The sequence below is a fragment of the Meriones unguiculatus genome, chromosome 7, assembly GCF_030254825.1.
Source record: "Meriones unguiculatus strain TT.TT164.6M chromosome 7, Bangor_MerUng_6.1, whole genome shotgun sequence".
NCBI lineage: Eukaryota > Metazoa > Chordata > Mammalia > Rodentia > Muridae > Meriones > Meriones unguiculatus.
The window spans coordinates 104,441,718-104,684,283 of record NC_083355.1 but is presented as its reverse complement, the minus strand read 5'-3'; the positions used below and the strand labels follow the sequence as shown (position 1 = coordinate 104,684,283).

At 41.1% G+C, this 242,566-nt stretch overlaps 3 protein-coding genes across 15 annotated transcripts; 2 read left to right on the top strand and 1 right to left on the bottom strand.

The window, feature by feature from the left end:
• The first annotated feature begins 21,051 nt into the window (after nt 1-21,051).
• Nucleotides 21,052-130,904, top strand: Eml5 (EMAP like 5). Of its 8 annotated transcripts, none has more exons than XM_060388012.1 (43): nt 21,052-21,658; nt 40,026-40,185; nt 44,023-44,121; nt 46,443-46,511; nt 49,442-49,627; nt 51,281-51,416; nt 52,631-52,832; nt 55,049-55,186; nt 59,487-59,743; nt 61,798-61,941; nt 63,759-63,926; nt 64,421-64,527; nt 64,931-65,049; nt 66,354-66,540; nt 70,627-70,732; nt 73,349-73,442; nt 74,531-74,631; nt 78,853-79,055; nt 80,057-80,168; nt 81,161-81,288; nt 85,132-85,273; nt 91,892-92,044; nt 93,133-93,264; nt 95,281-95,369; nt 96,394-96,570; nt 98,350-98,551; nt 99,422-99,548; nt 102,482-102,496; nt 106,221-106,299; nt 108,119-108,248; nt 110,631-110,729; nt 112,960-112,980; nt 115,359-115,532; nt 116,659-116,867; nt 118,498-118,655; nt 120,914-121,028; nt 123,491-123,679; nt 123,834-124,006; nt 125,507-125,669; nt 126,127-126,230; nt 126,790-126,943; nt 127,499-127,599; nt 127,851-130,904. In XM_060388012.1, exons 1-43 carry the CDS (start codon nt 21,462-21,464, stop codon nt 127,885-127,887), a joined length of 5,856 nt encoding a protein of 1,951 aa, XP_060243995.1. In that variant the 5' UTR covers nt 21,052-21,461; the 3' UTR covers nt 127,888-130,904. The 8 variants fall into 8 exon arrangements, with proteins under 8 accessions (XP_060243995.1, XP_060243993.1, XP_060243996.1 ...); XM_060388010.1 differs by having other exon boundaries at nt 61,729-61,941; XM_060388013.1 differs by lacking the exon at nt 63,759-63,926 and having other exon boundaries at nt 61,729-61,941.
• Nucleotides 130,905-131,270: 366 nt separating this feature from the next.
• Nucleotides 131,271-177,620, bottom strand: Zc3h14 (zinc finger CCCH-type containing 14). 4 transcript variants are annotated; one of them, XM_021663969.2, is made up of 17 exons: nt 177,439-177,620; nt 177,096-177,138; nt 171,613-171,727; nt 168,492-168,532; nt 167,477-167,672; nt 165,830-166,259; nt 165,018-165,178; nt 164,489-164,589; nt 161,387-161,542; nt 144,769-144,843; nt 139,757-139,916; nt 138,721-138,953; nt 135,397-135,517; nt 133,247-133,383; nt 132,871-132,959; nt 132,489-132,595; nt 131,271-131,544 (listed from the first exon to the last, which is right to left on the bottom strand). In XM_021663969.2, exons 1-17 carry the CDS (start codon nt 177,472-177,474, stop codon nt 131,538-131,540), a joined length of 2,208 nt encoding a protein of 735 aa, XP_021519644.1. In that variant the 5' UTR covers nt 177,475-177,620; the 3' UTR covers nt 131,271-131,537. The 4 variants fall into 4 exon arrangements, with proteins under 4 accessions (XP_021519644.1, XP_060244001.1, XP_021519645.1 ...); XM_060388018.1 differs by lacking the exon at nt 171,613-171,727 and having other exon boundaries at nt 177,439-177,584; XM_021663970.2 differs by lacking the exons at nt 138,721-138,953; nt 139,757-139,916.
• Nucleotides 177,621-181,763: 4,143 nt separating this feature from the next.
• Ptpn21 (protein tyrosine phosphatase non-receptor type 21) lies at nt 181,764-240,749 on the top strand. Of its 3 annotated transcripts, none has more exons than XM_021663981.2 (19): nt 181,764-181,854; nt 190,580-190,940; nt 206,592-206,761; nt 211,035-211,132; nt 212,437-212,504; nt 213,218-213,288; nt 215,589-215,676; nt 216,320-216,408; nt 219,934-220,021; nt 220,683-220,762; nt 224,016-224,076; nt 224,680-224,764; nt 227,861-229,299; nt 233,761-233,898; nt 234,737-234,958; nt 236,949-237,077; nt 237,237-237,471; nt 237,981-238,141; nt 238,784-240,749. In XM_021663981.2, exons 2-19 carry the CDS (start codon nt 190,761-190,763, stop codon nt 238,910-238,912), a joined length of 3,531 nt encoding a protein of 1,176 aa, XP_021519656.1. In that variant the 5' UTR covers nt 181,764-181,854; nt 190,580-190,760; the 3' UTR covers nt 238,913-240,749. The 3 variants fall into 3 exon arrangements, with proteins under 3 accessions (XP_021519656.1, XP_021519655.1, XP_021519657.1); XM_021663980.2 differs by lacking the exon at nt 181,764-181,854 and adding an exon at nt 186,612-186,733; XM_021663982.2 differs by lacking the exon at nt 181,764-181,854 and adding an exon at nt 189,776-189,945.
• The last annotated feature ends 1,817 nt before the right edge of the window (nt 240,750-242,566 follow it).

Genomic DNA, 242,566 nt, shown 5'->3' with positions numbered 1-242,566 from the left:
CTCTGACTCTAGAAACGTAAACGCGAAACAGCTCCTGTGCCGTAAATCCAAAAACCCTCCAGTATTTTTCCATCTCACCCCATCTCAGTGTTCAAATTGCAGAAGATTTGAAAGATTGCTCGGCCCAATTCATTCATGAGAAACTGAGATAGGCTCCAAACAGAGAAATGACTTGCATGTGGTTGCCTGGAGTTAGGGAGCTGGGACTGTAAATTGGTAGCTGTAGGCTGTTGATTTTTAATTCTAAACTTACAGATTGATGGCATTTCCTCCAAAGTAGATAATGTGTGGGAAAGGGGGATTTGTTGTTGTATTGGGGTTTTTCTTCCCTTTGGCTTTGGTTGTTTTCTTTTACTATCGGGGTCCTTGCTGTGTATCCGAGGCTAGACCCCAGTGCGGAGGACTACAGGCATTTGAAACCAGATACAACAAAAGAACTTTTGAAACACTGTTTATGAGCAGATGTCATCTGTCAAATGTTTTTGTGTGGACAAAATTGAGTACAGGTTTTTGGCACGTACTAGGTAAAGATTCTATCATTGAAATGACTGAGTTAAATCCCTAGGCCAGAATGGTTTCTTCAAGGCTGCCTCGCTTTCCTCTACAGATTTACAGAGAGGGCAAATATCTAATGACAAGAGCCAGTAAAACAGAAATGTGGCCAGGGTGAATCTGGGAGTGGCTTCATAGATCGTTCCCTTGCCTCCTTTGTACCAAGATGGAAGACAGAAAAAAAAATATCCCAATAGTAAAGAGTTTTCTGATCGTGTTTAAATTTTCTTTCACAGATGGCAATCGACAAAGACAGACCTTTTGCAGTGTTCTCAAACCACTAGAGAATTACAATGCACACATTATATTTAATCCGGGTAGCATTTGCAGATATCAAGCTGAAGAAAAATTTCAAAACTTAAGGAATGGATTGTGAATTTTTTTTCCTCCCTTTCTAAGCAATTTTTCTACAATGTTTGCATTTTGGAAGTGAGTAACGCTAAAGATTATGAGTTTTACAGTGATGTCTAATTTGGTCCATTTGTGTTTCCCCGGGAGTGACTCTACAGAAATAACTTGTAAAAAAGTCCCAGTGAGGCGGTCTATGTGAAGGGCATGGTTTCAGAAAGCATGTGTTGGCAATTGACAGCTTTAGTAATTCACAGGGGCCTTTTATTTTCTTATCCCTGGGTAAATGATTCTCAACCCTTATACCCCAAACTGACTATAAAATGACAAGTTCTGCCTTATCCTCTGAGTGTGGTGGTTAAAGGTATGGACCTGTGTGTGTGTGTGTGTGTGTGTGTGTGTGTGTGTGTGTGTGTGTATGATTTTTGGTTCACTTTATTTTATGTGTATGAGTGCTTTGCTTGCATGTATGTCCGTCCACCTTGTGTGTGACAAGTGCCTGTGGAGGTCAGAAGAAGGCATCTGGTTCCTGGAGCTGGAACCAGATTTCATTGAGTGTCTGAGCTGCCATGTGGGTGCTGAAAATAAAACCTGTATCCTCTACAAGAACAAGTGCTCCTAACGTCTGAGTCACCTCTCCAGCCCTATACCCATTTGTTTTAAATTTCAGAATGATTTGAGATTTACATTTTAAAACAATGCACAGATAGTTCAATGTATTCCATCCAGTCCTTCCCATTATCAATTTTGTCCACTGCCACAGTGTGCTTGCCACAACTAATGAGCCAGCACTGATACATTATCAAGCAAATGTCATGCTTATTTAGATTTCAGTAATTTTCTGCCAATCTCACTGGCATTCCAAGTTATTGAGCAATGCTTGTTGTTGTTGTTATGGTTGTTGTTGTTGTTGTTGTTACACACATTGTCTTAAAGCTCTTCTTCAACTGCAGCAAACTCCCAAGTGAAGAAGCCCTACAAAAGTAATCACTTCCCTGAAATAAAATCTTCTCCGTTTCTACACAGGAGCTATATTACATTAACCTCCAGTTGCTGACCATCTGCCAAGCTCCATTTGCCTCCTGCAGCCCTCCAATGAAGCCACCACCTGTTCTTTTGGGAAGGCTTTTTTTAAAAACTGAAAATGCAATTAATAACCATCCCCTCTGATTCTAAATTTGCTTTCTTGACTCTGAATTTCACAGGCAATTACGCACATTCACTAAGTTGATCCAACTGGGTGTTCTTGGGAATATTTCTCAGGCCCTTCTGATTCAGACCACATACAATAGCCTGCACAGCTCTCAATTAGGTACATAAGGAAAGCTGATTCATTCAATTGCTTTCTTTTTTTTCTATCAGGCTTCTTGTACTTGGAAAATCATATTCTACAGTCTGAAAATGAATTAATTTTCAACAATGGGAGTAAGATGAGAACACTGTTGGTTTAAATTCTATTTACGCAATAAGCAGCTTCTGGCCCTTTTTTATGCTGATGGGCGTGAATGTGAGGTGGAAGAGCATCCCTTTCTATGTAATGCCAAGGAATAATGACAGTGTCCTTCACTGTGTTTTCAAATTAATAATAATAATCATATACTTTTTAAAAGATGTAGTTTTTAAAAATGAAACAACAGTATCTCCTCACATGTTACATACATAGGGTATCATGGTATAAATATTTGAAGTGCAAAATATATATACTTTTTAAAGTACAGTAATATAGATCTCTACCTTTGATCTTCCACAAAGACTCATGCATGTGTCCCAGGAGGGCAGTGAATAAGAAGGACTTGGCTAGAGTACTGGTCTTTTAAACACAAGTTTCACAGTGCTTTGCCACCACAAATCCAAACTTCCTACCTGGACGGAAAAAAAAAACCCTTCTAGTTCTAACTGTGGACTCTTCTCTGAGTGTATATAACCCCATACTCATGCAAGTGACCCCAGTCTCCTTGCTGCACCTTAATGGACTTAGCAAGCGCATCGTATAGCTGTTACTGCCATACTTTTGACCAGACACCCTTTTGCTTTGCTCTATAAAGATCTCTCATTGCAATGCCACTTCACTGATCAGGTCTCTTTTCAAACTGTCAACATTTTATTTCTATGCCACATTTTTCTTCAAGGCCCTATCATTAAATATTCTTTTTATTACCAAACTGTTTTTTTGTAACAGGGTCATCTATAGCCCAACCTGGCCTTGAACCATGGAGCCAATGCTAGTCTTGAAGCTCCTGATGCTCTTACCTCCATCTCCCAAGTACTGGGATTACAGGTGTGTGGTACCGTGCCTGCCTTTCTTTTACCAAACTTCAATTAGGTTCCTCTAAGCCTTTTCAGCACTTGGTCCTTACCTTTGGTTTCTGTGTTCATTTCCACAGAATTCAGTTATACAAAGACTACTGCTAACTTGGTTTATAGAAAATCCTCGTCGTTAGGTTTGACTTCCCTCTATAGCATATCAATTGTTTGTTTTCCACAGTCTCCCATATAGTCTGATCATCCTACCCTACCTCAGGAATCCTATTAAGTGAACTTAGCAAGGCTTCTTCATAGTTCCAATGTCACCTCAGAGATTTTTCTATTCATGGCTGTGCTGGTTAGTTTTCATCATCTCAACACAAAATAGTCATAAATAAAAAGAGGATCCTTAATTGAAAAATGCCTTCATCATAACTGTAGGCAAGTCTGTGGGAGCATGTTCTTGATTAATAATTGATATAGGAGGTCCCAGCCCACTGCGGATGGGGTCACTCCTGGGCAGGTGGTCCTGGGTATTGTAAGAAAGAAGGCTCATCAAGCCATGAGAAACAGCATTTTTCCATGGTCTCTATCAAGTTTTTGCCTCTAGGTTCCTGTCTTGAGATCCTGCTTTGTCCTCCCTCAAGAGACTGTGAACTGGGATCTATGAGCCAAATAAATCCTCTCCTCTCCTAATTGCATGTGGTCATGGTCTTTATTATAGCAACAGAGAAAAGCATTTTATTACAGGTCTTTATTATAGAATAGAAAATGTAGGACAACAGATCTCTACAGCCAACACCTCAAGTTTTTCCTTGACGCTAAATTTTCATTTTTTTTCATCCCATATTTGAAGTTGACACAGGTTCTTTCTCCTTTACTAAAATAGTATTTGAATGGAAACTTATCAGGTCCTAGTTTGGCTTCATGTTGCCTGCTACATTTTATATGCATTTGAACATATTACCATCTATGACTATCCCCTGTCTTCTGTTCCTCAGAAGATAAACACCAAGAATAGAGACTTTGTTGCCCCTTCAGCGCTTAACGTTTGGCATATAATAGGTACTCAAGAACTGCTTGTTGACCAAATGGTTTTCTTTCCAGTAGTAAAGGTCATACAAGTTGTGGGTCACTTATCATGCCAGCACTGGAAAGATGAAGACAGGCACATCCCTAGGGACTTCCTGCCAGACAACCTCACCAAATCAGTGAGCTCCAGGTCAAAGCGAGAGGACCTGTCTTTACAAAAAAAAAAAAAAAAAAAAAAAAAAAAAGGATGATTCCTGAGGAACAACACTTAAGGTTGTCCTCTGGCCTCTACACATATGTGTACATATAAGCACACACTTGTACCTGTACAACACACACACACACACACACACACACACACACACATGCTTATGCACACTACCAAGAGCCACCTTGTCATCTCATTTAAATTTGCTCTCACTCCTTTACCTGCAGAACTTTGTTATTCTCCTTCATTGCAAACCTGGGTAAGAGCGGTGAACAGTGACTATAACATAGCCTCCATGCGATGCTGTCTTGAAATTTCTTCCACCCAATTAGTCCGTTGCTTTTGAACTGAGCACCACTCTTCTCTGTATGGACAAAAGCCAGATCCTCTGCCAGGCTGTAACATGAATGGTCTCTACTCTAATTTCCAGTGGGTTTTGTGTTGTCCTTTGAAATCCTATAAGCCAACCCCTCTACTGCCTCATTTCTTTCAGCACTCTGTTCTTCTACATTCTAATGGGAATGGCCCATCAATCTTGGCTCGTGGCATTGCATGGTCTCTGAAGCCCATAGTTCTAAACTTTCCTAAATTCCTCCTACAAACTAGCTCCAAAAGCCTAGAAACCACCCTCCTACTCCTTGGTATGCTATTTCCTTTAGTTACTTTGTTCATTGGTCTAACAAAAGCTATTTAACAAAGGCAATCTTTATTTGGGCTCACAGTTGGAAGGGATACAGTCTATCATGTTGTGGAAGGCATAGTGGAGCAGTGAGTGGCTGATCGCATTACATCTGTGGTTAGAAAGCAGACAGAGATGAATATATGTGTCTTTAGAGGAGAGTATGATAAGTAGCTATCACTTGGTATATATTTAGTGAAAGTTATTAGCTTTGAGATTCTAATTCTAAGAATCCATAAGAAATTAGAGATTTTTGTTTGCAGCTCTGAAGGCTGAAACTAAGGCTCATGTAGGCAAGGCATGTATTCTACTAAATGAGTTACATAATTAGTCCAAGGCTTCCTGTGGAGTTTTGTTGTAGGTGGGTTTTCCTCTTATCCATTTGGTCCCAGAATAATGACTCATGAGACTCAATTATTATTTTACAAATACCTCGGCCATATAGCTAGGCTCTTCTATGACTAGCTCACAACTTAAAATTACCCATTTATATTAATCTTCATTCTGTCATGTGGCTGGTTAACTGAGCTCAGGTACCATGTGTCCCTTCCCCTAACATCTTGCTGGCTGGAATCCCGTGTGCCTGGCTGGCTCTATCCCAGAGTCCCTTCTGCCTAACAGATGTCCCACCTATTTCCTGATCCAGCCATAGGCCATGAGTATTTTAATTGACAAGTGTTGCATCCATACAATACACAAGAGATTACTTTTACAGAGTTTAAAGAGCATCATAGAGTGCTAACTGGGTTTATGTCAACTTAACACAAGCTGGAGTCACTGGAGAGGAGGGAGCCTCAACTGAGAAAATGCCTCAATAAGATCAAGCTGTAGGTAGGCCTGTAGGCCATCTTCTTAATTAGCTGGGGGAGGGCCATCCCATTACCGGTGGGGCCACCCCTAGTCTTGCAGTTCTAGGTTCTAGAAGAAAGCAGGCTGAGCAAGCCATGTTGAACAAGCCAGCAAGCAATAACCCTCCATGGCTTCTCCACCAGTTCCTGCCACTAGGTTCCAGCCCTGCTTGAGTTCCTGCCCTGACTTCCTTCAGTGGTGGACTAAGATATTGAAGTTTAAGCCAATTAAACCCTTTCCTCCCCAACTTGTTTTTCCGGTCATGATGTTTTGTCACAGCAATAGAAACCCTAACTGAGATAGACGGGTAGATAGAAACATGCATTTTATATGCAAGTATTGACACGTGCATTTTACAATTCAATCAGAAAATAATGATATCATAAATCAATAGCTTATAATCTTTGTATTACACCTCAAATACTCTTAACAGCTATCATCCCTGAAAATGTTACAGACTGTCATTATTATCCGTTAATATTCATCCCAATAATAATAAACAAAAAATGATATTGAAGTCTCTGATTAATTCTTCCACCTGATACTAATTAATTATAGTGTTATAGTGGAGAAACCTGGCAGATGCTTTTAACCAAGTGAACAAAGTCAATAAGGCCAATAATAGAACAAATAGTTGTGAGTGTCTTGATGTGCTGTTTTGAGAACACACGTTGCTTATTGTAATGCTGCCAGAAACGTATGCCCTCAATCTAGTAACGAGAAAGATCAAATGAAGAACAAGGTGCAAAAAGGTGGTATCAAGTCTTCAAATCATCAAGGTGATGGAAGATAAAGTCAGAAACAATTCCAGATCAAAAGGGGCATAGAAACCAAATGCAATATGTAAGACCTAGATCAAAATTTAATTTTCTCCTACAAAAAACATCAATGGAAAAATTTACATGAGATTGATAAATAATGCTACCGTGACAATGTTGATTTCATTATTTTGGTCATTGTGGAATACATGCACAGGAGAATATGTTTAAATAAAGATGGACACAAAAAATGGCTAAATGCAGTAATACACACACATACACACGTATATGTATGTGTATGTATATGTATGTATGTATGTATATGAGAGATTTTGTGGTGATGGTCAAGGAAATGTGATAATGTCAGTATTGAGGAATCAAGAGATAAGGGTAAAAATAAAATATATGGTAATTTTAAAATCATATTTGCCAATCTGATGTCTTAAAAGTAAAAGGGGAAGCTGGAAAGATGGCTCAGTGGTTAAAAGCGCTTATTGCTCTTGCAGACAACCCATGTTTGGTTCCCAGCATCCCTGTGGTTGTTCACAAACATCCATAACTCCAGTCCTGGGTGATCCGATGCCCACTTCTGGTCTCATTCACATAAAATAAAGTAAATCTAAAATACTTTTAGGGAAAAGAAGAAAACAAAAACTCCTCACTAGTAAATATTCTGCACTGTATCTATGGGAGATCCAGTCTAAAACAAATTGATATTTTAGCTTGTGACAAGAAATTTGGGGTTTTGAAGAGTCATCACTTTTAAGATCCTCATGGTACAGAATGAAAAATACTTCCTAGCTCATTTACTATTATCAGTCAAATTGATTTACTAAGCTGTTTATATGGATCTCTCTCAGAAAGAATTTTCCTTCTTCCTTCTGAGAAGCTGGTGTTTTTAGAAATGGCCTTGGATGCTAAGAGTAGTTGCAAAGGCTTAACAATTTTTTGGAATTACTATAACCATTAACAAAGTTCACTTATTTTGTCTTTCTTTCTTTCTTTCTTTCTTTCTTTCTTTCTTTCTTTCTTTCTTTCTTTCTTTCTTTCTTTCCTTCCTTCCTTCCTTCCTTCCTTCCTTCCTTCCTTCCTTCTTTCTTTCTTTCTTTCTTTCTTTCTTCCTTCCTTTCTCTTTCTTTCTTTCTTTCTTTCTTTCTTTCCTTCCTTCCTTCTTTCTTTCTTTCTTTCTTTCTTTCTCTTTTTCTTTTTTTTGGATTTTTGAGGCAATCTCTTTGTTACTACTACAAACAGCAAGGAGCGTTGGCTCCCTAAACTTGCCATGTGGACCAAATGAGCCTTGAACACACAGAGATCACCTGTGTCCGCCTCTCCAGTGCTGGGATTAAAGGTGTGCACTGCCACACCTCCCTCATTTGCTTTTCAATGTATTCACTTGGTATATGTGACGTTTCTAAAAGAAACAATTTGTTGACTCTAGTTTGTTTTGTTTTGTTTTGTTTGTGTGTGTGTGTGTGTGTGTTCGTGAAAAGTTTTATGTTGTTTTTTTTTTGTTTGTTTTGTTTTGTTTTGTTTTGTTTTGTTTTGTTTTTGTAGCCTAAGCTGGCCTTGACCTCACTATGTCCAGGCTAGCATCAAATTCACCATCTTCCTGTATTAGCCTTCACAATGCTGAGATTATCATACCCAGTTTGGGATGCTTTTTTATAGGAATCTTAAGATCTTTCTTTTGTAAATGTAATTGTTTTTCTTCAAAATGTTCAATGGAATAACCATGATATGCCAAGAAGATATCTATATATTTGTTTATATATCATCTATATCTATCTATCTATCTATCTATCTATCTATCTATCTATCTATCTATCTCATATCCTTCTTGAGATTTTTTTAAGCTTCTTGGATCTGTAGTTAACTTTATAGAACTATCAACTCTCCTCTATTTAAATGTCTTTGTCTCTGTTTTCTTCTGAGACTTTAGTTTCACATATACTAGTATGTTAGAGTGTCTCACACAGCTTTTAAATGCTCTGTTCTTCTTTTCCATGCTCTTTTTGCACTGTCTTTCAAGTTTGGAACATTTCTATTGCTGTAGTTTAAAGTCACTAATCATTTCCACAGTGGTATGAGGCTGCTGATGTGACATAAAGAAAGAAATTTCTGGTCAAGGGAGCTAGTGCAGCAGGTAACAGCTAGCGACATGCAACATGTGACCCCAACCCTGATGACCTGAGTTCTATTCCAGGAAGCCACAGAGTAAGTCTTCTGATCTCAGATACCTCAAAGAGACAGACAGACAGATGGATGGATGGATGGATGGATGGATGGATGGAAGGATGGATGGAAGGATGGACAGGCAGACACACACACACATACACAGAGTAAAAATGTAAAATGTTAAAAGGAATTATTCAGCTCTGATGTTGTATCTTTTATTCCTAAAAGATTTTTGTAGCTTCTACCTCTACTGAAATCTCTTATTACTTGTACATGTTATCCACATTTTCTGCCAGATTCTTTTGCATTTTAGTCATAGTTATTTTAAAGTCCTCAATAGGCTTCCCCCGGAGAAAGAGAGCTATTGGTGTATATATAGAATAAAAATCATTGTAGTGGTTTATTGTGTGTCCTTATGAAGATGAATGTCCCACAATCTGTTGTATTCAAAGAGGCCCAGTGGCATGATTCCAGCCCCAATCCAAAGCACTGAGAACACAGGAGCCAACGTGTAATTATCAGGGCAGCTCCTGGGAGCACAGATATCTGAATCAAAACAAGAACATATTAGCCAAAGTCAAGATCGAACTTGCCCATCCTTCACTTTTTGGTTATATTTTGTGGGGAATATAGAGATAAGCCTTACAGAGGTCCATAGGGAATGGTGAGGGAGGTTTTAGGGGCTCATACAACTCCTTGAATGATCCTGATCCACTGCACACAATGCTGACCTACTAGGGACTTCTGACACACTGCTCTCAAAATGGATATGAGGCTGGGGCAGTGACTATGTCCCCCTTCTTTACAGAAGTCTCCTGAGGTGACCTCGCCTCCCTCTGCATATGTTTCCTTATAGTTACACCAACCTTATTGATTGTTATTGGTGCTTAAGGCTAGTATAGGATGGTCTGATTGGCCCTTTAATCCTATAAAGGCTTATGCACTACACATAAAGTTAGATATGTACCTCGAGTCTGGTCTTCAGAGTCTGATTCCCAGGATTCTGCATGGACTTGGTTGCCTCTCAGCCCCCTCCCTCTGCTCCTGATCCCCACAATAATGGTAAGGGTGCTCTTTACCCAATTTACTAATTCATATAATTATCTCTTCCAGAAACACCCCTCCAGATGCATCCAAATATATTCTATCAGTCATATGAGCAACTCTTATCCAGTTAAATTGACACATAAAATTAACATTACTGCCTGAATTCTGATTTTCTTCATTGCTTTAGCTATTGAAAACACCTTCTTCCTTTGCTTTGTGCATCTTATAACTTTTTAGTCCCTAGCAGAAAGACAGAGGAATAGTAAAGAAAGAAGAATATGATTTTCACTGTGAAAATGGGTATCCTCCCTCTCTTTTTTCTGCCAAGACTTTCAATTGATTTAGTAGTAACAAGACTGCCTTTGAGTGTGATTGCTACTGTTGTCACCATCCCTGTACCATGAATACATTCTTCCAAAGGTAGACCACAGTTGCTTGGTGCATAGAATTACACCTGGGTTGCAATAGGTGTATTTCTAGAATAATCTTCATGCTCATGCTGAATGCTATCGTTTTGTTAGTCTCTGGAGGGACTTTGTCATAGTGGGGCAAGGGGTGTCTTTCCTACATCCATTTTAATCTAGTAAGGCTTAAAAATGAATGCAGAGCAGAAAAAAAAAAAAAACAGCAACAACAACAACAAAAAAACCAAAAACCTCTTTTAGTAAAAGCATGTTCAAAGCTGGGTGTGGAATCCAGTTTCTATAATCCTAACACTTAAGAGATAGAAGGATCAGAAGTTCAAGGTCAGCCTCAACTACACAGTGAGCTGGAGGCCAGCCAGGGCAATATGAGATTCAGTCTCAGAAACAAAAAAGAGAGCACATTCAATCCATAATTTTTTAGTAACATTATTTATGGTGTATTGCTTGTTTATATTTTTCTTTGTTCTTAGAGATACGTGTGTGTGTTTTTTCTGAACATTAATCCTTTAAAACATAGTGTGTACGCTCATTTTCTAGATTACTCCCCCATAGTACCAAACCTAATGACTCACGCGTGGGCACTAAATTTCTGTTTAGCAATGATTGTGATGGTGGCTCTTAGCCCTTTTCCTTCTGTGAAATGCTTTTCAATGGTAGAAGATTGGGTGATGTTGTTGAAGGAATTAGAAACATCTAGCACCTTGAAATAATTCAGCGATAATGACAGAAAACCACTCCAACAATACAAGACAACTTTCTGAATCCATTCCAGCATCCACAGTTACTGCAGTCTACTGACCCTACAGTGCTGTTTGAGCTTAATTGTTTTGTTTTGTTTTGTTAATTTCTAGAAGGTTAATTTTATTTGCTAGTTGATGGAGTTGAACCAATAGTTTTTTTTAATAATTTTTATTTTTTATATTAATCACAGGTTATTTACTTTTTATCCCAGCCACAGCCCCCTCTCTCATTCCCTCCCAATCCCACCCTCCCTCCTTCATCTCCTCCCATGCCCCTTTCCAAGTCCACTGATAGGGGAGGTCCTCCTTCCCTTCCATCTGACCCTAGCTTATCAGGTATCTTCAGGACTGGCTGCAATGTCCTCCTCTGTGGCCTAGCAAGGCTGCTCCTCCCTTGGGGGATGGGGAGGTCAAAGAGGCAGACATTGAGTTCATGTCAGAAATAGTCCCTGTTCCCCTTACTAGGAAACCCAGTTGGATACTGAACTACCATGGGCTATATCTGTGCAGGGGTTCTAGGTTATATCCATACATGGTCCTTGGAACCCATCAGAATGGCCAAGATCAAAAACTCAAGTGACAACACATGCTGGAGAGGTTGTGGAGAAAAGAGAACCTTCCTCCATTGCTGGTGGGAATGTAAACTGGTACAATCACTTTGGAAATCAATCTGCCATAATTAGGAATAGCACTTCCTCAAGATCCAGCTATACCACTCCTAGGCATAGATCCAAAAGATGCTCAAGTACACAACAAGGACATTTGTTCAACCATGTTCATAGCGGCTTTATTCGTAATAGCCAGAATCTGGAAACAACCCAGACGTCCCTCAACAGAGGAATGGATATAGAAATTGTGGTACATTTATACAATTGAATCTTACTCAGTAATTAAAAACAAGTAAATCATGAAATTTGCGGCAAATGGTGGGATCTAGAAAAGATCATCCTGAGTGAGGTATCCCAGGAGCAGAAAGACACATATGGTATATACTCACTTATAAGTGGGTACTAGACCTATAAGATAGGATAAACATACTAAAATCTGTACACCTAAAGAAAATAAACAAGAAGGAAGACCCAGGATAAGATGATCAATCCTCACTTAGAAAGACATTGGAAGTAGGAAACAAACAAGTAACAGGACAGGAGCCTACCACAGAGGGCCTCTGAAAGACTCTACCTAGCAGTGTATGAAAGCAGATGCTGAGACTCATAACCAAACCTTTGGCAGAGTGCAGGAAATCATATAAAAGAAGAGGGAGTTAGTATGACCTAGGGAGGACAGGAGCTCCACAAGGACCAAATATATCAGGGCACAGGGGTCTTCTATGAGACTGTTTCTCCAACCGAGCGTAATTGTTTATGGACCTGGAAGTGTTCTGTTAACTCACTGAGCAAAGCTATGTGTTATTAGACTGATGTCAAGATACACTGCTTCGTTAGTGTACTGACACTATACTGTGTTTCTGTTACCTGCTGTAGCAAAGTGTTCTCATTTGTAGGGGTTGGAGAAACTAGGTGTTAGCACACATGCTCAGCACATGTGAAACTGGGTTCAATCTCCAGTGGGATGGGGAAAGACTCAACTGCTGAAATTTTTTTTTATATTGATTGCAGTTTTAGGCCATCAGGAAACCAATACTTTATAGCAGTATATTGGATCTGTATCAGGAGACAATGTTCTATGACGCTCTCGTGTTTCCGCATATCTTTGAGGTGGACGCACTGACCACCCGTGTCCTGGACTACTTTGCAAGGATGATTGTGATTCATGACCACAGAAAATAGAGATAATGTTTCCCTTCCGACCAGAGGACAGGTTTGATTACTGTCCATTTGATAAAAGATGACATCAGACAAGTTTAATGCTCAAGGTTATAAAACATCGGGGCTCCTGATGCTTGTCTGGGATTCCTTTCTGGTTATACAAGTATTGTCTGTGAGGGTGTCGGTATTGGCTCAGGACACCCAAGTCCAAGTTCTCAGCACAAAGGAGATTTATTTGCACCAGAGGACAAGGAGTAAGAGAGAAAGTCAGGAGACAGAGGATGAGGGAGACTGGGAAAGGAACAAGGGAGAAGAGGAAGGGGTATTTGTCCCAGGGAACAAGGGTGTATCTCTGGATAGAAAGGAGACAGATGTAGCACATCGGGAAATGGCAGTTTATAAAGGTTAAAAGTGGAAACCCTGTGTTAGCATGAGGTGTTTAATTTTAATTGGGCATGTCAATTACAAAAGCCAAAGGAGGCTTTTAATTGCTGAACTTCAATACTTTGATAGCTGGACCTTGCTAGGCACACTCAGGAGGAGGAAGTGGCCAAACAATGGAATAGAATTCGGTGGCTAGCTTTAGAAATGTGATCTGATGGTTTTGCAAAGACAGAAGGAATGAGAGAAAAAGGCAAGGCCTGCCAGAGCCAAGTCTGGCTGGCCAGAGTCCCTTCAGTCTGCTCTTCTTTGAATGTCACCCTGTGAGAATCAGGGCCCAGGAGACATGATCGGTTGCATAGACACAGAAGAAGCTGACTGATGGACCTAATGGTGGGCAGTGACACTGCTATAGCACAACATAACTTTTAACCAGTTGGAGAAAGGAGCCGGGAGGGAGATGAACAGATGAATTCTCCTTTCTGTTTTCTATGGACTACCTGAGGGCACAGTTTCTCATTGTTCTGAGTGAAGGAACTCACGTGTGCCAGGAGGATGCACTTGCCTGCTTAACCTGATTTATCTCTTCACAACCTAGAAGGTGGCAGCCAGAAAGTAATGCCTGTTTATGTTGCATCTTATTCTTGCTTTATCATTTTCCTTGCTTTGCATCCTTTTCTTCAATCTTCCTGCTCCATGTTCGGCTTCCCCTGATACATCAGTGCCTTAACCATTGCTTTAGTCTGTTTCCTTGAGAATCTAGGCTAATAAAGTATTGGCTGGGAAGGAAGACTAAAGACCCTAACAAAAAGATAATGCATGCTCTCTGACACACTTTAGAGATAAAAATAAGCAATTTCCTAAAAATACCGCATCAGAGCTACTATAAGTTATGCGTGAGTTTAGAAATAAGGAGAAGCCAGTTCTGGAGAGTGTGGATGGAGCTGTCACAGGAAACTTTAAAGGACTGTATTCATTGCCCAGTGCTGTCAAGTAAAGCAACCAACTGGGTGGTTTAAACACTAGGAAAACGTGTAGATGCAGGTCTGGAAGACAGGAGACCAGAGATCAAGCTGCCAGTATGATTAGTTCCTTCTGAGGAATGTGATGAAAGGTATGTTTTGACTCCTTCCATGCCTTTTTGCTAGCTCCTGATGGGTGTTGGAATCCCTTGGCATTCTTTAGCTCAGCTCTGCCTTCAGCTTTACCTGACATTCTCAGTCTGTGAGTTTCTATGTTCAAATTTCCCCTTTGTGTAGGGATGCCAGTCACGTCAGACTCACCCAACTCTGGAGTGAACCTTTATATCTACAATGAAATCTTTTCCTAACTAGGTCAAATCCCAGAGAAGTAGGGGTTAGGGTTTTAACTTGTAATTACTGGGGACCACTAACAAGATGGCATACAATCCACATCTGGACCGGGCTTCAGACCCAACAGGGGTTTACTAGATTGGCAGTAGATAGTGGAGATTATAGCCCAGCATGAAACTGTACTAGGAGTGTGTCTGAAGCTTTGGGGAAGCCTGGTTGATGATGATCATTAATGTAGGTCAGCTCAGAACAGGGAGAGCCTAGCTGGGGAGAAGTCTGCTAAAACAGACTGCAAGTGTGGGGTGGCACGTCAGCCCTTTATTTTATAAACAACTCAAAACCGCCTAATTTGTTTGTATATAACTTTTTTTTACAGTTTCCCAATTATAGACACAATATTGTGATTGAATGGCTGAGGAGCTGGCTCAATCAGTAAAATGTTTGTCTTGCAAGCATGAGGACCTGAATTCAGAGTTCAAGTCCTAGGATCCATGTTAAAACACAACAAAACCAACAACAATAATAACAACAAAAGCTGAGTGTGATGGCTGTGTGCCTGTAATCCCAGAGCTGTGGAGGTAGAGACAGGCAGATCCCTGGGTCTTTCTGGACAGCCATCCTAACCTATTCAGGGGTGAACTTCAGGCCAAAGAGTGAACCTATCTCCAAAAAGACTTGTCCTGAGGAATGATACCTGAAGTTGCCTTCAAATATCCACTGCTGCATATGCATGTATCCTTATAAGCACATGAATATGAATACCCAACACAGACAAACTGTAACTAAAATGTTGAAATGCAGCTGGAGAGATGGCTAGGTGGTTATAAGAACTAACTGTTCTTCAAGAGGAGTAGGATTCGATTCTCAGCGCCCCCATGTCAACCAACAACCACACAATTCCTGGAGTTCTGATAACCCATTTCTGGCTTCCATGGGCAATGCAGGACACAGGCAAAATGCAGGCAAAACACCCATACACATAATATAAAGCTCAACAAAGTATCTAGAAGTTGTTTTTTAAAAAAATAAGCTTTTGTTGGGTGGATGACACCTAAATGAACATCAGTACAAAGTCCCAATTTATTTCTAATATCAGAGATCAGACCTCTACTCTTGCCTGATGCGTCTAAAACAAAAAGGGGGAAGTGTAGAGAGCTGCGTAATGCCGCGCCTTAAAGATGGAGCTGGTTTCCACCTTCCACCTTCCCGATGGTGAGTGCTCTCTGTCACGAACGACTCCACATTTGGCTAAGGCTGAGGATCTGGCTTGCTTCCATGTATGTGGACCTATCTGCATTGCCCACGTGGCACGCTGGGGTTGGCTACCCAGAGGCTATATAAACTGTGGGCTGGCTTTCCCCAGGGTCAGATGATTGTTCAAGGTTCCTGAATAAACTGCATTGAAAAAAAAAAAAAAAAAGAAAGCACAAAAATAATGGAATATAGTTTAACTTTCAGAAATTAAATTAGTACATTTTGAGGTAAAATAAATAAATAAATAAATAAATAAATAAATAAATAAGCTTTTGGCCTTTGCAGGGATCTTCCAGTAACTCACCAAAACAATAAACACAAAGAGAAAGTGGAGAGGCACCCCCCTTGTTTTCTTCAGGCCTTTGAGGAAACCAGAAGTTGTTTCTTAGGTCACAAACATGTGACTCTACAAAAAGGGTGATACTGTAGACATCAAGAGGGCGAGCACCGCTTAAAAAACAAAAAATGGCAAAAATGAGAAGAGTCTACAACTACAGCGGGCACGCTAAGGGTATCCCCGCAAACAAACACGCCAAGGGCAAGAGAGCCTGCCAAGAGAATGAATGTGCAGACCGAGCCTCTCAAGCACTTTGCGAGCCATGACAGCCACCTGAAACTGGTGACAGAAAACCATCAGAAGAAAGGAAAGTGGAAAGAAAGCCACCTTGGTTTCCCTGGAGCACCAGCCTGCTCCACCCAGAGAAGTCCAGCTTGTGGAGACTGACGGAAAGCAGCCTGAGCTGCTGAGCTGCTGCAGTGTATTCCCTCTGAACTCGTGGCTTAAGGTACACAACGAAATAAAAGACCTAGACTGTTGATTTTGTTTTAAACAAAACAAAGCGGTCAGTTGGCAGCTTCCTATGAGTTAGAAAGTTTGACATGGCCTGTGTTCCAAATATATTTTCTTATTAGAGAACTTGGTTTCCTCTGGTCCCTCCCTGACAAGCTAAGGATCTTTTCATGTTTCATTGCTTCCCACACAACAACTCAAAGGGAAAGCTGCATTTCTTCCATTAAAAAAAAAAAAAAAGAAAAGAAATCTACCCAACAGTTCATGAGTGAGTAGTGATTTTGTCATCTGTCTGCTTCACTCCACCCTCGTCTTCCTGGAGGCACCAATTCAGCTCCATCCCTCATGCAGAAGTTCTCTGCCCACATCGGCTCCTTTAGTATCTCCTTTCCTGGGCCAAGAACCCATTCAGGCATTTCCCCAAACAAACAGAATTCTCTTCTCACGAAAAATTCTTAAAAAAAAAATGTTTTCTTGTTACACGTAATTTTTAAAGGCTTTCACAAAACATACCCAGAATAGTTTTTAAATTACCCATATCACAAATCTTAACACGTTGGTATCTTTTGTTCCACTTGTCATTATATTATATAACTGGGCTCATTCTATATATACATTTATTTTGTATTCTGCTTAAAATTTTTATGCATTACATTATAGAAATTTGTCATTGCTGCCAGAATGTATCAGAAAAAAAAAACAATTATAATATTTTTGCCATATTGGCTAGATGAGTTTGCTTAAAACTCTCCTTCTGGTTAGGCATTTGGGGTTCTATATTATTTTCCTAACATGTTACAGTAAACACTTTTATCCTTTTTCTTTTGTAATGCTGAGCTTAGTAATTGCTAGGTACCCACTGTAATAAGTATTTCAACACATGAATCTTCTCCACTTTTTGCCATTATATTGGGATGGATCCTAGATGGGGAAATCGACGAGCTGAAGAACAAGGTCATGAGGAACCACTGAAGTGCTTCTAGAGGGATGGTGAAAGGCACAATCCCTTACAAGATTCTCTTTCTACAGACACTTCATGCAGCAGACTCTAAGGAAGAGGTAATTAGAATTTGAACATTACTGTGGCAGTTGGGGGGCTGAGAGAGTGAGAGTTGATGTAGAGGCAGGGATGGGAATCAGTGATATCTTTAAAACAGAGCCGGGAGGACTTGGTGGCTAAGTTTGGGAGGTGGGAAGCATTGAGGGTCAAAGGCAAGGTCTCCTGCCAATCGGCCTAAGGTAACACTGATTTTTTTTTTTTTAATATAAAAAGAGACGATGGTTAAGGTGTGCAGATGTGCAGGAGAAATAATTTAGTATGGGACTTATTTCATTTGGATTATATGCCAATTTTTAGAAGCTGCGGGTGGAATCTAATAGGCTTGTGGAATCATTGTTCTCTGGCAGGGGGGACATCTGTTGTTCTTGCTAGTCTGACATCTGACGCTCCTTCGCAGGAGGAATTTTGGAGTGCCAGCCTGGCGGAGAAGGAGTCTCGTCCCGGAGCTGCATTCATTTACACCTGTTTTATTTTTATTTTTTTAATTAAATTTCAGGTGTCTTTCGTTTGGTAAATGAATGTGGGGGGGGGGGTGATGGCATATCCAAGTTGGCTTCAAGGACTGCCAGTGACATCCACTCCTCCTTCATCTGCTAATACCACTGGGAGGCTTGGTCTTCCCCATTCTTCCTTCCTGTGGCTTCGATGCACCTGGCACTACTCCAGGACTTCTAAGGGGATCCATGACCCAAGCAATGAAGTTGATGCTTACTAGTTTCCAGGGGACAACCAAAAAAATTAAAGCTATTTCCACAGGGACACCAAGCTAAGGGGGATCGGTCTATAGATGGAGCTGTTGGCAATTATTTTGCTCCTCAGGCAATTGAACCAACACCAAGTAAATCTGGGTTAGTTCTAATGACCTGGTTCTGATTGGTATCCTAGGATTCAAGTACCGAGGTGTGCTTTTGGACTTTTAAGTCATTTGAGACATTACAATTCTCTTTAATCTTAAATTAGCTGAAATGGATTTTAATCACGCACAATCAAATAAATTCTTACTAATACAAAACCAAGAGGAGTCCTATAATAGTATGTTTTATATTTAATGGTTGACATAGAAGAAAGAAGTGTCCGTGTTAGGTTCTGTATACAAATAAGAGTGATCAAAGGCATGGTTGTAGAAATTAAAACACGATTACAATTTGTAACTGCCCGAAATGGATAGCTAGACTAGCATAAATTTCAGCTTTGTTTTACATGCTTTGTTTCGTGTGTGAGTGTGTTTGTATGTGTACACATACAAGTGTACTTGCCTTTGCATGTATGAGTAGAGGCCAGAGGTCGACCTGGGCCCTGGTAGGCCTGATAATCAGTGAACCGGATACACCTGTCTCTGCCTCCCTAGCATTCAGTTTTTTAGGTGGGACCCGGAATCCAAAGGCCAGAACCTCACTCTTGAACAGCGAGCACCCTATCCTCCGACCCACCTAACCCTCTGCCGGTTGCCTACCTTATGTTTCTTTTACGGGCTGGAGGATACACAGCAGGATGCCGACACATGAACAGCAGCAGCACAGGCTCCATTTGCTTGAATTTTAGAATGTGCTGGAACCCACAGCTTCGTACTAGGACTTCGCCTTTCAATTGACAGATTATTGAAGGATTATGATTCTTTTGTAGAGGGCCTTTTTAAACTCTATTTTATTTGGGGTTCCTGAAAGCTCCTCCCATCCAACCCTCCAACCCTAAGCAGGAGAGAGGAGGTTAGTGGGAAGAGCAGGCGCAGACCCCTTTACTTTTCCCCCGCTGTTTAGGGCCGATGGGCTCTTTTAGGGCTATGCCAATCTCCAACAGCAGTCTCCTCCAAGCCTCTGCACCCAAGCGTTTCTCTCCATCTGTTTTGCTCCAAACCGTGACACCGTCTGTCTCTGGTCTCTTCAAACTGCCTCTCAACACACATCACCACCTCACACCATGCTTTCTCTTTCTGGGCTCTCATATTTATATCCTCAGAGCCCTAGACCACGCCCCTCTCCTTGCCGTTCCCTGCAGTCAAAGGCCAGTCCCGGAAGGAGACAGCCATCAGCTGTGGATAAACCAAAGCCCAACTAAAATCCCACACATGGGATTAAAACAAAAAAGCATATTTACATAACATGAATGAGTTTTTAAAGAAACCAAAACTTCCATTGCATTCTTTTACTTAAAATGTGCACCAGCTGTCCACTTGTTGATCCAAGGAGTATCTGGGGGTCTGGTTGCCCCATCATATTGGCATGACTTTCAGAGAGTGATAACTCCTCATCTAGCAGTGAAGGCTTGACTGACCGTTCTGCCGTGACACTAGTAACAGATCACACGGAGAACTGATCAGATTTGCTTTTCCTTCCTTGAGTATTCATGAGTGGTTCATTTTCTAGCCACTGCTGTGCCTGAGCCGTCTCTTTTGGTCTTAAATTGTCATTTCAGATGGCTTAATTAAGAATGTTTTTGCTTCATACTGTACCCTTGGGTCATTAAAAATTGCAATGGAAAATATGATAATGGGAAAATAAATTACTTAAATCTATTATTAATCTGAAGGTCTTAAATATGTATCATGGGATCTGTAAAACATCGTGCTGGAAAAAATCTGAACAGAAGGAAATTCTTATTCTTCTACACCCTGCCCCATAAAAATTATATGTAGCTAGTAATTAATATTTCACAGATGTACAGCAACAAATGCTTAATTTTTTTTCTGAACGTGTTACTTGATTTTACATAGTCAACATCTCTATCAGGAGCAGTACCTGATCACAATTATTTAGACCATCTGACTTCACAATTACCTTAAAACATGCCCTTCAAGAAGTCATTTTAATTAAGACATAATTGCTGCTTTCCAAAACAGCAATTGAAAGATCGGCCAGCCAAGGGGGGAGGGTGGTGGTGGCAATGACGCACGTTTGTAATCCCAGCATCCAAGAGGCAAAAACAGGAGGATCATGAGTTGGAGGCCTATTCATCAACAGTAGTAACAAATCCAGGAGTCACTGCTATTTATTAGGACATGTGTACATCTGTGAGGTCGGATTTCATCTTTGCCAAGTTTCTGAACCAGAGAACACTATGATAAGCAAAAACACACACATATGGTATGGAGGAGGTGGTTAAAGGATGAAGTTAACATTCTGGTGTTAATTCCCAGACATATGAACCAGCTGAGGTCACTGTAAAAGGGCGTGCGGGGTCCCCAGAGCTTCTTAGGCAAGAAAGCCTAGCAACAGGAATCCAGATCTGAGGGGCTGGGTGAGGAACCCAGGTTACCGGGTTAGCAACGGTCTGGGGTAGAGCAGGGAGCCCCCAAATTCCGCTCAACTCCAGCAGGGGCGGGGCTACCGGGGAGGCGTGGCAAGCTCGCGGAGAAGGGCGGGGCGAGAGCACCCGGGGGCGGGGCCAGGCGTCTCCGCCCGCCCGCCACACAGCTGGGCTCGGGAGCGCGCGGCGCGGCACCGCCGGGCAGTGGAGGCGAGGCAGCGGCTAGACGCGAGCGCCGCAGGTGACCCGGGCGGGGAGCCCGGTGCTCGGGGCCGGCTGCGAAGCCGCGGGCCGGAGGCGCACCCCCGCACCCCGCTCGGCTGTCTCCCAGCCTAGGCGCCGGGCGGAGGGGACGCGGTGAGCCCCGAGACGCGCGAGGCCCCGGGACGGCCGGCGGCGCCCGCGGCCCTCGGCATGTTCGGCGAGGCGAGGCTCTTCCTCCCGCCCGTGGGCTGAGGCGGCGACCCGGGCGAGATGCACCTGCCGGGCTCGGCTTAGAGGAGCGTCCCGGCCGCCAAGCGGGAGAGCTTTCGTCCCCCGGCCCCGGCGGCGACCCGCGGGGCCCGGGCCGCGGCGACGGGTGGGCGCCCGGACATGGCGGCCCGGAGCGCCCCGAGCTGCCACCTGCGGCTCGAGTGGGTGTACGGCTACCGGGGCCACCAGTGCCGCAACAACCTCTACTACACGGCGGCGAAGGAGATCGTGTACTTCGTGGCGGGGGTCGGAGTGGTGTACAGCCCGCGCGAGCACCGGCAGAAGTTCTACCGCGGCCACAGCGACGACATCATCAGGTACGGGCTCGGGGGCGGGCGCGGGCGGGCGCTGTCACCCCCGCCGAGCGCTCTCGGAGTTTGCACCCGCCTGTCCTTCTGCAAGTCGTGGCGGCTCCCGCAGAGGAGCGTCGCCCAGGGAAGCGGCGTGCGTCTCCCCGGTCCGGAGCCCACCCGCTTCAGCGCTCCGCTTTCCGCATCTTCCTCCTCCAGGGGAGCCTCCTGCGCATCGGAAGGACGCCCTGCAGGTCATTCGCGTGAATGGCCTTGTGACCTTTCCCATTCCATCAAAATCGGGAGGCTTGTCGACGGGTCGTTTTTTCTCTTTTAGACCCCCGTGATTGATTTCCTGTCAAAAAGAACGCTTATAGGGCCAGGGGTGGGAAATGTTTAAGAGAAGACGAACCCAAGCTCCGCAAAGCGGAGGCCGGATCTGGGGAGCGCGTCACACAGCGTCCAGGAGGGTACTCAACTCTTGGCCCTAGTTAGTAGTTCAGGGTACCAGCAATTATCAGTAGCGAGCAAAGGAACTCGAGGCAAGTCACTGGAGGTTAAAATGCACACACTGGAAGACGATTTGAGAGTATGTCTTATTTGAGAAATAACCCCACACTGATTTCCAGTTCTGTTGTTTATCTTCATCAAAATAATGTTTTCTTTCCTATTTGTAGTTTTCAACCACAAGGTGTATGTTTTTTGCTCTTAATTGATCTGCACCTTTAACGTTGGTCGTGATGTTTACATTTCTTTTATAAGGATGTATAAAGGGTAATTTTCAACATCTCAGAAGAACTTTTGAGTTAAAGTTGGGACCGTTAGAATTGTTATTCCTCAAGCACATTTTGTCCTCCATCACAATGAATGTATTACAGAAAATTTTGGCAGTGTGTTTGTGCTGCTTCTGAGTGCTTGACACAGGTTCTGTGATCAGGTTTGATTTTATTCCGTCATGGATGTTTCAAAAGATTCAAATTAGGTACTTCAAATCCGTATCGTGGTTTGATGCCTCATGAGCAAAAACTCTGGTGCTGAAACTCCAGGAAGTTTGTTATGTTAGCTCTCTGCACATACATAAGGGGAATAAAACTGATGAAAACGCTTTTATTAGTAAGGCCACTGTCATCACATTTATGAATGCCGTGTCTTCTGCTGTGAAATAACTGAGCAATTATTGGGATGATTTCTGTGCTTTCAGGTCAAGCACTGAATTGAAAAATAAAGACAGGCTTTCATGTTTGACCATTTTTATTCCACAAGAATAATCTGTCATTACTTTCTGAAATAAAATTTCTAAAGCACTTTGATTTCTCAGTAATATTCTTTGTCTTGTATTAAATTTGTGCCACAATCCTTACTACACCGATGGTTCAGATTTTACCATCCAGGACAACTTTCCAGATCTTTTTAAGTTGTCATAAATTATATAAGAATGTATCGCTTGTAGCAAATCACAGACATGTAGAGTATGTTTGTCGTTTTGTAGTTTTTGGCAATATATGGGATATATATATATATATATATATATGGGTTGCACAACTCGTGCAGAAGGCAAAAGTATGCCTTTCTTTACCTTTTACTGAAGTGAAATATAAAAGCCGCAGTCAGTGAAGCTCAGTGATCCAGCGCTTAACATGTGTGAGGCCCGAGCTGTAGTAGGACCAAAGAGTAAAAACTTCCAGCAGTGTGACTTCCAGCACAGCCTCTGGTCCTAGCAGAATGAAGCTATAACCTTGTCTCCCTCACATAAAGCACATCAGGACTTGGAAAGCCTCGAAATAATGTGGCTCTCACTGCAGCTGCACTCAGCATCCTTCACCCTTGCACCTCTTACTGTTTTTAGCGGAATAAGATCTGGAGGGAGGCTGGTACTCAAGGCTACTTCATGGAGTCCTGTAAAGCTAGAGACCCAATCCATGGAGAAGGACAGACATGACAGGATTGGTGGGAAGTAAAACTGAGGGCAAATAGTAAGATCAGTGGTTACTATGATTTATGTTCAAGCTAGTGATTTTGGATGTACACCAGGTCTGAAGCCCCGATACCACCACAACAGAAATTCCTAATTTGAGAAGAATAAAATTGCTTCTCGATTCCTCTCCAAAAACCACAATCTAGAAAACCTTCACTTCAGTGTCTAATAAACAAGTGAATGATAATAAAAGCCTCCACCATGCCTTTGGGACTGTACAATCTCAAATTTTCATATCTGCTGAAAATTTACTTGTGATTTGTTGGTGAAATGTAATGAGGCTAAGACTGTTGTAAAGTGAACCAGAAACTGTCAGTTGGTTTGAAAACTGTAAGTGCTGTGTTGCTGTAAATTTTGACAAGTCTGTTATTTGTTTGATGTTTCTATAATCTCAATGTCATCTAAGATGGCTCAAGGCGGTTTTGTATGACATCACATCATGTTATTACGTCGTTTATAGTTGTCTGCCTTCTTTTGCCCTTATCTGTGTGTATTATACTTCTCCAGTCATTTATCCCTTGCAGGTATTTATTTCAGAAACGTGTTGATACTTGGAAGTGAACTTCTACGTAACAACAACACAGGACTTTTTCTCTTCCTTGTGTGTGTATGTGTTTCAAGTACTGTTGCTGCAGCTTCTCTATTAGCTATTTGCAACGGTTTTTGGACAGTTGTTAGTTCTGTTCTTAGCATAAGATGCTTATCAATGGCCTGGTTCGTATTTTGAAACTTTTGATAGTTAGTTTCCCCAGAGGATTTGATAGTCTTTATGTTCTTGTCATTTATTGCCCATCAACATTTATTTTCCAAAGTAGCAGATATTGTAGAAATTTTCCAAATCATGTGTACAGGAAGGGCCACGGATGGGATAGAGTTAACAGTGTGTTTTCACCTTAGCCTCTGGTTTACTCAGTTCTCCACATTTTATAGATGTAGAACTTGAAATATTTTAAAACTAATTCCATCTATTCCTTCAAAAGACTATTTCTCCCTATTTTTCTTAAAGACTTAACTATTCTGGGAAACAGTACTCTCATATGTCATGCTCTTGTGTTATAATAGAATATCTGAAGGTAGTTTTACTACTTTTATTCCCCACCCATCACATTTACCTTTGGTTCTGTTTTGCTATAGCCATTGATTTAGACATTGCCAAATCAAATGGCTACTAATCAATCCACACTTTTTTGAATTTTTGTCGTCACTTGACACATTTGATCGTGCCCCCGTTAAGATGCTTTTTAAAATTTTAAAACCAAAAATTGTACATATGTGTATCTATTGTATAATGTTTAAATTTGTGTAAAAATACTTGTGTCCTTTAATTTAACATTTATTGTTTCTTTTGTTTTAATTTTTCAGGGAAAACATTAAAAAATCCTTCTAGTTGTATGACGTACAGAGCACATTCATTAACTGTAGCCATCCTATTGTGTAATAGAGCCCCAGAGTCCTTATTCCTAGGACTTGGGACTTGCTGATCATCCTTTTCCTATCCCTCTTTTCTGCCTTATTTTCCCTAGTCTTTTGTAACTACCATTCTATTATCAAGTATGAGATCAATTTAAAAAAACAATTCCATATATAGGTGAGATCTTGTAGTTTGTTTTATTTCAATTAACAGTGATATCAGGTTCCATCCATGTTGTCAAAAGTGGATAGAATTTTGTTCTCTTTATAGCTGCATAGCATTTTTTACTTTTTATATTAATTACAGTTTATTCACTTTGTATCCCAGTATAGACGCCTTCTTCCTTCCCTCCCATTCATACCCTCCCTCCCTCATCTCCTCCTATGCTCCTCTCCAAGTCCACTGATAGGGGAGGTCCTTCTCCTTCCATCTGACCCTAGCTTATGAGGACTGGCTGCATTGTCCTACTCTGTGGCCTGGTAAGGCTGCTACCCCAGTGGCGGGGGGTTGGGGGGGAGTCAAAGAGCCAGCCACTGAGTTCATGTCAGAGACAGTCCCTATTCCCCTTATTAGGATACCCACTTGGAAACTGAGCTACATCTGAGCAGGGGTTTTAGGTTATGTGTACGAATGGTCCTTGGTTGGAGTATCAGTCTCAGAGAAGACGCCTGGGCCCAGATTTTTTGGTTCTGTTGCTCTCCTTGTGGAGCTCCTGTCCTCTCCAGATCTTACTAACTCCTGCTTCTTTCATAAAATTCCCTGTACTCTGCCCAAAGTTTGGTTATGAGTCTTAGCATCTGCTTTGATACACTGCTAGGTAGAGACTTTCAGATGCCCTCTGTGGTAGGCTCCTATCCTGTTACTTGTTTTCTCCTACATCCAATGTCCATCCCATTTGCCTTTCTAAGTGAGGATTGATCATCTTACCCCAGGTCCTCTTTCTTGTTTAGCTTCTTTAGGTGTATAGATTTCATTATGTTTATCATATCTTATAGGTCGATATAAGTGAATATATACCATGTGTGTCTTTCTCCTTCTGGGATACTTCACTCAGAATGATCTTTTCTAGATCTCACCATTTGCCTGCAAATTTCATGATTTCCTTGTTTTTAACTGCTTGAGTAGTATTCCATTGTGTAAATGTACCACAATTTCTATATCCATTCCTCTGTTGAGGGACGTCTGGGTTGTTTCCAGGTTCTGGCTATTACGAATAAAGCTGCTATGAACATGGTTGAGCAAATGTCCTTGTTGTGTACTTGAGCATCTTTTGGATCTATGCCTAGGAGTGGTATAGCTGGATCTTGAGGAAGCACTATTCCTAATTGTGGCAGATTGATTTCCAAAGTGGTTGTACCAGTTTACATTCCCACCAGCAATGGAGGAGGGTTCCCCTTTCTCCATAGCCTCTCCAGTATGCGTTATCTCTTGAGTTTTTGATCTTAGCCATTCTGATGGGTGTAAGGTGAAATCTCAGGGTCGTTTTGACTTGCATTTCCCAGATGACTAAGGACGTTGAGCATTTCTTTAAGTATTTCTCTACAGTTCAGTATTCCTTAATTGAGAATTCTCTGTTTAGCTCTGTACCCCATTTTTTAATTAGATTAGTTGATTTGTTGCTTTTTAACTTCTTTAGTTCTTTATATATTCTGGACATTAGCCCTCTGTCAAATATAGGGTTGGTGAAAATCCTTTCCTGGTCTGTAGGCTGTCGTTTTGTTCTGACAAGAGTGTCCTTTGCTTTACAGAAGCTTTTCAGTTTTGTGAGGTTTTATTTATTGACTGTTGTTGATCTTAGAGCCTGTGCTGTTGGTGTTCTGTTCAGGAAGTTGTCTCCTGTGCCAATGAGTTCTAGGCTCTTCCTCACTTTTTCTTCCAACTGATTTAGTCTGGGTTAAATGTTGAGGTCTTTGATCCACTTGGACTTTAGTTTTGTGCAGGGTGATAAATATGGATCTATTTGCATTTTTCTACATATAGACATCCAGTTAGACCAGCACCGTTTGTTGAAGATGCTTTTTTTTTTTTATTTTATAGTTTTAGCTTCTTTGTCAAAAATCAAGTATGTGTAGGTGTGTGGGTTTATTTCTGAGTCTTCTATTTGATTTCATTGATCCACCATTCTGTTTCTATGCCAATACCATGCAGTTTTTATTACTATTGCTCTGTAGTACAGCTTGATATCAGGGATGCCTCCACTCCAGGTGATCTGTTGTTGTACAGGATTGTAAAGAATTGTGTTAGTATTTTGATGGGAATTGCATTGAATATGTAGATTGCTTTTGGCAGGATGGCCATTTTCACTATGTTAATCCTACTGATCTATGAGCATGGGAGATCTTTCCATCTTCTGATATCTTCTTCAATTTCTTTCTTCAGAGACTTGAAGGTTTTTTTTGAACAGGTCTTTTACTTGCTTGGTTAGAGTCACACAAAGATATTTTATGTTATTAGTGGCTATTGTGAAGGGTGTTGTTTCCCTAATTTCTTTCTAGGCCCTTTTGTCTTGGGTATACAGGAGGGCTACTGATTTTTTTGAGTTAATTTTGTATCCAGCCACTTTGCTGAAAGTGTTTATCAGCTGAAGGAGTTCTCTGGTTGAATTTTTGGGGTCTCTCATGTATACTATCATATCATCTGCAAGCAATGATAATTTGACTTCTTCCTTTCCAATTTGTATTTCCTTGATCTCCTTTAGTTGTCTTATTGCTCTAGCTAGAACTTCAAGTACTATGTTGAAGAGATAGAGAGAGAGTTTGCAGCCTTGCCTTGTCCCTGATTTCAGTGGGATTGATTTAACTTTCTCTTCGTTTAGCTTTATGTTGGCTATAGACTTGCTGTATATTGTCTTTACTATGTTTAGTATGTGCCTTGTATCCCTGATGTCCCCAAGACTTTAAACATGAATGGATTTTTGGTCAAATGCTTTTTCAGCATCTAAGGAGACGATCATGTGGTTTTCTCCTTTAGTTTGTTTTTCTCCTTTAGTTTGTTTATATGGTAGTTTACATGGATGGATTTCCATATATTGAAGCACCCCTGCATGCCTGGGATGAAGCCTACTTGGTCATAGTGGATGATATCTTTTATGTGTTCTTGAATTTAGTTTGCAGGTATATTATTGAGTATTTTTGCATCAATATTCATAAGAAAGATAAATATGAAGTTCTCTTTTTTATTGGGTCTTTAGTTTAGGTATCAAGGTGACTGTGGCTTCATAGAATGAGTTTGGTAATATTCCTTCTGTTTTTATTTTGTGGAGTAGTTTGAAGAGAATTGAAGTTAGCTCCTCTTTGAAGGTCTGGTAGAATTCTGTGCTGAAACCATCTGGGCCTGGGCTTTTTTTGGAAGGGAGACTTTTGATGACTGCTTCTATTTCCTTGGGGGATATAGGACTATTCAATTTATTTGCCTGATCTTGATTTAATTTTGTTAATTGGAATCTATCAAGAAAATTGTCCATTTCATTTAGATTTTTTTTGTGGCATTTAGGCTTTTGTAGTAAGACCTAATGATTATTTGGATTTCCTCAGTATCTGTTGTTATGTCCCTTTTTTCATTTTTGATTTTGCTGATTTGGATAGTTTCTCTCTGCCTTTTAGTTAGTTTGACTAAGAGTTTGTCTATCTTGTTGATTTTCTCAGAGAACCAACTCTTGGTTCATTGATTCTTTGAATTGTTTTATTTGTTTCTAATTTATTGATTTCAGCCCTGAGTTTGATTATTTCAGCTGTCTACTCCTCTTGGGTATGTCTGCTTCTCTTTTTTTTCCTAGTGCTTTCAGGTGAGCCGTTAAGATGCTTGTATGAGATGTTGCAAATTTCTTCTTGAAGGTACTTAGTGCTGTAATAATTTTCCTCTTAGCACTGCTTTCATTGTGTCCTGTAAGTTTGGGTTATGTTCTGCCTTCATTTTCATCGAATTCTAAGTCTTTAATTTCTTCATTTATTTCTTCCCTAATCCAGCTGTCATTGAGTATCGAGTTGTTCAGTTTCCAGGTGTGTGTAGGCTTTTTGCTCTTTCTGTTGTTGTTGAGGTCCAGCTTTAGTCTGTGGTGGTCAGATGTATCTGTTGAGGCTCGCTTTGTGACCAACTATATGGTCTACTTTGGAAAAGGTTCCATGAAGTGCTGAAAAGAAGGTATACTCTTTTGAATTTGGGTGAAAAATTCTGTAGACATCTATTAGGTCCATTTGATTTAGGACCTCTGTAAGTGCCATTATTTCCCTATTTAGTTTCCGTCTGGATGATCTGCCCCTTGGTGAGAGTGAAGTGTTGAATTCTCCCATTATTAAGATGTTGGGGTTGATGTGTGATTTAAGCTTTAATAATGTTTCATTTACAAATGTAGGTGCTCTTGTATTTGGGGCATAGATGTTTAGAATAGTGATGTCCTCCTGGTGGAGTTTTCCTTTGATGAGCATGAAGTGACTCTCCTCATCTTTTTTCATGAATTTTGGTTGCAAGTCTATTTTATTATATATTAGGATAGCTACCCCAGCTTCTTTTCTGAGTCTGTTTGCTTGAAAAACATTTTTCCAGCCCTTTACTCTGAGGTAGTGTTTTTTTTTAGTTGCAGAGGTGTGTTTCTTGGATGAAGCAGAATGTTGGATTCTGTTTCTGTAACCATTCTGTTAATCTGTATCTTTTTATTGGAGAGTTGAGTCCATTGACGTTGATAGATAATAGTGACCAATGAATATTAGTTTTTTGGTTTTGTTTTTTATTGTGGAGTTGGTAGTGTTACTGTGTTTCATTGCTTGTTTTCTTTTAATTTTTTTTTTTTGTTGTGAAGTTATCTATATCCTGTGTTTTCTTGGGTGTAGCTGTTTTCATTGGATTAGAGTTTTCCTTCTAGTATCTTCTGATCTTCTGTAGGGCTGGGTTGCTGTGTAGATATTGTTTAAGTTTAGTTTTGTCACAGAATATTTATTTTGTTTTCGCCATCTATGTTGATTGAAAGCTTTGCAGGGTATAGTAGTCTGGGTTGGCATCTGTGGTGTCTTAAAGTCTGCTTGACATCTCCCCAGGTGCTTCTGGCTTTCATAGTTTCTGATGAGAAGTCCAGTGTGATTCTGATAGGTCTACCTTCATATATTACTTGGCCTTTTCCCCTTACTGCTTTTAATATTTTTTTTTCTTTTTCTGTTTTTGACTATGATGTGACGTGAGGAGTTTCTTTTCTGGTCTAGTCTATTTGGTGTTCTGTAGGCCTCTTGTATGTTTATGGACATCTCTTTAAGTTGGGAAATTTTTCTGTGATTTTCTTGAAAATATTTTCTGGACCTTGGAGCCTGGACTCTTCTTTTTCATCCATTCCTATTATTCTTAAATTTCATCTTTTCATGGTGTCCTTGATTTCTTGGATGTTTGTGTTTGGAACTTTACTGATTTTACTTTTTCTTTGAGAGATATATCAATTTCTGCAAGTGTATCTTCAGCATGCCTTGTATTCTATTGGTGATGCTTACTTTTGTGGTTCCTGATCTTTTCTCTAAGTTCTCCAGCTTCTGGGTTTTCTCTGTTTGTGTGTTCTTTATTGATTCTAATTCCGTTTATATGCCTTGCACCATTTCCTTCATCAATTTGAATGTGGATTCATGTCTTTCCATGATGATTTGTTCGTTTCCTCTCTATATGCCACTAATTTTGCCTTTACTTGTGCCTCTATTTGTTTGGCTGTATTTGCCTGTATTTCTTTGAGAGCTTTGTTCATTTCCTCTTTATTTGCCTCCATTTGTGTGGCTATTTCTTTGAGAGATTTGTTTGTTTCTTCTTTATGTGCCCTTAATAACTGGATAAGCATAGCTTTAAAATAATTTTCCTGTGTTTTTGATGAATATCCATTGATTTGGGGGGTTGCTGGTGAAGCCATGATGTCCAGATTTTTGTTGGATGTGTTCCTACACCAGCCTGTGGTCATCTGCTTATCCATAACCTTCGCTGTTTTTTCTTGTAGTCTGTACTTTGGACTGGGTCGTCTTTCTCTGGCATCTGGAGTATTCTTCAGGAAGATGAGAGAGGTCCAGTGGTTTGACAGTGTGTGTTGGTGTTTCAGCTGTACCTAAGGGAGGACGGTTGCAGTGCGGGCGAACAAGCATAGCGGTGTACATGGAAATGTGCCTTGAAGGACAGGGTGCTAGAGAGTGTAGATGCCTGGAATGTGGGGCAGGGGAGGGGTGCAGGCGCAGGAGGGGGTGCTGGTGCTGGCACTGTTCACTGGCGCAATGTGTGTGCGCAGGTTCCCTGAATACCTCAGTGGCCTACAGGTCTGTCATACTCTCCTTCTGATATTCTGTCTGGGCTCCAGGAATTGTTTGCCCGGCCTCCACTGGTAGACCCACAGAACAGGGGCTTCAGTGTTGAGAAAGCTGTCCCAAGGATCCCTATGTTGCCCACAGTGGTGCTATGGGTGGGAGGGATCTGATGTCTGGATGCTTCTGTAGAGGGACCCTGGATCTGGGGCTCTGCACGCACTCACTTGAAGGCACACTCAACTCTCTAGTGGGCTTAATCAGAAAGCACAGGGGTTCCCCCTGTTCTATACTCTCAGATTTGGGCCTCCCGGGGCAAATGCCAGTGTAGGAGATCCATCAGCCCAGTGGTGCTGCAGCCACAGAACTGGGAGGCTGGTATAGGGTTCACTGGGTGTCCAGCCTCTGCAGCAGAACTGGGAGCCGCTGGTACAGATGCCTGCTGGGAGGCCCTGGGGAGTCTGTACAGCTGCTCACGGACCTTGGTGACCTGGCAGCCCATAGAGCCAGCTGCCCGCCACTGAAGGACTGGGAGGCCCTGCAGGGCCCATACAGATGCTCATGGACCTGGGACCTGGGAGGCTGGTCCAGCTGGCAGTTTGCCACTGAGGAGCTGGGAGGCCTGCCTTCCCTGTCTCAGATACCAAGCAGGGAGTTGTGTGCTAGGAGCAATGGGCACTGTGGGCCGCCTCCATTGAGGAGGTAGGCCCGACAAGGGAAAGTGCAGGGGGATTGAATATTTGCCACTCAGTCCCAGAGAACTCCCCGGGTGACCTGGATCCAAATGGTCTCAGCTCACAGATTGTCCCCTCTCGCCCAGGAAGCCTCAGTGTCAGTGTTCTGGCTTCAGCTGCCCCTCCACTCACTGATTTCAGAGTTTCAGATATTCTGCCCCACAGATAAGGTACCAACTGGTCACTGCCATCTTGGATCCCCAGCTGAATAGTATTTTATTGGTGTTGTGTGTGTGTGTGTGTGTGTGTGTGTGTGTGTGTGTGTGAGAGAGAGAGAGAGAGAGAGAGAGAGAGAGAGAGAGGGGAGCAGAACTATTGAGAACATTTTAAGTAGGTGTTCAGATAGGATGGAAGGGAAGCCTCATTGTTAGGATGATTAGAGACTGGGGTTGGGGTGGGGAGCTATGCCGTGTAGAAATCTGAGTAAAGGATAGAATAGCAAAGGGAGTGTTCTGTATAGAAGGTCTGAAGTAGAAGTCCTAATGAATTTGATGAACAGTGAGAGAATTTGTGTGGCTGGAGTAGCATGGACTTAGGTTCAATGAGGTAAAGATTAGATGAAACAGATTTTGTAGGACCTTGCTGAGAGAGTTTTGGCTTTCTCTCTGAGGAAGTTGTTTTAACAGTTGTGGTTTGAATTAGAATGGTCCCCATTGGCTTGTTGATTTGCATGCTTAGTCATCAGGGAGTAGCACTACTTGAGAGGAATAAGAGGTTTGGCCTAGGAGTAGGTGTGGCCTTGTTAGAGGAAGTGTGTCACTGGGGTTGGGCTTTGAGGTTTCAAAAGCTCAAGCCAGGCCCAGTGCCTCTTTTTTCATGCTGCCTTTGGATCTAGATGTAGAATTCTTAGCTACTTCTCCAGCACCATGTCCGTCTGTGTGCTACCATGCTCCCCACCCTGCTGATAATGAATTAAACCTCTAAATCTGTAAGCAAGCCCCAATTAAATATTTTCTTTTATAAAAGTTGCCATGGTCATGGTGTCTCTTTACAGCAATAGAACACTAAGACAGCAATTTAATGAAGTGATTGGCTTGGAGAATAACAAAATCACAGTGGTTTCTATCTCTATTAAGAGTATACTGGAGAAGAGGGGCAGCAGGAAAGTAGGGAAACCACTGAGGGAGACTGTTGCAGTTTTTCATTCCAGAAGTGTCAGTGGTTTAGACCAGTCGAGATATTGAGAGGAGTAACAGTGAAAACAATGAGGAAAAAAAATTCTGAATGTATTTTAATGATAGGAACAGCAGGATTGATTAATAAATCAGATGTAAATTATGAGAGAAAAGGAAGACAATAAGGATCATAAAATCTTGATCAGAACATCAGGAGAATTGGAGTTAGCATTTACTTAGTTGAGAAAGATTGTGAGAAATATTTTCTCTTGTGGAGAACTGGAAAAATGAGAAGCCCTGTGTTAGAAGAGTTCGATTTGAGATTCCTCATACACAAGTAAATGGGATTTGGAATCATACAGCTGGACACGTATGTCTGTAACTCATGGAAACAGTCTGGTATGGCTAGTATAAATTGGGTGTTATCAGCATTTAAGTAGTAAATCCGTGACTCCCAATAAAGTTACCAGGTTAGCAAGTATAGACAGAAAGTGGATCTGAAACTGGATTTCTGTTGTGCTTCAATATTCAAAGCAGGGGAGGTGAAGAATGAAATAACAAAATTGTGGCCAGAGAAGCAGGAGGACTAGTACGGGGTGTGGAGACATCAGATATGACCAAGCCTGCTTCCCATTAGTCAAGATGTTAGGTGTCTGTGGTTATTATATTATAGTTATAAGACCTGCCCAGGAGAGCATTATGGTCAAATGGTCAGGGGAAAGGAGGTCCAGAAAAAAGTCAAAATGGGCTGTTATGAAAACATAAAACTAGCACCCTTTAAGATATTCCAGCAGCTTCCATTTTACTTTGTTATTTAAAGCAAAGAACCAAACAATGGCATGTGGCTGGCAGCCCTAGATTCTTACTACTCACAGTGGGGTCTTCAGATTGGTGATGGGAACATTACCTGAAAACTTACGAAAAAGTACAGATTTATTTATTTTTCATCTGTGGCTTTTGAGACAGGGCTTCTCCGTGTGGTCCTGGCTGGCCTGGCCTCACTCGAAATACAGGCTCTGCTTCCCACTGTGAGTCAACTTTACATAGTTGTGACACCGCATCTGAGAAAGAAATTTTAAAGGAGGAAATCAGTATTTTTGCTTATGGTTTTTAGAGGTTTCAGTTGGAGTTTGGATGGTCTTTTGTTGCCTGGGGCCTGAGGCAGGGCAGAATATCATGGTGCAATGTAAATGGCAGAAGAGGCTCTCACTTCAGGCCAGCCAGGAAGCAGGTAGCCGGGGAGAATGAGCAATGGCGAGAACAGGAAAGGAGAGAGGGGAGAGGGAAAAATAATGTGGACATTGTGTTGGTGAGCTTTTTAAAACTTTTATTTACATTTTTATCTCTTTCTCCCTACTCCACCCTATTCCTTCTAACACCCCAAAACCAGGCAGGAGAGAGAAAGGGTTAGTGGGAGAGGGCGCAAAGTTCTCTTAGCTGCTTCCTGCTGGTTAGAGTTGCTGGGTTCCTTGGAGCTAGTCCAATTCTGGTTTCAGGAGATCTCCAACTTCTTGTCTCACTGCATCAACAGCAACCAGGAGCCACAGGGGGAAGCAGCAGGAGCCTTCTTCTTCCTCAGAGCTCTGGCATTTATTCCCTCTCCAGAGTCCTCAGATTTAAACTCTCTGCAGCTGGCAAAAAGCTCCTCTCAGAGCTGGCCTGAGGCAAATAGTCTGCTGCTGTGGACCCTGTGAATCAGTCCCACCCCACACCTGGGATTAAAGCAAACCATGTTTATATCCACCCTAGTGTGTGCCAGCTTCACTTCCTACCTGAAGACGGCATTCATTCGTTCTCCTTAACCTTGTATTGAATCTGTGTCCTTGCGTCCTTTGTGAGTACTTGGTCAGGATCTACAGTACTATACTCCACTGCCCCTAGTGTGGAGGGTTGTATTTCCTACTCACACCAGTACGTGGTTGGGGACGGTAGCGGCACAGGTGATCTTTAAGTATGCGTCTCATAGGACTTAGCCACCAGGGATATAACCAGGTCTGACTGCTACGTGGTTGTCATCTATAGGTGGTGTAGGTCATCAGGGAGCAGGGTAGAATTCCAACCCAGCATAGAAAGAATAAGACTAATTTTATAGCATAGGTGACTAGCACTAGAGGCCACAGTTGGTTGAGTGAGACTTTGCTGGTTGTTAGTTAACTAATGGACAATATCTTTAACACATAAAACATGAGACCTGGGAGCAGAAATCTTACCTGAAACTAGGGTGCTAGATTGAGAAGCTAAGCCTTTACAAAAGGTAGTTTTGATAGCTATATTTTTTAAAGACTATGTAGAAGTTTGAAATTGACATAATAGAGATTATGAAAGGTCTTTAAAGTTCTCAGAGTTTTATTGCTATTTTAAGTTAGTAATACTTATTATAGAAAACTTAAAGCCACAGGAAAATATTTACCCACAATCTTGCAATCTGGGAATATTGCTATATTGTTTTTTTAGATTATTCACTTGTGAGCTTTTTTAGTATATGCAGTCTTGAGCAGTTGAGGTTACACTGTATGTAAAATATAGATTATGTTTTTCCTTAATATTATAACAGAAGCTTTTCTTAATGTTACAAAAAAAATTCCTATGATTTTAAATGATGTTAAAGTTTTTTTCTGTTATAAAGGATGGGATGAGAGCATGTTCATAAGTTTGAGGATTAATTTATTCAAAATTTCTTTTTAACTTTAGTGGTTTCTGTGGAAATTCAGTTAGCAAATATTGATTGAATAACAACAATCAGTGGACTAATCATTGCTTTAGGTGCTTAGGGTTATAAGTGAATAAAAGAATGTTCACAAAGTTTCTGCCCTATTGATTGGCATATAGATTTTAATGGAAAGTATAAAATCAAACATATACAATAGTAGCTCTAAATAGTTGATAATTTCTGTAAATGCCTCTAGGGTAATGAATTAGGATATATTGAAATGTGAGTAGTTAGAGAGAGCTTCTTAGTACATGATACCTTTGACCTAAAGGATGAATGAGGCAAAGATTTTGGAGATAATTCTAGACAAAAACTTGAAGCACAATAATCTTGACCTTTTTATGGGACAGAAAGGAGTATGTGGCTAGAGTGAACAAGAGGGAAAATAGAAGATTAAGGCTAGAGAACATGCCAGATGGGATTTTATTCTAGATCAAGGGAAGCTGTTGGAGAGTTTTCACTAAGTGGAAAGTAATGACAGATTTATGTTGTTCTAAAAGATTACTCTGGGGCCATTGAAATGGCTCAGCAGGTAAAGGTGCTTGCCATATAAGCCTGATGACCTGAGTTTGAGCCCCAAAACTCATGTAAAACTAGAAGTGTTGAAAAGACTCCACAAAGTTGTCCTCTGATCTCCATATATACTCTGTTGCAGGCCCTACTCCCAGTAAAAAATAATAAATGAAATTTTTTCTTTAAAAAATTATTCTGGCTATATTGAGGAAACTCTAAAAGGGAACAAAAAAGAAAAGAAGGCGGGTGCCATCCTACTAAAAGCAATCTACAGATTCAAGTACCTCCAACCAAAATATCAGGACCTTTCTCCACAGACAGAAAAGAAAAATCTCACAAGTTGTGAAGAGGCACAAAAGACCAAGAGTGGCCAAAGCAGTCCTAAACAAAAACAATATTGCAGGAGGCATCACTGTGCCTAGTTTTAAATTGTATTACAGAGCCATACAGAGTAATAAAAACATCATTTTTCTGGCACAAAAACAGAGAAATTGGTCAGCATAACCATTACTATTGGATCTTTGACAGAGATGCCAACAAACAAAACAAACAAACAAAACACAAAACAAAACAAAGCAAAACAAAACAACCCACATCAGAGGAAAGACAACATGTTCAACAAGTGGTACTGGGAAACCTGGATTTCAACATTCAGAAAAATGAAACTACATCCTTCCCTCTTATCTTCACAAACCACAACTTAAAATGGATAAATTGCCAGCTCTGCATCTGACAGGGAATTAATATCTAGAATATACAGAAAACTAAACAACATCAACAAAACTAATCACCAAGAAAACAAACAACCCAGTTTTTAAAATGGGCTGTAGAATAGAACAGAATATTTTATAAAAAAAGACATACAAATGGCTAGTAAACACTTTTTAAAATATTCAGCGTCTTTAGCCATCAGTGAAATACAGATTAAAACTATTGTAAGCGTCCAGTACCATGCGTGGTTTCCCTCTTATTTTGTAGACCTTATGTTAGTTATTGCCAACATATGTGTGCCTCTGTTGCCATGCTGATCATTGTGGTTCATGGCTGTCATAGCTGGGTAGGACTATTGGTTGCTTCCCTCTCTTGGAAACTTGATGGTGCCTTCTTCTGGTACCAGGAAGAAGGCTTTCAGATCAGATCTAGCTTAGGTCCTTTGGGTCCTGTCAAAAGTACATGGTATCATTAGCAGAAGGGACTTACCTTTCACCTCTAGGAGGCAACCAAGGGCAACAGCTATAATGTTTTGAGAATCTCTTGGACAGCTCTGACCAACAACTCAAAAGGAGGCTTCTATCTCAGAGAGGATGTACGTATGGAGTCTTCTCAACATGGCTCTCTAAACAAAACCTGAACAAGAATGACATCAGTGATCATGCTAAATGGAAGGGGGATGACCTGCAGGGACTCTATCCTAGATAGATAACTATGGAGACTGGGGAATGCTGAGAGTGGAAGAAATGATTTTCTCCAGGGAAGAACCTCCCAACTGGTCATCCTATACCAAGTGTTCAGCCCTGAGATCATATATGTGTGTGTGTGTGTGTGTGTGTGTGTGTGTGTGTGACATTATATATAGACCAAGAAGGTTGCAGTTATGTATTTAGTAATATATATTTAATAACAATTAAAGAAAAAGAGGTCATAAATTTGAGAGATAACAAGGAGAAACTGGAAGAAGGAAAGGGAGGAAAATGATTTATTTACATTATAATTTAGAAGATAAAATAATTTAAGAACTACTTTAAGTTTCCATATTATCTCAACCAGAATGGCTAAGATTTTAAAAAGTAGAAGAAAAAGAAAACAAATCCTGGTGTAGGTGTGTCAAAAAGGGAAACAGTTTTATATTGTTACATAGTGCTAGACCCTGCCTGCTACAACATCGACCTTCTAGACAAGATGTGTCCAGTGATACACACCATGATCATTGCAACTGTTATAAAGGAAGGCATTTTTTGCTTGCAGTTTTAGAAGGTTAGTTCTTTGTCATCAAGGTGGGAGGGAGCATGGTGGCATGTAGGCAGACATGGTCCTAGAGAAATAACAGAGTTCTGCATCCGGATCTACATGTTGCAGGATGGGAGTCTCTGGGCCTGGCTTGGGCTTCTGAAACCTCAAAGCCCACCCTAGTGACACACTTTCTTTAATAACGCCACACCTACTCTAATAAGGCCACACCTCCTAACTCTTCCAAAAAGTGCCACTCCCTGGTAACCAAACATTCAAATCTATGAGCCTGTGGGACCATTCTTATTCAGCCACCATACTAGGTATGGAGACAACCAACCCCCTCTTGATTGAATATGAGATCTGTTCCACAGGAGAGAGTTCATGCCTGATACTGTAGGCGTGGTCAAAACTCATGGCTAGGGAAGTCATAGGTTCTTTTGGAGACCCCATTGATGTTGGAGGATGGGGAGGAGTGCTGTTAAATGCTGTCTCTGGACATGGCATGGCTCTTTGCTGTATACCATTTCCCTCAGAATTGAAGAATTGTTTTTCCTGGAGGGAAGGGGAGGCTCTTTTGACATAGGAGTTATACAAATGATCTGTCCTTTGTCAACAATAAAAAAGAGTAAAAGATTGATGGAGGAAGTGACTAACTAGCTGAGCGGGAGGGAGACACTCAGACTGACAGCTGCTGCAGCTGTGTAGAGAGCTCCAACATTGCAGCCTTTGTGAGTTGTTGCCTGTGTTGGGGTGGGCTTTTCACTGACACGGCTGCTTTTGACTCATCCTTGTTCCATGTGACTCCTTCCCCATACTCCTGTTGGTGACCTCAATAAGAACTTTGGTTCACCAAGTTGAACAGTGGCCTGCTCTTTACTTTGATCTGTTGTGGGTTCCCTATTCCTGGTGAGCAGACATTTGTGTGTTGTGTTTCCCCAAAAGTCTATCACATGAGTGTTGCTTATTCCAGACAGTTTCATCTAAATGAATCTGTAGAATATGTGGCTCTATGTATATATTTTCTTCTGTCTAGTGTTAAATTTCAGAGTTCATCTCTGTTGCAACATCTTATTAGCACTTTATGTCTTTTTCTCCATTCAGTTATGAACATTTGAGCTTTTTGCTGTTATGAATAATTTTGGCATGAGCACTTATGTGCAAATCTTGTGTGGACATATGTTTTTACTCCTTTTAGGAATGAATCTAGAAATGGAATTGTTGTATCCTATAGTGACTCTGCTAACCTGTTTTTAAGCTGGCTGTATAATTTTACAGTCCCACAAATAATAATTGTAGGTTCACATTTTCTGTAATATTTTTATTTAATCATTACTGGCACTTTGATGAGAACTCTTGATTTTAGATTGATTTAAGAGGCATTGCCATCTTGTGAATATTACATTCTTTTAAGCCTAGAACTGATGTGATTTATCCTCTGTTTAGACCTTTTAAAATGACTTGTAGTTTGGGTTCTAGATTTCAGGATAGAATTCATGTGATCCCTTAAGTTTCTTATTGTATTTGCTCTTGTTGGTGCTACTATAATTTAGATTTTCTTGTTTTCTTTCTCTCTTTTTTTTTTTTTTTGGTTGGTCTCTGTTAGTGTAGAGAAATGCAATTGAAAGTCTTTTTTATCTAAAGGCAAACCTGATAATTTAAAAGTTTGATAAGCAATTTTCAAGCCTTATTATTTATTTATTTATTTATTTATTTATTTATTTATATATTTTAGTCTTGCACTGCATCCTGAGAGAGTGTTGGTAGCAACAGGACAAGTTGGGAAAGAGCCTTACATCTGTGTTTGGGACTCTTACACTGTCCAGACCGTGTCAATTCTTAAGGATGTTCATACACATGGTATAGCTTGTTTAGCCTTCGATTTGGATGGACAGGTATGTGATAATTTTCCTCCTTTGTATCAATTTTGATGTTAAAATGCGTGCTATAAGAAATCATTATGAGTTTATAATATAGAATTGAAAAACACTGATAAAAAGTATTTGTTTATCTAAAGGTGTTAAAGTATAAATGAGATGGGTTGATGACATAGCTAACAAAAATAAAAATAATGGGTATTAATTTCATCATTACCAAGAACTTTCTTCATCAAATTATTCTAAAAGCCAAAGAAATTCTCATTCACTAGGCTGTTACAGAAAATTTTATCTGTCACTATTTTCCAGATAAGGGCATATGGAAGATACCTTGGGAAAATTAAGTTTCTCTGAGTAGAGCTGTATATATTTTCACCTTCAGTCACATTAAGTTTTTCTCTTATAATTTTATTTTTATTTTTATTGAAAATGAGACAATATCAATGACTTACTTTTATACAAAATCAAGATCAAAACAATGAACTTAATCTCACCTCACTGGCCAATCAGTTTCCTAATTATCCTCTAATAAGCCAAGACTTTTTTTTGTCGTTCTGCACAGAAGCTGTTATGACTAAAATGTATTTTAAAAGTGGTGTGGTTAATTTGTAATTGCTAAATATTTTGTGTTTAAGTCAGATTTTAAAATAATTCTAACGTTCAGAAAAATTTACTTACCTGCTTTTTATTATTGGTGTAGATCTAGATTCTACCAAAAATAGACTTACTGTGCTGTATCCTAGAGAACATGGCAGTCAGGAGGTGCCTTATGTTATTCTGAGGCAGAGCACCTTTGGGTAGGGTAGATTCCTGTGAGGTTCAGGTAAGGGATCTGTGGTGACTTCACTGGACTTCTCTGAAATGTGTTGCTAGGCTTAATGGTGATTAGCAATTGTGAAAACCCAACTTATGTCCCATGTCTGCCATTACCTTTCAAGTCTTTTATGTCCAATCCGAATTTCATTTTCTTTCTTAAGAGAAAAATAATCTTTCTTACATCAGAAGAGTATAAAAGAATGAAAGAAATCTACATAATTAGTTTAAAATTTCTTTACACATAAGGTTTTGTGAAATTTAAGATGTTTTTAACCAGAAGAGTCTGTAAGTATCCTTTATATGTTAATAATGTCTTCTTAATTTTTAAAGGTTCCCCTTAAACATAATGCGTTGCATTGCTGAGACTTCTGTAAGGAGGAACTACTTCCATAACTTTTACTTGGAAGCACTGAGTCTTGCCTACTCTGAGCTTTAGCTATGAGAAATCATGAATACTTGTATTTTTGTCATCATGTTTTCATGAGGGCATAATATTAAAATTTTAAACTAAGAAAGTCATAGCACTATGAGTACACACTATGTACCAGGCATTTTCCTAAGCCTGCATTATCTCATTTAATCCGTAAGACAACCCTATGAAGTAGATTCTGTTGTTATCTCTATTTTGCAGAAAAAGAAACTGAGACTAAGACAGGTTAAATAACAGCTAGTGAGTGAAACCAGAGCAGGAACCAGGTCTCTCGTGCTCCAGAGCTTATATTTTTAACAGCGGTGCTTTTCTGCCTCAAACACATAACTTAGGAGGTAGTTGTTTATAAATCAAAAGGAATTCAACCTTAATGCAAGGAACTTCTACCAAGATAGATTATTTTATAATAATTTTTCTTATGTGAAGTTAAGGAAGTTATTTTAAAATCGTAATTTGAAGTGTCTATTTGAGCAAACATACCTGTTTATGAACTTCTCATAAGATATTAAGTAGGAAATATTGTCTAATGTTTTTATTTTCCGATAGATTTGAAAGCATATGTGGTTATTTAGGATTTATTCAGTTGACAAGCTTCCTAGTAGGTAGTAAGGCTAAATGTTCCTTTCCTAAAGGTTTTCTCCTAAATGAGCTGAATATACATATTAATACTAGTAGCCTCTCTTCTTGAGGATAATTAAGGCCAGAAAAGTCTATTTATAGAAATCTATAACAGAGACTGAAGAGTCATAAAACAATGGGAGGAGGGAGGAGGTTAACTTACCTTATAATTGATCTAAAAAAACATAACCAAATATTATAAAAACATACTTTTCATTTCTTTAAAAATCATGTGCGTGGGAGGCACACGTGTGTGGGCACATGTAGAGGTCAGAAGTCAACACTAGGGTGTCTTCCTCCCTTGTTTTGCCTTCTTATGTTTTGAGATAGGTCTCTTACTAAATCTAGAGCCCAAATTTTCAACTACCCTGACTGGCCTAAGGAGACCCTTGGGCTTACCCATCTCTGCCTCGCAGTGCCAGGGTTGCAGAGCTATGCCTTAACGCCCAGCTTTTAAGATGATGCTGGAGACCTGAACTCATTTCCTCAGGCTCATACACTAAGCTCTCCACCCCATCTCTCCAGCATGCAGTTAACTCCAGGCCCTTGCCAGTTTAAATAAACAAATCTGTTGGCTGCTAAAGGGTTCTACCTTTGTGTACTTCAATGTAGAAATTCTATCCGAAGTGAAGTCAGCTGTAGAATACACTTTATTTCTTCTATCCCCTTTCATGACTCACAGTGCCTTGCTTACTGTTAAAATATTTGTTTCATACATTTTTGTAGTTTTCTGTATGTTATAGCAGTGGTCAAGTTCAGACCCTGATGTTCCTTCTTGGCTAGAATTTCATCTTTCGTGCTTCTCACCTTTTTCATTCTTTCAGTCTTACTCCTGTCAACTGTGTCGTCTCATCTTTTTCTAATTTATTAAACTCTTCCACTAAATTTTTAGCTTCATCTAGTTTTCATTTCAAGTCCTGTCTTTCTCTGTATATCTCTGGATACTTTTTATAGTTTTCTACTCTTTATTCTTGTGGAGATAGTTTGAAATCTTAATTTTATTTCTTTGTGTAAATTAAACTTATAATATGTTGTTGATATAATGCCAGTGTTGTGTATTTGTTCATTGCTGGGCTTGTTTTCACTTATGCTCTCATTTTCTGAAATGAAATGTTTGTGCCGAAATGGCTGGTTTGTTTTTACTCTGTAGCTTATTTTTATTTGGATTTCTACCTGTAGGAATTCTTTAAAGGATGTAGTAAAAGTTGTATTACCCCATATTTGATTTATATTGCCTATACTGTGCTACTAAAATTTCTCAAAAACATACCAGACTTTAGACACACTCTGAAAGAGACTTCCCAGTTCAGGGTTCACAACCCTGAAGTGAGCAGGCTGGTTGTACTTGCAGATGTTCATAGGAGATCTTTCTTTTTCTTCCAGTCATCCTCTCTAAAAAGGGATTACTTCTCATTGTTTCCTATTCTGAGGAATTTATTTCTGTAGTGAAAGGCTGCAATTCCAATTCCCACGTTGGGTAGATTCCCTAGACTTTTCTGTCTTATTTCTCTTTAGTCTTCAGCAAAATAAACAGCAAACAAGCAAACAAAAAGCAACCCAAAGAACCAGGGCAGCCAGGCGTCACCTGATATATTCCTAGTAAATGTTTCCTACCCTCCAGGATTCTCACCAAGAATTCTTTGTTTTGTTTTCAGGTTTTTTTTTTTTTTTTCATTTTTTTTTTGAGAGTGCAACAGTATTTTTAAAAGATGTGTTTATAGTTTATCTAGAAGTTTTAGCTTTTGGCTGGAGTTTGATAGGATACTCCCTGGGTATTCATAGAACTGAAAGTCTATCTTTTTACTTAATATGAAAAACTAAATGCATGTACAAATATTAATGGGATGAACACATCTATCTGCCTTAAAGGGTGTCTGAAATATGAATGCGTATATTTTGATGTTACAAGTAGAATTTATTTGCTATTTATAATTTGGTAGTTATTTGAGTTCTCTTTTTATTCCCTCCTGAATTTCTTGGACAAAATCCAGCGCTTGGTTTCAGTTGGACTGGATTCAAAGAATGCAGTCTGTGTTTGGGACTGGAAGAGGGGGAAAATGTTGTCTATGGCTCCTGGTCATACAGACAGAGTGAGTACTCTCCTTTGGTCTCTCTAATGAATATGTGGCAAGAAAAGTATGGTGGGGAGTTCACAGGGTCTTCTTGCCTTGTCATTGTCCCGTAGCCACAGTACATAAAAGCTGTACAACTTGTAAAGAATTGGTACAGTTATGGGGGTGGGGTGGGAATGGGAATGTGGAATGAATTTCTTAGGCAATACAATTTTCTAAAACCATAGTTACAGTTGAAAAGGTCTGTGAGCATACCAAGTACCATTGGCTTATGAATGTTAAATGAGGACCTTTATATGTAAACTATTAATCAAAATTTTAAAGTTAAAATGACAGAATTAAAAATACTCATGAAATCTTAGATTGTAGGCTGGTGAGATGGCTCAGCAGGTAAAGGTGCCTACATAAATAAATAAATAAATAAAAATCTTTAAAAAAATATGAGATTACATATCTACAAAAGGACCAAAACACATGACGCACTATATACAACATTAGTTTGAAGCTTATCTCCATGTTTGCTTTGGTTAAAAAAAAAAAGTGCATTTTAAGGCAAGTTTATTAACATATGATAATTAAGGGCTAGAGATAGTTAATTTGTACTATTTGAAAAGCTGTACATATGAAAACATAAATTATTCAAATATCAACTTTATATGATTTATTTAATTTGGTTTACCATTATGTTGCAAATGTATTATAATAAGGGGAATATGATGTTGGTTGCATACATTTAAAATTATGTATTACTTCAGGCTAGGAATGTTGCTGTCTGGAAGAATGCTTGCCTAGCATGCACAGGGCTGTGTTTGAAACCCAGCTCTGTAATAAATAAGATATTACTATACATTTTAGAGACTTAGTATTTTCTATTTTGGAAACTTCTTAAAAATATCTATGCTCTAGATATGTTATATAAGATTAATATTAAGAATACTTTGTTTTATTTTGTTTTTTAATTTGAAACAGAGTCTCTACATAGTCCTGGCTGTTCTGTAACTCATTGTGGAGAACAGGCTTGCCTTAAATTCACAGAGATCCACCTGTTCTGCCTCCTGAGTGCTGAGATTAAAGGCATGTGCCACCACATCTGGCCTTATAATCAAGTTTTTAGTTAAATGCTGTGATTTTTATAAATCTGGACTAAAATTTAGATAAACTCTTTAAACTTTCTATTTTTTATGTTTGTAAAATTCCATTCAGATGCACAATACAGTGATAGCCAAAAATACTAGTTTGTAAGCATGTATAAATGTTTTGCAGGAAATTTTGCATGTTTTTGCAGTTTGGAGAATATACTTGGTTTTGGCAAATCATTTAAAGAGCCTATTACATGGTCAGTGATAACTATTAAAATGTTAATCTATATCTTATTAGATAATCTTGTTCTCACTTATTTGGGTCAAAGTATTTCACAAATTTGTACCTTGGATTGAGCAAACCAATTCTTGTAAAAATGGTGTTGAATGATGACAGAATTTTTAAAAGTTCTGTTGTTAGTATTTAGAGTAGCATCTTGTGTCTTGTCTATATGGTGTGTTTCTGTGTGCTGTCTGTTATGGTGAGTTGTTGGAGAGTAGCTTGTAAGATAGCTCTTCTCTATCATCGGAGATAACAAAATTCTTAGGTTAAATTATATCACTATATAATCACTAAGAAATGAGTGAGGAGCACTATATGCACAGCAAATGACTTAGTTTTCAAGTGATAGTTTTTATTTCATTTATTTGCTTAATTATGTGTATTTCTTCGATATTTTGATTCACCAGAGTCCTGTAATAGCATGGTTTGTGTGTACGTTGAATTTATGTAATATTAGATATGAATAAAACATAGGGACTCTAAAATTTAAAAAAGTAATTCTGTGTGACCTGTAAACGAGGAAGCTAAAAATTACAGGATGAATATTGCTGTGAAATGAATATTTAGATAGTTTATTAAAGTAGTTCTGATTAAAAACATAGAAGCATTCTATATATCTCAGTATATAAGTATTCCATTTGGAGTTTTGCCTCTGAAAAAAGTCTCAGGCATTTACCTCTGTTGAACCATTCATGTTACTTAGTTAGGTCAAAGTATTCCTTAAAAATTAAAGATACAGTTAGATTTTACTTTATTATTTGCTCTCTAAAGTTAACCAAAACTAATAACTTGCTTTTATTTCTTATTATCATATATAGTTTTTTTCTTCATAAGATTTCAAAAGGTAGGATTTTTATTATTATTGAGACTGTTGTACATAGTTTCTTAGAGGTAAGGGCTTACCCTACCTCATTGTTTGGGCAGGCTTCTTAAGTGATACTGGAAATATTTTAACCATTAATCTGATTTGTTTACAGATATTTGATATTTCTTGGGATTTGTACCAGCCAAATAAACTTGTCAGCTGTGGTGTAAAACATATCAAGGTACAAGAAGGGTTATTCTTTTATAACAGTTATTTTTCATTGTGTGTTGCTACCTATACATCACACCATTAGCCATTTAGGATAGTTACAGAATTCTGACAGGAATTGATTTAAAATGTTAACTTTTTAATACTCATGTCTAGTCCAACAAGTTCTTGTTTTGTACTTATTTTGAGACATTATAAAGGATAAGTTTTAAAAAGGAAGTAATGAAGCATTCCCTATTAGGAAACACAGTTTTGTGAGGTAGAATCTACTGTGAATAGAACTTTCGTCTGCAGAGATGATATTGCCTCATAGGAGCAATGTGGATGGTCACTGCTGCTATTTACTAGGTACTTGACTTGTGGGAGTCATTTAACAACCACTTTGAGGTGGTTTTGTTTCGTTTTCTACTATCTTACATAATTGCTCTTGAAACAGTTAATCCCTAATGAGTAAAAAATCTGTGTCCTACCATTATCTGCTTGTCTGTCTCCACTTACTCTTCAAGGCTTTAGACTTCTATTTTAAACACTGGGAAGATAGCTGCTATCTTTGTCTTTTTATCTTGATATAGTACTTGAGATAGATGTATATGTATGTATAGTAATTTACCAACTGTGTATTAGACATTATATATGTCTAATTTTATATTATAATACATAATTATAAAGAGAGCTAAAATAATTACAGAGTTTCCTATTGACTTACACTATAAATAAGGCTAAAACTTTTATTTTCAGTGTTTTGTAGGAGCTCGTCATCTGAGATCAGAATGTATAATGAATTACATTTTTCTTCCTTTGGTAGCAACAATGACTAGTAAGATGGTAGTTTTGTGTCAGTGGTACATGTGAGGAAAGTAAGTCCCAGAAATGATCTAAAATTGTATTGCCAAGTACAGTAGCCATTAGGACATACAGGATTTTAAGTGCAAACTCAAATGAAACTTAAAATTTATTTCTTTAGTCATTAGCCACATTTCAAATATTCAATAATCACATGTTTCTGGGGTCTGCCGTATTGGAAATCATGCATATATACATTATACAGACATGTATTTATTCATATATACGCATATATGTGTGTAGAGGAGAGTGGGAGATTTCCATTTTCACTGAGATTCTATTTGACAGCTCTGATCTGGATTATAAAACAGAAGGATTAGCTCCTATAGAGTCTCAAAGACATTTGGAAACCTTGACTTCATGTCTAGAAGTCACAAAATTTCACACATTAAAGTGTTCATTAATTAAAATTTTATTCATCTTATTCATTTGTTGTCTTCCTCCTGCTAAACCTAGGCCTAGTCCTGGAAGCTTCTAGCCTCCATACGATCTAATCTAGGCCTAGAATGTTCAGCCTCTGATAACTTTTTTGTTTTTACTGAGCTCATAGCTGGCTGGTTCAACTCAGCTGTTCTATCTTAAATGCCTCTCCCAGCTGACTTATTCAGTCTCCCTTTTCTCCTGGCCTCTGAATTGCTCTTCTTGGCTTCATACTAATTCCAGCAATCTGCTCTAATCTGATGCCTTCTCATTCTCTGGCTTGTTCTGTCTTCATTCACCTGTGTCCAGCTTGTTCTCTCTCTGCCATCTGTCTCTCTATAACTGTCCTGGTAAAACTACTTCCTCTCTCTCTCATTGCTCCTTAAGTAGCTTTTTTTCCCCCTCTCTTCTTGTGAGAGTTGGGCGTATCCTTTTCTGTTAAGACAGAATTCTGTATATATAATAAATAAATAAAACTTTAGAAAAATTAACCAACTGACACCAATTTGTGCTGCCCATATGCTTGGGTGTGAGGTTGTCCACTGAAGCATGGCTCAACTACCAGTGGCCATACCATTAACAAAGCCCTGGAGCCGGGCGGTGGGGGCCCACGCCTTTAATCCCAGCATTGGAAGGCAGAGGCAGGCAGATCTCGGTGAGTTTGAGGCCAGCCTGGTTGATAGCCAGGGCTACACAGAGAAACCCTGTCTCGAAAAAAAAAAAGCCAACAAAACCAAAACAAAACTTAACCCTGATTGTTCCTCCCTCGGAAGCCAGACACCGTAAGAAGCAGAGGCTCATGAGCCCCTGCATTCTCAGTGCTAAAATGTTGGCTGGCTTGATCTTGTTGCAGGGCTTAGGCAGGCAGCCACTGCTGCTGTGAGCTCATGAGTTCAGCAGGCCTGTTCCTGCCCGAAGGTGCTGTTTCTGTCCCGAACCCCCTGACCTCTGGCTCATACTTTTCCTCCCCCTTTTCTGCACTGATCCCTGCGGCTTGGGGTGTTACAGATGTCCCACTTGTGGTTGAGCACTGCACACTTACTCTCTGCACAGTGGCCAGCTGTGAGCATTTGTGTTAATCACCACGCAAAGATGCTTATTTGATGAGGTTTGCACTAATTTATGTGCATGGTTGTGCAGACACATTTAGATGACAGTTTGATACAGTGTCCATTTGGCAAAATAATACTAGCAGGTTTACTCCATGGGCTTGTCCTGTGAGCTCCTCAATTATAGGTGTATGGGCAGATTTACAGTACTGGGCATTTGTTTCCTCTGAGGGAAGCCTTAAATCAAAAAGTGGTTGGTTAACCCCACAACAGCCATGATACTTATTACACTCAAAGCATGAGCAAGGCATGCTCGTCATTATTATAGTCATGGGGTTCACAGCTGGGTAAGACTTTAAAAAAAATAAAGTCAAAGTAGATGTCGAAGAAAATATGTTAGCTCAGATATCTTACTCTTATAGATAAAGATTGAAAATAGTAATTTATATGCCATAACAGCTTATGATAACACTAGGATGAGGATATGAGCATTGAATGCTATTTTATTATAAGACAACTACTTAGGTAATTTCTAGTCTTCTGCCATAGTTTAGCATTGAATTGTTGAAAATATTTTACCTGGTTTTTATAAGCATTATTTGATAATATGCTTATACTGTGTACATTTTAGTTCTGGAGTTTGTGTGGAAATGCTCTGACCCCAAAACGAGGAGTTTTTGGTAAAACAGGTGACCTACAGACAATATTGTGCCTCGCCTGTGCTAGGGATGAATTAACATATTCTGGTGCGCTCAATGGGGACATATATGTTTGGAAAGGAGTCAATCTTATACGAACAATTCAAGGAGCCCATACTGTAAGTATATTTGAATATTTTCAACAATTTTGGATGTTTACTGATTAACTTTCTTAAAACAAGCTATCTAATATAAACCATTTCTAGTCAGTACAGTTTCTTAAAAAATACTATTCTAACAGCTTTTTTTTTTAAAGATTTCAATTAAGAACCATGCAATTAGACTCATACATATTTATTAACTTAGTATAATGATCAGCTTGTTAAAAACCTTTGTTGTAACAGTATCTTTTTCAGAATAGTGTTGAATAAAGCTCGTTGTCTCTAGCAATAGAGTTTCCTAAATTAGCTGCAGTAAAATAAAGCTAGTGTTGCTAAGGCCAGCTTACCCAGTAGGCAATTTGAGACTGTGTGGGAAAACAAAACCAAAACCAAAACGATAGACTCATTAAGCCAGGGAGAAGGGATCTAATTTTTTTAATTGATTAAATGATCATTTACTCTGTGCACATGGATGTTTTGCATGTATGTATTCATGTGTGCACCATGTTTGTGCCTGGTGCCTTTGGAGGCCGGAAGGTGGCGTAGGATCCACCGGAACTGGAGTTATACCCACTGTGAGCCTCAGTGTGGGTGCTAGGAAGGGGATCCAGGTCTTCTGGAAGAACAGCCAGTGATCTTAACACCACCTTAAAGTCCTTGGGATTTCTTTTTTTTTTTTTTAATTCATGAGATTTTCATATAACTAAGTCAGAAAAATATATTGTTAAAACTTTTCTGTGGTTTTAAATTCAAACTGTTTTGCAGTTGGATCATTCTCTCCTCCAACAGTGTAGGGGCTTAGTTAGCATGGAGAGATTTTCAAGTGGAAAGTACTGACATGCTATAGAACCATTTATGAATGACATGCTCTAAGTGTCTGGAGAGAAAAATATCAGTTTCTTTCACAAAAGGTTTGTCAATTCATACTATAACTTTTAGTATATAAAACTAGGTGTTTTTTTTTTTCCTTCATATTTTTCAGTATTGAATGTGACATGCTGTAAAAATTTGCTTATATTCTGGAAGAAAAAAATGTTAACTTCCTTAAATATTTGTTTTTTATTAATTACCCTTTTTGTCTTTCACTTTTGTTTGGTTAGTTGTATTGGTATTTTTTTTCTTCATTAGAGATACATCCTTTTTCTTTTCTAACTTATATAATTTTGTATATTTCAGTATATACATTATAGTTAAGGACCAGGGATGTGGCTCAGAGATAGAATGCTGGTCTAGCATTGTAGTCTTGGGTTCAATCCCTAGTACTGAACACAAACACACAAGAAAGTAAAGTTTTTTTTTTTCATTATGGCTTATGGTTTTATCATGTATGAAAAGGTCTTATACCTCTGAGTTACATGAGTATCGTGATGTGTTTACATTTATTTGTTCCATTTAGAGTTTTGCCTTTTAGGATTCACTTTATATACAGTATAATATTTAACTTTCCTTTGTGTGATATACATATCATTAAATACTGCCTTAATTATGTGTTGACTTCCCAATATTGTATTATATTTTAGATTTTTGGATGTGTTTTCTGGCATATTTATTTATATATTCAATTTATATGTATATATTCATAAGAAAATATTGCTGAATGGATTTTTGCCTTTATTTAGTAGACGTTCTTAAGAAGGCCATGTCATTAAGTCATTTTCTACCTTCACCTAGGCAGGAATTTTTAGTATGAATGCTTGTGAAGAAGGCTTTGCTACTGGTGGCCGAGATGGCTGTATTCGTCTTTGGGATTTAACTTTTAAACCAATTACTGTGATTGATCTCAGGGAAACAGAACAGGGATACAAAGGTAATAATGCATGAGTTATGCTAAGCAAATTGTGAAACAGCCAGTTGTCTCTTAGTACACATATATGTTTTCTGTAGGTTCTACCAGGAGGAGTTTCGCTGATAAAGTTTGTGCTGTTATGACAAAGGTCCTTTTGTATATACAATGCCTGTTATAATAAAACCTACAGAAACATATGATAGACATTTACTCTTTTTAACTGTGGATTTTGAAAATACTTTGCTATTACAACACTAAATAGAATTTGCCAAATAATCACGCAAAGAAAATTTATTGGAAATTGGCAACTTTTTTTAATGATGATTTGAGTCGGTTTTTTTTTTTGTTTCTGTATTCAAAACTTACTTTTTCAGCAATTTGGGAATTGTAAAATAGACATAATAAAATAAGTTCATTGTAACATATTCATAACATGTTAGTCACTAATGTATCATTGAATTGTAAAACTAAGATTGGAAGTTACACATTTAGATCGTATTTATTTAAAATATATTTAAATCATATTTGTGTTACTGGAGATATGTGTAACTTTGGTCTAATTATTTGGTCATCTGTAAATTAAGACCACTATGAATATCTCCTAGTGTTAAATGAATTACCATGTGAATTTTTTAGGATGTTCAGTACATGACAAGCTTTTATATGTTAGTCTTTACTCTATTTTCATTAGTTTTAATGAACAATTATTCCTTTTTTATTTTATTCTCAAGAGAATATTATGAAGTATAGAGTGTGTTTTTATTGGCAATGTAGTATAAATAAAAAAGATGGGAATGTTTTTTCATAAGGGCCAACAGGAACTGTAGAAAATGCAGATAAAGTAAAAGTGAATTGTCTTTCCTTAAATATATTGAAGAACAGATTTCAGAAGTGAAATACAGTAAGAAGTTAGGTTGTTACAGAAGAAAACACGATATGCACTTCTCTAAAGGCAGGTCCTGAGCACTTGGTGCTTGTGAGACCTTAGCTACAAATGTAGTCCGAATCTCAGAATTGTCTAGCAAAGTGTTTCTAAAGGATGGGTAGAAATTTGGTTTCTGAGAAAGGAAATCTATTGTCTCATGAAAAAGAATACGAATAACTGAAGGCAATGGGGCTATATATCTAGACTTTGTACTCTCTTAAAACCAAGATAGAAAACCAATTAAGAGTGCATTTTGTTATTGTTCACTGACACTAAGCACACTATTGCTATTAAATGTGCTTTTTACCAGGTTTATCTGTGAGGAGTGTTTGTTGGCGAGGTGACCACATTTTAGTTGGAACACAGGACAGTGAAATTTTTGAAATTGTTGTGCATGAAAGAAATAAACCATTCCTACTTATGCAAGGGCATTGTGAGGGTGAACTTTGGGCTCTTGCTGTTCATCCTACTAAACCTTTGGCTGTGACCGGAAGTGATGATCGTTCAGTCAGGTAAGTAAATCATTTCTTAGACAACCACAGCAAAATAAGGTACTATGACATTTTAAATTCAGACTGTAAGAACTAATATTTACCAACTAAGAACGTATCTGTGATCATACACCTTAAATGTACTGTGCATGTTTCTGACCTTCCATGGTGCTCAGGCAATTGGGACACATACACATAATACATAAATGTAAAATTTGTTCTAAAGTCTACCTCTGTGGTGTACGTAAGCTTTAGGCAATGTGTAAACAAATGAGTATGTCTATGTTCCTATAAAACTTTATTTATAGGCATGAAATCTGAGTGTTGTGTATTTTGTATTTTGTTGTGTTTTACAATTTTATTCTTTCATGGTTTTCAACAGTTAAAACTTGTAAAATTCATCCTTAGTTCTCAGTTTATAAAAACACACAGTCATGTTTTTGTCCCAGGATTTGCCCCAAAGGATGTGTTTGCTGGCACTTGTACAGAACAAGAACCTTCGGCAAACTCAGCACTTAATGTTGCAGCATTGAAATTTTATAGCCAGGAAAAACAGTATGCATGAGCACAGAATGGCCAGATAGAGGTGCCTGGGGCAGGAGCTTGAGAGTGATAGAGAGAGGGGATGGAATAAAAGAGATGAGTAGAAAAAATGGTTTATACTTTATACGTAGGCAATATGACGGTAAGTGTAGAAGCATCCAAAGAAAATGCAAATACATTCGTGGAATTAAAAGGGAATTAGTGGAGCTGGAGAGATAGCTCAGTGGCTAAGAGCAATTGCTGCTCTTTCAGTGGGCCAACAGTTTGGTTCCTGACAGCCACACTGGGCAGCTCAGAACAAGCTGTATTTGAAGGTGTCTTTTGGCATCCTCTGACACCTGTGCACATGATCTCAGACATACACAAATAAAAAAATAAATATTAAGAAGTTAGCAAATATCTTGGCTATAAAAGAATATAAAACTAGTGTACAAACATTTTTCTGTAAAACAGCAAAAATCTATTTCGCTTTGCTGATTTTTTTTCTAACCTCTTGGAGCAGATGCTTGTTCATTAAATGATAGCTTTTGTATTATAACATATGCAGCAAAATGTTGCCCTACATAGTTCAGCTATAGCCCCTGAGTTTCATCACTGTGTTGACATGGTGACTGTTTATTGTTTTATTATTTTATTTATGTGTGTGTGTGCCTGTGTATGCTACATGTGTCCTGAATAACCCTGGAGGCAAGAAGAGGGTATTGGATCCCTTAGAGCTGGAGTTCCAGGTCGTTTCAAGCTACCTGTGTAGGTGCTGGGACCTTAACTCAGCATTCCTGAGAGACCAGTGTACTCTTCTCCCTGCTGAGCCTGCCGAGCATCTTTCTAGTGCTCAACTTCCCAAGTTTTGATGTGAAGTTTTATTATAGCATATTTGAATATGTTAAATCTTCATTAGTATTTTTCTTTGTTCTTTAAGTTATTTGATATCACAATTCTTGTTTTTCAAATGATAGGTATTTTCTAGTTATCTTATTTTTAATATAGTCTGGAAGACTTTCTGAATTTGAATATTTTAAGTACTCCATTTAAAAGACTACATATATGTATAGACTACATATATATATATAAAGACTACATATATAATATATATATTAAATATATATGTTAAAAAATATACTTGAGACAGGGTTTCACTATATAGCTCTGGCTGACCTGGAACTTGCTCTGTAGACCAGGTTTGTCTCCAACTCACAGATCTGCCTGTCTCTGCCTCCCTGATGCCCAGTCTTACATATATAATTTAAGGAAATAGATAGCTCTCTTTTGATTAGGGTAGCCATTACTAACCTATCTCAGATTAACAATTGAATCATAGTGATACCAATATGCTTTTGTATTTAAAAATATTGTTATTGTCTTAGTATGTGAGAGTGGGAGTGTGGGCTCATGAATTTTGTGACAGATACAGAAGTCAGGGCAGCTTTGGGTTTTTCTCCTTCCATTATGAGTTTTGGGGATTGTACTACAAGCAAGCACTTTTACCTTTGGAACCATCTCATTATCCCCACTATATTATTTTAAAAACAATAAATTCTGATATTCTTTTTCATTTTAATTATGAACAATATTGCTATTTCGTAGAGACAAATGTCTTTCTTTAAACCAGATTATTTTAACTAAAATATTCTTATAGAGATTGTTATTTTTATGGTATACATTAACTATTTTTATTTTTGAATTAAATTGTACAGGATTTGGAGCCTTGTAGATCATGCTTTAATAGCAAGATGTAATATGGAAGAACCAATTCGATGTGCTGCTGTCAATGTAGATGGAATCCATCTTGCCCTTGGAATGAAGGATGGGTCATTTACTGTCCTTAGAGTGAGGTATGCAATTAGAGTTGAAGCAGAAACAGTAATTTCTTGTTTTGTTAGAATGTATAGTATTTATTGCTCTTAACCACATATCCTTTCTCTATTCTTTTATATTTAATCCAAATATTAGTTTCATTAAATGAAATATACTTATAAAATAGCTTTATTGGAAATTAAACTCAAGAACTTTTATCTGAGGGCATTAAGAATGCTTAGCAAATGGGTTGGAGAGTTGGCTCAGTGGCTAAGAAAACTACCGTACTTGCAGAGGAACTGGGTTTGTTTCCCAGAATCCACATGATGTCTCACAACTACTTGTCACTCCAGCTCTAGGGGATCTGACTTGCTCTTCTGGCTTCTGCAGGTCCTGGACGTGTGTAGTACACATAAACTCAAGCAGCCACACACACATATACATAAATTTTTTTATTTAAAAAAGAATGCTTAGTACAGTTCTGGCTAAGCTCTCAGTTACAAATTGGGTCCTGACTTTCTGTCGTTAGTAGTATTTTCTGTCAAGATCCTTTGTCGTTAAGCAACCACAGGAAGATGAGAAATGACTAAGTAGGGTTTTTTTGTATGCTTGTTTGTATCTTTATGCTCTGAAAAATTTGCTTGTCCTTTCACTTGTAATGCTTAAGGAATTTATTAAGAGGCTGAGCATGGTGGCACATGCCTTTAATCCCAGCACTCAGAAGCAAAGACAGGAGAATTGCTATGAGATGGAAGCCAGGCTGGCCTACCTAATGAGTTCCAGGTCAGCCAAGGCTACATAGAGAGCCTATCTCAAACTAACTAACTAACTAACTAACTAACTAACTAACTAACAATAACTAACTAAATAATGAAGACGTTGTTAAAGCTGTTGCTAGTTGATGTTGAATAGGTATACACATTGAGTTTCTATCATGTGTAGTCATTAGATGCAGTGCTGTGGAACTACAGCATGCTCACAAACCAGTGCTTATGAAATCTCTCTTCTCCAGCTCAGTAGTCCTCTGTCCAGTTGCCCAGGTCAGAAATGATTTGTTTATATTTACTTTGTCTCTTGTGTAAGAGTCACTTCCACAGAAGCTGTCAAGTTACTCCCTTCCAGCTTCACTATTACACTTGTGTGTGAGCTTTGTCATATCCTCACTGGGTTGGTGGAATAGAGAGTGGAAATGCCCTCCTTCCCATCTCAAAACCATCTTCCACCACCATGGTTGAGATTCTTGCTTTCTTTATGAAATAAATCTGTGCCTTGACAATCTCATACACATATATAATGCATTCTGATTACTCTCATTCCCGACCCTGTTTTAGCTCTCTCCCCACACTATCAACGCTTCTTCAGCCCTACACGTCTCTTTGCTACACTCATAACTTTTTGCTTTGTTTTCTGACCATTGAGAGTAACCAGGGCCCTCTGTGTGATCATGAGCTTGGAATTCTTCTGGAGTCTGATGGGGCCATTAGTGGTCATATAACTGAAGACAACTCCCTCTCTCCCACCATATATGTCAATAGCCAGTAGCTCAGCAGGGTGGGTAGGGCCCTAAATGCCCCTCCATCTGTGAGTGACTAGGTAAGACCACTGATGCCTTTTCTCCTCCAGCAACCTGCATAGCACCCCTGGTGCTGTGGAAGTTACAGCAGAGATGTTTGCAGCTCACTTCCAGATTTATTTTAGAGATTCCTTTTAGGTTACATTTGTTTGCATTCATCCTCTTCCCAAAGACTCTCTGCTCCTTAGGCTGAACTTTGTAATCCTTGATATGGTATGTAATGCCCATCTCTGTTCTGCTTCTCTGTTCTGTTTCTTCATCTATACAAAAATCCTTCACAACTTAATCCTAGTTGTTAAGGAGGCTGAGCAGGAGGGTTGTGAGTTGAAAGTCCTCCTGGACTCAAGTTCAAGGCCAGCCTACCTAACTTTATCACTCAAAATAAATAAGGAAATAAATAGGCTGTAGTTGAATGGTAGAGTGCTTGCCCCGCACATGTCAGGCTCTGGATCTGATCCCCAGTATGGAATGTAACTGTAGGTTTTTACAGCGGGATGGCCTGTAATTTTTCCTTTTAAGATTGTTTTTATATAATATTTTATTTCAATAATTATAGATGTCCAGAGACATTAAATACATCCACTTTTGTGTCACTACTATCTTCTCTAAAACTTTTGATCTTTCTGTGTGGATTCAGCTTGTATTGCAGCCATCTTGATTCAGAACTGCCATACTGATCCAAATTAACCTTAATTGGCATTTCCTGCATAGTTTCCCAGCATACCACAAATAGACAAAGCCTATGGAGTTATTTAGAGCTTTTAACCAGACCTTGGCACTGGGAAGGTACCGACTCCTTGACATTGGCAGGATAAACTTGCTTACATGATCTCATTTTTTTCCCCTTTTTTCTAGCCCAGGTTGTGGAGATGAACTTGAGCTTGCTTGGAACACTTCTGTTAGTAGTTCCCAAAATTGTACTCTGCAAACCTAGATTGTTATCTGCCTCTCTCTCTTTTGTTTCACTCAATCTTATTAATTTATCTTCAGCTTCATTGTTTTCTGCTCTTCCCACTAATTTCTGTATCCACAACATACTGTCCGCCATTCTTCAAATAGACCACCCACTACATGCTTCCATACCTTTGTTCTGTATCTTATTCCAGAAGAACTTTCTCTCCTCTTTTATACTTAGCTAGTGTCTCACTCATGTCTTATGCTCACGCCAGATTTATCCTGCTGTGGCTCCTTCCTGCTTTCAATCTAGTCTTAACCAGCCGTTAAGTTTTTCTTGCAGTTTTACATATTCCTTTTGAGCAATCACCATATATTGTCATAGTTATTTTATGTCTGTCTTTCATGCAAGGTCAATTCAAGTTTGAATCCCTAGTACTAAAGCAACATAAGTGTTTAGTGCTATTAAAAGAATTTGAATGTTTTTTTTTTAACCTCCATTTAGTAAAATTTAAAAACAAACAAACCAAGAAACATACTTCTGCTTCTGAAATTGCTAATCTGGAGCATTTCAAATGACTGATGCAGAATTTATATGGAGAGTTGGCTGCTGTCTCTTGCCCATCTTCCCTGCATCTCTGTTCTTTCACTCCTTTCAGTTCTAGAAGTTCGAAAATTAAGTTGTGTTAAGCCTAAGTGTTCATCCGTTTTTATGGCTGTTACCAACACCCATGCTATTTTGGAAATTCATTTTAAGGAATCTCAGAAAAAATGGCTGAACTGTGGTCTACTTTTTAAAAATAAATTAAGCTGAGCATGGTGGTGTATGCGTGTAATTCAAGTGCTTGGGAGGCAGAAGCAGAAGGATTGAGTTTGAGGCCAGCCTGAGCTACATAATGAGACTTTCAAGAAAAGGGAACATTTGAAATAAAATTGATTAGTGAGGAAAAATGAATAAAAACAGCCAAGGCAGTTATATAAAGGTAACTCCTGCTGTAGCAGCTCCTCTGCAGGAGGCTTTCCTCCTGGGCTAGGCATGTTGCAGCACTTACTGGAGTCTCCTCAACCTAGGAGAGGGAAGTCAGTCAGTACACAAGCCTGGTGGGGCCCTGCATGTCCCCTGTCAAGCTGCTACCTCCCACCACCTCAGCTGTGCTGCACAGTCGGCATCGATCCTCTGGAGTAATTGTGCTGCTGCACTAAGGCTCCACCCCCCAGCAGTCTCTCGTTCTCTGGCCTCCGTGTGTCCACCTTCTCCTTCAGCTGAGTTGCTTCTTCAGAAGCCAGCTGTGGAGATTGCTGCAAACACCCTCTGCATAGTGAGGCCCTAAGGATACATATTCAGATGTATTACTAAAGGGCTGGATTCTTTCATGTTTTCCTTATTTCCCAAATGTCAGTACGTACATTTGGCTTATTATGAAAATGTGTTTGAAAATTATGGCTTTTAGAAATATTTTATAAATTGAGTATTTACAAAGAACTTTTATCATTAAAAACATCTGGCTAAATATTTTTTCATCTGAATCCAGAAATTTAGTAGGAAGCTGAAGGGTCCTTAAAAATAAGGTTATTTATTCACTGAAGTTTAGCATTTTTCTCCTCTACTGTTTTTTTGTTTTGTTTTGTTTTTGTTTTTGTTTTGTTTTTTTCAGTGCTGGGGTTCAAATCCAGGACTTCATGCTAGGCAAGTGCTCCATCACCACATACTGCATCATGCATTTTTTTCCCTACTTATTTCTGGTCAGCAAAATAATTATTTTCAAGTAGATACTACTTACCTTTCTTACATGTATGTCACAGTGTTTGGAGACATTTTAAAACAATTCTCCAGTGACTTTTGCTCATGTGGTCTTTTTTCTTTTTAACAGAGATATGACTGAAGTTGTACATGTTAAAGACAGGAAAGAAGCAATCCATGAGCTAAAGTATTCGCCAGATGGCACTTACCTGGCTGTTGGCTGCAATGACAGCTCGGTTGACATCTATGGAGTTGCTCAGCGATACAAAAAAGTTGGTGAATGTGTTGGTTCACTTAGCTTCATCACTCATATGGACTGGTCTTCAGATAGTAGATATTTACAGACAAATGATGGCAGTGGAAAGCGACTTCTGTATAAGATGCCAGGTAAACTTTTCTAGCACATTACATATAGATCATAGACTGTTGAGGTTTTTTGAGACAGGGTTTCTCTGTGTAGCCTTAGCTGTCCTGGACTCGCTTTGTAGACCAGGCTGGCCTCGAACTCACAGAGATCCATCTGCCTGTGTGTCCCCATGTGCTGGGGTTACAGGCGTGCACCACTGCTCCCGGCTGATCATAGACTTTTAATGTTTGTAGTATTTAAATTTTCATTAAGAGTGAATTGTAAATTATATTTGATTATAGGCATAGTATTCTGAGTTATTTCAGGCACCATGGTCTTTTCTATAAGACAGATGTCTTTTGAGTTCTTTGCCATCAGAATATTGAGTTGTGACATCAAAATTCTATATGTTTAAAATACGTAATGTGATATTTTTAAATTTGAGATAGGGTCTTGTTATGTTTCATGGGTACACTGGAACTGGCTATGTAGATCATGCTGGCCTCACATTTGAAGATCCACCTGCCTCTGTCTCCCAAGTGATAAGATCAAAGGCAAGTGCCATATCCAGCATAATGTGATTTCTTTTTAAACGTACATATATTTGACATTATAAATTGATTTTAACAGTCACACTAATTGGCATACCTATCACCTAGTATAGTTATTGTCATTTTCACATGTAGTAGAAACATTCAGGATCTTTGTTAGCAGATTTTTAAGCATACCATGAGTAATAACAGTTGTGGTGCTGTACATTCAGAAAGGACACTCGGAACTCATCCTGTACAACTTAGTGCCCTGGACAACACCTTCCATCACAGTGCTTCTCCCAGCTCTTGAAAACCAGCACTCCAAACCCTTCCTGATTAAAATTCCACACCTCTCAAATTCTACACCTCCATTTGATATGGTACTTTGTGAATTAATCACTCTTGTAAGAACTCAGTTAGTAGGCTGGAGAGATGGCTTGGAGGTTAAGAGCACTGGCTGTTCTTCCAAAAGTCCTGAGTTCAACTCCCAGCGACTACATGGTGGCTCATAACCATCTATAGTGAGATGTGGTGCCCTTTTCTGGCATGCAAGCACACATTTAGGCAAAACATTGTAAACATAATAAATGAATAAATCTTAAAAAAAAAAAAGAACTCAGTAAGTCTAGTTGCATAATACAGTCAATGTATCTCCTCCAAGCTTGTCATTGATGATTTATAATGATTTACTGAGTCCTAAAGTCCTACCTAACACGAATGTATCACCCTCCTCTGATCATTGCTTTTTAGTCTTTTTCAGTGTTTCCCCCCAATGATACCTTGGATTTCTTTTTTAACAGCATATTTGCCACTTTGACGTAACTTTCGCCCTGTCTTCCTTCCCTTTCTCCCTGCTACTGCCCCTCCTTTCACCCCCCTTCCCCTGCTGCCTCCTTCCTTCCTTTACTTGCTCCCTTTTTTCTACCCTTCCCTACCTCTTTCCTTCCTTGTTTGGATTTTTATTGAGCACATTACAGGACATGTGTAGTCAGAAAGACCAAAGCCCATGCCATCAATAGCCCCTTAGACTCTTTGTCTGCTTCCACATCCTCTCTGCTGCAGCAGCTGCACAGGGAGCAGTCCTTTCAGCGTTGTCCTGAGATGAGCTCAGCAGGCCATGTAGGAGAGCTCAGAGCTGCCAGAGGGAGAGCCTCACTCACCCCAGCACAGCCTTAGCTTCCTCAGAACCTTGACAACCTCTGAAGAAAGGCATCTTGCTTTTTCTAACTTACCCCATTGGCATTAATCTATATCATGATTTTAATAAGATTCAGATCTGTTTCCATATGAATGAGCCTGCTGAATTGGTAATTATATTCAAACTCACTAAAGTATTTCAGTAGCACTTAAATTTTTAAAGTTTTGTTTTCTCTTCTAATCCACACTTACTTGTCTGTTCATGTATTCTTCTTTAACTTAGGGAAAGGTATTAAAATTTACATTTGCATGAAAAGAAATGAAGTAATTTCTTAAATGAACACTTTTATTTTTAGGAGGAAAGGAAGTGACAAGTAAAGAAGAAATAAAAGGCATTCACTGGGCTTCATGGACATGTGTTTCAGGCCTTGAAGTCAACGGAATTTGGCCCAAGTATTCTGATATCAATGACATAAATTCAGTAGATGGAAATTATGCTGGCCAGGTGTTAGTGACAGCTGATGACTATGGAGTGGTAAAATTATTCCGATACCCATGTTTAAGAAAAGGTATCTTCCTCTCTATATTTTCACTAACACTCTCATAAAAGATGAGATTCTTTTTGTTTATATTTTTTAGTGTCTTAAAGCTTTTAGAGGACTGTCTGTCTGGTTGGGTTAGGGGTTACTGTCAATGGGGTAAGTTAGACTAGTTGTACCAATTTCACTAAAAAAAACAAAGACCCCAGGTCAAAACAGTCAGTTATCTTAATACTAAAAACTGATCTCCAAGGTTTTCTCAGAGAAGTAAGATTATGCCTTGCATTTTTTTTGTTCTTATGCTTGTTTTATTTAGTTTGAGATAGATTTTTATTATACAGAATGTGCAGTTTGTTTTTCTTCATAGGTTTTGCTTTGTATTTATTTTTGTGTTAATGGGGATGAAAGCCAATACACATTAGGTAAATGCTGTGCCAGTAAACTGTTTATAAACCCCAGCCCCTTTAAAAACATTGTATTTTGAAGTAATGTCTCACAAAGTTGCTCAGGCAGGCCTTGAATTTGTGATTTTTCTGTCTTAGTCTTCCAGTTAGCCAGGTGTGAACCAGTATACCTAACACCTCACAATTTTTTCCTACATTTCTTTACTTTTTTATTTAATTAAAATAGTATCACATAATTTCCTCCTCTCTCTTCTCCCTCCCACAACTCTTGGGACCCCTCTTTCAAATTCTTTGCCTTGTTAATTATTACACACACACACACACACACACACACACACACACACACACACTTACACTTGTATCTGTAAATAAATATACAAATGCAGAAAGTCTGTTCAGTGTTGCTTGTTTGTTTTAATGGCTGACCTCTTGGGATTCGATAAAACTTAGGGTGCTCATCTCCGAGGAAGACTAATTCTCCCTCAGTAGTTTTAATTGCCTGTACCTCTTCTTCTAGGGGTGGGACCACATTCATTTCCCCTGTCTCCACCATCTACTTTGGCATGTCAACTAGTGTTGTCATTGTTCAGGTCTTGTTTAAGCAGCTATATTGTTGAGATTTCCTGGGTGAAGCTTCTCTGTCATATCTAGAGGACTCAGTCTTGCAGGAGACTTCAGGGTTCTTAGAGTTCTGCAACATTTCCTGGGCCGTGGATGTAAGGATTGTGTTGTAGATGTATCAGACGGGGCTGGGGCCCCCACATTTTGACCAGCTGTGACCTTCTATAATAATCTTTGCTGCAAAAGGAAGTTTCTTTGACAAGAATTAGGAGCTATACTTATCTGTGGGTTTTAGGGAAGTGGCAGTAGTAGGCTTTCTGACCTCAGTAGCCATGGGTGGCTGGCTAGGTTTTTAGCACCAGACATGACTACTCGCCTTAAGTCCAAATAGAGCTGTTGGTTACCACCAAATGTGTCACTGTTGCACCTTTAGGCATATCTTACTGTGGTTATCACTGTTGTGATGCACAGGTGTCACTGCTGGCAAGCCTGTTGAGCTTGCTTCCCTTGGCAGCATTTATAGCACCTCCTGGTGTTATGAAAGCCAGTCATCATTCCCTTGGCACCCGGCTTTGGTCAGAACCAGCTCTTTATTCCTCTGAGTCCTGTGTCCAAAGTGCATAGTGCCTTTAGCAGTACGAACTTACACCTCACAGTTTTGGTATTTCCTACCAAAATACATCGGAAAATCAGTAAAGGAAACATTTGCACCCTTCACTCCATCCATTTGTTCATTTCACTAATTTTTAAATCATTTTCCATCTGGCTGTGCTTAAGATACTGTTGCGATACTGTAATAGTTTGGATAAAGTAGTTGTTGTTTAAGGTGGTATTTTTATGTGTATTGCTTTTTGTCAAATTAAAGATATATTTTTGTTATAGGGGCCAAGTTTAGAAAATATATTGGCCATTCAGCTCATGTAACTAATGTCAGATGGTCACATGATTATCAGTGGGTTATTTCTATTGGTGGAGCAGATCACTCTGTCTTTCAGTGGAAATTTATTCCTGAAAGAAAATTAAAAGATTCTCTTCACATAGCACCCCAAGGTAAGCTTAAACAGCTCCCCCATTCATAGCTCTAAACTAAGTAGTAGGTGCATATCTTTAAAGTCATTCATCACAGAGAATGCTATACAAAGTATTTGGGTTGAAATTTAATTTGTTAAATAAATGAAGTAATAGTTGTATTAGCAAAACTAACACTTAATGTTTTATCTTGGATATGTGGGTTCCTAGGTTTTACATATACTTTAAAAACACACAAAAAATGTCAATTCTTCTGTTGTGTGTAGTATTTTAAGCTATTTTTAATACTGAGTATAGAGCATACTTATATCTGCACAGACACTTAAATTTGGTGTAGTGGATTGGGGAGGCCAGTTTGCTGACATGTGTCACGTGAATAGGTCATTTCATTTGACAGTCTCATGGCTTGTCTCCTTGTCAAGATACATGGAAACCTCTTAAGTCATGAATTTTACATTATTGTTTTGAAAGTAAAACTTTAAACAGATGATGTATTTTTTTTTAAACACTTACAGAAAGTCTGGCTGAGTCCAACAGCGATGAATCAGATTCAGATCTGTCTGATGTTCCGGAACTGGATTCTGAGATCGAGCAGGAGACACAGCTTACTTACCACCGGCAGGTGAGGTCCTAGCAGCCTACGACGTCGTCTCCCAAAGTCCACTTTCTTCGTCTTGATTTCTGCCACATTCATCTATTGTGAATTTTTATGGCTTTAATTTCTCTTGTAATGGATAACTGTCAGTTTCCCCCCTTTGAACATCATAGCACACTTGCATGAAATGTTCTTTTATATTAAATGCTTGATGTACTGGGTGAGCCTGTATTGTTTGCCTGAAGGATTTTGTTACAGTAGACTACCACATTCCCCCAGAGGTGTTTCCTTATGAGGTATAAAGAGGTCTTGGAATACTAAATTCCAAGTGTTCCCTTATCAGCATTTGAAAGTTTTATTAAGGATATGAACATCTTTATTAATACTTACCTTAATCATATTCCTATATATATGTGTGTGTGTTTTTAAGGTTTACAAAGAAGATCTACCTCAGCTTAAAGAACAATGCAAAGAGAAACAGAAAAGTGCTACTTCTAAACGAAGGGAACGTGCTCCAGGAAATAGTATTCGATTACACTTTATTCATGGGTATAAAATACTACTTTTCATTTGTGTGTTTGAATTTAAGTTTGCACTCAATATATTGGCAAGTCACCCTGCCTTGCTGTGCCTGTTTCCCTATCTGTAAATTGGTACCTGACTAAAAAGTTGCAATGAGAAATAAATAAGGAATGCCAGTGATGGCATTGTCTGACACAATGAGCTACTGTGAAAGTCTTCATTAAATTTCTAAAAACTGTCTGAAAGTTTGATATTATATTCATAGAAGTGGACATGACATCTTTAAATATGTAAGAGGTAGTCATCTTTCCTACAATGTGACTAAATTGGAATTTTCTGAGTCCCTTTTTGCCTGCATATTGAGGATTTAGTGTTTGGCTAATTGTTATTGATTGCTGGAGTCCCTTAGAGCATGTAATGTATAGGTTTCACATTTCAGCTTCACAGCAACAAGTTTCTACTCTCAGCAAACACAGATTTTCTCACCAGAGTGGTAGTACTTTCTAAGAATTTGAAAAGAATTTATTTATGACAAGTATTTCCAGAGCTACAGAGATGACTTAGTGATTTAGGAAGGTTTGCTGCTCTTCATGGGACCTGGGCTCCATCTCAGCACCTACATCAGGTGGCCTCTCTGTGTACCTGCACACATGTGACAAATGCACACACACATATACATAAATAAAATGAATCTTAAAAAAGTATTTTCCTTGCAGTGTTAAAATAGATAGTATTTTTGTTCTGTTGTATTGTGTGAATTGGACTTCCTTGAAGCACAAAGCAAGGTTGTCATTGCTGTGATTGTATTAACCATTTTAAGATTTGTCTATTCTAATTGATTTCTTAAAGTTACTGTTGGAACATGTATTACATAGCCATGATTCAACAATGTGCACAACTAGAACCGTTTGAAACCTTCCTTTCTCTTCTCTTTCTCTTCACGCTAACCGAAGTGTCATTCCCTTCCCCTGTTAAGTAATATTTACTTTCAAGGATATTTGAATACAAATACATATTCTTTTCTTACCTGATTGTGTATAAAAAGAAGTGGTTTTACTTTGTAGAATACAAATTTAATAGACTTTTTGTAAATACTAGAATACCAGAGATCTCTTTTCTGTACCTGATTTTTTTCACTCAGTACCTTAGCCTAGATTTTAGCTATCTGTAATCAGAGAAGCTCATATCAGTATGTAGATTCTAAGAAACTGGTATTCTCCTTTAATTATTTATTCCTTTAAACAATCCACATGGTACCTACTCTCTGTGTGTTATATATTGATCAGATAAAAGATTAAAATGCATTGTACATGATTTATTTTCTGCATTAGTTACAGGGGTTATGACTGTCGAAGTAATCTTTTCTACACTCAAATTGGTGAAATTGTGTACCATGTGGCAGCAGTGGGTGTCATATATAATAGACAACAGAACACGCAGCGTTTTTACTTGGGTCATGATGATGATATTTTGTGTCTGGCTATTCATCCTTTGAAGGACTATGTGGCAACAGGCCAGGTAAGTTCCCTTAAAAGACCAGGTGACAGTAAGTCAGCACAGAATGACTGCATCTTATTTTTCACATTTGCCAAAGCACAGGTTCTGGAATCTTGCAATGGATACTTCTCTACACGAGTATTCATAAAGAAAGCAAAATCTTATCTGTTCATTCTGACTGTATTTAAGAAATGTACTAGCTTTTTAATGTTTGTTTAGTTTACTTTCACTACAACCTATGAAAGTGTTTAATACCCAAATGCAAAAGTGACAAACAACCATGGAATGAAATCTTTAAAATCATGAGTGAAAATAAGTTGATTATCTCAGGTGTTTTGTCACATTGATAAAATACTGACTGACATATGTGCCTACTATATCCCTGAAATGAGATGCCCCACGCGTGCTTCATAATGCTATATGTACATATGTGTGTGTGCATATGTATGTGTATGTATCAGCCGGACTGGATTTGGTGTTTGAATCCAAGTGCCTTTATTTATTGTCTATGGGCATTTCTTGTGCATTTCTGAGCCTCTGTTTCCTCATCTTTAAAATAAGGATACAGCTGGTATCTAGTTTAAGGAATTATTATGGTTGATAAATAAGCCAGACTTTGTAAGTGCTGTGGAACACTGTTTCTCGGTGGGTTGTTTTGCAGTAAATGTTAGTCCATAGGATCCATCATCACCTCAGATGGAATGTCTGAAGTGATCAACAGCCAATTAAAAATGTAGGTCTTGACTGTGTAAAAAAAAAAACAAAGAGGCTTGGGAGGCATTACTGATTTAATTATTGAAAATGGAAAAAAACTTATTTCAGGCAAAAATGTAGAAAAAAAGACTGGGTATTTAAAGGGGGAATCTTGAAGGTTTATATTTAAATAACAGGTGATAAAATTATGAAAAAGCAGTGCTAAAAAAAACCAAAACAAACAAACAAACAAAAAAACCCTGGGGAATTAGGCAAGAGTTATGCTGTGAAACTGTTAGAAGTAGCAAAACTTGTAGAAGTAAAACTGAAAGGTCACTAATAATGTTTAGATGGATGACTTTATGACTCATTTGCTGGTTTAGTGCTGTTTCTGTTAGACATTTATATTAAAAAGTCTCAAATTAAGTATAATGATTTCTACCATTGCTTTTTAGGGGCTGCTTTATATATAAAATGATAGCATTGTGTGTTTTTAAAATTAATTACACAGTTCTAGAGCAATAATTGGGAATTGTAGATTACTTGTGTATAAGTGAGTGCAATAATTGGGATTTGTAGATTACTTGTATATAAGTGAGTATTATAAACTACGTGGGTTAGTCTCATGTCTGTTGCTAAATGTCTTCTGAACTTCAGGAGTTGCATTGGTCATATGCGTGGCACATTACAGCAGGGGTCACATCTAGGGCAAGTGCTATGCTGGCTTGAAGCAGACAAATAGGAATGGGCTATCTCCCAGTGTCCTCTTTAAGGTGATAACCAAACAACTGAGCTTCCTCCCACTAGGCTCTGCATTCCTGGTGATGGCCATGGGCTAGAGATCAACTCTAACATGTATTTGAGGGCCCTTCAGATCCAAACTATAGCACCAAGGAAAAGATTAATGGAATGGAGGGGGGCATTGGTAAGAGGGTGTGTTTAGGGTTTCTTCTGTGAATAAGTGGCATGGTAATGAAGAAAGTAAGGAAGAGCATTGGGAATCCAGGGAGGTCAGAGTTCAACTAAAGGGCACAGAGAACACAAGAAAGATACACCACGATACACCACAAGCATGAGAGTTCCAGAAAGAGTAAGTCTTACTAGACGATAAAACAGATGACAATTACAAATCATACACTATTGAGTTGGTACTGCAGAAGCTTCTAAAGTGAAGAAAGAAGAACTCAGTACATAGACTTCAATAATAAGTAAAGTGTAAATACTTTGACCCCTCCAAGCAAAAGATGAAGACTGAAGGGACTGCCGCTGAATGGGAAGCTCACCTTCAAGCTCCAGTGGCTAGCCAGTGAGCTCTTGAGGTCTGCTGGCTCTGCTCCTCAGTGCTGGGCTTTCAGCCACAAACTACAGAACTGGCTTTGTACAAAGCTACTCAGGATTCAAGTTTAGATCTTAGGACCTTTATGCTTGCAGAGCAAGTGTTCTTTTATTATTACTATTATTATTATTATTTATTCAATTTGTATCCTGGCTGTGGCCCCCTCCCTCATCTCCTCCTGCTCCCAGCCTCCTCCCCCCCGCCATGTCCCTTTCCTAGTCCATTGATAGGGGAGGTCCTCTTCCCCTGCTATCTGACCCTAGCCTATCAGGTCTCATCAGTACTATCTGGATCCTCTTTCTCTGTGGACTAGTAAGGCCATGTCGCCAGGGGGAGGTGATCGAAGGGCAGGCCACTGAGTTCATGTCAGAGACTGCATCTGCTCCCTGTACTAGGGAGCCCCCATGGAGACTGAGCTGCCTGTGGGCTACATCTGAGCAGAGGGTCTAGGACCTCTCTATGCGTGATTGTTGGTTAGAGTATCTGTTTCTGCAGGCCCCTCCTGGGCCCAGATTTTTTGGCTCTGTTGGTCTCCTTGTGGAGCTCCTGGCCCCCTCCAGGTCTTTCTACCTCCTCCTCCTTCCATAAGATTCCCTGCACTCTGCCCAAAGTTTGGCTGTGTGTCTCAGCATCTGCTTTGATACCCGCTGAGTAGTCTTTCAGAGGCCCTCTGTGGTAGGCTCCTGTCCTGTTCTCTGTCTTCTCCACTTCTGGTGTCAATCCTGTTTGCCCATCTGAATGAGGATTAACCCTCTTCCTTAGGGTCTTCCTTGTCGTTTAGCTTCTTTAGGACAATAGATTTTAATATGTTCATCCTATATTAAGAGCAAATGTTCTTAACCTGCTGGACCATCTCCCTATTCTTTAGAATATAGATTTTACGATTCTTTACTTTGTGTGGGGTGGGGTTGTGTGTATGTGGGATGTGTGTGTGTGTGTGTGTGTGTGTACATGAACACATGGTGGTTAAGGACAGTTACATGGTGGTTCTTCCCTTCCACCATGTGGTTTTCCAGGGATTGAACTGAAGTCATCAGTCTTGGTAGTAACACTGAACCATCTCACCTGCCCCCAGATTTTAAAAGAAGGTATGCAAATCAAAAGGTTATTTCTGGAAAGAGCAAGGGAATCAGGGGAAGGGGCATAAGAGCCAGTAAACGGAGAATGAATGTGCTCAAAAGTGCATTGCACATATGTGAAAATGTTATGACTCTACTATTTTGGGTAATATGCACCAATAAAAACAGTGTATGGTAGGGAAATGTTTTATGACATAGTGCTGTTGTCCATTTTTGTCTCATAAATGCTAAGTGCTTTAACCCTTTCTGAATTTTTTACTATACCAGTATTCTAATCTAGAAAAATCTTGCTTGCATGTCCTCATCTAAGACATGCACTTTCTGAAGTTACAGCTCCATTATGTATTATCTGTTTCATGAACTCTTGAAAGCAGTTTTATTCTTACTAGGCATATAGTGCCATATGTTCTTATTTGAAATGCCCTGTTTTTCTGAGGAGTGTACATTCAGTTAAAGTTATCCGAGTGTCATAATACTCAAAGTGCCTATCACAGTAACCCTGCCAATGACAGGTACTTGGTAATCCTCTGTTACCTCTCTTGATGACTTGTAGAAGGGGCAATATGTAGCTCTACAATATTTCTAGAGACACTCTGCCTAGCTTTCTTACCTTGTTTTGCTTTGTCCTGGGTATTGAGCAAGGGGCTGCATACATACTATACATTCACTGCGCATGTATGTGCTTGCAGAGAGCCAAACATCAGTCCTCCTAATTAACATTTCAGACTGGGCGTAGTTAGCAAATAATGGGTCCTAGGGTGGCATTTTATTTTCTTAAGTTTGTATTATTTTCCTCGGTTTTCTCTTCATTCTGCTCTCTTCTATCCCTCTTAGAATTTGAAGAAATGTTAATGAAAAAACACCATGTTTGTAATCTGCTTTTTGTTTTTATCCTGATAAATTTCTATGACAAATAAAGGCTATGTAAGTGTTTTGTTTCCTTTTAACAGATATAAAAATAATTGTTTACAATGGCTTTTATAATTATATCTTTATCAGGTAGGTAGAGATCCCTCAATTCACGTATGGGACACAGAAACCATTAAACCATTGTCTATATTAAAGGGCTACCACCAATATGGCATCTGTGCTGTTGATTTCTCAGGTAAGCCTCTTCTATCTCAGTAAGAATGATCAAAACACAGAGGGAACATATAATATTTAATCAGTGTTGCCTACGCTTGCCATCTAGCTTTGGCCTTCATGGCTTTTATCAAGTGTGCAGACTGTTCTCATCAAACATAATGATGAAACTCGGTTTTCTGGCTTCTTTATAATTACAGTGTAATGACTGTAGCTCTAGAGTCTTTTTTCAATGTTCATGTAAATATCAGCATAAATAATGGTTTCCTGCAAAACACCTAAAACTGTTACAGGTACTCCTGTCATATGCACCTTTCCTTTGCGCAAACTTTGATATTAATCTTCTATAACTTCAAAGCAAACTTTGAAAATGTTTAGTGTGAATGAGATGAGGTTTCTTAGGTGTCTATATTAAGTAGCCCTTATAGTGCATCTTATAATATCAGTTCATGCTTTCAGTTTAGCAACAGCAGTGAAAGCTGCTGTGTGGCTTGAGAAAATGTCATTATTAAAGAAGTGTGTATCATGAAAAAATAGTGGGTTTGCTGCCCTAACCAGAGTCAGTTATTAATAAGTGATATTTCGGGAAAACATATATACATAAATTTTCAAGAGTCCTAATGGTCAAGAAACAAGAAAATGTAAAGCAGACTGCATGGGTGAACAATAGAAACATCAGTGGTAGCACTGAAGAACTAAGGTCTGCAAAAGTGCGGCAGAGTGGAAAAGGCTCCCTTATACTGTAAACCTTATAACCTGTAAACACGTGCACTCTGGTCAATATGTCAAAACAGGCATTTGCTTCAATATTTATGTAGTCATTACTCATTTGGTAGCAGAGACACTAAAACTTGGCCTTTACTAAAAGCAGCCATGTTAGTGACCACTTCATGAAATGCTTTTCATTTCATGAACTTTTCATAGTCTCTGAGTTTTTATGTCACAGTAGAGTTCTTTCAGTGAATTTAGTTGAAGTAGATGTATTTTCCCTTCCATTCTTTTATTTTCTTAATACAGATTTTGGGTTTATTTTTAATTGACCCATAATTATTTATAGTGGCAGGATATAGGGTAATTTATGTGTGTGGTGCCAGCACAGGATGCCAAGAACATAAAACAAGTGTTCTAACATTGAGCTATCCCCCAGGCCCTAATGTGATATTCTGATACAGGCATGTATCATGTATTAATTACCTTACAGGAGCTTTAATATACCCATCATTTTATACATTCATCCTTCCCCTTCTTCTTAACCTAATGAATAAATGCATAAAGTAACTTAAGTCAAGTGTGACAATGATTTAAAAACCCATTATCCCAGCTTAGAAGATGTCTTTGTGGGTAAAGTCACTTGCTGTATGAGCAAGTTCAATCCCTGTGACTCATATAAAGGTGGATGGAAAAAACCAACTTCATGTAGTTGTTCTTTTACTTATACACAGGCGCGAACACATGCACATGCACACATGTGTGTTATGAAATTTAAGTTAGAAAACCATTATCCCCACTCTCTTCTAAATTCTGGCTCTTTTCATGGATGTATGCATGCCTAACATCTATCATTATTGTTTCAAGTTTTAAATATAGTGCTGTAGCTCGTTAGTCTATTTTCTGTTGCTATAATAACACCTTAAGGTGGGTACTGATAGGAACAGAGACCTGGTTAGCTTCCAGTTGTGGAAACTGTAAGTTCAAGTCAAGAGGCTCTGTTGGTTCTGCTTGTGATGAAAGTCTCACTGGCTGTGTCACAACATGACTGACAGCATCATGGTGGGAGTAAGTGCAAAATGAAGAGATAACATTGTGAGACAGGAAGCCAGGGAGATTTAGGGATCAGATGTAGCTGGACTTCTTGTCTACTTTATTTGGGTTCCTATATAAACTGTCCTTCACTCCAATCCCTTCCACCATCACCCCAATACTAGGTATAAGAGAAAGAAGGTTAGAGGGGAAAGGGAGAAGAGGGGGAATAGACTTCCTTAGACTACTCCCAGCTGATTAGGGGCATTGAGTTCCTTGGGAGCAAGTCCAGTCTTCATCTTCAGAATACCAGTAACCAGCAATCCAAACAAACAGCAATCCAAGCAATAGCAAAAGCAGCAGCCAGGACTAGTGGCATTATGAGGAGCAGCAGCTGCCACAGGCCCTCTCAGAGCCCTTGCGTTTATATCCTCTCAAGAGTCCCCAGAATTCCAAACATAAACTATCTGCAGCTGTCAAAAATCACGCCCCTCTAGAACATGAGACGAATCATAGTTAGAGGCTCTACCTCTGAAACAGCCCCATATCCCACACCTGGGATTAAAACAAAAACATAGTCACATAACTGGTTTTTTTAAGAAACCAAAATTCTCACTATAATCACTACTATAATTAAACTTGTTTTTATTTTAATACCATTACAATAGAGCTAACTTCCTGAGAGCGCATTACACCTTTCTCAGGGCAGAGCACCCAGCAGTTTAACCCCATGGCACCAGGCCTGTCTCTGTCTGATCTGTGAGTTTACTCCATCACACAGGGCCAAGCATCCAGCAGTTCAGACTTGGGTGGAGGGCTATTCAAATGAGAGCCTGTGGCTCTAGAAAACACATTAGATGTTTTTTACTTCAGAATCTCATCTCTTTGGTTGTCACAGCTGATGGGAAACGCCTGGCTTCAGTTGGCATAGATGACAGCCACACCATTGTCCTGTGGGACTGGAAGAAAGGGGAGAAACTTTCCGTGGCAAGGTAGGGAGATACTGGCCAAACACTACTAGTGTTAGAATGTACTTCACGTCTTTGAAGTTAAGCTAATACGTGAGTTTTAAAAATAATTATCATCTTTTGTTACCTTTAAATAATCAAACTAAAAAGATAAATGACTTTATTATTTCTTTGTAGATTTAGCCCTCTGTAAACCCATTTTTTAATTTGCCTCTAATTGGACATTGGAAATTACTATTTCAATTTGCCACTTGCAAAGAGTGAATTCTATTAAAGCTACTGCTGAGAAGTAGTAGCTGAGTAGTAGTAATACCAGCTGAGAAGCATGGTAAAATGCTTCTCAATTGAAAAAAGATATAAATATATGTATATGAAATTATATTGCTTTTCTAATATTTTTCATCATTTTTGGTTTTCTAAAATGAGCATGGTCTCTTTTATAATAAAATATTAATGGTGCTTTGAAAGGGGAAGTAGTTAACAGTGTCAGAAGCTACACATTTGTTACTCCCTCAATTTGAGATGTTACAGTACTTAAAAGTATGAATGCTTTTTGCTGAGTAGATAGATGATGTCCAAGAACACAAGAGCTTCACAGAACTGTGAGGGGCTGGTAAGATGGCTCAGTGGGTGGAGGCACTAACCCTAACCTTACATCGGTCACCAGGGCCTACAGCTTACTGAAAGGGGAGAATTTATCCCTGTAAGTTGTCCTCCCACTTCTGGCACACATACTGTGACACAAGTAATCCTGCCCCTAAGTAAATAAATGCAATAAAAGGAATGTTGAAGGATATACCAAATTGTGATGAATTACTGTTTTTAAAAAATTTTAACTTTTTGTCACACACAGCATTCCCTGTGTACAATACAGTGAATCTCATTGGTACTATTTAAATGAAGTTCTATTTTCCTTGTTTCTACTGTCTAGAAAGTCTGCTGAACGGAGTTAACATATTTAAATAGTGACAAATGTACAGATGAATGATTTCACAGCCTGAATGTCAGATACCAGGAGGAAACAACTGCCCAGTGGGTGGAGAACGGCAGATAGGATGTGAGTTGTTCTAAGATGGCTTCTCTGCAGAGCTAAACATTTTGGTTTGTTTCAGAGGCAGTAAAGATAAGATTTTTGTTGTGAAAATGAACCCCTATGTGCCTGATAAACTAATTACAGCTGGGATTAAACACATGAAATTTTGGCGTAGAGCAGGTAAGGAAATGTTCCTTTTTACTCTTTTAAATTTCTAGAAAGCATTAGCTTTAAAATAACTTAGCTAAGTACAGTGTGTTATGCTGGCCTGAATCCTGGGATAGAAAAGGAACATTTTTAGGAAAACTGAAAACTGAAGCCTGGGGTTCAGTTAAAAACACTGTGTAAATGACATGTTTTTTTTTAGTCTTGATAAAGGGATAGTATTGTTAAGATGTTACTATTAAACTGTATAGAGGACTATGTGGAAACACTGTTATTTTTACATCATTCTATAAACCTAAAGTTATCTAAGATAACCTTATGGGTGGGAAGGGGTTCATAGGTTAGGGATAGAGTACATTCCTAGCATTCCTCAGGCCCTAGTTTGATTCTCCAATCAAAAAGAATAAAAGGTTCATTTTTAATTGGTGTTCTTGTCTTGGTACATTTTAAACAAAGATGATTTAACATGTGGGATTAGTCGGCTGATGTACAGACTTCCTTTTATTAAAGACACGTTTTATAGTCTAAAATAGAAAGTTTTGTAAAAGTGCCTTATATGCTATAAAGTAATACAGAAATGAAATACTCTGTTTCTTTAGTCATTTAGTGATAAATCAGTCATAGTCGTTAGTTATAAATCACAAATGCAGAATAAATTGATATTTTCAAATAAAAATACCTTTTTCAAATAAAATAGTGTATGTCAGCAGTGTAGTGTTGAAGTCTCAGTGAACTGAAACCTTTCAGAGAAAATGCTTAAGCACGAGAAGTAAATCAGAAAAGAGCAAACTCTGTGAAGACGTTTCCCAAGTTCCCATGACTTCCAAGTTGTGAACTACCTGGGACATGAACTGATTTTTCCAGATTTGTAGTGAATGCAGCACCAGAGACCCCGCAGCTCATAGTGTTTACAGTTACAAAGGAAAAGCCGATTTATGGTTTCGTTCCTGTAAATTTAAACAAGCATTTCATTTGGCCACATCAGTCCCTTGGCATTGAAAACGCCTACCAAGTAACATTGAGAGCACACACGTGCGTGTGCACGCCTTACCTGTGTATTTGTTTGAAATAAGAGATTTCAAGGGAGTAAACACCAGGCATCTGGATTGCTGGCTCAGTGGTTGAGAGTGCTTGCTTTTCCAAAGGACCCAGGTTAATTCCCAGCATGCACATGGCAGTCCAGTGCCCTCCTCTAGACCTGTGAGCGCTGCATGTTTGTACCCAGTCACCATTAATTGGAAACATTCTAAAGACTGACCAGCTACCGGGAATGGGCCTGCTGTGGGAGGGCCGGGGGAGGGTGTGTGTGGGGGGAAAGAGGGTGGATAAAAAAAGTCAGCCTTACTCTGAAAGCTCTTGTCTCAGTGACTCATAGGCCCCGGTGTGACCTCCTTTTGAGTAGCTAGCCCTTTGAACTTGGGCAGCTTGTCAAGCAGGGGGTGAGATTCCAATGTTAGGTATGAAGCCATTACCTGAGCCTTTAACTTGTGGTTGGAGGTAATCAGAACAATCTCTGGTATGCTGCTAGTGGATGAGGCAATTAGGAAAGTGGGCTGTGAGAGCAGAAAAGGAAACAGGCTCATTTTCTGCAGCTCTAGTGCTAATATGCTCAAGGTGGGCTTTATTATGAAGCCTTCGTCCACAGGATTTGGCCCCTGGCTAGTTGTTAACTGATTCAAATTTAGGTGTCTAGTCTGCGCTATAGGCAAAGCCTAGTGCTGCTACTTGTATACTAGATTCCTGTTTTGCTATCTAGAGAACATACCTAGCCGCTCTTGCCCTCTTGAATTATCAACCCTCCCTCTCTACCTAGTTTGCTCTTTAGCATAAAATGTGCTATTACTTTTTCCATCTTAATAAAACCAAATCCTCTTTCAATTCTCCTCTAGTTTCTAGCCATGTGGAGTGGTTTTGTTGTTGTTATTGTTGTTGATGTTGGTGGTGGTGTTACATTGTTACAATTTAGATGTGAAATTCCACCCTTGGTTCCCAGCTGGTGGCAATGCCTAGAAGTTTTAGAAACTTTTGGACATAGATCCTGGATGCCCTACTCATGTCTGCAGAGGATGTGTTAGGGCTCACACCCAGCCACGGTTCTGGTCCTTGCTCCCTACTCTGTCATCCACTAAGTCATGAATAAGCTGTGCCGTGGGCTTCCACCACCAGAGCTAAGGGCTGTTAGAACCATAATGCCTCCCCTGTCACAAAACTGTGAAGCAAAATTAGTTCTTCCCTTAAGCTTCTTGTCAAGTATTTGGTGCAGCAATGAGAAGAGTAACCAGGATCCTCTCCTCATCTCCAGTTTTTATGCTTTCTCCCCCTGACAGAAGTCTAACCCACTTCTGTTCCCTGACCGTTCTACCCAACTTGTCTTGTGAGGAAACTAGTGACTCTGGCTGTTATGTTAGGATGGTCTTCCAAGAATATTTGAAATCTGATCTCTTTTCCTCTTCTGTGCTACTATCCTCTTCTTGCCTCCTTTAACCTTTAGCCCAGTGGTTCTCAGCCTTCCTAATGCTGCAGCCTTCTAATGCAATTCCACATGTGGCCAACTATAAAATCATTTTGTTGCTACATCATAAACTGTAATTTTACTACTGTTATGAACTGTAATGTATCTTGTTGGTGTTATGTTTTTATAAGTATTTTATGTTTCTTATGCCTCTTTTTCCCTTCACCACCCCAGTCCTTTCCAACACCCCAACATGGAATAGTAGAGAATTTTAGTAGGGAGAAGGGGCATTTTCCTTAGCTACTTCCTGCTGGTTAGGGTCACTGAGGCAAGTCCAAACTCTGTTTCTGGATATCTCTGACTTCTCGTCACACTGCACCAACAGCAACCAGGAGCAGCAGAGGGGAAGCACCAGCGGCTTTCTTTCTTGGAGCCCGCCAACGTTCTCTGGCCTCTGGCTTTTTATTCCCTCTCCAGAGTCCTCAGCTTTAAACTATCAGCAGCTGGCAAAGAGCCCCTCTCATATCCTGCATGAGGCAAACAGTTTGCTGCTGTGGACCATCTGAATTAGTCCCATATCCTACACCTGGGATCAGAACAAAACCATATTTGCATCAACAACAGTATCTGAGATGCAGGATATGCAGAGAAGCCCTTATGAGTCTGTGTAAAGGAAAGTAACAAAAACTCACAAGCAACTTAAAAACTCACTAATGGGGAGGAAAGTAACTATAGGTTGTGTATATAAAGAAATAATGGAGCCATCTTCCAGTAACTTGTCAAAATGACAAATATAAGGGAAAAGAGGAGGAGCTCTCGCTATATGTTTTTCAGGCTTTTAGGAAGCACAAAGCTGTTTCTTTGGCCACATACATAGGCGAATCTACAAGAAAGGTGATATTGTAGACTTCAAGGGAATGGGTACTGTTCAAAAAGGAGTGCCCCATAAGTGTTACCATGGCAAAACTGGAAGTGTGCAGTGTCACCCAGGACACCATGGGCATCATTATAAACAAGCAAGTTAAGGGTAAGATACTTAGCAAGAGAATTCATGTGTGGATTGAGCACATCATGCTCTCTAAGAGCTGAGACAGCTTCCTCAAGCGGGTGAAGGAAACAGTCAGACAGAAGAGGAAGCCAGAGAGAAGGGCACTTGGGCACTTGGCCTGGGCTGCCCAGAGAAGCGCACTGTGTGAGGACCAGTGGGAAGGAGCCAGAGCTGCTGGAGCCCATTCCGTGTGAATTCATGGCCTAGTGAACAAAAAGAAGAAAAGGACCCAGACTGTAAGGTGTTTTTCTTTAAAAAACAAACAAACAACAACAAAAACAAAGAAATAATAGAGTTCTGAAAGTTAAATTTGTAGAGGTATAAATCGACATGTATATAATTGACAAAATCTTGGAGATGTCAGCAGCTTGCAGAAGGATGGGTATGACCTCTCAGTTGTTTGTATATATTTTTAGCAGATGTGTGGGTGCTCATTGTATTGGTCTCTAAAAACCTTTTTTTTTATCCTTGAATAAGTCATAACAAATTTTTGACAAGTATTATCAAAAATTCTAATAACTGAGCAAAACTGACTTAATTTTTATCTTATTTGGGCTATAGCCTAAGATCCATGATATAAAGTACTTCCCAAGTTGATTGATAGGTCAGTAATTTTTTAATTAATTCTCTGTACGGTTACTTGTCTTTCTATCAAACATTAGTAGAAAATGAAACTGTACTTTGTAACTGTGGACATTTTAAAAGCAACATTTTCACATTTTTTTTAATGAATCAGGGGGAGGATTAATTGGAAGAAAAGGCCACACTGGTACTCTGGGGAAAAATGACACAATGATGTGTGCAGTGTATGGATGGACTGAAGAGATGGCCTTTTCTGGAACATCCACAGGAGATGTGTGCATCTGGAGAGATGTCTTTCTTGTAAAAACAGTTAAAGCCCACGATGGGCCAGTATTCAGTATGCATGCACTAGAGAAGGTAAGTAACCTAAGGAAATTTGAAGTTTAAAACAGTGACCATGGAAAAAGCACTGCTTTCTACATGGCCGCATTAAATAACTGTAGTCTGTGTTGTTCTTTCTTTCTACATCCATAATATGATATGAAATAGGCATGCTGCTTAAAAACACATTTTAAAAATATAAAATAGTGGCACATCCCTGTAATCCCAGCTCCCAGAAGATGAAGGGAGAAGTATCATAAACCCAAGGTCAATTTTGGATGCACGAGTAATTCAAAGGCATCCGGAACTACATGAGACCCTTCCTAAAAACAAACAAGCAACTTTGCTAAAAGTGGTGACTCATGTCTATAATCTCAGCACAGGAGAATTGTGAGTTTGAAGCTAGCCTGGGCTATAAACAGAGACTTGCCTAAAAATAAATAAATAAATAAATAAATAGATAAATAAGTGGAAAGGAAGGGCTGGTGAGATGGCTCTGCCTGTAAAATACCTGCTGTACAAGCCTGCTGATCTGAGTTCATCCCTAGAACACACAGTAGAAGGAGAGTTGTCCTCTGACCTGTACAGAAACTCACTCTCTCTATGCCTCTGTGTGTCTGTCTGTGTCTGTCTCTCTTTCTCTTTCCATAACTCTCCCTCATCTCTTTTTCTCTTTCTCATGTACACATGTACACATGAAAGGAAAATGAAAGATTACTTTATTAATTAAGCCAATGTTGTGTGTCAACATTATGCATGTAGGATCACACTGAAGTACCATTGCTGCTGCTTTTTTGAGGTAAAGTAGGAGGCTTTAGAAGGATGCATGTAATTGCTGAAAGTGGTCTTCTGGCATCTTCTCCTTTATAGATTCTGGGTTGATGCTTAGAAACTATAATAGTCCTCATACTAATCTATTTTATTCAGAAGCTGTGACTTTTGGCTGCATTCTTGTCTCTATAGTTTTTCAATATAAAGCAGATAACTAGGTTTGCTATATTTTGGTCTTTACTAACTGGAACCCTTTGTTTTCATAGGGATTTGTAACTGGAGGAAAAGATGGTGTGGTAGCCCTTTGGGATGATTCCTTTGAAAGATGTCTCAAGACCTATGCTATAAAAAGAGCTGATTTAGCCCCAGGATCTAAAGGTGGTTTCATATTTAGTCTACTCTTTAGGAAAAGACTAATTATTTATCAACATGCTCACTCACTGAGGCGGAACACAAGAAATATATTTTCCCTTCTTGATGAGCATCAGAATTAAATAGAACTCACTTAACATGATACCAGAGTCACCATCCTCCTTTCTCTGATGCATTTAATGAAGCACTAACTAACTACGACATACTTAACTTTTAACTCTCACACTTACCAGCACCCAGGAGCTTGTTGTCAGGCTACATTTAAGTTTACTGAAGAAGCTAACAGCAGCCTGAGTTCAGCCCCTGGAGCCCACTGCGGAAGGAGAGAATGTGCTGGCCTCCTCCCAGCCTCATGGATCCTTTGTCATCTTTTCTTTCAGTATATCTCTTACTTTCAGGGACTGTGCCGTACTCCCTCCAACATCAAGGCCTTTTCTGCAAGCTTTAGCTTGCTCCTAGAGTCTCTTCTTCCCCCCAGTGACAGAACCATATGCTCACTTTATTCTATATGACTTCATCCTCACTTTCCCCTTCAGAAAGTTTAACTTTCTTCTCAAATTCTCTATTTCTAATAACCTCCTCACACAAGATCTGTTGCAAGAGTTAGGTCTGCCATGCTTACTAAGACGTTACTGAGGCCTTTCTACAACACACTGGATACAGGGATATATCTTACGCTGAATTAGAATCTAGGTGTTATAAGTAACCTAAGGGGAACAGGAAGCAGAGGAAGTTTTGCTAATGTATAAGGGGAAGAAATAGTTATTGGAATGAAAGTGTAGTATTTGAGTAGAACAGAATTCTACATTGTTAGGTTCTGTTACATTTTGAGATTAAAAATTGACTAGTTAAAGGAAATACAGTGCACTAGAATTTCTAAAATAAAAAACTTAATAATGTGATTTTTTTTACCATCAAAATAGCATCAGTGGAAAAACACATATTTTTTAATTATCTTAACTTCATACCTTCAAGAACTTCTCCACTTAACATTTCAGGTCTGCTCTTGGAGGACAATCCATCCATCCGTGCCATATCGTTAGGACATGGCCATATTTTGGTTGGCACGAAGAATGGTGAAATACTAGAAGTGGATAAGAGTGGCCCAATAACACTGCTCGTCCAGGTACGCTAAGTGAGAACACTCGCTTTGTGCCTTTACGGTTCATGTTTTCAGTCACAACATGAGAAGCAAATGGACGCTTGTGAAAACAATGCAGGATGAGGTAGAGAAATATGTCTGAATATAAGTTGAGAAAATTAGCTCAATGGCTAGATACAATCAGTAAATGAATACACATGTTCTCATGTAGAATCATTGCCAAACTTGAGTAAAATTTTATCATTATGATTCAGTGGGACAAAAACTAGTTAAATTGATGTGACCTAGACATTCATTTCATATTTAAATATTTTAGAGCCTGTTTTTTTATATGTAAGTTACTTGTTTTCTGAAACTCTTTGGTTAAATCAATCTTAAGTTTATAGCTTACAGAAGTGAAAAAGGAAAGTATGACCATATGCTTAAACTGTATTACTGAAAACATCAGTGGAAAGAAGCTAATAAAAATTCAGAAATAAACTTTTTTTTAAAGATGTAGTTGTGCTGTGGTATGCTGATTTTGAACTTGCTGTATAGACCAGGCTGGCCTCAAACTCACGGAGAACTGCTTGCCCATGCTTCTGCTTCTGCCTACTTTCTTAATACAGACACGTCTTTAATTCTCTACTTCATTCTTGTTAGGACACCAAGGAGCACACACAGATCGAGCACTGCTCGAGCTTTCCTTAGTGCGTCATTGTTAATACCCAGCCAGTGAGATCGCGTAAAGGGCAAGATGTGTGCTAATGATGGCTTGTTAGCTTCACCTACAAAATACGCCTTTTAAGTAAAACACACTGAAGTCGTCATGGGGTTTCTGGTGTGTGTGTGTGTCTAACTGACTGGCCTCGAACTCATAATCTTCTCCCTTGGGCTATACACTACACATCTGGCTGGTCATGGTTCTCTGTCTGTCTCTGAGATCTCAGATGTATTACTACAAATACTCTCTAGACACGAATACAGAGGAGTTATTTTTAAAATTTCCTTAAGAAAGATTTAGAAATCATACCTGATGTCTGTTAAGATGAAAGTTGTGTGGGGCTGGGGGATGAAAAGAGTTGGAGAGTGGGTAAATGTGATCAAAATACATTGTATACATGTATGGCATTCTCAAAGAATAAATGAAAATACTATCTTAAAAGAGGAAATTTTATATAAAGTAAATGGAATAGACTTTATTTGAGCACTGTGTGAGCAGGGGACTGCGCTCCAAGTCAAAAGCGATTTAGGGAGGTGTCCCTCAACATGGGCACCAAGCTCTTGCCAGCTAGGTGCCAAAGACGAAGATCCATTTGGTTTAGAATTGTTAAACCTTAGCTTGACATCATTGGCAGTTTGTGATGGTCAGACTCTGCTTAGAGTTTGCTGGTGGCTTGTGTGTGGTACAATGTCCAGTTTCATTGTATTATATGGCTTTCAGGTTGTTACATCGTAACCTAGTGTGGACGCTGCCCTTAAAGGCCTCCCAGTTAAAAGTCTCAGTAAAGATTTTTTAATGCTGCTAGGCATTTAGACATCATGTATTCAGGATATGTAATGTACCGCTGAGTAATACCCCAGACCATGTTATTTTTTTTAAATATATTTATTACCTACCGTTCTAGGAATCAAAATGAGATTGTCAGGGTTCAGGACACGTACTTTTACTGTCTGCTCCTTCCTGCTGATTGTTCCAGTGACCAGGAATTTTATAGCTAAAATATATAAGCCCTTCACTAAGAAAATTATGACATTTTAATAAAGATGTAAAAGAGATGAATAAATTGTAAATCCTATATGATTATAATCCATACTTTGATAAGAGTTTTGCACAAAATTCTGGCTTTTAGAAAAGCACCCAGAAGAGAAAATAAGAATAAGGAAGAAAATGTCGAGAAACTCTCGTGATAAAAATATAGAAAACATTTATATTAACTAAAAAGTATGGGTGTGTGTATCTCCACCAGGACATTCACAGACAGCAGTGTTTGTAGCGGTGCCGTCTGTGAATCAGCCTGAGGATCTGTCCTAATGGAGTCAAGTTTTCGTGAACATGAAACAGCTCGTTAGTCACTGTTTTCAGTTACTGGGAGCAAGGGCTTGTGGGTTTCACTGCACAGTCTTATCTTGTTAAGCTTGTTCCTATTTCTTGATGCAATTTAAACAGGATTGTCCCAATTGTATATTCAAATACTCTTTGTTAGTTTATTGTGCAGTTGATTTTGTTCACATCCTGTTAATGGAAACAGGGCCTATAAACTTGCTAATTTCATTTATTAGTTCTAAAAGTTTTACAATAGATTCTTCACCATTTTTTATATGTAAGATCATGTCATCTGTAAATAATTGATTCCTCATGACAGTTCTGGATAGCTGTTACTTCTTTTTGAGTTGCTGTTACATTCAATGCAATATTACATTCAATGCAACATTGAATGTAAGCAGTAAGAATAGACATTATGTTTTGGTTCCTGATCTAAGGAAATTTTTAAGCTTTCTGTCATTAAGTATAGGAACCTCCCTCCCTTTTTCCTTTCTTTTTTCTTTTCTCCCTTATCTCCTTCTCTGTTCCTCTCTCTCTTCCTTTCTTCTTTCCTTCTTTCTTTTGAGACTTGGTTTTGTGAGTCATCTTGGCTTGCCACGAACTCATTATGCATATTAGGCTGACCTTGAATTTGCAGCTGTCCTCCTGCCTCCACTTTCTCAGTAATGGTAGTATAGGCATGAAGCTATTTCATAATCATGGGCCAGAAGGGATTTGTCAAATGCTTTTTTTTTTTAATTTTGGTCTATTGGTGTTTTGATTTTCATTCTGTGACAGCTACTACATTAATTGATTTTGAGGTTTGACACCCCTGATTTCCTGATTGCCTTGTATAAGTGTCTTTGCTTGTGCTGAATTCAGTTTGCCAGTATCATAGATTTTTAGTACTCCAAGCTAGAAGGGTTATTGCTTTGTGTTTTTGTTATTTGGTTGTGGTATCAGGCTTTATAAAGTGATTTGGGAAGCAGTGCCATATGGTTTGAAAAGAAAGTCAAATACATATATGTATATATTAAATGTTATATATACTAAACAGTATATAAAATATATATTTTGTATAATATATATATCTCCCAGTCTCTTCTTAAAGAAACTGACTTTATAGAAGAATGCAGAAAACAATCATCTCTAAATGTACTTCTGAGAACAGTGAAGGCTGTGACTAAAGGGAATTAGAAAGCGTTTGATAAACTCTGATGGTATACTAAAACATAGACCAGTGAGTTTGCCCAGAGGCAAAATCTCAGAGTCTAGTCTCTGGAGTTGAGTACAGAACAGGAAGACTTCTGGGTTCTGGAGGCTTTAGGAGGTAAATACAGATAGTGGAAGAAGAGACGATGATCTCAGACTTCTTGAGTTACAACAGGGCTTCATTACTATCAGTGGCACTGTACAGAGGTAGAGTTGACATCTGGAATAGAGATGGCGAAAAGAAGCTTCTATTTGCTATCTGTACACAAGAAGTTAACCTCCAACAGGCAGTTAGGGCAAGAAACCAATACACTGCCCTCTTTGGAAGCTGGCCCTCCAACCAGGAGTTGGGGACAAAGCCAGTTGTTCTTTTTTGCAGGAGTCTGTGTTGGTTTCCATGTGGATGATTTGTGACCAGGGAAGAGAGAATGGATTACAGTGCACATGCCATCGCTATTTTGACCAAATTCTACCAGGTTTTCTTTAGTAAATTTCCTTGCAACCATGTCACGGCTTTACTGAACTTAGAGCTTTATTTTTAATTTTTGTATTTTTATTTTTCAGTTTCACTGGTGAGCGGGTTTGTGAAGCTTCTCCTCTGATTCATGTGTTTTTAGGCTATGCTGAGATTAACTGTGTTTTCTTTATAGGGACACATGGAAGGAGAGGTGTGGGGTTTGGCCACACATCCTTATCTGCCCATCTGTGCTACTGTAAGTGATGATAAAACCTTAAGAATATGGGATCTCTCTCCTAGTCATTGTATGTTGGCAGTCCGGAAACTGAAGAAGGGTAAGAGGCTCTCAGACTTCAAACAAAGATTAAGCTGCCACAGTCTTTTGACGTTCACAAATAGCCCCAGATGTCTCTTGTAAATGATTATTGGGAATCCCTCATCTTCCTGGGGTTGAACCCATGACATTCCAAGGGCAGGGTCATGGGAGAGATCCAAGGCAGGGTGGTTTTATTCAGCTTTATTATTTTTGCTGAACTGCTCTCTTAACAGCATAATACCAATTAGAGCAAAGTGGTGCCCTCACTTGTCCAGTAGTGTAGATCTATTTTCACAGTTGACTCAGGTTTGAATTCTAGTATTTGCTTCTGGAGCTCTTGGTGCAGAGGCGGTATTATTTGGGTTCTACTGCTCTCTTTTGCTTTTCCTTATAGCTCTGTATTTGCCAGCATTGAACATGTGTCTGGGTTTACTTGGGTTCATCCTGCTTTATGCTTCCAGAATATGTGGTCTTTTATTTTGTGTTAATATTAAAAAAAAAAAAAAAAAAACAAAAAAAACTGCCTGGAAAAAAAAACTTCCTAGTGGCTCTCACATTAGGTTACAAGTAAAACTCATGATTCTGTATTTTTAGGTTTAAATACTCTTACTTAGTTATCCTCATTTTATTCAACATTAGTTCAAGAGGGAAGGTTGGTTTTTCTAATTTGAAAGAGCTATGTGTTATTTTTTTTTTTCTTTTTTGAGACAGAATCTTTCTAGCTGGCCTCAAAATCTATATAGACAGGCTGGCTTCAGACTCACAAGTGCTCTTCCTCCTAAGTGCTGGGATTGAGTGTGTGAACTTTCATACTTGGTGTTATTGTGACAACTGCTTAAGTTAATGTAATAATATTGATGTCATTCTGAGTTTATTATGAGACAGTGATGTGAATGGGCTGTCATAAGTAAAATGTTTGACAAATAACTCAATTTTATAGCAATCAAAGAATAAGCATGGGTATAAATATACAATATGGCTTAATGTTTATATTAAAGTCTGAGAAGTGAATATATTTTGAGTATTTACCAGCCTTTTGTGTTTCTTTCTTTAATGACATGGGAAAGTCCCCATTAACAGCTTCTATTGCTGGCATGCTAGTGGCCACCTGTGATCTCAGTAGAGGTGGCATGCTTTCAAGTTTCAGGCCAGCCTGGGCTGTACAATAAGACCCTGTCTCAAAAACGAAACAAAACAAAAGCTCTTTGATATCCTGTGGTTTTAGATTTTTATTGTTAATTCAGTCCTTTATAGTCACAGTACACACCATAACTGAAATTCAGAATATAATAATTCAATACTCAAGCAGTAGCTGACCTCATCATCAAGAATGTTTCTATTCCTTAGCCAGCAATGTCCTGCATACCTTTTAATTAATTAATTAATTAATTAATTAATTAGTTTTACATCTTATCACAGCTTCCCCTATCTTTTTTTCTCCCAGTCCCTCACTCTCACCTCCTCTTCTCTCAACCCCTCCTCCTCGCTTTCTCTTCAGAAAACAGGAGGCCTCCCATAGATATCAACCCACTTTGGTTCATGAAGTTGCAGTAGGACTAGGCACATCTTTTATTGAGGCTAGATAAGACAGCCCTGTTAGGGGTAAGGGATCCAAAGGCAGGCAACAGAGTCAGACAGCCCCCACTCCTGCTGTTAGGAGTCCCACATGAAGACCAAACTGCACAACTGTTACATATATGCAAAGGGCCTAGGTTTCTCCCATGCCTGCTCTCTGGTTGGCAGATCAGTCTCTGTGAGCCCGTATGGGCCCAGGTTAGTTGATTTTGTAAGTATTCTTGTGGTGTTCTTGACCCCTCTGGCCTTTAGTCCTTCCTCCCCCTCTTCCACAGGATTCCCCAAACTCCACCTAATGTTTGGCTGTGGGTCTCTCTATCTGTGTCTATCAGCTGCTGAGTGAAGCCTCTCAGGTGATTGTTTTGCTAGGCTTTTCATTGTGAGTATAGCAGAATATCATTAATAGTGCCTGGGCTTGGCTGTCTTTCATTGCATGGGTCTCAGTTTGGGCCAATCATTGGTTGGCTGTTCTTTTCAATTTCTGTTCCATCTTTAACCCTACACATCTTGTAGGCAGGACAAATTATGGGTCAAAGGTTTTGTGGCTGGGTTGATGTCCCAGTCTCTGCATTGGAAGTCTTTTCTGGTTTTAGGAGATGGCCATTTCAAGTTCCATATCCCCCATTGCTAGGAGTCTTAGCTAAGGTCACCCTTATAGATTCCTGGGAGTTTCCATTGTCTTAGATGTCTAGCCAGTCATGGAGATGCCCCCACACACCCATTCCAGTTCTTTCTTCCAGTGATCTTTTCCTCCATCCTCTCCTCAACTTGATCCCTCCTGTTTCCCTCCTTATTCCCTCTTCCACTCAGTCCTCTTCCGCCATCTACCCCTGATGCTTATTCTATATTTTTTTCTTTTCAGTGAGATTCAAGTGTACCCCCTTGGGTCCTCCTTGCTCCTTACCTTCTTTGGGTCTGTGGACTGTAGCATCGTTATCATGTACTTTATGGCTAATACCCACTTACATTTTTATTATAATCAATTCTGAATTTTTATGGAATTTCTGTTTTTGGATTCTTGCTATCTTTTTGTGTCTTTCTTCATTCCACCCCTTCTCTCTTTGTGTAACCTCACATCTCTGTGACCTCTAATGGTGACCTCTCTTTTATAAGCTTTCTCCCATCATTATTTAATGTTAGCTCATTTTAATTATTGTCAGGTTTTTTTTTGTTTTTTTTTTTTTTTTTTTTCTGCATCAAAGCCAAGAATCATGGGTTTGGTCAAGTTGAGTTCTCTGAAAATAATTTCTGAGGCTACTAAGATGACAGTATGGAGCAATATCTCTCTGTTCCTGTTGCCAGTAACAAAATGGCATATAGAACACTAGACTTGGAAGTTCTGGAAATTGGAAGTAATGTACATTGAATATGTGGCACAAACCTTTACACATTCCTGCTACAGAAAGTTTTTGTTTCAAGAGGAGCTAGAATGAAGTGGAGTTATGTTCTACTATGAGATTTTAACATGACTTTAAGCACAGAGCTAAGAGAGGGGCACTTGGGAAGAGAGACACACCCAAAAGCGTGATTGTGGGCTTCTATAAGGGGGTCAGACTTCAGTGACTCAATGGCCTATATACTGTTTTGGAGAGTTTGAAGCTATTATGTACAAAGACTTAGTAAGACACTAAGACACTTCATAATCATAGAGAGATTCCCGAGGGACCCAACAAGACTACAATCCATAAGATAAAAGTTTAGGTCACAGGGATGTAGCAAAGTAGAAGCAATACTTGTCGAGATTCCCAGAAAGCATCTGGGACAATAGTAAAGCCATATTTGAGCTCATACAGGCTTGGGCTTTAAACTTAGTTCACTGGTATTTTAATATCCTTATTGGAAACTATTTACAAATAAAAGAGACACTGTCTCTATGTTGATAACTTACAGCAAATATTATCTAGTGTGTTGGAATTTTGCTTCTTAGCTGGCAAGAGGCTTTAAGGAGACAATGGGGTAAGGGCTCCTTTTCCTTATGTCCCCAAAATGTTCTCTTTTTGTATCCTCCTTCAAACCTGTGGATGAGGTCGAGCCCACCTCCTCCTCTATTCTGGTCATATAGGATGTTTTGTCCCCTCTGTCCATCCCTCCTGCCCTCGCTTGCTGAGTACTAAAGTTATTTTGAGCCACCACTTTCAGCAGAGAGTGAAGCTGAATTGGATCATACCCAGGCCCTCCACGCTGTGTCGCCTGTATCCCAGCCCTCCACACTATGTCGTCTAGGGCTGCTGCTGCACTGCTACGGTGAATGGTTTTGATGGTTATTTTGTGGCTTATAAACATGAACATCTTTTTGTCCATCTTTGCTCTAGAGAATGCTATATTTTGACCCAAGCTATGAATCTAGCGACAGACAACTTAGGGTACTTTTGGGAGTTCTTCAGAAAGATGAGCATTTCTTTCAAGGCAGCTAGCTACTTCAGTTCAGACTTCTAAGATACAGAAAATAAGCAAACTATGAGTGCTGCAAAAAAGAAAAACAAAAATGAGCTCTGGCAAGCAAGACTCAGAATTATGAAGTTTGATAGCTCAGTCTTGTCAGGGGTCCAACCAAACGTTCATGTTCAGAACTTCAGCACTCCCACTTAGTGTCCCAGTTTCCATAGAAGAAATGTGGTGAGGCTGTGTAATTAAATTGACGTTATCAGCATTTACCCACAAAGCTAAATTTGTGTTTAATTTTTATGTACCATTAGGTGTTAGGAATTCTTTTAAACTTGCTGTGGAAGCTTTTACTACTCCAACTTGGTCTGATCACTAAGACCTGATCTGATTACTTCTCTCTGTAAATGATTCATGCACTCAGAATCTCTTGTACATCAGCTTGTAATCGCCATTAGCACAGCCTTCAAAGGTGGCAGACACTCCAGCTCCCCAAGGCTGATAGTCATCACAGTCAGCAGCTGGAGATAACTTGGCTAACTGTGGTGCCTGCCTATGCTTTCGATCACTAGCATTTCATTACCTGTTGGCAAGGACTCAGATGGCTCAGCCCAAAGGTTATGAAGTGATAGCTACTAAAAAGCAGTTAATTACTAAAGACATGAGAGGATTCTGGAGGGTATAAAAGGAGCAACTGTAAGAAAGCAGATGTGCCTGTAGGGACAAAGGACAGTAAAAAGGGAGTGAACATGAAGTACTGGCCATCTCAGGGTGAAATTCAGATCTCTTTGGAGGTGAGGGCCTCGATGCCACCATACCCTGTGCCTCCTGCCAGTGGTAAAAGAGTGTGAGCCACAGCTAGTCTAGGAAAGCCTCTGCTATGATAGCACAGTGGTCCACAGCCCACTCCAACCCGAATAAACATATCTGCTGCCTCCAGTGCTCTAGAAGAAAGAAGCAAGGTCCCTTTCTTCAGTTTGGGCCTGCACTGTCACTCTGGTAGTGGACCAAGGACTAATTAGTGTGGAAGGAGTTAGGTAATAGGAAGAGTAGTGTATTTAAAAATAGTGTATTTAATATGTGGCAAAAGTCAGCACACTGGTAGTAACTAGAATACTATTTGCAATACAAGGCTGTGGGAAGATGTCTCCAGTTTAAAGTCCTTATGTGGTTGGATTGAGCTGCTTTGTGTGCAGTTTCCTGGCATTAAGTGGCAATTCATACCATTTAAAGGAGTGCAGTCTATATTGGGTTGTATACAGTGTGGGAGTTCGTATGAGGCCCAGTGTGCATGCAATTTCTAGTTGTACAATTTCTGTCATACAAATAAGGGCCATGCAAATAAGGGCAGTCCTGACCAGTTCAATCAGTCCTTCTCCTAGTTTGGCTTCTATTACTATGATAAAGCCCATGACCAAAAGCAACCTGGAGAGAAAAGGGTTTATTTCTGCTCACATCTGGGGTCCATCAGGAAGGATAGTCAGGGCAGGAACTGAGACAGGATCCGTGGAGAAGTGCTGCTTCCTGGTTTGCCCTTCTAGCTTCCTCAGCCTTCTTACACACCTCAGGACCACCTGCCCAGGTCTGGCACCACCCATAGTGGCCACCCCTCCCCCAACATCATCAATTCAGAAAATTCCTCCCAGGCTTCTCCCAGGCTTGCTCACGGGACAATCCAGCGGCATTTTCTCAGTGAGATCCCTTCCCAGATGACTCTAGTTTATGCCTAACTGACAAACTAACCAACACAGTCTTGGCCAGAGGCTCTGGTCGCAGGCTAACAGGTTTCAGCTCTGTCATGTGAAGCAGCAGTTTGGGGGTTCTGGACCATGCTCGTGGAAAGCTCCCAGTGGAGATGACTGCATTGTCTGAAAAGTACTCTTAGCCATGGCTTTCCCTCCACAATAGCGTTCTTGACCGAAACAAAGCTGGCTGACAAAGCAGAAGTGTGCACAGGCTTCAGCTTCACTACCCTGTAACAGGGAAAGAAGTATGAATTTGGCGCTGGCTGGCAATGAATGACAAGCTCTGTCCAGGTTTCTCATTACCAGTGTGTGCTTGATGGTTAGATAACTGTTCCCAGTTCAGTCAGGTTTTCATTGTAGACCAGCCCCATGCCACCCTTTAGATTCCATGCGAGAACTAATGCTCTAGACTTTGCCTGAGCTTGCTGTACCTCTTGCTGTCAGGATAAGCATGTTACTATCTTTTTACTTACCAGTTGTAGCTCTGACCCCTTTAAAATGAATAATACAATCATTATAACAAACAGTATTAAGATTACTTGGGTATAGTTTTGAAGCAGATCTTTCTAGCTTAAAGAAATAATTGCATAGCATCCTTTTAATGTTCAAAACATTGTTACAAAGATGGCCTTATTTTAAATTTTCGATTGAATAGAACAGTCAGAGGTAGCACTCCCACTCCTACCCTCAGTCTTAATGTACATCGTTAGCTTTTCTCTGTTAAAGTTTTTTCTTTTGCATCACCTTTCTGTTAAGGTAAATAACAGTACATTGTTGTTAAATTTAGAAGTCAGTTTGTTTTAATGGAATTTTTTTTTTACTTCTTTTTTTATGTTGATTTGAGGCTGTAATAATTCAGGTTTCTCTTTATCATTAAATGTCCTTAAAGCACATACATGTGATAGAAATTCCCTGATGCTTTTCTTTTCTTTCAGGTGGGAGGTGCTGCTGCTTTTCCCCCGATGGAAAAGCTTTAGCTGTAGGTCTCAATGATGGAAGCTTCTTAATGGCAAACGCAGACACTCTAGAGGATCTTGTGTCCTTTCACCACAGAAAAGATATTATTTCAGATATCCAGTTTTCACCTGGTGAGATTGTGTTGACATTATATTTGATTATTAGCATCAGTCTGGCAGTGAGTAATGTTTTCAATGTGTAATTTTTTTCTAACTTATTTTGCCTCAGACCATACTATCTTTGTTTCTGTCTGCCCTTCTTCCTCCCTCCTTCCTCCCTCCCTCCTCCCTCCCTCTGTGTGGTGTTTTAGTGTGTTGTATATCTGCATGTGTTATGTGTATACTCATAGAGGAAAAGAGTAGATGTCTTGCTCAGTCATTATCCACCTTAGTCCTTTGAGACAAGGTCTCTTACTGAACCCAATGCTAGGCTAGCCAGCATATTCAACAGTTCTTCTGTCTCTGTCCCCCTTAGTGCTGGGGTCACAAGGTATAGCCATACCCAGATTTTCACGTGGGTGTGAGGATCCAAACTTAAGTCCTCATGTTTGCATAGCAAGCACTCTTACCACTGATTATCTCTCCAGTCCCGGAATTTTAATGTTTAATTAGGCAGCAAGGTGAGGTGTAAAAGCCCTGTACTTGCTAGGTGCAAATGTCATGTTTAATCTTAATCTTCATGACACTAATTTTCTCAGTGACTTGGGCCAAGACACTTTAGGTAGACTTTACTTTTCATGTTTGTGAATAAAAGGAGATAGATAAATATTTTTGATGTAGTAATGCTTTTGAAAGTACGTAAGTTTGATGTCATTGATTTCCTTGATTCATTGTCTGCTACAGAGCCCACTACAATTTAGACATGACTAATGACAAGACAAAAATTTCTTATGTTGATTGTGGTCCATTTTCTCTATGCCCTTAAGAGAGTTTTTTTTTTTGGGGGGGGGAGGATTGATTGTATCAAAATTAGATCATACATGACTCTAAATTTTAGTGTCTACCTAACTAATGTGCTATACTAAGAAATTGTACTTATTTTTGTTATTAATATTCTTGAAGAAATATATTGTCATTTGACATCAACATTTGTACATGATTATGGTATAGCTTATGAGACACTTAAGACTTCCCCCAAAAGATAGTAAGGTTTCCACTAGTGGCAAAGTTAAAAATTCCTTCCTCAGGTGGGAGGTGCCAAACGAGTGTTTCTGTTGTAGGTTCCGGGAAATACCTCGCTGTGGCATCCCACGACAGCTTCATAGACATCTACAGCGTGATGAGCAGTAAGCGAGTGGGGGTGTGCAAAGGAGCCACCAGCTGTATAACCCACATCGACTGGGACGCAAGAGGTGAGACTTGACAGCTCAATGCTGGTAAGAGCACGCTGTGCCAGAGCGCTGTGCCGGAGCACCGCACCTTAGGAAGCAGCCGTGCGTGGGTCAGCACAAGGTGAAGCCCAGACAAGCTCAGGCTTTTCAGTAGTCCATCTGACGGCATTCAAATGAGAGTGCAGTTGGTGACACAATGTTAATTTTAAAGTAATCTGAATTTTTATACAATAGAGATAGTTAGTCATGATGCCCTTATTTTAGTCAGATAAATTTCACACATTTCAAATCTGGAAATAGAAATATAAGTGAAGATTTTAAAAGTACTTCTTCTGTTGTTTAATATACTATGTATTTTCTAAAACTCGTAAGTTTATGGCATAGTATTTAATGAGTACTTCTTTGTAGAATGCATAGCAAATAACAGTGTTTTGAAAAGTTTGGAAATGTTAAATATTTATATGCCTTCATTAAAGGATATCTCACATTTTTAATTTTCCAAATTCCATATTATAAGTTAAGGTTTCCCAAATAATCCTTAAACTGTATACTTGTATGTTTAAAAAATTACAAGCAATTTTAACAAAAAATGTTTTAAGTTTCTTTTCAGTGTACATACCAACTAATGTATCTACCTACATAAAAATAAGACTTTTATGAATGAAATTATTTATGATATGGAGATCAAGAGAATGCGGTGATGTTAACCCACTCACTATAGAGGAATCTGCCCTGAGGCCTTGCACATGCTATGCAAGTACTCAACCACTGAGCTGTGTGCCTACCCCTTTTCTTGTTTTTCACTTCCAGACAGGGTCTCACTAAATCCCACAGGGCTGCCTTACATTCACTCTGTCCATGCAGTCCTTAAACCTGTGGGTACCCTGCCAGAGTCCTAGCCTCTTGAATATCTTGAAATGCAGGCCTTAAACTGAAGTTTTCCTGTAAAAATGTAGACAAAATACAAATATCCACGCAAAACATAACTGTCACTTCATAGGGAATAAAAGAGAGATTATTCTAGAGCCAAATATGAGTGACCATGGCCTGGGAACACAGACTCAGGTTACACCTATTACCATGTTCCAAGGTAATAACAGTTCAATGAAGTTTTCATAATCATAAAACAAGGCAAGACATTTTAAAGTACATTTGTTAGACCAGTACCATTTGTTGAAGACTTTTCATTTTTTCCATTGTATAATTTTGGCTTCTTTGTAAAAAAAATCAAGCATCCATAGGTGTGTGAATTTATAGGGGCTCACAGAGACTGAACCGCCAACCAGGAAGCTTGCATGGTACTCACCTAGGCGCTCTACACATATGTTACAGCTGTGTAGCTTGGTCTTGTTGACTCCTAACACTGAGAGCAGGGGCCGTCTCTGACTCTGCTGCCTGCCTTTGGGACCCTTCTACTAGTTTGTATTGTCTAGCTTTAATAGAAGAAGAGGTGCCCAGTCTTACTGCAGCTTGATAGCCATGGGGGTTAATATCCACTGGAGGCCTGCCTCTTTCTGAAGAGAAAGAGAAGTAGATGAGGAGGGAAGCAGGGAGATACTAGGAGGGAAGGAGGGAGGGAAAACCACAGTAGGGATGCAAAAGAAAGAAAGAAGAGAAAAAGAAAGAAAAAAGAGGAAAGAAGGAAGAGGGGAGAAAGAGTGAGAGAGCGCTGCAGGGAAAAAAATACATTTGTGTGTAGATTGGGTAGGCGGGTTGTACAGAGAGGATCTGTGTTTTAGGCCTCAGAGGCTGTCCGCAGACATTCTTGTCTTTGGGTTGGTAGAACCTAGGCTCTAGCTATTCTAAAAGGATTTACCTAATTACTAGTTTCAAGAACTCTAGGTCACACACAGAGGTGGGCAGTATATCAGCGCATAGAGAACCACTTTGCAGACTGGAGCATTCCAGTTCTCCGTAGGGAATTACACAAGCTCTGTTTTAGCCTATGCGCTGTTTATCACATGTTATGTTTTATTTTCTTTCTGGGAATTTCAGTTCAAAGTAACGATGTCTTTAATTTTTCAATTTTCTTTTAAGGAAAGCTTTTACAGGTCAACACTGGTGCTAAAGAACAGCTATTCTTTGAAGCTCCCAGAGGAAAAAAACAAACTATCCCCAGTGTGGAGGTAGGAGGACGATGATGCTTGTAGGGATATTTATGTGGTTGACAGTGGTTTGGAAAGCTGAGGCCTCCTCCCCATCATTCAGCTACATGTGATGATCATTCATTCTCACATTATTTGAACAGTTCTTTGGGAGAATTAATTTTACCAGGCTAGATAGAAACATAGATGGGTAAAGAAAAATAGATGCTTTTTAAAAGAAGGGATCTGAGCCTGGTGGAGCAGGCCTTTCACCCCTGTATTTTCAGGGGGGAGAGGCACATGGGTCTCTATGAGTTCAAAGCCAGCCTGCTCTACATGGTGAGTCCTAGGCCAGGCAGCGCTTACATAGTGAGACCCTGTCTCAAAAAGGAGATAAAAGGAATGTGAAGAAGTGTATGCTCAGCTGCACTTGAGTCCCTGTCCTAAAAAGACAAGAGGCACCCTTGGTAAAGAGAAGACATGTCATCTCCTTTGACGTGCTATGTGTATGACATCTTGTGAAGCCTCTGTACCTAAGATGATTGTTCTGGCAGTTGTGTATGAGGGTAGGAGAGGGGAGTGGAGAAGGGGGGAAGGGGGAAGGGAGGAAGGAAAGAATTATTCTCAGTCTTATGCCTGATAATATCATTAATTTTTATTTGACATGACCTAGGAAGAGATGCTTAGCAAATCTAACAGGAAAGAAGCCTAATAAAGAAAGGGGCTCTCGGAGTTCTTAACTCCTAGACTGATTGGAGAACATGTTTATAATGAATTAGTAGAGACTTAGATACACAGTAAGCATTGTTTTTGGCTAATCTGTGGAGAGAAACAGGTTTACTTTTATCTGTATGCTCAACAGCTATGACACATACTATGTGTATAATACCCATGTCCTGAATGACACTATGTTGAAATTCTCTGCAGGTGACCAGGCTGGAAAGCTGTAAAACCAGCTAAGGATTTATCAGTTTTCCTGTTAAGTCTTAACTGTTACTGTGACAGAAAAATGTTCAGACTTGGCGTATTAAATATTAGAAACTTACAGCATTTTTTAAATTTTTAGGTGGAAAAAATTAGTTGGGCATCATGGACAAGTGTACTTGGTTTGTGTTGTGAGGGAATTTGGCCAATAATTGGAGAAGTCACAGATGTAACTGCCTCTTGCCTCACCAGTGACAAAATGGTTCTAGCCACAGGGGATGACTTGGGATTCGTGAAGCTGTTTAGATACCCAGCTAAAGTATGTGTTTCTATTTAACTTATCTAATGATACAGTAATGAAATGGTGGAAAGAATAGAAATTTCATTGTTTTAATAATGTAATAATGCATAGATAGTATGTAATGTTATATCACCAAAGGTTTGGAATTGTGTTCCCTATTCTTGGCATCATATTTATAGATTTTATCTAAAATAAGTATTATAGTTTACTGAACTGTGCCTTAGCTTATATGTTACATTGTATAGTAGTTTTTGTTATTAAAGATATAAATATACCTCCCTCAGTATTACTTTTATCAGTATTGAATAATTTTATAATTAGTGTAAATTTAACTTAAATATATACCATTAAGAGTCACTATAAGCTTTATAGATGTTAGGTTTTACATTAGAAAAGAAGGCAATCAAATACTTAAATGCCTATAAAATTAAATAATGCTGATTTAATATGATTTATTTTTTTCTGAGCCCAGATGGAACAGATTCTTTATGTATTCTATGTAACCTAGGCTGTGTTGTTTGATTGTTCAGTTCATTTCTTCTACTAAGCGCTGTCCATGCTATTGTAAAACATTAGGCTTATGCTTACTAAAGAAACAAAACTTATAGTACAAGTTCATTTCTTCTTAATTGTCATAAATTAAGTTATATATATTATTATGAACTATTATGAACATAAGCAAAATTTGAAGTGGAGTGCTGAAATAATATCATGGTCTGTAGTTCATTGTGGCTTCAGCTGCCCATACTAGCATTTTTAGGTACTCATTGAAATGAAAACATAGGTTTAAAACTTATTGGAAACTCAGGCACCCAAGAAAACATTCCAGACCTGGGGATTTGGGTTTGTAGGATGCAGGTTACCCCGCCTATCTGATCTCTAATAGGAAAAGGGAGGAGAGGAAGGATGGAGATCACTGTTTCAAGAATCACACAGTCCTTGAGAACCTCTGTGACTTGAGGACAGATTCATCCTCCTTAACAAAAATTTAAAAAAAAAAGTTTTTATTGCATTTATCTGCGGGGAGGAGCTTATTGCCTCATGGCCTGCATGCATGTCGAGGCCAGAGGACAGCTTGAGAGAGTATGTTCTCTCCTTCCATCAAGTGGGTCTAAGAATTAAACTCTAGTCACCAGGCTTGGCAGTGTCCCTTTATCTACTCAGCCTTCTCAGCAGTCCCCTGATTTCTGCTGTCTTCTCTGCCTCTCCCCTGAGAATTCCCTGACTTTACTGTGTTTTTACTTATCTGTTTGTTGGGGAGGGGCTGTCTATGTGCATGTGGAGGTCAGGACACTTACTGAAATTGGTTCTCTCCTTCTCCAGTATGGCTTCTAGAGATCACACTCATCCTTACACTTGGTAGCAAACACTTTACCTGCTGAACCATCTCCCTGATCACTATGCTTTATTTAAGAAACTTTATTTTAACAACTTTGAAAAGATGTTCACTTAAAACCTGTATATAGTTTATTATTAATCTCAAATTTATTTGTGTAACTAAACTTTCCAGGGTCTAGAACTTAGAGTTCTCTTGGTATTTAAAAGGGAAATATAGTTCTGGAGAATGTAGTTCTACAGTAGAGTGCCTGCCTACTGCCTAGCAGGTGTAGCATACCAAAAGATGCAAAAAGGAAACTATGTGTGTGTGATACTTAGCAAAGGAAGCACAGTAAACTGAGGTGAAATAAGTTGTATGTGTGTACATATAAATATAAATATGTATACGTATATCACTTGAAAAACAAAAGTGTCAGTACTAAAATTGAGAAAGAATGTTTGATTTTGTTTTATCTTTAGGGAAAATTTGGAAAGTTTAAGAAGTATGTGGCTCATAGCACACATGTCACAAATGTTCGCTGGACTTACGATGACAGCATGCTGGTTACCCTGGGAGGAGCAGACATGTCCCTAATGGTGTGGACAAATGAAATGGAGAGCTATAGAGAAAAAAAGTCCTATGATAGTGAAGAGTCTGATATAGATTCTGAAGAAGATGGAGGTATGTAATTTTTAAACATTTTAACAAAATATTTTTTAATTAATTTATTTTTTTATTAATACAATTTATTCATTTTGTATCCCAGCTGTAGTCCCCTCCCTCAGCCCCTCCCAATCCCACCCTCCCTCCCTCTTCTTCTCCTATACGGTACCTCCACAAGTCCACTGATAGGGGAGGTCCTCCTTCTCTTCCCTCTTACCCTGTCCTATCAGGTCTCATGATTACTGGCTGCATTGTCTTCCTCTGTGGCCTGGTGAGGCTGCTTCCCTCTCAGGTGGAGATGATCAAAGAGCCAGGCACTGAGTTCATGTCAGAGACATCCCCTGTTCCCCTTTCTAGGGAACCCATTGATTTAAACTATAGAAGTTAAAAATGATAATCATATTTGAGCAATTTTGTTATTAGTGTTTGCGTCAGTTTTACAAAAAATTGTTTTTGTGATTTATGACTGGCATGTATTGATGACTTAGATATTCATTGTCTATAAGACAGCCAATCATATTTTAAATCAGTGCTGTTAGAAGCTTTATATTTTAAAATAATTTCAGTTTTCTTTATGTGTCAGTAATAGTAATTATAAAAACACAGGATGAATAATTAACCACTCACACTTAACAGTTGAGGGTATATAGTAATGTACGTGTACTTATGAACATAATATTCTTAATAAAAATGAAATAATTAACTTCATTTTTGTAACTTCAGTAATGTACAATTACATATTATTAAGTATTCGTCACATAACTTTTTCTAGTTGCATATTTAGAAATGTGCCTTTAATAATTTATTTTATATCGTTGGAAGAAGATGAATTTATAATAATGTAATTGGTTACCTGCTATCACCTAATAGCATTTATTTTGATGATAGGCTATGACAGTGATGTTACAAGAGAGAATGAAATTAGTTATACCATCAGAGCCTTATCAACTAATATTCGCCCGATGTTTGGAGTCAAGCCTCATTTGCAGCAAAAAGAGCCCTCAGTTGATGAGAGGTAATAATCAAGTTTAAAGTTTGATGGGGAAAAGGTACTAATATAAAAATGTGATTTATATCTTTTAAATGGGTTTCTGTAGAAGCTAATAGCAGTATTGATTTATGCAGTTGTGTTCCGCTGTCAGAAACTGTCCTTAAGTACTGTTGGTGTTGACATTCTTTGCAAGGAGTTCAGGGAATGTTACATCAATATAGAAAGTTATTATGATTGGATTGATCTTATTTTCTGACTTTCATAACTGGGTAATAGGTTGGGAAAGAGATAGAGGTGTGACCCAATCTTTAAAAGCCCTGTCTGCATTCTCAGTGAAGGGGTAGCTGTCATTATTTCAAAAATTTTACAAAAAGACAGTTTGAAGTGTAGCCTGCCTTTAATGGAAATGACTGGTCTCGATAAGGAACCAACCCATGAAGATCGGTTTTATGAAGAATGCTTGTGTGCATGCATACAAGTACATGTTTATGTGAGTGTGCATATGTACAAGTGCCCGCGGACGTTAGCTGTTGTTTCTCAAGAGCTAGCCATCTTTGTTGTTGTTATTGAGAAAGTCTCTCACTGGCTGGAATTCTCTAAATAGGCAAGTCTGGCTGGCCAGGGAGTGTCAGGGTTAACACCTGGGTTTTTCCATGGGTTCTGAAGATTGAACTTAGGCCCTCATGCATGTAAGGCAAACATATAGGGTGTCTCCCTAGCCTAGCACATAATTTTTTAGCAAAGTCTTTGTTTAGAAGAGAGTTTGATCTAATGTTTTCCAAGTCAAGGATGCAGAACGGTGAAGGGACTTGGGAGTTGGGGCTGTGGCCTGGTAATAGAGCACTTGCTAGAAGCAGCGAGCCCCTGCGCTGTACCTTCAGAATCACAAACAACAAAATAAGCCTGTGGCACAGACTCCACATGTGAAAAGGGTGAAACAATAAAAGATATTATCTAGAAACAGTGAGAAACACTGAGGTGGTCGTGGGTGGGCGAGCAGTGACGTCAGAAAAGGCTGTGCTAAAGGAAACTTCATTAAAAGTTCATATTTCATGGAAAAGCAGAAAAAAAAAAAAAACAACAACAACAACAACAAGCGAAACATGGGTTTAGTATTCAGGGACAAAGATGAAACTAGGGATGAGCTGCACCTAACAATGGGGAAGGAGACAGCTAGGCACTCTGAGGACTGCTGCCAGCATTCCAGGGAATGCAGCTCCTTTCTGCTTCCCAGAATTCCACAGAATACCCTAGCTCATGACAGTGGGTGAGCATCTGCAGAGCAGTCAGAGAGCGAGTGTGCATTTGCTCCGTGTGAAGAGGCAAAGTATAAAAGCATTTTTAGGAACGTCGTTCATGCCGTGGTCTTAATACTTGTATTAAAATTCCAGGGTGAGGCAGCTTGCTAGAAGATAGCGTCTAGTGTTGATGTTTATTCATTTGGAGTTGTTAAAAGGCCAAAATACCTCTTTATGTCATTTACCAGTGTGACCCTGAAAAAATATTCATCTGTTCTTACCCTGTTTCTTTTTGACTGGCTGAATGAGAGCTATAATCTTTATCTGTGGATTATTTCAAGTAATAAAGAAAATCATAAACAATTAAATAAATATAGCAAATATTTTATATCTGAGGTATTTAGTTAAAGTAAACTATTAAGAAATAGATCTTTACCGCTGACACCGCTCTCAGTAAAGTAAAGAATAGACTGGCATGATGTTGCACATCTTTAATCCCAGCACGTGGGAGGCAGAGGCAGATTTCTGTGAGTATGAGGACAGCCTGGTTTACAAAGCAAATTCCAAAGTGAGAGCCTGTCTCATGAAAAAAGAAAGAGTAATCTAAAAAAATAATCCTGAAATTAAATATTCACAAAGTAATGAGTACTAATGAGTACTACCTGAATACCTATTAATTACAGGTATACATATAAATAAACAAATATGAATTTTGTAATGAAAAGTAAAAAGGGCCATAATCTCTTTCATAGGTTATAGTGATATTTTTCAAAGAAATTTTTATCATTCATTACATTAGACAAGTTTATTATGTAACCTAACTTTACTGTAGAAGCTGTAATTTGTCACAGTAAAGCAAATTTCTTCTTTCTTGGTGAAGCAACCCATGTGACAGCAGATGGAAATATTTTCCTCTTTTGAAGAACTATTTAATGCTGTTATTACTGTAACTATTTCTATTTGTTTGTCTTCTTGAGATAGGGTCTGACTTTGTAGCCCAGGCGGGCCTGGAACTCACTGTGTTTGGTACCCCAGGCTTTCCTTGGATGCATACTTTTTCTGCCTCTGCATCTTTAGTGCTGGTCATACAGGTGCAAGCCACCATGCCCAGCTCTAGTTTGGAGTTTTTGAAGCTAACTCCTCAGAATTATTTCTGAATTTTGTTTTTGCATTTCATTCTCATTTTCTGTAGGTGTCAGTTCTGCTAAATTCTTTTGAAAATGCTGAGACATTAGTCACTAATGTGGCTCAGAATATTTCTCATTTTCACAAAAATGATAAAAGGAGATTAAAAAGTTGCTTCTTTTGCCAGTTTTGAATATGTTACTCAAAGTATGCTTTACTTGTTTAGATAGTTGTTTCATATTTTAATGTTAGTCATTAAATGTTAATCAGTTACTTCATAAGCCATTAGGCAGTGAATCATCTACCTTAAAGGAAATATTTCTGATGTCAGTTGACTACTATTATATTTAGTTAATACTTTGTGAATATTTTTCTAAATGATTTTAATAGTGATATGACTTTTTCAATAAAGATAGCAAATATAATCAAGTTTTTTATACTTTAAAATAATGTAAAATCTGTTATAAAACTAGAAATTTTCTATTTTCTTAAAAGTTTTTTTATGTTACTTTTATTCTGCTTACTTATTGTTATATGTATTCACCATCAATTTCCTATGTGTTTCTCCACTCTCTTTTCCTTTTCCTTTCAAAGACAGGGGGTAGTAAGGTAAGTGATTTATTAAAAAAACATATTCTATTAAAATGTTTATTATTCTGTTTTGATCCTTAGAGTATTTTAAGGCATTGATTTTTCCTATAAAACATTTAATTACATTTGACAAACAAAATGAAATGTAGTTGTTATTTTGAGAGTAGGCTTTTATTATGAGTTAATTTTACAAATGACTTTTCATGGACTGAAAAAAATTATTCAGTTTATAAACATTTGTTTAATGATGTATAATATACACATTCATTTAAAAATTAAAATGGGTAATTATGGTATTTTTATGTTTAACAATATTACATGGATAAAGAACGCTGTTAGAGTACTGGCTTGCAGCTACCTTCAGTGAGATGAAAATGTCTTCAGAGCAATTCTAAAGGAGACAACATGAAAATGAGTCGATTTTAGAAGTAAGAGAAGATCACAGATTCTAGAATAGTGACTGGAGAGGACAATGATAAAAATGCATTTAAGACCAAATTGTTCAGAAACCCAGTTGGTGTCCTTGAATAATTTGGCAGCAGAAATTGTCCCAGAAATTAATTATTCATTTTCAACAGAATAATATATGCAAAGATGAGTCTAGAGTGTGGCTTTGACCTCTGAAGAGGCCCACATAATCTTACATGACCTTAACAGAAATGAAACACCTAGACCTTGGCCTGTATGTTAGTGTGTGGAGCTCAGTACCCCACACACACTAAAGGAAACTGTGACAGTTCTGAGTACTGTAGAAGAAAGCACAGAGGGAAGAAAAGTTGAACACTCAGTTATTTAGGAATCACTTGTTTACAAACATGAAGCTAAGTAGAGCTGTAATTGCTGTCTTGGATATGGACAGCTTCTTATGTGGAATGACCTCACCATCACAAGTGTTCGTGCTCCTGTGCTTGGATCATCTGGCAGGAAAGTGTGACAGGGGGCTCCTGAGTATGTTGTCATTATCCTCCTCCTGCCCCTAAGTCTGAATCCAGGCTTCCAGTGTTAGGTCAGTGTTCCAGCTGCAAACCCTTGTGTTTTTATTTCATTTTATTTTGGTGTTTTGAGACAGAATCTTGAAGTGTAGCCAGAGCTGGCTTGAGGTCCTTTCTCCTCAGCCACCCAAATGCTGGGATTCCAGTCATGTGTCACCTTTCAGGCTTCATTCTACTATACAAGGAAATTTTCCTTTTGGTGTGGGGGTGGGAGGTGTTTTGGTTTGGAGACAGAGCCTTGGTCTGGCTGCCCTGGTACTACTAGTGCTGCTCAAGTTAGCCTTGAACTCACAGCAGTCCTTGTACCACACCTTCCCAGAGTGTGCTGGCATTAAAGAAGAGCACCATCACACTCATACTCGGTTGGCATTTTTCTTTTTAAGGGTATTTCCTTTGGTAGCCAAGTCCCAAACTCACAAAGCCCTGAATGACTGAATCTCCCTGCTTCAGTTGGTACCTGGAGAGCCTTCTTAAATCTGACTGGTGGTCTCATTACAACTTCCTTAAAGCAGCCCGTGGATATCTGGATAAGGATCTCTTTTCCTTTCTTAAGAACAAAGATAAGATTAAATATTTTGCTTGAATGACACTCTAAAATCTACCACAGAACATTCTGAATTCTCATGTTTACCTTTTTATCTTCTGACTTCTCTGCCATAAATTTTAAAGCTTTTTTAATGTACAGTAATAAACTAAAAACAAGCATGTAATATACGAAATATAGTTTATCTGTGCTGAACCTAACAATATTCAATAATGTGTGACACTGTAATAATGTTTAAAATTCAAATATGTGCTATAATCCTTCTCTTTTTCTATCTGCTGCTGAGAAGAGGATCCAGGTAACCCTCTCCTTGTTATGTTTACAAAACAAAATTTTGTTTTTATCATCTCTCCTATTTGCCTTTAAGATGAGTTCGTTACCTGTGTTCCCACTTTTCCTCCCTCTGAAGGAATAGCAACTTAATTATTTAACTTACATAAGCCACTATATTACTAACCTCTTATGCATCTGAATTATATAGTTTTACAAGTCAAATAATTTCATTTTAGGCAGTCATGTGATTTATGTAAATAATATGTATAAAAATTAAATTATGTTTCATTTTTACGTAAGGTTATATAGATAAAACTTGTTTAAAACTATCAGATACTTATACGTTGAGTAATGTTCACCAACAAAGTTGACTTGGGAGAAAAACCAGGCTTTATATCTTCTTTGAACTGCTCTTGGTAGGAACATTCTTAAATGTTAAGTATTATAATCTTAGTTTTATGTTTACTTATGGAAATTCAAAAATATGAAGGTTTTCAATTTCTATGATAACTTGGTAACTTACGTGTTTTTGATAAAGATATTTTTATGGCACCAGTCATTTCATGCTCTATGTGAATATATACATTTATTTAACACTATTTTTCACTACTCAGGATCAAATGTAGGCTTTGCTCATGCTAGGCTACTGTGCTTACCAGATTTCCAAACTCTGCATTTCTTTATAATGTATGTTCAGTATGCAGCACTGGGCTGGAGAGGTGGCTCAGTGGTTAGGAGCCCTGGCTGTTCTTACAGAGGACTTGGGTTCAGTTCCCAGCACCCCATGGTAGCTCACAACCATCCTTAATTCCAGGGCATCTGATACCTCTTCTGACCTCTGTGAGCTCCTACATGTATGTGATGCACATGTATACACACATACACACACAACTAAATATTTTTAAGAGATGCAATACTTCTTTTAGCTTTGAAAATATGTGACTTGACAGTAATTTTGAAATTTATTTATGTGGCTTTAATAAATTATTAAACATTGGAAGTTTTTATAAAATTAAGGAGTACTACTTCCAGTATAGCTATAAATTTAATATGTGAAATTTAGAGAGGAGTTAATGAATGATTTAGATTTAGTGTTCAAATTATAAAATATTTAAATAATGCTTTAGGTGAACTAGTAAGTGGCTTTTAAAAACTAAAGGTTTTACAAAAGTCATTCCACAATTATATGATTATATTATATGATTAATTCAAAATATGAATATATACCTTTTTGGAATACAGAACATTTTAGTAGATTCTGAGAAGATAAGAGAGAGCTTGATTCAAGAGCTAGTATATAGAGAAAGGTGATAAATATTCCATCAATAGATTATGGAAGAAGGAAATTTGGAGACCTTTTGTGGGGTGCTGTATTGTTTACACTGCTTTGTGACTACGAAATGCATTCCTGAATAGCTTTCTGATAGTGATGCCATTAGTCACCATGAGGGAATCCAGGCAGTGGGATAGTAAAAGGCATAGAGGAGCATGGAGGGACATATAAGTTTGAATTCATGTAAATTATGTTTCCAATAGGGTAGAAAGTTCATGAAAATGTTATTCAAGTTCACTGTCAGAATGTTTTACATCTGTGCTACATAAGCCATAAGGGATGCTTTGCAGCAGTAATCTAGGCTTTGATGATAATGTACCCATCCGGAATGTTTGGGTATGGCAAACTAATATTTTTATGCTTGCCTATTCTTATTCTATGTTATTTACATTATAAGACACAGACCAAAGATATTTAAAGTAAAAGTTAATATAAATATTGTTCTTTCTACATTAAAAGTTACAAAGATATAGAGTACACAGTCTAGTGGAGGAAAGTAGGCTTCCTTTGGGGAGGCTGATGTTTTTGGAGGGCAGGGTGGGAAACCCAGTGGAGGCCTTAGGTTATCTGCCCTTTCTTTTTCCCACTTCTCTTTTCCAGGCCTCCAGTGAGTAGGGCCCCACCACAGCCAGAGAAACTTCAGTCAAACAATGTTGGCAAGAAGAAGAGACCCATAGAGGTAAGGAAAACAAATCTTCCAATATTCCCAAGCTTCCTTAAAAAAAAAAAAAAAAAAAAAAAAAAAAAAAGGGCTGGAGAGATGGCTCAGAGGTTAAGAGCACTGGCTGCTCTTCCAGAGGTCCTGAGTTCAATTCCCAGCAACCACATGGTGGCTCACAACCATCTCTAATGAGATCTGGTGCCCTCTTCTGGTGTAGAGTTGTACAGATACATAGAACATTGTATAGGTAATAAGCAAACAAATAAATCTTTAAAACAAACAAACAAAAAGAAATCATTCAAGTTTTGCCATTAATTTTCATGAAACCAGGTATATCAAATTATATTTGCTTGGTTGGTTGTAAAAGTTGATTGCTTAGCCAGGTGCAGGGGTAATCCCAGCACTCAGGGAGGCAGAGGCATCTCTTGTGAGTTTGAGGCCAGCTTGGTCTACAAAGTGAGTCCAAGACAGCCAAGGATATACAGAGAAACCCTGTCTGGAAAACCAAAAGAACAAAACAATTAAAAATAGTTGGTTGCTTAATTCTTACTCAAGTCTGAAATTTGAATTAGTATCTTTTCCTTTAATTTCAAAGGAGTCTTTTACTTTTATATAAATAATGGCCTGCATTGATCTGTATCTTGGAGAACATGTAAATGTAAATCTATATGAATGGTTCCTGGCCCAGGGAAGCACAGACCCTAGGTGGTGTCTTACAGTTAGTAAATTGACTTTAAAAGTTAAAGATTAAATGTACTATTTCAGGAACTTTTCACCCATGTAATACATTTACTATATAGAGTTTGTTTCTCCCCTCTTCAGGCATTTCAGAATGCCAGTGTGTGCAGCAAACAAACAAACTACAAGAGGTCCAGCATGAGAAAGGTGTACAGCTGTAGGAGGAGTGACGATTGTAGTCACTCCACCACCCAGTAAGGGCAATGGAAATGAATGTTTCTAGTTGTAGGATTCTCTGCCAGAACTTTACCCATGACTTGTCAGAAACAACTTTGGGTTCTCCTGAGTGTCTAATTTGTACACAGTTTATCGTAAATATGTAGAATAAATACTTGGACTAACAATGAATACAAATGGAAACAAAGATCCCTTTGGACATAACAAATGTGTCAATGTTTAACTCAAATCTATTCTCTTGGAATGAGATGACCTTGTGATTCCCTTCTCCTTCCTAGATGTTTATATTAAAAAAAAAAAAAACAACATGTAATGTGTGTTTCTGTTGCTGAAAGCATTTTACATAAAAATATGTCTAATGGCTGTTCTGTTGCATGCATGGAGTCACAGCAGTGGTGTTACCTGCATTAGACCGGGCCCACCAGTACTCCACCACCAACAGGGAAGGCCCTCAGAAGCCCCTCTCCCTGAGGAGCTGTAGACGGCTGGGTGAACAATATCATGTTCCTCAGAGGTGTAACTCGTGGTTAACTTGTCCTCTCTTAAGTGAGTAACCACTACCATGCACACGCAGACAGCAGCAGTCACAGGAAAGAGGCACCAAAGGTGGGGAAGTAGGAGGAAACTTTGGGGGAAGAGAGGGTTCAGTGGGAGGGGAAGGTGATGAGAGGATCGTGGGGGAAGATGCTCAGAGTACGTGTACGTATGTGCATGTACATATCTATCATACATATAGATATACATATCAAACCATGAAAGGCTAAAGAAAAATGTAAATGTCCAGCTTAATTGTGGTTAGAAGTTTATAAAAATACCTAAAGCACGTTCTCCCTTTGACAGACGATGGTAGTACTCTGTCTCACAGCTCTGGTGAGCATTTCCCCTAAGGAAGGGTGTAGTGCAGTGGTCGCTGTCGTTACAGGACCTTGTGCTGGAGCTTGCCTTTGGCTACCGGGGCAGAGACTGTAGGAACAACGCGCACTACCTAAATGACGGTGAGGACATAATCTACCACACTGCCTCCGTTGGAATTCTGCACAATGTCGCTACAGGTGGGACGGCTTCATCCTCTGCATGCTCTTTAATGTAGAAGTTGTTACTCAGCAGCTTAAAATTATTTGTTAAAACTGCAAATAGTATTTTTACTTAATTTACTTAAATTGGGGGGTTGTTTTTGTTTTTTCCAAGACAGGGTCTCACTATGTAGCTCTGGAAGTTTTCCTGTTTTTGTGAGATAAGTTTTACTATGTAGCAGTGGCCGACCTGGAACGTCTGTGAAGACGAGGCTGGCTTCACCTCAAACTCACAGACATCTGCCTGTCTCTGCTGGGGTTGGAAGCATGCACCACAACATCCAACTTCAAATAGTATTTTTTAAAAAATGAAACATTTATATGTTCTGAAGGGAAACCAGAATCTCAAATACTATTTTAAATGTATTAGAGAAATAATTTGAAATTTAAAGATGTTTTATATTGTAGTTGTTTCTGTCTGTTCTGAGATAAAATTATTATTTAGTCCAGGTTAGAGCTATTTGGTAACCCAGGCTAGACTCATTAACCATCCTTATGCCCTAGCTTCCTCAGTCCTGTGCCACTGTGCCCCACCCCCCCACCAATATTTTAGTCTTAAGAGAGTATGACCGAACAAAAGAGTATTTCATATGCTAAGTCTGTATTAGGTACCCGTTAGAAGTGAGTGCTCACTGTGTTTAAAAGCATGCGTTGAGCTACCGTTAAGGTTCTCTTTTCTAAAGAAAGGGAACAAAAAGAAGATGATTCTCTTTTCCAACACCCTCGTCACCCCAATAGATAGATAGTCTGGCATAATTGTCATTGAAAGTGGCAGAGAGTAGCTTGTTGGACAAGTTGTAACTGAGGTAGAAGGAAATGGGGGTGATCTTTCTGAGGCTGTGGAAAGCTAAGTAAGGAAGCTAGGAAGGCTGCTTGCCTGTGCTCTCCTGAGGATCCCTTGTTTGAGAAGGTGAGAAAATATTTGTTGATGTTTACTTGATCAGTTTGATGAAGATCAAATGAAGTTCTCTTATGATATGTAATTATAAACTTCATAAAGCTACAGTTGGAAGCAACACAGATGTTGTCAGTTCAGACACTTCTGGTTTCCCCCTGGGTGGATACAGAGCAGAGACATGTGGGAATCAGATTCCTCTATCCCTGGACATTGCCAACCATGATATGATCTCTATGTTTTGGCTTCCTAAAGAAAAGAATTGATAAGATCATAATAAATCAGAAGCAATTTTCCATTTTATATTTTGGGCTTTTAAAAAATACTAAGAAAATCCTTTCTAATTGAGGTTTTCTGTATCATTTGGGAGAATGGGTAAAAGTAAAATAGGACAACCAAGAAGGAAATAAATGTGCAGACATGTGACTAACTCATATTTTTTCTTGTAATTCTTGGGTTTTTGATTTGTAATGAATATGAGAGAGAGCTAGGGGAGAGGAGGCCTACTTTGTTTTTTGTGTTTCTCTTTACTTTGGGGATACATTGAAGTGGTCAGAGTCTAAGAGTCTCTGCTAGCTTGTATTCCCCTAGACCCCTAGCCCCGAAAAATACAAAACATGATTTAACTGGGAACTCCGTGTGGCCCAGGCCGTCCTCCTCTCTCCATCTGTGGAGAGCCCCAGGCTGGCCTCAGAGGCAGAGAGATTCCACTGCCTCTGTGGGCTTGCGGGTGTGCACTGACATACACATGGTCCTTGAGAAAGTGTAAGCAACACAGGTGTATGAGTGTAATTGTTGAGGTTGTGGAGAAGCTGCTGTGCATGGAGCTCTATAACCCACATCCAGCCTGCAGTCTTGACTTTATTTTTATTTACCGTCTTGTTATCTTCATAGACTTATGTTGGAGCCTTCAAAGGGTTTCCCCACTGTCAGCACTGCTAGATGAACCATATTAGCTTTCTGGTCAGAAACACTGTTCACAAGATAAATGTGAAATATGAATAAACATTGCCCAGATTAATAAATGAAAAGACTACTTTTGTTTTCTCTGTGGCTCTAGTAAAATCTTTTTCTTTACAAAACAAAAAGAGACGATTGTAGGTGAAGATTCGAAATCTTCCATAATTCTAGAACCTGCTTATCTTTCCATCCATGTTGCTGGCTTCCATGACGACATTTTGTTCTGAGAAACTGTGTGTATGCACCATCAGGTACATCTCCAGCCTTTGTTCATCAATCTCCTGTGGTATTTGGTATCTTCAGCTTGTCTGTGGCTTTTCCTTTTAAGGGCTTTATAGCTTTAAGATGAATAATTCATTGTCATTCCTTTTGATAGTAATCACATGGTAAATGCTCACACGATATATTTTGAATGAACAAATAAATTAGTTTATTGTGTTAAGTAAGTGCATTTGGCTGTTGCATCTTAAAGTTTTCAAAGTTAATTCTCAAATTCTTTTTTATAGGGACCCAGAGTTTTTATCAGGAACATAATGATGATATTTTGTGCCTCACTGTAAATCAGCACCCCAAATTTATCAACATAGTGGCAACTGGCCAAGTAGGTATGTTTCTATATTTCAAAAAGAAATAGTTTGAAACATTTATTCTAATAATTTGTTCTAATAATTTCAATACCCTAGGAAAAAATTATGTATATTATATTGTGTGTTACTCAGGATGCATGTGTGCATTCGAAACCTAGCCTGATTACCTTATGCTTATTGCCAGGTAACTTTCTATTCCTTAACTATGGCTATCAGAGTTTGCTCAGGCTATTCAAAATGTAAACTATTGTATAGATAGTTAGCCTTTAGGTTTAACAAGAATTTCTGGTCAGCCGAGTAGTTGCATACAATAGTATAACACTCAGAGGAAGGATAAAAAAAAGTGAGCCAAGAAATTAACTAGACCAATGGGGACAGAACCATTGTTCAGTGAAAGTTAGGCTGGGTGGGAGATAGTGATGGTCTGTTTCATGTTAGCAATCCCTTTGCATTTTAAGGTGTTTGTTTGGTGTTAGTATTGATGAGACTCACTGATGATTTGAAGGTACCTGTGCTTTATTTTTAACTTCTCTCAAAAACTTCAGGGTTCATGACTCTGAGTAGGAGATCAGGTGTTTTAGATTGACAGTCAAAGATTACCGTATTACATTACAGATATGGCTGGTCGAGTATACTTTTCAACATTATTTTTTTAATATTTTATTTAACTTTTATTAATTACACTTTATTCATTTTGTATCCCCCCATAAGCCCTTCCCTCCTCCCCTCCAAGTCCCCCCTCCCCCCCTTTCTTCATGCATGCCCCTCCCCAAGTCCACTGATAGGGGAGGACCTCCTCTCCTTCTTTCTGATCTTAGTCTATCAGTTCTCATCAGAAGTGGCTGCATTGTCAGGGTTCTAGGTTATCTCCATGAATAGTCCTTGGTTGGAGTATGAGTCTCTGGGAAGTTCCCTGTGTTCAAATTTTCTTGTTCTGTAGCTCTCCTTGTGGAATTCCTGTCCTTTCCAGCTCTTGCTATTTCCCATTTCTTACCTAAGATTCCATTCACTCTGCCCGTCAGTTGGCCATTAGGTTCAGTATTTGCTTTGACAGTCTGCACGGCAGAGGCTTTGAGAGGCCCTCTCTGGCAGGTTCCGAGGTTGTTTTCAACATTATTGAAATTACCATGTTTGTTGGGTCTCAGTGAGTCACAGTTGCTACACTCACTTCACTCACTTTTGCCGTATCTTAAGATCTTAATCATCCATGCAAATACTAAGTTGGTTAGTCAGGAATTTGTTCTTCTCTTGGTTGTCTGCATCTATAGCTGTGCCACATGGAACCCTTGTATTTTCCCTTCTGTAGAGTTTTCTTTAAAAAAAAAAAAATTAGTTTTTAAAGTCAACCTACAAAGTGGTAGATTTTTGTTATGGGATTGTCATGTATATGTATCATTATACATTTTTCTTTATTGTTTATTGTGTGTGTGTGTGCGCGTGTATGCACACATGAAGAAGCCAGAAGAGTTCTCGTACTCTGTTACCCTTTGCATCTGTTTCTTTGAGGAAGGGGCTTTCTCTGAACCTGGGATCCTCCTACATATTATTTCTAAAAGTCTTTCCCAGGGAGAGTCATAAACAACATTTGTCCCTCCTCTTAAGGTTCCATTCCGCACAAGTTCACCCTGGGGAGCCCACTCTTGGGATTGTTTACAGAGCATGGGCGATGGGTTTCCTGCAGGCCCTTTGGAGCCACCCCTGACAGTCTTTATCCATCAGGGATGATGGCTTTCCTCAAGCTGTGTAGATGGAACCCCAACCCCTGGTCTCCCTCAGCCTGGGGCCATGAGCAGTTAGGGTCCAGTTGCGCACAGTGCATGTGGAGTGGCTGGATACTCAGGTGAGGTCTCATGGCCTTCCTTTCTCTCCCGTGAGGGGATGCAAGCAGCCATTGTGCCTAGCTGCAAAGGTGTTTCCCAAGTGGGCACAGCTGAATGCTCCAATGTGGCAGGGTTTTTGTCTTGTTTTGTTTTGTTTTTTTGGCTAAGAGGATAGGGTATCATAGTACAACATGTGGAAAATCTTTAGTTGTGATGAAGAGCCCCTTTTGCTTTTTGGGTTATTTAATAACCTTTTCTGCCATGTTCCTCAGACCTAATTCCTTCCTGCAGGCACAGATGCATCAAACCTCCAAAGTGTAATTAGCAATGCATTTTATAAACCTAAGTTGTTATTATTATGTTTTATAAGTTTACTATTATTATTCATACTATTTATAGATAACTTTTTTACTTATTCTTTATTGTAGGTGATTCAGCAGACATGTCAGGTAAGGAAACTGAATACTTTCTGTTTTAGTTATATAATGGTGCATGCAAATATATTTCTCCCCGTAAGTCCAAGCATTTACTGTTCTACATATAGCTTCTAGAATATTAATGACAAATAACATTTTAAAATCTTTAATAATAATAGTTTTTTTTTTTTAAAAAATGGTTTGGGGACTGGGAAGATAGCTGAGTCAGTAAAACACTTGCCTCACAAGCATGAGTACCTGAGTTCAAGAACCCACGTGAGAATACAAGTGTGTGGGGTGTACACACACTTAAATCTCAGCAGCAGGATGGTCCCTGGGGGTTGCTCATCAGACAGCACAGCCTAATGGGCAAGCTCCAGTCTCAGAACTACGGTGGGTAGTACCTGCATGAGTGAGGCCTCCACACACAGCGCACATGCATGCACCTGCCCACATACACCCCCCCCCCCCCACAGGCGCATATGTGCTCATAAGTGCTTGGACCTCTCAAGTTTGCCTGGAAACTGTGAGGAAGAGTTTTCTTACATCACATTATGTAGTCATCACACAAATTGTTCATGGTGGTCACTAACTTGCTAGCATCATATAGCTAGTACAAAAGTTATTAACTTATAAGCTATTTCTGTTGTTGAACATTTATCAACAAATCACTTAAAAGTTTAAAAGTAATTTTTTTATTAATTTGACTATGGTTTTATAAACTTAAGAAAGCAATTAAATTAATAATATGTTTTTATATGTCCATTGTTTTACATATGTAACAACATATGTAATAAAAGTGTATAATAACTAGGCTTTTTTTTAACTATCTTCATTTTGTAATATAATAAGTATTAGCAAATTAGTAAGAAAATATTCTCCAGAGGTTTCTGTTTTATGTTTTTCACTAGAGTGCAGTATGATACTGTACTTTGACTAGTCCACTGCTAATCTGTTCAACACAGTAAGCAAGGTGTTGTTTCCTTGGTGACTCTTAAGAGTAGAAATTAGCAAATTGTTCCCCTTGGGGCAAATCTAGTTCAGCACTTGCTTTGTGTAGCAGATGAGCTAAAGATAGTTGGTTTTATACTACAATCCACAGACCTAAAGAAGCTAAATAACAAGGAGGACCCTAGGGAGGATGCTTAATTCTCATTCAGGAGGGCAAATAGACTAGACACCAGAAGTGGCTAAAAAGGGGGAATAAGAGGGAGCCTTACCGTAGATATCCTCTGAAAGACTCTACCCAACAGCAGATCAAAGCAGATGCTGAAACTCACAGCCAAACTTTGGGCAGAGCGCAGGAAGTCTTATGGAAGAGTCGAGGGATAAAAGAACATGGAGGGGATAGGAGCTCCACAAGGAGAACAACAGAGGCAACGAATCTGGGGCCTGGGGGACCTGTAGAGATTGATGTACCAACCAAGGACCATGCATGGAGAAGACCTAAAACCCCTGCTCAGATGTAGCAAATAGGCAGCTCAGTCTCCATGTGTGTGCCCCAGTAAGGGGGAGCAGGGACTGTCTGTGACATGGACTTTGTTTCCCCTGATGAGGCAACATGGACTCTGACATGCAGTCTTTGATTACTTCCTCCTGACAGGGTGGTCTTGCTAGGACAAAGAGGAAGAGGATGTAGGTAGTCCTGATGAGACTTGATATGTTGGGGTCAGATGGAAGGGAAGGAGGGCTCCCTTTTTCTGAGGACTGGGGGAGGGGGGAAGAGTGAGTGGAAGACCAGGAGGAGAGAGAGGGAGAGGGCTACAATTGGGATGTAAAATGAATAAATTGTAAAAAATAAATTAAAAAAAAGATAGTTGGTTTTTTTTTTTTCTTTTTTCTTTTTCTTATTTAAACCAATTTGGATAGTTGAGGAAAAAAAATCAGAAAATTCATGATAACAAAAATTACATGGAATTTAAATTTCTGTGTTCATAAATAAAACATTATTGAGCACAGCCATGCTTTGCTATATGTCACCTACAGTAGCTTTGTGTTGAATGAATGTAGTTTCCATATAACTTCTATGAAGACTGAAAAATGTACAATGTGTTTTTCCACTCCAGAGCCTTACTTGTACTAAGCTTGCGGTTTCTCACTGACCATCTCTAGCACTCAAACATACATCTTGTTTTGACAAGCTGTTCAATTATTATTGCCTGGTTTCTTTATCTAAATTCTCTTTTCTGAAAAGTGCCGTTTATAATACATCCTGAAGGATTCTGTATTTTTTCCCTTTCTTTTCTTTCCTGTCTTTTTTATTTTTATTTTTTTAAATTTAGCTGCAATTTTGAGCTGTTATAAATACGTCCCTCATAAGTACACATTTCCGTGTTTCCGAGGTTGGTTTATGCCAGACTTAGAAGTGGAAACTTGGAGATGGTTGTAACCCTGGATTTATCTTTGCTCAGCGACAGCCCCCTCTGTCCACATCTGGGATGCAGTGAGCAAGCAGACGTTGTCTGTGCTAAGATGTTCCCACTCAAAGGGCGTCTGTGCCGTCAGCTTCAGCGCTACTGGCAAGCTGCTGCTGTCTGTAGGGCTGGACCCAGAGCACACTGTCACTATCTGGAGATGGCAGGAAGGTAGGATCCTTCTCATGTGTGCACTTAAAAACAAGAACACTAGACAATATGAATGCGCTCTTTTAATATTTGCTGTTAAGTTAGTGATTGGAATCTTGTTTCATTACAGTCCTACAAAGCACTTAGCACATGGTTGGCCCCATTTAGAAAGCCTGGTTGCCATAATCTCACAAGCTTGAAGCAATGATACCACAGTTAGTGTTAAAAAAGATGCACAATGATTTCCTTTCAGTACGAAACTATGTGTGTTTGCTAAGGATTTGATTAGTTCTGAGGTATTTAATATGAAATGAAGATTGTCAGTCATGGAGCCACTTGCCTGTAATCTCAGCACTCAGGAGGATGAGGCAAGAGGATTGCTATGAGTTTGAAGCCAGCCTCGGCTACATATCAAATTCAAGGCAATATATAATTACGACCCTGTCTCAAAAAAAAAGTGTATTGAGATCCAACCCAGAGTAGATACCCACACACATACACAAATACACCCCCCCACACATAAACACACACACATACATGCACATATACATACACACCCATGCACATATACATATACACCCGTGCGCACACACAGGCACACACAGGGTACATACTACACAGATGACCTGCCACTGAACTACATACATCTCTTAACCCAAGAGAAGATACACATGCACATTCTATTTTGAGACAGGATCTTACTCTGTAGTCCTGTTGGCTTGGAATTCACTGCGTAAATGCCCGGGTGGCTTCAGATTCCCAGAGGTCCACCTGGCTCTACCTCCCGAGAGTGCTAGGATTGAGAATGGAAGCCCAACAGAATAAATTTCCTAACACACTCTAGACAGAACACTTAATTTCTGTAACGAGAAAGTAATAGTGCTACACAAAAAAAGTCTCTTAAATGGCCTCTGAATTGTCCCAAGGTAGCCCATGAATAGGTGTCACTTGTGAAGATGTGTGTACCCAGCGATTATAGGTCATGTGATTGTTTAGTTCTAGAGCAAGGGTCAGGGCCTTCTTTTAAGCATTTGTGTTGGGATTTTTGTTTTGTTTTAAGCTATATAAATTGAGGACATTGTTCAGCCTTGTTAATTAGCTTGGTTCTTATATAATCTGGAACATTTTATTTTATCTTCTGTATTAGGGGCCAGAATTGCCAGCAAAGCTGGACACAACCAACGGATTTTTGTAGCAGAATTTCGACCAGACTCAGATACTCAGTTTGTCTCTGTGGGAATAAAGCACGTGAAGTTCTGGACCCTGGCAGGAAGGGCTCTTCTCAGCAAAAAGGGGCTTCTGAGCACTCTGGAAGATGCCCGGATGCAGACGATGCTTGCTGTTGCATTTGGTGCAGTATGTCCGTTAAAGTGCTGTGTGATGGTGTGATCTTGAAGTTGTCATGTTGTATATTCATCAACAGCATTAATATTGACTGGGAACTGTAACACAACAGTCAGTGCAAGCCCTGGTCAAGAATATAAGTCATCTTTTGAAAGTCCAGTCTTTTTAAACATTAAGTACTGGCAAAAAAGTGAATGAGATCATTATTGTAGAACATTTGCATCCTTGGATCCTTACTGTTCCCCAAGGCTTCATTGGTCATGCGCTTGCCACCCTCTGCAATCTCAGTCTCCCAGTGCTTCTCACACACCTCACATGCGCTAGACTAAAAGAAAGGGAAATCGAGAAATCATGCTCAGGTGACTTCAGGGCAGACTTGGGTTTAGTGTTTCCTTTGCTTTCTGTCATGGAACCCTTGTTCACCTCATAGTTGGAAGTGCTCTGGGCCAATGTGTCTTTCAGGGGAGCAGGGAGTTGAGAGCAGAGAACACAGTCCCTGCACTTGGTGGAGTACTCAAACACCTCACTGTGGCCTGTAGTTTATACTCACATCTGTCCTTTAACCCTGCCCTGGTGAGGCTTTCTGAATTCTTTAGTTCCAAGAAAGCTAAGTAATTTTTAAAAACATATGTGGGTATTATATATTTTAAGAAAGAAAGTTAAAACACCCTTATTTTGAAAAGAACTAACAATATCAAAATAACAATAACCTCTTGTGTATTTTTAGTATAAGAGCTGTCACTTGTTTCCAAAGCAAAACCCAGGTTGGAATGTAAGGACCCCAGCACTTGATTTGCCAATGTAGATGAACTTTATTCATAAAGCAGCTTTGTAGCCAAGTGTCCATTCTTGGTAAAGAAAGAGAGAGAGAAGAAGAGGGAAGGAAGGAAGGGAGGGAGGGAGGGAGGGAGGGAGGGAGGGAGGGAGGGAGGAAGGAAGGAAGGGAGGTAAATGTAATAACAAATACAGGAGAAAAAGCTTTTTTATATGTGAAGCAGCGTGACCAGAATATTTTCTTACAAGGTAGGCTTATGTTCAGTATCAGCATTTTTCAAATGCTATAACTATACATGAAAACAAACAAACCACATATATACTCATGTGATGCTTCTGTGTGAGGGGCTGGGAAAGGGCAAAGGAGGAAGAATGCTGGTGTTCACAGCTGAAGCAAGCTCCAACTGCAGATTCACCAAGTAGTATCTTTCCTAGATCTGTAGGAGCTAGTAAGGTCTCTCTGTCTTTGCTGTAGATAACAGACTTACTTTCTGTGACAAAAATTCTTAAGTTATTTTCATCCCTATTCCTGACTGCACCTTGCTTAATCCTAGTGTTTAGTGACCTTTGAATTAGTTATTAGCCAAAGGCACTGATCCAAAGAACAATGTAAGCAAAAGTTATAGTATTTTAGGAGCGATTGGCCAAGGCTAATCCTACTAGTTCAGGACAGACTTGGGAAAGGAAACAGCCCAAAGGGAGCTAAGCCTCATTTCAGCCTCCGCCCTGGGTCCAGTGTCTCCCACACTTTGCATGTGCTTCATCAAAGCAGGTCAACTAGCATTCCACTCGCGTAGAGGATGACATCTGTTCGACCTCTCTTTGAACTTTTGATGAGTTTGTCTCCCCCCTCCCCACTCCTTTTCAGAATAACTTGACGTTTACAGGTACCATCAGTGGTGATGTCTATGTGTGGAAAGAGCACGTATTGTGTAGAGTGGTGGCTAGAGCGCATAATGGGCCTGTGTTTGCCATGTATACCACCCTGCGAGATGGACTGATTGTGACTGGTGGCAAGGAAAGGCCGTGAGTCCTACTTCTTGTCCTCACTGACTGTTTATACATGTGTTGTCTATCTAAGGCTTCCGGTTAGGTATTCTAGCCCTTTTCTTTTAGGCTGCACAGGTTAAACTACTCATGTGCTTCTCCTTCATTGCTGTTTATGTATGGTTCTCTGGATTCTCTAACTCATCTTCATTCACTTTTTGGCATTTTATTTTCCTGTACCTTTTCCATTTGTTTTGTGTGTAGGGGGTGGAGGAAGGTATGTATCCCAGCACAGGTGTAGAAATCTGAGGACAGCTTGTGGGAATGGGCTCTCTCCCTCCACTGTGCCATTTGCAGGGGTCAGACTCAGGTCATTAAGGCTTAGAGTACCCTTATTCACTGTGCCATCTTGCCTTCCACTTTTGGACATTTTAGATATACCTGAACTGCTGCCGGAGTGCTACTTGTCTGAGACAGGCATAGGCAATTGTCCTTCTGATCAAGAATGGTGTCCCAAATCCCTGTGTACTTGTATCAGTATTGCTGACAGGACATGAAGGGAACCTTTACTATAGAACCAAGGTTGCATCTTCATCCCTGCTGTCTCGCTGTAAAGCTCCTGTAGCTAAATGAAAAAGGAGTGAAAGGGTGCTAGAGACAGCTGTGAAATCACTCTTCCAGGACCTCAAAGAAAACTGTGAGGAGAGACCCTTGTTTGAGTCCCTTTCAAATCCCCAGACATAATACATAAAACACTGACATTTATTTCTGGGCTGAGAAGTAAAAGAGGGCTTGCGGAGTAAAAGTGCTTGCTCTCTGCACCTGAGACCTGAGGACCAATCCCAGGACCCACATTGAAGCTGGAATAGCCAGACCAAGTACCATAAGCATTTGTAATTCCAGCACTCTCCCAAGGGAGAAGCCCAGCCGGCTAGTTTGGATCAGCTGCAAAGAAAGTCTGTCTGAAACATGGTGAGAAGGCAAGGACTGACACCTGGTGGACGTGCAGGAAGCCTGCAGCCGCGTACATCCATGCACAGGGACACACACAACATAAAAATTTAAAAAAATAGTAGGATTGGGGTTTGGAGAGACAGCTCCGCAGTCATTAGTATGCACTGCCCTTGCATAGGACCTGAGTTCAGTTCCTAGCACGCAGGTTGGTCCTGTAACTCCAGTTTCAAAGGATTCAGTGCCCTCTTGTGGACTCTGAGGGTACTTACACTCATACATGCACAGACTCCCCCACCCACCCAACAGACATGTATGCACATAATTTAAAGACATTTTAAAAATCAAATTAAGGCTGGGTTGGTGCTCCACACCTTTAATCCCAGCATCTGGGACGCAGTTGTAAGCGGGTCTCTGAGTTCGAGGCCTGCCTGTTGCATCGTTTCCACAGCTCCTTCCCCTAAAGATAAAAACCATTTGCCACCAGTGTTACCACCTGCAAACTAGAAAGTGACACAGTAACTGAGCAGTGCACTTCTTTCACTGCAGAGGGGAACCCACAGTTCTCAACTGAGCACAAGTGGCCAGGCTGATTCTTTCATGGGAAGGTGCGTTTTCCCTACTGCAAGCAAAATGAAGGAGTCACTCTTCAGTTCTTTCCAGACAACATCCATACGTGGCTCTATTTTACCCTTTAGATATTATCCGATACTTTGTATCCCCACAGCGCCTCATTTTGCACGCCTTTACTTATTAGTAGCTTCACAGTTTCAGCAGGGTATCTTAATAATTGTAGAAATGTACTTTTGGCCCTTAGAAGTAAATTTTACAGCATTGCATTGATAATCCTCTTTTTTGCTTTGCATTTCAGTCCTTTCTGATGTTAAAAATGATTTTGTGGAACTGGTGTGATGGCTTAGGTTAAGACATTTACCATGCATACCTGGGGATGAGCTTAATCCCCAGGAAAAGGTGGAAGGGGGCAGCAGATTCCAGAGTTGTCCTCTGACCTCTGTGTGCACACACAACTGTTAACAACAACAAAAAATACTGTTTTGCGCATTTTCTTAGTGGAGAGCTATTATGAGAAATTCATTGTAATGTATGATGGACTAAATAAAATTATGCTTGTGTCAGAAGAAAATGAATATTTTACAAAATAAAATTTACTGATTTGAGTATATTTGACTAAGATATAGTATGTATCCTTAAATTGCCTGAAAATTTAGAATACTAGAAGTTATAAATAGGGTGCTTAAAATATTCTGACAACATAGTGTTATAATGAAAATTATTGTAGTCATCAATTATAAATACTTATTTGGGTTTTGTTTTTATTTACCTAGGTCAAAGGAAGGAGGCGCAGTTAAACTGTGGGATCAGGAACTGAGGCGATGCCGGGCCTTCAGGCTTGAGACAGGACAAGTCACAGATTGTGTTCGGTCTGTGTGCAGAGGCAAAGTAAGGTGTTCCTTGAGCCAGTGTGATGCAGCAGAAAATAGAGAGCAGCTGTGATCCCTGCGCTGTGACTTAATAAGCAATACTTAGTGATACACAGGGTGCTGTTGTTTGACGTTTACTGATACAGAAAACTTGTCTAAACACTACTTAAACCTGTTTTGTCTTGAATCTGCTGATTGAACTGTGATAAGATAGGTGTGAAAATCCCCACCACTGACTCATTTTTACTAGAGCAGCTCTCTCCATCTCCAGCAACAGTAGATTTCCATGGTGCTGTGGCCTAGGACTTCCTCCTTTAGAGACTTCCACTTGTGTGACTAGGATCTTGATGTGCAACGCAGAACGTGAATGAAGCAGAGGAGAAGGGGTTGGACAGGCACAAGAGGTCTTAGGATTGGGGAGTTTTTATATTACCTTGCTCAAGGTTGTAACTTAGATCCAGGTTCAAGGTGAAGCAGAGCTTGTTGTTTTAAGTGCTGGTTCTGTATGTGAGTGCTGTACCTGCATGTGTGTCTTTGTACTGTATGTCTGCCTGGGGCCCACAGATGCCAGAAGGAGACATCAGATCACCTGGAACTATAGTTACAGATGGTTGTGAGCTGCAGAACCAAACCCAGGTCCTCTGCAAGAGCAGTGACTGCTCTAAAGACTAAACCATCTTTCTAGCTCTTTAAGCAAAGTTTTAAAGTTAAAATTTACAAACGGAGTTTTAAAATGAGCTGGTCCTTATCTTACATTAGCAAATCCTCCCCCCCTCCCCTCACCTCCCCCCTTAGATGAGATTGTCAGGTGGCTTATAAGATAGATGCACTGTTTAGGGTTATAAGTGAGGGATGAGTGCTGATGAAGTTACACTCAAACACCACCCATGCAGTGGCCTTGCTTCAGCCTCCTGGGTGCTGGAATTACAGAGGTGCACCACCATGTGGAAGCTCATCTCTCTATCTCTCAGAAGAGGATTATTGTCTTCTTTTAGAAAGGCTTATTAGCCAGGCACCACCTTTAAGCCCAGCACTTAGGAGGCAGAAGCAGGTGGATTTCTGAGTTCAAGGCCAACCTTGTCTACAGAGTAAATTCCAGGTTTACACAGAAAAACCCTGTCTCAAAAAAAAATAAAATAAAATAAGATAATAAACAAAAAAATAAAAGAAAATCTTCTTAATAATTTGGGGTTGGCAGAAGGAGAAAGACAAACATGGGATATACTCACTTATATAGACCTATAAGATATGATAAACATAATGAAATCTATACACCTAAAAAAGATAATCAATTGAGCGGACATGGGGTAAGATGATCAATCCTCGTTTAGAAAGACAGATGGGATGTGCATTGAACGTATGACAGGAGTCTACTGAGCGCATCATCTGAAAGACTAACTAGCAGTGTTTTCAAAGCAAAGACTCATGACCAAACCTTTGGCAGAGTACAGGGAATCATAAGAAAGAAGGGGAGTTAGTCTGATGGGGAAAGGATAGGAGCTCCACAAGGACCAAATATATCTGGGCACAGGGTCTTTTCTGAGACTGACATTCAACCAAGGACCATGTATGGATATAACCTAGAACCTCCACTCAGATCTAGCCTGTGGTAGCTCAGTAACCAATTGGTTTCCCAAAGTGAGGGGAACAAGGACTATTTCTAACAGGAACTCAATGGCTGGCTCTTTGGTCTCCCTACCCCCGAAGGGAGGAGCAGTCCTGTTAGGCCACAGAGGAGGGCTTTGCAGCCAGTCCTGAAGATACCTGATAAAACAGGATCAGATGAATGGGGAGGAGGTCCCCCCTATCAGTGGACTTGGAAAGGGGCACGGTGGAGATGAGGGAGGGAGGGAGGGACTGGGAGGGAACGAGGGATCGGGACACGGCTGGGATACAGAGTTAATAAAATGTAACTGATAAAAAATAAATAAATAAATAAATAAATAAATAAAATAATAATTTGGGGTTGGGGTTTGTTTTCAGGTGCATCTGGTTTTTTGATTTGCAGTCAGCAAAAATCCCAGTCAAATGCCTGAGGGCTTTCTTTTCCAGTGTCCCTTTAAAGTTCCCTATTTTGTGTCTCTTAAGAACAAGAAAACCTCACACATTTCTGTAAAGGCTGTTAAGGCACTGCATGTCAGTCAGTCAAATCATGTGTTGTCCTGTCTGTGCACTTAAATCCTAGTTTACTTTAAATTTTCTTCTTCTGTTCAGACAAATCCTGCTGTGTAGTCCAGGATGGCCTGAAATTTGCAGTCACTTATTTCCTATTCTGGAGGTCCTAATATTATCATAGTCAAAGCCCAGACTCTGATTATTGAGGAGTATTGGTGCATCAACACTGAGAGAAGTTATCTCTAGCACAGCCTCCACCATGCAGGGATGTTGCAGTTGTGTGTTCCTAGGACTAGAAATGCTTGCAGGAGCTAATGCATGTGACTGTTGCAGCACATTAAGTGTATTGGTCCTTTTGCTTTTCAGGGCAAGATACTAGTTGGAACAAGGAATGCAGAAATAATTGAAGTTGGAGAGAAAAATGCAGCATGTAACATTTTAGTTAATGGTCATGTGGATGGGCCAATCTGGGGACTAGCAACACATCCTTCCAGGGATTTTTTTCTTTCTGCTGCAGAAGATGGGACAGTGAGACTCTGGGATATTGCTGATAAAGTAGGTACAAACACTTTTTAGTGAGAGTTACAGCTTTTAAGAAGTGTTAAGAAGCTTTTAAAAACTGTTAGCTTTAACTTGGTATTATTTTGAGGTTTAGGGAAAAATTGGTTTCAGCTGTAAATATTTCCTGTGATTCTTGCTTCTTATGCAGAAGATGCTAAACAAAGTGAATTTGGGACATGCTGCTCGGACAGTGTGTTACAGCCCTGAAGGGGACATGGTGGCCATTGGAATGAAAAATGGAGAATTTATTATATTACTTGTGAGTTCTCTAAAAATATGGGGAAAGAAGAGAGACAGGCGATGTGCAATCCATGATATAAGGTTAGTCAATACATAGAACTGATTTTGTATCTGATTTTTACAATGACTAGTATGAACCTTAAAAAACTTGTTTATTCATACATACAGTCCTTACAGGCTAATACCTTATTTTTGCAGTATGGGGGATCATACCTATGACCTCATGCTTTTGAGGCAAAGGTACATCCCCAGCACCAATACATTATTTCAGCTGCATGGTGGCAAGACTATATGAATTCTCCTTGCTAAATTAAAAATGCCGTGAACATCACCTATACTGTCCTATGACACCAAGTACTGAACATGCGCAGTACACTCACTGTGCTGAGGACTGTTTTGTATGGTTAATACGAGAGCCAGCAGCCTTCAAGAAGTTTGAAAACCAAGGTTAGAATACATTTGCTTAATCTCAGCAAGGCTTCCCAGATCAGCTGTGGCCTTCCTCTGATAGCCCTTCCTCCTCATTGCCGTTTACAAGCCTTCCCTACATCTGTATCCCTTCCTTCCTTCCGCCAATACTCACTGGTATCTATTTTCCATAATTCAAATTAATCAAAACCTTTTTGAAAGATCATGTGCGTGCCTGTGCACACATGCACGTACCACAGGGTGCGCACATGGTGGTCAGAGGGCCATTTGCAGAAGTTGGTTCTCTGCTTCTGCCACCTCTATCCCAGGGATAGAGCTCAGGCTGTCAGGCTTGACAGCAGGCACCTTTACCTACTTAGCAGTCAGTGACCTTTAACTCTTTCTTGGTCCTTTGTTTCTTAGTGCTTAAACTAATTTTCATAGTAGCTACCTTTCCAGAACAGTGTGTTAAGATTATCAGGTCCAAGTTTCTCAAAAAATGGGTCTTTTCAGCAGTAAAAAATCTCAAGGAACTTGAGCAGTGAAAATGTTAACAGTGGCTTTTCTTCACCCCTGCATGCCTCTGATGTTGCTCAGCAGGACGCATGGACATATTCCAACACTGAGTCTGCCCCATGCTGCTTCTCACGACTGATAGGGGAGAACTCTCATTTTTTAACTTTTAAATATTCTTCCAGCTTGAAGTTGTCATTTCATCCTAAGAAGCTGAGTGAACTCATCTGGCTGTGTTTGGATATTAAGACATCATTTTTCTATCTTTCATGTTAACTTAGCAATTCTGGAATGTTAACTTTTAGTTATTTTGAAGCCAGTCATGGTGGTGCACATCTTTTTAATCTTGGGAGGCAGAGACAGGCTGATCTCTGAGTTTGAGGCCAGCCTAGTCAATAGAACAAGTTCCAAGACAGCTGATGCTACATAGAGAAACTCTCTCAAAAGAACAAAACAAACAAAAGTAATTTTTAAATTAGAATTGGAATATTTAATGTACAAGCAAAACGTAAAAACCTTTACTAAATGTTAAAAGGCGAATACAATCTGCGAGCTTGGTCAGATGTCTTGTAGGTAACTAAAAGTTCCTTATCTTCATAGTTAAACAATTGCGTGGGACCTAACTTTTTTTTTCTATTTTTAAACATTTTATGTATTCAGATTTAGTCCAGATTCCCGGTATCTGGCAGTGGGTTCTAGTGAGAACTCAGTGGACTTTTATGACCTAACCCTGGGACCCACCCTTAACAGAATCAGCTATTGCAAAGACATTCCAAGCTTTGTCATCCAAATGGATTTCTCTGCTGATAGCAGACATCTGCAGGTAAGGCACCAGTACCACACGCACCCAGAGGCTTGCTAGTACATTTCCTTATTGAATGCATTTAAAGCCTGGTATTACAGCACAACTCTGTAGGAATTTATTGTGTAATTTGTATAATTAAACTAAATAAATTTGTATACACTCTTAATTCCATACCCCATTTTTTTGTGAAAATTTTACCATTTATGTGTATACGTTATGAGTTATAGAATTATACCCATCATCTCAGAAGTTTTTGTAGCAAGTGATTATAATCTCACCATTCAGTGGAGCCCCAGTGTAGATGACCTCTAGCCTTCATCGCTGTGCTCAGTCTGCACCTCCTATTCCTACCAGCATCTCATTTCCTTACCTGCACATTTTGCTGTCATTTTTGCATCCTCCTGATGACACATCTATCTGATGGTAATGGATTTTGCCTCCATCTAGTGACTTTTACTTTCCATTTTGGCAACAGGTTTCTAGTGGCTGCTATAAACGGCATGTCTATGAAGTGCCTTCAGGAAAACACCTTGTGGATCATGCTGTCATTGACAGGATCACGTGGGCTACCTGGACCAGGTAAGCACATTATTCAAGTGACTTTTGAAATTAGAAGTTGTGAGCTAGGGAAATGGCTCAGGAACAGAGTGTTTTTCTAGCATGATCAAGGCCACATGTTTGAGCAGAGAACAGGAAAAAAGCCTAGACAACTCCTGTTGTCCTAGCATGTGAAGGAAGAGATTTGTTTCAGGTTCTAAGCAGGCTTGAGAGTGAACTTGAGACTAGCCAGGGATATATGGCCAAGACTATCTCAAAAAACAAAAGCAGGAAAGTTCTGTTTTTGAAGTTATTCCATAAGGGAATACATAATTTTGTTATCCTGACTTAAGAGAAAAACAGGTCCTGATTCTGGGACCCCTTCTGACCACTGTCCTACATTCTGTCAGTTTCCATGGCTCAACAAGTTCTTGAAAAGAATTTGTGTACTGACCTTGAAGCTCTCATGACATTCTTCTAAACAGTCAACAGCAGTGCACATCTAACCCTGCACTCGGGAGGCAGAAGCAGCTGATACTTTTGTTTACTGTGACTGGATGTCTGGGACATCGATGATGCCTTTGCCTTCCCTTCCATCCAGTACTCTAGGAGATGAAGTTATGGGAATCTGGTCCAGACACGCTGAGAAGGCGGACGTCACTTGTGCCTGTGTGTCCCACTCAGGAATTACCCTTGTGACAGGAGATGACTTTGGCATGGTTAAACTATATGATTTTCCATGCCCGGAAAAATTTGTAAGTCTATTTAGTATTTTGTATCACTTTAGTTGTTTCTTATGTGACTTTTTTCACATATTTAAAATGTATGGTTCTGATATGAAAATACTGTAGCTAAATGTTTATTTTTAAAGGTTTCCTCAAACTTCAACTCCTAAAATAAAATCTATTAAAAACAAATCTTCCACACCAGGTGTGGTGGTGCTTACCTTTGATCCCAGCATTCCAGAGGAAGGTAGAATCAGCTAGATTTCTGAGTTCAAAGACAACCTGCTAAGACCCTGTTGTCCCCACCCCCCTAATCCCCCCAAAAAGCCAACCCAAATCTTTCTCTATAGTCTTTGGAAATTCACAGGAAAGTTCTGATGAGCTTAAAACAAAACAAAACCTGTAATCATTTATGGGTTCCAACCCCCACCCCCTTTTTTTCAGATGATAACACAAATGACCTAGTTTGTTGTATGCAGACCTGTGAACCCTTTGCAGCAGTCCCTACTCTGGTGGTGAATTGTGGTGTTATAGGAACCTTAGTGTACAGCACTGCTGAGGGAGCTTTGTCTGTTTTGGTCTTAGGCAAAGCACAAGAGGTTCTTGGGCCATTCCCCTCATGTGACAAATATTCGATTTACCAGTGGTGATCGACATGTTGTCAGTGCTGGAGGCGATGATTGCAGGTCAGTGCTTTGTCAGCTCAGGGGGAGCATGGCTACTTTGTTACTATTAAAAAATTAACGACTCTATGTATAGCTGTGGTAATGAACACAGCCCGCATTTATCAGAAGATAACCAGTGACTCTGAAGCCATTAACCTCAGACAAACAGATGAAAAGAAGTTATTGTACAGTTGTTTTGAAAAATAAATTGGCAGAATCTTCTGAAAATCTAGAATGTGATGGAACCCCTTGTCACTTTTTTCTGGTTACAGTTTGTTTGTCTGGAAATGTGTACATATGCCTCACTGAAAGGTATGATGCTGAGAAGACTAAACAAATCTCACCTCAAGAGACCAGTTCCATGATGGAAAAACCAAAACCAAACTGCATGGTTAAGTGGTGCTAACAGAAGACTGACAGGGCAGGATGTGCATGCAGAATCGACCACGGCCGAAGACTGACAGTTCAGAGTGCTTGCTGTATGTACCAACACACAATCCATACACTGCCAGATAGTCAACTGCAAAGAGTGACTGGTTATTTGGTAAAAGCTATCTTCTCCTCTTAGTGAGGAGTGTGGAATTTTGGCAGACTTGCCCAGATTTTTTAGGGTACAGCAGTCTTAAAACATTGGAGGAAAAAAAAAATCACATTTCTAATATTTCTTCTCAAGGTTTGTTCAATGAAATATTTTGCCCTTGCACAAGGAAAGGAATAAACAATCATCACCCTAGAGTGTCAGTTTTCAAAACGCAAACATTTTTTTTTTTTAAGGGAACTTACACAAGCCTTCCTGGTAACTGTTCCCTATTCCTTAATAAAGTCCCCCCACAAAGGCCTGAATCTAGGAGTAGGTCCAAAGTCGGCATTATATGACTAGTATGTTTTCACTTATGAGCTGTCAATCTTTGTGTTTAGAAGCCATCTCTATAAAATCTGAGTCACAATTACGGCCTCATTAATAGGAAAGTGATACAAATGAACGTTTCAAAGTGTACAGTTTTCTTAAGGTTCTGTGATAGCAATAGCTCTTAACTGAAAGATAATATTGTATATTTAAAGGTATGATCTAATTAATGTTTATTGTATAAACAAAAGCATTAAATTCATACACTAATAACACTGGCATAAAGTTTTATATAGTTTTGTATTGAGAAAAACTTTAGACGTATGTCACCCTATAAGGCTATTTTCCAAAATGAGTAACTCCAGGTTTATCTGAAGAACTCAGTCCTTACACTTTAATGCTGCCAAAGACTGGGACTTCTTGTCCAGGACTTTGCTGTTTAGCCTCGCTAGTTTCCTCAAGATGAAAAATCCAGTAGACTGATGTATAAAAATTTATTTTTCTACATGTAAAGACATTGAGGATGCTCTACTGGTTATCTCCATTTTTATTTTACTGTGTGAATTATCTTTGTTGAATAGATTCTCCCCCCACCCTGCCCCTCAGGCTTCTGGAATCCTGTACGGCTTGCTATGTTTTCTATGGCTAAAAAAAAAATTAGAATGTTAAAACCAGAAATGAATACATCGCAGCAAAGAACGTTTGTCTAAGCAGTGCTTGGAGCCTGGTCAGTTTTAAAGCTGAAAGCTGATAAAGAGACTGCAAGAAATTTAAAGCATAATTCTTCCATTGTTTTTGCCAAATGGTCCATCTAAATTAAATTAAGCAAAGTTTTAGAATGCATTGGTATTATATAAGATGGCAGTTAATAAATTAAAGAATTCCTATGAAAAGAAAAATGCTTCAAATTTAAGCATGATAGAGTTCTAAGGTTTCCCCTCTGGACAGCTTGCCCGCTTTAGTACAACTGTGATTCAGGTGATGAATCAGAGAATCTGCCCTGCAGTTTTTAAACCCAGAGAATTATGTGTGCCTGCAGTATCTGAATTTATAGCCCAAGACTGCCACCAACTATGTGGTCCCTCGTCTCCTATGTAAGTGCATGCCAAAGCATGCAGTACACTCCAGTGCTCTGCGTCACCATCATCAATGCTTTCCACTCTTTCCTGTGTGGCTTCTCAGTAATTGTTTTAGGGTCAAACTAAACCTGTCTATAAACCACACAATTGAATAGTAAATCACTTTAACTGTATGGCTGGGACATGCAGCTCAGTGCTTACCTAGCCTTCGTAAAGCCTCAGATTTAATCTCTAGCCACTTGTAAATGGGGCATGCCTAATCCCAGGTGCAGGCACAGAATCAGAAATTCAAAGTCCTTGGTTATGTAGTGAGTTTGCGGCTAACCTGAGGTCTATGAGACCCTACCTTAAAATTTAACAAACAAAAAGACACTTAAATGTGTTTCCAGTCACTGATCAATAACAGAAAACAATTGGGTTGTCACATGTTATTTTCTTATAAAAAGCTAAACCATCTAAGCCCTTCTTACCGGCTTCTGGTCTTTACTGAACAGTTATGAAAACATACCTACACACATTTTAACAAAGTGATAGTTAAAAGCCTAGTTCTAGAAATTCACACAATTCTCAACAAAATTCTTCAGCTGAGTTGCAAAGCTAGAATGCCTTAAATTCAATGCACTTGCAGAACGAAGAATTGCCATTTCACTTGAACCTATGGAGCAAGCAGCTTTAGGCCCTCATCTCCCGTTCCTTTGCCATTTCTGATCTTTAACTTCTGGGATCAGCAAGGTCAAGGCCAGCTTATCAAATAGTTGAATAATTAGCTAATGCTTTTCTCTCAATGGAAAGGCAGAGACCACAATAGAGGGCTGGCTTCACAATGTGTTAAACACAGACTTTTCTAGATGTGACTTTATTATCCATCCTTTATGTATCTTAACAGTTTAAATTTGGTCCTGAAAAGGTTTGAGCTTTTATTATCCCCTTTACTAACCACCTCTTACACTTTAATTTTTAAAACATAAGTCTTTGAAATCAATTGTCTGTTATTTAATTCTAAAACATTTGACACTTCTTGCCTTAACAGTTTCAAAACCACACACATAAAACTCCATAATACAGTAGGCCAAGTTTCATCCTATTGTGAAGTTATCCCATACTATCTCTGCAATTATATACTTCTGTCATTTAAAATATACCACTAAAATATCAACTTCTACATTTCAAGAATGGTCTTTAGTAGTAACTTAAGTGTATTTTTTGTGGAGTTGTTTCTGACAATATTTTTCAGATATGGAAATACATATGTATATTTATGCTCTTGTGAGTTCAAAATCTGTTTTCTGATATTTTCTGTATATACCTGTAAAAATTTTTGTATAATTTTGTGATAATGTAGTCCCCCCAAAATTATTTAAAAATTATAAGCTAACAGTAAATGGAAGCATTTTAAGGAATTGTTCATGTTTTTGCATTGTTATTCCAACTGTTTACCTGTATGACCATGTACTTATTTTCACAGAAGGCACGGGACCTTAATCCACTTTACCAAAGTAGCACTCAAACTGTGTTATACTTTTCAAAGCAAATGCTTTGAGCATTTAAGTGAGCAAACTTGATGTCTTTTTAGACATTAAGAGAAGTTAAACTAGCTGTTCAAAGCCGCCTCGGGGTTTTGCCCCTCCTGTTCCACACTGGGTTACAAACGCTGCTTCATCTTGGAAAAAGTAAAGGTGATTCTGCGGACACTGGAGGACACTGGCCTTCCCACGACAGCCCTAAGCTGCAGGACTGGGCTCCACAAATGATGTTAAACAGCAATGTACAAACATGCCGCAAATGTTTTAATAGAATTTGGCTTTTCTTTAAACTGTCTTTTTCATAGTCAAAATGAACAAACAAAAAATGTTGAAACCACTTAATAACCATACAAACTTGAAAAATTAGACACTTCGGGTAGGCAATAAAATTCATATTATGAAAGCAATATATTCTAAATTTCAAAGACGTGACAAGCTTTGTAGAACATCTCTCATCAGAAGATGGAAGCTTTCAAACTGCATGATCTTCTGCCAGGTAGGATTAGGGCATCATTCACTAAATAAATAAGATCAAAAGTTTTAAAATTAACCGCTTTGCATATAAAAAGGTTTATTCAAATAATTATATAAAGCAATAAAATGTAACTATGCAGTTTAACCTCTAGGCCACATTAAAATATTCTGAAACTTCAGTATTTTGCCATCACTAAAGTCTAAGTAAAACCGAATTAAGATTCCTTTTCTTTTCATGTGTAGGCCAGAGGTCAACCACAAATGTCATCAAGGGCCTCACTGGTCTGGAACTCCAGGTAGGCTGGACTGGCTGGCCAGCAGCTCCGGGATTACAAATGTATGCTTCCATGCCCCACACACATTTTTGCGTGGGTTCTGGGTATCAAGCACTGTACAGACTGAGCAGTCTCTCCGGTCCCGACCTGAGACTGTTGATCAGTGTGCATAGTATAATGCATACGTAAGGACAATACTGCTGGCCTTGGTGCTATGTTTGTACTGTGGACAATCACAAGTCAGAAGGGCTGAAGGGTGGGGCTCAATGGCTGCCTATTACGCTTTGGGCTCTGGATTCAATAATTAACACCACAAAAAGAGAGCTCATCTGGAGTTGATAGAGGTTAAAGGGCAGTGGTGCCACACACCTTTAATCACAGCACTCAGGAGGCAGAGGCAGGTGGCTATCTGTGAGTTCAAGGCCAGCCTGGACAGCCAGGAATATACAGAGAAACCCTGTCTCAAAAAGCCAAAAAAAACAAAAAAACAAACAAACAAAAAAAAACAAAAACAAAAAACAGTAATCAATGACTTGGTTCATGTAAAGTCATTTTTGCTAAGGGAATCTTGTTCATTAACTAATTTTAAAAATGCAGATAGGGGAGATAAAATTTATTTTTCCACAGATTTTTGTGCTTATACACTTGAACCTGCACAGTAGGATGCAATTCTAAATAACATTAGGATTTAAAAACGAACTTAAATTTTCACCTGGTCTGAGGTCGAATCCATTTCAAGGCATGTCTTGGTGGTACAGTGATGGTGGGGTGATAAAATGTGCAGTCTGGTCTTGTACACTGAGTATTAAACCTACAATGCTAAACAGAAACAAGACAGGAACAAAATCTCAAGATAATACAGGTAAACAGACACGAGATGAGCAGAAGCACCCACTCGAAACAACAGACGGGAAGAGCCTGCTCTAACACACTGCCAGCCCTGGAGACCACACCTCCTCCTAAGACACAAAACCCAGGACGCGACCGGGCACAGAAGACCTACACAGAATTAAATATGTACACACACAACCCACTTCATAATGAGATTAACACTAACATCTTTATTTTTATTTTTTGAGAATAAAATGTCTTACTTTTGGGTGGTAGAAGGGACATTCCATTTTCTTACAAGCAGGGAAGTAACGGCAGAGCTGGCCACTAGAGGATGGCACTGGTGATGAGACTGACAAAAATCACAATTAATAATGCTCAAATCTATTTGGCAACACCATTGTTTTAATGCAGTCTACTGGTATTTGTAAGGAGGTGAGAATCATTTAATTTACAACACCAAGTTTTATGTATCAGTTAAGATAAAATACAGCAGAATTCTATTAGAAGGGCAGATTTGCTCTTTAAATGCTAAAATCATTTCTAAAAATATTCTTTTGCTATTCATTTCACTTAGCGCCAGAAAATGTCATTTTCTACTTTTTTCACCCAAATACAACAGTGCATAAAGTCACTAACCTGGTTTTGGAGTCAGTACTGGGATTCTTCTACTCATGTGAGTGAAGGGACAATCTGGTTTTGTACATTTTGCATCATATTTACAATTTGGATGCACAAACAAACATTTTTCAGCAAATTTACAATTGGGAAAAGCTCTACAAAACAAAAACAGTTTATTATTCATACTATTTTTTATTTCTTAAAACATAAAATTTTATTGTTTCCCAAAATAGTTTTATTTTTTTATGCTTCAGAATTTTAAAGTTTAATTTTTATTAATTAGTTTATTCACTTTGTATCCCAGCTGTAGCCCCCTCCCAATCCTACCCTCCCTCCCTCTTTTCCTCCCATGCCCCTCCCCCAAGTTCACTAATAGGGGAGGAGTCCATCCGATCCTAGTCTTATCAGGTCTCATCAGGACAGGCTGCATTGCCTTCCTCTGTGGCCTGGTAAGGCTGCTCCCCCCTCAGGGGGAGGTGATCAAAGAGCAGGCCAATCAGTTCATGTCAGAGACAGTCCCTGTTCCCATTACTATGGAACCCACTTGGAGACTGAGCTGCCATGGGCTACATCTGTGCAGGGGTTCTAGGTTATCTCCATGCACAGTCCTTGGTTGGAGAATCAATCTCGGAAAAGACCCCTCAGCCCAGATTGTCTGGTTCTGGTTCTTGTGGAACTCCTGTTCCCTCCAGGTCTTTCTTTTATAAGATTCCCTGCACTCTGCCCAAAGTTTGGCTATGAATCTCAGCATCTGCTTTGATACCCTGCAGGGTAGAGTCTTTCAGAGGCTCTCTGTGGTGGGCTCCTGTCCTGTTCCGTTTTCTCCTCCTTCTGATGTCTGTCCCATTTGCCTTTCTAAATGAAGTTTGACCATCTTACCCAGGGTCCTCCTCCTTGCTTAGCTTCTTTAGGTATACAGATTATTATTCATGTTTAACATCTCAATGACTATTAGGTTTTTGGAGACGGACTTCACAAACACTGCATGTATAGAAGATAGCTCGGCATTTACGAGCGCTTTGCTGCTCTTCTAGAGGACCTGAGTTCAGTTCCAGCACCAACATTGGACAGCTACTAGTAATTGCCTGTACCTGCAGTTCCAGGGGACCCGATGTCCTCTTCGGGCTTCTGGAGGCACCTGCACACACGCCATACCTAGTCTGTCTCTCAGACACAGTATTAATGGACTAGGGACAAAGCCCAGTGGAGCATTTGCCTGATGGACATGAAGCTTAGGCTTCACCCCTCTGTAGTGGGGATGGGGTGGGGGCGATTACTACTTTTTAAAATGAAGTTAAGTACCAAAATAGAACACAACTGTAGTTCAGATCTGGAGGAAGTCTACCATGTTGTAACTCAAGGCAAGACACTATAGAGGTCTGAGTGCTTCTACTTTAACAGAATGGCCAAATCATGTTTTGTTTTTTAAATTCAGAATTTCATTTATTTTCTTTTAATTTACTTAATGTGCACTGATGCTCTGCCTGCACGTATGTCTGTGTGAGGGTGTCAGGTCCCCTGCAACCGGAGTTAGACAACTGTGTAAGCTGCCATGTGGTTGCTGGTAGCTGAACCTGGCTGGTCCTCTGGAAGAATATAGTGCTCTTAAGCACGGAGCCATCTCTCTAGCCATGAATGTCCAAATCTTAAGTAACTACTGAAACAGTAAGCAGAACTCGTGTACTGTACTATAAAAAGATTCCTCCTACAGCCCTTACACATATGATTACGCATGTACCTATAAACATGTACTTACTGTGAAAACATGGACATAGTCCAATCGTAGGACCAACAAAACAAAAAACATGATCTCACAAAGCTCACTGGCTTAAACCAGCCAGTTGGTAAGGAAAACTAGCCCACATGTACAGTATTTTTCATTACTCATATAAATCAATTTACTCCCAACCTAAATAAAACTGATGGTTATCTGCGAACAAATTTATACTAACTGTATAGTTACATTTGATATATAGGGTCCCCAAGGGACCCAGACATTTCAGGATAATAGGTACCAAACACAGACTGTTTTCAAAACACACATGCAGCTCTAGGGATGGTTATGCTAAGTATCAAGTATCGTGTTTACGCATGTTTAACTGGCGAGATGGAAAGCTGTAGGATGTAGAGATGACTATGGAAAATACCCACTTGATATTATTACTCACTTGCAAGGTGAAATTGGATGATGGTATACACACTCATCCCCATTTTTACAAGCAGGCCAGTACTTGCAGCGTTCCAAAAGTTTTTCTGGTTTCTGTGCCACACTCAAGTCAGTCATCTCAGCTTCAAAGAGGAATTAAGAGCATTTTGTTAATTAGGATTTCAGTACAAGGTCTATCTAGTCAGTACATCAGCCCCAAACCCGAGTTTCAAATTTTTATGTTCTTTCATGTTTGCAGCCCAACAAAATAACTCAAGTGATATGGACAGTCCGTCCTAGTAATAGAACCTAAGGTTAGCAGGAAGGTGACCAGGGTTGTTGTAAAACCTCAAGGACACAGGGATTCTACTGGTAGAATTCAAAAAATCTAAATTCATTTCAGTCTTACTTCAGAACTGAAATATAAAAGTGAAGGATGTCAAATTAAAAAAAAAATATATATATATATATAAAACAAAACAAAGTCACTGAAGCTTAAAACACAAGCTGGTAAAAAAATGTAAATAACTTTCACATTCCAGCAAAATGACAAATGTCCAAAGAAAAAAAATATCCCATTGCTGAGGTATAGTCAGTAAAGGTCTGAGCACCAAACTCACCCTGCTCTCTCGGAAGAAAACAGCTTTACCTAAAGATGGAGCAGCAGGCACTATCTGTGGGGTATGGGAGGTGGGGCAGGAGGACGGAGAGGGTCCTCGTAACATGTCTGAGGTCTGCTGGGAGGAAGATGCTAAGTGGCAGAGGTAGACAGACTCGGGGATCATGACCTCGAGAATACACCTCACCCGTGGAGTTCACCGTGTCTGCGTTAAGTCATGTCAATTACTGTGGCACATGAGAATGGGATAGCTAACTTTTCATGTGACATCTATAGGAAACTAATTTATGGCACCAAATCATACATGAAGGCCATAATCCTGCCTTTTGATCCAGATATCATCAGTGGGTTTTGTGTTATGTTTACACTGTTTGCGGAGCCGACTCTCACTTCAGCAGAGTGTCCAAGCTCTGGCAGGTCAAATCGGACTTTGCTTGTTAGTAGCTCATTTAGACACTAAGCAAAAATCTAACATCTCTCAAAGTTTTTAGAATGTTTAGTTTCAGAATAAACTTTGCTCAGAATCAGACTATACAAAGGCAACATTTCTGCTCCGGTGACTGAGCCTGTTCTCCCTACCTGAGAACTGGCACAAAGAGCATCACGTGGCACAGACAGGAGCCTCAATGACTATTAGGTTATGCCTGATACAAATTACTTTGCTACTTTAAAAAGAGCAGAACTGGGAGTCAGTTCAAAAGTGAATGCTTACTCAGCATCCATAAGACCCTGGGCTTCATAAGCAAAATAAGAAAAATAGAAAGTAATTTATTTTAGACTTAGGATATGAAAGTTCCCTGAGAATTTCTAAAGAAAGCCCAGGAGGGGAAAAGGGAGGGGAAGCTTGCTCACTGTTAGATGATCTTTTCCCCATCCACAGAGGAACCTGCCCTGCACTGCTCCATATACAAGGCTGTGACACACACATCAAGACCTAGAACAAAGGAAAGACTACATCCCAAAGAGCAGTGCAGCCAGAAAAATGAAGTAGCTGCTTAAAATTAACCTTTTAAAAAAGTTAAGTTACAATGTAACTTTCTCTTAGTGATGAAAATGTGAAGCAATATATACAGAAGTCAGAGCTCTTTGTTTTCCTATCCTGACATTTTACTTCATGAGACTAAAACTCTTCACATTTAAAATTTCAGAGGCAAATTCACTTTGTATTGAAAGCTGTAAAGTGCTACCATATGACGGGCAGTAGAGGTGCCTTAACATAAATAGCGTGTTTAGTTAGCACCTCAAATACCACCCCCAAATACTAACCCAAAGACAAAACTTCAACCTGCCTGCACTAGGTGAGGACCAGAGCTTTCAGGATCTGGAGGTTCTTACTGCTACAGTTTCATCCCAGCGCAGAACTGGAGAGTCCGCAAGGGGCAAAGGAACTGCTCTGCTCATCCCAGCTGTCTCTACAAAGGCCACGACACTCATACAAGACAGGCATCCATGACCGGCATGTTAACCTGACTGGCATGTTACCCACATTGTCTCTGCTTCTTCCCACATACTAACAAGATCTAGTATGGAAACTCACCTTTAAATAAAACTGGGTCTTAACAGAGCCAAGCGTTAAGCTATCAAATTGACAACTGAGAGTAGTAACACTAAACTTTCCAAATTTTAGACAAAACATGCAGGGTCAGAAAATGTGCACTGCCTATTTCAGTTTTAACTTAACATTTTGCTTTACTTAGGATCACACTTGCAACTCCCTCCACAAACCAACAACATAACCCTGTGACACTTGACTCACAGCAGATAGAGCCTCTGACAAGTGTTTCTTACTCACTGTTCTAGTTTACTGTATTTTAAATGGATAACAAAAAAAGTTATCAATGTATTTTTATGTCTCTGCCAAGAAAATGATTACTTAGGAAACACTTGAAAATTTTTACTGTTTTTTTCCTTGAATCTGTTCATTTTTAAGATTAGTAATTAACTCCGCTGCATAGGAAGAAAAGGGTTGGTGGTGGATGGAGAGATGGCTCAGTGGCTAACGTCTTGTACTGCCTACTCTTGCAGAGGACTAAGGTTCAGTCCCAGCACCCACGTGGCTGCTCTCTGCTGCATGTAACTATTTCCACGGGATCTAATGGAGCAACAGGCACACACGTGCTGCACATTCATACTATGCAGGCAAAATACTCAAACCAATATAAATCTCCAAAAAAGAAAGAAACAATAAACGACTGCTGGTGCCACAGCCATCACTGTACCCGAGACGCAAGGAGCAGTGGAAGCACGGTGCCCCGAAAGCGTGGAACCTGGGTTCACATGAGTGCTACCCACTATGAGCTTCAAAACAAGGCCTTTCCTGTTCCCCAAACAAGTGTCCTGCCAGGCTGGATAAGAAACCCCTTTCAGAGAACTCCTACTATGGTGTGGAAAACACCAACATCAAAATCCATCTTTCTCTCAGGTTAATCATGAGACTGTTGCGGGTACATGCATCAAGATTGATGGTTCATCCTTCGGCAATCACAATGAAGAGGTATTTTAGATCATACTGACTGGACTTCATTTTAGCACTAGCATCACAGAACACCATGAAACAGGCAAAGGGGAGTATGAAATTGAACTGATGGTTTTGTATGACAGAAAACAGGCGGCTAAACAGAAATATAAGTGAGGCCTCAAACCAATATTCACTTGAGATATCACAGGCAAAGACTCCCTTCTCAATGACAGTGGGCTGAGAAGGCCAAGTCTGAGTTCTCAACACACCGTTGGAAAAGCTACCATCTGGGTCCTCAAGCTGCCTGCTCATCAAATGCAACTGCTGTGGGTGGAGGAGACCTCTGAGTCCCTTGTTTGAGGCTGCAGTTTGGTTTACGGGTTTCATTCCTTCAAAGCACATCTCCTCCTCTTGATCTGACATGTATCCTGGGGGGCTGGGGACACCATCCAGCGTCACTATAAACTTGGGACTTGCAGGTTTATCTGGTTGTACAAGATCTCTGCCAGACAGATAAAAAATACCATAGAATTAGGGAAACAAACACAAAATGCTGAGCTTCCTAAAGTCCTCTCCAGCAGAACTGTTACTCCCTTGCTTTGTGTTGGTTCACTTAGATAGCCTTAACATGACCTCCTGCTACAGCAAAACTGGAACTGTAACAAGCAATGGCCGTGGTCAGCAATTACAGCAGCATCACCAGTGACCTTCTAGCCTATACTTATTAGTAATGACAATATCCTCGCAACTGACTCCATTGTCCATTTGGTCCTTATAGGGTCAACATGAAAATAAACCAAAAACCAAACCAAACCAAAGAACAATTAGCATGGATGCTCAGAGCATCCTGCCAAGCAGCTTTTTTTTTTTTTTTTTTTTTTTTTTTTTAAATAAAACACTGACTTTACATGTGTTTCTTAACTGAACACTCAGTATGCTTTCTTAGGAAGGAACCACACAAGCCTAAGTAAGCTATTAAAACCCTGCAGAAGAATTTCCTGATTTTGGTTACCCAGCTTTAAGAGTTCGATTCTCTGGGTGTACATTTAAAAACAAAACAGAACACTAAACCCTTTAACAATGGAGTTAAATTCTACTCAGCTTTTATTTCTATTTAATGAATTTCTGAACAAGATGAACTTGGCTTTTTGAAAACTGAATTTGGCTAACTATTCATAGCCTAACCAGTGAATCAATGAAAGCACCATCTAGTGGGAGCTACAGGGGCAGGGAAGCTGGGAAATACCGCTGACCTGCCCTGTCTAATCACACAAAGTAGCTACACAAGAAAAAGAAACCATCTACCGTGTCTGCATAAGGTGTCCTGAAAGTACCCGCAGGGCATCTGCAGTCTTCATCCCCGACTCCTGGTTTGGTGTCACTACTATTTCCTCAGACAGCTTTGGCTTCTTCAGAATAAATGATCTTGTGTCTGCATGGACCATGGATTCCATGTCATAGTAATCTGAGCCAAAAAAATTGGCCATAAATGTTTACTTCTGAATATACCTTTTATTCTCAAAATCATACAAGTGAGAAGAATGTCAATCTTTTATATAATTATAATTAATTTTAAGGAAAATCATAACTAATTCTACTCAGGAATAGGATTGTTAATTCCATTCCAAACATCTCTTCAGAGAACTCAAATAGTCCTTTGCTCACGTCACACTACAAATGACTTTCTGTGCCTACAGCAGAGAAAGGTTTCCTGCATCACATCTATTGGGATATTAACAACACAGTAAAAGGACAACAGTTACTTTTTACAAAGTCAGAAGGAATTTAAAAATCTTAATGTTTCCTAAAATTATGATTAAAAAACTGTTGAACTACTTTTCCAAAATGAGTTCTGTTCATTTTTCACAGTGATATTTCACAGGAAACACTGCCTGATAAAAATTCAGTCAGCATAATTTCTACACAACTGTACATAGAAAACTATTTTGAAAGGGAATGAATGTGTCACCATAACCTTCAGTTGAAGCCACCACAAGCTCAAGTCATCTACAGTATCTATAGGTGTCTACTTTACAAAATGTAACAAAAACTGAGTTCACAGTGGGTAAGATAACCTATCAGTATGCAATCAACTGACAAAAGTTAGCTGGTTCTTTTCAAGCCAACAAAAAAGTAGACCAAAATTCAGGCTATTAATTCACTGAATATATATTTACTGAGTAACTAAGGACTGTTCTAGGTATGTAGAAAGAAAGGAAGAGAAAAATCAGACACGGACAATTCTAAAACAGCAAGGCCTAGAAAAGGAATGAAGAGGTTGGTAGAACACTGGGTACCTCCTCCAGCTGAACAGTCAAAGAAATGCAGGCTGAAGATGAGTATGTAAAATGAGTATTAAGAGAATGAGTACGAGGAGAGCAAGGAAAGTCAGTGCAGGTAAAGAAAACACAGGGAGCAAGGAAGGGACTTTCACAAAACACTGAGAAAAGTGAGCAATATGGAATGGCTAAAAAGATGCATGTGACTGTATGAAGAGGGAATGCTAAGAAAGGATAAAGAAATGTAACAAATCACGGGCCTAAATATTGTGGATTCTGGTCTGAAAACAGTAAGAGATTCCTAAGTAGGGAAGTGACACAATCAATAGTATTCTAGAAAAACAGATATAAAACACTTTCTTCCCATGTTGGGCATGGTTATACACACCTTTAGTCCCAGCACTCTGGAGGCAGAGGCAGGAGGGTATCTTTGAGTCCAAAGACAGTCAAATCTACAGAGTGAGTTCCGAGCCAGCCAGGCCTACAAAGACAGATCCTTCAAAGACAGGTCTCAAATAAACAGACAGATAGACAGACAGACAGAAAGAGAGAGATTAGACAGATTAGATACATATATATATGGATAGATTACATAAATAGATGATAGAGATAGATAGATGAATAGACCGACAGAAATAGAAAGATAGATTTAAAAAAATTTCTTTGCTTCCTCCTCCAACACACAAAAAAGAAAAAGTACATCCTCCACACTCCCATCACCCACCAGGGCTTCACAGGAACAGAGGCTGCAACCACAGGCAGGGAAGGCAAAATGGATGGAAGAAAGAGATGAGGTGAAAGTACAGAGAGGAACCAATACAGAAATTTCAATTTTAGATTTGTTTAAAGTCCTTCTAGGGTTCCTACTTATTTAGAAGGAAAGTTAAAAATTCAAAATTTGACCTCTGGAGAGAAGAGAGGTAGGTAAGAGCAGCTGTGTTGTACTTGGTATTCAACTACTGCTGGACCCTGCTATCCCTGCCAAAGAAGCCCACTCAGCAGTTTCCCTCCCATGTTACTGAGGCAGTCTGAAGCCCTTCAATGACAGGGCCCTGGACTGGGTCTAAAGAATGCTGCCACCATGTCACCGTTACTCTCCCCAGTTTATAACTCAGCAGGGCACAGAACAGACAAAAATAATGAGAGGAAAATAAAGGTAAAGTTAGCCATTTAGGGAACAGTGGGAGAGAAGGGCAGGCAAAGGAAAATGAAGGACAATGAAAACAAAAGGATAAAAAGCTGGAAAAAACACAGAACACTGAGTAGTCAAAGGCTACCAGGTTTAAGGAAATGTGCACTGAATCTAGGTCTCAGGCCAGGGGATTGATCTGTGGCTAAAGTGCTTGCTGAGTCAGGCATGAAGATTGTAGCTAGGATCCCCAGAACCCATGTAATTATCAGGCGTTAGTGGCGATCCACCCATAATTTCAGATTCAGAATGCAGAAATAGGAATCCCAGAGCAAAACTAGCCTCCCTCAGCAAGCTTCAGGTTTAACTGAGGCCCTGCCTTGATGAAGAAGGTGGAGTGATGGAGGATGACTCCTATCATCAACCTTAGGCCTCCACATGCACATGCACACATTCCTGTGACCCACAAACGTGCCTACACATGTACATGCCACACACACACAAATGGAAAAAGAAACTACATGTCAACAGGTGACAACAAGTCTCTGCAGAGAGGGAATTCCAGTTTGTGCGGGTAGAGAGACCTGGGATGAGCTCAAGCATTTACTTTCTGGCCCTTTCTGAAGCCTTACAAAATTGGCAGTGAAGAGTTTTGCTTTTTTAAACAAAGCAGCATATGTCCATAAAGAAAACAAGTTCAAAGGAGCAACCATATTTCCATAGTAGTTAAAAAAAAAAAGGAGTAGAAACAGATTCTAAGACAATAATAAAGCAATCTAATTTAGACTTCTCCAAAGACTAAGAACTAGCAACAAAGAGGACCTTGAGAAGAGCAAGAGAGAGAGGCATGCTAGAAGGTTCACTTCAGAACAACAAGCCTTTCCTAAAGCCTAAGTGTCTACACCTATTTTATGTTTGGAACTGTGCCACACCCCTCCCCCACAACTACAGGTAAGACTTTAGAATGACCAGGTATGTGCTTTCCTGTAAATCACTGCTGGAAAATCAAGGATGAGCCATCCCACTATAACAAAAAGGTACCACACCAAAAAAAAAAAAACAAGAATGAACTGTGAAAATTTTGTTTAAAAGGCAGCTTTCCCGAAAACCTTTACCCATTTCATAGATTGTCTTAAAAAAAAAGTGTGGCTTTAGACTTTCAAAATTTTCTAGAAATGCCAGCAATACTCAAATAATTCCACAGTGAAACAAGGAGCGGCATTAAGCAAACCCTGTACATAAATGCTGAGGTTCCTCCATGGTTCCCCTGTACTGACTGAGCTATCTTAACTCTGACAATCAGACTATTATTTGGAAGACTTTTATTGCCAAGGCTGACCAGACTAAGAACACCTAAGTGGTACTAATACTCAGGGTGCTCCCAAACTAGACTTACAAGAAAAACCATTCTCTACACAGGATCCATATTCAAAAACAAAGTCTAACACACATGCCCCAAACTCAGAGACACAGCATTCCAATCAATGTGTGCTGATTCTCTGTTAAAACAGGTAATCAAGAAACTGCATGTGAAAAACCTCTATCATAAAACTCAAAACCAACAACGCAGAGAAAACAAGACCAAGGAGAGAAAAGGAAAATGTCAAAGCCATCTTTTAACATCCTCAAACCCGTAACAAAATTACTGTATACACAAAACAAAATCAGTATGTTAAGAAGAAAAAAAAAAATCAAAGGAACATGAAGAAACAGAATGGTTCTCAGAAATAAAAAATCTGACAGAATAAAGACTGTGCTCACTCATAAGCCTCATAGAACTACCTAATGCTTCAAGTGAGCTATGCAATGAAATCAAAACAAAAATAAAAAAGAATGCACAAAGAGCTGATAAAGTGGCACAACAAAGCACAAACTTTGGCCACCATACTTAAAACAAGACTCTTCTGCGCAATGTTGCAAGATGAAGGCAAACCAAAGTTGGGGCATCTTAGCACTCAGACAGGGAGAAGGCAGATGAAGCAGGACTAAAGCTGGAGGAGTATAGTAACTCCATCCCGTTCAGATAGGCAGGACTTGAGAATTAGCTAGAGTTCTCACTGAGGGGAGAAGACGATTTAGAAAGCAGAAAGCAGAGATAAGAATTAAAAAAAAAAAAAAAAAAAAAAGAATCAAGGACCAGAGCTGCCAGCAAAGGGCAGCTTCACAGGAAACACAAGAAAAAAAGTGTTAGGTATGATGGCACATGCTAGTACTCTAAGCACTTGGACGTGAAAACAGATGAACAGCAAACTGTAGGTCACCTTTGGCCACATAATAAAAGTGTCATAAAGAAAAAAATTTCAGGTATCCAACTGCTTCCTGCACTTATTAAGCAGTAAATGTGAACCTGGCAGAGATTGGGAAACCAAAGACACAGATAAAAATAAGGACCCCCACTCCAATCCTGAAGCAGCCCATGGAATGTGTATCTAGGATGAGTAGAATAACTGACAGAGGCTTTAGAACAAGGGGTTAGTGGTCCCTGAGAATAAGACTCCAAGTGAGGTCAACCCACTGGGTAGCCAGAACTGGTGCTGAAGATGGATGCTGAAGGAGCTTTGGAAATACAGCAAAGGTGGCAGAGGATGAACTAGGGACACAATCTGCCATGAAGGTGACGATGGGAAAAAGTGGACTAGGAACTCTGGGCTCTCTTCAAAGCAAGAAAGTGAGCAGCTAAGAGATAAAGCGGGGAGGCATGGAGACAAAAAAGCTTATGAATGAGGCAAAAACACCACACATGAAGGAAATGCAGATCTTACATCCTGGCCCTAAAATCTTTTCATCAATCTAATTGTGCTGTCTTAGGGCAGGATCTAAGAGACACGTGACACACTGAATGAGGTATAAGAAATGGGAATGGCAACAAAAAACTGCCACATTACAGTGCTAATGTACATATTACTCACCTTGGCTCATTTCCATTGTTTCTACCATGACTGGATCAATTTGCAGTCGTGATAACAATTGCCTCTGTTGCGTTCCTAGAATGGAAGTTTTAAAACTTCACTAAGCTTAACACAAATATCAACATTTGTTTCTCAGAAATTAGTCTTTGAATTTATTTGAAAGTCTTAGCAGTAAAGCTTGTACAACACAATTTGCTAATATTAGTTTTCAAGTATATCTCTGTTAAACAAAATACTGTTTTCTCTTAAAGCAAAAATGGCAGCAAAGTCCCTCCTAGTTCACCCACGTTGGGTGGCCAGGTTTCTTAGACTGAAGAAATAAGGAAAAGGAAATGGTGGAATAAACAGGAGTTGGTCATTTGTGGCCATGGGGCCTTTAGTAGATGGGCGACAATCAACTACACATAGACGTGGAAAGTCTGTTTTCTGAACTCTCATCACTACTTAACCAACACTGCCTCCCCTTCCCCATGACCTCCTTATCTCTGAAGATAACAAAATCTGTGGGAATTTAAAACAAAACCAAAATATATTCTACAATCACCCTGGCATGAAATTCCCAAAAGACAAAGTAGCTTGGACAGAGGGTAAAGAACAATGGATCAAGGATGACACCCAGACTTCTGCAATCCAGATCCTCCACTGGCTGCATGTTAGACTGTCCACAAGCTTCCCAAAGCCCCACTGCTCAACAGTGGCTCCACAGTCATCTCACACTGTGGGAGCTACCTCAGTTTCTGAATGATATCCCTGAGGGAAGTGTCTTGTCACCAAGTGATGCAGTGTGAATGTAAACCAGTGGTTCTCAACCTTCCTATTGCTGCAATCCTTTAACACAGTTTCTCCTGTTGTGGTGACACCCAATCATAAGATCATTTTCATTGCTATGTCATAATTTTGCTACTTTTATGAATTGTAATGTAAATATCCGTGTTTTCCAATGGTCCGAGGCAACCCGAAAGGGTTGTTCAATCCCCAAAGGGGTCACACCCCACAGGTTGAGAACAGCTGGAATAACCATTTCAATCTATAGATCTAGTTTTAAATTGATCAGGTAAAGTATTTCTTACTTCTAGAGTAGCTCTTAACATTCATTTCTAACATGAAATTTGTAATACTAATTCACGCTATATTCTTGAGCCCTTGTTTGGTGAGTTCTAGCAGGTGGTCTCTATCAGGTAATGCTGTTTTCTTCAACTTTTGGAGGTATGCAAAATGGGAACAGTGAGAAAAGGTACACCTACCTGCCTAGTCAGCAAGGTGAGCGGAGTCAACCCAGGTAACCCATGGTGACAGATGTCACAGACACAGAACCTTCACATTCACATCATCCTAAATTTTTTTCTTTTCTTCCTAACATTATTTTTATTTTCTATGTGTTAGTGTTTCTAAGTATGTATATTCACTGGATGTGTGCCTGGTACCTATAGAGGCCAGAAAGGGTGTCAAATCCCTTGGAACTAGGGCTACCGACAGTTGTGAGATGCCACGTGGGTTCTGGGGATTGAACCTGGGTCCTCTGGAAGACCAACCAGTGCTTTCAAGCACAGTGTCACCCTTCCAGCTACTACACTAACATTCTTGATATTTGTAATGCAAAACAAAATCCAATGAACTGATTCTGTCCATGCTCCGAAACTACATGAATTATGACAAGCGATGTCACATTTCACTGTAACTGTAACCCTTCCTGTCCTTAATCAACAGATATTTAGTAAAATAATTTCTAATTTAGAACAAAAGCATCAAATTCAGTATGTGAGGACTAAAGAGATGGCTCAGAGGTTAAGAGCACTGGGTGTTCTTCCAAAGGTCCTGAGTTCAAGTCCCAGTAACGACATGATGGTGCATAACCATCTATAGTGTGATCTGGTGCCCTCTTCCTGTGTGCAGGCACACATGCAGGTAGAATACTATATAAATAATAAATACATAAATCTTTTTAAAAAAACAAACAAAAAACCTACAGTATGTGATGATAGAATTGGTATGGGGCCAAATATTGAAGCATGCTAGTTTTCAGTGTATCTAGTATGTGTGGCTCCACAAGGACAGGCTTTGCTTATAGAATGCAAACAAGAAAATGGCAAGGTTTTGCCAAGGTATACTCCAGTGAACATTTACCAGCTATTATGTAATTAGTTATTTCTTAAGTTTCATTACTCCAGACTGACATGAGCAAATGAGAATAAATTCCTTTGAAAATTACCATAGCAAAACAATCATGGAGAACAGACCTGAATTCACAGATCATCTGCTTAAACTGTATTCCCATTGGACACCTACTAACATGTTTTAAGTTACAGAACCAGTAATGAACTTAAACAGTTTTTTATGGCAAACTAACACCACAGAAATACTTGAGAATCATTTCCTCTCAAGTTTTACTTTAAGCCCATTCAACTTTTAAAATCATTGCCCCAAGCCAGGCATGGTGTCACTTGGGAGGCCGGGGCAGGAAAGTAACAACTTGAAACTATCAAAGGTAACTTACCCAAACCTGACCCAAATCAATATACTCCCACCACCTTTTTAGGACATAGGTTAGGGCTTCACTATGTAGGCCTGGCTGGCCTGGAACTAGTTATGTGGACCAGGATAACCTTGAACTCACAGAGACCTACCTGTGCCTACCTCCTGAGTGCTGATGGTATTAAAGCTGCGCCAACACAGCTGGCTCCCAACAAAAATTAAGGTGTTATAGATGACTGAGCTCGTGCCTAGCCCAGCTTGTGTAAAGCGCTGTATTCTGTCCCCATACCTCAAAATAGCAACAGAAACAAATGAGAGCTGTGCTGAACTCTGACACATTCTAGACCTCCAAGTTAAGTTACAGAGCCCCAAGCAACAAAAACCTCAACTTCTATGATGATCTGCTTCTCTACTAGAGCTAGTCACAGTGTGGAAAGAGCAAAAGACTGGCACCTAAAGCAGAGTTTACCTTTCTCAACATTTGTTAGGAAGCCAATTATTTTTACATCAGTAGTTTTTGACTGCGATTCAAACTCTATTCTCTCTTGAAAATCTTCCAACTGTCTGTTGCATTCCGATGTTGATGTTGAATATTCATTCATTTTAACCTCTAAAGATGAAATTTTTGCTTCGTTCTGGGACACTCTAACATTCAAGTCAAAAATATTTGCTTCCACTGTCAAAATAGCTGCTTTCATTCCTTTAATTTCATTGATATCAGTTGCTATTTTCCTCAAAAGATGGGAAATATTGTCTAGTTCATTTAGTGAACAAGAAGCACTTGTCAGAGAGCCTACATCAGCTGGCTCTGGTGAGAGGAAAACTGGTAGAGATGGTGATGAAAACCTTGAAGACATTTTCATAAAACTCCTGGCATTTTCACAGCCCGTTAAATCGTTTCATCAAAAGTGAAAGCAATAATCAATAGTTATCTTTAGAAGTGCTAGTGACAACATTTTAAAACCTATAACTGAAAAGGCAAGGTGACACCATTCTAAACTAAGAATCTGCACTGTGAAAAGTTAGGCACACCAGACCAGTTTTCTCTTCTATAGTTACGAGCACTGTCCTCTACGTCCTACCTACTCATCAGCTCCTCTGCAAATAAACTCTATTATTACATAAAAAATAATCCTGACTTCTGATTGGCTGAGCAGAGACACATGACACCCAAAGAACTTTCTATTATTTACTTCATGTGTTGGGAATCCTGAAGAGCTACTCCATAAATTAAGCAAATACATTCACCCTGTTGTCCACTAAAATATAATTTTGGAGCTTCAGATTATTTTGGGTTGCTTTATATCCCATTCCTGTGACAGCAGCACCACCTGGCATTATCTTTGTAGGAAGACGGCAGGGAATGGAGCCCGGACTCACGACCACAGACAAATCTTTTAAAAACTTACACAATAACCTTCACCTGCACACTGATGTAAGTAAAATGATGTAGTCACTGAACGTACCACCCTTGCTTTAGAAAAAGCAAAACAAATCCACCAATTAGCTGGTCAAGAGGGTGTGGCTGCCGGGCTTTGGTGCTGTTATGCATTTGTATTACATTTTCAAATCCAGAAACAGGACCCTCTCCAACATTATTCTTTTTCAATAGTTTTGATTACTCTAGATCCGATTTCTATGTAAGTTTTAGGATCAGGTGGCTTAATTTAAAATTAAAAAAAAAAAAAGGAAAGCAGGGAGTTTTAATGGAGGCTAGGTTGAAATTATCTATTCACTTGAGGACTGTTGATATCTTTTTACTAGTAAAGTTTCCCAAATGATTTACAGGAAAAATCTTTCTGACCTGGAAACAATCTTAAGTGAGGTATCCCAGACCTAGAAAGACAAACACCATGTTTTCTTTCAGCTGTGGACATTAGCTTTGAATCGCTTATTTATTTATTTATTTGTTTATTTATTCAGTCATTCATTTGTTTGTTTGTTTGTTTGTTTATTATGTATGCAGTGGTCTGTCTGCACATACACCAGAAGGCACTAGATCTCATTATACATGGCTGTGAGTCATCATGTGGTTGCTGGGAATTGAACTCAGGACCTTTGGAAGAACAGCCAGTGCTCTTAACCTCTGAGGCATCTCTCTAGACCAGCTTTGAATCTTCAGATATGTGTGTTTCATTTGGAATACCCACAGAAGTCAGAAAATTACTAAGGAGCCATGGGGAGGAATTTTAAAGAGGAGACAGAATTCACTAGCGTAAAGGGTTAAAAGGAAATAGCGGAACAAACAGGAAGTGTTGAAGTGGGATAAAGGAGATGTTAAGGTACAGTGAGTATGGGAGAGATAAATGACAGTAAAGACCTTTCAAAAAAAGACACATGGAAATCTACTACCATGATGTTTCCTAACACAGAGTTAAATGGAGTCACGTGTTACAAGGCAACAATGTCCTGACTCAGCAACAGAGACTAACACATAAAAAAACTCAGCTTCAGGAATGAGTTACTTCTTTTGGAATTTTGACTAATGGGTTTCCAAAGACAGTGCCCATACACATAGACACACACACACACACACACACACACACACACACACACGGCCCATTACTGTCCAGAACGGAATGGTAAGATCCTATGGCTGAAGACAATACATACTTGAGTTATGGGACATAATAAAATCTGGCTGGTTCACAACTGAAAAGTTTCATCCCTACTAGCTAGCTTTCACAGTGCTGAAACGTGGCATCTACACTCTCAGGGGAGAAAGAAAAACAATTCTCTCCAGCTGTGAGCTCTGTACAATAATAACCAATGCCTGGCAAGACATGCTTACTTGTGCAATAGTGGACCGAGCATCACGGGAGTAACCACCTGCATTCCTGCAGTATCTGAGATACCAAACCCCAGCCAGAACAAATCCCGGAATGGAGAGGGGTATTAGGGACACAATCTCACTTCTGGCAAGTGTTCGCTACTGGGAAAGGAGAGTCAGTTTTCTCTAAGAGTATAGCCCCTAGTGAGTTGACCAGGTTCCAGTATAGGACTACATACCTAGGGATATTTGGGGCAGAACAAATTAGTCGAGAGAGAGAGAGAGAGAGAGAGAGAGAGAGAGAGAGAGAGAGAGAGAGAGGGAGGGAGAGAGAGGGAGAGAGCGCCCAAAGTTGGGTGGGTAAGAAAATGGGACACAAATTTGGGAAGACTTGAATGTAAAGAATATGTTTAACACACACTGTTTGAAACTTCAATCTCTCAAAGAACTCATAATAAAACAAAACAAAAAAATTCTTGGTCTGCGAGGCATGGTAGTGGATGCCTTTAATCCCTCCTTCTGGGAGGCAGAGGCAGGCCAATCTCTGTGAGATCTGAGGCTAGCCTGGTCTACAAAGAGTTCCAGGACAGCCAGGGCTACAAAGAGAAACTGTCATGGAAACAAACAATCACTCAATCTTGGTCTTAGTTTGAAAAAGTTGTCTTCACTTTGGTTTATTCCCCAGGTAAGCTATACGATTTACAAGGAGGCAAATAAAGACAGGACTCACCAAAGCCTCTTAAAAAGATGTCTACTGTGCATCTCTCACTGTGCAGTATGCACGTGTGTGCAAAGCAGCAGTTAATACCAGATGTTATCCTCGATCACTTCTTTATTTGAGACAGCCTCTCTCAATGAACCTTGAGTTTACTGATTCAGCCACATTAACTGGCTAGCAAGCCCCCAGGATCCTCCTATCTCTACTTTATCAATCCCAAGACTGTAGGTGCCTGTTGTGCTAACTTCATAGCCCAGAAAAATAATTCTTTATTAAAAAAAATATAGCTTTTGCTAGGCAAAAATATGATATACCATATGATGACAAATATAATGACACATAGCTGTAGTAAGAGCACTTGAAGAAGGATCAAAGAGTCAAGATCAACCTTGACTTCCAAGTGAATTCAAGACCACCCTGACAAACAAAACAAAGAGAACAAAAAATTTACAGCCTTTGGTTGCTAGTCAAATATCTACAGATAATATAGAGAAAAAAAACAAAAACACACGAGTTGGGTGGTGGTGGTGCACACCTTTCATCCCAGTACTCAGGAGGCAATGGCAGGGGGATATCTGTGTTCAAGGCCAGCATGGTCTACAATATGAGTTCCAGGACAAGACAGGACTACACAAAGAAATCCTGTATCAAAAAACCAACCTTGCCCCCAAAAGAATGAAAGAAAAAGCTGCTAGAACATATAAAACAAACTTTATTTCAGTGGGACTGACTTAAGGTTCTCTGCACTTAGTTTGATGTTGGCTATAGGCTTGCTGTACATTGCCTTTACTATGTTTAGGTATGTGCCTTGTATCCCTGATCTCTCCAAAACTTTAAACATGAATGGGTGTTGGATTTTGTCAAATGCTTTTTCAGCATCTAAGGAGATGATCATGTGGACTTTTTCTTTCAGTTTGTTTATATGGCGCATTACATTGATGGATTTCCATATATCGAACCACCCCTGAATGCCTGGGATGAAGCCTACTTGGTCATAGTGGATGATATCTTTGATGTGTTCTTGGATTCAGTTTGCAAGTATTTTATTGAGTATTTTTGCATCAATGTTCATAAGAGAGATTGGCCTGACAGTCTCTTCATTGGGTCTTTGTGTGGTTTAGGTATCAATGTGACTATGGCCTCATAGAATGAATTTGGTAATGTTCCTTCTGTTTCTAGTTTGAAGAGTACTGGTGTTAGCACTTCTTTAAAAGTCTGCTAGAATTCTGCACTGAAACCAGGAAGGCCACTGGCTGCTCAGTTTCCAAGTGGGTTCCCTAGTAAGGTGCTGTCTCTGCCGAATTCAGTGGCCAGTTCTTTGATCACCTTCCCCTGGAGGGTGGAGTGCAGCTTTGCCAGGCCACAGAGGAAGATGATGCAGCCAGCCTAATAAGCTAGGGTCAGAGAGAAAGGGAGGAGGTCCTCCCCTATCAGGGGATTAGGGAAAGGGCGTTGGGGGGAGAAGAGGGAGGTTGGATAGGACTGGAAGAAGGCAAGGGAGGGGGCTGCAGTGCAGAGGAGATACAAAGTGAATAAATTGTAATAAATAAATATATAAGTAAAATTAATTTAAAAAATCTTTATAAATGTTTCCATCATTTACCTACAATTTGATATAATTCCTTAAATATTAATTCAAACAGAAGACTGTGTACAAAATTCACAAGGCTTTGAATTCAAATAGAATTTAAGATCACATAACATATGCATCCAGAGCCAATGTTAAGAACAGCATATCCTCATTAAAGCACTGTTTGCATACCAGCTGGTTCACCAGAGGGCAGCAAACTACCTAGAAGATAATAGGACAGTGGTCTAACAGAAACAAGGTACTCAATAGTACAGGAGACGACCCCTTTCATTGTTTGTGGTGCCCATGCCAATTGTACATGCAGAACTGAAAAGATCTCATGAAAAGATCCATCAGCAGAGAAAACATAAATATTTTAAACAATTCTTAGAATAATGTTGAAGTAAAACTACTGTTACACCTACTTACAGATTAGGAAATAAGGTGAAAGAAAGGTTTGTATTGGCTATTAAGAGGCAAGGCTTGGATTTAATACCCTAGCAACCTTAGAATCACTATGTTATTGTACTGGTCTGTCTGACCTGTTAATGGAGCAAAAAGCTAAAGAACTCCATGCAGATACTGTTTTATACATGTATGCATTATGTATGTAGGCATACACAGAAAAACACTTCAAATATCAAATGTTTATAGATGTGAAACTGTCTATAATACTACACTAATATACAACTTTTTTTAAATGTTTATTTTATTTATTTATTACATATACAGTGTTCTGCCTGCACACCAGCAAAGAGCACCAGATTTATTATAGATGGTTATGAACCACCATGTGGTTGCTGGGAACTGAACTCAGGAACTCTGGTAGAGCAGTCACTGTTCTTAACCTCTGAGCCATCTCTCCAGCCCCAATATACAACTTTTCAGTGCTTACCTTCAAAGAGGGCAGTGGCAAAAAATGTGTGGGTATGATTTTCCTTTAAGAAAGAAAGCTAAAGAACAAGCTAGCTGGCTGGCTTTTTTTACCAGACACTATACAGTTAAAGTATGATCACTGATTTAAGGATGGGAGTGAGAGAAAGAATCATGACAGATAAGGTTTCAACAATCCCTGAAAAGTAAAAACACGTAGGCAAATATTGGCTGCAGATATCACACATAAAGCCTCAAATGAACTTTCTCAGGAGGACAGACTTCAAAACTGAACAATGGCACAGTTTTCACCTATCTGAAGAACAGGGATTTTTTTTCTGGTGGGGACCAGTGACAAAAATGAAGATGTGGAAGTAGAAAAGAGACACATGGATCACAGTGAAACCGAGTACCAGAGAGGGGAGGCAGGGAGTCAGCTGTTAAGATCAGGGAAGATGAGGACGGTTACTGGGAATGTAACAGGGACCAACAGGGGATGCTGAGTGGAGGAGCAGTGATTTCTGCTGAAAAGAAAAAGAAATGATGTCATTTTATTTTAATAAAATTGAAAGGGCACAGATTTGGAAGGCCACTGTCCCAATAATCTAGGCAAGTCGTAGACAGTGGCTTAGACTAGAGCAATAATTGCAGCGGTAAGAAGTAATGGTGAACTCTAATATTCTAAAGACAGAGAAAAGGACAGTTTTCTGGACATGTAAGGATAGCTGTACTTTGAACTCACAGCGCTGCTGCATCTGCCTGCACAAGATTACTTCAATCAGGATCAACAACAGGGAGCGGCTCACAAACCCTGACGTAGCTAAACAGCTACTGACAAGTTAATGGTTTCTGAGGCGTCACTTTTCCTTTAAGGGTACCTTCCAGTGGACAATCCGACACTTATTAGTATATAGGCAGCACAAATCATTAGGCCATTTAAAAAGAGAAAAGACACAAAGTTAGGAGTGATTAGGAGGGAGTTGGGTGTTGGATCTGGGAGTCATCAGGGTGGAAAATGGGGATTGAACACAACAAAAACAGTGTATGCATCTCTAAAAATATATGTAAGGAGATGCTCAGTAAGACACTGAAGATACAGACGACGCTTATTCTGTAATGGTACAAACACAATACAAATCTTGGCATACAGTATGTTTCCCTGCTGCAGGACAGCAGCACAAGTGACAGCTCCTAATTAGCCATGTGATCACACTCAACAACTGACACTCTACAGCTAAAGATGCTGTTTCCACTATGAAGGCAGATGAAATACTTGAAATGTATTCTCAAGTTAATGCTATTTTATAACTTACAATGGCTTTATTGATAGCAAATCAGTCATAATCTATGCAGCCTAGCTGGATTAGGTTGAAGTCTGGCGTATCCAGATAGCCAAATTGAGCTCAGTCTGTTAAAATAGACTCCCTTTTCTCAGTGGAGTCTCCCCCGCTATTTGGGTGACTCCAGATTTTCTAAGAAGCATCTCATAGCTCTCAAAGATCACAGGCACGTCCCTTTCCTGATAAGAGAACAGGTTCAGCTAGGGATGCCTGGAGATACACACCCTATGCTAATAAGATGCCTTGGTGCCCTGACTTCCCAAAAGACCTTTAACTTTACCTGATGATTTTTCTATACCCACAGGATAATTAAGTACTGTCTTCTCCTCATGACAGGACCATGCTATTGCATGGAAAATGAGGTACTGTACCACTGCATGCAAATCAAGTATCCCTAACCCCATCCAATCAAACACGTTCACCCTCGAAATCCATCCCATTGCCCAAACAAAAATTTATAAACCCGATTACAAATAAACTTTCGTCTGCCCCTCTGCCGTGCTCAGCACAGTAGCTTAATCAAGAGCTGTAACAATCTGGTATTGCCATGGGCTTTGGAACGCCCAAAGATCTCATTCTAAAAGAGCTAGCTAACTTTAACACTCCATGGAAAACTCTACACCCTGGCCTTGCACATGGCCCTCGTCCTGAAGCACTCTAGCTGTGTTCCTGAGATCTAGGACCTTCGATTCAGTTTTGGGTTCCAGGGCCCCTGCCAAATGGAGATTGACAATAAATCAAGGACACCTGCTAAGGAAATATTTTGGAGAGTAAAACCAGACAAGTATAAGCCAGAAAGCTGGACATGGTGATGCACACTTGTAGTCTCAGCATGCGGAAGGGTGACAAGTATGAAGGCTGCCAAACTCAAGCTCAGCCAAGAGTGCACAGCTACTTCAATCCCAATCTGAACTAAATAGTGAAACTTTGTCATAAGAACAAAATCCAAAGAAAGAAAGCCATGACAGAATAAAAATGAGAAAAGTAAAATTTTCAAAATTGTTTTCGCCACAAAGATGAACACAGATTTCCAAATAAAAAGTACACATAATACCCATTCCCAAAGGGAGCAACTACTTAGGCCTGACTATTTAGGCATGTTACAGTAAAATTTTAACACTAATAACAGAAAAAAAAACAAGCAAACAAAACCAAATTAAAACGTTTTAGAGGGTGGATAAACTTGCCATTGTTAGCTAAAAACAGGCCTGTCATCCCAGATCACATTTGCCAGATGAGGCAACATCACTCTAGCCAGATCAGCTTGGGGAAAAGTGAAAGTTCACAATAAGTACGCAACCCAAGAGAAGAAAACAGGTAAACAAAAGCTATGTCTGAACAAAGGGGAAGCTGGCATACCTGTACTCCCCAGCACTCTGGGAGACAGAGGTAGATGGATCTCTGTGAGGTAGAGGACAGCCTGGCCTACAAAGTAAGTCCAGGACAGCCAAGGCTACACAGAGAAATCCTGTCTTGAAAAACAAAAAAATAAAACAAAGAACAAAGGGGAATGTTTTTAAAAGCCCTGGGGGTAGGGCACCTCAACAGTTAGGCACACTTGCATGCCTTGACTGGAGATCAGATCTCAGCTTGCACATCCCAGCTAACAACTGTCCATGTATCAGAGTACCAGGGGATCTGACAGACTCTTAGCACTAGGCACACATGTGGTAAACATAAAAACATGTAGCCAGAACACTCAGATACAGAAAAAATTTCTAACACAAACCCTAAAACTCTAGGAATATGCTGCAGAGATGCCTCTGCAGTTAATTTGCTGTTCATATTTACTTATTTATCTGTTTACCTTGGGACAGTCTCTCTACATATCCTTGGCTGTCCTGGAACTCACTCTGTAGACCAGGCTGGCCCTGAACCTAGAGCTCTGCCTGCCCCTGCCTCCCAAGTGCTGGGGTTAAAAGCATGAGCTACCAAACCTAGCACTTCCTGCTCTAGCAGAAAAGCAGAGAACAGTTCCTAATACTAACAAAGGCAGCTCATAATGGCCTGCAACTCTAGTTCCAGGGGACCCAATGCCAACTTCTGAGCTCTGAATGAACCATGAGTACATGAAGTGTTTATCCATGCATTTGAGTGTGCACATGAACACACTCAAATAAATCTTTAGAAAAGAAAGAAAAGAAAAAAAAAAAAAAAAAAAAAAGAAAGCTAGCTGGCTGGCTGGCTTACTCCAGGGAATACCTAAAAATCTAAGAAATAAAATGTGTATTTGCTTTTGTAGTAGGTAGTTCCATAAATAATTATGTTGTTATTAAGACAGGATCTTATGCAAACTAGGCTGGCATCAAATCTAAGGATGACACTGAATTTCAGATACTCCTGCCTCCAAGCCTCCAAGTCACCACACACTCTTTATCAACATTTAGAAAGAATTTACAAATCAAAGAACCTTAGTTAGGAAAACAGAACAAAATATAAATAAATATCATCAACTCCTGTAAAAATAAATACAACTCAGGTCAAAAAGATAAAAGAACTGTACTTCTTGAGAAACCATTTTTTAGTCCAGCCTGGCCAAGAACTTGTGATCCTTCTGTCCCAGGCCCTCAAGACAAGTATGGGGCACAATGTTCAGCTAAAATGTCAATTTTCTTAAAACTCAAAATATGCCAAAATTATAGAACAGACGCTGATGACCACCAAGGAACATTAGAATTAAAAAGGTAACTAGGTAACTTAATCTGAAGAAATACAACGAGAGAGAAATGATAATGCTGACCAAGTTTAGATATTCAAAAACAGACCAAACAGGTAAGTTAGAGGCATAAAGCTACAGCAAGATGGTAAGACTGAAATTAAGAATCTAAGGCCCTTTTACTATTCGGGGTAACCATTAACTCAGAAAAAATGAAAACATTAAAAAAAAAAGTATAATTGGAGACCTCCCCTCAAAAACAAACAAATAAATAAAAAAGAAATACAAACCAATAAACAGGAATAGAAACTACTCTTACATTGGTTGGCAATCCTAATAAATGATCTAATAATCCAAAAAAAGGGGGCAATCTTGAAACAGATTTTTTAAAAAACCAAGGTTAAAGTATTATTAGCTCAGAAGTTAAGAGCAGCTTCTGCTTTTGCAGAGGACCCACGTTCAATTCCCAGCACCCATGTGGCATCTCACAACCATCTGTAACTCTGATCCCAGAGGATCTAATCTCCTTTTCTGGACTCTGAGGACACAAGCACTCAATGTGGTGCACAGACATGCATGAAGGCCAAAGCACCTGCACACGTAAGATAAGTCAAGTTTTTAAGTCAAGCTTTATGATACTTATGATACATGTACACACAGAGAAAAGGAACACTGAAGGCTGTCAAGATGGCTCCGACACTGGCCACCAAGCCTGACAAGCTGTGTGTAATCCCCTAGTTTAACCCATTATATATGGGCACATAATAGAAGGAGAGAACCAAGTCCCACAAACTGTTCTCTGACACACACACAGTATTTCTGTAAATGGTTTCCTTTATACAAGAAGAAAAAAGAAAGAAGCCTGAAGATAAAAAAGCATGGAAAACAAGCACAGGGCCAATTCTAAACAAAGGCTCCAAACACCACTGAACAAAACTGACTTTAAGATAAAGCCACGCCACCTTTCTTTAATCCTGGCAATAGGCAGCAGAAGGAGGCCTACATAGAGAGATCCTATCTTAAAAACTGATTGGTATACAGGATCATGAAATCAAAGCAAAACAGTGCAATTAGCAGAGAAATAGTAGAGTCTATTTTCTTCCCAGATAATATAAAATACACAAGCAAGTACACTGTCAACAATGTGCTGTCTAGAATATACTCTCTCTAGATCATATGGAAAATAGCCTCCAATGCTATACTTTGAAAGCACTTGCAAAAAATCATTTGTGAAAGGTGAAAACTGTGAGAGAAATTAAAAGCACTCTGATAATGAAAACATACACAATAAAAGTAGCTCTCAAGAGAAAAATACAGTTTAAAGCTTACTGGAAAAAAGAGGCTAAAATAACTCAGAAAATGATGGGAAGATATTACTGGAATAAAAATCAATGATATAAAAACAGACATCAAAAAAGAATTAATATTAGTGTTTTTGGAATAAATATGAAAAAACAGGCATAATAAACTATAGTGACAGACTGACTCAAGACAAAAAGAGAAAATGCGCACATACTGGAAGATAGACAGGCAACAGAGGCCAGGGAGATGAGACTATTCTGTCAATACTTCATGTCAACCCATCTACATATTTAGATTCCAAAAAACCTGTCAGCTGAAGCCAGGCAGTGGTAGCACACGCCTTTAATCTCAACACTGGGTAGGCAGGTAGATCTTTGTAAGTTTGAGGCCAGCCTGGTCTACAGAGCAAGTCCAGGAAAAACACCCTGTCTCAACCAATCAACCAACCAAAAACCCATCAGCTGAAACTGTAAACAGTGTGTTCATGTAATATTCGTCTGTGCTTATCAGACATATCTGTAGTAGTATCTGATGCCATTTCTACTGAAACTTTGGTGGTAAAGAAAGACATTTAGGACTGAAGAGACAGTTCTAGTGGTAAGAACACCTTCTATATGAGCGTAAGTTCAGATCCCCAGAAACCATATAAAAGCTGGGCAAGGGTATACCTCTTTGTATCCCAAGAATTGGAGGAAGTTTTGAAGAAGACAGGTGAATCCCAGGCCTGGTGCCTATGGAGGCCAGAAGAGAGTGTTGGATCCAGTCATATCTGACTTCTCAGAAAGCATAAAACTTTAGAAACAACAGCAGTAACTACTTCTCCAACTGTACCCACTGTAACAGATGCCCCCCCCCCCGTGCTCATTTCCTTTTCTTTTATGACAGATTTATTTTTTTTATTTATTTGTTAAAATGTATTTTTATTTTACATGTACGGGTATCTTGCCTGCACCACCTTCAGGCAGTGCCTGAAGAGGCAAGAAGAGGGCAATGGTAAATAGTTTTATAGATGGCTGTGAGCCACTGTGTGGGTGCTAGGAATTGAACCTGGATCCTCTGGAAGAACAATCAATGTTCTGAACTGAGCCATCTCTCCAACCATACCTACCCTCATTTCCCAAACCAGGAATTGGCAAACACTTTTTATTTTGGGTTATGAGAAATATACACTCTGTTGCAACTAGTCAATGAGAGGAACCAAACAATCCTTTCATGAATTTCCATTCACGAATTGTTACAATTGGTTTCAAAGAAATTTTATTTATAAAAACAGTTCCAACTACTATTATTTGGTTACCAGTCATAATTATAGGAGAAAACAATATAAATGCTCAACTTTACTCATGTTTTCAAGACAGTGTAAAAGTATCATTCAGCTAACCAATTAATTAGTTTCTCTTTTGTTTTTGTTGGTGTTTTGGGGAGATAGCTTGTTCTTACAACTGAATCTGAAAGAACTCATTTTAAGGCAATTGTCACCCTTATAAAAATGAAATGACTGTGTCTTTGGCCAATGGGAACCTTTTAGATAGATTACAGTTCCAGAATCCTTTTGCCATACCTCTAGCAATAGCTTTCTTTGCTAGCACAGTACACAGATACTTGAGAAATCATTTTCACCTTTCCAGGATTTAATGGGGGTTAAGGAAAGAAAGAAAAGAAATGCATGGAATCAAATATTTCATGAAATTAACAGGCAAATGGATAGCACTAGAAAATATTATCCTGAGTGAGGAAACCCAGACCCCAAAAGACACGCATGGTATGTACTCACATATAAGTAGATATTAGCCCTGAAGTAACTTAACTTTGTCAAGTTACAATCCACAGACTTGAAGAAGTTAAGCAACAAGAAGGGCCCAAGGAAGGATGTTTGAATCTCACTTAGAAGGGGAAATAAAACAGACATTAGAGGTAGATGCAGGGAGAGAATGAGTTGGAGAGGGGTTGGGGAGGGAAATAGGAGGGATCAATTGCGGGGAGGACTGAAGAAGAGAGAACTGGAAAAGAGAACTGAAATTGGTGTTGGGGGGCAGAGTTGGGGGTGCAGCTCTGGGATAAGCCAGAAACTTTGGACAAGGGAAACTCCCAGGAATCTATGAGGCTGACCCTAGCTGAGACTCTCAGAAACATGGCATATGGAACCTGAAATGGCCACCTCCTGTAACCTGGCAAGACTTCCAATGGAAGGATGGGGACAACAACCCACTCACAAAACCTTCCACTCAAAATTTGTTCTGCGTTTAAGAGCCACAAGGATAAAGATGGAGCAGAAATTGAAGGAATGGTCAACCAATGACTGGCCCAACTTGAGATTCATCCCATGAGAGAGAGCCAACACCTGACACTATTAATACTGCTACACTTGCAGACAGGAGCCTAATATTACTGTATCTGAAAGGCTTTCACTGAGCAGCTGATAGACTCAGATGCAGAGATCCATTGCCAAACATTTAGATGGAGCTCGGGGAATCTTGTGGAAGAGGGGACAAAGGATTGTTGCATAATAGTTGCATGCCTTGGTTTTTATGTGCGTCCCATAACAACTGGACCACAGGCTCGCCAAGCTTTTGGATCCCTTTTCCCCTAACTGGGTGGCTTTGTCAAGATGCCAAGGCAGGCTGATATCCATGGGAGGCCTCCCCTTCTCTGAGGAGAAAAGGAGAGTGGGTGGAGGAGGGGAGGAGAGGGGGAGAGACTGGGAGAAGAGGGAAGGACGCTGCAATCTAAATTAATTAATTAAATGAAAAAAACTTTAAAGTTTCTGAAAAGCACTGAAGTCTTTACAAGATCATTCTTTGAGTACATAATTCATCACTTTCTCCATAGTATAACTAACTGATATTCCATTGAAACTTACCTGAAAATATTTAGTATCCCATGGATAAAGTGCAAGAGTAAAATGGTTAACTCTTACCTTGAATTTTTTCTGTAGCATCTCCTTTTGCTTCATCTTCTTTAGTAGGGGGACTTATTCTGGGGGCCCTGCTTTGCCCCTGGACCATTTCTGCTAGCAATTCTTCTTGAGAAGTTCGAGTTCTAGGAGCAACTGGAAGTGTCTGTTTCTGTGGAACTTTACATAAAAGCAAAAAAAAAAAAAAAAAAAAAAAAACAACAAAGGTTACTATTTCAAAACTCCACGGTTTACAGCACATATTAAATACAAAGTCCATCCTTGGGTTCAGGATAGTTAAGGTGCTCTAAACAAAAACAACCTAGCTTTTCTTACAATGTTCGTGAGAAAGACATTCAGCTTATTTGCCTTATTTGTATATGCAGCATCTAAAGCTTGAATCTTGGCAGTCTGGAGGTTAAGGCAGTAGGACTACAATAAGTTCTTGGCCAGACTGGTCTACACAGTAAGAGCCTGTTCCAAAATCCAAAGGAACCAACAAAAAGCTACATGCCATGTTACAATACAACATGTATGAAATAACCAGATGCAGTGATTCAAACTGAAACTTAAGTAAAATAAGCAAAGAATGAATGCTATTTTTAAAACATTCTTTTGTGACAAGGTCTCACTGTAGACCAGTCTGGTCTCAAATTCACTAAGTTGAAAATCATGATCTTAAGCGCTTGTCTCTATTTCCCAAGTGCTAGTATTAAGAGCATGTAGAACCAGGTTCAATGTGATTTCTTAAAATGTAGGAATCTCCAACCACTTTTTAAAATTTCTTTTTATAATTATGTGTATTGTCCATATGTACATATGTGTACCATGTGTAGACCTGGTACCTGTGAAGGTCTGATGAGAGTGTTGGATCCTTGGGAACTGGAATAGTTCTGGATAGTTCTGAATGACCAAGTGGGTACTGGGACTGAACCCAGGTTCTTTGGAAGAGCAGCCAGTGTCCTTAACTGCTGAGCCATTTCTACAGCCCAAAACTCTACTTCTGAACTAGCTGGAGAGACACTTGTTAAAAGAGCACTGGCTGTGATCTATGAAAACCAGGAGCAATAAACTTATGTTATAAAGGATCTACTACACTTGCCTGGAAAATAAGCCGCACAAAGAGGTTAGCTCAAGAAGTGCTGCCACTGACGTAACTCAAGACTCAGTAACACACTAACTTAACCTGTTAGAGACTGTGCAAAGGACAACTTAACAGCTTGAACATAATTAAAATTTGGGTTTTCTGAGAAGATATTTCCATTACAATTTGTTCAGTAAGAGTGGGGCATGGTGGCACATACCTTTCATCTCAGTACTTGGGAGACAGACAGACAGATCTCTGTACTAACCTAGTCTCCATAGTGAGTTCCAGGACAGCCAGAGTTATATAGTAAGAATCTGCTTCAAACAAAACACCCCCCTCAAAAAAGATTTGCTCACTAATATGGCGCTTAATTAGGCTCTATTTCTATAACAAAACGAGACAACCTTGATTTACAACCTGCCTAGGCATTTTCATGGCAGAGTAGGACCCTACAGGCAGCTCTAACAGGAAAATCTTCATTAAGCTCCAGTCTGCCATTAAGTCCTGGTTCTTTTCCCAGGAAAAGCTTACTTCTCTACTGACAAAATGACCCTCGACAACTACTGTGGGGAATGGGAACAACACAACACTAGGGTACTGAAGTAACTGTAAAAATATTTTCTGCTGTGTTAATCTCTCATTTGTCCAAATGGTCAGACTTGCAGTCTCCTGTCTGGATTTGGAGGTGGGACCTGACAAGATTTAAGGATGACAGCATATAGGGAACATATAGGCATAGCTATAAAACTGGTAAATTTTTCTATTCAAGGTTGGTTCCCTTTTGTGCATTAGCTAGAACCAATAGAGATATCCTTTATTAATCTGTGAGTACTTGAAATGATTGTTGAGTGGGAAGGCATACTAATTTTGTAACAGTTGTTCTGCCAAAGGACCAGGGTTCTATTCCCATCACTGATAGCTCACAACCATCAGTAACTCCATTTCCAGGGGATCCAGTGTTCTTTTCTGGATTCCATGCAAGCAAAATACTCAGAAAAATTTAAAAAGCAATGTATTTCAAAGTCATGGAAACTCTTTAAAATTCTTATTCTAAGTTACATCAGAAGAATGAATGTGAAGTAAACTGTTAGCGCATGTGCACACTTTTATCTGATCATCTTTATTCTATATGCCAAAATTTATTTAATGCCCTATGTTCGAGGTTAAATGAGGGATGAGGAGAAGCAGAAGGTAGGTAAGTACCAAAAATGGTTTACTTCAATTCAAGAAACAGTCAAGTATGACAAAGGGCAAGTAGAAGAATGCTATAAGGGCAGCCACCAAACTCATAATAAAAACTGGAAGATAATTTCCAAGTTAGTCATCTCTATCAGCTCAGTACCACAAAATTTTGCACTGGCTCCTGCAGATGAAAAGGTGCACAGAACATAGTAGCAACACAAAACAACACGCACCTTTAGCATTTTAGAATGAGGTTTCTGTAAGAAAATTTTGTTGTAAAACCTTGACACCTCAGTATTTGACATCAAGTGACTTCAGTGCTTCTATTGAAATTAGGGTCAAAACAACAATTCTCTGCCTTGCATTCTATTACCAGGCTCCACTGAGGGAACAGACTGGCCCTACTTATATAGCAGTTTTAAACAAATTTCTTTCTTGGGTTTTGGGATGCAGGTCAGTGGAACAGGGCTTTCCAAACATGCATAAGAGCTTGAGTTCAATCTGCCAGCAAGGCAAAAAAGAAAACACAAAATTTCTCTAGCTTCAGCAACCTGTTACAATCTGTTACAATTCCTTTTATACATAAATACATATATAATATTGAATTAAGTGGCATTAATATGAAAGTCTCATTTCTTTTTTCAAAATCCCCTTTATAACTGTGGGTATTATCTATTTATGCACATCAGAGCTTACTATGTTCAAAAAACTCCTATGACAATTTCTTGACCTGGTGAAATCTTTTAAAACCATTCTTCTAGAAGAATTTTATTCTGGTCTTGGTATCTAAAAGGAACCTTACACATCAACTTAAAGAAGCAATTGTTACCAGCACAAACATACTACATTGAAATTACCTGCAGAATAGTTAGTTGTTTTTGTTACAGACTCTTGAGCTTCAGAGATAGCCTTCAAAATTAGATTCTTGTTAGCTTGTTTAGAAGGTGGAAGAGAAGGTCTAAAAGAGTTTTGAGAAAAGGTATTTTTATAATGTTTTAAATATCAATTCTTTACAAGCTAACCATCTATTACGCCATCACTCTATAGCCTTCTGTTTTAAACACAGCAGTGATCATTTTTAGACCATGTCAATTAGACTGGAGCCCTACATCTTTTTAAAAAAAAAATGACTCTGCATTAACATATTCTCCCTCACTAGTTTCTAATGGTCTTTGCAATTCTCTCCAATTAAGCAAGTCCTCTTCCATTAGTATGTGCCTTTCCAAACCCAGGCGATGCTGCCAGACAGCTCAGCAGCAGAGCACCTGTCTAGCACTCGCATGCAGCCCCCAGGTCTCTTCCTCAGCACTGCCAAAAGAACAATCACACAAAGCCCTGCAGCTGCATCAAGCAATTCAGGATTAATTTACAGCCATGGTCACGCACCTCCTCTCTGGCTTTGCTGGTACTGACACGCTGCTGGACAAGCTTCCTATCCGGGAGCCATAATCCTCATCTTCTTCTTCCTCTTCTCCATCATGGCTAAATCGTTTTACTTTAACAACTGAACTTACCACAGGCAACTTTCTCTTCCGAAAGTTTTCGTCCTACAATGAGATAAATTTAAGCTTACCTTTCGTTAAGAGAAAAGTTCTACCATAACAATATGGTTTTATTTTAAGATGATCTTAAGAACTGAAAGATCTTTCTTTTTTCTTTTTTTTTTTTAAAAAAAGAAAAAGAAAATACCAGCTTGATGTGATGGTGCATGCATGTACCACCTGGGAGGCAGAGGCAGGTGGATCTCTGTGAATTCGAGGCCAGCCTGGTCCACAGAGTGAGCCCAGGACAGTCAAGGCTACACAGAGAAACCCTGTCTCAGGAGGAAAAAAAAAACAAAAACACAGAAAAGAGAAAACAAAAACAACTAATTTAAAAGAACTTTAAACTTATTTTTATAACAGCTGCACACAGCACAGTTGGGGAAACTATTAAAGGTGAGTTATGTAGTTGCTTAAACTTAAAACTAACACATCTACATAGACACCACAAAGAAAAGTTCTACCACAAAAAGAAAGGGTAGGGCTAACTCAAACTGCCAAAATCACAAGGCGTATGTGGATGAGATAAAATCCCTCTGGAGAGCCAGTCCAAGAGAGGACACTGTTTAAGATAAACACACAACGTGTTTTACTTAAGTAACACTTGGAATCCATAACAACCATCTCTAGCCAGAATCTATATCCATCTATACAAACCTCAATACTCATTTTATCCAAGTTGCTTCTGAAGAAGGGGCTGTAGGTGTCTTCTGCACTGCTAAGCACTTGTGGTTCGCACAGATGTCCTGCTTCATACACCTGGCTGCTCTGGACATCCAGCTGCTTGGCAGTGGGAGCACTGCTTTGCTGCTGATGAAGCTGCAGCTTGTTTAAATGAGTGCCGGTGTCTGCATTTCTACTGGCAGGTGGTCGATAAATTTCAATAGAAGGCCGAGAAGAACCGTATGTAAGTGTCACTGTAGGTTTTTTCTGAGATAAGGGGTTCTCCTGAACAAAATTGAGATCTTCGTCAATGAGATCATCTGGCTCTGGCTTGATGTCAATTACATCTTCAGAGGGTGCTGGCTCCCTCAGAGGTTTCACGGTTGACATTAGCCGGGTGGAAGCTCCATCATCATATGAGTGTCTATTAAAACAAAGCATCGTGACGAAACTAAAGCATTATCCTCTAATCTTCAAAGAATGCTTACTCAAAAAATTTTAATGAGGATGTATGGATACTTTTTAAATTTTCACAACTACTTTCAAATTATATTCATTCTTTCAATTTGTTTTTGAGACAGGATCTCACTATGTAGTTCTGATTTGCTTGAGATTCATCCACCTGCCTCTACCTCCCAAGAGCTGGGACTAAAGGCTTGAACTAGCACTGGAGGGATGGCTCAGTGATTCTGAGACCTGGCTACTCTTTAAGACCACCCAGGTTTGATTCCCAGCACCTACACAGCAACTAACAGCTAAGTGTAACTCCAGGTGCAGAGGCTCCAAAGCCCTCTAAAGGACTCCATGACGCTGTAAGCACATGGTACACACATACATGTACAGGCAAAACACCCATACATATCAACTTCAAAAAAGATTAAAGGCTTATAGCACCATACCCAACCCTCATACTTTAAACTTTTATTTACATTTAAAATAAAAATCATATTCTGGTCACCATTAGTTTGCTCAAAAACTTACTACCGGTTATTGTTTGAACCTTAGGGGGCCAGGGAAATGGCCAGAGTATTAGCTGCCCTTCCAGAGGACTGAGATGACCCACAATCAAAAAATCCTATGACCACTTCTGTCCTCTAGAGGCACCAGATATACATAGGGTTCACAGACATGCAGGCAAAACACCTATACACATAAATAAAAATGAAGTAACAAACCTGGAATGTCCCATACAGGCTCATGTGCTGATCTCTTGTTCACTATGATAATTTCAAGGCTATGGATTTTTTTAGGAGGCAGGACCCAATTGGTCAACGTATGTCCCTAGGATCTAGGAGTAGACCTTTGCTGATAATATCCAACCCAGGTTCTGGTTTAGTTTTCTCTGCTCCCTCGTCGTCCACTACAATGTTAGAAATCTCTTTCATATGTTTGCTACCATGAACACTCTCTCATGCTTCCAATGCTGTGATGAGCTATCAGAGAGCCATCTAAACTGAGCCAAAAACAAATGTTTTTCTTCCTCCTACTAGATGCCCAGCAACAAGTGACAAGAAAATAACTAACCCATGAACACTTCACTATTTCCAAAAATTGTTGAAAATAGGAACTAAGGGACATAATAATTAACATAAATGTCATATCCGTGAACCCATCTGGCCACAGTAGACACTGGACTTTTACCTGACATTAGCGGATTTCTGCTCCTGTGAACTTGTAGAAACTCTGGAATCCCTTTTTTCCGGTCTAGAGCTAGAAACGGCCAGGGGAGGAACAGCAGCTTCGTGCCTTCTCTCATCTCCCCGACTGAAACTGCTCTTGTTTGAAGGCACGTTACTATCAAAGATGCTGGTGTCAGGAGACTTTAGACTAGAGGGCTCTGTGAAGAGAATGCATGATCCTGGTAATCTCTCTCTCATCATCAATTCAAAAGCAATACATTTAAGATAGAAAAGATTTTTAAAAATAACTTCAGTGTTTGTTTAAAAAACAGTAACAAAACAACAAAAAAAGCAAAACAGTTCTCATGAAGCCCAGGCTGACTGGATATAATGCCAAGGATGACCTTGAACTTCTGATTCTCCTGCCTCCACCTCTGGAGTGTTGTGATTCTGGGAACGTACCATGACTGTTTTTTTCAGTAGTAGGGACTGAACCCAGGGCTCCTTACATGCTAGGCAGGCACTCTATCAACTGAATTACATCTCTAGCCCAGGTTATAGTTTAAAAAAAGAGTTGGAGTTTATTAGGAGGGTTTAATGTAGGAAAGAGATAAGGCACCTCATAAGGATGTGGGCATGGGACTTTTAAAGGAGAACTCCCTCAACAATGATCTATTATTATTATTTTGCAAGGGCATCTACACTTAAGTTTTAAATACTAGGATGCATATTTGTATGTGTATTCTCATTCCATTTCATATTTAGTAGCTGACTAGTATTCTTACATATTATTAGCACTGGACATTTAGATAACTTTCAGTTATAAAACAGCAGGCGTCTTTAAAGTTAAAGCCTGTACACATTTAGCATGTCTTCCCCTGACAGTCAAATCACAGTACGGTTGCTGTTCTTACAGTTTAAATGAACAACTGCTCTAAGTCACTGGTATTCTCTCAGAATAATGACTTTAGACAGGAAAGGATCGCATGCTCTAACAAGCAGAGATTTCAAAAAGCCCTCAAGTTTACAGAGCTTACCAGCTGTAACAGAGCGAAGCTTATCTAACACACCATGGAGCCTAAAACAAAACAAAACAAAGCCTTCCTTAAGAAACAATGTTTCAACTGCCACTCATGACATTAAATCCACATTAGTTCTTTTAAAGACATTTAATGACACCAAATCAAACTTTCCAATAACACATTTTTTCTTTAAAATGCCTTACATAAATATCAAAGAAGTTAAAAAAAATTACTTTTTCAACACCTACCAGGAGGAGGAAGAGGAGAAGGAAGAGGAGGAGGAGGAAAGCAGCAGCAGCAGCAGCACATGGGTAGGAGTTCAGCTCAGCAGCACAGCAGTTTCTTTAAGTATTAGAAACTGAACCTATAGCCTCACACATACCATACGAGCACTCTAAGTCACGGACACACATCACAGTTCTCTTCTTACTTTTTGAGACAGGGTCTAAGTTGCCTAGGCTGGCCTTGAATTTCTGAACCTCCTACCTCAGCCTCCCAAGCTAGGATTACACTGTGTCAGTGTAATCCTCCCGTAGCTAGGATTACACTGTGTCAGCAGATTCAGAACAGAATGTAAGGAAGGAATATGCAGAAGACCCTGCACCCAACCCACAGCACCAAAGAACAAAGAAGACGAAGACATTATCTGGCAAGTCTTGATTTAAAAAAGCCATCTTGCTCCTATGAACTAAAGATCAGCACAGCTTACAGTAGAACGAGCATCCTTCACAGAGAACTGTTTGCCACATCTGTTTTACCTGTGTGAGTGTGTTCTCTGCATTCTTTCCTCCTCCTCTCTACAGAGTTAAACCATGGACCGTGTACACAGCTAAGCACAGTCTACCACTGATCTATACACCCTCATCCAGCAGTTACTATTTCTTTTAACTATTTACATGGCTTCTTGGACAATGTAATTCTGAGGTGGAAAAAGTTAATAAAAGAAATATTGTATCCCCCTTTATTGCAGCTATTATTTTCAAAAGTAATAAAATAGGCTACAACTTTGCTTTAAGATAATCCACCTTAGTAGTTACATAAAAGGCAACTATTTGCACAACCATCCTTCCAAAATCCTCTCACAAACACCAGAGTTGCCTATTGTTTCATTTAGACTCCATTTTCATGGCAATTTCCTCATGGACACAGTGATTTCAAGGTTAAAAAAAGAAAAATCAGGATGAGGGGGCAAAAAAGATCAAAAACAAAAAACAAACAAAAGTACCTCAGTGTAAAGTTATAAAACTGACAAGAAAACAAAAGCACCTACAAGCACCAAAATAGGCCTGGGCTGCGGGTAGAGATGGGACAGGACAGGACAGGGACAGACATGACAACACATAACTTTCCATACAAGAATATTAGGTTCAGATGTGACTAACGGAGTTAATTCCCAGAGCTCATGTACAAGCTAGGTGTAATACTAGCACTCATAAGGCAGAGACAGGAGTCCCTGAGGTAAGCTGTCTAGATAGACTAAACTGATGAGCTCTGGGTTCAGTAAGAGACCATGTCTCTAAACAAAGAAAGTGGATGAGTGATTCAGTAAGACATCCAAGGTCAAATTCAAGCCTACAAATATAAACACATACATACATACACACACACATCTATCTTGTGCATCTACATATACAAATATGCATACATACACAAACAAAAAATTAAAAATCAGTGACTAGAGTAAGGACCAAAGTGAAGACAGGATTCTTTGCATCAGTACATGTGAAACTGTATTTGTAGCAACATGAGAAACTGATTTTAAGTTCAGATTCAGCTAACGGTATATTGGTTTATGAAATGTCTTAAGCAGTCCATTAAGTCATACGAAAAAGAACCTTACGAGGTCAGTCTTCTGGCTTGGACCAGTTAGACTGCAGGTTTAACCAAAGGTCAGGTCATAACAATGCTTATGAAACAAAACAAGTTTTTGGACTACTGATGACTTTAAAAAGAGTTATTCACAATCATACTATAATTTCCTTAGCCAGAGGCACCATGACCATTTGAAAACAAGTTATATATATCCACAATGAGGGAGTATGTTAACATGTATGGATCACTGCACTCTTAATAATGTACTCCAAAACTGTGCAATATAAAGCAGAAAATTCTGCACAGATTTTCATAGTATTGCCACAAGCACCAAAAGGCATGCAGTTGGCAAAAATATTATGAAGACTTTCCTGAACCAAGATACGAACTGGCAGCCAGGCTTGGTGGCACACACCTGTAATCTCAGCACTCAGAGTCAGGTGGATCTCTGTTAAGTTCAAGGCCAGCCTGGTCTACAGAGTGAGTCCAGGACAGCCAAGGTTACAGAGAAACCCTGTCTCAAAACGAAAAACAAAACCACACACACACACACACACACACAAAAAAAAAAAACCAGCTAACCCCGTGTGAACAGGAACCATACTCCTTTGTGCTTCTCCTCAGATTAAGCAGGCTAAGTGCTCACTCAGCTTGTCCATCATCAGCTGTCGCGGCAGATGACGAGGCTTTGGTCTGCGGGCCCTCGTACGAGCATTTCCTACCTGTCATCACACTGACTTTTCCAACTCTCACCCAACCCTAACCCCAACAACGAGCTGGCCCTCTTAAACTGATCTCATCCTGAGGGCACGTGTGGTTTGATAACTGGCGGCCCATTTTGACAGGAAAAATAAGGCTGCACATTTGAAATTCCAAACCGTAAAGGTGTCAGAGATGTTTGTCAAATGGAGACAGGAACGTGTCACGAAAAAAAACTTAAAACAAAGATAAAGGAAATAAAAACGTTCCCCACAAAAGGCAGAAGCCAGTCTAGCTCAAAATGCAGTGTTCACTGTTTGCAAGTAGTTGTCTTGGGGTGGGGGTGGTGATGAGTGCAGAAGGTGATAAATACAAAAACGCTAATACACATCAAGCCTTCTATGGTGCAGACACATCTGCACACATGTTGTGCATCATCTAGGTTATCCTCACAATAATATACAGGTGATTTACTATCCCCATTTGCAGAAGGAGAAACCTCCAAGGGCCGTGCTTCACAGCTCATAGCCCGCCTCTCCACAGTGAACCTCACAGACTGCCAAGAACCTCCTTCTAGACAGAATACCAACTCTGACTTTGCTGAGGCAGATAATCAGAAACATACCATACGGTGAATCGAACTGTGTTGTTCCCTAGAAACAGGGACAGGTCCTCTGTCATTTGGTCCTGACTTTTCTTGTTGGCCACCATCACCATAATGTAATCAGGAAGTTCTTCATCTATTTAAAAGGAAAAGTATACCAAACTTTTAAATGTTTCCTCAGTATTTGTTTTTGCTCAAAATTAATGTGCTTGAAAACAGAGAAATAGCCTGGAGAATTCGTACCTCACTCTAACAGAGGATGGACAAGAAAGCTCAGCTTCCATTTTCCCCTTTCACCCCACAAATACTTCCATTTTTAAAAGGCCGGAAATTAGAAAAAAAAAACTGGCGTGTTTCTAGTTATAAAACTAGGCACACAGGGTCATGGAATCAATAGGGAGGATGTACTGGTTTGTAAGAAATTTTTCAATGCCCATCAGTTTCAGAAGCTTCTAATCAGATACACATACGTCCTCAATAACTCCATCGTTCAGCTTTCTGCTCAGGACAGTACTCGTTTCTCCAGAGAGCATACTTTGACTTAGTAAAGGGGAACTTCAATTACTCTTCGCAATAACTTCCAACACCACCACATACACTAAGACTGCGTAAAACTCTACAGCAAAGACAATACTCAGAGTTCAACTGTTTAATAACAAAGGATGGAAAAGTTAAACGGCAACTCAACTTCGTTCATCCTAACAGTGACAGCTACACAATGACTGTAAAAAGCCCAAGAACACATTAATAAGAAAACAAAGTCATCATGAGGAAATGTAATTTATTTTTAGGAAAAGTAGGTGTGTGTATGTCTGTCTAATGTGCGTGTGCGTGTGTGTATGTATGGCTCATGGGGGTAGTGTTTTTAATTTCATGATCCTCTTCCCTCAGCCCTCCCAAATACTGAGATTACTGACATACACCTCCACACCCAACTTCAAGCACATTTTCATTAAATTTTCCTCAACAACTAAAATATTCATACTTCCTCATAAACAGAAACATTCATCTGCCAGAAACTTGTTTCCAGAGAAAACAGCTAGAGGCTGAAGAGATGGCTTAACTATTAAGAGCTCTAGAAGCTCGTTAGAGGACCCAGGTGGAATCCCCTACACCTACGTGGTAGCTCACAACTGCCTGTAATCCCAGTTCCAAGGAATCTCACACCCTCACAGAGACATGCATGCAGGCAAAAACACCTATGCACATAAAATAAAAATAAATATATCATTAAAAAGAAAGAGGGGGCAGGGAAACATCTAAAGTCCAGAATAGAAGCAGGACAAAAGAGAAGGCAGTGCTCCACGGAAGGCTGCAAGAGTGAGAAAATGGCCAATCTTTGTTTCGAGGAAGTTTCAAAACCACCCCCAGTGTAACTGTGTTAACTAGGCTGATCCTTACTTATATGTCATAGCTGCTATGACCCAACACTAGAAACTCAGGAGGGTGAGCACATAAGACTGCTGACATCCTTGGGCTTTTCTCTCACAGCGCCAATGAAATGACTGCTGCCATTGCGTCAATTAATGTTTTCTAAAATTTCATGACATCGGTGGTTATCTTGGTACAGAATGAGGACAAGGAAAGATGTAACAGGTTACAAAGCCAGAGCAACTACTGGAAATTTAGGAAGACGAGAGTATGAACAAATATGTTTGTGTTTTAAGTGATGCTAGTGAGTCAAGCAACAGCTCTTGTGCACGATGTTAGGCAGTCTCAAGTGAGCTGCACACAGTCCAGTGGACTTACCATATTGACTGGCAACGGTTTTAGCTATATGCATATTAAGACATACCAAATACACTAAAATACAAACACATACGCTTCAAATATGTGCAATTTAAACTATCAATCAGTTCTCAGCAAAGCCTTTACCATATACATGTTGTCTTCTGAGTAGACAATACAATGAAAATTAGGAATCTAACGCAAAATCAGCATGTGGTCATAAAATATTCTTCCAGAGTCCCAAGAGATTGATGAAGTGCATTCAAATTAGTATAGTGGAGACAGAAGACAACAGTACGTGCTGGGAAGGTTCAGAGAAGCTCTTGTATCTGGATGTGAATGAAAACTGGACTGTCGCTGCTGAACCACTGAACTGTTCACTGAGCGTGCATGACTTTTCTTACTGCTTGCTTTAATACTCAAATACTCAAACATTTACCCCAGAGTTGTTTTCATAACCTTCCAGAGCTCTGGGACTCTTTTTTGGGCATAAAAAAATATGAGAAGCTGTGACTGGTAGTGGGGTGTGCCTGTAACCCCAGCACCCGGGAAACTGAAACAGGAGGATCAGTTTGAGGCTGGCACACGCCTCATGATGAGCAGAAAGCTTGAACTGCACATACGAGGCCACCCTCAAAGTGAAAAATCCTGAAAACAAAAGCCACGCTGCTCCGGACAGTGAAGTATATACGTCTACAAATAAAGTAACTAACTGCAAACTTAAAAAAACAAACAAAAAACCTTGCTTTACTTCAAAGACTTGAAGTCTGACTTTTAACTCAAGGACAGATATTGAACAACCAGGCTTGCCACTAGAACTTAAGGAATTTCCAATTTGGGGAGGTTATGGTGTTAAGAGTTTATGGAGGCCCTAGGTTCATGTAAAGAGCAAAGAGAAGACAGGGACATACATAAAAATCTGACAAGCAGCAGAAGGGAGCAGCTGAGCCAACATGAAGAGTCGCCGGCACGCCACAGCAGCGCTGGCATGGCACAGGGGCCCCTTGCTCTAACAGAAGCGCCAAGGACCCCAAACCTGAGCTCCCAATGTTCAATCTGACAGGCGCTAATGTGGCTCTCTCCACACTTCATTGACTTTTTATAAAAAGTAATACTGCTGCCCATCCCAGCAGTATCTTCAGAACAAACAGAACTATCAGGGAATGTTTTAAAAACTAAACATCTTGGTTTGGAATTTGAGTGACACATGCTTGCATCTCACATTTGCCATCGACTAACACTGTCCCACATGTACAACGGGTCCCTCACAGCTGGTATCCACTAATCATTAAAAGAAAAACCAATTAAAACTAAGAAAATTCTGGTTCAGCTTCAGGTTTTCCTATCCATGAGGAGTCTTAACAAAAATTCTGAAAAAGACACCTCAAATCCACCTATCAAATGTAATTCATAAACTAGTAATTCCCAACCTGTTCGGTCCCTTTCTCTGGTTGATATGAATTGCATCTACTAATATAATCCACAAAAATTTTAAATGGAGAATTTTTAAAGAATTTAATTATTAATGAACCAATTACCTGCTAATAGCCCAATTATATTAGCTTAATAAGTTTTTCTAGAAACTAAGGTTTCCCAGACAAACAAACATACAACATAGTTCTAAGCGTGACTTTGATCTCTCTACTTCTATAAATCTCTTTTGTATCTAGTCTAAAAGACAGATCAACTCTAATCTGTTTCTTGCACTTAATCTGTGATAAAGTTGTTTAATATTGACATATGTAAAGAAAACCTTAGTCCCATAAATATGTACTTTGGGTATTTTAAGTCTTTCTAGATCTTGAGGCTATCCTTCAGTGATACCACAGTAAAACTCAAGAGACAATGTATTAGCAATATGGAGTGTAATAGAACACCAATTAATTCTTGGTACCATTAAAAGAAAACCCACCTATACAATTTTTCCTGCCTTCTATCTTTGAATAATTTAATGTGTAGTGGTCACCTGGACAATACTAGTGTTCTGGTGGACCAAGGACATGTTGATATACCACTACATGAAATCACAGTTAGCACCTCCATAACCGTCATCACCAAATCTTTCAGTTCTGGAAAGCTTTCAAGTTCAGAGTGGTAAACCCAAATTTTTAAAGGTTTAATTTTCATTTGAAATTTCAACTTGTTTTTGGCAATAAAGACTATTGGCTTTTTGCAGGCCTACTTAAGTGTACAAAACCAGTTTATCACTTCTTAGAAGGTAAAAATGTTTCCACTGCTGTGATAAAACACTGTGACCAAAAGGTACTTGGTGAAGAGAATGTTTATTTCCTCTTACAGCTTATGGGCCATCATTGAGGGAGGGCAGGGCAGGAACTCAAGCACACGCTGCTGACTGGCTTGCTCTGCCTGCTTTCTTAAAACACCCAGGATCACCAAACCAGGGTAGTGGTACCGTGCACAGTAAAGTGGGCCCTCCCACATCAATCAAGAAAACGCCCCACAGCCTTGCCCACAGGCCAATCTGGTAGTGGCATTTTCTCAATCAAGTTCCCCCTCTGCCCAAATGACTCTAGCTGTGTCAAGTTGGTACTTAATAGTGGCTACCTTAGTTCATAATCACTAATGACTTTTCTTAAAAGCTTCTTATCAGCTCAGTATACTTCAGTTTTCCAAGCACCTCTCTATCCTTACAATTAAAATACTAAAAAGAGGTCATGCGAAGCCAGTTTTCTAAGACAGAGTTTCACTGTGTAGACCTGGCTATCCTGGAACTCATTCTGTAGACCAGGCTGGCCTTGAACTCCCAGAGATCCTCCTGTCTCTGCCTCCCCATTGCTGGGACTAAAGGTGTGCACCACTACCTTCCAACTGAGGAGCCAGTTTTAAAAGCATCATTTTATCTGTTTCATCGGTAACATTCCAAATGGAACTGGCTTTTCTTTTCTTTTCTTTTTTTAAATCTACAAGCAACCTGGTTCTAGTATAATCTGGTGTGGCTCTCTTTTTTTAAACTCGGTGCTCCAACCACTGCTTTCATATATTCCAAATGTGAACATAGTGGCATGCCAAGCCTTCCAACGATTATGAGAACAAATGTGACTCTGCAGGTCGATAACGGCCTCCACTACTTTCTTAGGCTACCCATGATTTTCACCTGAAGCCGCCAGCTGTGGAGTCAGGACAGGCCTCTTTCCCACAACCTTGTTCAAGTACACAAAGTATTTGTACAACTGGGATGTTATCATTTACATTTTCGTGGTGATATTTTCTATGTGTAACAGGTAAACACTGCCTAGCCCAGAGTAAGCATTCAGCCTTTAAAATATAAAAAAAAAAAGAGGGAAATAATCTTGTTACCATTGTAAGGTTCGAGTGGGATGAATAAAAAATAAATAAATAAATAAAATAAAATCCTAAAACATAAAACCCCTGAACCAGCTCTGTGGCAAATGCCAGAAGCATCGAACGTTCAAATCTAAAATGACAGACCTCAAATTCAGTGGTCCTGATGAAAGCAGCAACAGGAAAAACAGAACAAGATTCAGACAAACACTATGGGTGAAAAACGACAGCTTCAGCGGAGTACAAAAAGCTAGACTATTTCCAAATAACGTCTTAGACGAGAGATGGCAGGGGTCGGGGGTAGACTCGAGGCGCTGCAATAGTTGGTTCAATGATAGGAGGGTAGAGGAACCAGAGAGTATTCGATTTCAAGGTAGACCACCCAGAGAGCTTTTGGGCAAACTCACGCAGACACATCCAGCCAGCTTGCAAGCCCTACGTTACATTTAGGCGAATGACGAGAATCAACTTACCCACATAAGCTCCTAATTCTTGCAATTTCCCCTTAATGGCACTCTGAGGAAGAGAAGGGGGAGGGGGGGAGAAGCAAAGGTGCCTGTGAAAACCGCGACAGTCACAAGAGAGCGGCCCCGCGCGGTGGGGGAGGGGACGCCCGACCCCCGCGCGGCGCTTCCCGCAGCCGCCGCCCCGGTGGCTCTCTCGGGCCCGCCGGCGTCCCCCCGAGCCGACCGCCGCGCCTGCGCCCCGTCCAAGGCGGCCGGCGCGGAGGAGACGCGGCAGGCCGGGCCCACCCGCCCCGTTACTCCTGGCAACCGCCTGCCCGCCATGCCCAGCGCCCGCCGACGCGGGCCTCACCCGGATCTTGCGGCTGATCTCAGTGCCGATTTCCATGGCTCAGCGGCGGGCGGCCGGGTCACCACGGCGCGGCGCTTCGGTCACCTGGAGCCCGCCGCGGGCTGCTACCCTGCAGCCTGGCCCCGCTCCGCCGCCGCTCCGCCTCCGGCCCTGCGCGCTGCGTGTCCCCGCCCCTGCTGGCGCCCCCGTGCAAGTGGGAGCCAGCGCGCATGCGTCTGCGCACACGCATGCGCCCGCACGTCCCTGGGGCGAGGGGCGGGGCCCGGAACCTCTGCTCTGGCGACCTCTGTTGGTCGCACGGGGGGCAAAGGCGTGCAGGGTACCAGGTTTCGCCTTGCCCTTCCCAGACCTTCCTTCGTCCCTTCCATAGTTTCTCATTTATGGATTTTAGTCTCTTACAGGTAGTAAGCATGAAGTAAGGTGTAGTTTAAATATCTCGGGCAACCGGGTGGGGCGGCGCACGCCTGTAATCCCAGCGCTCAGGGAGTCAGAGACAGGGGGATTCTCTGAGTCCCAGGCCTGCTTGGAAAAACCAAACCAACCAAACAACCAAACAAACAGAAAACATAGGCATTGATCTGAGTTCAGATGTAACCTCAAGTATCAGTATGTTATTGATACAGATTGTCAACTCTTGAAACTTTCTTTTTTACGTATTTATTTATTTTATTATGTGTACAGTGTTCTGCCTGCATGTACACTTGAACGCCAGAAGAGGGCACCAGATTTCACTATAGATGGTTGTGAGCCACCATGTGGTTGCTGGAAATTGAACTCAGGACCTCTGGAAGAGCAAGCAGTGCTCTTAACCTCTGAGCCATCTCTCCAGCCCCAACTCTTAAAACTTTCATTTTCTTTTTGTCTAGATGTGCTATCATTACACGTGGTGAGGTGTAATGATATCCAAAACCCATCTAGCATGACCATACTTTGATTCTAGCGGGTTTTGGGGTTTTTTTGAGACAGCGTTTCGCTGTGTGGCCCTGGCTGCCCTGGAACTCACTCTGTAGACCAGGCTGGCTTCACACTCACAGTGATCCGCCTGCTTCTGCCTCTCTCGGGATCAAAGGCGAGCGCCACCACCATTCTTTGATTCTAAACATTCTTTCTCTCGCGGCTTTGGTTCTGCCTTTTTTTCTCCCATATCATCGGTGTGCTTTACCAAGGGTTAATCCTCCTCCTGCCCTTCCTCTCTGAACGGCCTTTTTTGGGGGACACTTACTTCCAGGTCACCCGTTTGTTGTTAGCGTCAGCCAGCTGCAGGTAGCAAGAAGACTGCCAAGTGGCGCCCTCTAGTGTTGGAGTTGATGTGCAGGCCTGGGATACTGGGACTCTGCCCTCCATGTATGTCAGCTCCATGGCCTTGCAGCTCTGAGTCCCAGCTGAGGTTACAGGTCCTAGGTATTGGGATTTCTCAGGCCATGGTGGCAGCCAGTGTTATAGCTCTTAGCCAGGTGCCCAGCACTCTTGGCTCTGGAGACCTGACAGTTCTCTCAAATTATTCTTGTGATCAGGACCTTCAGGTTCTCTTCTTGGGCACTTCATTGCTTTTCACTCCTTGGCTCTATGCGTCTTGCTGCCTCTTTCTGCTTCTTACCTTACCCTGGCCTTTCTTGGACAGCTCCCTTGCTTGTCCCTCTGCTGGCCGCCTCTGCCTCTGTTTGGGTCCACACAACTGAAAGTGGGTGAGAAAGGGGCACTTGACGCAAGCCCACTGTTGTAACCCTAAGGGAAGCAGATCAGGAGAGTGTCTCCCAGGCCTGAGCCCTCTGCTTATATAGCTCAAAATGGGATGTTTGGATTAATCACATCTATTTGTTTTGGCCAAGCCCAGCCATATGTTGGGGATAATCACAGCTTTGCCTCTTAGCACCAATTACAGCTGTCCCTCTGCTAGACCACAAAGAGAAGTGCCTGCCCTCTGGCCTAGGGAGAAATAATTGCTGGTTCATTTGAAGTTCTTCAAGGCTTAGGATTGCAAAACATCAGGTACAAAATATTTGCAACAGCCTTTGATGGAGCCGAGCACTCAGGAGCTACAGTCTTTGCATAGTTTTTCAAGGTGTCCACGGAATGCTAAGGATTGTCGGGGCTGACATAAGAGCAGTCTGGCTGTTTGCTAGACTGCTAGCCACGCCTTCACTCAAGGTATCCAAAGCAGCAAGGGGAGAGTTCAATAGGTGTTTGTTCAGTCTCTAACATCTTTGCTAGTTTATAGGAAAATGAGCATCAGAAGGTGCTCGCAATATAAACTGAAAGAACCGTCACTCGCAGTGAGTTTAACAGATCTAAGAGTTCTTGGCGCTGGACAGATGGCCCAGTAGTTAAGAGCACTGGCTGCTCTTCCAGATGACCCAGGTTCAATTCCCAGCCCCCACATGGTGGCTCACAACTGTCTGTAACTCCAGTTCCAGCGGATACAGCTCCCTCACACAGACATACATGTAGGCCAAACACCAAATGTACATAAAAATAAATTATTAAACTATTTTTTAAAAAAGAGTTCTTTAAGTTCTTGACACTTGCCTGGATACAAGTAGGTCACTTACCTCATGTAATGATCTCTATGCTAGTAACGACGGACTATGCCATCTACACTGCGTCTCACCTGAAACCCACTCCCAAATTCCAAGTAACCATGTCCGTTTTATTTTCTTTTAAATTCAGCATTTTTAATTCAAAGTCATCTTTACCATTTCCAATTCAAATGCACTCTCACAGTAGATTTCTTTAATTCTTTCCTGATCACAAAACATGGAAGAATCCTTTTTCAGAATAGACACCTAAAGAAGTTTCCATTTTCCTCACAATCTTCAAGTCTCTGAATGTTTTGGGGTGTGGGGTTTTTTGTTTTGTTTTGTGTTTTTGTTTTGGTGTTAGCTTTGTGGCCTTGCTCTACGTTTGGACTCAGATTTTGATTCTCCTGCCTCAGCCTCCCTAGTGCTGGACTCTAGTGAAGCTCAACTATGCCCAGATCCTTAAGAGCCAATTTTCATTAGTTATCTCTTGGTTCATAACACGTGATCAAGCAGATTAGAACATACATGTTCTGTTTGGTTTTTTTTCACTGTCTATCAGTTAGCATGAACACAGGTTCCTTGGGGCTTATGCTCAGACTTTTAGCGGGCTTCAGCACAGGTGGCAGCCAAGCTGCATTTTCATGTGGAACTTGAGTAAGGAAGAATCCCTTTTCAGTCTCATTCGCAGGAAATTATTTCTTGGGGTCTTTATGAGCAAAGGCTCCATCTTTTTGCCAGCTATGGTCTAGAAGCCATGTTCTGGCCTTCGAAGATGGCCCACAGTTCCATGCCAAAAGCCTCACCAATACATCTCTTAATTTAGCAAAGATAAAGGTGTGTCATTTTCATCCCCCCAACACAATACACCTTGGTTCCTCTGTTAAGGACTTTTGTCCCATTCAGTTAGGCTCATCTGGGGCCTGATGCCTAAGTCAAGTGAGTTTGGGCGTCCTTTATATCTACAAAATCTCTTATCTTCATCATACCCATTAGTTAATCCATGCTCACAGGAATTATATAACAGTAGGAATCACAGGGCTACCCAGGGTCTAGCTGCCACAGGCCCCTTGACCTGTGGCAATTCTTCTGGCATCTATATAGAAATTAATATGATGACATACATCTTCACCTGTGATTACCAGGTAATGTATGTGTTCATCCTAAAATGATAAACTGAGGACCATGTGTCTTTCACATTTCTACAGAAGTTCTTTCAGGATGATAGGCACATTATAAACATTTATCAAATATCTGTAGGTTAAAAGAAATCAAAGCCTTGATTTATTTTTTTTTAAAGATTTTATTTATTATGTATACCATGTTCTGCCTGCATGTATACTTGAATGCCAGAAGAGGGCACCAGATCACATACATTATGGATGGTTGCGAGCCACCATGTGGTTGCTGGGAATTGAACTCAGGACCTCTGGAAGAGCAAGCAGTGCTCTTAACCTCTAAGCCATCTCTCCAGCCCCAAAGCCTTGATTTATGAAAGCATTTCTTCAGGGTAAATGCAGTGACCATGAACCACTGATGAGAGATGGAGGGGCAACGTGACAACGAACGGGGACCCTGGAGCCACTATACAAAGTCTGGGTTTCAGTGTGCAGCTCTGCCACTTTCTCTGAGACCTTAGGCAAGGACCTACCTTTCTTGGTGCCTCAGTTTCCTCCTCTGTGGCATAGCTATGACACTGTTTTCCTCTTCAAATAGTTCTTATAAGGTTGAGGTAAGTTAATATTTGACGAACATTTCGAGCTGTGCCTAGCTCACAGCAGCATTATGTTTGTTGATTAAAAATTAAATGCCTGCTGTGAGCCAGACACTGCGCTGGGAGCCGGAGGACACCGCTGAGCAGGACCAGGTTTCCGTGTTCATAGCACAGTTCAAAAGCCGGGTAAGTTTTTTCCTATTCTATTTTTTTATCCACCATTCCATAGCCAAGAACAGAACCATGCTTTTATTGTTTTTGCACCTTAAACAGATTGACTTTGAACAATTTAGTTACTGTTGAGAAAATCTTGTGTAAAAGAGCCAAGAGCATTTTCATTAAAAGGAATTCAGAGGCCTAGAGAGATAGGTCAGTCAGTGAAGTGTTTGCCTGTACATAAAGACCTGATAACCCCTCCGCCCCCGTGCCCATGGGAAAAAGACAGGCATGGTGTTAGGTGCCGGTAATCCCAGAACTGGGGAGCTGGAGACAGGAGGACGCATAGGGCTTGCTGGTCAGCTAGTCTAGGCGAATCAGCAGACTCTAGGTCCAGTGAGAGGCCCTGCCTCAGAAATAAGATGAAGAGCAATTGAAGAACAACGCCTACTTCTGCCCCCTTCCCCCAACACGTGCACATATTCAAAGCCAGGCACTGTGGTACATGTCTGTTCATTCAGTACTTGGGAAGGTGGGGCAGGAGCATTAGGAATTTAAAAGCAGCCTGGCTACATAGCAAGATCCTTTCTTCTTTCTTTCTTTCCTTACAAATTCATAACAAGGAATTTATTTAAAGGTATTGGAGACAGGGTTTTCTTTTAGGACTTCCTGCTTACAGTTATGGTAAAGAGACTTTCAGGCTATTTGAGAACTCAGACACATTCAGGTTTCAGATGAAGAGGAGACTGAGTCATAGAGAGAGTGCCCCCACTCAGCCAATGGCACGTAGGGGTTGAAGGCCTTTCAGGGTGCTTCCCTGTAAGGAACAGCTTCACAGCCCACATCCTTGAAGGGCTGGAAGTATTAGTCTTGCAAAAGAATAAACTGGCCCATGACAAATGGCATATTTTTCTTCTAAGGGATAGTATGAGAGCCAGATCACAATGAACTACAGTGCCAGCTAAGAGGGTTCTTGGCTATCTTCCAAATCGAGGAGAGAACTGAAAAAGAACATTGCACATGAAGTCGGCAGGGTGTGAGTGCCAACTCCAGCTCTGCAGAGCCCTCTAACAATGGTGCCCCCTGTGTCTCCCCACAGGGCTACATTTCAATTAGATGTTATGCTGTGTGTGTGTGTGTGTGTGTGTGCGCGCGCGCACGCTTGCCTTACCAGTCTGTGAAAAAGAAGGGAGGCAGAAGTGGTAGGTTTCCCTGAGCCTGGAACGCTTTTCTTTTCATTCAGTATTTAGTGACCTTGTATTTGTCTTTCCAGACTCAAACAGAGGATTCTCATAATGATTAACTAGGTGCTATCAATCCATTTGGGTTATACCCTTGTGTAGATTTCCTCACTAAACTAAAATCACATCTTCCTCTATTGTTCACGTGCTGAGTCCCTGTGAGGGCAGAGGCATGCATCTTATCTTTCTGCATGCCACACCTGGCTTCTAATACATGTGGAGTGAATGGATGTTTGTCTCCAGTACTCAATATCAAATGGCATGTCTGCTTTTGGTTCAGAATTTCTAGGTGCTAGAGGCCTGTGGGTAAAAACGCTTGCTTCCCAGGATGCAAGTCTGGATACCCGAGTTCAGTCTCCGGGCCCCTGAGCAAAGGTGGAAGGAGAGAAGTGGCTCCACACAGTTGTCTTGTAACCTCCACATGTGCACCATGGCACGCCTTCAACAACAATAAGAAGAAATATGAATTGTTTAAAAAGCACCCCTAAGAGTTGGGAATTACTATCACACTAGTTACTCTTTCTATGAGGCGGACACCATTGTTGCCAGCATCATTTCCTTGAAGTCCAAAAGAACTAATCCTCAAAAAATATCATTCCTGAACTTGTGTGTGTGTTTGGGAGGGGGTGTGGACCTAGTGCAAAGGTGAAGGTTGCAGGCACAAAGGTGATTTCACCTGTTGGACCCCCTGGAATTATGATTACAGGTGGTTGTGAGCCACCCTGTGAGTGCTGGGAATTGAACCTGGGTCTTCTCAAGAGCACCAAGGGCTCATGTACACTGAGCCATCTCTTCAGCCCTGAGATTTCATGTTTGTTGGCGCTAACCTTCTCCCTCTCTCCTAGGCAGCATTGTCTTTGTAGAATGAAGTGACTCCTTCAATCTGATTCGTACAGTGAATGGTAATTTTATAGAGTAAGATATGAAGGATAGTTACCAAGATGCCAAAGCAGATTGCCCTAACTCCTAAGAAAACTCTGTGGAGCTGGAGGGATGCCTGCAGTGAAGAGCATGGCTGCGCCTGCAGAGGAGCCATACTGGGTTCCAGGACTCACACTGGGCCTGCAACTCAAGCTCTAGGGCATCCAGGGTCTTTTTCAGACTCCAAAGATAATTGTACTCGTGCACACACATGTGTGCACAAAGAAACATACACACATGTATAAAAATAAGCCTTAAAAAAATACTAGTCAGTGGATCACCCAAACCACTGCTTCCTGTCGGCTTATCATTTTGTCTTACACCATTTTATGTCAGGGCTTGCTATCTACAAGGTCTACAATATTTTTTTTTAAGATTTATTTTTAATTGTATGTATGTATGTATGTGGGAGAGTTGGGTGTGTACACACAAGTGACGGTATAGGCAGATGCTGGAGGTGTTGGGTCCACTGTTGAGCTGAAGTTACAAGTGGTTGTGAGCCACCTAATATGGGAGCTAGGAACTGAACACCATGCTCCAAAAGAGCAGTGCTTGTCCTTACCTGCTAAGTCATCTCTCCAGCCCTCTCTCTAAATTGCATGTATGCTTGTTTGTTTTGAGACAGGTTTCTCTGTGTAGCCTTGGCTGTCCTGGAATTCCCTCTGTAAACCAGGCTGGCCTGAAACTCAGAGATCCACCTGCCTCTGCCTCCCGAGTGCTGGGATTAAAGGTGGGTACGCCTCCCCTATACTCTTTTAAAATCGTGATTGTATATTGTAATAGGAATTACCTTCAGTTGTAGAAGTGTGTACAATGTACCACTTTCTGGATAAGATGTAGGCATGTGCACAGGTATGCACAGTAGCCTGTATCTCTGTAAGGATACATAGTACTCAAATAATTACCGGTTGTCTAGCAGGCAGGGTGGGAAGACTTCCTCTTAACAATCTTTTTGTACATGTTGGGGTTAAACCATATAAATCACCTCACTCCCTTTCAGAGGAAATGTAAGCCAATAATAATTTTATCCTTAATACTTTGTCGTCATGCCTTGCCACGGGGATGTTTGTGCCAAATTAACATGATGCAGGAAAATAGAGCTTAAGTGCATGGTTGGTGCATGACATCTGTAGACAGTGAATTAGTCCAACCCAGTTGTCTAAAACACCACTTGTGTTTTATGATCATTTTCTATTTTTAAAATTCTTTCATTTTCTTCCCGATTCAATTAACACGTTTTTATTTAGTGCCTACTGTCTGCCCAGTACTGCCCTCGGGATTCTAGGAGATATAAATGATGCCTCCATGAAACAATTTATAATATTCGTGCCAAGTGCGGCAGCCACAGGGTGGCTAGAACTTTGTCTTGGAAAGCTAGTCCTGGTTTGAGTTGGAAAAACTTGGAGGGCTGACACAAATGGGAAGGAGTTCTGGAGACACCACCTAGATTCTCTTGATGGGGCCAGAGTGCATGTCTGGAGAGAAGACAGCCAATAAGGGTGGCCAGGGAGCCATCCTAGCTCACACCTAGAGGTCTGGTAGCTGAACTTCACCTTGCACAATCATTGGGAAGGACTGACAAACCCAGAGAGGTAACTATGGAGTAGCTCAAAGGGAAAGAACACTGAGGAGCTGATGTCAGGTGCTCACCCTGAGGGTTAGCAAGAATACAGTATAGTAAGCATAGTAGCTGGGCCTAGAACTCAGTGAAACCTTTCAGTTTACTGGACTGTGATGCTCAATTCCAGATTACAGGAGAGGAAGCCAGCACAGAGGCGGGTTGGAGATGGGGTCTGAATCCAAACAATCTGACCCTGGAGCTTCCATCCTTAATGGTTCCATTCTGCACTGAGTACGCGTACAGCTCTCACGGGGGACCTTGTTCAGAGGTCTTTCACAGTTCTCTCTCTACCACTCTCCTGGTTTACCTCTTGGTTGGTCAGTCCTTTCCAGCGGTTCCCCAAAGTAAGGCTCAGCTATCAGACCCACAGGGGTGATCTCGAATGGCTAGCCTGGTCACCCTTGTTTCTATAGCTCTTACCTCCAGCATGCCCTCGGGTCCCTATCCAGTGGATTCTGGGGAGCAGCACCTCCAGTCAGCCTTCCACTTCTCTCCAAGTCTCTCAGAGTTCCTACAGAGGAGCGGTGTGTACTTGACTGGAGAGGCATGCCCGTGTGTGTGTGTGTGTGTGTGTGTGTGTGTGTGTGTAAAACGTCTTAAACTGCCTTCAGCCTCGCACAAGAGCTCACCAGTAACCCCAGTAACTTTACAGACCACCACGAAATACTGCAACAGAACCCTTTCCACCTGGGCTCAAAATAACGCCCCCTCCCTTTCTTTTATTATTATTATTTTTTTCAAGGCTCTGCTCTATTGGGAAACTTAAAATAACTGGTCACACGGTTAAAAACAGCAGCGGCGCGCCCCCTCCCCGGCGGCCGGGCGCAGCTGTCCGGCCTCCCCCGCGCCCCGCCGCCCGCATTCCAACTCTCTGAGGTCACGCGCCGCCGCCTCCCCGGATCCGCGCGCCCGGCCCAGGGGGAGGGACACGGGCCCGCAGCTCCGGCCGCAGCCCCCGAGCTCCCCAGAGAGTCCCGCCGCGGCCGGGCCGGTGCGGCAAGCTGTGCGGGCGGCGCGCGGGCCCGGGGCGAGGGCGGGCGGGCGGGCGGTGGCGGCCACCGTGCGGAGCCGGGGAGGCGGGACGCCGAGAGGGCGCGCGGCCCCGACCCGGCGGGAGCCGGAGCAGGTGAGGCGCGGGGGACCCGGGCAGGGGCGTAACAAAGAGCGGAGTCTTCGCTTCCCAGCCTCGCTCTGATCTCCTAGAGTCATTTCTAAAAAGGGTCTGGACCGTCTATTCCGGACTCCTCCGCGGATGGCTGCGGCTTAATCCCGGATCAGCGTTTGAAATCTTGGGCATAGTTGTGCCTCTCGGAGTACGTGGAGTTTGAAAGTTGCCCGAGAACTTTGGCGACGAGGGGCATAAAGGGAGGACTGTTTGGCAACTCCTTGTTTCGCTTTTGGAGTAAAGCGTCTTTACTCTTGGAGGAAGAGTTCTTGGATCTGCAAATTCCCACTTGTAATTTCTGCAAACCCTGATTAGGTTGGCCGCTCTGAGCATGCTTGTCCTATCCCCACCCCCGCCGCCGAGAGAAGCCTTAGGATAGAGAAAGCTAGAAAACACGTTCCGAATCTCCAAGTGACAACTGCGGTATGCCTAATAGTTACCGACACACTCCCACACTCCCCCCCCCCTTTTTCTTTCTTTTTAGTTTTGAACAAGACAATATTTTCACACTGAAAATAGTTGTTTGGTTTGTAGGCCCATTTGATTATAGATTATCAACGCACAAATGTTCTGTGAGAGACATGGGATTGATTTAAGACACTTAGCTCTAGATGGTCTGAAATGTCAGACACGCTCTTTTTAGTGATTATTTAAGTTAGGGAATGGTGGCATAGTTCCATCAACAGGTAGCGAGCGGCTTGGGGTGCGGTGTCCCGTAAGATTCAGAGTGTCAGTGGACTTGAGAGACCTTTGGAAGGGGATATGGACAAGAAAACTGAAAACGAACTAACAGTGCAAACCAACTTTTGTAAACTTGTGAAGCAGAATTTTTTCTTTTTTTAATTTTTTTGGTTTTCCGAGACAGGGTTTCTCTGTGTACTGTGAAGACCAAGCTGTTTTACAAACTCAGACTCACATCGATCTGCCTCCCGAGTGCTGGGATTAAAGGCATGTGCCACCATGGTCGGCTTGTGAAACAGGATTTAAAATGCATATTCTCTTATTCCGTAATGGAATGATTTTATAGGGAAATTATCCTGTTTTTGTCTTTTAAAGGCTTTTTATAGTTTACTTCATTTAGAAGTTGACACCTAAATCAGCTCTCCCCAGAGTACTTTAAATTTCTAGTTGTTGGCTTCATTATTCAAACATAATTTATGACGTTATTAAGATATATTGATCAATCATAAATTTTTAAGTTACTAAACAGGACTTTTGCCACAGTGGGTTTTATATGGATAATCAAGAAGCCAGACATTCTTAGGAGGAAATGCACAGAAATAAAACAATCAAATAATAACAACTACCAAAATAAAAAAGAGAAAACATTGGCCTTTCCTCATCTCCAATGATGTAAAACATTCCAAATCCCAGGGACAACTGGAAATTTGAGTTTGCCTAATCAGAACTTAAGTTAATAACTAAGTTATGCTGGGCGGAGTGGCCTGGGCCTGTAATCCTAGCACTCTGGAGAGGCAGAGGTAGGTGGATTTCTGCGAGTTCGAGGCCAGCATGGTCTACAAATAGAGTCCAGGACAGCCAGGGCTACACAGAGAAACCCTGTCTCTGCCCATACACTCCCCCAAAAAAAACCAACCAAACAAACAAACAAACATAAAATCTAAGTTATATAGTGAAGAAGAGCTTAACATATTTGACAGTACCTAATTCAGATGTCTTCCCTTTGGACAAATGAAACATCTTTTTTAATGTTTCAGTTGCCACAATTTGCAAGGCTGAAATCTACAACTTTTTCTCCTGAGACAATTCTTTGCACACTACACATTTTTTTTTTTGTTGTTGTTGTTTAAATTTACAAAAGCACTATTAGTCTCCTGGTTAAAAGCTTGTTTAAAAATTTTTTTAAGTGTTTTCATTTTTGCTTCATCTGTTTATTCTCTGAAAACAGCAAAGAACATTGAAAAATACTGCAGACAGAGACTCTACCTTATTATGGTAACCCTCCCCCATCCCAATTCCTTCTATGGAATAGTGCTTTCACTCAAGGAAGGCATTCAGCTGTATTAACATACTGCTGTTTGTTACACTTTTCTTCCCTCTGGCCTTCCGTGGCCCCTTGTTTTTAAAACGTGTTTTGTCCTTCTGGAAAGGGGGCGGGGAGATCATCTTGAACTAGAGAGCTCCAAAAAGCAAAACATAAAAGTTTTAGAAATCTTGATCATGTCCCTATTAATGATACAGCTCTGAATATAATTATAGATGCCTGCAGTCTCCTTAAGGACGGAGACGGCTTAGGATTCCTCTTAGATTTCCACAGCATGCTCATCATGCCGCCCTGTGCTCAGAGAGGCAGTATACATTTGTGGAATGGAATCCCAAGACGTTATGTTTGGCAAAGTCTAGGGTCATAGCTAAACCTCATTTTCTAGCTCAGCCATTCCACAGACCTGGATGTTCATGACCGGTGGAGTTTGAGTCTCAGGCTGGTGAGCAAGACAGAAAAAGAATACTGGGAGTGATGTAGAAAACCAGGGGATACCCAGCTATGTCCACATTAGCGTGAAACTCAGAAAGCTGCTTCTGTTGAGCCCTGGGTTCTGTTTGCCTGGTGAAGCTTAGGGATAGATTGTCCCACCGCCAGGTCTAGCACCCAAATAGCTAATCAGCTAGGACCCAGCCTGGCTAAAAGACTTATCCCCGTAGGAAGGGGCGGAGGTGAGTGACAGCAGTGCGGAGGGATGGAAATAGCTGAGATTTTTGTCAAATTGTTCAGTTGAAAATAACTCTGGTTGACATAAAAGTCCCGATTTGTCGCTCGCCCCCAGTTTATCTCACCGCAGAAGTTGCTATCAACAAGCGTGTTTAAAAATTAGCGTGTTGTGGGGTGCTGTTACGTGGATACGGCCTCAAACTGCGCGCCCAATCTCTCCCTGCCTGTTTGACTAATGTCCCCTTTAAATCCTCCCTCCTCGGATCTCAGGGGGCTGGTCCTTTCGGATCACGTCCGCCCGGAAATGCGGCCGCAGGCGGAGGGTTCCGGGGCTCCCGACATTCCCTGTTGGCCAGGCAACACTGCTTGCTTTCCTGCTGGGGAGGGGACTCCCAGGACCGCGAGCTGCTGGCCCCCCTCTGCCCTAGGCTTTATGGGCTTGCCCAGCCTTGCCTGCCTTCTTTACCCAGGATGATGGTTAAGGCCTCGCCCTTTTCTGTAGGTGAGCGCCCACAGGCTCCTTAGACGTCTCTGCTCGGGTGGAGGAATCCAGAGCACCCTTTGCAGATTTGCGATGCTTTAAGGACGAGCATCAGTAGGGTGTTAATAACATGTTTGTACGCAAATCTTTGTGGTGATGTTAATAATGAACCAGAAGGGGCTTTAGAAGTGCTTGTTAAGCACTTCATCTTCTTTGAGTCTCACAGTTGCCATATGTTAGGTGGAGGGGATTATTCTCCCCATTTGGAATTCAGGGTTAATTTGCCTGAAGGACACAGGTGGGGAAGCGAAGACACCCGAGTATTGGGAAACTCAAGAGTTACCTGTGAAAAAAACCAAACCTCCCTCCAAACTAGCAAGACGGCCGGTAAGGCTTGGTAGTATAGACGTGCTGGACATTATCTCATTCAATCCTAACAGCCGGGGCTGCTATCGCAAGTGGTGAGCAGAATGAGGGGTGGGGTCTGACCCTGGGCCCCACCCTCAGCCCTCGTGATAAACTGTCCCGCCAACTCCCTGCTCGAGTTAGAACCCTCTTACTCCAGCAGAGAGGCAAAACTTACTCTTTATACTCAGTTCCACCTATTTTTATTTTAAAAGCAAAGTCCATAGTAACGACTTTCCTCTTTCCTCAGCACTGGCGTGGATGCTCCCATCACTTGGCCTTTGGAGACTCAGTTGCTTTTTAATGGCGGCAGCGGCTGTTGGATGAGCCCCAGGATACTAGAGCTGGTTTTGTCCGGAGGGTCGCTTTTGCTTGGCGCCATCGCTGCCGGCTTGGTCCTTCCCGGCCCCCTCCACTGCTGAAGGGAGAAGATGCCACTACCGTTTGGGCTGAAATTGAAGCGCACCCGGCGCTACACGGTGTCCAGCAAGAGCTGCCTGGTTGCGCGGATCCAGCTGCTTAATAATGAGTTCGTGGAGTTCACTTTGTCTGTGGAGAGCACTGGCCAGGAGAGCCTGGAAGCTGTGGCCCAACGCCTGGAGCTCAGGGAGGTAAGCGCGGCAGATTGCTCTGGCTTGTCGTCTGCCTCACGTCCTGGCGGCTGTGTGTGTATCCTAGCCTACCTGACACCGGAAGCATGTCCAGTCTGACCGCAGGATGGTGAGCCTGCAAGCTCTCCTTCCAATGAGGAAGGAAGAGATCCGAGCAAAAGTATTATGCCCTGGGTTTGCTCCGAAGAGAATTTACGGTGTCTGTTTTTGAACGTGTTTGTATCCTAGGCCCCCCTTCCATAAAGGTTGTGGAGAATCAAATATGCTTGTATTGTGAGTTCTCACTTATTATAATAAGTCCTGGTGTCTGGTCATTCTGACCAGTTTACGATGTTCATGCATGCATGCATGTGCTTGTTTATCCGTGCAACACACATTTTGGTCTCATTGGTCTCAAAGTTAGGATAAATTACTGGTAGGTACCTCAGTATATGGTTGGCACTTAGGGGGTTTCAAAACTAAATGATCAGCTGATGTTTCCTACAGTACAGCTTATCTGTTCCTGACTTTTATGAACTACAATATTTATGTGGGATTCCCAGCTGGGAATATATAACATGAATCGTTTAAGACCCGGTTTCTTCTTTTTACCCCTGGCCTGGGCAGCTAAACACAGGGAGGGTTCCAACATACTGGTCACCCAGCATACTATTTTCTATTTTCTGTAAGCCTCTTCAAGATTCTGGAGTCACATACCTGACGTTTGAGTTTTGGTTTTCTCACCGACTAGTTCTATAACCTTAGGCAAGTTAATTTGATGTCTCAGGGCCCCAGTTTCTCCATCAGAACCATGTGTCTATTCTCAGAGTGGTTGTGACTTAATGCACATGGACAACCATAAGCGTTAATTCTGGTCAATTACAGTAATCATAGGAACTTGTGCTCTGGGAAATCTAGTGAGTAGAAAGTGGTGGAGTCCCCGAATATCCCCAGGACGTCCTAAATTTAAACTCTTTTGTAAGATCTGTTAAAAGAAAGAAGGGACAGCAGAGGTAAAGCTCCTTATGGAAAATAATATTTGAGCTGTGACCTCAGTGCTACGGGGAGGAGTCCTATCAGGCTGCAAATCACTGTTCCCATAAAAGTAACAAAGATGTTTTATTGTCTCTAAATGATTTAGACGAACCTTGATAGTCTAAAGATAAGGTAGGCTTTTTAAACCAAGGTGTGCTTTTGCCTGAGTCCTCTTGAGAGTGATTAAAAAGTAGTTCAGGTGCTGAGAGTAGCCACCTGCATTTGCTGATAGAATGGGGTGGAAGCTGGAGATATTTAGGGCCAACCAAATAATGGCTGGGGAGGAGGTAGGCAGGAGTCAGGGTTGGTACTCAGGTTATCAGTAGACTGTGGGGACTGTAATTAAGAGAGGAAATATGAAAGAGCTGGTTTCAGCGTGGGAATCAAATACTAGGTTTGAGGTGCCACTTGGTGTGAACTGAAGATTATGAGCAAAGAGGTGGATATGGAGGGCCAGGCAGGAGAGCCAGGCAGGAGAGCCAGGCAGGAGATCCAGGCAGGAGAGCCAGGCAGGAGATCCAGGCAGGAGAGCCAGGCAGGAGAGCCAGGCAGGAGAGCCAGGCAGGAGATCCAGGCAGGAGATCCAGGCAGGAGAGCCAGGCAGGAGAGCCAGGCAGGAGAGCCAGGCAGGAGAGCCAGGCAGGAGAGCCAGGCAGGAGAGCCAGGCAGGAGAGCCAGGCAGGAGAGCCAGGCAGGAGAGCCAGGCAGGAGAGCCAGGCAGGAGAGCCAGGCAGGAGGGCCAGGCAGGAGGGCCAGGCAGGAGGGCCAGGCAGGAGATCCAGGCAGGAGAGCCAGGCAGGAGATCCAGGCAGGAGATCCAGGCAGGAGAGCCAGGCAGGAGAGCCAGGCAGGAGAGCCAGGCAGGAGATCCAGGCAGGAGAGCCAGGCAGGAGAGCCAGGCAGGAGAGCCAGGCAGGAGATCCAGGCAGGAGATCCAGGCAGGAGATCCAGGCAGGAGAGCCAGGCAGGAGATCCAGGCAGGAGAGCCAGGCAGGAGAGCCAGGCAGGAGATCCAGGCAGGAGAGCCAGGCAGGAGAGCCAGGCAGGAGATCCAGGCAGAAGGATTGGGATTCTCAGTCCGGCTGGGTGGATGGAAGCCAGGACAGAGGAAAGGCTGTCCAGGGAGAACTGGAGGAGGGCGCTCACCCTCTGTGCTGAACAGAAGAGGAGAGAGCCTTGGACAGGAGTTAGTGGAGAGAAACAAACAGCAACAAAACAGGCTGGGAGCCGCCCTCCTATTTGCATTTAGTCAAGTCTGGGGCTGGAGGATTCATGGCTCAGTTTTTCAGAGCAATGACTACCCTAGCAGAGAAAACATGGGTTCTATTCCCAGCACCTATGTGGTGGCTCATAACTGCTTGCATGGCCTCTGGGCCCCAGGCTTGGACGTAGTATATAAACATGCACTTATGTAGGCAAAAGTCTTGCACACATAAAAGAGACATGAGTAAATCTTTTAAAAAGCAGCAGCAGCCCAAGGAGAGCACCATCTTTTGGTAGGGGCTCAATCTCAAACGGCTTTATTCAGCCATTGGTATGCTTTCAGGCCAACTTTTCTTTTCCTTCTTCTCCTCTTCCTCTTCAGTATTATTATTGCTTTTGAGAGAAGGGCTCACATAGCCCAGGCTGGCCTGGAACTCGTTGTGAATCTCCTCCTGCCTGGCCTCGGGAGTGTTGGGATTACAGCAGTATGCCACCACGACTGGTCTCTGGGGCCAGTTTTTTAATGGAAGAGCAGAGTGCACTGAGAGAGCAGGCATGATCCGTAGGAAATGTCTTGTGCTTGGAAAGACCGTCTACTGCTTCAGCGTTTAACGACAGCCGTGGTTAGAAAGTTTAGCAAACTTGAGCTTAGAGGGCTCCAGAACATCCACTCTGTAAGGTGTAGACTTGGCTTGGTCACCAGGCCTAACCTTTCCAAATGACTATTCAGAAATAATCGGACTGGGGCAACACCTGTTCCCAGATTGTGTACATTCTGCATGTGTGTGATGCATGCAAGAACTATCAGTCTGTTGGTATCTCTCGGTACCCTCCCAAGAGGCTACCCCAGAGTGATCATTGTTGATTTGGGTGAAATTCTGCCGCTGTCAAATATAAGCTGCAGGAAGAAATTACTCCTTTTGCTAACTTAAACACCATCTTGCTTCTGTATTGCAACAATAAGGACTTCACAGTAATGCCGTGTAATGGTAGAGCCAGGGACTTTAGCATGTATGAGTATTTACTCAGGAGGCCGGGGCAGAAAGATCCCAGATTTAAGTTTGAGATCAGCCCTAGCAATAGCCCTGTTTCTAGAAATTGAACAGAGAATAATATAACAAACCCCAAGAATCATAACCTAAAATAAGTAAGGATAATCCGGTTTGCTCAGAATGAGAGATAAAACCTATACCGTGACCTGGAGCTGCCAAAGGCCCCACCAAGAGCCAGGTTGTGATCCACCTCCAGCCCCCAAAGAGGCCACAAGGTAGGCAGGGCCTACTGGAAGACGCATTGCCTTGAAATCATTAGGGGGAATCCCATTGCTGCCCAGCCAGGTTCTTTTGAGTGGGGAAAGTCCCTTTCCAAGAAGGAGTGTGTCAGTTTGCCCCTTGAGAGGCTGTTGAAGCAGTGAAGTTCCAGAGACAGTCCACAGTCCTGGGCCACTAGATGTCAGTTCTTGTCACTTGCTAAATATTAGATTATGATTCCCCAAGCCCACCCGACTTCACCTTGAGGAGAGTAATGGTGTTGGTGGTGTTTGAGAATTTCATGTTAGAAAGCTCTTAATGTGTTGGTCCTCATTAGACTGGTGGTCATCCTTAGGCTGAGACAGGTCTCAGGGTATAGCCCAGATTGACTGGGACCCTGCAATCTCCTGCCTCCGGCCTCCTCAGTGCTGGGATTTCAGGCTCCAGCCACCGCACCCCACCATCTGTGTTTATTTTGTGGGGCCTGTGCTGTGCCTCTGTGGCCCATGTTGTGGTGACTGGCTGAATTCTCTTTGGTTGACGTTTTTCTTCTTCTTTTTTTTTTTTTTCTTTTGTTAATTGACTGGGAGAGTGCACGTGTGGAGAATAGTCTCGCAGCAGGCACTGGGACTCACACTGCTGGCACATTTCTAAAATACTGAAATGGTAGCCTGCCATCACAATTGAACCACTGTTTCTGTCCAAGCTGATAAAGTCCTTTGTGCGTCTCCTTGCCCATTGCCCGACAGCAGAGCTTTAGAACATTGGAGTCCCTCTTTGCTTCCCTTAGGCTCAGCCCAAATTTCGTAGACTGTGAAATTTTGTATCTAGTTTGTATTATAAATAAAGATCGTGGAAAGACTGCATTTAACAATATTATCTTGTCTTTTTAATGCTACCATGTATTTTAACTAGGTTTATCACAAATTTATTTCTTGTATATTCTGTCTTGATTTTTAGATCCTTTTGTTACTTGAATTTACATTTGCTTAGAATTTTTTGAGGTTTTTAAATCCTCAATTAGGATACAGAGAAGTTGTGAAAGGGGGCCTCTGTGTGTGTGTGTGGGGGGGGCACTGGTTTTATAGCTTAAATCTTATAGGGCAATTCTATTTTTTAACTGTTGTGAAGGGGCGTGTGTGCTTGCACGTGTGTTTGAGCTTACACTTGGGCACGTGATCATGTGTGAAACCGCTCAGCAGCCTCTAGAATCATCTTCAAAGCATATTTTTGATGATTGATACTGTAAACAAAATCTTATCTCTCATGTTTTACTTTCTGGCTTTGGGCATTTATTTACATGGTTGGGGTTTGTTATAGGTCTTTATGAAATGAGTTTTAAATAGCACTTGGTCTGACACAGACATCAACATTTTGGGTTTTAAGTATGTAAACTCCATTGGAATAGGACTGCTGTTCCCTGATATATAATATATGTTATATGTCTATGGTATCTAGAATAGTGCCTGCTACCTTATTGCACATAGTTCCTGAATAAATATCCACTTATTTTAAACCTCAAGATTGTTATTTTACACTTAGAATGATGTGATTGCAGTTCATTTGGCCAGCGTTGCTCTGTTCTGGGATTTTACTTCCTGGAGAGTGTGGAACATTCCCAAAGCTTTGTACATAGGTATAAAAGCACCTTTCTCCCTTCCTCTCCTTTCCTTCCCTCTTTCCTTTCTTTTTTCTTTGCCTCCCTCTCTTTTTTCTTTTCTGTATTCTTCTTTCCTCCTTTTCTCTACTCCTCTTCCCCCTTTTTGCACATTTGCTCTCTCTTTTTTGCAGGATCCTGCTATCTATCTGTCTTGGGCTTGTCTCAAACTTGCCATCCTCCTGCCTCACCCTCTGAAGTAGCTGGAGTGCATGGGTGGGCCATTGCACCTAGTTTCCCATTTATTTATTTCCTTAAAGAGGTTTTTTAGGTTCATTTTATTTTATGTGTTTTTGTGTTTTGCCTACATGTATGTGTATGTACCACATGTATGTCTGGTGCCCACAGAGGTCAGAAGAGGGTGTTGGATCCCCCGGCACTGGAGTTAATGATGGTTGTGAGCCACCTTACAGGTGCCGGGAATCCAATCCAGTCCTCTGCAAGAGACACAATTAGTCTAAACCACTGAACCACCTCTAGCACTTCATATTTATTTATTGGGGATACCAGTGAATTGTTTATAAAGGTGAAAAGTTACTTAGAGGAGCATGGGTGACCCCCAAAAGAGCTACATGACGTGGTTATTTTCTTTCACTTTGGGGGTTCTTGTGGAAAACTTTGGAGCACTCTAGTTCTACTGGCTCTGAGGGAGACTGCTATGTCGGGCAGGGTGAGCTTCCCCAGTGCTCTAGGAAGTGCCCTTGGCGTGGGAGTGGCCCGCCTTAAATCTGCCCATCAGCCATTCCAGGTATCTACTGACCTTATTTCCACTGGAAGCTGAGAAGACTTGGGGATTTTAGGTGCCTTTCTCTCACTTGCCTGCTTTTCCTCTGGACTCTAAAAATAACCAAAACCTTGTCAAGAAGAAGTACGTCACATGCAAATGTTTTGTGCTGACTAGTCACAAGTTGAATTCAGGCACGTATGTGTATAATGCACTAGATTGTGGCCTAGAAAGGGATGGGTATGTCATTGACCTTCTGAAGGGTCTGAAAGGTTCCCTGAGCTAAGGCGCTTCCTGGGGGAACTGGAATTTCAGATTGACCAAAACCAGAGGGTTAAGAATATAAAATACATGTGCTCCAGCTTTGAGATTTTCACGTGAGAGACACCAAAAGCAACTTTGTCAACTGCCATCAATATGCCCCAGTGGTGTAGTCTCTGGGGGGACTTGAGCATGTGTTTGCTCACCACGGGAGCCTGTGGGTTGAGTGGTTGGGTGGTGTGGTGGGGTTGAGGGGTGTAACACTCAGTTCTGTCACTGTCCCTGCAGTGTATCTCAACCGTGTATTCCAGACTGACCTGTTCCCCTCAAGTCTCCTGACCCTCATATTTAGAAACTGACACAAAATGCTGGAGTACAGTATTTCCACAAGTGTACATAATGGGTAAAGATCAAATCAAGACACTTGGCATTTCCATCTCCTTAAACAGTGAGACAGGTCGTAGATGGCTGTACCTACTATGATGGTACGTACCTACTATGAGAATTCATTTCTCCTGCCAGTGCTTCTGTGCTGTTAGTCTCTTTCCACCTGCCCCTCTACAGCATTCAGGAACAAATGGCCTCTCAGGATAGTTTCCTCCCCCCCTCCCCCAACAAAAGTTATTTTATCTGTGGCTTTCTTCCATAGGACTCAGGAAGGCCATTTACTAGTAATTTTTTTTTCTTTCTTTTCTTTTTCTTTTTTTGGCCACCACTTATTTACTTATTTATTGGGTTTGTTTATTTGTTTTTTAAAAAATGTATTTATTTAATTTTTTTGTGTCTGGATGTTTTGTCTGCATGCATGTCTGCACCACTTGTGTGCAGTGCTGGGGGCCAGAAGGGGACATTGGATCCTTTGGAACAGGAGTTACAAACAGTTGTGAGCCAACATGTAGGTGTTGGGAGTGGAACCGGGTCCTGTGGAAGAGCAGCCAGTGCTCTTAACCACTGAGCCGTCTCTCAGACCCTTACTTATTGGAGTTTTGACACAGGTCTCATTCTGTAGCCAGGCTTGCCTGGATGTACTCCAACTCAGGGTACGTTGCCAGCTTCATTTTTTGATGGGGGCAACTCACTGTTAGAGTAGAAGCTCCCACAGGCAGACAGGGAGGTTCCGAGTGAGAGCGCCGCCATGATACTATGGGCCGTCGGTGATTGTCCCCCCTACCCGGCATCACCTTTGTGCCCATCTGGACAGTGAACAGTGGTGTCTGAACTGGTGACTCACACTCCCTTTAATCATTGCTTGAATTCCTTCGCCATTTATTGAGCCTTGTATTTCATTCTGTCAGATACGCATCCTGTTCTTCTCTGGTAACAAGGACTCATTATGTCCGTACAATGTGATGATGGCATCACAGTATTTTCTTACTCTGTTCTTCAAGCAGCTTGCGTGCTAAAACGACTATTAGTTAGACTGCCTTTAGCTTTTCTCTCATTTCTGTTGTTGCTTTAGTGTTGGGGATCACACGGGTGTCTTTGAGCATACTAGTCCAGTACTCTACTTCTGAGCTTCTTCCTGGCTTATTATTTAATTTTCGGAATTTCCAGATAGGATCTTACTCTGTCGCCTGGGCTGGCCCAGAGCTCACCCTGGCCAGCCTTCAGTTCAGGGGACTTTGCCTGCTGAAGGCTGGAATTACAGACTCTGAGCCCTTTTTTGTTTGTTTCAATTTTTTTTAAATTAAAAACATTTTTTTTAAACATTTATTTATTTGCATTCATGTGCGCACGAATGTGTGAATGTGTGTGTGTGTGTGTGTGTGTGTGTGTCTACCATGTGGTCCCTGTGCAATGTCCTCAGGCTCCGCAGCAAGTGTCTTTATCTGCTGAGCCATCTCCAAGGCCCAGTGTTTGCTTTCAGACAGGAGTTCACTGTGTAGGCCCCAGGCCAACCTGGAACTCCAGATCCTTTTGCCTCAGGCTCAGGAATGCTGGGATTACAGGTGTTCACCATACCTAAGCCTCACTTATCTTTTAGTGAACTAGTAAAATATTCAGAGGCTATTGAAATTTATGCTGAAAGTGCTAATTTCATTGGTAGAAACTGTCACATGTCCTAAAGAACCATTAGAATGTAAATTATAGATAATTTATAAGTGGGCCTGTGCAGTCACCCAGAAGAGATCCCCTAGAAGGCGTGTATTGTACTGTGTGAGTTTATAGGTAGACAGAGTATTCTGAATAATAAGCAGACAAAGAAAATATACAAGTAATATCATACTGGGTGGCAGAGCTGATTTTTATCTTTGTTTTTCTTTGTTTTTGCTCTTTCTATGCAACCCGGGTTGGCCTTGAACTTGCCACCTCCTGCCTTCTCAGTGCTGGCAGTATAGACATGCCTCAGGATGTCTGGCTCGATTTCTTTATGAATCTAAGAGCGTGATTCGGCTTATTTATATACTGTTTAGCTTGCTCTGGCTCTGATTTGACTAGCTGATCTCAATATTAAGTTCATTTTCAACAACTTGAATATTCTACTGCTAAATCCAGCAGCAGTTGGAGGCAACAAGGTGGAGTTTGGGTAGTAGGTGGATGTGGGGTTGTATCCCTGAAAGGTAGTTTTTTTAGGGACCACTGGCTGTGTGCCAGGCTGCGCTTGGGACTTTACATATGCTGGCTGGAACCCAGAGTGAGTTATTGACTTCCTGCTTTCTCTGGTGTCTAGCTGCTGAACCAACGAAGAACAGTGTTCATGGGAGACCTGGCTGACAACTGTTTTGTATTAGTGTTGAGTTATCTTTAGTCTTTTCGAGTTTCTTTTTCATCTTATAAATGCATTGATTGTAATAATATTCTAAGAAATGGGCCAGAAAAGATCCCTGGAATGTTATTGAGCTATGCTGCTTTGAAATATCCACAAACATCTCTTTTTTGGCCACGTTTGATGCACATTATCTAGAAAATAACTCTAATTTTTCTTTCCATATACTTTGTATCTACAGATATTACTTAGTCAATTACACACTTGTCTGTTTTTATGGCTGGCAAAGCTTTGGAAGTGAGTTTATGCTTGGTATGATAACAGAAAGAACGGGCCATTTTTGTTTACAGTTATTTACTTTGTATGCATGTACATTTATGGGGTATGTGCATGCCAGAGCTTGCATGTGTGTTTGTATGCATTTGTAGGTATATGCATGGCTTCACTTGCACGTAGAGGCCAGACAGCTTGTGCGTTCTTTTCCTCCACTCTGTGGATGTCAGTGATTGAACTTTACTGGGCTTCGAAGCAGTGACTTTCTTCCGTGAGCCATCTTGCCAGCCTTGTTTGCTCTTGAAGCAGGGTCGCACCACGGCTGGCCATGAATTCATTGTGTGGCAAAAAATAGCCTTGAATTCCCGATTCTCCTGCCTGTACCTTCCAAGTGCCGTTATTACAGGTGTGGGCCATCATGCCTAACATGAAGCGTGTATAACAGCAGGGAATATTATCTGATGGCTCCGTGGTCAAGGATGCTGGCTACACTTCAGAGGACTACAGTTTGGTTCTCGGCACCCCAACGGCAGCTCACAACCACTGTAACTCAGTCTCAAGGAGTCTTCTAGAAACTCTAGTGCCCTCCTCTGGCTTCTTTGGCACCAGGCACACACATAGTGTACAAATGTATGCACAGGCAAACACCAACGCACATAAAATAAAATACAAAAATTAATCTCGAAGAACACACAGGTATTTGAGTTAAGCTTATAAATAGGCCCAAAGGGTCTCAAATTTCTAAGATTTAGATAAAGAACAAAATTTGTAGTCCACTTATTGGGCTGAGATACAAGAGCAAACTGGTTAATGATCAAAGAATGAGGAGCTCCACTTGCTCTCAATTTTGTGATTCCTAACGAAAGTGACTTTCTGTACAGTAGCATCAAGAATTAATTTGCCTTGGTAGTGAAACTTTGTGTGCTTATCTTGGTTATCTCTCTCATCTTTGGGGAATAAAATTATATATATATATATATATATATATATATATATATATATATATATATAAAACATTTCTATTTACTCTATTTCTTCTTTAGAAACATGTTGATATTTTAGTCTTTAGTTTGTTTGTTTGTTTTGAGACAAGGTTTCTTTGGCTGTCCTGGACTGGCCTTGTAGACTAGGCTGGTTTCCAACTTACAGAGATCTGCCTGCCTCTACCTCCCCAAGTGCTGGGATTCCAGCAGTGCACCAGCGTGCCCGGCAGTATTTCAGCCTTAAAATCTAACGTTCTTCTAGAGTGCATCTTAGGCAGTGTACCATCTACCCTGCCTATTTGTCTTCATGCCAGGACACAGCCCTGGAGAGCAGGACCTGTGTTCTCTGGCTCAGTGCTGTGTGCTGGCGCCCACGCTGGCATTTGACAGCTAGGAGGTAGTCAGTCAATGTGCGATGAAGGAATAGATGAATCTAGGACATCTAAGAAATACGGACTTGTTTTGTTTTTGTAATTAATTGGGTAGTGCCAGGAATCAAACCCATAGCCTGCAGTGTGCCAGGACGGTGTTTCACCACTTAGCTACTTTGCCAGCCCAAGAGAATGTCCCTGTCCCTTTTCTGGTGCTGGGGAGAGAATGTTCGAGGCAAGCCCTTCACCACTGAGTTACATCCTCAGTCTTGAGAATGTAGTTTTTAAGTTGCCTTGTTTATTGTCATCACGTGCTTCATGGTGTTTGACTGGGATTGTAAATGGGGAAAAACAAGAGCAGTTTATCCAAGTAGACAGTAGTCCTGCTCACTCCTTGGATTTCCTTTTAATAAATTTGGCTCATTATTTCACGCTATGCTTAAATGTTAAAGCTATAGTAGAAGGAACATGGACACTCGAATTCGATTCCTGGACTTCAGTGTGATAAAAATTAGTATAACAAGACTTGTTACTTTCCAGAGTCCTCACTTATATATGATAGTGTTCTGATACCATATATCGTCATATTGCTGATAAAATAAAGAATGTGTAATTGGATTAACGTGAGAAGAAAATGGAGGAAAACTAAACAGAGAGAGAAGGGACTGGCTGTGTTGAGGCCATGTGACCACTGCCATCTGCTAGAAGGAAGAGGTTCCATACTTCATTATTTATGGCATCCTCCGTGGAGGTCAGCTCTGGGCCTGAATTAGCTTGGAGCTCATTAGGACCTTTGACAGATGATCTCTCCTTCGGGGAGACTTTATCTTGGGCTGTCCCCTCTCATCTCTGTCCCGATGAAAGCCTTCTAACTTCAGCAGGTCGAAGAAAGGCACCAGGATAAAATTATATTTGCAATTTTACATGGGATTAACTTTTATTAAGCATAATGCATTAGTGGCTTTAAAAAACCCTCCGGCTAATTTGTGTTATCTCTCTGGTCTGTTTTAAAAATAGTACAATCAAAAAGAGTCTTAAAATAATTAGACAAGAAATGCTCTGGGAATTAGGAAGAGGTTACACTCTGGTAGGATTTGGACCTGCCAGGAGCAGCTGGTGTCTGTACACTAGAGTGAAGCAACCATTGTGTGTGAAAAGAAGCCAAGCTCTTTTTAACTTTTGTTTCTACTCTAGTTACACAGCAGGCAGCTAGCTACAAATTTAGGAGATTAGTAGAGATACTTTTTAAACAGCTATGAATGAAGTCATCAATATTTTTGAAGATTTTTATGATTTTTTTTTTGGGGGGGATCGAGGGGGACAAACTAGAAAACAAACAAAAAAGTAATGTAAAATATCTGACCCTCAAAAGGCTTCATATGAGTATAGTCAGTGATCCCTGTAAGTTTATGTACAGGTTTCAGGAAATTCAGTATTTAAGAGTCTTCCCAATGGAGCATGGCTGTAATCCCAGCACTCTGAGAGGCAGAGGCAGTCGGATGCCTGTGAGTTCGAGGCCAGCCTGGTTTACAAGGTGAGTCCAGGACAGCCAAGTCTATACAGAGAAACCCTATTTCAGAAAAAAGAGAGAGAGAAAGAGATATTCTTTCACTAGATGAGTTTCCCACAGACACAAGAGTAGCCACCTGAATTTCTTATCGAGGAAAGGTTCTTATCAAGAAAGATCTCACAGGTGGGTGCCACCGATGCAGGAGACATAACAGAAAGCCAGTGTTGAAGGACAGTTGGCAGGTCTCACAGCTCCTGTAGTCCTCAGGTCCTTCTCGGGTCCTTCTGAGGCAGAGCTCTCCTGCTGTGCTTTACTAGCCCTGGGAAGGCTGGGCGAGGAAGTCCTGTGCTCCAGAGTTGTTGGCATTCATTGGTCCTGGAATGTGGATTCAGAGGCGGAGCTTCTCCTTAGCTGCCCTGAAGCAGAACTCCACAGAGGAAGTAGGGTAGCTTCTATGCTTTGGGCAGAGCTTTCTAAAAACCCACAAATAAGGGTATGTACCAAAAGAACAAAAGAGAGGGGACAAATTGTTCATATTTGGCTTTGAAAAAAAAAATCTGCTTGTAGTTACAGGTGAAGAAACTGCAGTTAATTTGAGTATTGTAAAGCTTGATTTAAAAAAAGTCATTCTATTCCTGGGAAATGAAACACTCTGCATAACTTTGTTGAATAAGTATGGCTTATCGCTTTCCTAAATATCACTGCTAATCTCTGGAAATATTTATACATTTATCTACCCCTCCTTTTGCTGTTTTCTTATTTTGAGATAGGTTCTCACTGTGCCCAAGTTAACCTGAAGTTCACTGTGTAGTCCAAGCTGGTCTTGAACCCCTGTCCTGTTGCTTCCTGAATGCTGAAATTGTAGGTGTGTGGCCAAGTCTGGCTGCTTAAATGTTTGCATTTGAAGTAGCCAAGTCCAGCTGTATTTAAAAAGGAAAGTAATATACACAGAATAAGTTTAAGGTTCTCTAATTTATAAGAGGTCATATGCTTTTGGGGGTGTATGAAAGGGGTTGGTCTTTTGAGCCATGGCCTCATTATATAGCTCTTGTTGGTTATTTACTATGTTGAATTGGCTTGCCTTGAACTCCAGAGATCAGCCTACCTTTGCCTCCCACATCTGCCACCATGATTGGTTAAGATATGATACACTTAATTTTTAATTTTTAAAGGTAAATTAATATTATTATTTTATATTTATGAGTATTTTGTCTTCATTTATTTGTGTACCATGTGCATGCAGTATCGGCAGAGGCCAGAGGAGGGTGTCTGATCCCCTGGAACTGGAGTTATAGATGGTTGTGAGCCACCATGTGGGTGCTGGGAATTAAACCTGGGTCATCTGGAAGAGCAGGCAGTTCTCTTAACCAATGATCATCTCTCTAGCCCAAAGGGATGATATACTTTCATGACCCAAACAGTTTCCAGTTCTATAGCATATCTTACTATTGTTATAGAAAAAAACATTTGACTTACAAAGTAGAGGTGGGAGGATTGTGAGTTTTAGGCCAATCTGGGCTGCATGATAAATCTGAGGTCATCTTGAGTTGCATAGTGAGACCCTTTCTCAAATAGAACTAAATGTTAATGTGGAATAAGGGTCTAAAAGTAGTGTGTATAATAGACCAACCATGGTTTATGTTCAAAACAGGTTTTTCTGCTCTGTAAATTGTGGAAGGTAGGAAAAGTAGTTGCTTTCTCATAAAGGTGATACTTGGATGACAGAAAACAGCAATGTGTCTGGACTGTTGGCTTAGTAAATACTGCTGGCTTATAGGCATCACCTGGGTAGTTAATTAAAGGCTGTGTGTACAAATGCCCACACAATGTTGGCAAGACAAAGTGGAATGCTGTAATGTGTAAGATTTACTGGGAAGATTTACCTAGGAAAGTGATAGTATTTTAGGGCTCCCCAAACTTTCTACGTAATTCTGATAAGGGTGTCCTGTGGGCAGTGCTTGGAGAGATACTGGGTTTGGTTCTTGGAATACAGCTGGCTATATGATGATGCAGTGTCAAGGGTGACAGGAGTAGAAGACTTCATTCTTTTCAAGATTTATTTATTATGTATGCAGCATTCTGCCTGCATGTGTGCCTGCACGCCAAAAACAGGGCACCAGATCTCATGATGGATGCTTATAAACCACCATGTGGGTGCTGGGAACTGAACTCAGGACCTTTGAAGAACAGCCAGTGCCCTTAACCTTTGAGCCTCTCCAGCCTGACTATTCATTCTTTTAATCCAACCAAACTTAGTGAATTCTTACAGTATTTTAGTTTGTAGAAATAAAGGGACATTAGGAATATTCCCCTTGTAGAAAGTAAAAATATTGAGAAGATAGTTTTTCCTTGTTAAAAAAAAATGGTAAGACAGGTTGGAGAGATGGCTCAGAGGTTTTAAGAGCACTGGGTGCTCTTCCGAAGGTCCTGAGTTCAGTTCCCAGCAACCACATGGACGCTCACAACCATCTGTAATGAGATCTGATGCCCTCTTCTGGCCTGCAGGTGTACATGCAGGCAGAACATTGTATACATAATAAATAAATAAACCTTTAGTAAAAAAAGATAAGACAAACATTTTTAATATCTATGGAAATTAAACATTCTTAAATTTTTAGATTTGTTTATTTTATGTGTAAGAGTATTTTGCCTGTGTGCATGTAAGTGTACCATGTATGTGCCTGGTGCCCTCAGAGGTCAGAAAAGGACAACTAGTGCAGTGTAAGTGCTAATTTACTGTGTGTGTGTTGGCTGGGTTGGGGTGGGGTGTTAAGATAGTTTTGGTATGTAGGTGGCCCTGTCTTTGAACCTGTAGCAGCTTGTTGCCATGACCTTCCAGAACTGGGGACATATGCCTCCATCCCTGTCTCTGGTCCCAAACCTCAGTGTCTGCTTTAGTGATCCATCTAGATCACTTTATTGCACTAGGTGTGGTATCTCATGTGGGGTGTGTGTTTGTATGAGAGAGAGGGGTAGAAACACATGAGAGAGAGATATCGCTTCATTCTCTTAATTCACAGTTTATTCTTCACATTAAACAATTAATATCAAACAGTTGCTTTGAATGTTCATCCAGTGCACTTTGAGGGGCAGGGAAGAGTTGTGGCTGCATCTGTTACTAAAATTTCTGCCATTTACATGTAGTTTTATTTATAGAATCAGAGTCCCTGAATAGTGAAAAGTTGGGTTAGCACCATGGTTCAGAATTATACTGGGTAGAGCACTGCCTAAGGCTTTTTAAAGTAATATTAGTTATAGGTTGCTGAGATGGCCCATTGGGTAAAGTTTCTTGCCACGGAAGCCTGATGAGCTGAGTTTTATTCCCCGTAATCCATTGCAGAGAAAAAGAACCAACTCCTAAAACCTTATCCTCCAAACTCCACACTGCACACCGGTGAGCATGGAAATAGAAAATTTCTTTCTTTCTTTCTTTTTTTTTTCCCAGCACTTTTGTTGTCAGGTCAAGAAATGGCACACAATTGTCTCCCTCCCCCATCTATTTCCTGAATACTATTGTGTATGTGGAGCTTGGCATTGCTTCTTTTTTCCCCCCCCTCCTTCAAGCCTTGGCTACGGCCCCTTTCTGAGAGGCAGTGGGAGGCTGCCTGGTCCGCCGCCTGGTCCCGGCTCTGCGGAAACGGTCGGAATCTTTTTGTGCATGACTGCCTGCTCCAGTGCCCTTCGTTCCTCCCTTCCAGGTCACGTACTTCAGCCTTTGGTACTACAACAAGCAGAATCAGCGCCGCTGGGTGGACCTGGAGAAGCCCCTCAAGAAGCAGCTGGACAAGCACGCGCTGGAGCCCACCGTCTACTTCGGGGTGGTCTTCTACGTGCCCTCCGTTGCCCAGCTGCAGCAGGAGATCACCAGGTGAGAGGCTCCCTGCCGCCTGTGTTTAGAAAGCTGTGCGGAGAGGTCAGAAGGGTGCAGCTGAGGGCGAAGGCCCTTGAGATAAAGGCCTCTGACTGACTTTGCCCTCCGGCCCACATTTTTAGTCACCACATTACTAGGAGGTTCTGGAATGCAGTATGTCAGACTGAATTATGCCTCACTAGGCCCAAAGGCACGGGAAAGATGATCCATTCACCCCGGCCTGAACTCTAGGGAGAACCTCTTTAATGTTTCTGTTGTTCTGTTTCTGGTTCCTCGTAATGAGGAAATGGGAGGGACCAGGGTTTAAACCGTGTGCTCCTAAACTCCTGCTCTCTCCTCAAGGAACTGGCCAGGTTCTTACAGTGCCGACCCTGGATGCTGTATTCTGTAGAGGGGTCAGAGCTAACACGGGCGACAGAGCAAACACAACGGGAGAAGGTGTTTATCACGGGAGAGTATTGGCCGGTAAATACCCTCAGAGGGGCCGAAGCTGAAGATGAACACTGGAGGGACTAGGAATCTTGCTTTGTTTCATCCTTCTGGGTTACATAAGGCCCTTTTTGTGCATTCCCTCCCCTGCCCCTCTACTGTCCCCTTTTGGGTCCCTTCCCATCCCGTCAATCCCCTTTCTTTCCCCTACACAGTTTCCCTTCTGCTTTCATGTCCCTTTTTATCTCTGTCTCCCACATCTTTCTCATACTCCAGTCATAGTCTCATATCATCTGACTCCACGAAGCTCTGGCATGCCCCTGGTTGGGGTGCACTCTGTCTACCCCAGGCTACCTTAGGATTTGCTGTTAAGGTAGTTTGTATCACAGCTTCCTTTTACGGCTGCTGGCGTACCTGTCTTTATCTTCTTTCTACATCTTAAGTCCATGTTTTCTTTGGCTTTGCCTTCCATTCAATAGCTGTAGTGCCCTGCAGATAGTAGGAACTGCTGCTGCCTCATGCTTGTGGAATGCTGTTTGAATCTGCCAGGTAATTATCGGAAGGTACTAGAAAACCAAAGAGGCAAGGGTCAGCTAGTAGGGATAGGCACAAACGGACCGTGGAACAGATCTGAAATATAAATATTGAAGAGAGTAAGTAGAAGCCAGGAGGAAAAATATGAGCTGGCCCCTTAACTCACTTACACATTTACTGAAGATATTCTGTGGTCTAAGAGCTGTTAGGTCCGTCGTTTGAGCCTGACCCTGGAGTTGGTGCTCACAGTCTGGTGGAACTGGCAGTTCATGTACATAAATAGTCACAATGTCCTACGATAAGAAACATTTCATTTAAAGCTCCAGATTCCCAGGGCTGGGGCGTGGAGAATGTGACCACGAAAGGGAAAGAGCTGACTTCTTGATAGGCCTTAGAAGGAATCTTCTAGTTGGGGGAATAGCTTGTGGAAAGCAGGGAACATAGAAAGTCCTAGCTAATACCTGGAGAGGAGAGGCTTAGAAGCCAGGTGTATACAGTCATAAAGATACGGGACAATGAGGAAGGTGTTCTCAAATCTTAATGGAGTGGAATGATCCAACTTGTGTCTAACAAAGACCGCTCACATTAGCTGATAAATTACAGATGAGAAAACTTATGAATTCAATTGGAAGTGACAGGAGACCAGTTAGGGAACTGTTGTTGGAGTAGAGCTCAGACATTACTTCACAAAGGCGTGAGCTATAGAGTGGGTGAAAAAGCAGGGGGTTGTTGGGTTCAGCCGGCAGGACTGCTCCTTGATCAGGTGTTGAAGACCTAGTAGAGAAGTCCTCTCAGTAAGAATTAGGTATGGTTCTGGGTATCAATAAGAAGACTTCTAGTTCTGAAATGAGGCCCCAAGGGCAGCCATACAGGCTTGTGTGACAGCTCTGCAAAACAAAGTCTGCTTCTTTCTCTTATATTCTGTTGCCACCAGCATCTTCTTCACACTTACTGGGCTTCCTCCTAATGTAAGACATCTCTCTGCACAGGCTGTGGCTCTCAGAGCGGTGGAGTCAGGAAGCAGAACAGTGGTCTCTATGACAGGGGAAGGCATAGTCAGATGTGCGTCACGCAGAGAAACTTGCAGGGGATAGGTATTTAGGCTGCTTATCCTGTAACCGTGACTTCGTATATTTTTTATATGTCAAAACTATATGTTGGAGTAGTTTTTTCCATGCCAGTTATGCCCCAGATAGACCTTATAAAAACCCACTCAGGGCTGGAGATGCAGTTGAGTGGCAAAGCCCTCGCCAAGCATTTGCGAAGCTTTGGGTTTAGTTCCCCCTACACCAGTGAAACAATGCCTCCCCCCAAAAAAGAAAAAAACAAAACAAAACAGACAAACAAAAAAACAAACATTCAAAAGTACTTTAAGAAAATAGGCAGAGAACAGAAATCAGGATCACATCTTCAGAGCACAAGGACTTGTTAGGAAAAGGTAGTCATAAGGCAGCAGAAAACTCTTACCCATGTGATGGGAACTTAGAGGGATTTTTGTTTGTACAAGTCAGGAAAATCTGAGAATAATGAATGCTGACTCGATAGATTGAATTTTTACAGATTCATGAATTGATAGTATGTAACCTCATTGGTTACTACACTAGTCCATTTTTTTTGTTACTTATAACAATATTAGTATAGCCTGTAATAATTTTAATGATTTAGTGGATTTTAATGCCTCACCATTCTGGAGCATACGTATTTGTAAATGTGGCATTTTCCTGCTATGTCATTTACAAGGAAATTCTCATGTAAAGGATAGTGAACCATCACTGAACGATTTATAGCTTTATAGAAGAATTGGTTCTCAGAATAAGACATATTCAAAGCTAAGGTGAGAGAAGATTACATGGAGGCCCAAGTTAGTTTGGTCCATGGATGTCATGGATGTTGACCTCAGGATTTTTGTTTGATGTAAGGAGAGAGTCTAGCATAATGATAGTGGAGCATGCCCACCAGATATACCTCCCCAAGTGCTGTCTCTTTTGGCATTCGAAAGCCATGTAGAATGTTGTAGGTTTTCCCCTCTGGCACCGCAGCATTGCCAGCATTTTAGTTGCTGATTGCCAGACACCCTTGGTGCCTGCTAGCTGGTAGAAGGGGAAAGCTGGGCGCAAATTCTTTTTATTTCAGTAGATGGTGTGTTGGTCAGGCCAGAGACTTAAAGCCCAGCTGGAGGGCTGACATAAGAATGCATATGAATTCTGGGGAATTCAGATATGGTCTACGCTTGGACTTTTCAAAGACAGGGACCTAGAGAGACTCAGGTGGCATCGTAAACTGCACGGGCAGTCACTGGGTCAAATTTAACTCTATCTCCAGTGTCTAGAGTGATGCTGCAGAACGAACAGTAAGAGGTCCTAGCGCTGACCTCGTCAGTGAATAAAAGGAAGCATTACGTTTTTACTCTGGGGCTTCATCCAGAGGGAAAAATGATACGATGAAAGGCTCCTGACTAACTGACCGTGCATTGCTGATGATAATCCTCGCTGCAGCTTGCGCGCCAGCGTATGTCTAGTGTTGTTAATGGTGATACACATGTCACTTGGATGCTTACAGCCCGCTGAAGGGATGTCTTTATTTCATCTCCAGACTATGACTTGCCCAAGGTCATGCAGAATCCTAAATTGGAGGGCTGGAATTTAAACTTAGATCCACTCCACCCTATGGGGGGGGGGCGCAGATGAAGTAACTGTGTTACAGAATAGTAAAGTCTTTTAGAAGTTATTCTCTTTATGGTTACATTTTAAAAGCTTCAAGATCGCCTATCTGAAATATCAAGAATCATTTTCCTTAAGTTTTACAGAGCTAGTGAAGTTTTTATGTAAATAGCTATCTGAGGCCTTATTACCAAGTTACAATGAGAGGTTTAAAAGTCAAGATTGGCCAGGATTGGCACATTTTCCTCACTGTAAATAACAGATCGCCAGGGCTGTTTTAGAGGGTGCAAGACAGATAGTGTGTTGCCCTATAAATGACTTTAACTTTGGTTTTCTCTGAGGGGTGTGTGGCTTGCTGGAGATCAAGCTAGGCTCACACATGCTAAGTAAACATTTACCCCAGAGCTACGTCCCTGACACCTCATTTTAACTTTGAAATAATTAAAGCAAGGGAGAAATAAAAACTCATTAAATAGATCAAATGGTGTGCTTATAACTGTCAGGGGCATTCTTTGCATTTTTTAAAACGTCTAGGGCTATAGTTTCATTTGACAGCTTATGTTCCTCTACTAAACTATAGCAAAGTGCTTTGAGTGTTGGTCAGAGATTATACTGACACTGGTTTCATTAACTCATTCTTAAAATAGGTATCAGTATTACCTGCAGCTGAAGAAAGATATTTTGGAAGGAAACCTTCCCTGTACCTTAGAACAAGCCATTCAGCTAGCTGGTTTAGCTGTTCAAGGTAAGCAATGCATGCAAAGTGATCATTCTATCAGATTAAGATGTGTGTTGAAAACAGTAAAGGATTCTGAACGTAACTGATTTTCTATATGAACTGTTACAGTATTTATGTATTAGTGAAATACTGTGCTATTATCTGGGGCCTTTCTTGTAGTAAGACAATTTGGATTACTTCAGTAAAGTGTGAGATTTGTAGACATTTTTGAAAGATGAATTATGTAACATGTCAAAGGCGCAAACATCCATGTATATGTGCATATATCAAAGAATTCAACATGCCAAGTGCTAATTTCACTGTAAGACTTACTTGATCCTAATATTTTGATCTTTTCATCAAGAAGGTTGATGAAATTGTATTCACTTATATCTATTTGGTTTTTTGAGACAGGGTTTTTCTGGGTAGGCTGGCTGCCCTACACTCACTTTGTAGACCAGGCTGACCTCAAACTCACAGAGATCCAAGTGCCTCTGCCTCCTGCCATGTGCCTGCAAGCCTGGCTTAATCACTTGTATTTTAAGTACATTCCATGTCTTTGGTTTCCCAAATAACTGTTCTAGATTATAGAGCATCCTCATTCACAATAGAACTGGTTTTGTGTTTCATAAATGTTTTTTTTTTTATTTATTTCAACATTGCACGGGTCTGATATGTGTATCATGCTGCAGGAAAATTTCTGCTTCTGCATTATTTGAAGTGGTAACTGGTGTTTAACCATGGAAACTGGATTTTAAGTAAAAGAAAAATTAAGCTGGGCATGGTGGCACACACCTTTAATCCTAGCAAGAAAGAGGATTCTGTGAGTTCAAGGCCAGCCTGTACCACATAGCTAGTTCTAGGCCAATCAAGACTACATAGTGGGACCACAACTCCAAACAAAACACAAAGGAAAAAAGCAAAAAATAATAAAACTTTTCCAGATACTAGCCGTCATGGACACCTGTGACCTTGAGTTAAACTTCTGACACAGTGGTGCAGCATTCCTCTTATATGCTGCCTGAGAACATGCATTCCCGGGATCTCATTCCCTTCCCCCACCTGCTTTCTTCTTGGCACTTGCCTGTGCATGGAAGCATGTGTCACATTCAGGGCAGGCTTGCTTCACTTCATAGACATTTTTCCAAGCCAAGATGCACAGACTCACCTACTGTTTTTAAAAAGAGACTTTAAAAGCTCACTCTTGTCTGTCAGACAGATTTGGCTTCCAAATCGTAAGCATGCCAGCTGTATTACTCACTTTGTTGTGAAAATGTGTTGTCATGAAAATTAAACGGAATCAACATGCTAATGTTTATCATTTTGTATAGCTGATTTTGGTGACTTTGACCAGTATGAATCCCAGGACTTTCTTCAGAAATTTGCCTTGCTCCCTGTGGTAAGACTTCTTTTGGCATTGGGCCTTTTTATACATAGTTTATTCATATACTCTTGGTAATCCCTGATTGTCCCACATGACAGACGTTCTAAGTGGGACTAGCATTGTAAAGTTAGTTCCCAACTGTAAACATCTCATGTGCCGGTCTTTTGACACTGTACTCTTCTTGGTCTTAGTAAATTTACAGAATGGAAGGGTGTTGGCTCCTGTGAGGCACAAAGACATTCTTTTACCTTTGGTTTTGAGCCTAAGAGGGATTTGGTTTTGGAGAATTGCATAGTTAATGTTGGGTTGAACCTGACTTGTCAGTGTTAAAAGCCTGCCTTCCACTTTCTAAAGTTACCGTTGAGGAAATAGGTGTGAACATCTCAGTGAAACAGCTGAGGAGGGTGTTCTGAGGGGGTTAGCACTGAGCTCGGAACTGGGCTGTGGATGTTACCAACCTTAAAACTCAGCCGAAGCTTTCCCTGGTTGGAGCCGAGAAGGCAGGGCCACTCTTTTGGCCCCTGAGCAGAGGCCGCTTGCTTCATTAGATGCATCATGGCTGTACAAAGGCTCCCCAGTGTTAGTACTGGTCGGACTTTTGTCTGTAGTGAGAAAGTCAAGGCCAGTAGCAGCGGTTCCTCCTAAGAGAGAGAGAGAGAGAGAGAGAGAGAGAGAGAGAGAGAGAGAGAGAGAGTGTGTGTGTGCTCACTGCTGTGTGTTTCCTTCAGGGGTGGCTACAGGATGAAAAAGTGCTGGAAGAAGCAACCAAAAAAGTGGCTTTGCTGCATCAGAAATACAGGTACACAGAAAAGACACGCAACTGATGGCTGCTTGAATTTGAAATGCGCTTTGTGTGTTAAGTTGGGAACTTTACTGCAGCTTGCTTGCTGCTTTAAGTAACACTCACTGTGTGCCAAGTACTGTTGTAAGTGCGTGCGACCCCCTGTCATTTCAATTACTGTCTGCTCTGCCGCTGAGGAGGCAGAGGATAGTGAAAGCGTCCAGGACTGAAGGTGCCAGGTCGCCACTTCATGGGTTAAAAGTGTGATAGTAACTAAACCTGTGTAAAATAGTACGTGATTAACGGAGTTTGTCTTCTACAATTCAGTCCTCCGGGTGCTTTCTTCTTCCTTCCTTCCTTCCTTCCTTCCTTCCTTCCTTCCTTCCTTCCTTCCTTCCACCTTTTTTAAAATGGTGTTAAAGTTTGAACTCAGGGGCTTGTACATAATAGGCAGATACTTTATTGCTGAGCTACGTACATCGCCTGCCCTTGAGACTACTGAGAACCCAGCTGGCCTCAAGCTCTCTATCCGGCCACCTTTGACCTCCCTGTGCTGGGATCACAGCATGCATCCCTGCGGCCATTGCTCCTCTGTATGCTTTTGGAAGTGGAATTTCCTTCCTCTGGCGAGCTAGGATAAGAGTCCTCATATCTGTCGCCCTGGCTATCCTTGCATGTACCCACCTTGCTGGTCCAAGCTGACTTTCGTGATGGTGGATCTCCTAAGATGACAGCTTTTACTCTAAGCCTGATGCTTTCTATATCACTGTGCTCTGATAGCTCCAGTGTTCTTTAAGGAGGATATTGCCTTCATCTTAGAGATGAAGGAAACTAAGCTCAGAATGGCTTAGGTCTCTGACATATGGTAGAAGTGACTTGAAAATATCTATGCCTGGTTTTAACTTTCAGTCTTTGGCCGTAGTCTCTTTCTGCCCCTGTTGGTCGCAAAAGAGTAACCTTCCAAAAGCAACACTCTCATCTCCTTCTGCACTCCTTCCCAAATGCTCAGGGGATTTTCTCACTCTCTAAAAATTGCTAATCCTACCCTTCTACCTCCATGTCTACATGAACCATTTTTTCCCTAGTGCACTTGAGCCCTGAGGCACACATTACCCTGATTTTTATCATTTCATCCATTTTTACTGTCCCTTAAATAATAGGACTGAGGAACCCATAAGTACTTTCTCTCCTTATGAGACAGAAGGCTGGACAGTTGGCTTTAAAGATAAATAGAACACTTCTCTGCCTTCCGAGAATGTGTTCCCAGCAATCTTAGGATAGTCAGCACAGCCCACTGCGATAGCAGTTAGTAATAGAACACCGTGCCCTGTGGGGCAGGCGTAGAGAGAATGTGTTAGGGCTGCACTGGGCAGGACTGAGTACTGGGGATGCCCAGGGAACCTGGCAGGAGGAGTGGTCGGGTCCTGAGCCCTGAGGAAACTAGTGATTGCCTTGTCCAGGTGTGGATGACAGGTACATGATGAGGAGGACCTATGTGCACAAAGGTGCAGAAGTGTGAGGCAGTCAGTATTCAGAGCAGTGCGGAGAGCCTGGGGTGGGCACAGTGTGAGGTGCCTTGGGCACATGGGAGAGGGGCAGCCGATGAGGCTGGAGAGGTGGGTCGATGCGTCGAAGTGTCCTTCCTTCCTCACCTCTCTGCAGTCACCGGAACTAACCGGGATCTGCACGTAGCCTCTTCCTGCCCTTGTTTCTTAAATTTGTCATTTAGTCTTTAAAAACATTTTTTAAAAAGATGTGTTCATCTTATTTGATATATATGAGTGTTTTGCCTGCCTGTATGTAAATGTACCATGTGTGTGCCTGTGGAGGTCAGGAGAAGGCATCAGATCTGGAACTGGAGTTACAGATGATTGTGAACTGCCGTGTGGGTGCTGGGAATCTAACCCAGGTTCTCTGGAAGAGCAGCCAGTGCTCTTGACCATGTGTCCATCTCCCCAGCCCCATCATTTGGTTTCTAAACCAAATTCTCAGTGTTTCCTGATACTTTAGGATAATTAATCAACTACCTTCTTATTAAAAAAAAAACTCTTGAATTTGCCATGAAGATATCTTGCTGCTTTATTGATTGTCTGTCCTTTTACCTGCCTGAAGCGTAAGGTTAGATATACTTGCTTTCTGCAGTTAGCACAGTGCTTCATAGTTTTTGATAAATATTAGAGATCAATATGACCAATTATAGATGCTTAGAAGCGTGAAATATTTATAATGTCCTATTTCAAACTGATGCACAGCTTTTAAGAAAAGCATTTAAAAGTTTAGATTTGGGAGCCATCTCATGAACATCTTTTGGATTGCAGAGGGCTCACAGCTCCCGAAGCCGAAATGCTGTACATGCAGGAAGTAGAGAGAATGGATGGCTATGGAGAAGAGAGCTACCCTGCCAAGGTGAGTATGCCCAGCCCCGGTCAAGCTTAGCAAGCTGGACAAGGCTGTGTGTACCTGTAGTTGCAGCTCCTCTGGTGGCTGAGGTAGGTGAATCATTTGAAAACAGAATAGGAAACAGGGTGAGATTTTGTTGAAGAAGAAGAAACAAACAAACAAACCGGGGGTGGGGTCGCTTGGGATTTGAGAAAATAGCATGGCTGAGGTCTTTGTGACCAGAAGTTTGTAGTTAAACGCAGTCCTATATTGTAGTCTGCGTTTTGGTAGGGTTAGGAAATAGAGTTCTTAAGATCCTAAATGTGGCTGTGAGGGTTCAGGCACTCGTCACCAAGCCTGTAGACCTGAGCTTGATGCTGGCATTCATATGGTAGAAGGAGAAAACACAGTTTGTCCTCCAACCTCTACCTGTGCACCGTGGCGTGTGTGTACCAGACACAAAATAAACAAGTAAATGTATTAACAGAAATATTTTTTAAAAAGAGTCCACACTCCTTCTAGCTCCATGCTTATTAGTAAGATAATAAGTCTTTCTGAGCCTGTAGGTCTTCTGGACAGTATTTATGAGGGAAACAGGTTTAGGGAAGTGGATGCATTCGTCCTTAGGCACCGTTCCCCAGGAATTTCTTCCTTTCTTCTCTCCTTTTAGGATAGCCAAGGGAGTGACATATCCATTGGTGCTTGTCTTGATGGCATCTTTGTGAAACACAAGAATGGAAGGCCTCCTGTGGTATTCAGGTATTTTTCTGTTTTAAATACTAACACTTGTTCTTGTTGACATGTCTTTCCTCAGTACCCATTGGAAAATGAAGATATTCCTTCTAGAGTTAAAGCCGGCCACGTACAGCGCTTCGTTAACATGCTACTATCTTCAAAACCACATATGCAGGAACACAGTGCTTGTAGTGACAGCCTGCTTGTACAGAGAAGCCATTCTTTGTTTTGATGGGGATATTTTCACTTGAGCTCTGGTTTCTGAGACTATTTATTCACTGTGGAAAATCTAGGCTTTCTTTTGAATATAGTTCTATAACAAAGTTAAGAAAATGCCAACATCTTGGCAAACTTCAGTTTTTGTAAAGTTGTTTTCCCTCCAGTTATAAAAAACCGACGTTGTTCATTTGTACGAATCTTGGAGTGTATGAGGCGGGGAGGCACAATGAGGGGTAAGGATGTGCTGATAGTGCAGGTTCTGAGACGTGAATTCACAGGTGGCTTAAGCTCACTTTGTAGTGTTCTGTGGTCCAGTTTTTGGACATACAATGTTTTATTAATTCTTTGAGATTTTTATGTCTTTATACAATGTTTTTGAGCCATGCTCATTCCATTTCTCCCTCTAACTTCTCTTGAATGTAATCTCCAATTTGGTATCCATGTACATAATATAAACTCATGGAGTCTATATACTCATGGGTATGAGGCCATACCCTTAAAGGAGACTGCATTGTGTTCCCCAAAAAGCTGTCAACTGTCAGTAGCTCCTCAGCTGGGGTGGGGACAGGTCTGGTCTGATCTTGTACAGGCAACCACAGCTGCTATGCATTCGCAAATGTCAGCATTCCTCTAGTGTCTAGACACTGTTCCACTCCATTCTTCCATGGCCTTTGCTTTTATAATCTGTCTTCCTCTTCTTCCGGGATGCTCCCGAGCCTTGGTGTATGTGTGTCATATAGATATTTTATTTGTGGTTGACTACTCCACAGACATTTACTCTCTGCACTTTGAGCAGCCCGAGTTTCTGTGTTAAATACCTACCATCCATAGCAGACAGAAACATCTGTATGGAGGTCTGAGGGCGGCACTAATTGATAGCTGTGGAGATACCGATTTGGAGGGCAGTTTGACACTATGACCATTTAACAAAATTGTAGGTTCTCCCCGGGGCCAGTGGGTTCCCCCAAACATAGGTCCTTGTCAGATTTATTATAGTACGAGGCATGAGGGTGTCTCTTCTTGCCCCACAGATTAGCTTTAAATTCAGCCAGAAAGCGGTTGGTGACCCCATGACATTTGTGCCACTACCGCACCTGTAACAGTATCTTGCCATGCCTGTCACTGCAGCTGCAGCAGTCATAGCTGGGTAAGACTGTTGATTTCCCTCTCAGCATCCTGCACATCACCTTCAGCTACCATGGAAGCTAGCCAGCAGGGGAGAAGTTTCTGATCAGCACAAACGTCATCTCTCCCATTTATATCTTAAATATCATAAATTAGGTCATGTTTTATGTATAATTCCATATATATATATAATTTCTTATATATAATTCCTTAAAATCTATAGTCATAGAAAATGTTTTATGATTTTTATAAATATGCTCTTTTGCTCTATATTTTTTTTATCGAGTTAAACAAAACAGAAGGTTTATATTGTTTTCATCAAGCAGTGAGGCAAATCCTATCACTTCTGTCTGTTGTTTTCATTGAGTGTAATTTATCAGGAACCAGATACTGTGTTGACTGCTTTCTCTGCATTTTCTCATGTAATCTTCATCTTCATAATAACTCACGGTGGCACATATTACCACCACTTTTCACACGAGATAGTGGAGGATTAGAAAAGCCAAGGGATTTGTCCAAGGTTGCCCCACTGACAGGTACAGCTAGACAAGAACTTAGATTCTCTACTTAAGCTGGGGCTCTTAAGCACTGCATTCCATTGCCCTCCCCCCCCCATAGCTCCTTTCTTCTATTTTCACTTTACTTTTGAGAACTGGTCTTCCCCAGTAAGGACTTTTTCACTAAGATGACCTCTCTTCCTTCTCTGGCTTTGCTCTGCTGCCTTTGGGTCCTGAATTACCTAGAGTGACAGTAGCTACAGAGAGTAGACGTGGCTGTGGGAACAGAGCCCCACTCCCACACTGCACTGCCTGTGCGGGGCTGCCTCCTGTGGCAACTGGGCTCTTGTCCCCAGCCTGGTTACAGCGAGTCTTCCCGACATGCTGAGCTGGGGCCACGGGGAGAGGGGACTGGATCAGGGCTCACTCACAACAGGACTTGTATCCAGAGGCCATAGAGAAGCCTTGGGAACTCAGTCAGTTGCTTTCTTCACTGCATAGGACTTTTCAGATCTGCCTCATTTAACCTGATGCAAATAAGTCTTTAGCTTTAACAACTGAGCGTTAAGTCAGTAAATTAACTTTGATCTAACAATTTTTAACTAAATAAATACAACACAAGCTGAACGCCCTGAGTCAAAAAATCCCCAATCAGAGATGTGGGGGACCAAGGATAGAGCCCAGAGGTAAAGCACTTGCCTTGGGTATGCGAGGCCCTGGGTTTGCATCCCCACACTGGCAGGTGAGGGGCAAGAGTCCACCCTCGAAGTGCTTCATGCTCAGGAGCTTTGGATTTCGGATTAGGGCTGCGCAACCACTGATTCCAACTATTTCAAAGCTTACGAGTCTCCTGAATTAGTCACACTTCCAATACCCAGTGGTTGTGAGGACTGAGGCCCAGCACTGTGAAACATCTTCCGGAGTCGGTTTCCTCCTGATAACATCACACAGCTAGGAAATAAAAACCAAACCCAGTCTCTAAAAGCTGAAGATGCTAAAGTTAGGAGACTCGGGAATAATTCACCTCTTGATTTCTGAGCACTTAGCTCTCTCTTCACCCGTGGCTTTTCAGAGTGCACCTCTGTCGCTCCCCCCTTCCTTCCTTTAGCCTGTTTGCCTTCACCGCTCACCAGTATGTTTGCTTTTGTGCTGTCTGGTCCTCACCCCCCCTCCCAAGTACCCCTTCAGGGACCGTCCGTCACCAGACTGATTTTGGTATCTCTAGGCCTCGTACAATTATTATCGTTGTGATAGTGGATGCCCTTTAAAATGTTTGTTCAATAAGTAGTTGAGGCATGAGCAACAAGCTACCGTAAAGATCTTTGAGTGTTAAGCCGATCATGCAAGTTAGGTGTATTACTTACTCTCTCATTGCTGCGATAAAGTTCTATCACCAAAAGCAACTTAGGGATGTTTATTTTGGCTTCCAGCTCCAGAGGGTCAGAGTTCATAATGGGAGCGGGGGAGGTGTGACAGGAGGCAGGATGGAAGGTGGCCAGGGCTGGAAGCTGAGGTTACTCAGCTCCCACAGAAGTGGAAACAAGAGTATAAACTTGGCTATAAACTAATATATACACGTGTATATATTTGTATATGTGTTTATACATAAATAAATAAACGATTAACTCATGTACCAAGCTTAAGGAAAGATGATGTGCTGCATCTTTCAATGTGATACGTGCACTCAGTATTCTCTGTTGTTCCGTAGGTGGCACGACATTGCTAACATGTCACACAACAGGTCCTTTTTTGCCTTAGAGCTGGCAAATAAAGAGGAGACCATCCAGTTTCAAACTGTGAGTGTGCACTGGGAATCACGGGAGGACTCTCACAAAGGCTAGCGACTTAGTGTCTCTGAGTTCTCTTTCATGTAGGGGGTGGGAAGTGTGGCAGTAACATAGTGCTTTCACAAGTCTATACGATATAAATTTATATTTTAAGTGTTCCAAAACGGCACTTGGCAGAAGGTGGTCGCTTGTTAAATACTGTTGAGCAAATGAGTCTTGTGTCCGTGTTCTTCTATCCAAGTGACTTCTGAATTAAGTGTAAAGAGATGAAGTGGAGGAGAAAGCCAGGCAGTGCTGCTTACTTGTGCTTGCTGCCTGCACAAAGGTTATATTAAGACACAGAAGCAAATGTTTTGTTTGGGAAGTCTTCCGAGCGTTGCTTCTCAGGAATAAAAGTTGATATTCGATAAAGACATGACCTTTTCAAGCTAAATGAGTTTTAGGATCCCGAATCACTTAGAAACTGTTCGCCTACACTGTTGGAACAGATCTATTTGCTTTCCCAATCACATCCTCACGGCATTCAGAAGCTTCTTGCAGGGTTGGGACATGAGAGGGTGGGTGGGGAGTGCTGGAGGCGACTATGTCTTGTTCTCGGGTAGCTCTGCGTTAGAGGTGTTTTCTTTCGTGTGTGCCTCTTTGCTACTCTGTGTGTCTTTTCATTTGCCAGGAGGACATGGAAACAGCAAAGTACGTGTGGAGGCTGTGTGTGGCACGGCACAAATTTTACAGACTAAACCAGTGTACCCTGTGAGTATCTCCTGCCGTGGAAACTGTAGGAAGTCATTCGGCAATGAAAAAAAAATTAAATTCCATTGATTTCCTTCTCTGTTTGCATGTGTGTCAGGGGACCGAATGTAAAAGCCAGAGGACAACTTGGGGAGTCATTCTGTCCGCCGTGTGGGTTCTAGGCATAGAATTTAACTTGTTGAACTTGGCACAAGCACCTTTCACCATTATGATCCTTGAAGGGTTTTTTTTTTTTGTTGTTGTTGTTTTTGGAAAGGGATTTTTTTTTCCTTCCTTTTCTTACGTTTTCATTGTGACTGGGAAAAGATGTGGCATCCTCCTTCCCTTCTGGTTTCCGGGCCTCAGGGGAGTGAAGAGGACTCGGAGTCCATCAGTCCCTGGAAGGAGCAGGGTGGAAAGGAGTAGGAGAGAATAGGGATCACCACAGGCCCCCACAGTGGGGGGTGGGTCTCCCGCCCTGTTAGGCTTGCGGACAGGGAGCTCTGCTGGAGTTGGAGCGAGGCAGCTTCCTTTTCTGTGCAGGTGCTTGGGTAGATGAAGATGAACTTCCGTGAATACAGTCCCTCACCTCAGTATTTCCTGTGTCTGGCTCGATCTCTGCTTTGCCCACAGTGGCAAGGATCCAGTGGGGCAGGGATCTAGAGCCATGTCAGTGACCTTGGAGCAGCCTGGACATTCACCTCTGGCCCACCCTAAAATGGGGAGGGGGCTTTTGTTTTTCATCACTTTGTTAAGGAACAAACACTTTGTTAAGGAAAGTCACTGAGACAATATCCTGAGGTATTTCCACCATCTAACACATGATCAGCACTTGCCCTTTGCTAGCTGTGAATGAACCAATGGTCCACTGAAAAGAGGCAGCTCACAGAGCAAGTGAGACAACTTTTACAGTTTTAAGTTAATAGATTAATTGTGTGTGTGTGTGTGTGTGTGTGTGTATTTGAGTGCATTTGGAAGTTGGTTCTCTCTTGCCACCTTGAAGGATCCAGGAATCGAACTCAGGTTGTTAGGCTTACACACACGTGCTTTTACCCTCTGAAGCAGCTCACCTTCCTGGGAAATGTGTATTGAACATCAATGAACATTGACTTCTGTCCCTCTTCACTGCGCCATTCACGTGTTCAACACACATTTGAGGGCTTCATATGTTCAGGCATGTGCTCCGTGAACACTCAGAAGAACAATGAGAAAAAGGGGCAGACCATTCGAAGAGTGTGTCCTCTCCTCTGTGGAACTTATGACTTAGTTGGGATTAGGGACATAGTCAAAATAAAACGATTGTCTGGGCCTCCAGTCAGGCATCCAGCAGACCTGCTTGTTCAGATGCTGGTTCCACCACTTGTTTGCCATGTGACCAGGTGTGATCTACCTAATCTAAGTCTCACTTTCCTCATTTGTAACCGTGATAATAACTGGACTTGCCTGATGGTGTCGTTCAGATTGAGATAACCACATGCAGTCTTAGCACAGTTTCACCAGGCAATATCATGCATTTTGCTTACGCTAAGAGCCACTTGTTATCTTCTGCAGTGTACACATTCTAACAGTCATTCTAAGGAGTTTTAGCTGCCTCACTTCTCAGTGCCTAGCACAGAAAGCATCTCAAGAGTTCGAGAAGCAGAGCCAACAGTTGTTTCCTGTTGTTGGCTAGCCTCTCCTTGAACTGCACTGAGAACAATGAGAAAAACAGGCAGACTGTTAGAAAGGTTGCCTACATCAGACCTACCAGAAGAGGGAGTCAGATTCCACTGCAGATGGTTGTGAGCCGCCCTGTGGTTGCTGGGAATTGAACTCAGGACCTCTAGAAGGGCAGCGAGTACTCTTAACTGCGAGCCATCTCTCCAGTCCGGCTCTGTTGTTTTGTTTTCAACAGAAATGGCTTCTGCTTTTCCCTTCCCACTGGATGCTGCCAGCAAGATGCCAGTGGGTAAGAATGGCTGCCTCTGCTCCTGAGCCCTGCAGTTCTTGGAATCTGTACACACTGAAGACGTGTGTTCTTGCCCAGCTGGCCAGATGTGCAGATATTGTTAGGTATTTTGATAAGCTCAGCAGTAGCTCTTTTTCCTACCTGTTTATTTATGCTTTTTTTTGAGGGTGTTGGGGAGCACTGTTTTGAGACAGGGTCTCTGTGGCTCTGGCTGTCCTAAAGACCAGATTGGCCTTGAATTCTGGCTGCCTCTGCCTCCCAAGTGCTGGGATTACAGGTATGCACTACCACACCTGGCTTTGGTGTTCTTAAAAGCTCACCACATTGATGGCCAGCCAGTGATTGACTGAACACAGTCATCTTTAAACCTAGGCCTGACCATGGCTGGTCACCAGAGGCAAAGTAAGCTTCAAAGTAACAGAAATCAGTGTCTTCTGTATATGTAAGGGGCATTCTAGAGAAGATCCACACACACCCCTACAGGCTTGAATACTTGCCATGACATTGGAAAGATAAAAGTGTCTTTTAGAAAATAGACACAGCTGTACAATAACGTTCACTTCAAGGAAAAAAAAAGGAAAAAGAAAAAAGATGTACATTATTCTCCAGGTGTGGGAAAGGAAGTTGCTTAAAGAAAGTGTATAGGAATCACCTGATGTTCGGATCCTCATGTCTAAGCGTTTTCTTTTCATTTTAAAGGTCTTGTAAAAATAAGCTAACATTCAGAGTGTAATACAGATGCCATTATCAGAGTTTTAAGAATAATGCTGGTTTAAAAAAAAGAGACTTGTTTCTGGCACATTTTCTGAGTCAATGAATATATATGGTCTGTAGAGCATTAACAATTGTCACAGAGTGTGTTAGTAATCAGTTATGTATCACACAAGCTCTTGAGCCAGGAGTAGATGGTAAAGCAAAACATTCTTGACAAAATTATGGGCATTATCAAAATTAGCAAGAAAGTGTGTGTGTGTGTGTGTGTGTGTCTGTCTTTGTGTGTGTGTGTGTGTGTGTGTCCAAACAGAGAAGTCTGTGTTTGTTTTGTTCTGGGAAGGCTATGAAGTCCGACATAAGGAAGCAATGAATCTCTTCTCTGTAATTTATGGCATGTTTGTCCTTTTGTCGTTTGCCGTAGAACATACCTGTGTATATCTTTTTGTTATTGTTGTTTTAAGACGGTTTGTCACTCTGTCTGTATCCTAACCAGCCTGTAGTTCAGATACCATCCAGGCTGGCCTCGAACTCCAGCACACTGAGCCTCTCGCGTGCTGGAGTTACCACACGGCTTCCTTCCTAAACCATGTTTATTGTTGTCTTCTCCCACAGGCAAACTCAGACTGCCACGTTGAATTCAGTCAGGAGGGGCTCATCTTCCAGGATGTCTCTGGTAAGAGAAGGAACGTGACCACCTCTTCTCTCTTAGTGAGGTCACTGTCTTTAATTAAAGTATACTTTGGGCAGTATGTTGAATTCGAACCACAAAAGTGTGTCGATGTTTGATGATGAAAGTGACCTCCATATGTTCAACTTAATAATTATTGTACACATTTAAATACTAGATAACTAAATATAATGAATTTTAAGTGGTTAGTCAGAAATCCCAAGTAGGTATTTCACTTATTTGATGACTTTGTCTTGTAGGGTTGACAATAGTACATGAAAGCTTTTTCTGTTCATGAATGTAGACAAGGAGGTTTGTATCCATCCATTCCTTCTTGTTCCTAACTTTATGGATGTAGACTTTCGTGTGCTGTCTAGTACCCTTGGTGTCAGTGCACAGGGCTTGGCTTTGCCACGTGTCATTGGAAATGACAGATACATTAAGACCTCTTTCCTCTTCCTGGTTATTTTCCATTTATAATACACTTAACTCCCATAGAGGTTTGTTGTTTTTTTTTTTTTTTAGTGAGAGAGTCCAGCAAAGAATGACTTTACCTTTTTTCACACGGGCAATGTGTTTTAACTCTATGTCCAACTTTCCATTTCTTAGCCTAAACCCCAGCCCTATGCGATGCCTCCCCCACCCCAGCTGCATTATAATGGACATTATACAGAGCCATTTGCTTCTTCCCAAGGTAAAGTACACCGAGCCTGCAAAGCCGTGCACAGTTGTTGCTATGAATAACTCTACAAAGGCCTAGAGATCTTGAAGTCTGGATGGTTTCTTACTACGGTTGTGCCCAAAGTTGTTGTCCTGATTTACAGCCACCCTGGAATCACAGAAGAAGCCATCGCATTCAAGTTCTTTCTTGAATGTGTGTTGCTCAGATGACCACAAATACAGCCAGTGGCAGCTCCCTAAGATGGTTCCTCCCTGTTAGCCTCATTTAGGCCAGGCTTCCCGTAACGTCTAGTCTTTGTCTGCCAAGTGATGGGATTACAGGCATGTGCCACCACATCAGGCAATGAGAAGTACTTCTTTTTGTCACAGAAGACATCCAGACTAGTGTTTGTTTTATCCCTGCCTGAGATGTCCTGCTGTGATGCTTTAAGCTCTTGTCACTGCTGCTGCAGTTACGTATGCACAGCAGTGCTTCCATGCTGAATCGTGACCATCTGTGTAACATTTGTCTATAAAGTGCATCTAACTGCACAGAAGGCCAAGAGGCGGAAGCAGACGAGCAGTTCGGGATAAAGAGGTTTGGGGTCTAACTGTAGAAATAAGGTATTTGCTCATAATTTGATCACAGTTATTTTGCTAAGAGAGCATGGATTAGCAAGCTGTCCGTCCTGTCGCAGGCACTGGAAGAGCTTTCTGGATCTAGCTAGATGTCTGGAGTTCTTCAGTTCCAGGCAGGTCTATGACTGGGTCTGCTGTAATGGCTGTTGCGTGCTATGGCGCAAGAGAAGAGGCTGTTTGGAAGCGGGGTCCATTGCCCATCATGAAGGGACAGAAAGAAGGTGTGTTGCCTGCACTCCTAGTTGTGGCCTTCTCTGCAAAGTTGAGGATGTCCCCACAGTAAGGAAGGCAGTAGGGGAGCAGAGCTCTGGTGTGATTTCAGTGTCCTCTGGGACCGTCTCACTGCTGTCCTCTAGTCTTTGCACATGCGTGTCCGTACTTGTATCATAGCCTTCCAGCTGTGGGGACAAGGCTTCCGCCTCCTGTGTCCTTTCTGCTCATCTCCCCACTTCAGTCTATGATGATCCTGCCATTTTTTCTCACCTCTCTCTTCACACGATGATTTGGGCTATTCTGTCTTCCCCCTTTTCACTACACTTTATCTGAGAGTGTCTCTGTGTTCCAGTGCATTGATTCCCTCTTACTCCCTTTCAGGGGTTTCCGTACCCATAGGTCATCTTCCTGTCAGCATTAGGTGGTGTCACAAGGCCTGTCTGTGGCCTTTTTCTTTCCTGTTGGTGTCTTCCACAGCAGCTCCTTCACAGAGTTCCTATAACAATGACTCAGTTTCTCCTTCTCTTTCACCCTGTCATCATCCCTGTTTTCCATCCATTCCCCGTTTCTCACTGTTTTGATGGTCCTTTATTGTGATGAAGTTGGTCTCCTGGTTATTCGGCTTCTAAGCTGCATGTAATTTCACCCAGTCAGCTAAATATCCATAACCTGTAAGATTATGCATTATCCTTTCCATATCCCTTTCTCCCTGTCCCCTGCTGCTGCTCCAACACCGGTCATTAGCCTTTCATTCCTCCCAGTAGCAGTCACGTCCCGTGAGCTGCGTCTTCTGTCCTCACACTCCCCACGTCTCCTGACACAAGGCTCCCAGCTGACTTCAGTGCTGTGTGCGGCCATCCCTTGCCTGTGTCTGCGCTCCTCAGCCTTCCCGTAGCCTGTGCTTCTTGTCTTGCCTCTCCAGTTTGTTCTGTTTGAGCGGACCCTGCTCTGCCCCTCTGCCCTGCCACCCACACACCCTTGTCCCCAACACCCTGCAGTCCACGGGCCACTGTTCAGCCAGGGTGGGCTGCCTGTGCTGTGCTGATGTTTAAAGCTCTCAGTGGATCCCCTGTCCATTGTGCCCCGTTAGGTCTGCTCCGTTCCATGCCAGCTTGTATGGGGGGCTCAGCCTGGAGGAGCCTTTTCCATTGTAACACTGCACTGGAGGGCTGGGAAGAGAAAGTCCTCAAACTGGCTCTTAACTTTCAGCTCACTTTCTCCTTCCTGCCACTAGTTACACATCTGTACTTGGCACCAAGGGATGAAGAGGTATAGTCCTATGTGCTCGGAGGCAGGGACACTGGCTGGGTGGATGTCACACTGGTCTAGACAACCTGGGTGAGGGGTCTGTGATGAGGAAGGAGTCTGGAGGTTTAGCAGTGGTTGAGTGGTCTGCAGATGGAGAAGCACGGGGTGAGGGCACAGGGTTTGGCAGGAGGAGTAGAGAGGCCATGAGAATGACCTCCTCAGAGTTGTGTGCACATCACAGTAAAATTGCCCAGCAGGTAATCACACATCATATTGCCTGGAGCTTTTGAAGTACACAAACAGTAATTTCAGCAGGACTTGACTGCTAAGGTTATTTTTAAGGGTTGAAAATAGTGCTTATAAGGCAATTCAGGTGAGCTGTAGGTCGAAGGGAGGAGAGATGGCCTCCGTTAGCCTGGACAGGCACACCAGTGCTGTAGAATTAGTAGCCTGAGCCTGCAGCCCTGGGTTTATGTCTTGCTCAGCTGGAGGTTTGCTGTGGGCAACTACAGCAATCTTAGCCTGGTTCTTCTGGGATTGGGCCTTTGGTGGAATCACAGCTACCGGGGACCCTCCTGTTGGACAGGAAAGCTCTGTACCTGTTGTCCTTCTAGAGTGGAATTTTCTTCGTTAAGGAAGAGTCTATGCAAACAACCTAAAATTCCAGTTAAGGCAATGTTTATAGATAGTTGGTACCCGCCCTAGCTCAGCGTCTTAGGGTTGTATCCTTACCCATCGTGGCTCAGTGCTTTCCACAGTGTCTCTTCACTGAGTTCCACAGTGCTTCAGAATGCCTCCTTCAATACTGGACTTAGATCTGGCCAGACCCCAAGCACCTTGCTCTAAGCAGACAGACCTGCCCCATCCTGTAGGCAAGGAAGCTGAAGCTCGCAGGGCAGCAGCACAGCTGAAGATGTCGTTTTAGTAGGAAAATTTACCAGCTCCTTCAGGGCCTGTCTCAGTATTTGGCTGGAGTGATGGGTCCAACTTAATACGTGTTCAAAATCTTTTAAAACTTTTTCCTCCTCAGATAACATCTTCGTGCCCAACAAGAATGGATTCTGTTGTCACTCCCAGACAAGCCTGGACAGAACTCAGATTGACCTCAGCGGTCGCATCCGCAATGGCAGCGTCTACAGTGCACACAGCACAACCTCCTTGAATACCCCTCAGCCCTACCTGCAGCCCTCCCCTATGTCTTCCAACCCCAGCATTACTGGCAGTGACGTCATGAGACCCGACTACATCCCATCCCACCGGCACAGCGCCCTGATTCCCCCATCCTACCGCCCCACCCCCGACTACGAGACTGTGATGAAGCAGCTCAACAGAGGCATGGTGCATGCAGACAGGCACAGCCACTCGCTGAGGAACCTCAACATCGGCAGTTCCTACGCATACAGCAGGCCTGACGCCTTGGTCTACAGCCAGCCCGAGATTCGGGAGCACGCACACCTTACCTCACCCCAGTCGGCCCACTACCCGTTCAACTTGAGCTACAGTTTCCACAGCCAGTCTCCGTACCCCTACCCTGCCGAGAGGCGACCTGTGGTGGGCGCTGTCAGTGTGCCTGAGCTGACCAATGTGCAGCTCCAGGCCCAGGACTACCCAGCTCCAAACATTATGAGGACACAGGTATACCGGCCACCCCCGCCATACCCTTACCCGAGGCCTGCCAACAGCACCCCGGACCTGTCCCGCCACCTCTACATCAGCAGCAGCAATCCGGACCTCATCACCCGGCGAGTCCATCACTCGGTGCAGACCTTCCAGGAGGACAGCTTGCCCGTGGCCCACTCTCTGCAGGAGGTGAGCGAGCCCCTCACCGCGGCCCGGCATGCCCACCTGCAGAAGAGGAACAGCCTTGAAATGGCGGGGCTCACGCATGGTTTCGAAGGCCTGAGGCTCAAGGAGAGGACCATGTCCGCCTCCGCAGCAGACGTGGCCCCGCGGACCTTCTCAGCAGGCTCGCAGTCCAGCGTCTTCTCCGACAGAATGAAGCACGAGGAGACCGGGGAGGCTGGCAGATACAGCCACAAGAAGTCCCTTTCGGATGCCACCATGCTGATACACAGCAGTGAGGAGGAGGAGGACTTAGAAGAGGACAGCGGCAGAGCACGTGCCGTCTCGGCTGGGTCCGAGCCCCGCCTCACTGCCGCTTACTCCCAGGAGCAACAGCTGAGCTACCCCTGCGCTTCGGCCACGCCGCTCGCTGGCCCTCTCCACATTCTTGAGCCCAAGTCCCACGTTACGGAGCCTGAGAAGAGGACGAAGGACATCAGCCCTGTCCACCTGGTTGTGGAGACCCATCGGCCCCGAAGAGATGGGCTGCTGACCCCCTCCATGTCCGAGTCTGACCTCACGACCTCAGGGAGGTACCGAGTTCGGAGGGACTCCCTCAAGAAAAGGCCGGTGTCCGATCTCCTCTCTGGGAAGAAGAACGTTGTGGAAGGACTTCCGCCACTAGGGGTAAGCTTGCCCGGGAGCAGAGGTGCCTCAGAGGTGGAGGACAGGCCTCCTAATCTGTGCTTCATTTCAACTTCTAATTCCCCATCTCCTCTTCCCTCAGTACCAATAGTTTTCAGTTTTTTACCTTTTCTGTTAACTGTTGGCCCCTGCCCCAGCTCTGATTTTTGCCCTATTTGGGATGCACAAGTTTATGTGGAAACTGCACTGATGAGGATGGTCGTGGTTTTGCTAGAGGTAAGTTGGGTGCAGAGAGAAGGCCTGTGAAAGGGGATGGAAGGAGTCTCCGAGTCAGCTTAGTAATGTGCTGAGGAAGAGCGGGACAGTTCATTTCTCCAGTCAACATTGCTTTGCTAGCTACCCTTTAAGATACTGTGGGTGACAAGGCACCCCAGAACTGCATTTCTTCAGAGTTTTCAAGTGGAGACAGCAGGTCCTTACCTTTTACGTAGTTGCCAAGAATGGACCCAGCTTGACTATCCAGCCATGACCTCTCTGGGCGGGGTAGTGACTCTGGACTTGGGAAAGTAGCGAGTGAGCTGAGCACTCAAGAAAGCCCTTGTAGACATGGTGGCTGTTCTCTAGGGGAAGCACTTCCCACGCGTTTAAAACAAAATGCAAGAGAGCAGCGAGTGCTGTTTTCTGTAGCTGTCCGTTTCAGAACGTTTACCACGTGCAAAGATTTCGTCTTTGCTGTGCCCAGCGTATAATGAGCCCATTGTCATAGCCTGTTGCACAGATAAAGGAGAAGCTGACTGGAAAATATGAAGTAACGTTTCCAAGGTCATACAACCAGTGAGTGACTGACCTGGCATTTCCAGCTTATTTATCCCTATAACCACAGTGTACTGCGTCCAGGTATCCCGTATGAACTATTTCACTGAGTAGCAATTGCCCAAGGAAGCCTGGCTACTCTGCACGGAGTCTCTTCTGAGTCCCCAGCCTCTGACTAAGCACTTGTGGCTCTGTTTGTTAAGTGCGCCTACTCGGAGTCACCACGTTGCACTGCCCTGTTATGGCCCTCACCAAGTTGTCCCATGCCCTGCACTGGACCCAAGTCTAAGTGACCTTGGGCAAACTATATATTCACTCCCTGACCCAGTTTTCTCACTTGTAAATGCATTCATTTGACGCTTTGTGCCGCGGCAGCCGAAGTTCTCCTCTGCCATCTCTTGTTAGACTTCACCCAGAGACTGAGGAGGAATCATGTGTACTTTTAGACTAGTGTGAGGGCCTCAAAGAGATGCAGTCCCCCCGGCAGGCCGGACTCAAAGATCATAATGCTTATGGGCGACCAGTACTCACAGAAAGCACAGCTTCAGAAAGGGCACAGATTTACGGGGGGTTTTGATGAGCTAAGGATGGAATTTTAATGTACGAAGGCCAGTGCTCTAGTCGGCCGTGGTGGAAGCTACAGGCTGAGTAGTATCTGGGCAGAGACAGATTGGGGCTATCCTTAGTCACTACCGAGTCCCCAAGCCGTCCTTGGGGTCTTAGTGCAGTAACAGCTGCCGCTGTTGTGCCCAACAGGACTCCTCCCAGTGACCTTTGCACTGAGCATAGTCCCCTCTGATTTTCTAACTTCCTATGAGTTGAAGAGACCAAACCCCTCAACCTCCCCCCATCCCCCTGGACCTCTTCAAGGTAACACAGCTTGCCCATTATCCTCTATAATTGTTCAACAAATATAAAGAATTAAGAGAAGCTTAGTGTATTTTGAATGGCATCTGGCAGGCTTGGCTTACACTGAGGCCTTTGATCAAGTTGCTTCTCTTTTAAGATACACATTTTCTCTCTCATCTTTCAAGACTTTTTGGTAAAGTTGTATAATTTGACCAATTTTTTGGCCCTTTCTTGTCTGCACAGGGATTTTACCTACTTGATGATATGTGTGTTAGAGAGTTCATCAGTGGACAGGACCCTTCATGCACCGTACCGTGGTTTCTGTGACCCAGGACAGTCATCTCCTTTCTGTCCATTTGTCAGTTTAAGTCCCACGGCGATTAGGCATGGGAAACCACCTTCTGAAGCAAATGCTTCAGTGTAACTAATTTTAACAGAGAATTTGTTTATATTGTGTTGACACTGATTCCTTTATTAAAAAAAAAAAGGGCAGCTGATGACTTTGGGCAAACTATATATTCATCCATGACCCAGTTTTCTCATTTGTAAATGAGGTGACCTCAGAGAGTTCGTGGGGACTAACATAACCCTTCAAAACACCAAAGGTGCTTGGTCAGCATTGACTCCTGACCGCGTTGTCACCTAAAGGTTAGTTTCCCAACTTCCCAAGGGTTAAGGAGGTCGCTCCCGCTGCTGGAGCCGCTGCCCCCTTCATGGCGACATTACAACAGGCGCGAACGTGAGGTAAAGGTAAAGAAGCAGCGAGTAAGTTCCCCATTTCAGAGTTCCCCACCCAGAGCCTCCACCTCCAGGGACTTGATTGTTATCTCTAAGGCAGACTGGTTTGGGTGCTCACACATCTGCATAAAGATTGGCTTGCTGACACATCCTTTTATGCTCAGGCAGTGTGGTTTTCACCTAAGAAGCCCTGAGACTTTGCTCGGAAAACCGTGGGCCTGGTAAGGGATCATCACAGCTGGCCTTGAACCACCTTGACCTGGCTTGTCAGTGTGGGGTGTTTGCATTTCAGGCAGAGATAAACTAGAGTCAGCTAATACTGGCTAGCAGGATCTGTGAGGTTTTAGGAATACTGGGAGCCGTATGATACCCTTGGGCGATTGGGAAGTGTCTGAGCCATGAACTTGGCCGTGAAGACAGAACGTCTCCTCTTGGAAGCCAGTTGTTAAACACTGCAGCACAGCACTGTTGTCTGCACAGCTAGATTCAGGGCGTGTTAGTCTTTGTGTCTTTCCATGTCGTGCCTCCCCACTGTCTTTTTCTATTTTTCTGTTTAGGGAAGACTTCCCTGAACGAACGATGTTAGTTACTTTCACGCTGAGCTTTAACCCAGGATTCTGTCCATTCTAAGTCTGAATTGCCTTATGTGGGAAGCTCACAGGCAATATGCACTATGACTTAAAAATATCCTAGGGGCTGGAGAGATGGCCCATTGAGTTAAAGACTGCTTGCTGTGCGACCAGAGGGACCTGAGTTCAAATCCCTAGCATCCACGTGAAAGCTAGTCCTGGTTGCGGCCGCCTGCAATGCCAGCGTTGTGTGGTAGAGATAGGTGGATCCTAGTAGGTTGGTGAGAAAGACCTTGTCTGGAGGAGTAAGGCAGAGAGTGGAAGAGAAGACACGGATGCCCTATTCTAGCCTCTGCTTACACACACAGCAGCACACACGTTCTCCAGTAACAGTAATCTTACTGCATTTTCTTTCTCACCAAAATGTCTTTTCTCTTTGTTTCTTTCTATGATTTTGATTTTGAGGGTCGTGGCCTTTTAGGCTGATAGAGCTGGAGTAAGCTGGTTTCTTGACAAGAACCGAGAAAGCAGTCCTTCGAGTCCTGGGACTCTTTGTAACTCTACAGAATGTTAGAGGAGACTAGGTCTCAGGTTCACCTGCCACAGAGAGGGAAGTCGTGAGGCTTGAAAACTTTGGCAACCCCCTGTCTTTGTAGGGCAGCATTCCACCGATGCTCCCCTTCCAACCTGGCTTTCTGATGGAGATGTCAGCTGTGTTTATTTCTTGGTACAGAAATGGGGTTGTTCAGCTGCCTGAACAACAGTGGCGCATGCCTGAAATCTTAGCAGGTGGATTGTGAGTTCAAGGTCAGCCTGGTCTACAAAGTGAGTCCAGGACAGCCAAGACTACACAGAAAAACCCTGTCTTGAAAAAACAAAAATCAAACAAACAAAAGATGTGGTTGTTGTGGTTCTTAGAGACCTGGGTCACATGGTTCTTCAAGGCTGTAGAGCGTAATATATGAAAGCAGTTTTTATTTCTTCCTTCCCCACGCCCCCAGAATGATATAATTTTTTGTTGTTTGTTCTAAAACATGGTGGTTGCATGCATTTTATCCCAGCACTCAGGAGGCAGAGACCAGTGCGTGGTTATCTGTGAGTTTGAAACCAGTCTGGTATGTGTAGAGAATTACAGGCCAGCCAAGGCTACACAGTGAGATCCTGTCTCAAACAAGAAAAGGGCTATCGCAACCTACCGATACCCTGTTTGGTGAGGACTGGGGCAGAGTTTTGGTGTCACGTTTGGAAGCTGGGTAGCTCTGTGAGAATGCTGCCTCCTACAGCCTCACCTTTCATTGCAACAGAGCCCTGTAACCAGCTGGAGTCCACGCCTTCTAATCGGAGCCCTGGCCTTGAAAGGAATGTCTCCTTCCTAAGGCCTGTTTAGCAGCCCTGTGGGAAGGAGTGGAGCCTCTTGTTGGTTGCTGGCAGGGCGAGAGCTCTGCCTCTGTCTGCTCTTCAAGCCATTGACGTGTCTTTTGAAAGGGTTGTGTCCCCGTACATTTTCAATGCGCGTGTAAATATTTTCTTACAGGGAATGAAAAAGACTCGAGCAGACGCAAAGAAAATCGGTCCCCTCAAGCTGGCTGCCCTCAATGGACTCTCCCTGTCCCGACTGCCCCTGCCTGATGAAGGAAAGGAAGTATCCACCAGAGCAACGAATGATGAGAGGGTGAGTGTGTGCTGGGGGCCAGCTTCCTGCTTCCTGGGAGCGAGCATGAAGGCAACTCCAGAGTGCCCTGGTGCAGTTTTGGCCAATTTTTTTCTGAACTAATTTAATGGTCATAAATGAATGTTAGGGAATATGGCCATCCGCGTCACAGCTGGAAGGAGTGCGTGGCTTCACTCTCTTAAAGCATTTCAGGCTCCAGTGTTGATTAAGTTTTTTGCTTCTAAAAGTTCTTGACTGTTTTATTTCCTCAGAGTAAGATGTGTATAAGGATACATAGAAAAGAGAGCAGACATACTGAAAATTCATCTTGTTTCTAAATTAAAATTAAATACTGAATTAAATACAAAATTCTTTGTGAGATTTTATTGTTTTAAATTAGGACAGATGCTCATTTCCTCACAGCGCCACCTGAAGGTGGCTCCCAAGGCCGCCGCCTTCTCCTCCTCCTCCTCCTCCTCCTCCTCCTCCTCCCCTTCCCTCCTCCTGCCCAGAGTGCTGGGTTCCAGGTCTGCTCCTGGTTTGCTTTCAGCATCTTATGTACATTTGTTACAAGTCAGAGCACTTGAGCGCAGATTCTGGACCTGATTATCCTATTCTAGGCGAATTCTGTTTCTTATAGATCACAAGTCGGACCATAGGTTTAGGCCTCAAGTTAGCAAACGGCCTAAGGCCAGCTTTCAACTTCAAACTGAATTCCACATTTATACCTGCCAACAATGTTATGCGTCTTGTTCTAATATTCGTGACTTGTAAAAATTTCGGTTTGGTTTCTTGTAGAACTTTTCATAACAGCTGTGATATGTGACTGTTTATGCACCATACAAATCCTCTTTCATAGTGTAAGATTCTGGAACAGCGCTTAGAGCAAGGAATGGTCTTCACTGAGTACGAACGGATTCTTAAAAAGCGGCTAGTGGATGGGGAGTGCACCACAGCCCGGCTCCCTGAAAACGCAGAACGGAATCGATTCCAAGATGTGCTTCCCTACGATGACGCCAGGGTGGAGCTGGTTCCGACCAAGGAGAACAACACAGGCTACATCAACGCATCACACATTAAGGTGAGACCAGCATCTCGGGGAGCAGCGGCCCTGCAGTCTGGGGCTGACTCGTAGGAGTGGTAAGATTTACATTGGGTTCTGCACTGGGAAAACATCCCGTGTTGAGTCATTGTGACAGTTTTGGTATAAGCTGGAGAATCCAGAGTCAGCCAAAGTCACATCCACTCCCTCCATGTGCTGGCCTTTCTGCACCCACACTGTAGCCAGGACTTAGAGCATCTCATTTATCTTGAATCTGAAGACTCTTAGAGCCTGTCAAGTCTCTGAGGAGCTGTTGAACCTGACCCACTCTTTTCCCCCCATCACACAGCAGTGTGCATTGTATGTATTGAATGTGCCTGGTTTGCTTTTCATGTCCTCCCTTTTCCCAGCGCTGGTGATGAAACCCAGGTCTTTGTGCTGGGTGGACACTGGAGCACTGAGCTGCGTCCCAGCCCTGGCCTGGGACTTTGGAGGATGCTCGCACAAGCTTTTGCTTATAAGGACGCCATCTGTTCTCTTTGTCTGTCTTGTGATCATCTAGTGTCACTTGCTCTTTAAGAAGCGCTCCCCAGAAGAATCTGGGCAATGTTACCCTTGCTACAGTGGGAGGAGGCAGCGCAGAGCACTGGGCTAATGCCAGCTAGCTGGGCTTCTCTATGGTGGAGAGAATGCCCTTACAGTGAATGAGTTGTGTCCGTGGTCAGGTGCATTTTTCTTTCCTAGTTTTCTTCAGTTTGCAAGTCATAGTTGATAGCAGCCTGACTGAGGGATTTCTAAAGGCTTGGCAGATGTGTGCTGCTTAGTGTATTTATTTATTTTGGTTTTGGTATTTTTGAGACAGGGTCTTGCTACATCTCCTTGGCTGGCCTGGAACTCTATAAATAGACAGTGCAGCCTCAAAATCAGAGACCAGCCTGCCTCTGCATTCCAGGTGCTGGGATTAAAGGCATGCTTAATGGTTTTGAGGAATCAATGGGTATAGTGCCTTGCTTCTTATATAGGTATCATGTATTTAGAAACATACATATCTTTGGAATAACCCATCTAGTCTTTTACAACTGGATGGGAAAATGGAAAGACATTGTGTTTTTTTTTTTTTTTAGTAGTGGTGTTTCAGAATCTTCAGTGTCAACTTGAGCAGTCACAGAAAGAATCAGGCAGGTTGGGTCAGCTCACAGAACTCTCAGCAACTGTGGGACCTCCATTTATTTAACCAACTGCCATGATAACCTGTGCCCACCACATGCTGCTGCTGAAAGGGACCCCAGTGAGAGGGCTCAGAGCATGTACTGATGGCTGGCTGCCTTGGAGGAGGGTATGAGGAACAGGGCGTGACACAGGCCTTCACATTTAATGGGTACTCAGAAATGGTGGCCACCAGTTACCAGCAAAACATAGTTTAACCCAGGTTTCTTGGCTGTAAATCCAGTAACTCCTTGCTATGTTAGCACCGGGGCCATTAAAGTGTGAGTGGGAACTTGGACCTAAGGAGAGTGATCTTGACTTAGTTCAAGATGGAGACCATTCTAAATTGAAGACACTTTTTTTTTTCTCTCTCTCTCATAGAAATCTGGCATTAGATTAGGCTTTGACTTCCTTGCTGATACTTTTCCAAGCATATTTAATATTTCATCATGGCAAATTGTCCTGTGATGTTGGTATTACCACTGCAACAAGTGAGCTGTTTATTAGGACTCATTGTGTGCTGGACATCGTACACACTGCCTCTGTCTTCACAACCCTATACCCTGGGCGACTATTTTGTAGATAAAAGCTGACATTGAGAGGTGAGCAGATTGCTCCCAGTCCTGTAGATGTCACATGGTACATATGTTTATAAAGATGTCAGCAGTTACAATTGTCTTAATGAGAGAAAGGTTAAGACAGAAATCTGTCCCGACTCTGCTCAATAGCCCCGTCAGTTTTCAGTGTTACCGCAGACATATAAACATCTATGCATTCATATTCCACGCACATACACTAAGCTTTTAACTTGTTCTGATTTTAGGTCTCTGTCAGTGGAATTGAATGGGATTATATTGCCACACAGGGACCGTTACAAAATACCTGCCAGGACTTTTGGCAGATGGTGTGGGAACAGGGAATCGCAATTATAGCAATGGTGACGGCGGAGGAGGTGAGTGTTCATCCCTCTCAGTTGATTTTTCTGTGTCTCCAAAGAACTGTTGACCATTAGAGCAAACAGGAGGTGACATTGTGGCCTGGTAAAGGCTTGTGTGAAGGTCACCCCAGGCCAGGGCCTGTGCTGCTGCTGAAAAACGCTTGTCTTTACCAGGAGGGTGGCCGGGAGAAGAGCTTCCGGTATTGGCCAAGGCTTGGTTCAAGGCACAACACTGTCACCTATGGAAGGTTTAAGATCACGACTCGGTTCCGCACAGACTCTGGCTGCTATGCCACTACAGGTTTGAAGATGAAGCACCTTCTCACAGGGCAGGAGAGGACAGTTTGGCATCTCCAGTACACAGACTGGCCTGAGCATGGCTGTCCTGAAGACCTCAAGGGATTTTTATGTAAGTGTCTGTTTATAGGCAGCTTCCTTTGTCTTAGGTTTCTAAAATAGTGCCTCTCTGCTGTTTCATGGAGTTTTGTTTGTTTTAAAACAACGTGTTTGAGGAGGCTTAATAGAAGATGGATTTGTAGTTGTGCATTTGTGTGCGTGTGTGTATGTGGGTGTGCATGTTTCCATGTGACACATCACGCGTAGAGGTCAGAGTGCGGCTTGGGGAAGTTTGTTTTTTTTTCCCACAATGTTGTGTCCGGGGATCGCGTCTTGGCAAGTGCCCTTACCCACACTGCCATTTTGCCAGTGCAAGAAGGCATTCTCAAGAGAGGGCTAGTCTTGAGCGGAGAGCCACAGCCGGCTCGTGTGTCTCCGTCATCTAGCTTTGGCTGAGGCAGTGATGTGCGTGCAGGCAGCGTCAGGCCGGCCCTGGTATCTCGGCGTCAGTGCTCCTCATCTGCAGTCGTCTCAGTGGAGGGAAGATGGTTGTTGGTTGATGAGGACTTCTGTGTCTCACAGCATACCTTGAGGAGATCCAGTCTGTTCGGCGGCACACGGACAGTACAAGTGAGCCCAGAAGCCCCAACCCCCCACTGTTGGTGCACTGCAGTGCTGGTGTGGGGAGAACGGGTGTTGTCATTTTGTCAGAGATCATGATCGCCTGTCTGGAACACAACGAGGTGAGGAGTTCTGCTCAGCTCCGTGCTCTTGGTGGGCAGAGGGAGGGCTAGGGGGAGAGGGGCACGGTGGCCCCAGTATCTTCCTGAACACATTTCCTACGACTGTAGTGGACCACAAGATAGATGGTAAGTGTTTTAAAAGATTCTGTCTTAGAGGTTTCAGCTCCGACTTTTCAGTAAAGACTGAGATGTCCTGTAATACGGAAGGCTGTTTACTTTTGTCTCATCTAGTGTTTTTCCAGTGTGAGCTGAGTGCTTTGTTTTGTTTTGTTTTGTTTTCTGTAACAGCATTAGTGCTTCCAGCACGATTGGTGCTGGCCAGCAGTCTGTGCGGGAAATGTTGCCCTGATCCTAGCAGCGCCTAGCATACTGTGTTTGCGTTGAATCTTAGAATCTGATGAGGTTTCATTTATACGTAATTGATTTACCAGTCAGTATGCTGCAGCTAGGGAGTGTTGAAGATATATATAATACTCATGGGCATTTTATTTGTAGCTAAAACAAATAAGATCTTAGGTTATCACAGAAGACTCTCATGTAGACAGAGGGTTGTGTGTCTCCTGGCAGACTTCTGTGAGGACGGCAGCCTCTGCCGTGTGTTTCCCCTAGGAGTGTTTTCTCATCACGGTTTCTCTCCCTCAGGTGCTGGACATCCCCAGAGTGCTGGACATGCTGAGACAACAGAGAATGATGCTGGTGCAGACGCTCGGCCAGTACACATTTGTGTACAGAGTCCTCATTCAGTTCCTCAAAAGTTCCAGGCTCATTTAGGCTCCCACGCTTTTTATGGGGACCCAGAAGTATTTACAGCTTAAAAAGGAAAAGGAAAGAAAGAGAAGAAGCACAGTCCACACTGTGTCCCACGTGGCCCCTGTGGAGATCCTGAGCAGGAAGTGCGGGCCGAGGAGCTGAAGAAGTGTGCTAAGCACTCAGCCGCGGTGGGGTGTGGGGCAAGCCGAAGAAGGCAGGCTGGGTGCCCCGGCCTCAGCTGCCCAGACCGCAGCACTTGCACACACTCTGGAGACAGCCCTCTGTCTTACTGAAGCTGTGCTGGGCAGTTTTGGCAATCATTAAGGTGCACAGACTCCTATCGTAAGCGTGTTTTTCATAATGTAATTTTATGACTAAATAGGGCTTCTCTCTCTCTTTTTAGCTAGAGGCAGAACTTTTCTGTGGGGCGTCCACAGACTCAGTGGTTATTAAGAAACTGTATTTAAAACCATTGTTAGCTTTTGTTTAAGAAGAAAAACCATGGGGGAATTAAGTGGTTTATTTACCAAATCCAAACTAAAGAAAATCTTAAAAGTGTTATTTTGAAACATAGAAAGCATTTTTATATTTAGAATGTTTTTTAAAAGTTCTATATATTTGTACCTTCTATATTTTCCAAATAAGAGCTCAATTTGTTATGATACTAAGTCAGTTAATGTAAAGTTGGGGATAAAGACACATTATTTAAAAATCAAAGAATCAGATTCACTATTTTTTCAGTATTATTAATAAGCATAAATGAGTGATTTTATTGATTGAAAAAGAACAATTGCATAGGATGGTTTTAAGCACTTTTTGGTTGAAAATGGGTTTAATATATGTGGCTTTATATTTTAAACAACTGTGGACACTATTTCGAAGAGAAGGGCTATGGGTATGTAAGCTGGCTAGGGCGAGAGTAAGTGCCTGCGGTGGTCTCGCAAGATGGCTGGGTCGTTACACACATGCAGTATTATCTGTACTCACACTGAGAGCTGGGATGCAGAGTGGGGGCTTGGGGGCTTGGGATGGATGCTTAGAGGGCTTCTCCGCACAAGAAATGCGAGGGTCCCCATTGCCGAGGACTTGCTTTGTTTCTTAGGGTTCTTCCTGTATTTCTGTTCCCCACAAACAAGTTGAGGTTTACATTATCATTAGAGAAGCCTTCAAGAGGCTTTGTTTGCTTTAGGTTGAAAGGAAGAAATAGTTAACAGGAGGCTCCTTCCCCCAAACCACCAGATTTATGGGGCCACCAGAAATTGCTGTTGTTTTCTGGGGGTACTGAAATTTAGCACCTTCATCCTGTCCCCACGGAAAGGCAGTTCTAGGTACTTGTCCCCCTCTTCCATGCCATTTGGGCACATCCTTCTGGTCAGAACCAGCTCAGGTTTGAAGGGGGGAATGTTGCTCTTGGCCCAGGCTGAGTTCGGCTTGTGAAATGTGGAGGACAAGCTGGCACCTTTAGCTGCAGTGTGTCCTGTTGTCCGTCTGTCCCTAATCCTACCCCTGTGGCTGCTGCTTCCTAGTGTAGGTGTTTTAGAGTTTCAGATCTAGGATTAGCTCCCAGAATGGCAGTGTTCTGCATCATTCTGATTTGGCTGTGGTGAGCATTGCCTTCCATGACAAGTGTGTGCCAGCTAAGCACAACAGACTCAGGTAGACGTGCTTGCGAGGATGGGGCTTGTGTGGTGTATTTTCCATCTCACGCCATATGAAGGACAGGATATTTTCTGAAGCTTTTTCTTCCAATGGTACGTTGTTTGAAGATGCTTTCTTATCACACTTAACCATTTGGAAATATCCCACTGACAAGAACATATTGTAAAACAAAACTTTAATTAAAGAGTAATATATGGCATGTTTGTGTTCCCGTTGCAGTACTTTGATAAGTGAATTCTTTCAGGGCAAAGTGATACTGTTTAAATCTGTCCCTCTTCAATGTTGCATGCGTGACATCACTTCTACGGAACATTAATGTCAAACTTCATTACAGCTAGCACACGAGAAGTTTTGAGTGAAAACAACTACATTATTGCATTTTGGAATTTTCAAGGGCCAATTCAAAATTAGGATTTAAATGTTTGCCGTGCCTGAGTTGAGAATGTTACTGGTCTGTCTGCCAAGTTTTATGCAATACTGCATGTATCACTAAGGCTTTTAGCTCCTTGATTGATTCCTTAGTATTGGTTTCATATCAAAATTATCAAATTGTACATTTCTACGTTAACTTTGGTATTTCTGGCATCAGCTCTCCTGATGGCTGGGGCTTTTGCTGAGGTTTTGAGTTTTGAGCCTGCGAAGCACACTTCTTAAGAGTGTAAGCTGAATGTTAAGTTACAGTCAGTTATCCCCCCCCCCCCCCAGGAGCTCCTATGTGAAGCATTCAAGAAAGTCCTAGAATTTAACATTGAAAACTTTTGGGAAGGATTAAAACAGATGTGCTCCTGTGGAAACTTCCAGAAAGAGAGATGTCTACCTAGGAACCTGGGAGAGGAGGACAGGGTTCTGACACAGGACTGTGTGATAACATCAGGGCAAATTCATTTCGGAGAGGCAGACATACGAATACAGTGTAAGAAAACTGACAACATAACTGTGATCATATATAGTAAGCCGGAGGTCTGCTGCAAACAGGAAAACAAATTACTATTTTAAATCTTTTCATTCTTTTCTTGCACAGTAAGGAAAGAAGTAATTGTTCTAATACACACACACACAAATATATACACACATGCACATATATAATTTTAAGGCAGTCTCACTATATAGCCTGTGATGGCCTGGAACTCACTATGTAGACCAGGCTGTCCTTGAATTCCTTCAGATCTGCCTGCCTCTGCCTCCTGAGTGCTGGGAATTAGGCTTTTACCACCAAGTTTGATTGAAATTATGCTTTTAAAGGAAACTCTCTTGAGTATAAATTTAGTACATGAAACATGCTAAAATGATCTTTTTACTTGAAATTCATTTTAAAAAACCAAACTAAAGAGTGACATCTGGGGGGGGTGCTTTTCTTAAATGAAGTTTAAATTCCTCAGAGCAGAGCCCTAGTTCTAGGACCTACTAATTGTGTACAGGAAAGGGAGGTGTAAAATCCAAAGTCTGCAAGTTTGGCTTGGATAGAGCATTTCAGAGAACAACTCAAAGGTTCTTTGGTTGTTCAAGAGGCATCATCTTCTGGGTATCTGTCAGCTCTTAAATAAATACAATCTGACAGACCACTGCATGTAAATGAGAGAATCACATTTACTTTTTCAAATGTTGCAGTATGTGTGTTCCTTTGGTTTGTCCCCCCAGAGCCACAGGGGAGGGGTGGGCTGTTTGTGTGAAAGGTAGAAAGAGGTAACCAAATCTCACGTTGTGTCCTCTGAGAACATGTAGAATGACTGTTCTCCCTGCTGCACCCTGGTGGGGAGATTGAAGAATGGGTTCTCCCTGCTTTGCTAGGGAGTGGGGACTAAGATTCATAGTTGAAGCCAGATTTCCTGGAAGTGATTATCTTAGCATTTTCTGCAGAAAGCTGGGTGGTGGTAAGGTGCCAGATGGGTGGCTGAGGGATGAGGCAAGCATGAATGCTGCCTGGGAAGGTGGCTGCGAGGTAGGGTGAAAGGGTGAGTTGGCAAAGTATTCTACCTTTGCCGTTGTACTTACCTACCACACCCTTCCTGGTAAGGT

What these genes read in the sequence shown, in the direction of transcription:
- Eml5 (XM_060388010.1), top strand. Translation starts at nt 21,462, where the DNA reads ATGGCGGCCCGGAGCGCCCCGAGCTGCCACCTGCGGCTCGAGTGGGTG. An exon ending in CTCCTGGTCATACAGACAGA is followed by an intron (nt 44,122 to 46,442) that starts GTGAGTACTCTC and finishes ATTTGTTTACAG; the next exon opens with ATATTTGATATTTCTTGGGA. An exon ending in ACGTGGGCTACCTGGACCAG is followed by an intron (nt 126,231 to 126,789) that starts GTAAGCACATTA and finishes CCTTCCATCCAG; the next exon opens with TACTCTAGGAGATGAAGTTA.
- Zc3h14 (XM_021663969.2), bottom strand. Translation starts at nt 177,474, where the DNA reads ATGGAAATCGGCACTGAGATCAGCCGCAAGATCCGG. An exon ending in CCAGCAAAGCCAGAGAGGAG is followed by an intron (nt 164,590 to 165,017) that starts GTGCGTGACCAT and finishes AAACTCTTTTAG; the next exon opens with ACCTTCTCTTCCACCTTCTA. An exon ending in TGCTACAGAAAAAATTCAAG is followed by an intron (nt 144,844 to 161,386) that starts GTAAGAGTTAAC and finishes CTTCCATTCTAG; the next exon opens with GAACGCAACAGAGGCAATTG.
- Ptpn21 (XM_021663981.2), top strand. Translation starts at nt 190,761, where the DNA reads ATGCCACTACCGTTTGGGCTGAAATTGAAGCGCACCCGGCGCTACACG. An exon ending in AAGAGAGCTACCCTGCCAAG is followed by an intron (nt 215,677 to 216,319) that starts GTGAGTATGCCC and finishes CTCTCCTTTTAG; the next exon opens with GATAGCCAAGGGAGTGACAT. An exon ending in GAGCAACGAATGATGAGAGG is followed by an intron (nt 233,899 to 234,736) that starts GTGAGTGTGTGC and finishes CCTCTTTCATAG; the next exon opens with TGTAAGATTCTGGAACAGCG.